This window comes from Canis lupus, chromosome 24 (assembly GCF_048164855.1).
Source record: "Canis lupus baileyi chromosome 24, mCanLup2.hap1, whole genome shotgun sequence".
Lineage (NCBI taxonomy): Eukaryota > Metazoa > Chordata > Mammalia > Carnivora > Canidae > Canis > Canis lupus.
In genome coordinates, this window is record NC_132861.1 from 3,727,160 (window position 1) to 3,981,873 (window position 254,714).

At 39.9% G+C, this 254,714-nt stretch overlaps 2 protein-coding genes and 1 long non-coding RNA gene across 3 annotated transcripts; 2 read left to right on the forward strand and 1 right to left on the reverse strand.

The window, feature by feature from the left end:
- Window positions 1–5,810: 5,810 nt before the first annotated feature.
- On the forward strand, window positions 5,811–29,868 carry STOML3 (stomatin like 3). Its single transcript, XM_072797286.1, has 7 exons — window positions 5,811–6,025; window positions 17,887–17,990; window positions 18,072–18,144; window positions 21,153–21,235; window positions 22,731–22,934; window positions 24,627–24,761; window positions 26,685–29,868. Exons 1-7 carry the CDS (start codon window positions 5,974–5,976, stop codon window positions 26,907–26,909), a joined length of 876 nt encoding a protein of 291 aa, XP_072653387.1. The 5' UTR covers window positions 5,811–5,973; the 3' UTR covers window positions 26,910–29,868.
- A 1,926-nt stretch (window positions 29,869–31,794) lies between these two features.
- Window positions 31,795–197,929, reverse strand: FREM2 (FRAS1 related extracellular matrix 2). The gene is made up of 24 exons (XM_072797284.1): window positions 192,709–197,929; window positions 187,796–187,885; window positions 123,790–123,936; window positions 117,792–118,022; window positions 111,091–111,216; window positions 103,312–103,563; window positions 74,549–74,698; window positions 72,416–72,625; window positions 70,790–70,987; window positions 69,836–70,000; window positions 69,114–69,296; window positions 65,606–65,736; window positions 63,733–63,891; window positions 61,543–61,846; window positions 58,985–59,116; window positions 57,063–57,394; window positions 46,419–46,611; window positions 44,587–44,691; window positions 42,422–42,549; window positions 42,187–42,321; window positions 41,314–41,440; window positions 40,295–40,482; window positions 39,941–40,087; window positions 31,795–38,393 (listed from the first exon to the last, which is right to left on the reverse strand). The coding sequence occupies exons 1-24, from the start codon at window positions 197,870–197,872 to the stop codon at window positions 37,881–37,883; spliced, it is 9,510 nt and encodes a 3,169-aa protein (XP_072653385.1). The 5' UTR covers window positions 197,873–197,929; the 3' UTR covers window positions 31,795–37,880.
- LOC140616394 (uncharacterized) lies at window positions 150,525–151,891 on the forward strand. Its single transcript, XR_012016889.1, has 2 exons — window positions 150,525–150,614; window positions 150,857–151,891. It is a non-coding gene; the product is annotated as an uncharacterized lncRNA (long non-coding RNA).
- Window positions 197,930–254,714: the final 56,785 nt, after the last annotated feature.

Genomic DNA, 254,714 nt, shown 5'->3' on the forward strand with positions numbered 1-254,714 from the left:
AAAGGTAAAACCAACGGACACAGTGCAATCAGTGGTTGCCTGGGGCTGCGGGGAGGGGCAAGGATGAGCAGGCAGGCACAGAGGATTTGCAGGGCAGGGAAACTAGGATGCTAGTGATGGATGACATCATCATGGCATTATACACTGGTGCAAACCCATAGAATGTGTGACACTAAGAGTGAATCTAATGCAAGCTATGGACACTGGGTGATAATGACGTGTCCTTGTAGAGTCATCAGTTGCAACAAATGTAAGACTGGTGGAGGATTTTGATAATGGGGGAGCCTATGTATGTGTGGGGCAAGACGTCTATGGGAAGTCTGTACCTTCCTCTCAATTTTGCTGTGAACATACCACTGCTATAAAAAATTAAGTCTTTAAAAAGACAAGAGTGACCTATGACTTAGGAATAAACCATCAAAAGATGAGTAACGACATTATGAAGAATTATCAACTTTATGCCAATCATTAAAGAAACCCTATTTAAGTGGAGAATACACAGCTATCATGGTTACAAATAATAGATATTGTTCTAAAAACGAAGAACCTGCTCTACCAATTACCAAGACTAATAAAGCTGTAGAAACTGAGGCAATGATGTATTAATTGGAGATAACCAAATCAGTAGTAGAGTATAATAAGGAAACCATGAATGCTCACTCTTCCTGGACCAATTTATAAGAGAGCTGGCATGGCAGATCAGTTAAGATATTGAACGATTTGTTTATAAGGTGCTGTGAGAATTGGTTATTTATATAAAAAAATTAAAATGGATCCCTACATTACTGCATGCACCAAAATCAACTCTAGGTAAAGACATGGAGTCAAAAGAGCAAATAACTCTAAAAGCTTTCAAAGAAAACAGGAGAAATCCTGTCTTGTTTCATAGAAAAGGAAGGATTTTAAGTCACACCAGAAACTAAGTATATTGAAGCTTCCTATATTTGACATAAAAGGTATCATTAAAAAGGTGAAAAGATAAGCCACAATGGGGAGAATTATACCTGCCCCTCAAGTAAGTGTCAAGCATCAAAATATATAAGTATATAGAAAATACATATGCATATTAAAAATATATGCAAATACATATAAAGATTACATATAAATCAGTAAGAAAATGGAAAAAAAATAAAAGAGCAAAAGACGTAAGTGCAATACAGGGAGAAGAAAACATGAATTGTAAATAGCCCAGTGAGAATAGTTCAGCTTTATTAAAATTCAGGAAAAACTAAATTCAGATTATAATGAAATATTATTTTACACCCACTAAATTGTCAAAAGCTCCAACAATATCCAGTCTCCTCGATGATGAGCAAAGGTAATACTTGATGGCAGTACACCGCTAGTAGATGATTCAGCTGATAACAGACCACTTGAAAACAATCAAAATCTTGTTTACAACAATCTTGTAAAGTTGAGCATAAATTCTAGCAATTCCATTTCTGGAATTGCACACTTTGATTTTAGGTACTGGAAGAACTCATATATGCACCAGGAGACATGTACAAAAATATTCATGGTAGTGTTATTGGTAATAACAAAAACTTTAAAATATTCTGAGTGAACGAGGGCTTGTTTGTCATGTGTTAGGAACACCGAAAATGAGCAAATAGCATTAAGCAACAATGCAGATAAACCTTTAAAACATTGTAGAATCATACAAGCAATCATAGGAGGCTACATGTGTATTTTTACATAGGTCAAAAGCAAATAAAGCTAAGTAATACATTGTTTCAAGACATATGCATACACGATAGGGGTGCCTCGGTGGCTCCTCCAGTTGAGAACTGGCTCTTGATTTTAGCTCAGGTCATGGGTCCTCGGGTCCTCAGGTCTCAGGGTCCTGGGATCCAGCCCCAAATCAGGCTCTGTGCTCAGTGAGGAGTCCGCTTGAGGACTCTCTCGCTCTGTCCTTCCCCACCCCCCTAGTGCGGTCTCTCTCATTCTTTCTGTGTCTCTCTCTCTCAAATACATCTTAAAAAAGAAAAAAGATATAGGGGCACCTGGGTGGTTCAGTCGGTTAAGTGCCTGCCTTCAGCTCAAGTCATGATCCCAGGGTCCTGGGATCGAGCCCCACATGGGGCTCCCTGCTCAGCATGGAGTCTGCTTCTCCCTCTCCCTCTGCCTCCTCCCACCACCACCCCCTTCGTGCAGTGTCTCTGTATCTCTCTTCTTCTCAAAAAATAGATAAAATCTTTAAAAACAAAATAATTTGTTAAAGATATATACATACATGATAAAAAAAAAACATGTTTTAAATGCAAGAGAACAATCAGCATAATTATGGATTGGTGATGGGGAGGTGAGGATAATGCTTATGAAGACTACCCAAATAGCTTTAATGGTGTTGGTTATATTCTAGTTCTGAGGTTGGGTAGTATATTCATTGTTCATTTTATTCAATAAACACACAACATTATATACATATATGTGCATTGTATGTATTATTTTACATGCATCATCAAAATTTCTGTAATAAAAATGTCTATCTAATTGAATGTTTTTAATCGATAGATTATTTCATTGGTGGAGGGTACATTTAGGTAGAGATATTTTATCAGTCGAAAATTGAAAATATTTATTATTCTGGAGAGAAAGAAGGCTGGGCCAGATTGACAGTTTGGGGAGTTATCACCATAAATATCCATGCAGACTTATGGACTTAATTTGTTATTTAAGGATGTGGAAATTCAAAAATTGGATAAATGAGAATGAATAAAATAGAATGGATGATATATCTTGGTGAAAACTAATGAAATCAGAGAACTTCACCAGAAAAGGGAACATTTTCCTAAGGGAGTAGCAAATGTCCTGGAACATATGAGTGCATCTTAGCAAGAAATGATGGTGGATGACAGGTGATGGGAGAGTGTTCCTGAAACCAGAAGCTTAGGGAAGGAGAAAAGTCTGAAGCTAGAATGAACTGTTTCAAGATGGCATTTGCGCTCTAAGATGAACATTCAGGGAAAGTCAAATATGCATATTTAGCGACATCTTGTATGTTAAGGGTGGAAAAGGAATTAGGGCTTCTAAAAGCATAGCTATCCTAAAACAAACAGAAACAAAACAGCTGTCTTCATTTCAGAACTTTGCCCAAGTCCAGTAATTGATATAATGACAGAAAGTAGAAAGACAGAAAAATATTCATTGGGAGCACATTCCAGCAATCGGTGATCTGCTTTATTTCCCCATCCTCACTTCCCTGTGATGGAGGCGAGAAAATTCATTAATGTGGCCCAAGACCAATTCATTTAGACAAAGGAGGAGGAAACATTGAGAATGATCTCGTGTTTCTTTCATCTTCTGAAGCCTCCAGCTGTCCCAGGTGTCCCTTGTTGAAATCATTCTTGCTTTCTAGGCTGAGATACTTGAGAGGTTTTGCAGGAAGAAGAAAAACAGTTGCTTAGTCATCTTCCACAGGGATGTATTTGCGGCAAGTGCCCTAGAGGCTCTTGCCAGCCACCACCGGGGAACAATTACTGTTCCTGTTGTTTTGAACCTTGCACCTCCATGACTGGCAGTGCTAGCCTAAGTGATATTTGGCTAATGTTAAGGGGGATTGTATTTAGAAACTAGCTAAACTAGTACTTCCAAAATATTTTGCTACATAACTGTGGAGGGTCGTTGGATTCGGCAGGAAAGCTTCCTGCTCCAGGCAAGGATTGTCTATGACCTAGACACAAGAAATGATGGAAATAGGAGGTTTTCCTGTTGCTCTTTTCCATGTGAGGCTAATCCCAAAATTGTGATGACACGGTGATGAAGTAGAGGCCAGGAGGAAACAATGGAATCTATGGACTAAGTGCAGTAGAACCAGGAACGGATCTCAAGTTTTCAAATTTGCAGCAAACTGGAGAAGTGTTAGGGGAGGTGACGAATGTTTCAACTTACCTAACCAATCACGAATCCATCTCACATTTGCTTGAAACAGGGAAGAAAAGAGAAATACTGTGAAAATTAACCCAACATTCTCATTTTTGAAAGAAGATCACTGAGCCCTGAGAAACACAGCTCAGCTCTCATTCACAGTAATAATAACCATTTATTAATGCTAGTCATGACCCTGAGTATTTTACATATACTATTTCATATACTTCTCACACAGACAACTGTGGTAGAGACCGTTATTGTTCCCATTGTACAGATGGAATAAACAGAACATGAAGAGGGGTTAAACAAGTTACACCATGTCACATAGTCCGTTGGCAGTAGACCCAGGACTTGTTAACACCCAGGGGCCTGCTTTCTTACCCGCTCTGCCTCTGGCATCGTTTCTACAACAAGCCATAACCTAGAATGGATGAGGACAATGCCGAGAAATGTATTTGAAAGCAGACAGTCTCTGACTCTGCATGCACATGCATCTGTTCTAATCTGTTTCTGGTCCCCAGTCTCCTTTCCCAAAGTTCTAATATTCCATATTAATTCTTACCATTACAAACTGTGGATGACAGCCTTGGTTATTACTGTAATTTGAGTTTGGAGAGAAAGCAATTAAGAGTATCAGGTAGTTGGCAAGAGTAACGCACAATCTGGGAGTTTTTTTCGAGATGATGTTGCTGACAAGAAAGTAACCAGATGGTTGGGGGAAGAAAGACCGGGAAAGACAGGACGATCTGGGAAAAATCCTGAGTTTACTTTGTATTGCATTGCTTTCACACAGAGGAAAACAAAATATGATTTGGAATAGTGATAGGAGAATGATGAGCATCATTCAAGGAGAATATTGGTTCTTTCCGTAGTGGAGTAAGAGCTAAGTTATCCTTGACTCTAAGTGGTATGATGAATGAAGGACTCCTGGGACAGGAGCCTGGGGATCTGGATTCGAGAGAGTTTTGCCATTTATGAGCTGTTATCTTTGACAAGTTACTTATTCACTCATTCAACAAGTATCTGTGGGGCATCAGCTATGTGCCAGCGTCGTTCTAATGCTGTAGGTGCCGTGGCAAAAAATAACAGAATGGTCACATCCCTTATGGAAGTTGTCATGTAGGTCAGGGGTCAGCAGATGTTTTCTGTAAGGGGATAGACAGAAAATATTTTAGGCTTGACAGGCCTTCTTTCATCTCTATAGCATGGTCTCTATAGCAAATGTTCAACTCTGCAAATGTGGTACAAAAGGGTCCACAGAGAACACAGAAATAAATGGATGTGGCTGTGTTCCAGTGACACTTTATTTACAAAGATAGGTGGCAGACCAAATTTGGCTAGCAGGCTGTAGTTAGCCAAGCCCTGATCCAGAGGAAGAAACAAACATTAACCAAATAATTAAGCATATGGTAACATGTGCAAAGGCCTTGCGACACAGAGGACATAGACAGCATATTTATACTCATAGAAACCAATAGCCCTATTGTTACGTGAGTGAAGGGATTACCATGTGAGTGAGACTGGAAAGGGAGAGAGGGACAGACTAGCAGGGTCTTATGGGACACTTAGGTTTTAGTCTTTGCCATACTAATGATTGGCAGCCGTTGGATTATTTTAAGCTGGATGGCGATGTGATCAGATTCGAGTTCGAGTTTTAGAAGATCACGCACCGCAGTGTGAAGATTGAATTGAACAAAATCTTGTCATCTGAAAAGTAAGGATAGATATACTTGCCCTGTACATCAAGAGTTCATTGTGGAGAACAAATCACACCAGACGCATAAAAGTGTGTTATAAAATATAAATGATGTAGAGAGTTACCTAGAGATATTTTATAGGAAGCAATGTCAGCAGAAGGTCATGTTCTTTTGAATTTACTCTGGGAACAAGGCAGTCTGAACTCATGAAAGAAATCGTTTTGTTTATGTTAACAGGCTTCCTTCACCAGGGCAACTGCTCCTTAGGGTGCTCACGAAAGGTGAGGGACTTCCCTCACTTGCTAGTTCCAGCTCTCTCCTCTACCCCTCTTCTAAGCACCTGGAGCCCAGGCCTGGCTCCAAACCCATGAACATTGGCCAAGTGTAAAAGGTTCTCAAGAATGAGATGGATCCTGGGGCATCTTCCCCTGAGAAGCAGGATAAAGAGAATTTAGTGGGTAAGTTCCTCATTTCTGCCCTAAGTTTGTTTTATGTACATGAAGGGAAGTGAGCATTGTGGCATTTGTGAGAGTTACAAAGTAGCCACAGGGCGGTGGGGACCTAATACATACTGGGATTGGCTTCAATTCAGTTAGAGCCCAGGATTTAGATTCATTGCTTTTTGTGGCTTTATTTGCTTCTTGACCAGCAGTCTATAGCTTGCTCTTTTCTTCAGTGTTAGATAGAATTTGTATTTATTTTTACATTCTTTTTTTTTTTTTTTTTGCATTACATAGCAAAGACATGTGGAATAGGCTGAAATGTATCCATTTTCAAATATCATCTGATGATGCTATGATTAAAAAGGAAAATTGATTTGAGCTGCATCATGTTTGATTCATGGAGAAAAGTTGAGGAAAATAAGTACTAACTTCAACCTTTAATGGCATGTCTGTATTATTGAAGCATTTTTGCTTGTATTGTATTTTTAAGTCCTATAATAATTCTGAGGTCGATTCTCATACAAACTCATATTATGAAGGAGAAAACTGACTCTTGGAGAGTTTAAAAACTTGCTGAAGTTCCAGAAAGTGATAATGATGTTGATGATGATGATGATGATGAAAGATATATGTATATGTGTATGGGTGGGGAAGGATGTTTTAACCCATACTCTCTTTACTTTATAGACATAGGTGGGTGGTTCAGCAGTTGAGTGTCTGTCTTTGCCTCAGGGTGTGATCCCGGGGTCCTGAGATTGAGTCCTACGTTAGCCTTCCTGTGGGGAGCCTGCTTCTCCCTCTTCCTATGTCTCTGCCTCTGTCTCTCTATCTCATGAATAAACAACAACAAGAAAAAAAAAAACCTTAAAAAAAAGTCATAGACATAGAGAACACACTTGGCTATCAGTATGTAAAAGAAAAAGTATACATTTGTAGATATTTACCTAAATTGATATGTGGGAAGCAGCAAATTATCCCTTAGAAGTCTAAGTGTGAGGTCTCTCAAAGTATCTCCCATTATCTTTTTAAACAAGAAGTTTCATGAGACATTTTAGCTTCCATTTAACAAGTGAAGATATCAGCTGGGTAAATGACCTGACTGGAGCCTTATCAGTGAGATAACCATCCATGGGGTTATTCGGTTTTGAGTTTTTAATATAATGAAAAAACCTGCACTACCACAGTACAATCAGAAATGGAACTTCTATGTTACAACTTCTGATTTCTCTTTCTTTTTTTTTTTTTTTAATTTTTATTTATTTATTTATTTATTTATTTATTTATTTTTTAATTTTTATTTATTTATGATAGTCACAGAGAGAGAAAGAGAGAGGCAGAGACACAGGCAGAGGGAGAAGCAGGCTCCATGCACCGGGAGCCCGACGTGGGATTCGATCCCGGGTCTCCAGGATCGCGCCCTGGGCCAAAGGCAGGCGCCAAACCGCTGCGCCACCCAGGGATCCCACAACTTCTGATTTCATGTGGTTTTGGCAATTTATGAGAGATAAGGATCAGTCATCCTCTACAGATCTGTGGGATGAGTTTGCCCTTGCCCTCCTCCATCTTGGATACATTAACAGGACAACATTATTTAGTGCTTCAAGCTGTGCAGAAATTTCCACTTACAAATGCTGAGAGAATTAGATGAATACCTGAGTCTTTGGACACCTAGGTGGCTCCGTGGGTTAAGCGTCTGCCTTCAGTTTGGGTCATGATCCTGGGGTCCTGTGAGCAAGTCCCACATCTCATCTCAGGTTCCTGGCTCAGTACGGAGCCTGCTTCTCCCTCTCTCTTTGCCCCTCCCCCGGCTTGTGCTCTGCTCTCTCTCTCACTCATTCTCTCTCCAACTAAATAAATAAAATCTTTGAATAACTGAGTCCTTGTTATCAACTCCAGCAGGAGCCTTCTACGATACTGTGCCACTAGCCTTTTGTATAAGCTTTCAGAAACCACTCGTGTGCCTCTCTTCTCAACCCCAAATTCAGCGACATCACAAGGTCAGATCGATAGAGTGCTATAAATTAGGGCTACCCCCCTCCCCACCCCACAGTTGTTAAACACATGAATTATTTACTCATGTAAGTGAGTAGGACACCACCACTCATTAGCCTTTGACTTCTCTTGCACTCCTTTTTTCCTCTCTTTTTTCTTTAAGAGTTAAAGTGAAGTTAATTGGAATCTTAATCATCCAAATCTAAGGATTTCCTCTCAATGTTAATATGCAAAAAAAAAAAAAAAAAATCTTCCCAGGGAGTTTTTAAAACACAGATTTTTGTTCTCATCCCTGGGAGGCCTGGTACTCTAGTTCTGGGATGAACTCAAGATTTTGCATCCAAGTAACTTGCAAGCTGATGCCATGGCCAGGCTGAGAACACACTTTAGGCAGCACAATGGGTTTTTTTGGTGATCCTGTGTTTTCCTTGAAAAATGTCCCTTGATGCAAGCTGTGTGCACATTTCAGAGAAACAGGCAGGAGGGAAGATGAATTTCAGGTGAGGAAAAGACAGGATTTACCAGGAGGGTTTCACTTAGATTTTATGTTTGACACTAAAATCCTTGATCCTCTGGAGAAAGAACCAGGAAGTTGCTGAGACTGTACTTTACCCCACAGGATTGGAAGTCAATAGAAAGAGGAAAGAACTTTTAACACTACATCCCCAGGCCCAAGGAAGCTGATTGTTCTCATTCCACACACCTTTTATGTTTCCCCTGGGAAGTCTGCAGTCTTCCCTGCTCTGGAAACACAAAGGACTTTTTTCTTTTTTTACTAGGCGTGATTAATTTTTTTCTGTTAAAATTCCTGCTTGGGATCCCTGGGTGGCGCAGCGGTTTAGAGCCAGCCTTTGGCCCAGGGCACGATCCTGGAGACCCGGGATCGAATCCCACGTCGGGCTCCCGGTGCATGGAGCCTGCTTCTCCCTCTGCCTGTGTCTCTGCCCCTCTCTCTCTCTGTGTGTGACTATCAGAAATAAATTAAAAAAAAAAAAATTCCTGCTTAATATTATAAAGGTACCAAAGTTAAGAAAACCTAGAACAGAATTGTCAGGGAGGAAAAATTTCCTGTTACCCTTCAAAGAGTCTTCTGGCTGGCCTCAGAATAAATTGACATGAAATTGATCAACAGGCGATAAATTTAGTTTTGCTCAAAGGGGAACTCCACATACATAAGAGACTCAAAGACAGAAAGGTAAAATGAGGTATATATGTCATCCTGAGCTGAGGAATGAGCTAGGGGCCTAAGGTTCAAAGGGCAAAAGGGCAATTCACAGATCAATAAGATCAGGTGTTTGGTACTTAGAAGTTTGCTCTGCCATACAGATGGGTCACTGAGATAAAATTCATCTTGGTAAGAACTCTTATTCTGAGAACAACCTCCGATTTAAGTTCTTCTAAGTAGATAAGGGAGGAGCAAAAATTTCACTTGAGCTTACTGGTTCTTGATCTCAGCTGCAAAGAGTCACTTGCCAATGTGACTACACTTTGAGGACACTTGTTCTGACCCTTTCAGGATAAATCAATCATACTTCTACCACTCAGAATTAACCATTGTTAATATTTTGGTCAATTTCTTCCAGTATTTTTTTTTCTATGCATGTATTTTGTGCTAATTGGGACTGTATTGTCCATAGAATTTTTCATCCTCCTTTTTTCTTTTAATATCATACCATGGTAATTTCTGGGTTTTCATATAGTAAAATATGTATTTGTGATGTGATATTGTGTAGACATGTCATGATTTGCTTAATTATCTCTCTATTGTACTTTCAGAGTGTTTTTATTTACCACTGTCACAAGTAATACTATCATGAGACTGGACGTAAATCTTAATTAAGGACAAGTGTTTGTTGTTGCCATTGGTAATGCTGCTATTTCATACAGAAAAGGGAGTTGAAGAAGGACAAGAATGATTCAGGCATAGGGGAAGAAAAATCTTTACCCTTTTAGATTCTTTGGCTGGTCTATTAATTAAATGGCCATGAGGAGAATTAACAAGAGAAAAATAAATTTAATTTTGTATGTACATGAACCTCGACAGACACGAGAGGCTCTAAGACAGTCAAGCAATTGAGGATCATATGCTATCCTGAGCTAAGAAGAAGGGGATAGTGGTCTGGGACTTCAAGAGGGAGGAAGATGAAAAGAGCAAATGTTTGGTAAACAAATGTTTGTTATACCAGGCAGAAACAGAGGGACGCACAGAAATTTAAACAAACAGTTCCTGCCAATCTTCCTCTAGCTTGCCATACTCTTTGTAGTTATCTCTGGTGATAGCTCTCTTCCTCGACCAGGCCCTGTATCTAAATTCTCTTTTTTTTTTTTAAATTTATTTATGATAGTCACACACAGAGAGAGAGAGAGAGGCAGAGACACAGGCAGAGGGAGAAGCAGGAGCCCGACGTGGGATTCGATCCCGGGTCTCCAGGATCGCGCCCTGGGCCAAAGGCAGGTGCCAAACCGCTGCGCCACCCAGGGATCCCCTGTATCTAAATTCTTAGAGGCAGTTAAGAGGGAAGTAAAAAGCTCTTCTCAAGTCTTTTGGGCCTTGTATATCTTCAGTTCAGAATAATTCTCATGCCAAAGTGGGACATTTTGGGGAGGCTGGTTCTGGACTCCTTCACAAGGAAAACATTCTCTCTTATTTTCTTCTCCTAATGGTACAGGGGTACAGCAAAGCAGTAGCATGAAGGAGAAAATGTGAGGACATATGGTTCTCAGTTTAATTGACTCTCTTGAGAGCAAACAGAATCTCTCCTGCTAGATCATTATTTCCAGACAAGAAACTTCCAACAGATAAATAACTGTGTGACATTGCTGAGGATCATTCTTGACAGTTCAGTGCATTTTACGTGCCACTCATGTCATTAATTCAATGAACGAGTTTAGAATCTACTGTGTAACAGGAGATGGAGACATAAAAATAAAATGCCTGCTCTCCAAGCACTGCAGACGTACAGGGAAGACATTTAAGTTAGCTGAAACTTCCAACGTACTACGGAAAGCCATGATAGAGAGTGTATTAGAAACTCAGAAGAGGAGCACCCAAAGGTAGGGATGAGAGAGAAGAATCTCCCTGGAAAAAAAAGTGACGTGTGAACTGAGCAGTGCGGCTAGGTGAGGGAGAGGAGAGGAGAATGTAGGATATGAGCACGGGACCGGGGGATACAAAGGCTCATGCAAAGGCACAAAGATGTGTGAGAACAGGGTGCCTTTTTACTGTAGGGGGTGTTTATGTGCTGTGAGCACATGTGGCTGAGGCAGCTAGACCCAGAAGTGAGAGACCAAAGCTCAGCCTCCTGAAAAACTGAATTACACACCTGCTAAGAGCCTGTGTGTTGAGCCTTGTCTCCTAAGGCACACTAGGGAGTTGCTGCTGCATTTGACTGATGGGATGAAGACTTATTGCAATTCCTCTTGAGGAAGCTGCAGGGCAAGGTGCATCTGCAGGGAGGTTGTGAAGTGGAACTTTAGTTGGGTGGGTGGGTTTAAATTCTTAAGCTGAAGGGGCCATAAGGTATTAATAAATAGCATTTCCTTTTTTGGACATTTTAACATTCTATTTCAAAATATATCTTCAATATTTATTTAAAAGATCAAATGGTAAAAAGGAACTCTGTATACATGTGTCATAAAGTTCGTGTAACTCTCAAGCACAGATCATCCTTCTGTAGTTGAGATGTAATTATGATATTTGAGAGAACTCATGATTATGAAATTCTGTAGTCATAGGAATAGCAATGGTAAGATCATCATCTAGTTTTGATTTAGTAGTTTTACACTAAAGATTTGGTTTGTCTCTCTCTTTTTCTATCTGTCTTTAAGGTTCTAGAAGTTACCTGAAAGCACTTACAGTGAGGGGCTACATTGCTTTAAGGAACTAGGCACATTGAAGGGTAGGGCTTTATTCCCCTTGAAAATGTAGTTCTTGCCCATACAGAGGAGTCATCATTTGGAAGGACCAGAATATCCACAATGGATATTTAGTATATCTGGTAAATAAATAAATAAATATAAATAAATAAATAAATAAATAAATAAATAAATAAATAAAAATACTATGTAAGTGGTCAAAATAAAAAATTGCACTGAAGTTGAAGACTTTAGTCAAGACTATTGCAATAGAGGAGGGAGGCCAGAACTCAATATGAACCAACGGTCCTGAAACAAAGGGGTAGAGTGTGTTTAAAGCCAGGAGTGATCTCCTCTTAGGACTGTCTTGACCAAAATACACCTCTAGGACAATCCTAAGCAACGCGTTGATTGGTTAGAGGGCCTCCTGATACGGCTCATATCCTTTACGTGTGATTCACTTAATCCTCACAACTAGTTATTATTAACAGAAGAGGAAACTAAGATGTAAGCAGGGTATGTGGCCAGTGGGATGTTCATCTAGCTTTCAAGTGAAGGCATCTCATGTAGAATGTACAGTGAACGACTCCGGGCCACCACCTCTTACCTTGCTGGGTGCTTTCTCCGTCTGCCCACAGGTTTGCTTTGCTGAAGGTTTTCCATTCTCTCTGAGAATGCAGAGCAAGCAGTGAGTTTTCCATCCTCAGTACTAGCTTGATCTTATATCCTCTCATCTTTATTTGAATTATTTATTGAAGTATGAGATACATACAAATACGTGCCCAAGTCTTATGTGTTTATCTTGAAAGACTGACAGATAGTGGCTGGACCACATATAAAATTAGAACTCTGCTGGGGAGTTTGGGCAGCCTGCCCTTCAAAATAATCCCTTTATCTACAGTAACCAACCCAGGAAGCCAGCCTGCTATAAGTCAGTCTTGCAAGAGGCCAGATTGCTTTCTGTAGTGACAATTCCAGAAGGCTACACAATAACATAACTATCGGTACCCAAAGGCCAGGACTTGATAAATAACTGACAGCTTCTCTATTTTCTGTCCTGCTTCCAACTTGATACCAACTGAATAAAGCCAAATAAGCACCCCTAACCAATCACACAGGATGGCCTGCGTCCAATTAGCTCCCCTACCGTCTCCCCAGTCAGGCACACCTGAAACCTTCCCCTTTCTCCACCATAAAGCTGTCCCACTGCTCTGCCTGCTTTTGCGTCTCTGCCAAAACATAAGTGACCGAGGCCGACTCTTCTGCCGTAGGACAAGCTCTGAATAAAGAGCCTTTGTTTTTCTCATTGGGTCGGTCAGTACATGTAAGTCTATGTAATCACCACCCTGATCAAGATAAGGAAGATATACAGCACCCACAAGGCTTCCTCATCCCGTCCCAGAGAGTACCCAACCACCAACAACCCCACAAACTATACAGACAGCTACTAGTCTGATTCCAAACACAATAGATTATTTTTTCTTGTTCTTGAATGAAATGGTACAAAATAAGGGAGATCACACAGTATGTATTCTTATACATGGAGTCAAAAAGTATGCACTCTTGAGTCTGGCTTATTTTGTTCAGTATTTTGTTTGAGATTCATCCACGTTTTGCCTATGGCAGTAGGTAGCCTTTTTTCTTCCGGGGTAGTACTCCTTTGGCTGAATGTACCGTAGCTTTATTTATTCATTTTACTATTGATGGATGTGGGGGGCTCTTCATTTCTTGAATTTTATGAATAAGGTTGCAATGACCATTCTTGAATGCATTTTCATTGTAATCACCACTCATTTCTCTCAGGTATTACTTAGAAGTGGAATACTGAGTCACAGAGCAAGTCTGTGCTTAGCTTTAGCAGGTACTTTGAACTAGTTTCTCAAGATGATTGCATCTTGAGCTCCCATATATGGAGGGCTCAGATAGCTCCACAACCTTGCTAAAATGTGATGCTGCGTTTCTTCAATGCCTGCCATTTTGGAAGCTGTGAGTTATGCTCTCACTGTAGTAATGCACGTTCTGCTTTGGTGCTTTGAAATGATGTCATGATACCTCAATAGCTATTTCTGCTTAGAGAAGAAATAGCTATTTCATTGTAACACAGATCTGTGGGCAAGGATTATAAGCGGTGTTGATCTAATATTTCAATACTGTTGACCAAGCCAAAACAAGAAATAAGCAGCACGTCACCTCGCCTGTTTTATTTACTGAGATTCATTTCCACCACTAGTGTCATAGAAGTAGGGCTAGTGATCTGGAATAACCTGCCCTACTTCCTGGCCCCAGGCACATTACCAGTCTTGCTTTAAGTGTTCACCCCTAGTCCTACAGGTTTTTAAGTTTTTTCCAGTGCTGGGAACGAAGTCCCAGAGGCACGCCCTTACACGTGAAGCTCGGTTTTGTTTGCCTCGCTGGCTGCGCCTTTCAAGGCAGACATGAACGTCTGTCGGCTTGTGAAGCTCATGGGTCCCCCCTCACTTAGAGATCAAGATGCTGGTGGCAGCACTAACTGGGACGTTTTCTGGCTGCGGAGTGAAGGGTTGCTCTTGGTCACCCCAGGGTCCTCTTCTCCGGGGTCGCCTCGCCGTGCGGGGCCCAGGTTCTGTGCATTGCAGCTCCGCCCTTCTCCTTCCAGGTTGGAGGGGGGCTGTTGGCTAAGCATTCTGCTGCTCTTGTCCAGCCACGGCCGGGGGGGGGGACCCCTCTCTCACTCTGCCAGTGCTCCATTTCCTAGAAGGCCACGCAGCAGGGCTCTGACCCTATTGTTACCCCTGCCGCTACTGTCGCTGTCCTGCTAGACGTGAACCCTCGTCGGGAGGTTCCCCCTCCCCCTCGTGCGCTCCTGGCACAGCGCCCGGGACGGCGGGGGGGGGGGGGGTCAGCCCGTCCGAGGATGGAGGCGGCCTCGGGGGCGCGGGGAGGCCGTTCTGCGCGGGGCCGAGCCTCGGCTGGTGGCCGTGTGCGGTGGCGACGGGCCTGCGGGAGCGGGACGGGGCTGGTGCCGATGCCCGCGGTGCGCGGGGCCCTGTCCCTCGGTCGCCCCGTCCGCCTCCTCCTCCGCCTCCGGGGGCCGGAGCGCAGCCGCGCGGGGGGCTCGGAGGAGGCTTCGGGGCGCGGACCCGCGTCCCTCCCCAGGCCGGGGCGGGGGGGGGGGGCAGGTGCTCGGGGCGGCCGGCGGCGCCCGAGGCTCCGTCCCTGGACCGGGAGGGGCAGCCCGGGAAGACCCAGCGCGCTCACGGGCGGGCGCCGGGCCGGGCCGGGCCGGGCTCCGGGGAGCGTCCGGGGCTACGCGGGCTACGCGGGCTACGCGGGCTGGCGTCGGGGCTGCGGCGCCCTTCCGGGGCCCCGAGCGGGAGGCGGACCGTGCAGCCCCCGCCCCCCGCCCCCCGCCCCCCGCCGCCCCCCGCGCCCGAGCCCCGCGGCTCCCCCAGGCCGAGGAGCGGGGCCAGCGGTGGGGAAGACGCCCCGGGCGGCCGGACGGCGAGGCCCCCGCACTCCCCACCGCGGAGGACGGCTACGGACACTCCGGCTAGGACGCAGCTGCGCCACCGGCAGGGGGCCTGGGCCTGGGGTGCCGCCGGAAGTGTCCCGAAGATAAGATTCGGGGGGTTATTTTTTATCTATGATAGTCACAGAGAGAGAGAGAGAGAGAGAGGCAGAGACCCAGGCAGAGGGACAAGCAGGCTCCGTGCACGGAGCCCGACGTGGGACTCGACCCGGGTCTCCAGGACCGGCCCTGGGCTGTAGGCGGCGCCAAACCGCTGCGCCACCCGGGGATCCCAGGTTGTTTTTTTTTTTTTTTTTAAAGTAGAAGTGTTCGGGAGCCCGGGTGGCCCGGTGGGCTCAGCGTCCGCCTTGGGCTCAGGTCTCGCTCCCCCGGCCCGGCCCGGGGCAGCCCCACACCCGGCTCCCTGCTGCGCAGGAAGGCAAGAAGCCTGCTTCCCCCTCCCCCTGCCCCCCCCCCCCCCCGCTGTGCTCTCTGGCACTCTTTCTCTCTCTCTCAAATAAATAAATAAAATATTAAAAAAAAAAAAACAAACAAAGCAGAAGTGTTATTGTGGTTCCATAACTCACCAAATCTACAAATCTAAGCCATGTTTTCTAATGATGAACATAGGAATGTAAATACTTAGGAATGGGTCTATCATGAAATATACCAAATTGATAACTATGGGACCTGTCTAGATAAAAGTGGACTAAGCAGGGGATGGTCAAAGGGATTTCAGCTTTATCTGTATTGCTTTGGACTATTACATTTTTTAACAATGAGAATGTTTATATACAGCCTAGGTCATTACTAGTAAGCACTAATAAACACGAATGCAACAAAGATTCTATTAGAATGCACAAAGTGTCTTTATCCTGGATAAGGATAGTCCCATCCACCTCACTATGGTCCAAGGCTTTGGAAGGTGATCTTTTAAAAATACAAATTTTGGGTATGCAGGCAACTCCTTATTCCTATTGAGTGTATCTTTATGTGTATTTAGAGCCTATTAAAGGACATTTGCACAACAAGTTTTTAATACTTAATATATATCTAAAACTTAGATCCTTTTCATCTATCAGAATGTAATAATTGAGAAAGTACCTGATGAGTTCTGGTGCCAGGCATGGGGAAGTAGGCCCAGTGTCACACTATGCAATTGATGAGAGTGTGGACTGGTACAAAATCATTGAAGGGCACTTACCATCTAACAAAATTGTAAAAACTAATCTCTTGGACCAAACACTTTCACTGCCAGCCATTTATCCTACATGATTGTATAAAAACACATATTAGGGGATCCCTGGGTGGCTCAGCAGTTTGGCGCCTGCCTTTGGCCCAGGGCGCAATCCTGGAGTCCTGGGATCAAGTCTCGCATCAGGCTCCCTATGAGGAGCCTGCTTCTCCCACTGCCTATGTCTCTGCCTCTCTCTCTGTGTCTCTCATGAATAAAAAAATAAAATCTTAAAAAATAATAAGAGGAGAATATGAAGGAATGAGGATTAAAAAGAAGTTGGGATAGTGAATAGAAGGATCAAATAAGAATAAAAAGGTCAGCCTGATTTGTGTGTTCTATAAACTAGAGTTGTAAGACTTGAAGTGATTAAAGCTATAAAGTTTCGGTTATTGGAATATGATTTGAACTTAGCATTGCAGAGCACTATTCTTGAAGCCAAAATGCCCCTGTTATCATAATGTGTGATTAGCAAAAAGACATCTGATGTAATGAGCCAATGTAACAAAATTCCTCTAGAAGTCAGAAATGTCAAATATCAGTGTCTGACACATCCCTGTGATATCTGTAAAATGGGAATAAAGGTAGTAATAGGCATGTACTAATGTAGATGTTAATGTATGGACCAAGTGCCATGGAAGAATAACTTCATTTAGTCCTCATCAAATCCTTCAAGGTAGTTGACCTCTATCCCCAACCTACAGATGAGAAAGTGGGGGCTCAGTAACATTGAGTGGCTTATCTAAGGCACGGCACTTGTAGATAAGAGAGCTCTCGTGGAAACTCATACCTACGGGCTCTTCAGAATGTTTTTCCTGTCATCCTGCCTCCCTTTGGGGATAATTGTACCTACCTCTGTGCTTCAGAGATTGTCTTGAATTTCAACATGGAGAATTCTGGGCACCCAGGAATATGTCTTTTAAAATGGTACCCTAGTGATTCTGATGGAGGAAGTCTATGAATTATATACTGGGTAACAGTGTTTTATGTGTTTTGAGGATAATAAACCATGTCAGTCCTACTAAATATAATGGTAATTGTTATTATTGATTGCTATGAGATTTTCTTGGAAAGGACAGGTCAATTTCAACCTAAAACTCTGAATGAATAGTGTGTGTGTGTGTGTGTGTGTGTGTGTTTATTGCATTTACAGGTGTGCATGAACTTCAAGCTCCTTGTCAGCGCTCCCAGGCATGGCCAGCCCTCTTGTGTAGTAGCCTACTCATGCGGCTGAATGACTTTTCTAAGAACCATGTAAGTAGAGGATGGTCAAAGGGATCACAGGCTTGCTTTCTCTTCATTTCTTAGGCATCAGCAGTAAACGGCTTGGCGTGTGTGGCTGGATCCTGTTTTCCCTTTCTTTGTTGCTGATGATCATTACTTTCCCCTTCTCCATATGGATGTGCTTAAAGGTAACACCCTGGGAAATAAACTGGGCTCTTTCTATGAGCTGATGAACCATTAGGACTAAATTCTCTGCCTTAATCTCTTAGATCATTAAGGAGTATGAACGTGCTGTTGTATTCCGACTGGGACGCATCCAGGCTGACAAAGCCAGAGGGCCAGGTAGGACACCCCTGACAAGGATCATGGGCACCTAATACCTATAACTGTTACCACCAAAATTTTCCCCAGCAGCCTCTCTTGATAAGCAAAGAAAAAATCACAGGAAGCTGGAGCCCCTTGCCTGTTTGTAAAATGGGAAGATGTTGTTCTGCTATGCGAGTTAACAGGAGTGACCACTAGACCACTAGTTTGAGAGGTCGGAAATCTGACCTTGTTTCCTAACATTCCCTCTGAGAGATTCAGTGAACAAGAGCAAAGACTTGCTCTGTTACATTGGCCGGACTTCACTTGTTATCAAGACCCCTAAAAGAAAGATAGAAGAATGAAGGGAGGGAGTAAATGGTCCAGTAGATGATTAAGTTACTCAAGGAGACTATTCCAGGAGCCGGTTTTTGATTCTCACTCTTTGAAAAGAGCTAATGGAAAAAGTAAAAAGGAATTTCTTCTCCTGGCAAGCAGAGTAATAGAAAGCTGGAAGCCATTGTACAATTCCTTTGATCAAATGTTGTGTTTCTTTCCATCCTTTCTCTACCTTAGAATGAAAACTGTTCCAAATTCTTCATGTTATAAGAAGATGGGATTTGGTGGAAGTGGGGGGGAGGGGTGGACATGGGAAAGTGTTAGGTACTAAAACTCTAGAAGTTAGGTATTGATTTAATTCTCATAACTTCTCTTGGTATGTATGTAGTTGAACTATATCAAATTGCTAATATTTGTTTTTGATTCTCAAGCATGACAATTTCACATGATAAATTCTAATGTTTTGAAAGGAGAGGTCATAAAGTACATTTTAAAAAGTACTGTTATTTGCAGTACTTCTCTAGTAACATTTGTTTTCTGCCTCCTATTATGACTATAAGCTCTTGGGGGTGGGGGGCAAGAACTTTCTATTCACTGCTATACTGTATGTGCTCTGTACTTGGCCATGCACTATGGTAGGCACTCAGATATCTGTTGCATAAAAAAAAGAGAAATTTCAAAAGCAGAAGCTTGTTAAGAGGCTTGGTCATTTCAAGTAGTATAATCCTACTTGTCTGATTTCATGAACAATGTATGGGAGAGAGGGCAAGAATGACTTTTTATGGTTGTTCTTACGAGTTTGTCCAAATATAATTCATTCAACTGAGGTATAACAGACCAAGGTTTACCCCATCCAGGTCGTTGCATCTGGTGGGGCCGAGCTTATAAGTAAAGTAAAACTTCATTTGAAAGAAGTAGACTAGCTATAACTTGGAAGTCTCTAGAGAAAAGTGTATCTCTTTTAAATGAATTTTCCCAGAAGATTTCACCACTAAATGTCCCAGGATAATTACTCTCGTCATACGCGTCTCTGGGGCAAATGAGTCCCCTCAGAAAGCCATAAAAGCTAGAGGGAAACAAGCCAAATTGCCAATTGTTTTCCATTAAACCTCTCCACTTTTGTAAATTGTAAATTATTCCTTAATAATGGAAAGTATTAATAATAAGTGTTACCACTTCTTGAGCACTTAATATATACCCAGCACTGTGTTTAGTACTTTATTTCATTATCGTGTTGAATCATGCTTAATCCTCGCTACCATCTTCTAGAGATTCAGTAACTGAAGCTCAGGAAAGTTGTATGTGTTCCCAGGTCACAAGCTAGTAAGTGCGAGGGCTAAGACTTAACTGTAGTTTTAGGAGTCATGACCCCAACCAGTGACCTGGCACCAAAAACGGAGGTAAATTAGGCCACAAGCCTCACTGCAAGTCTCAGGAGAGTTCAGAGACCAATGGAAAGAAAGCTCCTTAGCAGTGTTTTCTGTTGATGCTACCAGCCATTTGCATGGTACACAACCTACAAACTTGTTTCTCCCTTGAAAACAAAAACAACAGCACGAAATCTTTCTGGTGAACAAAAATGGATTGGTGTCTCCATCTTGCTGACATGCCTTGTGGTTCTAATCTTTGTAACTCTTGCTGTAGAGAACATTCACCAGGCTCATGTGAAGGATTCATGGGATCCTCAGTTGAATTTCTGTATCCCCACCCTTCCCCTACCCAGCCCCAAATCCAAATACTTCACAACTCAAAGAGAAGTGAAAGTGTTTATAATTGGGGGATGCCATTATCTTTGAACTAGAACATAGCTCTGGAGAAATAGCAAATTCTGAAAAACATTGGTTTTAGGGACTTGGAAATATATTTTTTTAAGATTTTATTTATTTATTCATGAGAGACACTGAGAGAGAGAGACAGAGACATAGGCAGAGAGAAAACAAGCTCTCCTCAGGAAGCCCGATGCGGGACTGGATTCCCAAACTCCAGGATCACGCCCTGAGCTGAAGGCAGAGGCTCAACCGCTGAGCCACCCAGGGGTCCCAGGACTTTGAAATTTTAAGGAGATTTTAATTCTATTTCTTCAGTATTATTGAAGATGAATGAGAAAGCTGACAGTCAATGATATTTAAGATAAAATATCTATTACTTAAATCTTTTTTTGTACAGATATTTTTAATAAGGACACCAATTTCCAAAATATCTTTTTAAATTAATGTCAAGGGATGGCTGGGTGGCTCAGCAGTTGAGCATCTGCCTTTGGCTCAGGGCGTGATCCTGGGGTCCTGGGATCGAGTCCCACATCAGGCTCCCTGCATGGAGCCTGCTTCTCTCTCTGCCTGTGTCTCTGCCTCTCTCTCTGTGTCTCTCATGAATAAGTAAATAAAAAATATTTTAAAAAATTAATTAATTAATGTCAAGTTCAACTCGGGTAGAAGAAGGTTGAGTGTTTTAAAAGTAAAATCTAAAAATTAAATGTCAAGGATCTTTAGCTTTTTACCACAAGATTTTAATTTCTAGGGAATCACTTTTTTTTAGTCACTGACTGGAAGGAGGAGCTAATTTTCCCTAAAGTTAGAGGAGTACATATTGAAGATTGTCTGAGAAGCGTTTATAGTCTCATGAAAATAATGTGTCATATAGTTAGGAGATAATTTGTTGTAGTTAGTTTTGATAGGATAAACTTTTAAGCTATCTTTTGTTTTTTATAGGTTTGATCCTGGTCTTGCCCTGCATAGATGTGTTTGTCAAAGTTGATCTCCGAACTGTTACTTGCAACATTCCTCCACAAGAGGTAATGCTGGGTAGAAATAAAACCTGTATCAGGCACCTGGGCCACTCAGTGGCTGAGCATCTGCCTTTAGCTCAGGATGTGATCCCAGGGTCCTGGGATCCAGTCCCACGTGGGGCTCCCCGCAGGGAGCCTCCTTCTCCCTCTGCCTGTGTCTCTGCCTCTCTCTGTGTATCTCTCATGAATAAATAAATAAAATCTAAAACAAATTTAAAACCAAACCAAACTAAACCTGTATCTTCCCCATTACATGGACAGTTGAAGTTTTACAACATGTTTTCAAACTGTAAGGGACCTGCTTGAGGAACCAAAGGTGGGCTTTGCTTTTCCAATTGAGAATAAAGCTGATGGCAAGGGCTGGACTGTTATAAGATTTGCAATGACTTGGAGGGGCAAATCCCAGGAAAGAGAGAGAAAAGATGCAGTTGGCAGAGAAACTGGGATGGAGAGCAGTAGATGAGAGGCTTGGAAGAGTCAGATAAGTCATATAAAGGAACTGGATTTAATTTGGTGGAGGGCAGGATCTGGTTAGGATATTATCCTCACTCTCACCTATCCAGAAGGTTTTTTAGTAAAATCTTTAGCATTCACTTTTTTTGTGAGTGATTGGATGCAGCACAGCTGGTGGGTGTGGGGAAAGAGCACAGAGCCCATCTGCATTTGGATTTCAAATAATTCTTTCCAGTTCATAAAGTGCTGTAAATAAATATCCAAGGCCAGTAGCAAGGCAATAGGGAAGAGAAACAGAATTACTAAGAACCAAAACGATCCAGGAAAACGAAAGAAAATGTGAGTAGGGCCTATAGTGCAGGAGGGCAGAAATGATAGAGGATTATGAGTCAATGTTCATTTTCTTTTCTCTGGTCCAGGAAACCCAGTCAAGACTCAGCAGTTTTAGTGACCGATCATGGTTCTTTTCTGGCTCCATAGTCCATAATTCTATATGGGAGTAGAGAGTTCTAGGTTCTGCTACTTTGGGTCTGCCAGAGGACTCTCAATGGCTGCAAAGCACCTTGTCACATTATTCAGAATATTAACACAGAGCCTCTATAAAAGCAAATAGAGGGGCTCCTGGGTGGCTCAGTCGGTTAAGCATCTGCCTTCAGCTCAGGTCATAATCTCGGGGTCCTGAGATCGAGCCCCACATCAAGTCCTACATTGGGGTCCCTACTCGGTAGGGAGTCTGCTTCTCCCTCTCCTCTCCTCTCTCTCTCTCTCTCTCCCTCTCCGTCCCTCCCTGTCATATAAATAAATAAAATTCAAAATAAAAAATGTTTAAAAAGCAAATAGATTTGTGCTTATTCTCACCATGTGCTTATTCTCACCATGGCAAATCATCACCAACAAAGATGATATCATACTCTAGCCAGGGCAGATTTTTGGTAATGTTGGCATCATGCTCTCCTCCTGCAGAGAGGGCTCTTAGGCTGCCTGACACTTTGTCATTTGCTGTGAAAGTCATAATAAACATGTGATTTTCCCTATCCTTGCCCTCTAGATCCTCACCAGAGACTCTGTGACTACTCAGGTGGATGGAGTCGTCTATTACAGAATCTACAGTGCTGTCTCAGCAGTGGCTAATGTCAACGATGTCCACCAAGCCACATTTCTGCTGGCTCAGACTACTCTGAGAAACGTCTTAGGGACACAGACCTTGTCCCAAATTTTAGCTGGCCGAGAAGAGATTGCTCATAGCATCCAGGTAAAGATGCTGAGAATGAATAGCCTGTATCTTTGGTTCATTTATTTTAATTATCAGACTATCAAATATCAGTAATTCAAAGAACCCCTCTCATGTGCATGCATGTGCATTCACACATGCAACACACACACACACACACACACACACAGCTGCTGTAAACGCTGACCTTCAGTTTGTGGTTTTATTCCTTTACAATCACAAGGTGTAGATTTAAATATCTGAGCAGGAGGAGGAGAGCTGTAGGAATTGTACACCTTATCCATTTTCTTTGGAAACTTGGAAAATACAAGTTAGCATTGTACACATTAGGCTTTCCTGAAGAGGTTAGCATCCTTTTTAGTTGAAGTTGCTCCAGAAGGGCCACCACTTCTCAAACACCCCATGTCTTTCTGCACTTTAGTGGAATATTAGAGCAGGATTCAATTGAGACAGCAGAGGCCTGTGATCCCTGGAAAATCTGACATGGCAATACCTATATCAGTAATTATGTTAATAGTAATCATTATTCTAATATTGATGAGAATGTTGCAGGAATCCATCTCACCCCTTGCACGCCCTAGTTTATAGACAATTACATTTCTGTGTGGTCCGAAATCAATTGTACTTTGATTCTGAACCTCCCTTCTGTAAGTTGGGAGGGAAATTCAGCTTTGGTCCTTGGCATCTCTTTCAGGACCTATGGTGGCACACAGACCCCAAAGTTTTATGAAATATTGTCAGTTCTGTATAACTCTGCAAATCAATTGTAAGAGCCCCATGAGTTTGACAACTCAGATGTTTCCCCAGCTACAGTCCAGTCACTGGGTTCTTGGGAGGTCTCACCATGTCCCACAATTCTGCAGAAATCATGGAAAGGCAAGAGATGGCTTGCCACTTGGTAGCAGAGATCTCTGCCGCTGCCCTCTGAACTACCCATCTGGTCTCACTATTTCTCAAGGCGTGCATTTTCATCCCTCCCTCTGCAGGATAACCAACGTGACATCATCGGTGGTCTTAAGTTTTTACAAAGGACAAGTATGTTTGATTTTAGGCTGCTTGTGCTATATATATATATATATATATATATATATATATATATATATATCTGGCTACCTGGGGAGTAAAACTAGCCCACAGCAGAGGTTAAACAGAGCAAGGCACATAATATCTCAAAAAATACCCAATAACATTTACTGAGCAATTGTGAGTCATTGGTAGATCTCTCACATGTATTATCTCCAAATTCCATAAAAATCCTGAAAGGAAACCTTTTATAGATGAGAACACTAAGCATCAGAGAGGTTAAGTGGCCCAGTGACTCACAGCTACAAATGGCAGGGCCAGGACAATATCCAGGAGTGTCTGAGAAGCCCATGTGTTGCTGCCTACTTGATGTCATTGACAAGAAAACGTGGGGTATTTGCTCAACTCTAGATGGATGGCACATACTTCATTAGGAATAGTTGAGGTGGGGGGTCCTGGTACGTCCTGAAAGATCTGTCAGTTTAAGCTTCTGAATCCTTCTTGGGAGTCACTTCAATTCCTGGGAGTGATCAATAAGAACTCCTTTTCCTTTCCCAAATTGTCTCACTCCAAATGCTGCAAATACTAAAGGAGACAAAGCAGAGGAATTTATCTTGCGAATATAAAGCATGTCAGAAATTTACATCATCTGTGTTCTGATCGATGTCCTTTCTTTTGCTTTGGAAACAGACCTTACTCGATGATGCCACGGAGCTGTGGGGCATCCGGGTGGCCCGAGTGGAAATTAAAGATGTTCGGATTCCCGTGCAGTTACAGAGGTCCATGGCGGCTGAGGCTGAGGCCACCCGGGAAGCCAGGGCCAGGGTAAGGGCCACTCCGTCCACACTGGAAGGCAAAATGCCCAGCTTTGGAGCAGATAAAGATGGACGTTGAATGACAGATCAGGCCTTCTCAATTATTTTGATAAGAATAGGGGTTCTTTTTCATACTTTTTACTGAGAATTTCCTCCTGAATTAAAAGGTAATAGGCAGCTTAATACATCTTGAGGATTTTTTTAAAAAGATTATATTTTTATAAAAAGATTATATTTATTTATTTTAAAGAGGGAGAAAGAGTAAGTGTGAGCTGGAGTGGGAGGCAGAGGGGCTTTGGGAGAGGAACAAGCAGACTCTGTGCTGAGTGCAGAGCCTGATGTGGGGATCAATCTCATGACCCAAGATCATGACCTGAGCTGAAATCGAGTCGAATGCTTAAACTGACTGAGCCACCCAGGCGCCCCTATCTTGAGGAGATTTGGCAACAGGTCTTGGGTCAAGGGGTGCTCAGTAAATGCTTAGTGACTTAGCAAGGTGGGTCCCAGGTCTGGCTGCATTTCAGTCCCCTAGACAGAACTGACGACAGCAAACAGTAATTCTCAGGCCTCACCTCAGACTCAGTAAGGCAGTCTCTTGTGGCTTAAGAATCTACATTTTTATAAAGCTAGTAATTATGACTTTTTTATTATTATTGAGGTACAGGTGACATACAATGCTAGATTGAGTTCAGGTGTACAACATACTGATCTGACAATCCTATATATTTACTCAGTGCTCACCCCAATGGGTGTAGTCACCATCTGCTATAGCCAACCTGGTGCCTGTCTTTTGAACATTGCTGTTAAGTGTGGTAAGTTGTGCTGAACTGAAAGGGAGTGGTGATGGTGATGATGAAACACAATCCAGGTTAGAATTACAAGACGTGAGCATACCCTGGCCTCGAATGTTCTTGTGTCTGTTGGACCTGCAGCCTTCATGTCGGATGGATTTTCTGGAGTATCAGAAACCAGATAAGATGAGAGGCCTTTTGTATACTTCCTCAAGAACTAATGAGTTTTTCTCTACCCTCATCCCTCCCCCATCTCTGGTTTATCTGGGAAGCTCCAGGAGCGTCTCACCAGTGGACTTGGTGGGTGGTTTGGCACAGAGGTAGTGAGTACCCACTCCTGAGGCAACCGAATCAGCCTTGGGCAGGAGAGAACTAGAAGGGAAGCCAGCACTTAAGAGAGCCTTCCAGTGGGTGTTGTCAGACTGGCACTTACTGCTCCTGGTTAATCAAGAGCAGAGAGACTTGAAACAGTGCTTACATTGTAAGAGTGAGGCTCAACTGGCAGCAGAATGCAAGAAAAACATCTCCTAGGGCGAGTAAAAACAAGAGAGAGAAGCCAGGTGGAGGCCTTGGATTTCAGACTTCCCTGAAGGCTAATGCAGGGTTGGGGGCTCCAGAGAGATCTCCGAACAGAATTAGGGTGACCTCCCAGTCTACCGGGCTGGGTTAAAGGCGGTGCTCGTATTTGGTTTGCAAAGGAAATCTAGGGACTCATAATTTGTCAAATATCTCCCTGCTTCCTGCAACCTCCTCAGATTCTCCTACACCATTAGAATGCGAAACTGTCCCCCTTGCCAAAGAAGTAACTGGATGAAACCCGCGTGGCAAAGTGGGGTCTGGCAGAGAGGCATCAGGATGCCGCTGCCAGAAAGGGAAAGCCCTTGTTATAGTCGCCAACTTTTATGTCTGAGCTCTTTTTAAAAATTTTTATATTTTTAAAGATTTTATTTATTTATTCATGAGAGACACAGAGAGAGAGGCAGAGACAGAAGCAGAGAGAGAAGCAGGCTCCCTGCAGGGAGCCTGATGTGAGACTCGATCCTGGGTCTTCAGGATCACACCCTGAGCCCAAGGCAGATGCTCAGCCACTGAGCCACCCAGGGGCCCCTATGTCTGAGCTCTTTTATTTCTGCCCCTTTTAGGTCCTTGCAGCGGAAGGAGAAATGAACGCCTCCAAATCTCTGAAGGCAGCCTCCGTGGTGCTGGCCGAGTCCCCCATAGCCCTGCAGTTGCGTTACCTGCAGACTTTGACCACCGTGGCCACCGAGAAGAATTCCACCATCGTGTTCCCTCTGCCCATGAATATCCTGGAGGGCATTGGTGGCATCAGCTATGATAACCATGAGAAGGTTCCCAAAAGAGCCTGAGGTCCTCCCGCTGTCGCCAGCCATTGCTTTGGGAGTCCCTTCTAATTCTCAGGAGAAGCCAGCAGCTAGAAGTGCTGAGAATCGCAACATCACAGAAGCAGAGGGACTCGCCGCTGGAATAGCATTAGCAGGGAAAAGCCATAGAGGCTATTAAAAAAAAAATGAGGGCTGTGTACTACCTTTATTATTCAAGAGCATTAAACGACTTTGCATTATCCTTATTAGTCATTAGATAGCAGGCATTCCTGATTAGAGCAGGCGCTTTCTTGCAGTAGGGGGAAAAAATCTTTGGGTGACCGTGACTAAGATTTCAGCATTATTTTTGATTGGTTTTAAGAAGCCCTCTAGATAATTTATAAAGTAACAGAGGCCTCCTATTTCTATTAGATACTTGCTTTTTATAATGCCCAAGTGACTACTTGCTAAATCTCCAATAATTACAACACCCCCCCACCATGTTTGAAAGTCTGATTGATTTTGGAGTGAAAGACCCAAGCGGCATTGAGGTTTCCAGCTGCAAACTTACAGCTAGCCCAGGGCAGACTGCACCCAGCTCTCTTGCTGCCTGGCACCCTGCCTGGAGCGGTGGCCTGTGCTCAGCCTCTGGGCACCTTTGTCAGCTGGAGGGAGAGGGCACAGTACTTACAAGTGAGAATGTTTATAATGGGTGCTGTCGGTTGGGATCACTGGAGAACATCATCCCGTGGACTTCATGTTTTCACCCATTACCAGTCCTAAGAGCCACCAGTTGTCAAGAATTGTTTGCAAACTCTATTCTCTCCCTCGCAAAACCCTCCAAACTGTTGAAAATAAAGAAGCCATAGAATAGAATACAGATGTGATGCATTTTAAAAATTGCTTTATCAGAGGTTTTTTTTTTTTTTTTCCTACCATGGTACAATTTTCTTTTGAGTTCCATTTTGAGAGACAGGCTAGGATTTTTTGTTACCATTTATTGCATGTCTGCTATGTGTTAACACTGGGCTCAGCCCTTTATGGATGCCAAGGGGTATCTTTATTTTGCAGATGAGAAAGTGATATCAAGAGGTTGAATAACCTGCCCAAGATCCTGCAGCTAGTTTTGGGTTAGGATTTAAAACTAGGTCTGACTCCAAAGTCCTTGCTCTTAAACATCATCCAGGTTTCCTTGGGGGAGGTGGGAGGAGGGCAGGGATGGGGCTCTTCCCATTCCCTCTTGTATTGCAGGTTCTGGAAGCGTAGGTGTCCACTACGGTTTTGCACTGTCTTCAGGAGCGTGAAGACATGCACGCACATGTGCACACACACACCCCACCTATCTCACGCTCCTTTTCACAGTGCCTACATACTCTCTAGATAACCCCAGCCTTACATTCTCCCCCCCAACGCCCTCATCTCTGCTCCCCTCCCCTCCCCTATGTGTTCCCCTCACACACATCCTGTCAACGTACAGATACTTGCTACATGTAAATGTAAAATAGGGATCGCATTCTACCTTTGGTTTTGTAACTGCTTTTTTCATGGAACCGTATCATACTTGATATAAATTCTAGACAACTCATGGTTAATACATTTTTAGTAGATTCTACTGACTCTATAACTCTAGCACTCAACTTTAACTCACTGAGGTTCATTTTTTTTTTCCTTAGAAGCTAAACACTTGCATTTTAACAAGAACTGGTGATAGAGACCTATCATAGCTCATCCCCAGCAGCCAGAATCCGAGTCGATGAAGCGCATAGACACATAGCCAGTGACTGTACATCTAATGAATGGTGGTGCAGGGACTGACCACAGGCTTGGACACCTGTGGCATTGGGGTCACCTGAGGGGGGCGGCCCTACCTGTACAAGGACAATTTTTGAGTGCCCTTCCTACTCTGCTTCCAGAAACCCATACTTCTTTTGTTTTCCACGATTGCGCTAAAAATGCAAAACTTCATGTCAATGTATAGCAAACTCTAAACTGGTGGTTCTCCCTGAAGGTCAGAGTTCTCTCACTCATTAGATACTCTTTTTTGAAATGCACAGCCCACTGGCATCCTCCTAGCGCCAGAATAGGGCGTGAGAGAGAGCTGTATCAGAATCTCTGGGCAGATGTGGTTTGGAAACTCTCTGGGGGATTCAAATTACTCCACTCCTCCGCATTAAGCCTCATTAATTCTTTGGCATTGTGATAGGTCATTTATTATATTGCTTACTAAGGGGCTGACTGAAGAAGTCTCCTTTGAAAGAAAGTATTTTGGGGGGCAAATGGCAGAAAAGAATCAGGGAAGGTCAGGGCTCTCTTGGAAGGGAGGAGAGCTGGAAGGGAGGGCAGGACCAGGGCCGACTAGGGGGAGGGGTAGTTAGAGGGGGATGACTGGGGGAGTGGGGGTGGAGGAAATAGCAGACAACCTCTCAAAGAGAGGGAAGCATCCAATCTTTTCAGGTGCAGACCTGGATCATAGTAATCCCCAAGAAGATCTTTTTCTTTTAAGATTTTATTTATTTATTCATCAGAGACACTGAGAGAGGCAGAGACACAGGCAGAGGGAGAAGCAGGCTCCCTGCGGGGAACCTGATGCAGGACTCAATCCCAGGACCCGGGAATCACACCCTGAGCCAAAGGCAGACACTCAACTGCTGAGCCACCCAGGCGTCCCCAACTATCTTCTTTATCTGTCTCACACTCTGGGCCACTATCTATCTGCCCAGTCCCCCAAGGACCAGGTACCAGACAACTAGGGACAGCCCTATGCCCCAGACCCCACTGAAATTACTCGAATTGGTTAATCCCCAATCTGTTTATCCTGCTGTGGCTGTTTCTGCCCATGGAAACTAGTGCTTTTGCCCACATTTTCTCTTGTTCCCTCTACCTCAGGACTGACGCTGTGTGCTTCCCTGTGTGTGGCCCCTTGGTGTAATGTGCCAGCTCCCTTTGGGATCTGTGGGTATAACAAACGTTCTTTTCAATGGCGATTGTTTCTTGATCTGTTGGCTTTGTCATATCTGAATAATAATAAAACTTAACTTTAAAAACACCGAATCATGAGCCTGGGGTTCTCATCCCCATAGAGAAAGTACTTTCTCTAATTTATCTACACAGAACAGACACCTGTTGTTGTTTTCTTAAAGATTTATTTGTTTGTTTAAGAAAGATGGAGAGAGAGAGAGGGAGGGAGAAAGAGAATGAGGGGAGGGATAGAGGTAGAGGGAGAGAGAGAGAATCTCCAGCAGATTCCATGCTGAGGGAGAAGCCTAATGCGGATCTTGGTCTCATGATCCTGAGATCACGGCCTGAGTCGAAAACAAGAGTCAGATCCCCAACCGACTGAGCCACCCAGGCACCGCAGAGCGGACACCTGTTTTACCATGCATAAAGTGACTCTGAACATAATATACTCTACGTGGGTCATACCCACAGAAAATCGTATGTCTGTAAACTACAAACAAAACTTCTTTGATTCAGGCCCCTGCTTTGGAGGCCTTCTCTGAAGACACTTGGGAATCGCCAATGCCTCTTAACTTAGTGGTGTCTTTAGAATTCAAGCCAAGTGGTGGTGTTCGTGTGCAGGGGGCAGTGGGGCTTCTGTCCTCATCGGAAGGGGCAGAATGTGTCAGGCCACAGCCACTGTATTTTATTTATTTATGAGAGACACAGAGAGAGGCAGAGACACAGGCATGTGTTGTAATGCAGCGTATGTGTTTCAGGTTCATTATCTTCTGAATGGTTTCACCTCTGAGGAAATCCCGGGGAATATTTTTACCTCTTTTTGCATACACCCTTCTCCAGATGTTCTCCCCCTGGTGGGTACCCTGCCTCAACTTCCTTTGAAGATAATCTGTGCCCAATAACCTTCTCTACCACCTTTAACCACTTTGCAATCAGTCACACTTAAATTTCGAGGATGAGATCTTAGCATCTTGAAATGCCTTTCAGTCTGCTGGGAGTAGGATTTTCAAAACTTGCTACCAATCTTCCTCTGTGGCAGCTTACTGGCATAGCTGTTGGGTAGGGGGGAATCAGTATTGTGTGGGCTCAGATTAGCCTAACTCTGTCTGCTCCTCCTAGTCAGGTCTACCTTCACTCATTCTGGCTTGGAGAATTTTTCCTTAAAGTGGGTGCCTCTGGGGTGATTGTGAATTTATGGCATGGAGATTTTATCTCCCAGTCAATATCCAGGTGTGGCTGGATCATGAATCTACCCTTCCTTGGTCCCCTGCCCTAACTTCCTGAAGGCGAGGCTTTCTCCTTAGTAGCTGGGAAATTTCCCAGCACACACGCTTTTTCCTTTTCTTCTATAGTGAAGATGGACTGATCTTCTCATTTCTGTGGCTGATCACAGCGTTTCTGCTACAACTGGCCACTTCTTCCCCCAGTGCTCCACTCCTTTTCTTGAGATTATCCTTCAGTAGCTCTAAAAGAGGCTGTCCTTGCATTTCCTTCTGGTATTAAATAGTTGTGGCCACCTATTAAAAATCTGACAATATAAGAAGTCAAATGATAACTCCTTTGTGTAAGTCCCCCAGCAATGGATCTAATTAGTTGATTCTTCCTCATTTGTGCAGCCTGGCAGGGTTTCATACCTGTAGTAAGGCCTAGACACTCTGCTCCCCGGGACAAAGTTACTCACCCAAATATGTAGTTTCTTCTAAGTATACTTTGCCCCTGACAGGCCTCCAGCTGTGTCTACACCTGTTACCACTGGTGAGTAAGCACTGAGATGCTGCAGGTAGATCCTGATGAGGGGCGGCAATATTTGGCCACCAGCATCAGAGAGGCACTGGGAGCACAGGTCCCATCCTGGAAGCCTGAAGGAGCTTTAGGCTTCAGACCCAGAGCAGAAATAACTGGCATGCATGGCAGACTACACGAATTCTTGGATTTTAGTGTAAACAAAATTTACAGAACGAACCACAATCCCTTGACCATGTTAACACATTTATATTTACATGGGCTTTATTTATATTAAACATGTGATATATTTCGAGAAAACAGTTGTAGTTAGGAAACACAAGTGGCAGCAAGAATTATTTTAGACACGGAGGGAAGACTGAATGCCTCCAAATTATTTGCATAATTGGCTTCTCAGGGATAAGCTTCAATAGCCAGCAAAAATGAAGTACCCTAGCAAATAAACAACAACAACAAAAAAAAACCTAGACCCTGTTAGTTTTTGCAGAATTCCCATGGGAAAATCACGAAGGCTATTAAGCTCTGAAAATAATTCCATCACACACAGATATGTCACTCAGTGGCTAGATAAATATAAATTTACTGAGTGTTTTGGAGGGCTTTTGGAGGAAGCAGGCACTTAATGCAATTATAAAACACACAACTCCTTGTACAGGCTGAAGTTTTCTTTTAGAGACAAATGGGCTTAAATAATACCTTGCCAAAAACTTGAATTCCTAAAACCACAGAAAGAGACCCAGCTTTGTCCTTGTAATGTGTCTTTTTGTAATGTGCTCCATTTTGGGCCTTACAGAAATGATTTTTTATTCTTACCAGTAATTGCTTTTCTAGATTTTTCAGTGATTTGTATTGTAACGCTCTTTATTACTAATGTTAGCTTTTAAAAACCCACATTTCTCTCTTTTCTTTCTTCTTTTCAAAGTCACAGTACTGATGATTTTTATGTGAAGGGACGATCCAAACATTGGGAAAATAAATATCTGTAGTAGAAATTCACTTAGAATTTTCAAGGAATCGTGTGATCAGTGTAGGCAACATTTGGCTAATAGTGAAAGGAACACTGTGCATTTAATAATTACAATTGAAAACACTTCAATGCTGTTAACATTTTAATAGTTTTTTCGTTTTGCCATTTATTTCATCACAAAGTATTCAATCATACAAAACAACTTCATATACGTGATCTCTGGCCTTTTATTTTTACTCAATTAAACCCTTAAAGGGATTGTGTGTGTGTGTGTGTGTGTGTGTGTCTTAAATGTCAGTGTTGAAACTACTGAGAGAAAATCAAAGCACAGATCATCATTACATTATTCAATATGATGCTTTTGATCTTTTGAAGGGAGCTCTTCTTTCTATCATCCAAAAGCCTTAACATTTTATAAAGAAGGGACACTGCACAAATGCTAGGTTTACTTACTAGCTTTCAGATGAATAAGAATGCTAATTACATAGTGGAAATGGCAATGGTTTCAAAACTAAAAGGGAAGCGTTACTGGAAGAATGTAAATCTCAGAGGAAGAAAAAAAACCTAGTCAATGAAAGAAAGGAACCAAGTAAGGAAGAAAGGAAGGAAGGAAAATAGAGATGTCATAGCTACAGCAGGGTTTGGTTTTGGTTTTGTTTTTTTCTTCTGGATGTTGTTTTTAATAAAACAATACTGAAAAAAGAAGCATACACAAACAGATATAATGGAAAAGGTAAAACATGTACTTGAAAGATAGGAAAGAAAGCAAAATTGTTTAAAAGTCTGTGAATTTAATATTCTGGTCTGTTTTCCCAACAAAATTAAAATTGGAGGGAGGCTCACATTAGTATAGTTTGTTTCATCAACTTTAGTTCAACAGAGAACCAGTTTTCTTTATTTAAAAGGTTTCTGTATGATCTTTCCAGTGAAAACTGTAGAAAAATATCATGCACTTCTATTTTAAAATCTTATTAAAATCAAAATAACTATCAAAGTTTAGTCTTTCATTCTTAACATCAAAGGATATGGCAACAAGAAGAAATAGTGAAGGAAACTTTGAACCTATGGATAATATTTTCTGAAAATTTTTATGTCATTACTAGGCAACACTGGAATCAATTCTAGGAAAACTCTTATTAAAGAAACGTAGTAATCTTTGAACTAATGTCAAAGAAAAATCCCACGATAGTGTGTTTACACAAATGACCACTCTGTTGACCTTCTTCAAAATCTCCATATGAACCCTTTCAGTTAAACCTGTATGTAGGGTCATCTTTTTCTAGAAATGAGATCTTTGGTTGTTTTTATACACACATGTGCCTGTGTGTGTGTGTGTGTGTGTGTGTGTGTGTGTGCGTGTGCGACCGCGCGCCAGATAATAGTAGTATTTATAGTTCTCTGCCAAAGTACTCATTTCTAAGCCATGGGAGTTGGTCTGATTGAACATTTAAGTCCTATTCATCATTTGCCCTACAGTTAGTAAAAACACCTGTTTTCTTCCTTTTGTTATTACTTTCATGCCTAGAAGAAATGAGTCTCAAAGAATCATAGTTCCCTTGTTTTTCAAATGAATACCATTATGTAAATTTCAATTTTGCAAAACACTTGGATCTTTAAAGATTTTTTTTCTTTTTTCCTTTTAAAGGACTAACTTGGTCTCTAAGTCAAAAATAAATATTTTCAAAATCGGAGCAGAAATCCCATTTCCAACTTTAAAAATCTAAATGTCATTAGATTTTTGCTCATCAATTCTGCTATTATTGTTACTTTACTGTTTCTCAATCTAGGACTATTTTAACCCTTAGCACTGATTTGTATGAGGAAAGTCTCTGTGATTTTCATACAAGTCTATTTCCATTTTTAAAGTCGACCCTGGGGTTGGTACCCTGGAAAAGACTTAGAGGTATGATGACTTAATAAAGAAGTTGTTTGAGGCTTACAGAACTAAATCCCTTCATATTGAGCCTAGAGTTGGTCCTTCATATAACAAATGCTATGCAGTAGCGTGGTAGAGGAATTCTAGTTGACAGTGTGGATGCTCGCGGGAGAATGCACTTCAGGAGGCGTTGGGGATGTTAATGGACGGGAACAAGAATTGATGTGCCATATCCTATTCTTGGAATAAAGTGGGCCTGTCCTCCATTAAGAGGAAAAGAATATGCAGGGCTACCCACATCCCTGTAATGGATTCTCTCTGTGTAGATTTGTGAAGGGCAATTCCATTAAGTTATTGATCTGAAATATTTTGCATTACAACTATGATCAGAATGATCCATAGCATGTGGGGTTCTTTTAGATGAAAAACAGCAGACTCCACTGTCGGTGCTCTGGAGAGATTTTTAAGTTGTGGTTCACAAACATGCCTCACTTGTTCTTGGTCCAGGGGAAAACGCAATGCAAATCTTGATTCCTGTAGTCTAAAGGAAGAACTACATTTGATTATAACCTGCCAGAAGACCAGGGAGGATATCTTGGCTTCTGTTTAATCTCTCCAAGTGGCTAATCCTAGGTGAGCATTTAGTAAGTGTTAACAGAGAGAATGAATTGTAATAAATAAAACCATCATTACAACGTAATGATGTATTGTAAAGCTTATAGTTCACGTGCTAGGAGAGCTCCTAAGGCTTCATATATATTTTTGTGCTTGGGGTTTCCTATGCAGTACAATTTCAATTATATAGTTTAAATTAAGGTCAGAAGCTACTGAGTATCTAAGGAGTGATTATAGCTTACATCCTGTTGTCTATAGGAAGTTATTTTATGTAATTGTTTTGATAATACCAGCATAATTCTCTAAAAACAAAATACTGGAAAAAGGGTCTGTTTTATTGAACAATAAAGCATTTTTGCCTGATTCTCTTTTCCACTAGAAACGGTATTTTTATGATTAATGTATATAAAATCACACATTAAGTAAATAGATATAAAGAAAATGATGCCGAAATCTAAGCATTTTATACTCAAGAAAGCTGTATCTGCCTATTTCCCACAGACCACAGACTGTTTTCAAGGGGAGGAAGGAAAGGAAGAAGAGAGAAAGGAGAGAAAGAGAAGGAATAGGCAGAGAGGAAGAAACTTTTCTTTGTTAAGTAAAGATAGACAGGTCCTGTATTTTGTAAGCCCTCCAATTCATATATGGCAGTCTCATTAGAAAAACTAATTGTATTGTGAAATCTGATATCAAACCAGTGTGGCCCAAAGGCTCAAAACAGACTTGTGGTGATGTTGCTTCAGTGATTAGTATATTCAGTGATAGAGCGGCTCACGATTGCACGAGAGTCAGGCTCTGAAGCAGCCTACTGCTTCCCAGCTACTAAAGGAACACAAAGTCGACTGAGAGGACTTGCTCTACCAGTCTTAGTGAATTGAACCCAGTGCTAAGCCGTGAAAAGGCTTTTCGAAGCTTTTGAACGCTATTTGAAGCTGTTTAACTCATGCTCATTCCTATACAAGTTATGAGGTGACTAAAGTAGCTAAGCATGTACCAGAAGGCAAAGCAAAAGAAAAGGGGATAATTATGGAAGCATTCATGTTTATTCGACAAATGAACTCCTGGGCTATACAGTCCCTTTGGGGGACTTTTGAGTTATAGGTGGTATCTATAAATCCCCAATGGAAGGAGACTCTAGTCTACCATATTCTTTGAAAGACTTTGAATGTGAAGTGCAGAGCTGCCCAAAAGAAGAGAGGTATTAGATACTTCTCATCCGTCTCTCAGCACCAGTGTAGATTCCTTTTTTCAGTAAAGAGATGGATGGGGCTCACGGACACCAGATAAGATCCATCCCACGAGGATGTCCAGTGTGGCCAGGCTATGGAAGCAAGTGAAGAGATTCTAGGCAACACTGGAGGATTGGTTAGCCCCTAGGTACAGTTCTTTTTCTCCTGACTTTATTTTTGCTTGAAATACATTTACTAGCTTTTGGAAGATTGGTCATTGGACAGCTGACATTTTCCTTCCCTTTCCAACTGAAATTTTTGCCATTTGGTGAGAGTACATTTTTTTTTTCAGAAAGGCGATGGGAGCCTTGCCAAGCAAGCTCACTAAGTTTCTTGGTTTTTAACACCGTAAGCAGTGTTACACATTATATTTCCAGATACCGAGAGGGACCTTGCAGTACCAGCTCACTGAACTGGAGATGTCAGAGAATGCTGCTCTCCTCCCAGATCAAAGAAGATGGCATCTCCAAGGCCATCTCTGGAATGACAGTTGCAAAGATTCCCATTTTTAGACCAGATGTTGATTAGAAAGTTAATAAAATGTCCTGTGGCCAATGTAAGTTCTGGACATGGTTGTGTGATTATACCACTCTGAGGGTTAGCTTCATGTATCATCTGTCAGAATGTCTTTTATTCAATAAAGTATGTAGAAGAGGCATTTGGTCAAACATATTATATTAATAAATACCACTTTCTCCCTCCACCACCCGTAATGAGATTTCTCATTATCATTTATGGGTTCAATACTGCAAATATCTAGGCTCAGTTCTTAGAGAACATTGTCTTATAAATGTGAATCTAAGTCTATAGCATTTCTTCATCATCAAAACTCCACCAACCCTCTCACTTCCCACAAATGTTGAGCACCAATAAGGTATACTATATCATGCAAGAGCTTGACTACAGGAGAGTCTTTCTTTGACAATCTCTTCCAGCCTTAACATATTCTTTGGTTTAAAGTTAAATAAGCAAATAAAACAAGGAGGCTCTGACGAGGATGAAAAACAATTCAAATCCAAGCTAGTGAGTTACTTCCCCTCTATCTTTCCTTCCATTCCCTTCCACGTAGTATAAAAGCTGAATTATGGGTTGAGCCACCCCTGGTCATAATTCTATGCTGTTTTCGCCCATGAGAAAACTTGTCCTAATAAATGGTGTGTTTATTATTCTTGCAGACTACTCATTAATACCTTTCTAGGAAGAAACTGTTATACAATGAATAAACAATGTGGTAATTGCACCTTTAAGATTCGTACTCATATAGCAACAATAGACTTATCTTAAACTTCTGAGAGAGTCTGCAGCACCTTTGAGTAGATTTGTCTCCACTGTGTAGAGAAAATGTCTAAAATGAGAAGTCCATTCCTGGCAGTCCATCTATGGCTCTGTGTCCCTGTGTCTGCCACCTTCTGGGCCAGAGGAAAGCTGTGGTCTGTGGTCTGCATTTGTTTCTTTGATGCATGAAAGAGTAGACACAATTCAAATCCAAGGTTATTCATCAGTACAGTCAGGTCTTCTGAGTAGCTTTGAAACGGAAGCCCCCAGTTCTCTGCTGTTTCCAGAAGCATTTGGGTTTCTACAGTTTTTCTGAGGCACTTGGGGAGGAGGCTGAGTACCACCTGTGGTCATCAAACCTCTGAGCTGTCACAGTGGTGGCTCTGCGGAGGCATCATGGGCTTGCTGCTGCCTGAGCACTTTAGAGCATCCTTTCTCCTGGCGCCCTTCTTGCTCTTGCACATCATCACTGTGATGGCAGCAAGGCAGAGGGTTAGCAATCCCACCGCGATGCCGCCAACGACTGTGACCAGGCTGACCTCAGAGCTGGGACGGTTGAGCTCCCGGGGGAGGACGCCATCAGGAGGAACTCGGCCTTGGGGGATCAGCTTCCGGCTGCTGCGGTCCAGGGCAATGTGCTGGATGTTTGTTCCCCGGTTGTTCTCAGCACCTATTTGCCAGGCCAGTGGGGGTGAGCTCCTGATCTCCCTCTTCTTCCGGCCCTTGCTAGTTGCCTGGGGCTTCCCTGGTCTCACTAAGGAGTGGTGCTGGTGCTCAGTGCTTCTTTTGCCAATGCCTCGATTGGCGTTGTCTTTTGATCTTACTGTGTAGACCGTGTGTATGTACCATTCTCGGCCCAGAGCGACCTAGAAAACACAACTCTATTTGTTAGAAAATTAAGTATCATGCCAACCTCATTCATGACTACTGCAAGAGAAACGAATGGCAGAGACCATAACATAATTTATTCAGTCTACAGAATTGATATACTTAATGTTTCTGCATGTGTAGTATGTGCAAGGCTTTGTGTAAAGCACTCTGAAATATTTTACGTGGCTCTTGAGGAAGTGTGTGCCAGTAAATACTTGAAATCTGTGACTTGTAGCCATTGAATGTCAGCACTGTAAAGAACTTTAAATATCACCCGGTTTGGGGTGCCTGGGTGGCTCAGTGGTTGTCTGTCTTCAGCTCAGGTTGTGATCCTAGGGTCCTGGGATCAAGTCCCACAACGGGCTCCCCACAGGGAGCCTGCTTCTCCCTCTGTCTATGTCACTACCTCTCTCTCTGTGTCTCTCATAAATAAATGAACAAAATCATAAATAAATAAATAAATAAATAAATAAACAAACAAACAAACAAACAAACAATCACAGGGCTTAACTTATTAATCTAAAAATGGGTAAATAAGAATGTCTAGCAGTTAACTAACTTGCCAATATCACTCAACTAAGTTAGTGGTATCGCTTCTCGGCCTTTTGGTTAAGATCAAGTGAACTAAGTTAGTGGCAGAGGAAGGACTAGAACTCAAAACTCCTGACCCATGGACTCTCTCCCAGTATATCTGGCTGCATATTTACACATAAGAGGAGGTCAGTTTTTCTGCTTTTTCAGGGCCTGTGAAAAGAAGGGATTGTCTGATGGCTCTCTGAAGCCGTCAGGATTTAGAAGGGGTCTAATGCATTCAGAGTTAACAGTGAAAACAATTTTCAAAAGTTATTCAAAATAACAAATATACTTCCTTAAGATTCTTTCTGTAGTTTGAATAAAGATAACATGTTTGGCAGCCATCCGCCTGCCTGGACAATTTTCAGTAAATTTCCTAAAAGGTGTACTTGCTTCCCCATTCACAATGGGAACACATCTCGCAATGTGTTTGTCCGGAACACAAACACATCTCGGAATGTATTTGTCTCATTTGCCCGCTCAGTCTTATGGTCACCTGTGCCTCTTTCTACTGTCTATTGCTGGGTTAGGATATTCTTAGTTTATAAAACTTTTGAGGGTGGGGATTTACGAGTTGTGCACACTGGTTTTTCTGAATCCAGCAGTTGATACAAGATCACTCTAAGATGATCATGACAAGTCAACAGGAAGGAACCTTTGGGAATAAGAAAAGCAGAATTTCCAAACATCGGACTTCGATTTACATTCTGGGCTGAATAAGGGTCTTCACTACACATAGACTTAAAATAATGCACTAATGAAAATAATAGCAGCTAGAGTTCAGAGAATGCTCACCCCACGCCTACTCTGGTATGGGGTGTGGTTTACCTACATTATCTTATTCGATGTTACTGTTACTTATGCAATATTACTATCACTGCCATTTAGTATAAGACACTTGGATCATCTCAACATTAAGTAATTTGCGTGTGTTCACAGAGCTGTTTTAAGTGGCTTACTACTGGCCCACCTGAAAGAGTGGCATGGAGTCGACTTTAAATCCATCAGATCCAGGCTGATTCACTAAGAGAATAGCTTCAGGATCATCCATTGCTAGTTTGGCATTAAACAGGACATTTCCAAAACTGGTGGCTTGTGTCTCTGGTTGAGCTTTGTCCTTAAAGGAATAAGGAAAATGAGGAGTGCTGTAGATCATACCAACTTTTGCAAGTACAGAATGTTTTCTTTAGTTTTGTGCGAGTACAGATTACCTTAAAATGTCACCATTTACTTTCATTTGAAAAGACGCTATTGTTTTTGAGTATCAGACGCACATTTAACTTCGAGCATCTATCTTGTTCATTGTTTGGGTCAAAGCACTTACCACAATTTTAAATCTATATAAGAGTGAAGGAGAGTCGGCTAAGCAGCCATATTCTGCATTTGTGGGATTATATTTGGGAACATAGCCATCAGCTCCAGTGCACAAGAACACCTTCTCAATGCTGCAGTAAAAGGAGTCACCCAGATTCTGGACAGGATCTACCATGACACGACCATAGATTATATCACCTGAAACAGAGATGTGAAAATGTCACTTCTGTCCACGTGGCACTGCAAACAATTTGTGACAATAATGCCACTAGAGAGCACTCCCTTCTTTTCCTCCTCTGGCATCAAGTGTTGAAAGACCTTTAGGATCTCACTCACTCCCAGGCCTCAGATTCTGAGACCACTTTGGGGACCGGCCACAAGTGACTGAAGATTTATTGACCCTTGAATGCTCGGTCAGTAGTGGAAATAATCTCAAGGCTTGGCCTATAATTTAATATTCATGATTGTACTGTGGTTAAAGTCAGCTTCATATAAATAAATAATTTATGCAGAATGTAGACTAATAAAGTCTATAAAAAAGAAAAGAGTGATAAAAAGCTGAGTTGGCTTTATTTGATTTTGAAAGAGAGCTTATGGAAATTCCCTAGTAGTCAATCATGTATTTCACAGCTATTACTATGTGTGTTAGGTGTTTTGCCAGGTGCCAGGAATGAGCCACTGGACCAGACAGATCTAACCCTTGCCCATGAGGCATTTACAATCTCAAATATCTGTAGTATTTGCATCTATGCACCTTGAAAGAAGGGTCAAGAACAAAACCTATATTTGTTCCAAAAGTCACTTAAGTAAGGGAAATAGAGATTAACTTCCCCAGAAGAAAAAACATCCAGTCACATATATCCAATTTCAGTGGCCTTATGCTATCCTGGCCAAAGTGGTAAAGATCCAGTTATCTTCACAAAACCATCCCATCACGTTATAATTTCCCCTCTCAAACATGATCCCAATAAAGCAAAGAACAACAGATGCAGTGGCAAACAGCAGGTGTCGCATTTATGAAATGGATACCTTCTGTGAAGGCAACATCACTCTCTTGCCCAAATCCCATGGATCCGTCAGACAACCAGAGACTCTTCTTGGACAGGAGGTACATTTGGGTGTTCAAGCTAAACTCAGCCGCCACTGGATCACTGACCTAAAACCGAGTGTGAAAGTCCTTTGAGATGTTGTCAATTGTTCTGGGGGTGCACACAGACATTATTCACAGACACACACATTCGATGACATGTAGAACACTGAAGACTGCACTGCAATTGTCACATTCAAAAAGAAAAAACTAATGTAGGGAATTGTAACATGGGCTTTGAAATTCTTGAGAAAGTAAAACTGGCGAGTTGAAATTTTTTTACTCCGACTAAACAGCATTACTCCAGTTCTTTTCCATTGGTTTAACGGGGTTTGTAAGGGACTTGTACATGTCCTGGTCAGGCAAAAGCCAACACCTAAGATAAGTCCTTGGACACAAAGTGCCATCACATTTCTTTTAATCCATAATGGCAATTAGGCACTTTGAGATGGCATGAATGACAGGACATTTATTTCCTTGAAGATCAAGAACAAGACAAAGAAGGTACAGAAGAACTCTGGGGAGAGTCCTCAAATCTCCAAGGTGGCAAACTCCAGAAGGAGACAAGATCTTGGGAGAAAAAAAAATAACCCTTGTGTCCTCTTCAACTACGGATTTTATATCCTGGACCAACAACAAAGGGCAGTTCTTTCCTGCTTCCTTCTTCTCTTGCTTCCTTCCTATCTGCTTTCCTTTTTTCTCAGCATGCAAGAAGTCAAGTCACTATCTGAATTTTATTTATTTTTTTACTGATAAAAGTAAGCCACGACCTCTTAAAGCAAGATTTCACGGGAAGGTAACTCCAAGAGACGCACCTGCTGGAATCGTATGTCGAGGTCAAAGGTGATGGGCTCTCTGGGGCTGCAGGTGACTGGCAGGTGGTACTCCTGATGCGATGGAGCAGTGCAAGGTAGCAGTTTCACGGTGTAGGTCCCCGAATAGTCACGTACCTTCAAGGAGAAGGGAGAACATTCATTTTTCATGTAAGGATCTGAGATATGGTCAAAGGCAACAGAAAAGGAAAATTAAGTAAGAGCCTGAGTTACTTACTGCAAAGTCAGACACAAAGCTCCACTGCTGCACTGGCTGGTTATAGGTTGGTTCACTCCTGATGAGGCGCAAGGAGAAGGTCAGGCCCGGGTGATCAGCTGACATGATCATTGAGCTTGTAAAGGATGCTAGAAAATGCCAACAATAAGGTGTATAAAATAAATAAATACGGGGGATCCCTGGGTGGCGCAGCGGTTTGGCGCCTGCCTTTGGCCCAGGGCGCGATCCTGGAGACCCGGGATCGAGTCCCACATCGGGCTCCCAGTGCATGGAGCCTGCTTCTCCCTCTGCCTGTGTCTCTGCCTCTCTCTCTCTCTCTCTCTCTCTGTGACTATCATAAATAAATAAATAAATAAAATTTAAAAATAAATAAATAAATAAATACGGTAGAATGGTTGTAAGAGCGCATAAGAGTTTAGAGTTTTCCAAGTACCTTATCATATATCGTTTGCATTTATTCTTTTTTTTTTTTAAAGATTTTATTTATTTAATCATGAGAGACACACACACAGAGAGGCAGAGACACAGGCAGAGGGAGAAGCAGGCTCCATGCAGGGAGCCCGACATGGGACTCGATCCCAGGTCTCTAGGATCACTCCCTGGGCCGAAGGCAGGCACTCAACCACTGAGCCACCCAGGCATCCTGTTTGCATTTATTCTTAATACTAAGCCTTCAGAAACAGAGTGTTGGTGTAATTATCCCCATTTTGTTCCCAGAGAATACGGACTGAAGCTGATTATAGTGACTCTCCCAAGATCACACAGCTAGGATAGGATATGTGCCTTCTGATTCCTAATTCAGGGCTTTATCCACTCTATGATTCTGTCAAAAGGGAATTGTGTAGAAATGCTCAAAGAGTTCAGGGCTACTTTCCAGGGAGGCACAGCAGAGCCATAAAAGCTGATGTGAATGTATTTATTGTGTGCCAGAGCTATGAGTTGAGCTTTAATCTCTCAGCCTCCACATAGCTGGGCAAACCCAATTTCTGAGTGGAATCTAACTTTAATTAGATTGCCTGCAACGGTGTCTAAATAAGGATTCAGTTTGCCAGAAAGGTAGGCATGTGGGAGGGACCTGTAAAGACCAAGAAATCCTTTTCCAAGGCTGTCAATTAGAGTAAAGCAAAATGATTCTTGAGTCTGTATTGTCATTCAGTTTCAGAAAAATACAACGAAACCTCTTTCTCTTCTGATTTTTCAGCCCTATTCCCTCCTTTGTTTGGAGCTCAGAATCAGAAAAACGAAGGCCGTAGAAGACAGTGAGTGAACTATTTTTCCCCGTCCATCTGACAATAGTTGGCAAACGGGCAAAATATGCAAAACTAAGTTGGTGATATGGAGAGTCAAATAAAATATTTCTAATAAAATGTCCTTTATAGTCCAAAAAAAGCCTGGACATTGGACTTTAGTGGCTGCCTCCTTACTGGTATTCAAAGCTCAGTGTGCCACAGTTAGTAAAATGACATAGCCAATCTTTATTGAAGATAATTAGTTCACATGTCTGAAATTTAAGTGTTGCAGTGAAGTGCCACTTCCAGCTCTATTATAAAGGTTTCTCACAGTGTCTAGAAAAGAGTTATGAACAGAGAAGTCCTTGCTGAACAAATAACCTAACTTCAACTTTTTATACAATAAAATTGAAATAGAGGAGGAGATTATGGTTGCTAATGCTCTTTATCCAAGGAAAACTCCACTTGAACCAAATGCAGTAGAGTTTTCTTTTAAATTTGCTTTCATCATTTTGTATTTTCTCTCAAAGTCTACATCGATGACAATGGTTTTGTAGCTTCGGAAATGTAGCTGAGCAATCATCAAGCCCTCCTGTAGAGAAGTCACATTGACAGTTCATTTGAAATTAAAGGTTTCTTTTTTTGTCTTAAGATTTTATTTATTTATTCATAAGAGACACAGAGAGAAAGGCAGAGACACAGGCAGAGGGAGAAGCAGGCTCCATGCAGGGAGCCCGATGCGGGACTTGATCCTAGGACCCCGGGATCATGCCCTGAGCCAAAGGCAGATGCTCAACCACTGAGCCACCCAAGTACCCCAAAATGAAGGGTTTCAAAGCTCACTGGGAGGCATGTTGAAACACGCACACATGTGGATATGGAAAAATCTGTGTCCTGTTGTATAGGGAGTGGCTCCTGGTGGATAGCAGGGCTTACCGGGATGAGACAGCACAAACAATCCATGGAACTGAGCCTCTGTCTTGAAGTTCACAACCAAGCGCCCCTCTTCACCAATGCGCATGCTAGTCGGGTAGAGAGAACCTACATGGGGATAGTGCATAAGAATGGAAATACTGGTAACCAGGGACTCCTTATGTGCAGGATTTCTTCCAAGTTTGACTTCAGATATGTCTCATCTTTAAGTGTTCTAGCCAAAGGGTGTTATCCGAAGAATTCTGAGTGAGAAGTGAAGCAGACGTGTTCTGTTTCTTTGTTTTGCTTTGCTTTCTAACAAGAAAAGGTGTCAAGAAGGGAGGCAAAATAGAATCAGGTAACATGAGTGACATCAATATGAAATATACAGATTGATTACAGGAGTCCAAGATTTTTTTTCCCCTTTTAAAAGCTTTAGTCTACATAAATGAAGCCAGAAATTGAGACACAATAAAACTATCAAATTTTGAAGATTTGGGGACATGGAAGTGTGTCTCTGTTCTCCAGAAGTATTCCAAATTCTATAGGCTTAATAAAAACCCTGGAGCTTTCCCAAGACATCAGCCGTTTGACCAAAGTCAGTTCCAGATATAAGAAAGAAACATGAGCTCCTTATGTAGAACAGGAGAACCACAGCATGGATCCATGTTAAAGTTTCCTTAAATATACATTTTCTAAGGCAAGATAGGGAATTAAAACATTGAAATATAAAATAATCTGGAATAATCACCCAGGGTGATCATATTACCTTTCACATAGTTTCAGGGCAATTTTAATCTGTTTAATAGCAATTTTTTTGAGACTTTAGTTATTTAGTTGGAGAGAGAGAGAGAGAGAGCAAGCATGAGAGAGGCTGAGCAAGGGAAAGGCAGAAGGAGAGGGAAAAGGAGAGGCAGACAACCGCTGAGCAGGGAGCCCAATGCAGGGCTCAATCCCAAGACTACGAGTCATGATCTGAGCTGAAGGCAGATGCCTAACCAGCTGAGGCGTTTGGGTGCCCCTAAGACAGCAAATTTTGATGCAGTGTCACTAGTATCGTCTCTCTGGCTCCTAGAAAATAATGCAGACATGATGCTCAGATAGGCATGGAGCCAGAACAGTAGCAGGTGCCTGAAAAGAAACTGCACTCATTCTACAGATAGATAATTAGCTTTATGTTTCTGGACTTTGAATTATAATTCTGACACAGAGATTGAAACAAATTTTGGCAGATGATGATGGGCTCAGCAGTTAGTTGTACTTACACCACTCTTCCAAGATATTCAGCTAAAATATCACAGAATAATAGAATTTTAAAATAAAAAAAATTAGAAGCCTGGCCTACCTTTGAGAAGAATCTGAGTGCCACGAAGGTTAAGCAGTATATGTTTAAGATCACAAAGCTAGTTAGCTGTGCAAGCCAGAACTAGAATCCAGGATGTATCTCATTTTCAGAAACAAAATAGCACAAATTTTTCTCTTGGGTTCATTTCTTATTTTCAGTTGGAACTTCCTCTACACATTTTCTAGAATCTAGGAAACCCATAGACTGTGTTGTGTAATGCATAAATGATCAATCACCTTACAATGGACTATAAGGGCTAAATATCCATGAAATGTATACAGTATACTGCAGTCACATACTATGCGGAATTCGAGGCACTGATATGATTTTGCTTTTCCGTGGCAAAATGAAAAACAATCTTACCTATTGAATATAAAAATAAAATATATTAAAAGTCGCTTCTATTATTCTTAGCTACGGTAAAACAAAAACAAAAACAAAAACAAAAACAAACAGACCCTAAGTAAGTCAGCTAGGATAGGAAAACTAGTCTTCCAAATTACTAACCCACCTTGGAGCTCGGCTTCTGGTGGGCTGCCGATGCCCTCATTCCACAAGATGGCAGTGTCATACACGAAAGTCAGGCGGAGCTCCGACTTCAAGTCAAAATGCTGCCAGCCCCCTACGCCAACGGGGGAATGGAACACATACGAAACATACAGAGGCACCCGAAGGGTCACATAGGACTGCACCAGATTCAGGACCTAAAGCGATAAAACGATACCTGTCAGCAGGATTCGGGGTTAACTAGCTTTGCAGAAGCCTTTTTCTCCTTTCACTCAATGAGACATTTTGAGTGGCCACTGAGGAAAGGAAGCGACAGCATTTATACTCTTGCCCCCTGACAATCTTAGAACAATGAACTAGTTGTTATCACATGGTCTTCCTCTGCAACACAGGATATGCGGTCGAAATCTTGAAAGTAAATTGCATTATTTGGGGTATATTACACCTATGCAGTCCTTTTTGTTTCATAACAGCTTTATTAAGATATAATTCACACACCGTATAATTCACCGATTAAAGTAGACAGGACAACTGTATTTAACGTATTCGGCTTAGGTGGGGGGATGCAAATTCCACCCACAATCAATCTTAGGACACTTTCGTCACCTCCAAAGGGAATCCCAAACCTATTAGGAGTCATTCCCTCCTCCTCCTCCTGGACCCTGGCAGCCACTAGCCTCTTTTCTGTCTCTTTGTATTTGCCGGTTCTGGACATTCCATTTACATGAGTCCTACAATTTGTAGTCTTTTGTGACAGGCTTTTTTTTTTTTTTTTAACTTATGTTTTCAAGGTGCATCCATGCTGCTGCACATTTCAATACTTTTATTTCTGAATAGCATTCCTTTGCATGCATATGCTGCACATATTTATCTGTTCATTCGTTGATGGACAGTTGGATTATTTCCTGTTTTGAGCTGTTATGAAATAACACTGCTATAAGGCACTTTTAAATTATTATATAAAGAAGACAGGAGAGATTTAGAAGCAGACATGTTTAGTAATGACATGTAATACTTCATATGTCCCCAAAATAATTAGTTGAAATGAAGTGTCTCGTTCTGAATTTTATACTTTCCCTTTTCAGGTATTTAGCAGGTGAGTTAGGAGTAGTGGAGGATAAACTAATATTTATTTATTGAGCCTCTAAGTTCACAATAAAAGCTATTTAATATTTTTAATTTTGATATTTTTATTCTCCCCCATAATTATATTTATATGTATGTGTGGATACCTGGAAGGTTGGATGGCTGGGGGATGGATGGATGGATGGGTGGATGGATAGATGGATAAATGATGCACAGAAAAGCAGAGAGAGGAAAATTAGGGTTCAAAGAAGCAAAACAAATTTCCCATAGAATTCTTTAAGTCTCCTGAACGGCCCTGCCAGTATTAGAACCCAGCCTCTGGCCTGTGTTTTTCTATTCTGTCACACCTCATCACATTCCAAACAAAGCTGAGGGCAGTCCTGGGATCACCTAACCAACCTTATCATACTTAATTCTCAAAATAGCTGGGCAAATATAGCTATCTTCTTCTACACAAGAGGTGATGGACCTCAGTCAGATCATACCCTTTAGACGTTCCAGCTGGGCTTTCTGATACCATTCTAATTCTATTTCCACACTGAGCTGGTAAAAGAGATCACATACATTTGTTAGTGAATAATATAAACCATGATAACAATTTATCGCTTTGTCAGAGAGTAAAAAATAAACTTGTTAAATTACAAAAAAATGATGACCTGAATTGCCAACAAAAATACATAGAAAGAAAACCATCATCTGGGACACCTGGGTGGCTCAGTGATTGAGCGTCTGCCTCTGGCTCAGGACATGATCCCAGGGTCCTGAGATTGAGCCCCCCCGTATCGGGCTCCCTGCAGGGAGCCTGCTTCTCCCTCTGCCTGTGTCTCTGCCTCTCTCTATGTGTCTCTCATGAATAAATAAGTAAAATCTTTTTAAAAAAGAGAAAAAAAGAGAAAAACCTTCATCCAAGCAAATTATTTGACTCTTAGCTGTGTAGCATCCAGCACTCCCCATCATCCTCTAATCCAGCCAGTAGAAGAGTGGCTTAGCAACCAAAGTACTTTGAGATATTTATTAGTTAACAGTCAATATTACTGCAGTCAGTGAGAACTTGATCTTGTAGTGCAATTTTAACACTCAGTGTAAAGAAGAGTGATTAAGTCAATGTATATCCCACTGGAAATTAATGTTTCATCCTATGATTTTAATAAACCATCGTCTTTAAAAAATTAGGCTTTAGGAATGAGTTTCCAATTAAACTTTCTAGTATAATTTTTGCCAACATTATACTTTATCAAATGTTACTGAGTGTGCTCTTTTGGAGAAAACTATAAATACTCACTTCCTATGAATAATTTACATGGCGCAAAGCTCCCTGACCAATTTTTATTTTCTTTCATTTGATTCTTGTGATAACCTGGAGTTTGACCATCTCTGGACATGGAATCAGCATCTTGTTGCATTTTCTTCTTCACCATGGCCAGGCCTTCTTTGTCTGCTTGGAATTTCTGTCTAGAGTAATTGGTACCAATGGAACAATGTCAATTATCTAGATCCCCTACCTGTTCATTCTTGTAAAACTGAAGAACGCAATGCCGTCAATCTAACTTCTGGACATCATCTTAATGAGGACTTAATTTTCTTTCAGGCTGCATCACAGGGATTTTTAAAGTATTTGTCTATACTAAAAGAAATAGATGTTAAATCTGGTATACTGCTCTCAAAGCAACTGTGACATGACAAAGGAGTTTACATGTCCTTACAGATGCTTGAAGTTTCTTCAACAAAACCAAATGATACTTCAAATTCCATGTTTAAAGGAAAAGTAGTGATGCCTGGCTGGCTCAGCGGTTGAGTGTCTGCTTTCAGCTCAGGGTGTCACCCAGGTCCGGGGATTGAGTCTCATATCATGCTTCACGCAGGGAGCCTGCTTCACCCTCTGCCTCTGTCTCTGTCTCTGCCTCTCTTTCCATATCTCTCATGAATAAGTAAATAAAATCTTTAAAAAAATAATTAAAGGAAAAGTATAAGATACAACTTTTCTAGAAAAGGTCACTGATATAAATTTCTAGTACTGCTGCTGCTGCTACTAAGTGGCTAATAATGGGCGCCAGTATATATTTGGAGAGTATTGCCAGCTGAAGAGACCAAAGAAATTCTGCTGGGCTGTGTCAGGTGGGGAGGACATGGGAAGAAAAGGAAGGAAAATAAATATGCTAAATTAGAAATTATACATAGAATGTCACCTAAGGTGGGCACTGGTGTTGAGTTAAATCACACTAGATTGAATTCTTCACTCATTCGGGCATCCAGTTTAAGCTACCCAAATTACATACTTCAGCTTTATTGAAGTAGGCAGTATATATACACACTGTTTCTTACAGAAATTGGCAGTATATACATGTACTAGTAAAAACTATCTATATTTACTTTGCTTCTCTGTAACTTTCATTTGAGCAAGGTTGTATTCTACATGTGTTGAACTTCAGCCTGTGAAGAACTCAATTGGCTTGCCCAAGATTATTCAGTACAATCAGTGTTAACACCAATTATCTAGACCAACACTACTCAACAAAAATACAATGTGAACCACACATGTAATTTAAAATTTTCTGGTAGCCAGACTTCAAAAAGTAAAGAGAAACATGTGAAAACTGATTTTAAGAATAGTTTACTTAATCCAATATGTTAAACATATTACATTTTAATATGCAATAAATATAAAATAATTTTTGAGATTTTTTTTGCTACTCTTTGAAATCCAGTATGTATTTTACATGAACAACACAGCTCAATTTTGAATGCTCTGTAGCCACACATGGCTAGTGATTACCATATTGGGCAGCACTGATTAGACTCTTCTAACCAAGGTCTTTTATTAGACCATGCAGGCTGGAAAACAATGATTATTTTAAAATACTTTATAATCCAGTATCTACCCACCTTTATGTGGGATATGTGGTTTGTGCTCACTTCAAAGGTTACAAATTGAACTAGAGCTGTTAGAATATTATCTGAGGGCTACCAGTGGTGTGGATTTCCCACTGGTTGAAATTTCTTTCTGTTGTTCCTTTTGTTTCCAGAAATGTATCTATGTCATCAAGATGGTGGTGTTTGTGACTGTGTAAAGATGCTCATAAATCTCAATAGCTTGCAGTAAAGCATGTCCTTAGCCAAGGGATTAGCAATACTAGAAGTCTACACATCAAGGAACACTTGGAAGAAATAAACATTGGCTTCTGGCCAATTACAAGCCTTTCTGAAGGTCAGTGGGCTCAGGATGCCCAAAGGACACCCTGAAATGAGGTAGGGTCAATATTGATCCACAAATTCTATGGTATTAAGGACAACTCTATGGCATATTTGTGATAATAGAAATTATCTAAATGACCAACAACAGAAGAATGGCTAAATAAGTTATGATGACCCACAAGGTAAAATATTATGTAGCCATCAAAAGTCATGTATCTAAAGAATTTTCCTTGTCATAAGAAAATGCTCACAATGTTAAGTTAAAAAGCAGTATACAAGATGGCACAAATAACATTACACTGCTGCTATTAAAAATGTGTATGTACGTTGGAAAGCATTAGAAAATCTGTCTGTGCACAGTGATAATGGAATAATAAGGTTTGTTTTTACTTGTTTTTAGTTCCCCAGCTTTCCGTGATGCTATCACTACTCTCACTTAAAAAACAAAGAAACTACATTATTAAAAAATAATTTACAAAGTTGACAAACTGAGAAGCAACATGCTCCAGGAAAGTCACACATTCTGGATTCTTCTTGCTATTTCTTGTAAAGTGATTTAGAGTGACGTACATGTGAAAAACACTAAATTCAAGGACTAAGCATAAAATAATGGGATGGAAAAAGATGACTTCTAAAGCATATCCTTGCCCCAAAGTACCATGTTTCTAAGTCAAACACACAGTAACAAGGAAGAAAAATGATTCCTCAAACCAAATAACTAGGAAAAAACACATTTACTTTTCCAAAATCATTCCTTCTCCTAAGTAAATTACAATTTGATGTTTCAAGTGCACTTCCTTGGGGTTGCATTTCTGTAGCTTATTAATGTTCCTTGAACGATGTTATCAGTGTTTATGTAAGATTCTGACCTCACAACACCAATAGCCAGGATCCTGAAAAGTGAAATGAACTGAGGGCTTTCACTTGTAAAAGAAGTTGTTTTCTTTTCTTTTCTTTAAAGATTTTACTTATGAGACACACACACACACACAGAGAGAGAGAGAGAGAGAGAGAGACAGAGAGAGATAGAGAGACACAGGCAGAGGGAGAAGCAGGCTCCATGCAGGGAGCCCGACGTGGGACTCGATCCCGGGACTCCAGGATCACGCCCTGGGCTGAAGGCGGCACTAAACCGCTGAGCCACCCGGGCTGCCCAAGAAGTTGTTTTCAAGAGAAATATCACCACCAAAAATATCCAATGGTTTTAAAAACTTGGTTTAACTTTAATAACTATTTTGCATCACAAGTGCTTTTTTATTGTACACCAAAACAATTTAAGTTTTTATTTACAAAACACTGTTTTGTCACATACAACATACAGTGGAGCAGTACTATTTATTTATTTATTTATTTATCTCTAGTTTTCTTGCTACCTGCTTCTATACGTTAAAATCATTAAAAATGATTTTAGCATTGCAGATCATTAGAAAAGTCTGCGTTTCTTTTTCTTGGCAAGTAAAATTCTTAACTTTTATAAGAATGGGGATTGAATCTTAAAATTCTACGTGGTATGGTCCCTGGCATAGAGTAGATGTTCAGTTCCTTTTTCTTTAATGAACGAATGCGTAATGATTAAGGTGGGAAAAGCAGAAACAGTTTTAATATCAGCTAAAGCTGGCTCTAGTCAAACTGCATAAAACTTAATAAAACTTCATTTGTTATTTAGAGGTCACTATCTTGGATATTTCAAGAGATTCCTTCAGCTTGGCAATTCTTTCTTAGAAGTTAAATAATCTGAATGTGAGAGGTTAGGGAAGGTAGAGAATCTTTTAGAGAGTGTTAGAAACCGCTTTTCAGTCACAAAAAGAAATGCAGGGGCTTGCCAGTGTTTGTAGCGGTAGCTTTCGCCACTAAGAATGCACAAAGAAGAAAAGTCAGATGTCATATTGTTCCTGGGGGAAGCAATTACCAGTTAGTAAAATTTGTTTGTATAGTGACTGTGTTGATCTAAGGTGCCAAGTCTAGAAAAGGGCTAGAAGAGACAAAGCCACATCTATTAAAATACTTGGCTGGGGCTGTCTGCACTTGGCAGAGGACAAACAACCTGGGCAGAGGACCTGGGGCAGCACTGGCTTCCTTCAGGATCTGTTGTCCAGCAGAGTGACCAACACACCCATGAAGCTGCTATGAAGCACATTTAGCTCATATTGACGGTTTATCTTTACTTTTCCCCATTTTCCCATCCTAAATTTGGAAACGTAAAAGTTTGCAAAACTCTTATGAAACCCTAAAGCAGAATCTTTTCACCAAGTGTTTAGTTTGTTTTCCTTCAGATGTAGCCTCATAAAATGTGTTTTCATTTCTATCCGATCTGCTGGTACTCAGGTGATGCTGGAAACCACTGTTGGTAAGGCACCGACTTGTATAATTTTATCAGCAAGGGTGTAGATGTAATCTGGCATGTGTTTTCATGACCTCTGTAGGGCAGCATTATGGTCCCAAGGATAGACAGAGAAGTTCATTTGCCTTTCTTGCAATTGTATCTGTGACCGCATCCATTCCTCACACACACCCAATAAAATGACATTTAATTCACTTCATTAAATGTCCAGACAAGAATCATGATGTAACTTGGTTAAAAGCACAGGCTTACAAGCAAATTGAGTTTGGGCACATTATTTGAATTCTCTTTGCTTCAGCCTCCTCATCTCTAAAAAGGGGGAAAATTCATAGTTATTTCATAATGTTGCGAGGACAGAATTTGTGGAAATATGCGAAGTATTTAGAAGAATGTGGGCGCATGGTACACATTAAATAATTGTTAGCTATTACTATTATAATCATTGTTGTTATTGTTAGTACAATGATTAGGTATTTTCTCTTCTCCTGTAGAACCAAAACTAATGGGGACCATCAGGGAAATATCTGAAAGAACTATATTTTTTCCAATTTTTTTTTATTTTTTTTATTTTTTTATTTTTATTTTTTCCAATTTTAATTATTTTCTTCCTCCTCACCTATATTTAAGCAATGTGTGTGTTGGGGAGAGGTGCAGATTTAGGAGCATATCAACAGCTAGGAAAGAAGTAGAAGTTTAAGCCCAAGGAACAAAGTGGGGGGAAAGGAGATGACCATCTTTGAGCTCTACTCTAGAGCGAGCAACATGTCTTACTAGATTATATTAATGTTTAGTTTACACTGAGGCTTTTAATGTTTTATAACAAGATTCTGAAATTTCGGGATGCCTGGGTGGCTCAACGGTTGAGTGTCTGTCTTTGATTCAGATGATCCTGGGATCCTGGATTGAATCCCGCATCAGACTCCCTTTGGGGAGCCAGCTTGTCCCTCTGTCTGTGTCTCTGCCTCTCTCTCTCTCTCTCTCTCTCTCTCTGTCTCTCATGAATGAATGAATGAATGAATGAATGAATAAATAAATAAATAAATCCTGAAATTTCAATGATTTACATTGAACCTGGTCATCTATTTATGTTGATCATCATGGTGATGCTATTAAATTTATTTTCAACAACGCAAAAGCAAAACAAAAAAAATCCTTTCAGAAGAAACTCCTGTAACCATCAGGCCAGCTTAAGAAGGTAACACAAACTAGTTAAGAAGTGGATGGGATAATTCTTCTATTCCTAGTGTTAGGTAACACAAGCCTTTCAAGTAGGTAAATTTTAACCGAAAAACCTGCAGTTGCTAGTTTTCACCTAAGGGAGCAGAACCACTGGCAGCTCAACTATAGAAGCAGGGCAGTGACTTTCCCAGCTGGCAGTGGTAATGGGAAGGAAAAATACGAGTTAAACAAGTAAAGAGAGGAACAATATTTAGCAAATACACAAGTGGCAAAGTACAGTCAGTTTAGCTGAGCATTTTATGGTAAGATTTAGTCAGAAAGATAAATGCATCAGAGGGAATGGGTTTGTATTTAAAATGCCCTTCAGATCCTGGGGACGTTGGCAGATGTAACAGGACAGGACTTGAGCGGGCAAGTGCAGGGTTCTCATTAGAGAGGGCTATCTGGGTTGCAGATAGGAAAAATCAAAATGTGCTGGCATTTTGCGAGATGATGGAAAACATTCTTGAGAGTGAAAACAGACTATAGAGGAGGTAAGACCCACAGAAGAGCCCCATGGTAGAAAGTGATCGTTAACAAAGAGCTAGAACTAAAATGTAATCCTACCACCATATCCAATTTTGTTTATGTGGTAGATCCTGTGACTTACACAAGATCCTGAGAGAAGAGCAACCAGAAAGAAAACAGGGATGATTTAAAAATGGATTGAAGGGGCACCTGGGTGGCTCAGTCAGTGTTTCAATTCGTGATTTTAGCTCAGGTCATGATCTCAGGGTCATGAGATCGAGCCCCATGTCTGCTCTGTGCTGGCTATGGAGTCTGCTTCAGATTCTCTCTCTCCCTCTCCTCCTGCCTCCCCACCTCACCCTGCTCCCACTGCTCACGCTTTCTCTTTCTCTAAAAAAAATACAAAATACAAACACAAATACAAATGGATTGAAAACAAGCTCTGTGAGTAACAGTTAAAGGAACCAGAGATATTTGACCTACAAAGAAAAAGGCTGAGGTAGATTCATTATTATGAGTCTATTTTTATTCTGGGGGCAGGGCTTTTTTTTTGCATGTCTTTCTGGTGGCAAAGATCCACTGGGGAAGAAGGACCGAAGAGGTAACACAAACAAGAGCTTATGTAATTTGCCTGAGGACGCAAAACTAAAAAAAACATCAGAGCAAAGCCAAATTTTGGTCAGCATTTGCTGGGTTCTAATACCCAAACCCTTTCCACTATTCCACCCTGTGTTCCTATTGGTGTTTGGGGATTTTCACTAATCCATGCAAATCTCTAAATATTTTACTGCTTTCAGAGGAGATGGAGATAATGTCTTGGGGTCCAATAGTCTCCAGACATAATGACTGGCTGCCTATTCCACATCAACACGAGCTGAACGTGTCAGGTTTCATAGCTCTGCCATGGGGCTAAACTGATACTCCGTTATTATCTCCATTTCTCACACTACTACTTGTTTTATGCTTTAACAACACAAGGATATAGCATGGACAAAATTGGCTTTACTGGGGTTAAATCTTGAAAGACTTAGTAGAGGGCAGCTCCAGTGGCGCAGCGGTTTAGCACCGCCTGCAGTCCAGGGTGTGATCCTGGAGACCCAGGATCGAGTCCCATGTCGGGCTCCCTGCATGGAGCCTGCTTCTCCCTCCACCTGTGTCTCTGCCTTTCTCTCTTTCTTGCTGTGTCTCTTGTGAATAAATAAATAAAATCTTTTTTTTTTTTTTTAAAGAAAGACTTAATACATCCTGGGTACCATTCAAAAATTTAATGTGTAAGTCGACTCACATAAGCTCTTTGTTTGTTTTTTAAATAAATTTTATTTATTTATTCATTCATGAGAGACACAGAGAGAGAGAGAGAGAGGGAGGCAGAGACACAGGCAGAGGGAGAAACAGGCTCCATGCAGGGAGCCTGACATGGGACTTGATCCCAGGTCTCCAGGATCATGCTCTAGGCTGAAGGCAGCGCTAAACCGCTCAGCCACTGGGGCTGCCCATAAGCTCTTTTGTTTAGTCCAGAGTCATGTTTAGGACAGAGTCATGGCTTTGGGTCTGAACATTCATCATACTTTTGAGCCACACCCAGCATATTTCAGATTCTCTATCATAACTACTAATGGAGACCTTGCTTCCTTATCATGTTGACAACAACTCTGTTGATGATGGTGGGGGTGGGGATTGTGTGTGCATGTGTGTGTGTGTTGTGTATGTTATGTGGAAATGTTTGTGTAGTACGAAGAGGAGTCAGTAACTGTAGTGGAGAAATAACAATAAGCTTTCAATAAAAATACTTTGACTATGGTAGTGATGGAGAAATGAAGCAGACTGGGAGGGAAAGGGAAGGAAACTAGGGAAGAATAAAGAGGATAAAAGGAGAGAAAGATGGCAGAAGAAGAAGAAAAGGAGGGAGAAAAATTGGATTGGCCCTAAGGATTGTAAATCCTCACTTTAGATGGTTTAGGACACATCATAGACATCTGTGTGTGTGTGTGTGTGTGTGTGTGTGTGTGTATGAAATGATAATGTATACTTTGAAACAAAATCAGTATTTGGATTTTTATATCAGAGTAGACTTGGGAGTTTATGGCAACAATTATACAGTGACCTTTTGATATAAAGATAATGTTATAAGCCCATTTGCTAAAAAAATGTGTCAAAAATTTAGACAGCTTGGTTCAGAAATAGACATGAATTTTCACACCACCCATGTGAGTTCCCGCTCCTACTTAATGATCTATGCCACCAAGATGAAAGACTGGAGTTGGGATTTAGTCCTCATCTGTATATCTGAACAAAACCAACTGGTTTTTCCAGTGACGAAGCTCAGATGTTCAAAATTCCTACCTGTCCGTCTGTCCCGATGGTTCCTCCACAGTTGGTGAGAAGTTCTGACATGTCATAGTAGCTAACAAACTCCCATAAACAGGCTTCCAGGTTCAAGTTTCGATAGAAGCGTAAGGTACTGGAACCTCTGATAGATGAGCTGTACTGGTAAGGATGCGTCTCTCCAATTACTTCTGGATTTTTCGTAGCATCAGTTAAGAAGCCATGGTGAGTCTTCACTTCAGTGTAATCTAGAAGATTGGAGCACTGGTGGTTTCCAACTCTTGAGCCATCAGGACTGAGGGTGAGCTCAAAGTTGGAAAGCTCTTTAGTGGAGATCACAGGGAGCATACCTGCAAGGAATTGTAACCATGTTGCCACTGTCACCAGCAAAGGACTTAGAACACTTATTTCTTTATCCTCGAGAAGACAAGTGTTATAAAATACTGTACAGCGATTACTACCAACATGGTGTCCCAGGGATCTCATGGCATTTTTCAGGAGATCTGTAACATTAAAGCTATTTTCATGATTCTAAAGACATTATTTGACTTTTCCAGCATTATTCCCTCAGTAGCACACAGTGGAGTTTTTTAGAGGCTAAAAGTCCTCATATATTGCCATAGATTGAATGCAGAGGTAGATAAAAGAATTCAGCTGTGTTTTATGAAGCCAGCCATTAAGAGTATTTTCAAAAATGTAAAAAAAAAACAGCAATTTTTTAAATTTCTAAGTTATAGCTATTTTTCTGAAAAGCATGGTTTTCACATTAATATGTAATAGATTTGTTATTTTTAAATGAACAAAAAATAAGTATTTAATAATTCCTTATTTTCATTTTAAATCCAGTCAATATTTATAGATATAACTCATAAAAACAATAGGCCTTTGAGATCCTATTTTTGAGGATGTCCTGAGACCAAAATGTTTGAAAGCTATCACTATACAGTATAAGCTAAAATATTTTAGGATTTGTGGGCCGTAAGGTCTATGTGTCAACTGCTCGAGGTTGCCATGGTCAGCCGAAAGTTGCCACAGATGATTTGTAAAAGAATTAATATAACTGTACAATAAGACTTTGTTATGGACAATGGATTATAATTTCGTATAATTTTCATGTTCCATGAAATACTGTTTTTCCCTCAAACATTTAAAAATGTAAGAAATCCATTTTTTAGCTTGAAAGACCATATGAAAGCAGGCAGCAAGCCAGATTTGGCACAGGGGCCATAGTTTTTTGAGCCCTGGCATGAGCAATGCAGCAAAAAGAACCATGAGAAAGGTGTTTTCCTGGAACCTTTCCCATCTCTTGCTCTCAGAGCAGAACTCTGGCCTAACAAAAGAACTGGTCAGCTTCTATCATGTTCTGGCAGAGCTGTGGTTATTGACCACATCAGACAATGCAAAGGAGTAGCATGAGGGACCAGTCTTTTTTTTTTTTTTTTAAGATTTTATTTATTTATTCATGAGAGACACAGAGAGAGAGGCAGAGACATAGATAGAGGGAGAAGCAGGCTCCCTGCAGGGAGCCCAATGTGGGACTTGATCCCAGGACCCCACAGTCATGGGGTTATGGCCTGAGGTGGAGGCAGATGCTAAACCACTGAGCCACCCAGGTGCCCTGGGACCAGTCTTTCTTTAGGAACCATTATAAGGGGACACCTGGGTCCCCTGGTCACCTGGCTCATTGATCAAAGTCTGTTCCATCGTGCTTGGACAATGTATTAAATTTATTTAATTTTACAGAATGCTTAAATCGTCAGACTTTTAAAAAACAAGATAGAAAGAAAGTAGAATGACTTGAAAGAAACAGAAAGGCTTGAAGATCATATTGCAAAATGAACATTTATCATCTGCTTGGTGATTTCAAGTATTCAGTGGAATCAACCAGGTGATGAGGAGCCCAAACCACTCCCATGGATGTGCTTACGCAAGCCACCTACCATCTATGTGTGGCATCGTGACGGTGAGCTTGATAAAGTTCGTGTACTCTGGGTCCTCGGGGCCTGTGTAGCGCAGCTTAGCTGAGAATGGCTCTGCTCCCACTGTCCCTGGCACCCTGGGCTGACAAAGACCTCAGGGAAAAATGAACATATTTATGCTAAAAGAACGTCATAGACAACACCTAAAGAATATTTTTAAGCTAGACACTATAATTTTTTAAATAATAAAATCAAAAGTTCTCTGTGGACTGAGGCATGGCTAAAAGCAGCTATAAAAAAGTCAAAGGTCCTGGTGTGAGAAGTAAGTATAGCAGACAGTTTAGTAGCTACTTCTTATTTTATAAGGTTTGAGGAAAAAATAGTAACTGTCCAATGTACTTTAATACACACTGGACATTCTAGGTTATATTTACAAAATCATTTTAGTATAAAATGTGAACACAGTGAAAAAGGATTTAAGCCAACAGGAACAATAGCCAAACTGTGGAAGGAGCCTCGGTGTCCATCGAAAGATGAATGGATAAAGAAGATGTGGTCTGTGATTACAATGGAATATTCCTCAGCCATTAGAAACGACAAATACCCACCATTTGCTTCAACGTGGATGGACCTGGAGGGTATTATGCTGAGTGAAGTAAGTCAGTCGGAGAAGGACAAACATTATATGGTCCCATTCATTTGGGGAATATAAATAATAGTGAAAGGGAATATAAGGGAAGGGAGAAGAAATGTGTGGGAAATATCAGAAAGGGAGACAGAACATAAAGACTCCTGACTCTGGGAAACGAACTAGGGGTGGTGGAAGGGGAGGAGGGTGGAGAGTGGGGGTGAATGGGTGGCGGGCACTGAGGGGGGCACTTGACGGGATGAGCACTGGGTGTTATTCTGTATGTTGGTAAATTGAACACCAATAAAAAATAAATTTATTTTAAAAAAAAAAGAAAACCAACAGGAGAAAGTAACTATAGTTTAATTGAGTGAATTGGATGTTTACCCTAGAATAATATACCTATGACTAGTCATAAAGTAGCATTATTTATAATCAAATAAACTAAAGGTGTACTTATTTTTAAAGCAAAAACTAAAGTCTCCTTAGAATCAGAGAACAAAATGTATACAGCAGAGTTTTCCCTCTATATAACTTCTTACGGCATGTGAATTATAAGTTATAATTTATAATATACACACTGATACAAAACATACTGATACTGATATGCACATACACATACTGAAACACATGATAGTGTAAGATTATGTTCTATTAACCATCTAACTATCTCTCAGTGAGTCTCTTTTGACACGAAAATCTTCCTCCAATGTGTCCTTCTAAAGAATTGTGATGTTTTCATTTTAATGTTATGGAAGGGATCAAGATGCTGGATTATAATCAAGAACACAATATATAATCTCTTTTCAATTTATACATAACAAAGGAAATAGACAAGTATTTATTAGAATAGCAGTAAAATCAGAGGCAGGCTCCAGAACCTGGGCTGCCTGTTTTATTAATACGGGGATTCCTTTTAAGGCATTGCTTAATTGTTTTTCCTTTTGGTACCAACTCAATAGTTTGGCTTTAAGAGATATTTAACAACCATGTGTTTTAATTCTAACAAAAGAGCATGTTTACTATATATGTGTTTACTATATATGTTATCAATAAATATTCGTCCTGAGTATATAAAGGCGGGACGTATAACCTTTCTTTATGCAACAATGGTTCTTTATGAATCAGTGTATGTAAATAAAGTTTTAAAAACAGAATCTTATAAACAGACTTATTTTAAAAGTCTAACTTTAAAGTTCTTCTGCAGAGTGAAGGATTAATATATAAAGTGGATTTCTTGTCTTTTCACGGCTGCTCTAGCTACATTCTATTCTCCACCCCCGATGTGTCTGGGCTCCAGCCCCGGACACAACCTCCCTTGTAATCACAAGGTGTCGGCACCTGTACATATCTCTGCTAGCACTGTCATTCATCCCTCTGTCCCGGTCCCCAGCAAATTCCTACTTGTGCAATAAGCAGCTCATCATGTCGGAGCCACGTTGTCCAGATCTGACCTTTGCATACCATCCTGCTTCCTCTCACATGCTCCCCCATTTCTCTGCTTGTAGTTTCCAGAATATTTGGTGTTCTTTCCTGCTTCTATGAGTCATTGCTCATGTTTTTTTCTCTCTGCTATTTTCAAGATTCCAGTCTCCTGACCCACTCAGGGTAGAACTAGTCACTTCTACTGTGTGCCTTTTCCGGACTAATAAGGTTTATCTGTGTCTTCCGCCTGTTCTCCTCGAGAACAAGAGTCTTGCTTCCTTTTTCTTATCGCCAGCAGAAAGCATAAAGTCTGGCATATAACAGGTGATCAAAAAAAATGTGGAATGAATACACATGTATTTTCTAATGAGTATTTCTGTAAACATGGACATCATTTTTTAAGTACTTGATGGCAAATATTAAGGAATGCATGCAGGCATTTGGGAGAACTAATCACCAGAAATCAGATATTCATAATATTCCATGGTATTTCAGTGGTCTTAATATGAGAATGGTAGCGCATTACCTTCTTCTCTGCCGATGGTTACAATAGGGCTCATCAGCTCCAGGCCCTCATTGCCATTGGCATTCACAGCACGGGCCGCACACTGCACTCTGGAGCCGGGCTGGAAGTATATGGAATCCAAGGTGATCATCTTGGACGATGTAAAAAAGGTGTCAAAGTCCACTTCTCTCATGGGGCTGGTCACACCATCAGGGCCAGCGGGTGCACTAATTAGCCATCGGTACCGGGTCAAGGTGTCATTGATATTTTCACTTGCACAAATAGAACCTGTTTTGTCATAGTCTGAGTATTTAGGGTTGCAAGCCTATGGGAAACAAATAACCTGTTAGGGCCATAGTACAGAACAATGTGGAAGTTACACTTCTCAAGCTCTCTAGCCTAGTGTTTTCCTTGATGCCTTTTTCCATCTCTACACGCTATTCATGCAACCTTCACATTTCTATTCTAGCCCTAACAGTGTTCATGGACTCTGATTTCAAACAGAGTACTGGACATTTCCACTCTAACTTGATGCACATAAACTTGTTATGCTCTGCATCATCTCATGAATCTCCAAGTCCCAAATCATTCTTGTTCTCCCTCCCTCCCTCCCTCCTCACTCTCACCCCATCCCCCCTGGCCCCCACTTCCAGTGGGTCAGTGTCCTTGGCTGACTCTCTTTTGCAATGTTCAAGTTGGTGCCTTCCTTCCCATTCCCATTACCACTTCTTATCTAATTCGGGATCTTTCTAGTCAAGTGACACACTGTTGCAAGGTGACACTCCAAAATACCCTCTTCTCATGCCATTCTTCTGTACAAGATCCCCCCACCACCCAACCAATGAAATCCACAGCCCTTAACATTTGTTTATTTTTTTTAAAGATGTATTTATGTATTCATGATAGACAGAGAGAGAGAGAGGCAGAAACACAGGTAGAGAAAGAAGCAGGCTCCATGCCGGGAGCCCGACGCGGGACTCAATCCCGGGGCTCCAGGATCACGCCCTGGGCCAAAGGCAGGCGCCAAACCACTGAGCCACCCAGGGATCCCCTAACATAACATTTAAAGACCTCTATAACTTGGCACCAAATCATTATTTGTGCCTTGGTAATTCAATAAACATTTATTGTGTGACTATTATACGTAGGGTCATTTTACCAGTTCTGTTGTTATACATCCCAGTTTTGCTCACAAGGAGCTTATAATTTAGTCAGGAAAAGGCAAGTAAAAAAAAGTAGTAATAATATGCCATTTTAACAATCGTTAAAAAAATATTTTATTGGGACACCTGGATGGTTCAGTGGCTTGGCGCCTGCCTTTGGCCCAGGACGTGATCCTTGGGTCCTGGGATCGAGTCCCGCATCAGGCTCCCAGCAGGGAGCCTGCTTCTCCCTCTGCCTGTGTCTCTGCCTCTCTTTCTGTGTGTCTCTCATGAATAAATAAATAAAATCTTTAAAAAAGTAATAAAAAATATTTTATTTATTTATTCATGAGAGACACAGAGAAGCAGAGACACAGGCAGAGGGAGAAGCAGGCTCCCTACAGGGAGCCTGATGCGGGACTCGATCCCAGGACCCCAGGATCATGCCCTGGGCCAAAGGCAGGGGCCAAATCACTGAACCATACAGGTGCCCCTAATATGCCATTTTTTAATGATAATCCTCTAGATGTAGTTTGTGTTGTAATCCCTTCTTCCTGGAACAGCCTCCCCTTGTCTCTTATCATAAACTGTTAAAACACCACATAACCACCCCAAGCCTCTCCTCACACATGGAGCTGCAGCTCTAGCTGGTTTGTGACATTCTCATGGTAATGATCACTCTTGCCCTCTGGTAGAGTGACTGACTCCTGAATATTTTTCTCTTCCTTATTTTTAAGTTCCTTGAGTACAGAGTTCAACCCTTATTTATTTTTCTATCAATAGCAGACCCTGAGATAACACAAGATAACACACTGTGTATGCATCAGTTAATAAACCTTTGTTTATTTGTTGGATTGGATAACCTTTGTTATTTGTTTGTTGGATAAGGAAGAAAAATGGGAGCTTTATGTGATTACTGTTATATTTTCCTATCGTTCAAAGCTTATACCTCAAAGTAGTCCCACTTTTTTTTCTTCATGGCAAAGCCAATACTATATTGGTTAACATCTATAATTATTTTAAATAGCTATTTAACAATTTTTCTCAAATTTTTCAATTTCCTACTCACTGTAATACAGACAACAGGATAGCCAGACACAGGTCCTGCACTATCTTTAGCTCTGGAAGTGTCATCATACATCAGTAATGACACAATTTGAGGGACAGATGGGAAAGTGACTTCCGCCATGCTGTTCATTTCTTCTATATACACAATGGCTTTGGTGACCTACAAGGAAAAGATAATTATGCGTGATTATCAAAATACTTGGCTCAAGGAGTATCATTTGTACAGTATGATACCTAGGATGCTTGACAAGTCCCTGGCTTCATTATGATGAAAACTATCACTCGCAGAGCTCCAGCAGGGTAACAGGCCCTTTGTAGTTTGTTCTAGGTGACCCTGACACTTTGGCCATGTCTTATGGCACTGGGGGAGGGCACATGAGCCCAGAGCAGCATGGGTTGACCAGTAGCCCATGAAGTATTTGGGTTCTAATTTTTTCTGCAAATTGGGATGATTGTAGCTAAATCTGTCTTGGGTTATGACATGAAAGATCCATGAAAAAACCAGTTAGTTGGCAGGGGGAAGAAAGCAGGCTGAGGAAAAGCAGATCCTAGGGGTCATGTGATAGCATAGTCATGCTGACATGGATGCTGGCAAATATCGAGGCTTTAAATGAGCTAAGACCATTAAGGAGGGCACTGGATGTGAAGAGCACTGGCTGTTATATGCAACTGATGAATCACTAGCTTCTATTCCTGAGATCAACAATACATTATATGTTAACTACATTGAATTTAGATAAAATTTTTAAAAATAAATGAGCAGAGACCAGAAGTGTAGCCTGAAATCTGGGCAGAGTGAGATACAGTCACAGGCAAGAAAGGAATCTGGAAACATGTACTGGTAAGCTGCCAGGACACCTTGCTGATATATTTGTCTTAGCTCCTGAAAAACCTTCCAATATCTTACATATCATAGGTTGCAAATCTCTATCTACCAGCATTTGTAAAAGAAGCTATCACCTGAAGAGACTTGAATGAATCTCTGTTCCTTTCATCCCAAAGAGCTTAATAGAGTGCTCCATAAAAGTAACACTAAAAGAATAACTTTTAATGGGATCAAGACTTACAAAAAATATATGTGGAAAAAAATTTTCTGCCCATACTTCTTGATTTTTAAATATGACTTAAAAAAAAGTAAGGCACTGTAGCAGAAATACCATCAAGTAGTAAGGATTACAAAATGATAAGAAATACTTAGGAGGAAACAATCTCCCCAATTTGATCTCCTACTAAAAGTAAAACAAATAATAAAAGAAAGAAATTTAAGTATGGGTTTATCAACATCGGTCTGTGTCTACAATTATTTAGTTTTAAAAACTATTTGAGGTTTAAAGTTCAAAATTCTGTGGAAAAATGTTTACCTTGAAGAAAATCTGGTTGATGAAACTATGAATTTATAAGCACAGAACATCAGTATTAGGATCATAACATTTTGGTCACTGAGGCTCTGGGCAGCAAGTTGATAAAACTAGGACTAGCAGTGGGAATTGTGAGGGTTAGCAAACTGTGTTGTGGATGATAATGTTATGTTTTAATGAGCAGCAACCCTGAATTCATAGTCTCATCTTTGTGCTGAGATGATGTCTCTCTCTGGAAGTGAGTCTCAAACTCAGCAGTTGCCGACTGAAATGGGAAGGCTAAGTGGGCTGACATAGGGCTCACTGCCTCTAGTCTCTGAGTTTCTAGACACGTGATTTTTCAGAGAAAAAGTAATAGGAACACTATTTATGAGGTGATAAAGGGGTTATGCACATCTCCTTTATCAAAGGCTTGCACAAAATCCCATTAGTCAATTGTACACAATGTGATGCTCAGACCCATTTTCCTCGATTAAAATGCTGGCTCTGAATTCATATCCATGTTCTGTTACGTACCTGCGTCTCTGCCACCATGTTCTCATCGGGTTTTAGGTGGACAGTGAAGGCCTCTCTCATCTCTCTGATCCCATCGAAGATTACTTCAATGTTAACAATATGCTGGGTTTCTCCCTCCTTAAACTCAATTTCTACAAATGCAAAGTCACAGATTTGAGACTTTTACATGTGAATATGTGAAGTTTGTCTCAAGTTTTCTTGACAGTGACTCACAATGAGGAAAACACTGTATGCTGTGGCTCAGTATATTTGTGCATGTGTGTGTGTGTGTGTGTGTGTGTGAATAAAATGGAATCATGAGTTTGAAAAATATCACTTTTTTTCTGCTGTATGTTTTGCACCCAAATATTTTCCATTCTATTGCATCTCATCCAAAGAAGATTCTAATCAGAAACTACTAAATTGATTTGTTGACTCACAGCCTGAAAAAACACTGAGTTGTGGAACAGAAGATTAATCATGCTAATACTGAGGCATAACCAGATAAACTGGCCTCTTGTTTCCAGAATTTCTGAAATGACAGGACACAAGTCAAGTGACTACAGTGGCAGATATTAAGTGTGAATGTGAATGGCACGTATAAGTGTATATATGGATAATAGAAGGTGGATATAAGACTGCTGAGCTTTTTAATATTAGATCAAATTATGTTTTCAAAAGACTTTTTCTGTTGTTGATGTTCATCTTGGAAATGCAGAAACTTTTTTTGGTAAATGTCAATAGGTATGCTTCCCTTAATCCTGTCCCTCCTCACTAAAATATTTGCTACATTGTCATGAAAATAAACTCAATTATAAGAATCCTTTTTTTAAATGATTCATTTCAGGGACACCTGGGTGGCTCAGTGGTTGAGCATGTGCCTTCAGCTCAGGCTGTGATCCTCAAGTCCTGGGATCGAGTCCCACATCCCCACATCGGGCTCCGAGCTTGCTTCTCCCTCTGCCTATGTCTCTGTCTCTCTCTGTGCCTCTCATGGATAAATAAATAAAATCTTTGAAAAAATATCAAATAAATTATTCATTTAAGAAGTCTTAAAATATTAAAAATTCAATGATTTTATTGAACTCAAGAGTCAGCTTGAGTCACCCAATACTATAAGACTTGGATAAACTATTTTGTTGGTTTTACTATACCTTTTGAGAAACTGGCTCAGAAGAAAAATAAAAAAATATAATGCATAATTGTTCCAATTAGAGAATATAGCAGATGCTGTTTCTGATGCAACTGAAGTTCAATCATTATAATTCTAAATTATAAATTCTTTAAAATGTGGCAGAAGACAATGTGTCTTCAATGTGTTTTTCTTCTGCTACCTCTATTTTTTTTATTGTCAATTATGAAAAAGATTTTTTTTTTGAGTTAGTCATCCAGATTCCTCTTTAAAGTAAGTTCTGTTTCTAGATATAGCCATTTTCTACATTAGCCTTAGCATGCTGTTGGTCTTAGTCTTAGTATTAGTCTTAGATTTCTCACACTCTGAGAAAGAATTTAGGGTTCTTGTGTCAGAGGATGAAGATAGGTGATTATTACTGGCTCACCAATGTGTTCGGTCTGACTTGTATTACATTTCATTAGAAAATTAGTTTCTAGGGGCGCCTGGGTGGCTTGGTCAGTGAAGTATCCAACTTTTGATTTTGGCTCAGGTCATGATCTCAGGGTTTTGAGATCGAGCCCCGTGCTCTGCACGGGGCGTAGAGTCTGCTTAACATTCTCTCTCTGCCTCTCTCTCTCTCTCTCTCTCTGTCTCCTTTCCATTTGAGCACACTCTCTCTTAAAAAAAAATTAAAAACAAATAAAAACAAAGAAGATTAATTTTTAAAATGAAAAATATCTGAGGGTTTCAGAGGAAAATACAGATTTTTTAAAGTTCTTTTGCACATTCCTGCCTGGCTAAAGTCTGCTGGTCATGACAGTACAGGCTTTTCTCAGCAGGGAATGGGCTTTCTGATTCAGTAATATTCCCATCATGTCAGTTCCCCCTCATATTTCACTCATTGAGTCTGATGCTCAATGGACAGAGCCACCCAGGAACCCCTGATATGTTTAAATTATTGCTTTCTTACAGTACACATGCTAGTTGATAGTTAAGTTTCTTCAATTACTTTAGTCCTTTATCTGCCATTTTAGATATTTTTAGCACAAAAAATATTTCAAGTTTCTTTTTTATCTTCATTATTTCTATTTATTTGTAAGGAACTGACCTCAGTTTTGACCATAAGGGAGGAATTAGAATATGGGTCAGAAGAGATTAAATTTTTTTATCATAAGCACTATAAACAGCATGCTTACATTTATGGATTAAGAGACACAAGCTGATTTACTGTCATTTAACCTTGTTCTGACATCATTGGACAATTTGCTACAGAAGTATAACTTTTATTTATGCTTCAGCAAAAAGAATTATTTTGTTTCTAAGAAAAAATCTTCTGTTAAAGGTCATATTGTCCATCTTTAGAGGATGTTTCCTTAATGTAAAATCTGTTCCTGCTCATTATAGGAAGACTAGGTTTTTCTAATTTAGTGGCTAATCGGTTTTTTTTCCACTCCTTTTGGGTTGTAGGTGATTTATTTCGAATGTTATCCTTCTCTGCAGTGAGAATAATCTGAGGATAGCTCTGAAGCTCTACTGTTGTCCAACTGTTACCATATATGCAAAGAAAACAAGCTCCTTTGTAGAAGATGTTCTTTTTTCTATTGTCTCATCAACTTTATTCCTGACTTAGTAAAACCTATTCGTCACTTTCTAAACTTTTTTTTCACAAGTTAGCAGATCAAGATGAATGCCTGAAGTTCTAGGATCAAGAACTACCAACAGGTAGTTAAAGGTGGGAAACTAGAAACAAAGTGGATAAGTAGAACTCTACATAATTTATAAACTTAACTTTGCACATCAATTTACATCTATTCTGTCAACAAATAATTCATAGAGAACTGATTTGTATTTATTATTCATAAAAAATAAATACTGAAATGGTTCAAAACTTTGAAAGAAGAGGAGGATAGATGAAAACACCCAAAACGAAATCCTAAGGCCTGGAAAATTCATGATCTCTTTGGTTGGCATTCCACCAACCTTTTATTGCCCTCCATTAACACAAAATTTTGTAGCTTAAAGTTTTAGATCATTGGTGTTCTATAAACTAAAAAAATATCTCAGCTATCCTGAATATTTTCAGTGTACCAGAATATTCTAGAATAGATTTTAGTATTTAATTACCATAATGAAGGTAAAACCTATTAAAAGTAAGAATACATTCAGAATATAAAGTTATCTAGTCTATTCAAAATTTTCCTAAGTGCTCACACATAAGCCCTGTAAACCAAAAAGGGAAATTCTGGAACTAAAGTCTATTGCCTTTGTTTTTCTGAAGGAACTTGAAATTAATGTAAAGGAGTATGACTATTTTTATTTCACTTGGATATTTCCCTTCTTTTTCTCAAGGCTGCCAGTGCCAATACATAGTGGGAGCACCACCCACCTGGGAGCAGACCCTGGGAACCCCCATACCTTCTGACACAGGGTGATAGTCTTCTCCAGAAGTGGCTGAGCCATCCTTGGTGTGGACTCTCACAATTGAAACCTTTGAAGTATCTCCTTGGCGAATCACTGGAATTTTTACAACCACCGACTGTCCTGGTTCCTTGGGTTCGCTCACGCTAAATCTGGTTTCTCCAAATTTAATAACAGTCTCTAAAATTGTGGGAAATATGGACAAATTAAAATGTAAAGGAAATGTTTTTTCCTCATTTCTAATGTTTTGTTCTATATGAAGAGAGATTAATTAGTACTACACTCCTGGCTTCTCTCTGTCCCCTCACTCATCATTATTGGTGAGTGGGTAGGAGAAACCCAAGTGTTCCTTCCTTGGGATTTAACCAGCCTCAGGGAGCATGCACTCTGGGCAGCCTCTATGTGCCATGAGTCTTATGGGAGCGGGCTCCTGGGAGTGGGAGAGGAGGGAAAAACTGCTGGCCCAGGGCTACCTCTACTCTACAGAAGGTATGAACATTTGGGATTTGCCAGTAGATGTAAAGCATATTCTCCAACATAAACTTTCAATTTTAATCGTTTATTTGGTTTCCTGTTGGTCTTAGTCTATTTTTCCTATTTCTCAATTGCTTGAAAACCCTAGTCTGAAAAAGAGGGTTATTTTCTGAGCCACTTAAAATGTTAACATAGATGGAATTCAATTCCTAATTTACAAGTGAGGACAAGAAATAACTCCTTACTATCAGCATCATCTTGGATCCTTATCAGAGTTTCATTTTGTTCCCCAACTGCAGCCCCAAAGGGGGAGTCGCTACTTGGGGTTCCAAGAACCAGGCGGAGTTCCTCTACCTCTTCATAGAGTTTGTCATCCATCAGCTCAAGTACACAAGGCTTTTCAGTCTCACCTGGAGCAATGATGACAGCATGTCTGTTATATCCATCCCACCATCACATTCCAATCACATCCCAGGCCCAGAAGGATATATGAGCTACCAGAATATAAACACCACAAGGACAAGAATGTTGCCTTTTTCCTGCTCTACTGATAGGGCAAAAGATAGTATCTGGCAAGTAATAAGCCTCAATAAGTATTTACTGAATAATGGCTAAACGGTTGAACATATGCATTGAGAGCCCCTATTTGTATGGGGAATTTCTTTAATGTCTGTTTTTAAGTTTTGCCACTCATCTTAGAAAACAAGTAATAAAGAGTAAATACCAATTTTATGTATGAATTTCTAGCATTATGATCAGGGACCAAAACTTAGCAGCCTTGTACAGGATGATCAGAGTTAATTTCACACAGGGATTAGTTTCTAGTACAATTACTGGATCAAAGTGATCAAACATTTTAAGGCTCTAAATTCACATTAAAATCGTCATGCCTATTTCCTTTCATTTCTCTCATTCGAACACTATTTTCCAGCATTGCAAAATGTACACATTTGCTGTATCACCGAATACCTTTTGAATAAACAATACGGCACATCGCTGGAAACTAATTTGTAAAATGATAAACCAAAAAGACACTGATTCAATCTGTAACAATCCACTTCCCCTTATTATCTTACAGTACAGAGAAAGCCATGTCATAAGCATGTTGAAGTCAAGAACATACATTTTCCTGATACGTATTTCTAATCAAAAACATGGCTTCCTCAAATTCCAAATAAAAATGTCAAGCTCCACCTTACCAGGGAGGAACAGGATGACAGAGCTATCAATGTTTGGACGTTCCTCAAAGTCCGTCATCACCTGTGCAGACCCCTGTCGTGTGTAGCATCTCACTGAAGACCTATAGTGAATGTCTCCACTCCTGTGGATCATTGCAACTATCTGCCCATCGTTTTCATTGCCAGTATATACTCGTTCTTTGAACTGCATCTTAGGCACTGCAAAAACAAATGAACGCGTGGATCAAGATGAACAGAAATTTTTAAGGAAAATGGCTTTCAGAAAGCATTGTTTAGCAGAAAGAATAACGAAACAGAAGTGAGCACTGGATTCCAGTTTCTACCCAGTCTCTTGACAATACTTTGGCCTTAAGCAAATCACTTCAATAAATTGCTTTGATTTTCTTATCTGTGAAATTCTGCTCTATTTCATGGAGTAGGCAGATGCAGTGAAATGCTAAAAAGTAGATAAGACCAGAGACTTTAAGATATCCATATCTATCATATGTTGCTTAATCATGAGCTTTTCAGAATTTCTGAAATTTCTGAATAATTTCTGAATTATTTCCAAGTAACCCTTAATATTGTGCACACACTACAACCATAGACCATGTTAGAAAAGTTGATAATAGATACAGTATTATACATATATTATATAAAGATGACAATGGATATAGTATTATATACATAATATTAATGCATATATAAAATGTTTCTGATAATGAACATTATGTATATATTTTAGGTGATATTGATGATGGATGAATTAAATATAGGTCTCATTAAAAATAGGTCACACTCTTCCAAGCAATGTCAAGATCATCATAGTTAAAATTGTTCAGAATTCCTTTGTGAGGATGTGTCAGAGAGCTCTACCACGTGGCCAGCAGCTGCTTGTCTTTAAACTATGTTTTTGGCACCTTCTCAGGGAAATTTCAAGAGTGTCTGCGTGTAAGAAGATGATAGACTTATGTTGAGAAGTAGAAAAAGACCATTACACATGGCTCTACCCATCTATGGCAAGGGAACACAATCAAGATATTGATGACAATCTCACTTTTTTTTTTTAATGTAAGAGGAAGAATAAAAGTTTTCTTCTGAGACTGCCTGATTTTATCAAAATGGTCAGAAGAAACAGCAAAGACACAGACAGGATATTGCTATGAACTGAACTGCATTACCTCTAAATTCACAGGTTAAAGTCCTAACCCTTACAAGCTGAAAATGTGACCTTGTTTGAGGCTCTGGTCTTTGTAGAGGTAATGAAGTAAAAATGAGGTCATTAGAATGGGCTCTAATTTAATATAACTGCTGTCTTTATAAATAGGGGAAATTTAGACACAGTGGCACACGTAGGAGATGTAAAGACACATTAGGAACAAGATGGGTATGTACAAGCCAAATGAGAGGCATGGAGCGGATCCTTCCCACACAGTCCTCGGAAGGAACCAATCTGCCGACACCCTGATTTTGGACCTCTAGCCTCCAGAACCGTCAGATGAGAAATTTCTGAGTCTATAGTACTTTGTTATGGCAGCCCTGACAAACGTATACAGGTATATAAATCTAAGTTCATCATTTTTCTTAAGGTGTATATAAACTCCAGCCTATCATTTTACTCATCATTGTAAATTAATAAGCACTCACAGTCGGAGACAGAATCATTTATGGAAACCGTGGCTTTGCTGGGCTCGCCGAGGGCAGCGTTCATAGGCATACGAAGCACCAGTTCAAATTTCTCAATTCCCTCCAGCACTGGTTGCCCAAGATCATCCAGGATGATAACACGAACAGTCTGCATGTTGACTCCAGGTGCAAAATCTAAATTCCGACTGATTCCCACATAATCTGTTCCGGCTACACGCATAACAGAAGAATTATTCCATTGGGGACGGACGAAATTAAAATTATGAGACACAAATTATGTAGATCTATTTATGATTCTTTAAAAAATATCTGTAGACCAGCATAACATTACAGAAGAATACATTAATGAAATGCAAAGGACTAGTATCATATCGGTTTTTGAGACGGTAGAACAAACGTCAGGTTCTGAACTTCATTTTATTTAGGCCTAGTGAGTTATTTTAGCTTTCGTTATATAACCCCTCTATTTTTATTTTGGAATTCTTGAGTGGTGCTAATAAAAATCAGGTCTGAAATAATCAGCGTGACAATCATATACATGATTATCACAAATTACCTAGGAAATAAATACATTTAAATTTTGTTAACATCAGTTAAACATCTGTATTTATTTTCCAAGTCTACAAGAGAATATCTTACTTCAATGTATGTTTGCCTGTTGTTGGTTAAAGCAACACATCTCAGATATAAGCTTTTGTCCCACATACTCCACCCACACTCACCTGAGGCAGAGAAATCCTTTATTCTCAAAGACCTATTTGATTTTTGGCTGACTTTGTCAGACCTTGGGGCACAAACCTAGTGTTGACACCTCTATTGATGTCTGAACTAGTTACAAACAAAAGTGTCCATCAATCTTTAGGCACTACATTCATAAAGACTGGGAATGGGCGATGAGGGTTTGATATTATTGCTTCTTTGTTTTCATAACTTATGTTCTTCTAACGCTCACTTTATATGTATTCTCTTAACTTCTGAATACACGACTAAGAGTGTATCTGCCCTTAACTCCTCTTTTTAAATTTCTATCTGAATCTCCTTGTAGTTCTTCTTGTATTTTTCTTGTCCTCTGTTTCTTCGTCTTTATTCTCACATCTCTCTTCTTCTGATTTGAATTTTTTCTTAAAAAATAACATTCAGTGAATCAAATACTTCTTGGACATTTACTACATTCAAAGCATTTTGCTGGTTCAACTACATTAAAAAGGTTAAAACTTAAGCTTGGCTTTTAAAATGGTTTGGCCCCTACTGGCTTTGTGTGGTGAGTGTGTGATGTGCGTATGATGCACATGCATGTGCACGTGTGTGCATGTGAGAAAGAGTGTGTGTTGTTGGCAATTTAGAAGGAATAAAAAAGGAAATTTCTAATCCTATGCTTACCCTATACTTTATGATCAACTCTTTGGAGATGTAAATTCCAGAATAAAAGGTAAGCACATATCACCTATATATCACCTATATAAGCACATATTCATTACTTATATAATGAAGTGTGGAAAAGTCTTTGGATCTAAAGCATTTATGGGGACATTTGGTTAAAATGAGGAGGAAACCAAATTGGAGATGCATGTACATGATACTTACACGTCATTTGGTTTCTGTGGGTGGTGGCCAGCATGATCATTCTTGTGCACACCAATGCCATAATATTCTATGGTAGGTTTACCAAGTGTACAGAACCAATTCATGCAATAAGGGCAATAGAATTTACAGTCATCATGTCTGCAATGCAGCCTCTGATTTGTGGCTTTTATTTATTTATTTACTCATGGGAAACACAGGGAGAGAGAGAAAGAGAGAGGCAGAGACACAGGCAGAGGGAGAAGCAGGCTCCGTGCAGGGAGCCCGACGTGGGACTCGATCCTGGGTCTCCAGGATTGGGCCCTGGGCCGAAGGCAGGTGTTAAACCGCTGAGCCACCCAGGCTGCCCTGATTTGTGGCTTTTAAATGTGTTTTCTCACAGTAATAAATACAGCCTAGACTTACCGACGATATGATAACAATTTCAGAAAAATTTGCATTCATCCAGAATGCTTTAATAGGAGCGAAGTATTTTAGTTTTGAAGTATTTTGTGTCATGCTGAGTTGAACCCTAGAGAACAATCAAAATAGCTGCTGTAGGAAACTGCTCACCATCAGCAGAGGGAGGATCTGTTTTCCGAGACCTCACGGTGACACTGGAAGACCTGGACAGGTCGGTGCCTGTTCTCCACACCCGCAATTCCACATAGCCGGCGCTCTCGTCCACCAGGTACTCGACATCACCAAAGTAGAAGACAGGTTCTGTTAGAAATGAAACAGTGTGCCTGAGGTTAATTTTTTTTTTTCCACATCAAGCCCAATGGACGAAATTCCAGAGAAGAGTTAGTTTCATTTTACTGACTCCCTTATATTGTATTTTCTCCTTTCAGAAGATAACATCTCTTTAATCTGTAGATTTATACAATTTTCAGGTCAAAAGGCCTCTGCTGAAAACCAAAAATACTTATGGCTAAGTGCCTACTGGAACATTCTCATACTGAGGATTCAGTTACTCTGTTCTCCATGTGCAGGATTACAAGGAACTCTAAATGTACTTCCTGTTAAGTTTAGCTGGTTAAATGACCCCCAAATGAAGCAAAACACACAGGCTGAAATGTTTTAAGTTTGGTAAGACTGCTCATTGTATTGTCTTTTACTGAGCCCTCATCCTACATTATGACATCTTCTCATCCGTTTACATTTGGCCTTAATCCAGTGTATCTGGATCTATGATAATCACTGCACAAATAACACCTATTGGCATAACTAGACTAAATATGTATGATTACCAGTCCTGAAGACTCTAAAGAGACCTGGACATGATTGCAGGTTACCTGTAGAGTTCTAGGGTGCCCTATACCAACTGAGGTTCCCCTAGAGAAATACACTCATACCAAGGGATTTGTCTTAAACATGTAAGAAAAAAATGTGACTTAGGTCATTAAGGTAGGACACATGCTTTGGAGACTCTGTATTTTTCTCCTGTATTGGTGATGAATTGACCTAATTATTATCACTCTGATTCTACCCGTGACTGACAGTTTACCTTGTAAAAAAAGTCTGAGGGGTAGCAGTTAGTTGAATAACGGTGGACACTCAGTGATAATTTATGAGCTTACTTATTAAAAAAACTCACTTTGAAATACTTACAGCCCATAAGAAAGTGTAGAAATAATACTAAGAGTATATTTTTACCCACTGTGAGCTTATTTTATGACCAAACTTTGACAAAGATAAGTTAATTTGAGTGTATATTTTTACTCACTGTGAGCTTATTTTATAACCAAACTTTGACAAAGATAAGTTAATTTGAGTGTAGACACAGAATAATAGCTCTTTGAATTGAGAGGTTTTAGTCATCTGTGTCTGGTTTCACAAGACTCAAAAGGACTGAGTCTCAAAGGTCATATAGTTCAGCACTGCTCTTAAGACACAATACCCTTAAAGAGATGACCATCATGTTTCAGAGTATCCAACTGAATTACTTAAACACACAAAACACACAAAAATCAAGCAAAACCCTACAATCATGGCTTATAACCAAAGGCAATTTCATTCTGTGCACTGTTTAAATTGAGCATAAATAAGTTCTTTATTTTTCTGTCCAAACAAATTACCTTTATTAAAACTAGATAGTTACATTTTCTTTGTTTTTTTTTTCATGGGCAGGGGAGCATAATAAAAAGCATGTAGTTCCTCTGAACTCTTGAATCATACAAAGCCAATCTTGAAATTTTTGTCTGCATATTTTGGTTCACGGGGTGATGAATCTGGCAGGGCATATCTCACCCCTTTCTTATCCTTTCAACTTGGACGGTGTGAGGGCAAGTGAGTGTGTGTGTACAGATGGAGGTGTTAGCTTATTAACCTTAGTTAGGTAGACCTCAAATACAAGCCAATAAATTCCTTACATTTCTCACACCTAAATAGGTGGCAGAGGTGAAGACAGAACTTTAGAAATGCTTATTCTGACCAGATGCCCAAACCAGGCACATCTTTATGTTTTTTCAAAGGCTTTTAACATTATTATGCAGGCTTGCTCATTGATATCCAAGGTGATCTCTATCTCTTCACATTGCTCGCAAACCATAGCATCATACATATTAGGTTTCTGAATTACGGGACAGAGCCATGAAATGAGGTGAGGGGGGCACCTCTATAATAACAGCACCTCCCATCTTCCGGTCTCCCTCCTCCTCACAGATATGTAGTAATAATGGGATAGGTTAAGACACATAAGGGAATATGGCTGTTAAGCACCAAATGGGCTACATATCAGAGGCAAACTGATACAAAACATGTGTGTATTCAGATACATTCTGTAAATAATACATCAAATATTTTTATGTTATAGTTTAATGTGTACTTCATATAAGGAAAAATTAAGAGTCCTATGTAGTACCCGGAAAATTATCCAACTTGTCAATCAGTATAAAGAGTAATGATAATAGGTCCCATATTAGAAGATGAGCTATGTATCTGACATATATGCTTTATATGTACGTGTGGTATGTGTGGAGTGTGTGTTGGGGGGGCGGTATGGTGTGTGTGGCAGAGTGGGGTGAGAAAGAGAGGAGGAGAGAGAGAAATGTGAGGGTCTGGCACTTCCATAATTGCTTACTATACGGTATGTTGTTACCTCCAGCAGAAAGAAAGGGGAAATGGAAGAAAGGGTTTAATCCTAAATGTCTCAATTTTACTATAGCAGCCAATAGAAGGTATTAGAAAAGATATTTATTTCCTTAAAATTAATTTTTTGAAAATCAGTGGATTTACTTACGGGATTCCTCTCCCTCTCTGGGCTTCACTGATGACAACTGGAAAATCGATCTATTAATCAACTGTAATCATTTCCGTTAAAATACAGAGTGATTAATGTAAGCTTAAAATACAATAGTTTGTTTTTAAGAGAACAATTCTTTTTTTTTTTTAAAGATTTTATTTATTTATTCATGAGAGACAGAGAGAGAGAGAGAGAGAGGGGGGCAGACTCACAGGCAGAGGGAGAAGCAGGCCCCATGCAGGGAGCCCAATGTGGGACTTGATCTTGGGTCTCCAGGATCACACCCTGGGCGGAAGGCAGGCGCTAAACCGCTGAGCCACCCGGGCTGCCCTAAGAGAACAATTCTTGTCGTTTCTTAGGATATGAATAAAAATGAGTGGCTAGACATTAATATCTCTCTATCTTTTCAGTATGGTTGAATGAGAACTGAAAAGAATAATCATTATTACTTCAGTTTCTCAATACCTTGTCAAAAATCTCCACAACTTAAATATTGTGTCTAATTGTTACCATTTGGACAGAATCTCATGTAATATAAATGAGTTAAAAATCCTGCAAGCAATGAACTGAGTTATAATCACTCAAGATAAATGGCAAGATGCTCCTGGAACATTTTACCGTAGGTAATAAGCAAGTAAAAAGAAGCAAAGGTTAAATAAACCAAGACTGCCAACAGCTGAAGAATACCTACGCAGAACCCAAAAGAACTGCTTGTTGTGGGAAATTGTTATAATTTATGAGAAGATTTTATCTCCCTTCTCTTCTAGAACATGTTTGTTTGTTTTGTCTAGGAGCTTGGTTTCTCTTAAAAGTTAACTGCGGACCATTGTCTATTAGTTTTGTAAAGACTCACAGTACAACTTCAAGTACTTTAGAAAAAGCCTATTTATTCTGTAATCTCATCTCAAATAGGCACTGTGCTGTGTAAGCCCATCGTCTTAGTGGAGAAAACCGACAGTGGCTGATACTACCTGGAATGAGAGAAGACTCTAATAAAGCCACGAATTCCATGGCCTTCTCCACAAAATATAAAACAGTTATTCCTTGCCATTCCAGGGCCCATTACGTTTGCCATTCCAGGGCCCATGTACGTTTATTCCCTCTGCGGAAGAAGGATACGTCATATCCAAATAGTGTGCACGAGAGCAGTGTAGGGGAGGTTTTAATTTAGCCTAGTGAAATAGCACGAGAGCTATAGGGGAAGTTCAAATATTCTCCTATCCTTGGCGGTGTTACACTTTGGGGTAAAGGGCACAGAGGAAGGTATTGACTACAGACAAGTTTATGTTAGCTCATTAAACAATAACATGCTTGTAAAGAATTTACCTTAAAAAAATTAACACACTTTTCAGGGTTGGGGATACCTTCACCACAAACAGCCAGGATGGGATTGTGTCTGTTCGTTATATATGTGATTGATGAGGAGGCTTGGCCTGCCACATAAGACACACACCAGCAACAAAGACAAAGGGAAAATAACTTGAGTTTCCCCACAGGGAGAAAGTAAACTTTTTTTTTCTAAGTCTGTGGTGTCTAGATTGATGTTTACAATTACATTGTGTCTCATGAGATGAAAGAAGTAGGTGCCAGTAGTAATTGCTATCTGGAGCCAAATCTTATTTACTCACATGTCCACAGACCATCAGTCAAGCGAGCTTTGTGGTTCTAACATGTTGGCTAAGAACAGAATGAAATACAAGATTTCATGCTGTCTTTTGGCTTAGTGCTGAAAAGATTACAAAGAAACCTCCCTAAATTATTTCCAACTCAGGTCTCTCTTCTGAGTTCTGGACCTAGATAACTAAGCAGCCTACTCAACCCTGTGAGGCTTCCACACAAACTTCTTCCAAACGGAGTCAGTAGAGTCCCCTCAACTGCCCACTCCTGGTTTCTCTTGGGCTCACAAGTGCCACTTCCCTAGATTCAGCCAGTACACTTGCCATTTTAATTCCCCCAACAGCCACTCAGCCACGCTCTTAACTAAAAAGGTCATTCCTCAAAGCAAACTTCATCATGGTAATCCAGCTACAGAAAACCTGCCAGTGTTCCTCACTGTTCTTAGATTGTTCACAAATTCCTTAACAGGGCAGCCCCAGTGGCGCAGCGGTTTAGCGCCGCCTGCAGCCCAGGGTGTGATCCTGGAGACCCCGGGATCGAGTCCCACATCGGGCTCCCTGCATGGAGCCTGCTTCTCCCTCTGCCTGTGTCTCTGTCTCTCTCTCTAGCTGTGTCTCTATGAATAAATAAATAAAATCTTTAAAAAAAAAAAAAAAAAACACAACAAATTCCTTAACATGATATTCAATACATCAGAGCCTCTGGTCTCACTAAGTCTCATTTTAGGCCCCCTTTTACTCAGTAGTCTAGTGTCTTGAATGTCTTAACTGTGTCACTTCTAATCTTTGCTATACCACCCCTGTAGTTTTCCACACTCCTTTCCTCCTCCTCCTCACAGGGATAACCCTTGCTCCTTCCAGACTTCTGTCTAGAAGCTACTTGTGCTGGGAAGCACCCTGTCTTCCCCAGCAAAGCCCCCACTCTCTCCACAGGTGGGGTCTCCGAGTTTTCTAAGGAGAGGAATTAAGCCTCCTTTATTCACTGGTGTTTCTCCAATGCTTAATGTAATGAATACATGGCAGTAGGTGCTCAATTGATATTGCAGAATGAATGAACATCAATACAATAGGATTATTTGTTTTCAGGACAAATGAATAAATACATCTTTGTGGTGGGTGAGTTAGAGGAGTATACTTTTGGGGCACCTGAGGCTCAGTCCGTTAAGTGTCCGACTCTTAATTTCGGCTCAAGTCATCATCTCAGGGTCATAGAATCAAGCCAACCTCTGGCTCCTCACTCAGTGAGGAATCTGCTTGAGATTCTCTCTCTCTCATCTCTCCCTCTCCCTCTGCCTCTCCCCCCTCTCTGTTGGTCTCTCCCTCTCAAATAAATCAATACATTTTTAAAGAAGACTCCACTCTTAGCATCAGGTAGTGGGAGAAGCTTCTGAAGGAGGAGCAAGTGGTTGTCCTTGGAGTAAAATGACTTCAGAGGGCTGCCTTTTAGATCTGGAGGGAGTCCAAGGGGAAAGGGGACTGAATCACAGTGAACTCAAAGAAAATAGGTTCTTTTTCTTTTTCAATCCTCTGTTCCGAGTTGGATGTGCATCAGAATCACCAAAGATTTAAAAACTGAATTGATGCTAGGCCTCACCTCCCATTTATGGAATCAGAATTTCCAGCAGCTGCCCCAGAGGCAAGAACATTTTTCTATTTTGTTTTTTGTTTTTTTAATGAAAAATGTTTTTTAGAGTAGTTTTCTGTTCACAGCAAAATTGAGCAAAAGGAAAAGAGATTTCCCATAGACCCCCAATCCCCTCCCACACTGCACCAGTGTTTTAAAACACCTGTACAGGTGTCAGCAATCTGCATGCATGTTTTAGCTCATGTGCATGTCTTTACCAAATCATGACTACTTGCTGGATATCACACTGATTGTTTTGATTCAGGATCTCCATTCTCACGATAACCTTATGAGGTATGTACTGTGTTATCTTGTTTTCACAGAGAAGGAAACTAAGGATTAAGGAGGTTAAGAGACTTGTCCAAACTCACACATGAGGGAAATGGTGGACACCCAGACAAAGCCCGAGTGCTTAACTGAGCTAACGTTAAAATGCAAGAGAGGGGGCTACCTGGGTGGCTCAGTGGTTGAGCGTCTGCCTTCAGCTCAGGATATGGTCCCGGGGTCCTGGGATCAAGTCCCACATCAGATTCCCCACAGGGAGCCTGCTTCTCCCTCTGCCTATGTCTCTTCCTCTCTCTGTGTGTCTCTCATGAATAAATAAATAAAATCTTAAAAAAAAATGAAGGCAAGAGAGGAATCATAAGACAAAAGGTTTTCAAATACCAGGTGTTGTATAGAAGTGTTGAATCACTACACTGTACACCTAAAACTAATATAATATTGACATCTGCTTAAAGGCAGCTTTGTGATTTTATATCTTACATTCTCTAATCTAGCAGCAATAATGAAAAATTGAAGGTAATATGCCATTTCTTTTTGGTAGCTTTGATAATTTTCTCCTTTAATGTTAACATACTTGATAAGGAAAGGTAGAGCTATGCTCAAAACAAGATAAACATCTCTGTGAACTAAAAAGGTAAGAACATCATAGTGGTGAGTGGAGCCAAAGTGAATGGTTCTACTCGTCTCTGAAGTCTGGAGACAGGCTGTAAATCAACATTTGAGTCATAGAGACCAAATGAAAACATAATTCCAAAGTGAGGGCAAAAATACAGATATTTTCTGGCAGCAAAGATGAAGAGGTTTTACTCATCTACAGATGCACACTGAGAAACTGCTAGAAGCACAGAAAAAATAAAAAAATTCAAAAGGAAGAACTGTACCTGCAAGAAGAGAACCAATAAATAAAATATTCTGGCAAAACTATAGGCATAGGGATCCCTGGGTGGCGCAGCGGTTTGGCGCCTGCCTTTGGCCCAGGGCGCGATCCTGGAGACCCGGGATTGAATCCCACGTCGGGCTCCCGGTGCATGGAGCCTGCTTCTCCCTCTGCCTGTGTCTCTGCCTCTCTCTCTCTCTCTGTATGACTATCATAAATAAATAATAATAAAAAAATGTTTAAAAAAAAACTATAGGCATAAATAACAATCATAGTTGATATATTTAAATAGCAATATTAACTAAAGTCCAAATATGACTTAAAGCAAAATTGTTAATAATGAATAACTCTCTAAATAAAAAGTTCACAAGGTTTTTAATAATCTTGAACTTGTATTCAAATAGGTAAAGCAAAAATTGACATGATTACAGGAAAGTACTGATTATAATTATAGTGGGTTTTTTATTGCACAACTCTCAGAAAAATGATAGATGAGTTTGAACAATCTGTAGAAATATAAGAAAAGGCAACATAATCCTTGCCTCATGTATGTATGAATCTCTGCTCCTCAAAACAAAAGATTAGTATCCAAAATAAATTAAAACTCCTATAAATCTATATCAAAAATTCCTTTTTCTTTAAGGTTTTTTTTTGTTGTTGTTGCTGAGTTACAGACTGAGAGAGAGAGAGAGAATGCACGCAAGTGAGGAGAAGAAGGAGAGAGAGAATCATAAGCACAGAGCCTGACATGCGCTCAATCGCATGACTCTGAGATCATCACCTGAGTTGAAATAGAGTTGAACACTTAACTGACTGAGCCATCGAGGCACCCCTAGCAAAAATTCTAACAGCAAATGGAAATACTGGAGTTATATAAACATTCAAGTCTCAGAAGAGGAAACTTTCACCATCATATGTAAATAACCTTAAAATGAGACATTATTTAATATTCGTAAGATTGGAAAAACCTAAATGGTGCAACAGGATGAGAAAATAGACATTGTCAGATGCTACTGGTGGGAGTGCAAATAGATTCAATCACTTTAGAGAGATTTGGCAATATCTGATAAAATTAAAATTGTATATTCAGCATGACCCATCAATTCTACTTTTTGGTAGCTTCCTACAGAAATTCTGCACATGTATACTAAGAAACATTTACAAGTATGTTTAATGCAACATTATTTATACTTACTAAACAAGGGGAAAACACAAATGTCCACGAATAAGGGAATGGATAATTAAAACTCATCTAAATGGAATGACTAAGTTGTACACCTGAAACTAATGTAACATTGTGTGTCAATCATAACAAAACAAGACCAAAAAAAAAAAAAACACACCTCATATAAATGCATCAAAATAACAGATCTTGAAAACACCATGCCAATTTTTTAAAGAAAAAGCAAGTTGCAATAGATACATATCCAGTTCACCATCATTGCTGCTTTGGAGGACTATGGTAGTTGAATGATATCACAAGGGACTTCAACTTTATGAAAGCGTTTAATTCTTTTAAAAGATCTGAAGCAAATGAAAAATGGTAACTGCTAGTTTTAGATGGTGTGCACCTGATCCTATTTTTTTTTTACATTTTTGTAATAAAAAATTTTACATGGTCGTTATAGAATGGTATGCATACGATGATTCATTTTATTAAAATGTATGTGTACATTGTTAATGCATAGAAATAAGACAGAATATATGACAAGCTGCTAACTGGTTATTTCCCAGGGGTGGGATTATGAGGAAATTGACCTCCTTTGCTACACATTTCTTACATATATTAATTTGCGTTGTAATTATTTAAACCTAATTTTTTTTTCAAGTAGCATCTTACATTGTAAATAAAAACAAGGGGGAAAAATCTGATGAACTTTCTCCTATAAATAACATCTTCAAAAAATTAGTTTTAAATAATTTTGACTGGGCGTTTGCCTTTTCTTTCAAGATATACTTTAAATACGTAAACATACATTCTTAAGAATGACCTCATAGCTAGTTTTTAAAGAGCATTTTCAAAATTCTTGTTGAAAAATAAAGTTCAAATGTGTATTTAAGGGGAAAGCTTAGGAGTATGTATCAGTTTAAAGGCATGTTTTGACATTTCTTTTTCTTGCCAACTATAATTTTCTCAGAGAGAATAAAGAAAAGTCAGTACATGTCTAGAATGCTGATAATTTAGGGAATGAATCTTCCCAAGATTTCAGCTGAGAATACACGGTGAGACTTTCTCCAAAAGGATAATGTTATCAGAGATTTTACTGCCAATCTAGTTTCACCCCAAAACTCTGATTTTGTCTTACCCAGGGTCTCTATAAGTTTAAAATAACATTTAAATGTTGCGGTCATCAGAGTTTTCCACCATCTAGTAGCATTTGAAAGTTTTTCTGAATGTTCTTTATTCAACAAATGTTGTTGAGCATCGTGTTTTCTAGAACTGGTGTTGTGGGGTTCTTTTGAGAATATTTTATTTTTGTTTCTATCCAAAATGATACACTGCATAAACAGAAGGGGAAGGAAAAACTGGTCATGAGCCACTAAATGATTCATCAACCCAATGGGATGCAACTTAAAATTTCCTAAACATTACTCTTTATGCATGTCAATGTTTCCCAAAGGTGGTCACAAATCTGTACTGTCCCCGAGGGGTTTTTAAAATGTAAATTCCTGGGGTCTCACCTCAAATCAACAAAATAAAAAACCTCAAAAAAATTTAAACTGTTTCAGGTCAACAGCCTATCCAGTAGAAGTCTGAGAATCGCAATGTGTGTGTGTGGGTGGGGGGTGGGGGGGCAGTACAGAGACTGTGCCAGGCAACAGGTGCCATGGTGCAGAGGCTCTTCGCGTGTTCCAGTGTGCTGGAGGCAGCAGGACAGCATCTCAGAAAAGAAAATGTGAGCTTGCAGGCTGAGCAGGTTTTAATAGCAGTGAAAAGGACGGATGTCTCAGAAGGATTAGGAGCAGCCAAGGCCTGAGCATGCGTGCTGGGTTAAAAAGAGGTGAGGTTCCAGTATCTGGAGTTCCCCAGAGTGGAGAAGGTGAGGACCCAAGTTGAGGTGACAGCCAATGGCAACTGTGTGCATTCTTGCATTGGATGCCAAGAACTATCGAAAATGGGCCGTCATTGATCATTTTTAAGCAGAAGTGACACAACAGGAACTTGATTTGCAAAATGGGAACCAGGGTGGATTGAGGGAAGCAGGGCGAGGCTAGAGGCTGGAGAAGGGTTAGGGAACTACAGTGGAAGGAGGAGTTAGGAAGATCTTAAGATAGAATCTCAAAGTGGGAAAATTGAGAATTAGGCTTGGAGTTTCCAAAATAGAGGGGTGGTGCTTTGTGATCAATTAAATGTGGCAGGTGAAATGAAGTGGATGCCAAGGGATGTCCAGCTTGGTCAACGGGGTGGTTTTTTAATTGCGAAGGGTATTCATGTTGTCATTCATGGTGCTTTTGCCCACCGGTTGCTCTGTTCCATAATCATTCTCTCTACTTTCATTTGCTATCTTTCTTAGAACTCTTGGATGATGTCTCTGTGTCTCTCATGAATAAATAAATAAAATCTTGAAAAAAAAAAAAAAGAAGTCAGATGAGATGGGGCACCTGGGTGGCTCAGTGATTGATTGTCTGCTCAGGTCATCATCCTGGGGTCCTGGGATCAAGTCCCACCACAGACTCCCAGCAGGAAGCCTGCTTTTTCCTCTACGTCTCTGTGTCTCATGAATAAATAAATAAAATATTTTTTAAAAAACCCAGACGAGAGTATCCTCTAGACTTTCACAGAGATAATATATTTAATTAAACCTAACGTTACAAGTGGTTGGCTTGTCACAGGCTCTCGATAAACAGTAATCATTATTTTCATTATATAATACAGATACTTTCTATTCATATGTTTATTGTTAGATCTAAAACCTAATATAACGATAAGTGCTAGACAACTAAATGGTATGTACGTGAGAAAGGATATTTACTTACAGCAAGTGTGTGATAGGAGAAGATGTTATAGCCACACTGTGGAATACTATGTAGCCACCAAAGAGAATCCATAAGAGTTTAAAAGTGATGGCATAAAAAGCTTTTCATGAGGGACACGTGGGTGGCTCAGCCGTTGAGCATCTGCCTTCAGCTCGGGTTGTGATCCCAGACCCAGGGATCGAGTCCCACATCAGGCTTCCTACGAGAAGCCTGCTTCTCCCTGTCTGTGTCTCTCATGAACACTTAAAATCTTTTCTAAAAAAAGATTTTCATGATATATTGCCCTGGGAAATAAATACAGCATGAGCTCATATGTATAATATGATCATATAGTAATAACAAATATGTAGTATTTTCCAGGCCTCTGAACTGCTCTAATACATATATCTCATTCAATCCTCCTAACTACCCTTTGAAGTAGGTACTATTACCATCTCTACTTTATTGATGATAACTACTGATGAAGTCCAGACATTTAAGATCAATAGCCAATACATGGAAAGGAAACCAGACCATCTGCCTCTAGAATATGTGCTAGTTGAGACTTCACACAGCAATAATTACCTCTAATCAAAGTGAAAATAAATATGTGCATTTGAGTGTGTATATAAAAAAATCCACTCATCACACTCAAGTGACCTCAAGGAAGAGGTATGGGTTTGGTGTAGAAGATAATCAGACTCTCACCATCTAGTTGATATACCTCTTTTTAGTACTCATGAATAGTTTTGTGATAAAAATATTAATACTAAATGAGGATTAATCCGCATAACATACCTCCTTTAAATACAGCTGCAAAATATGATTAAAGAAAAAATATTAGAGAGCAAAAAGTCTTCCCTTTCCTGTTAAAATTTTTAAGACAGGGGCACCTGGGTGGCTCAGTCAGTTAAGCATCTGCCTTCTGCTCAGGTCATGATCCTGAGGTCGTGGGATCGAGCCCTGAGTTCGGGTTTCTGCTCAGCAGGGAGTCTGCTTCTCCTTCTCCCTCTGCCCCTCCCTCTGCTTATGCTCTCTTTCTCTCTCTCTGGCATATATCTCTAACTATATATCTATATCTGTATCTACGTATCTTTATCTGTATATCTTTAAGACTTTTTTTTTTACCCCTAACAGGTTCTGGCATTTTTACCGACTTGCTGTGATATTTCACAGTGCTGTGGATGTGTACACTCTCTCAGGAACTGAGAGAGTTATTTCGCCTTCAAAGAAACCATTATCTCCGTATCCCAAGGCCCTGAAAAATTTGTCTTTCCTTTCTTCTATGTAACCCACTCCCAGTGGACAGCTGTCAAGACAGTCCTGCCTCTGACACTTCTCCCACTGCACTTGACACGCTATATTCAAATGACTCATCCACTCATTTGTGTTCCTCATTAGATCTTCCCAAAGGCAGAAATCATGTATTGTTCATCTGTAAACTCTAATGAGAAGCATGTAGACTGGCATAGAAGGGGGTCATCAAGAAATGTGTGGAGACACAAGCGAAGATTGATAATTGCTTCCAGAGTTTCTAATCAAAAGTAATTATTGTGGCTCCAGAGCTCATCTTGTGAGTGAGAATACACCAATTAATATTATGGTTAATGTCATAGTAATATTACAATATAATTGCCACATTGACAGAGTGTGTGCCTCTGCAAGCCACATAAGAATGTCTAGAATTATTTTCCCTCTTTCTCTGAAAACAAGTATCTGGAAAGGTGAACATTTTCAGAACATTTTCTTTAAAGATGTGTAACGAGAGTCTCCTTGAGTGACAAGACAGGAACACAACAGTCTATGTAAGAGAAAACTAAAATATTAGAACTCAGCTGTGAGATATTCTTCATCAAAAAAATCATCATAGAAGGGAAAGGAAATGAGGTATCACTCTATGCTTAACCCCCCCCCATACCCTTAAAATTGTTACTGCTCCAAAAACCACTGATCAAAAGGCATACTTGTACATTTTCATTCCTACTGACTAATCTTTCTAAGTAAGATTTCAGAATCAATGGAGACTCTGACATCAGGGTGATTTATGTGGGAATCCCAACAGCTGAACGAAGAAAGATTATGACCACCAGTGTCACACAATCTGTGTGAGTTCTCAGGAATAAAAGCATGTGGTTAACACTTGAATAATAAATAATCTTGACCATAGACTGCTCAACAATTGACACTTGAAACATGCCTGCAGGCGGCAGAGGAGGAGACTCCAGAAAAAATAGCTGAGAGGAAAAAATAGCTCCATTTCAAGCTGAGAGGAATGTGCTCCTTTTTTTATAAGAATCCTTCTTCCTTATTCCTCCTTGTGAGTGCTACACAGTAGCAGCTTTGCCTTTGCCCCATAGCTTCTAGCATAGTAGGTGAAGAGGAGACTCCAGAGTCTTCCATCCTTTTGTGTTTCAGTGGGGAAAAAACACACCCAACTGTTCCACGGGCCATGGGTAGGCACTTCTGAAACATATGACATTGGGGAAGTCAACCTCTTTGGTTCTTGGATTTCTGGTCTCCAATATGAAGATAATCCAGTTGGGTCTGTGTGAAGTCACAGCACCAAGCTTTCAGGTCCATGCACATTCTTCTTGCCCTTGGAGACTGGTGTTTTCCTTGGCAGCAATTTCTCTCATTTAGCATTCACAGAACCTGTTTGTGCTTAATTCCTGCATCCTTTATTGAAAAGAAGGTAGTTGCTTCTTCTCAAGGAAAGGAATGGTTAGAAGACCATTCCTGCCTCAGAAATGATTTGCAAACTAAAAGATAAACCCTAAACCAAGATGGTAAAAATGTAGACATGATTTCTCCTATGACTGATTACATTCAGGTAAAATGTGCTCAGTAACATATAGGACTCCTAAGAAACCACCTTGTTTTATCATTCAGACTTGTGTTTTGGTTTTAATTTATAAAGAATCAAAAAACTAATTTTTTAAAAAAGTAAAATTAAAAAATAAAGCCATAGGGGCAACTGGGTGGCTCAGTCTGTTGAGCGTCCAACTCTTGATTTCAGCTCACGTCATGATCTCAGGGTCATGAGCATAAAGCCTGTGTCGGGCTCCGTGCTCAGTGGGTAGTCTGCTTAGGATTCTCTCTCTCCCTCTCCCTCTGCCCCTCCCCCATTCATGCTTGCTCGCACTCTCTTTCTAAATAAAGAAAGAAAGAAAGCCACATCCCCTCCTAGCGTATCTCTCCACACATCCTGAGTTGGGATGGAGGAACAGTCATGGCTGAGATATGTGACCTTAGTGGTTAAAGGGCAGCTCAGAGAGGAGGTCAGTAATGGAATCGGGCAGCTAAATAAATGGTTTTTATGGAGAAACTTAAAAGCCAATTCAAGGCTATTAGGGTTCAGATAAATATAGTGTCACTTAGAAGCTGTTGAGCATCTATAATCTAACAGCTAAATAGAAACTGGAGCAGATAGAGTTGTCCAGAGCAATGGCAATGCTTCTTTGCAACCTTTAGGTGGGAGACTAACCATTGGTTGTCAGAGATGGACTTCAGAGAATTCAAGTGAGCTGAAAGGTACACATTTTTTCTTAAAATGTACACATTTTGTTCTTATTTTAGCATTTTGTAAACACATGAAATGTATTTTTTTTAATAAATAGAGCTGTATTCTCTTTTGGCTTTTTTTCATATTATAAAAAGTAGTAAATAATGGTAAGACTATTAAAGGTAGCCCTGGTCAGTCTGCTCTCTCTAGGCATTCATCCAGTCATCTATTACATATTTACTGAACACCTATTATGGACTAAACGCCATGCTCCATGCTGGCCATACTGATGGAGACACAGCCCTTGTCTTTGAAGAGTTTCTGGTCCCATAATTGAAACAGAAGGTCAGTTGCACTGTTGTCTTGACAAGAAGAATAAGGCTAGCTAAACATACGGGTGTTCTAAGTACTTTACATATACTCACTTACTGATTCTTCATTACAGCCCTGTGAGATAGGTGTGATCCTGAGAAAATTGAGTACTGACAGGTGATCTATCTCCTAAGACAGAGCCAGGATTAGACACCAGGAAGCATGGCTTCTCAAGCAGATAGTCTCCATGCATGAAGCAATTCTAGTTATGCTACCTGGTTTTGCTAATTACTGATGTTACAAATTATATCCATCTCCTTGCTCATTCTTCCCATCTTAAAATTACCATAAATAATCTTTCCCTCAATACTGCCACACCATAGTTCCATAGTTCATAGCCAGAAGCACCACTATTTGATCTGAGAGTTTTTCCTTTCTTCCTTTCCCTTGAATAATAACTTAAGAGACTATCCATTATCTTTAACTTTTCAGCTCCCATTAACACTGAAATTGTTGGTACATGGCTTCATCCTCCAAAGCATCCAGTAATCTTCTCTCCAAGTTGACCGGTGCCCTAGTCCTTGCTAAATCCAACTGCCTATTGGGCATCTGTGTTCCTTCTTCTCTCTGTAGAATTTAAAGCCATGGACCATACTTGTCTTCTCTTCCTGAATCTCTTTATCCTCTTCCTTCTGTAATACCACTCTCCTCTGGTTATTCTCTCATCTTTCCCCTGTTCCTTAATTGTGGGTGTTTTTCTTTTAAAGGACTAAAATAAGAAAATGGCCATTAGGTGTTCAACACATTACCTACACAGTAAGTACAAGTTAGTGCTAGTCAGTCATTATTCTTATTAGTAGCTGGATTTTGAGGCATTGATGGGAGTTAGCCAGGTAAAGCATGAGGAGGTGGAGGGGGAGGATGTCCCAAGCAGAAGCAGCCCACAGAGCTTCACCTGTTTAGGCAGAGCATTTAGTATGAATGGTACACTGCCCAGGGTGAGGAGGTGGGGGCGGGGTGGTAAGGAGAGAAACAGAAAGTAATGGCCAGGCCATACAGGACCTTGTGTGCTAAGCTAAGACGTTAGAACCTTAGCCTAGAAGTTGTCATGGAGAGGTAGGGTCAGTTTGTTTTCTTTTAATAGAGAAAGAGAGAGAGTGAGTGTGCCAGTGTGTGTGGGGGGGAGGGGCAGAACGAGAGGGAGATAGAGAATTTTAAGCAGGCTCCACACTCAGTGCAGAGTCCTATCAGGCTCCACCTTACCACCCTGAGGATCATGACCTGAGCCGAAACCAAGAGTCAGACATTTCACCCGCTGAGCCATCCAGGTGCCTAAGGTGTGCTCCGTTTTAAGAAGGGAGGGCGTGATAAAATAAGCATTTAGGGGGTCTGGAGGATGGATAGGCTAGGGGTGGGCAGATTGGAAGCAGGGAGACAAGTTCATAGCAACTGCAGGAATCTGGGCAAAGTATGAAGCTGGCTGAACAAAGTGGCTGGCTGTTCAGCTGAGGAAGACAGTAAGGATACGGTGTTCAAAGATAAAGGAGGCAGAGTTAGGGATTTGGGGTGGGGGTGAGAGGAAGGAGTCTAGCACTGGTAGAAATGCTTATCAAGATTAGGAGCACAGGAGAAAAACCAGGAGGTAAGAACTACCTCCCTACTCGTTTGTGTTTTCCTGATTTGCTTTGATTTCTTTCGGAGGTTGAGTCACCAGACCCAGGGTAACTAGTGTGCCTCTAATACTTTTCCCTTACTGTTTCAAAGGAAAAGAAGATGACTCCATGCAGAAGTAAATTATTGGGTTTTCCATAATTACAACACAAGGGTTTGTCAGTTTCTCTCTTCACAGAAATGTCAAGGGATGCAATGTTTTGAACAAAGTAAAGAAGGTCTCCTCAGAGAATTAATCACACATCTTCTCCTGCTAATAGTTTATTTGTCCCCTGAGTACATTGAGCTGGATCCAGTAACAGTGGTATTTAGACATACCGACATTTTAAAGAACTTCAAAATATGCATTCTGGATCAGTGTCCGTTAAAACACGCTCGTTAGATTCAGTGGGAAGACGGTGATCCTCTGGGAAGAGGGTATAAATTCTGTGTCTCTTTCAGCCCCGATGCATAGTGTAGATAGCATTTCATCTGTTCACTGAGCTATATACACACCTTGCACCCTCAACCTGCAAGGTGTAATATCAGCCAACCATTAGCCATATGGTATGGTATTAGCCATACCATTTACCACTGGATCTCATATTTCTAGGATATCCCCTTGCAGCAGGGAGAATGTGAAGTTCTCTCTGGCCTTGGCTTTTCCAAGCTTTCTCTGGCAATGAGTGTGGTCTTGAAAAGTATCCCTCTGAATAAATGTGATTCTTGAAGAGGAGGAGGTGGAGGCGGAGGAGAAGGAGGAGGACGAGGAGGAAGAGGAAGAGGAGAAGGAGGAGGAGGAGGAGGCAAGAATGAGCTTCTTGTTGATATTTTCAGCCCAAAGCTTTAGCTTTGTGATGTACTTCCTGGGAGTGTGACACAGGCTGTTTGTGAAACACCCTCAGGGAAATTGAAACAGATATATTGCAGCCTGAGGGGGTGTAAAAAGAGAGCTCTTTTTCTCTCACAATGCCTATATTCTGACTATTCAGACTTTTTAAAACGAGCTAATAATGCTCTACCTACCATTTAATTTATTTTCATAGGACTGTGTTTAAACTCGGAGACTGCTGATCTTGTCCTGTGACTTGGCTCATTCCCAAATGTGTGGTTGTCTTCACAATGGAGAGATTGTCACAGCCTAAGGGGACATGTGATAATGCACATCAATTTGGCAGCTGCCAACTCGCCTGTCTTCTCAGGTCTTTGTGTGGAGGAGACCTAGCCTTTCCGGAACCGAGGCCACACTGGATGCTCCTTTGAAAGCTCCCATTACACGGGGAGCCCAGTCTTACCATTTGCCATGTTGGATCTGTTTGTCCCCATACATTGGGCCTGTCTTGTTTACCACCGTGTCCTCAGTGCTTTAGGGAGCACCCAGCAGTTAGTAAGGTGTGATAAATATGTAAAAGTGAGGACAGGACATATCTTCTGTTGCTTTTACCCTAGGACAGCATCTGGCATGTTAGAGATGCTCAGCAAATATTTAAAATAAATACGTGTATGAACATATATGATGCAAATGTGTGTTTCACTATGACAGGATGAGGACCATTTTGTCAGAGAAAGGATGAAGAAGGTATTTATTTCCCTTGACGTGTGAAGGGAAATTTTTAGTTGTAATTTTAAGTGCTTCAAATAAATGGCCTAAAGAAAAGAGGTAGTTTTGGTTTTGCTATCTTTTATATTCCCAAGATAGATCATTATTGTGGTTACTTGATATAATAGTGATATAGTTCACTAGCTTTATCAGATAATATTACCATGTTCTTTACCAGGCAATCTTGTCTAGGTCAGCAGTAAGATTCTTTGCATCATTTAAGGGAAGATTTAAGGCTAATTACAAGAAAGGTATGTATAAGATTTATAAACTAGGAATAAAGGGAGAAAAAAGATCCAAATGTCTGCTCCAGTTAGAACGAACACCTGCTTCTTAGGGAGTTCATCAAACCTATCTGTATTGGGGCACCTGGGTGCTAAGTGGTTGAGTGTCTGCCTTTGGCTCAGGGCGTGACCCCAGGGTCCTGGGATCGAGTCCTGCATCGGGCTCCCTGCATGGAGCCTGCTTCTTCCTCTGCCTGTGTCTCTGCCTCTGTGTGTGTGTATATGTGTGTGTGTGTGTGTGTGTGTGTGTGTGTGTGTGTGTGTGTGTGATGAATTAATAAAACCTTAAAAAATAAAAACAAAACCTATCTGTACCCTGTGAAAGATCACACATATCCATAAAGAGAAAGGAGGTACACAGAGAATGTGGTGACCCGGTAAAGAGCCCTAATTCCAGGAGAATTGCTTCTGGTTGGTGGCAGGTTTTATAAGGAAACAAATGAACAAGATTTACATTTCTACAGTGACCAATGAACTAGTAGAACAACGGTGTCAGAAAATAGTACATATATTCTAAAAATTTTTTCTTACTTTTTCCTTCTAATACCATAAAAGGAGATACTGTTGTCCATTTAAAAATGGAATTTATGAAGTGTGTTTTCCACAACAGACCACAGGTACATATGCCTTGTCTGGACTTAGTGAATAAATCATCATGCCTCTGTGAGTTCACTGTAGTATTTCATAGACTCTGGCCTCGCCTTACATCACAGGACGTGAAGGTCAAGTCTTTGAAGTTCTGCCTTTGGCCAAGTTGTAGCTTTGAGCTTATTGGCATTTTCTTTGTGCGTTATGATTTCAGTAAGAGGAGGCACTAGACCTCTGTATCTGGCAAATAATTGGCAATTTCTGATGGTAATAATAGCATTTATTAAGGGATCTTTTGTAATTTCAACCTCTCGTGTTGTTATTGTTTTTATTGTAATATCTTTTAGTAATTTTAACCTCACAAAAATCTGAAGTCTAGTATGTGAAAAGCCACTTTTCAGATTTATGTGATTTTTAGCACATAAAGATGTGACTGAGATCTGAGGTTTCTACAAACGGTTAGTGATCTACTTCCAGGGTTTCAGTGATAATAAATCAGCAATATTTATCCTTTGATGTCTACAAGATGGTATTACATGGCCAGCACCCACTCTCCTGTGTGGAAGAGATGAGAGGCATTTAATGTTACTGTGAAAAATACAAAACAAACAAAAGACAGCATTCATTCATTCATAAGGACTTGACTAAGAGAGCCCAAACCCGATCCTTCAGAAGTGGGCAGATTGCTAAATGATGGAGAAAAAGCAGTGCTGGGGCATCAGGGTGGCTCAGGGATTGAGCGTCTGCCTTTGGCTCAGGTCGTGATCCCAGGGTCCTGGGATCGAGTCCCACATCGGGCTCCCTACAGGGAGCCAGCCTCTGCCTCTGCCTGTGTCTCTGCCTCTCTCTGTGTGTCTCTCACAAATAAATAAATAAATAAATAAATAAATAAATAAATAAATAAATAAATAAATTTTTATTAAAAAAAGAGCAATGCTGTTCCTCATCAAGTTGAAGTACCAGAAGGCACTACTATGGTTTCCTAATGATCCTTGGAATTAAAATTGGTAAAATGTGAACCTGAATAGTTTATATACAAAGTTCACGCCTAAAGCCTGTACTGTCAGCATTTCAATTATTCTAGGATTCTCAGGTGCTGTATACATACATATAAGAGTACATAGCTTGTTTCACCTTGTCATGTTCTCTATTAAGATACCTCTTACTATCTTTGAGTAGTACATGTAGAATCAGAAGGCAGTTGTGTATAGTCCATGAGGTGGGCAGCTGAATGGTCAGTGCCATGGTCCCTCCAGTCTGCCTAGCTAGATGCTTTCCAGCTATGTGACCCTGCGTAAGTCACCTAACCACTCACAAATGATCACATGGACGCATAATAAAACCTCACTTGTAGTTTGTGCATCTGTGTGTAAAACGAAATAATTCAAGCAAAAAGCTTAGCACACCTAAGAAGATGCTCATGTCAGTTATTATTATTTTATGACATCTATGCTATCTATGAAGCCCTAAGAAACAAAGACACGAGTTAATTTAGTATTGTGACCAGTATGGTCCTATTCAAGATCAAAATCTTAATGTCTTAGAACCACCTTAGCCAACCACATGCCTGCAGATTTACACCTCATGCAATTTAAGAGCTTATTTCTGGGCAGACTGGCCCTGTGTCCCGGCCTGATTCCCTGTGCTCACTTTCCTGTGAGCCACGAAGGCATTCTTCAATGTAAGTTATACAAAATGATTAGCTGGTCTCATAAAGAGCTCTGGAGCCTCTGCATCTTCTGGTAACAGTGGTGAATGTTTTCAGGTGCCTAGCAGGAGAGATTCAAGTGGCTGCTTGCCAAGTGTGTGTGTGTGTGTGCAGTCGAACCAAGCTCTCATGCCTTTCCTTCTGCGATCAACAGTTTTTAAAAGACTAAGGGAGTTCACAGCAGTATAGCAGCAAGGTCGTTTAGAACTACTGGCCAAAACCGGTTGAGTCAAATGTACTCCCATTGCTAATGAACTCCCTTTGGACTCTAGCTCATGTGCCTTATTTTAAAACATGCCCCTGCACCTCAGCCTACTGTGCAGCTGTTCCGTGCTTACAGCTGGCCTCTGGGCTCTGAGGCCAGCTGGGTTCAGAATTAGGTAGAGAGGACCAGGAATAGGGACCCGGAGGGTCCCCTCACTGGAAGTCTCACGTCTCGGGACCCTCCTAACTCAGATTTAGTGAATGACTCACTCATTCACATCCACAAATGCTCTTTTTCTTACTTTCTCCCACTCATGCATTTGTTAATAATGAATTAAGCCCGTAATTTCGCACACCTGCCAAAACCATTATAATTTTAAAAAACGATATGAAGTAACTTTTTATATAAAAGGGCTTAGGGATCCCTGGGTGGCGCAGCGGTTTAGCGCCTGCCTTTGGCCCAGGGCGTGATTCTGGAGACCCGGGATCGAATCCCACATCGGGCTCCCTGCATGGAGCCTGCTTCTCCCTCTGCCTGTGTCTCTGCCTCTCTCTGTGTGTGTGACTATCATAAATTTAAAAAAAATAAAAGGGCTTAAATTTAACTGAAAAGTTATATAAAATGAGGGAACTAAACCGCACCATTTTAAAGTTATTCTTTTTAAAGATTTATTGATTTATTTGGGGGGTGGGAAGGGGCAGAGGGAGAGAATCTTCAAGTAGACTCCCTGTGAGCTCAGGCCCAGATACGGGGCTCGATGCTGCAATCATGACCTGAGCCGAAGCCAAGAGGCAGATGCTTAACCAACTGAGCCACCCAGGAACCCCAATGTTAGTTATTTTAAAAAGAGGCAATATCTAAAACCAGTTTAAAAAAGGACCTAAAAGGGAACTTACTGTTTGGCAACTCCAATAATGTGCTTCATTTTGCACATTCCCACAATTTTCTTGTTATATAACAAGTGATACTTAATGACTCATCTGCAACTAACAGCCCTCAAATCTGTATATTAATATTTAGTAGACAGATATTCTAATAACCTTTAATGATTCTACTTGCACACCTAAACTTATTAGAAACACGTGAAATTGTACTGCTTAGTGATTTACACTTTTACCCTCTCCTCTCTTTCTTATGGGTCTCATGTATCCTTCTGCTTCCAATTATCACCATCAGGTGGGCAACTGTGCATGTAACACAAATCCCTAACTCCAGCTTTGTTGGTTCTGTATTTATGGAGTCCTACTGCCCAGGTTCACTGGTGAGAACCCATAATGAACTTGAACTTGGTGTATTTAAATAGAATTGATACATTTTAATAGCATTTCTCATCTTCTTGAAATCACCTTTCCCTTGGCCGGTTCCCTCACCTAACCTCCTATAATACATGGGACCTCCCTTCTTTGAACCTGTCGAGTACATAGTTTTTTTAGAAACTTATTTTTTAAGTTCCCCTCCTCCCTTCTCTCTGCAGGTGTTTTTAGTAGCAATTTGTTTCCTTGCCAGCCTCACTGTCTCACTCTATGCTTTTGGTTTTAATCCTGTTCACTTCCATGCTATCGAATTTATAACCTCCCAACACAGCTCTGATTTTTGCGCTCTCTTTTCAAACACTTCCAGGTGCTTCCTATCCAATAAATTCAGAACTCCTTATCACATTCAATGGCACCATGGGAGGCTTCAAACCTCTTTCTCAGACTCTATGCTCATAATGATGCACACCTCTCTTTTCTTTAGTGAGGTTTTAAAGTGCTCTCATACAGATCATGTTCGGGCTGCACAAAAATTCTGAAAGTAAGAAATTCAGGTGATAATATCCTCATGTTTCATTTGAGGAAAACAGACCTGAGAAGACAAGTGGATTAGTCAAGATTCCTTGACTGAAGAATATAGCAAAGTGTATGTATAGCCTGGGTCTGAGATTTGACCCATGGAGTTGAGCACTCAACCTTCCTCAGAAAGGCACCCTGGTCAAACTGAGTGGTTCACTGGTCCTAGAGCCCTTCCCTCCCTCAAGGTTTCACTTATGTAATTTTGGAATACTTTGTTCTCCATTTACCTGAGTACTTTCTGCCTGTGAAAGCCCCTCTCTGTACCGCCTCTGACTCACAGAGCGATCACGTGATTGCTTCTTAGTCTCCCTTTTACTGTTTCAGATTATTATTATAACAAATGATTCTCATGTAACCTTTTATGCAGCACTTAGTTTTGTTTTGTTTTGTTTTTTTTCTTTTCTACCAAATAGACTGTAAGCATTGTGAGATTCTGGCCTATGTCTTAAATGTCTCTGTAGCTCCCTACCTATTGCACTTTGTGAATGCACAACAAATATTAGCTGTGTGTGTATATGATACGTGGGACTCAAATTTTTTTAGATGGTGGGATATTTCATTTATTGTTTTATGTTGTTGTTTTTGAAGTGTAGAATACCTACAGCATTGTATCTAGAATCCTTGCCATGTGGAAAACCCGGTATAATCTTTATCATTCAGTGCACTGTGGCAATACCTTTCACTCACTGAACCTCCATTGGCATTCATTAAATCCTTAGCATCACCAACTGTTTTAAATAGTCTGCTAATAGCTGCAATGAATTAATGATCTTGAGCAGTTAGAGACTCATTTTCCCATGTCTTGATTTTTAATATTGTTCTAACTCAAGCATACTAAATCAGAACGTAACCTTGTTTTGTCAAGCTGTTACTTCAACAGAATTTGGCCCGATCCTTAAAATGACTGGTCTGGCTTTGCTGAATTGGAGCTTACCTTAATGCAAATAATACCGTTAAAGAAGAAAAAGGTTGGTGACTGGGTCTTGAAGCTTGGCACAAATGAATAAAACATATTTCACCCACACGCTACATACCACAATGTATTTTTCTAGTATTAGAAGTGGTTTTTTTCTCTAAAGTAGTCCTGCTGTTGAGAAAGCTTTTCTGACGCCAGTAAGCTTTTGAATGGCACTAAATTGAGTTACATTTACCATAGTGCTCACCACGCTGCCTCTGCCATGTCCCTGGACTCATATCTAGAATGGTAATTTGTCCCAGGTGGTCAAGGAAGGCAGCCACTTTAGCTAAAACCCCTGCAGGTTGTCACATAAAAGCAGAAAATGGATTTGGCTCAAATGTTCCTTAATTAACTTCCAAAGACTGACAGCAAAGATGACTGCAATACTGTTAGCCTGGACTTAATACCCTTCCCAATGAACAGGTGCCGTAACCACTACTGAAGTACTGAGAACAGAAGACATTCATGGAGGATGCTTAGAGCCGCACAAAATGGCAGCATTATTCTTATGTCTGTGTGTAGCTCATGTGCAAGTCCCTTCTGAACACAACGAAGCCTTTAGCTGTTTCTTAAAGATTCAACACAAATTTGGCCAGGTGAATTTTTGCACTTTGAGCGTCTGTTATACACTCAAACCCTTGGTGGGGATCTTCTGATACTGGGACCTGTATCCACAAGTGGTCCAGGTCTTAATCTTCCCTCTGTACAAAAACATCACTTCATAGCTTTAGTGAGGAATAATCTAGCTTTGGAGAATCAATTCACTTTTTAAAATTCTGATCGTTCTGTGTTACAAAGTTCCAAACACTATTTCTTTTTAGGGAGTGGTTAGATCATTTGTCACCTGGTGTACCCATTATCACAGGAACAGACACAGCAACCAGAGCAAAGAGTGTTGTTAGAAAGTCAGGAGGAATGTTTCATCCAGGTTATGTAACAGGCCTGAACATATTCCCTACTCTAGTTACAACTTATGGTGACTGCAAGATTGCCTACCCTCAGAAACAATACACTTCCCCTCCCTACCAGTGTGGACCTATATTTATTCTTTTCTAGATTCTATGACAATTTGCCTCCCTTCGGTTGTCATTAGGTATTACTTATATTTTAATCCTCTTGATGATTTTCAGGATTCATTATAGCCTAGTGATGAAGCACATTAAATCTGAGCGAAATAGACCTAATTTTAGGACATATATCCAACACTATACATCTCTGTGATCCTAAGCAATTTTCTTAGCCTGAGTCTAGTTTTTCCATCTGCCAACGGGAGGAGATTGGGCTTTGAGATTTAACGGGATAGATCATGTAAAGTTCTCGGTACACAGCAAGTGTTCAGAAGTGATAACTGCTCCTTTGTATCGATATTGCAGATGCATGAAATCAGACTTTCTCCCCATTAAACCAGCATTCTTTCTTTTCTCCATGATGAAAGTACTTTCTGGCTAGCAGTATTGTTTTCATTTATAAACTACGTATGGGACAGGCAAAACACACTTATAAGACGTCAACTTCTAAAATGAAAAAAATATAGGTAAAATTAGTATCCCCATTTTATTGATGGAGTATTAGAAACATGAATAAAACTTGACCAGACAGCTAGTAAGATATGAAGTATTCCAACAAAGATGACTACAAAGCAAACTCCTCTTAAATAAACTTTGGATTTATTTTTCACATTATTTTTAAAAATGAGTGAAATATTTGCATGTTGAAAAAAAATCCCTCAAATAGACCTGTTAAAAATTTTCAATGAGCAAGAGAAGTTAAGATAATGATGTAGCTTGTTGCATGCTAGATATTACTGATTTATAATGCTTTATAGCACTTAGACACTGAAATGTGTTTAATTCTTAGATTCTTTCTGGCATTTTCTTTAGTGGGATTTCATACCCTTATAGAGACTACCTTCCTCTTCATTGTTTCCATTGTCTCCTTAGCATTTATGGAGTGCACTCTTGTTTTTTAAAATAAGAGAAATGAGAAAAATATGCCCATATTATAAATAATACAAGCACTACTTTTGCATGTCCTCTTAAGCAAACTTCTTCCATAATTTTATTATCATCAACAGAGACAACGTGCAACAATGTCTCCAGTGCATGACTATGTCTGTCCTAATCTTCAGACCCGTATCTCCATTCTCCTACTTCATGTCCAGTGTTTTGAAGCTGTGCAGGCTCTTCAAACTAACCCGTTCTAAAAGAATCCATTGTTTCATCTCTAAACCCATTGTTCCCCTGTTTTCCCTAGCTTGGTGAACTGGACCACTTTAATTTGACTTCCCTAGCTCGAAACCCAAACATTCTTCAGACTCTCCAGTCCAGTCAATGGCCAAGTCATGCCCACTCTTTCTCAGCAGCATCTCTCGGATGTATCCTGGGCCCTTCATCCTCATACAACCACCCTGTTCAGGCCACTGTCACCTGTCACCTGCATGTCTCCAATAGTCTCCTGAGCAGTTCAATCTATCCTCTACATTTTAGGCAGGGCAGAGTGATCTTTATAAAATGCAAATCTGATTTTGTCATTCTACTTAAAACCTGTTAGTTGTTCCCTATTTCTGTTTCACTAATAATATACAACTACTCTACACTGGTCCTCTGAGACTGACCCCTTCCCCATTTCTCCAAACTCCTTTGGGCTCTGTCAAAAGATTTTTGCTCCATCCACACTTCCAGTCCCCTGGATGCATCGCATGCCCTTAGTTAGCCCCTGCACTTGAGAGTTGCTCCCCTAGAAAGCTACTTTCCTTCTCTCTTTCCTGGGGCACTCTGATACTATCTTCAAATTTTAGCTAACACATCATGTTTGGGTTTTTTTTTTAAATATTTGTCCTGTTTTGTTTTAATATTTTATTTATTCATGAGAGAGAGAGGCAGAGACATAGGCAGAGGGAGAAGCAGGCTCCCTGCAGGAAGCCCAATGCGGGACTCGATCCTGAACCCAGAGATCACAACCTGAGCCAAAGGCAGACATTTAACCACTGAGCCACCCAGCAGAGCACTTATCACATTTATTTTATGCATGCCTCTTCACCTATTTGTGTATCCCCAAAGTGGGAAAAGCCCACGGGTTTGGAAGCTGTGGTTCTCTTGTTTGCTGTTGTACCTAGTGGATGCTTGAACAGACGTACTCAGTTCACATGTTTTTGAATGAATAGATGTACGCAGGAGTGGATATTGGAGTCTCGCAAGGTATTGTTGAACAAATAAATGCATATTCATTAAACAGCAATATTATATTATCCAGAGATTCCATCTCCTGAGTTACTGCAAAGAGTCTTTAAAACGGAAATTTTCTTCTCCCAAAGCTAAATTTGTGCTGTACATTATTAAGCTAAAAATGTTTACATCCTTAATTTTAAAAAAGTTAGGTTAACAAATTTTGAACCTCTTTAAAATACAGGACACCATTTTATTTGTGAATAGGTAATGATGCATGTTTTGGCGAATATTTCTTTTTTGTGAATGCATTCAATGTGTATTTGCCTAGTTTCTTCATTACAGTGAAAGCTTTCTAAGGGCAAGGAGTCTTTATTTGTTTTTCTTTCTGTTATCTTTAGAAACCTTGTGGTGCTCCCCACAATGCAGGACATGAGTGAAAGTTGAATGATTCAATAAAAAACAAGAGATTCCAAACCAAAAGTATTTTGCCCCGATGCAGGAAGATTAATGGTGTACAGTAGCAAATATGTACTCTAGAAACATTTTGACTCATGGAAGAAGGGTAAACACATTTTCGTTTCCATATTTCTCTTCATATTTGTGTGGAGAGGTTATATGGTAGATGTATTAAGAGGACTTTCTTTTTCTTTTTTTTGAAGATTTTTATTTATTTATCCATGACACACACGCACACACACACACACACACACACAGAGAGAGAGAGAGAGAGAGAGGCAGAGACACAGGCAGAGGGAAAAGCAGGCTCCATGCAGGGAGCCTGATGTGGGACTCGATCCCGGGTCTCCAGGATCATGCCCTGGGCCGAAGGCAGCGCTAAACCACTGAGCCACCCGGGGCTGCCCTAAGATGACTTTCAACAGCGAAACAGAGAGGCATCTTGTTAAGTGATAATTAAGGTCAGCTATAGTATATTGGGGAGTACATAGTGGATGTGGGAGATATTACTTGGCTGAAGGACACTAACTCTCTTACTCGAAAATTCTTTCTGGCTTTGAAAGGTAGGCAAATGGTAAAGATAAAGATTAGCCAGATGAAACAAAGAGAGTGTTTTCTGTTGTCTGTCTTTTGTACTTTTGCATGAATTCTTCTCAAAAGAGAAAACTCAAGGCACAAGCTATTTCTTTTTTTCCCCTTTTTTTCATGTTTTATTTTTTTAAGTAATCTCTACACCCAACATGGGGCTCTGACAACCCCAAGATCAAGAGTCACATGCTGTTCCCACTGAGCCAGCCAGGCACCCCATCAGGCACAAACTATTTCTTGACCTGGGAAGATTAAGTAAGCCCTTCTGCTCCTTTTTCTATTTCAAAAGTGGAATTATTTTATGGTAATTGAGTTTCCCTCAGGAAAAGGGGTCTAGGATAAACCCCTCTCCTTTTTGGAGCAGGGAACTATCTGTTGGCTTTAATTTTCCATACATTTATTACTTTTCTAGTTATTCGTGTAACAGCCTTGTTGGATGGCTTTCTTTGTTAAACAAATTAGAATACTGAGAATAACATTGCAAAATATAAGCTTTTAAAAGTGAGACAAAACAAAAAGGAAATAAATTAATAAACTTAATAAATTAAGTTGAATAAATTAAGTTGATTAAATTAAGTTGATTACAATTGCTTTGATTCTTCCTCATGAAATCGGAAAAGTTTAACCACCTACCAGTAAATGGCATTGTAAAATAAAACTACAACACACGTAAGTGTGACTTTTGCCTTTTTAAAACATTAAATCAAAAAAGACTAATTGATTGATGCAGCCAACTTTGAAATTTAATCACACTGTAAAACCAAGCATAAAATATACATGCATGTTATGATACCTTTACACTCCCATTTGTCTGTCAGAGGTTGTGCCTCATGTTGGTCTGCCTGGTAGGAGGAATAATTTTCAAGTACTTTTTAGTACTTACCATCATCTTTGTCAGGGATGATTGTAACCTGAGTCCCTGGGAACTCTGATCCAATCCTCCCTCCCATGGGCATGCTCAGAAGGACATGGAATGTTTCCTCCTCTTCATACAGGGAGTCATCAATAACAACGATGCGACACATTTTCTCGTGTTCATCTTTGTCAAAGCGGATGACACTGGTGTGGTCCTCCGGCCTGGATATGTAGTCTGAATAGGACAGCACTGATGTTGGTACAGTTCCGCCTGCTGTTCCTGGGGGCAGAGAATGCGAAAGGTGTTTATGCACCACAGGTTACATGGCTGTTTCCAGAAACAATTATTTTCTTTTTTTAATTATTATTTTTTATTGGAGTTCAATTTGCCAACATATAGCATAACACCCAGTGCTCATCCCGTTAAGTGCCCCCCTCAGTGCCCATCACTGTCACCCCAATCTCCCACCCAACTCTCCTTCCACTACCCCTTGTTCAATTCCCAGAGTTAGGTGTCTCTCATGTACTGTCACCCTCTCTGATATTACCCAATCATTTTCTCTCCTTTCCCCTTTATTCCCTTTCACTATATTTTATATTCCCCAAATAAATGAGACCATATAATGTTTGTCCTTCTCGGACTGATTTACTTTACTCAGCATAATACCCTCCAGTTCCATCCACACTGAAGCAGATGGTGGGTATTTGTCATTTCTAATGGCTGAGTAACATCCAATTGTATACACAGACCACAGCTTCTCTATCCATCATCTTTCGATGGACACCGAGGCCCCTTCCACAGTTTGGCTATAGTGGACATTGCTGCTAGAAACATCGGGGTGCAGGTGTCCCGGCATTTCACTGCATCTGTATCTTTGGGGAAAACCCCAGCAGTGCAATTGCTGGGTCGTAGGGCAGGTCTATTTTTAACTCTTCGAGGAACCTCCACACAGTTTTCCAGAGGGGCCTCCCCAGTTCACATTCCCACCAACAGTGCATGAGGGTTCCCCTTTCTCCGCATCCTCTCCAACATTTGTGGTTTCCTGCCTTGTTAATTTTCCCCATTCTCACTGGTGTGAGGTGGTATCTCCTTGTGGTTTTGATTTGTATTTCCCTGATGGCAAGTGATGCAGAGCAGTTTCTCATGTGCATGTTGGCCATGTCTATGTCTTCCTCTGTGAGATTTCTGTTCATGTCTTTTGCCCATTTCATGATTGGATTGTTTGTTTCTTTGGTGTTGAGTTTAATAAGTTCTTGATAGACCTTGGATACTAGCCCTTTATCTGATTGGTCATTTGCAAATATCTTCTCCCATTCTGTAGGTTGTCTTTCAGTTTTGTTGACTGTTTCTTTTGCTGTGCAGAAGCTTTTTATCCTGATTAAGTCCCAATATTTCATTTTTGCTTTTGATTCCTTTGCCTTTATAGATGTATCTTGCAAGAAGTTGCTGTCGTCAAGTTCAAAAAGGGTGTTGCCTGTGTTCTCCTCTAGGATTTTGATTTATTTTTTATTTTTATTTTTTATTTATGATAGTCACACACACACAGAGAGAGAGAGAGAGAAAGAGAGAGAGAGGCAGAGACATAGGCAGAGGGAGAAGCAGGCTCCATGCACTGGGAGCTTGACCGTGAGATTCGATCCCGGATCTCCAGGATCGCGCCCTGGGCCAAAGGCAGGCGCTAAACCCCTGCGCCACCCAAGGATCCCTCCTCTAGGATTTTGATGGAATCTTGTCTCACATTAAGATCTTTCATGCATTTTAACTGTATCTTTGTGTCTGGTGTAAGAGAATGGTCTAGTTTCATTCTTCTGCATGTGGATGTCCAATTTTCCCAGCACCATTTATTGAAGAGACTGTCCTTTTTCCAGTGGATAGTCTTTCCTGCTTTGTCAAATATTAGTTGACCATAGAGTTGAGGGCCCATTTCTGGGTTCTCTATTCTGTTCCATTGATCTATATGTCTGTTTTTGTGCCAGTACCAGACTGTCTTGAGATCACAGCTTTGTAGTACAACCTGAAATCTGGCATTGTGATGCCCCCAGCTATGGTTTCCTTTTTCAATATTCCCCTGGATATTCGGGGTCTTTTCTGATTCCACACAAATCTTAAAATGATTTGTTCCAATTCTCTGAAGAAAGTCCATGGTATTTTGATAGGGTTTGCATTAAATGTGTAAATTGCCCTGGGTAGCATAGACATTTTCACAATATTAATTCTGCCAATCCATGAGCATGGAACATTTTTCCATCTCTTTGTGTCTTCCTCAATTTATTTCAGAAGTGTTCTATAGTTTTTAGGGTATAGATTCTTTACCTCTTTGGTTAGGTTTATTCCTAAGTATCTTATGCTTTTGGGTGCAATTGTAAATGGGATTGACTCCTTAATTTCTCTTTCCTTCAGTCTCATTGTTAGTGTATAGAAATGCCACTGATTTCTGGGTATTGATTTTGTATCCTGCCACACTGCCGAATTCCTGTAGGAGTTCTAGCAATCTTGGCGTGGAGTCTTTGGGGTTTTCTATGTAGAGTATCAGGTCATCGGCGAAGAGGGAGAGGTTGACTTCTTCTTTGCCAATTTGAATGCCTTTAATGTCTTTTTGTTGTCTGATTGCTGAAGCTAGAACTTCCAGTACTATGTTAATAGCAGTGGTGAGAGTGGACATCCCTGTCGTGTTCCTGATCTTAGGGGAAAGACTCCCAGTGCTTCCCCATTGAGAATGATATTTGCTGTGGGCTTTTCCTAGATGGCTTTTAAGATGCTGAGGAATGTTCCCTCTATCCCTACACTCTGAAGAGTTTTGATCAGGAATGGATGCTGTATTTTGTCAAATGCTTTCTCTGCATCTATTGAGAGGATCATATGGTTCTTGTTTTTCTCTTGTTGATATGATCAATCACACTGATTGCTTTACGAGTGTTGAACCAGCCTTGCATCCCAGGGATAAATCCCACTTGGTCATGGTGAATAATCTTCTTAATGTACTGTTGGATCCTGTTGGCTAGGATCTTGTTGAGAATTTTTGCATCCATGTTCATCAGGGATATTGGTCTACAATTCTCCTTTTTGGTGGGGTCTTTGTCTGGATTTGGAATCAAGGTGATGCCGGCCTTATAGAACGAGTTTGGAAGTATTCCATCCCTTTCTATTTTTCAGAACAGCTTTAGTAGAATAGGTATAGTTTCTTCTTTAAACATTTGATAGAATTCCCCTGGGAAGCCATCTGGCCCTGGACTTTTGTGTCTTGGGAGGTTTTTGATGACTGCTTCAATTTCCTCCCTGGTTATCGGTCTGTTCAGGTTTTCTATTTCTTCCTGTTCCAGTTTGGGTAATTTGTGGTTTTCCAGAAATGCATCCATTTCTTCTAGATTGCCTAATTTATTGGTGTATAGCTGCTCATAAGTTTTTAAGATCGTTTGTATTTCCTTGGTATTGGTGGTGATCTCTCCTTTTTCATTTGTGATTTTATTAGAGTGTTTTCTCTTTTGTTTTTAATAAGGCTGGCTAATGGTTTATCTATCTTATTAATTCTTTCAAAGAACCAACTCCTGGTTTTGTTGATCTGTTCCACAGTTCTTCTGGTCTCTATTTCATTGAGTTCTGCTTGAATCTTTATTGTCTCTCTCCTTCTGCTTGGTGTAGACTTTACTTGCTGTTCTTTGTCCAGTTCTTTTAGGTGCAAGGTTAGCTTGTGTATTGAGATTTTTCCAAATTTTTGAGGGATGCTTGTATTACGATGTATTTTCCTCTTAGGTCTGCTTTTGCTGTATCTCAAAGCTTTTGAATGGTTGTATCTTCATTCTCATTAGTTTCCATGAATCTTTTTCATTCTTCTGTAATTTCCTGGTTGACCCTTTCATCTTTTAGCAGGATGGTCTTTAACCTCCACATGTTTGACTTTCTGCCAAATTTCTTCCTGTGATTTAATTCTAGTTTCAAAGCATTATGGTCTGAAAATATGCAGGGGACAATCCCAATCTTTTGGTATCAGTTAAGACCTGATTTGTGGCCCAGTATGTGGTCTATTCTGGAGAAAGTTCCATGTGCACTTGAGAAGAATGTGTATTCAGTTGCATTTGCATGTAAAGTTCTGTAAATATCTGTGAAAGCCATCTGGTCTGGTGTATCATTTAAAGCTCTTGTTTCTTTGGAGATGTTGTGCTTAGAATATCTATCGTTTGTAGAAAGCACTGTGTTGAAGTCTCCCAGTATAAGTGTATTATTATCTAAGTATGTCTTAACTTTAGTTATCAATTGATTGATATACTTGGCAGCTCCCATATTAGGGGCATAAATATTCATGATTGTTAGGTCCTCTTGTTGGATGGATCCTTTAAGTATGATATGGTGTCCCTCTTCATTTCTTACTACAGTCTTTGGGGTAAACTTTAATTTATCTGATATAAGGATGGCTACCCCTGCTTTCTTTTGAGGACCATTTGAATGGTAAATTGTTCTCCAACCTTTTATTTTCAGACTGTAGGTGTCCTTAGGTCTAAAATGAGTCTCTTGTAGACAGCAAATAGATGGGTCTTGCTTTTTTATCCAATCTGAAACCTTGCATCTTTTGATGGGATCATTAAGCCCATTCACGTTTAGAGTTACTATCGAAAGATAGGAATTTAGTGTCATCGTAATACGTATTCAGTCCCTGTTTTTGTGGATTATTTCTTTGGACTTCCTCTTTCTTTTATAGAGTCCTCTTTAATATTTCTTGCAGAGCTGGTTTGGTGGTCACATATTCTTTCAGTTTCTGCCTATCTTGGAAGCTCTTTATGTCTCCTATCCTGAATGAGAGCCTTGCTGGATAGAGTATTCTTGGCTGCATGTTCTCATTTAGGACCCTGAATATATTCTGCCAGCCTGTGGAGAGGTCTACTGTTCATCTACTATTTCTCCCCATATAAGTTAGAGGTCTCTTGTCTCTTGCTGCTTTAAGGATTTTCTCTTTATCTTTGGAATTTGCAAGTTTTACTATTAAATGTCAAGGTGTTGAACAGTTTTTATTGATTTTAGGGGGGGAGCCTCTCTATCTCCTGGATCTGAATGCCTGTTTCCTTCCCCAAATTAGGGAGGTTCTCAGCTATGATTTGTTCAAATACACTTACTGGTCCTCTCTCCCTTTCAGCGCCTTCTAGAACCCCAATTAAATGTAGATTTTTCCTTCTGAGGCTGTCATTTATTTCCCTTAACCTTTCCTCATGGTCTTTTGTTTTTCTCTTTTTCCTCAGCTTCCTTCCTTGCCATCAACTTGCCTTCTATGTCACTCACTCTTTCTTCTACCTCATTAACCCTCATCGTTAGTACCTCCAGTTTGGATTGCATCTCATTTAATTGATTTTTAATTTCCATATGATTAGATCTAAATTCTGCAGTCATGAGGTCTCCTGAATCCTTTATGCTTTTTTCCAGAGCCAACAGTAGCTTTATGATTGTGCATCTGAATTGGCTTTCTGACATCGAATTGTAATCCAAATTCTGTAACTCTGTGGGAGAGAGTATGGTTTCTGATTCTTTCTTTTGTGGTGAGTTCTTCTAGTCATTTTGCTCAGTGCAGAGGGGCTAAAAATGCGTTGTACTGGAAAAAGGAAGAAAAAAAGAGAGAAAAAGAAGAAAAAACAAACCAAAAAAGGAAACCAAGAAAACAAAAACAAACACACACAAAAAAAGAAGGAGGGGTATCCTGTGGTTCTATGTACTGTAAATCCCTTGACTTCCCCTGGAGCTTTCCAGTGCTGCTTGGTCAAGAACTTGGTCTTCCCCTGTCCTTCCAGCTGGTCTTCTAGGGGCAGAGACTGCTGTGCTGAGTCTCAGGTGTGTGCACCTGGGGGAGCTGCCCTGCTCCCCCACCAGGTGCACGGCTCAGTGGGAGCTGTCTATCCTGTGAGGCCTCTGTTCCCTGGCGGCCCCTCTCTGTCCCAGGTACAGGGTGATACCAGGAGGGACAACCACACTGGCGGCGGCCAGCTCTCCAGCCCTGGAGTCAGCTCCTGCAGTAACTACCATAACTCCCAGTCCGCAGGGGCCTGGATGCTCCCGGGGCGGGGGGCACTGATCTGCACAGCTCAGGGCACCCCACGGCAGGAGCGTCCTCGCTGTCCTGTGCCCTCCCACTCTGCCTGTCCTCAGGGAGCGCAGGATGCTGGGCTGTGTCCCCTGGCCCCTGGGCTCCGGCCGCAGACCCTCCCGCAGAGCCCCGCCTGGGCTGCTCCCGGCACACTGGGCACTCCAGCCCTTGACTGTGTTCGGCCGCAGGGTCAGTCGCTCTCCCCCCGGTGCACTTCCTCTGTTAGTGACCCCAGAACCTGGGGGCCCCACTGCCCCTCCTGCGGTTCTGCCCGAGTTCCCTGCTAAGTGCCTTTCCGTCCAGGAAGAATCTGGTGGGGATATTTTAAAGTTCCTGCTTCTCCGGGTCTGGGCTCTCCTGTCCCAGAGGCTCTTCCCGCCTGCCCTCAGCCTGGCTCCTCTCGGCCCCTCTCCCACTGGATTTTTTTAATTTATTTTTTCCATCTTCCTACCTTATTAGAAGCACGAACTTTTCTCACTGTAGCACTCCAGCTATTCTCTCTTTAAATCTCAGGCCGAATTTGTAGGTTTTCAGGATGATTTGAAAGTTATGTAGGTAAGTTGGTGGGGACAGGTGACTTGGGGACCTACTCCTCCACCATCTCGCAGCGCCCCCTAACAGTTATTTTCATATGCAACATCTTCATGTTCAGTTCATATATATGAACCTCCTCAGAAATTGCAATAGTGCCTATGTACTGTTTCAGCATCTTGAGTCATCTACACAGTGGTCTCAAACATACAAAGAATATCACATTTCAAGTGTTTTCCTCTCTACTTCCTGCCACTGGACATTCAGTAGAAGACAATATTACAAAATAATAGCACCTACAATTCCAATGCTTCCCGTGTACAGGCAAAGTGCTAATAAGCACTTTTATATGCATTACCTTCTTAATCCTCTCAACACTCTAGTACAGGCTACACATTGGAGGTTTACAGAGGTTACACCACTTGCTCTGGGACCCAGAGCCCAAGGTGACCCTGAAGTCTGTGTTCCCGACCACACTTTCTTCCTGGCTTTCAACTCATGTAACTACACTAATGGGACTTATCATGATTGTCTCTCAGATATCAACCACATATATGACCTTTTCTTTTACATTCTTCGAAAATCTACCTGTTTCTTAGAAAGATATTATATTAATGAATATTATGTATTAATTTTAATTTTGTATCGCATAAAATCACCTTTCAGAGGAGGCTTACCCAATGAGCAAAAGAAATATTTTCAAATTCAGAGGCGGCTTACCCAGTGAACACAAGAAATATTTGAAATTCAGAGGAGGTTTCCTCAATGTACAAAACAAATATATGGAAATTCAGAGCTTCAAACTAGTTTGAAATTAGTTTCTTTTCCTTGGGTATATATTTCTCTGCTTCTCTCTCTCTCTCTCTTTTTAAAAAAGAATCCTCTGCTACTTGATTGAGTTTGGGTGGAGGAAGAAAACTTCAATTTCTTGCACCCCGAACAGCTTTTATCATCACAATAAGTAACCACACAAATCAGATATGTTTTGATAAGTAACAGCAGTGCTCCCAGGCCTTCTTGAAAGAGGTCCTCAGCAGTGTAATAGTGAAGGAAGACTTCTGGATAAATGCTTTTTTTTTTCACCTTATGAAAACTGTAATAGTAAAGCACACCCCTCAAGGCATAATGTTATGGTTTCCACATGTCAAAGAGGCTTATATATACATCTCAGGGTGGCGGGCGCAGTTCAGTTCTTTGGTAAACCGACGTACCTTGTTGTGTGTAACAGATCACCATCAGCTCCTGGCTCACGTCTCCACTCCTCCTAATGGGAATGAACAGCTCACCGACGTCTTCTTCAACAGAGTATTCAGACTGGGGAATAAATACAGTTGACTCTAAGGAGAAAACACAATCACAGCCACTATTGTTTTTGTCAGAGCTTCGAGCAATCCTATGCAAATTCAAATTGCTCTAACTTTTTCCCCTTGCATATTCTTTTAGAATAAAACCGAGTGAGGAGGAGAAAAGGGGAGCAAAAGTATATATAAAGCATGCAGGCTCTGGGCAAGTGAATTCTTAATCTTGAAATAAAATCCAAAGTGGCTTTTAGCTCTACAAATTGCTTTTTTTTCTCAATGGGCTCTTGACAAACTTCCTTTAAAAGTAACTTTGTTCTTTGACATAGATCACCACCTTCCAATGATATAGTCAAATTTAAGAGGCAGAAGAGATGTCAGGGTCAGCATGTCCCACCTTGTACTTTACACATGAAGAAGCCTGGGTGCAGAGAGTTGAACTTGTTTGCCTACGCTTCTTACTAGATGAGTTGAAATTAAAATTTAGATCTCATAAAGTGGACTCTAGTACTCTTTACATCAAATTTGTTCCTTTTGAATGATTAATGATTAAAAATATAATAATGCATTATTCAACACTTGATTATTTTTTGTTTGGCTTGATTTTTAAATAGCAGTTCCTTGGGCACCTGGGTGGCTCAGTTGATTAGGAGTCTGCCTTTGGCTCAGGCCCTGGGGACTGAGTCCCACATCAGGCTCCCTGCTCAGTGTGAAGCCTGCTTCTCCCTCTCCCTCTGCCCCACCCCCTCCATGCTCTCACTCAATCTCAAATAAATAAAAAAAATCTTAAAAATAAATAGTAGCAATTTCTTTAGAATTCATAAGTCTATTAATCAGCTCTAAGGAACATACCTTTGGTATGTCCTTCCTCCCCTAGAAAAAGAACAATAACACATAGTATACAACATTGTATTTATATAATAAGTCTCAATGATTCATTTTTAAGGTAGTTGAAAGACACACTAGATAATAAAAATGGCATAACTAAATTGGTGAAAAATACAGCTCAATGTAAAAGTATGTTGAGTTTGGTAGAACATTTAGCTTGATAAATTGACATGATAACCCACAAACAGACACTTTGGTGACTGTGAGTCTGTTTCACTGAAAGTCGCACAGACACTTAGAAAATGCTTCACAGTTATTTTTAAAACAGCAAGCCATACTGCTTTTGATGATTACAAAAGACCATTAGACAGAAGTGCTCAAGAGGGTCCATGATCCATCCTCTCCACCCTGCCCTGTGCCCCAGTTGCTGACTAATATGAGCCACATCAAAGATTTCCCTTGTGCTCTGGCTTCCAGTTGGGTCAGCCAAAGGGGAGCATGGGCAGGACTTGGAGGTCAAAAGTAGAATGAGGTCTGTGGCCTTCATTCCCCTGGCTCCTTCAGGGTTTAGGGCTGGCCACACCCTTTCCTCCCCAAGTAAAGGGCCCACTGGACTCCCTCGCTCACTCTTGGGGCTCAGCTACCTTCTTCTCTTGCCCTCAGGCCTAGAGGTGGTAATGGTGCCTTTTCTTACTAGACTTTAGTATGTTTGGTGGTTTCCCAATCTTTGCCTTTGCCTTTGTAAATAGTCATATTATTACATTCTTTTTAAATTACTTGAATTAATTTAAATTTAAATCATTACATTTAAAGAATTGAATGTGTCATTTGTTTTCTTCTGAGATTCTGACTGATAGACCAATTTTAAAAATAGTACTATTAAAAAGCCAAAAAGGGTGGATACAAGATTTTATGACTAATTATTCATTTATCAAATAGATTGGGTGACTTGTACTTGCCACACACTCCTACTAGGCAGAGGAGATATGGAAGTAAGCAAAATCTCTGGTCTTAGGGGGTTTTCATTCTAGTTGGGGGTGGGGAAGAGGAACAAAATAAACAAATATACAAGAATGTATAGTATGTCAAGAAGTAACAAGTCATATGAAGAGAACAGAGTGTGCTGCAGGGCACAAAGGCCAGGGCAGGATATGTGCCATGGTGGGCCTGTGTTATATAGGTAAGTATCTCTGACAGAGTCACATTTGAGCTGAGATTGCAAGGTGGTAACCAGATGCCCTCCATGAATGACTTACAGAAGAGAATTCCAGGCAAAGGAATGAACAAGTGAAAAGGGCCTCAGGCTAAGTTATGCCAGGCGTGTATAAAGAATGGCCAGGAGGCCAATGTGGCTTGAGTAAACTGAATAAGTAAGAAAGGGCAAGACATGAGACCAGTGAAATGGTGGGTGGTAGAAAGATGGCTTGGTGCTTTCAGGATCACTGGGAGGACTTTGGGTTTAAATCAGAGTAAAATATTATGCAAATAATCAAAGATTACCCAATGGGATGAAAACACACAATGGTTATTCAAAGTCTGCCATAGCAAAGGAGTCAGCCATCATCACTTGTCTTTGGCAGACACTCAAAGGCAGGTGGAGGAGTTGTAAAGCTTTATAGTGGAATAAAGGAGAGGCTGCAAGTGTGCCTTGACAAGAGGCTGTCGGTACAGGGAAGCTGTGGGCAGGCTAACTAGAAGTGGGGCATCCTATGTGACTAGTTACAGGTACACATCTGGTTTCTCTGGTTGGTCTTCAGTTGAAAACGAAGACAAAAATGAGGGAAGCTCTCAGTTATTGATCAAATTTTGACCATTTGAGGCTGATTGCTTCAGAGGCTGTGGTTTTGCTCCCCAGTTGCTGTAGACTGTGCGTCAGAGTTGTATTTTAATATGTGGTCTGTCCACTGTCTGTGTGTATATTTATCCATCTTTCAATATAAAAGCATGAGAAGTCTTTGAATATGGGGATACTGTAACTTGACATATTTTAAGAACATTATTTTTGGCTCTTGTGAGATAGACATTGAAGGCCAAGAGCTGGCAAGGAGCTTAGTTGGGAGGCTTTGCAACCATCCAGGACAAAGATCAAAGAAGACTGGATCAGGCGGTAGCAGCAAAGCTGATATAATATGGTTGTGTCCAGGACATACAAAGGAAGAGCCAGAAGAGTTTTCTTTTCTTTTTTTTTTTTCTTTTAAGATTTTATTTTTTTATTTATTCATGAGAGACACAGAGGCAGAGTCACAGTCAGAGGGAGAAAGCATGCTCCCCGTGGGGAACCCGATGTGGGACTCAATCCCACAACCCTAGGATCACAACCTGAGCCAAAGGCAGACAATCAACCACTGAGCTACCCAGATGCCCCCCAGAAGAATTTTCTAATGGATCAGCTGTGGTATGTGAGAAAACAGAAGAGTCAAGAGTAACTCCAAGTTTCTTGACCAACTAGAAAGATGAAAGTGCTGTTTATAGAAGTGGAGGAGACTGCATGAGAATCAGATTTATGGGTGGATCAGGAGTTCCATTTTGGACATATTAAAATAAAGATTTATTATTTATTTATTTATTTATTTGTTTGTTTGTTTATTTGAGGTGTCTTTTAAATATCCAAGGTGAGATATCAAATTCGCCAGTTGGGTATACAATCCTGGATTTCAGTGGATAGGTCTAGATTGGAAGGATAAAAGTGGGAGTTACTGGCATGTTGTATATGAAGTCAGAATAAAATTATTTAGGGAGGGACTGTAGATAAAGAAGACAATGGATCCAGGAACCAGCCTCAGGGCATTTAGAGGTCAGAGAGATAAGGAAGACTGACCAAAGGAGGCTGAGAGGGGTCCCAGTGAAGAGAATAACCAAGGGAGTGTGGATAAGGGAGGCCAAGTGCAAAACATGTTTTTAAGATACAGGGACCGATCAAAGGTTTCAAATGCTGTTGACAAGTCAAGAAAGTTGAGAATCGATCATTAGATTTGGCAAAGTGAAGTCACTGGTTATCTTTACAAGAACTGGCTCAGTGGAGCAGGGGGACAAAAGCCTGAAGGAATGGGAGAGAAACCGGAAGACAGTAGGCTGTTAATGGCAACAGAGTGACATCTGGAAATATCTTGTTTATTTTTAACACGAGGTTTTGTAAGGGTAAAATTACTCCCACTATTATGAAGTAGGATTTTACCAAACATAAAATTTCAACATAGAAATGATCAAAGCACTTCATCAGAAAAAATACACAGAGTGCCATGGAATATTCAAGTCAGGTGTTCAATGAGTTCCAATGAGTTTCTTCATTAACTAACGGAAATGCAGTCTGGTATCACTTAGGTCATTTATTCCAACAGCATTAGTATAAATTTCACAAAAAGTTTTCTTTCTTTATTAAAGTTTGCTGTGGACTGAATGTATCCCTTGAAATTTATACATGGAAGCCCTAACTCTCAAAGTTATGCTACTGGAGGTGGGAATGGTCAGGAAGTAATTAGGCTTAGATGAGGTCTTAAGGGTGAGGCCCTCATTTGGGGATTAGTATCCTTAAAACAAGAGGAAGAGATCTCTCTCTTTCTCAGTCTTTCCACTCACATGCACCAAAGAACCACATGTGATCACACAGCAAGAAGGCAGCAGACCACAAGCCTGAATCTGCTGGCACCTTGATCTAGGACTTCCAGCCTCCAGAATTGTGAGAAATAAATGTCTGTTGCTTATACCACCCAGTGTGTTAGATTTTGCTATAGCAGCCTCAGCTAAGGCAGAGTTGATCATATATAATACTTATCCTATACATCTAGTCTATACTGGCCAACTCTTAGATAAGTTATTCATATAAGTCCCACATAGGGCATTGTAACTTCAGACCTTGAGTCCTTGAGTTTTGGTTCTTCCTACACCTTAAGGACTTGCTGTTAGTACCACCAGGTTTGACTTATGAATAAAAATGGAAGCTAGGTGTCTGGAGTTTGCCCTTAGCTCTGGAGCCCACTCCTGTACTTGGTCTGACAGAGGGTGAACAGGTCCAGCACCATGTTTAGGTCTTCTGCACACCTAACTTTGGACAGAAATGCGTGGTTTATGGGAGAAACTGGAAAAGGAGAGAGGGAGAAAAGCTTCCCCGGCAGATGTTTCAAGTTAGTTCCTCATCCAGAACACGACCTAAACGCTTCACATACTTTTCCCTCCCCACTGGAACTTTCTGTGTGCATCTGTAAAGGATGGAGATTGTGGAATCAAACTGAAACAAAAATACTTAAGACATGCATGATGCAAGAAATGGCATCAGGGATACCTGGCTAGCTTGGTCGGTGGAACATGTGACTGTTGATTTCAGGGTCATGAGTTCAAGCCCCACACTGGGCCTAGAGCTTACTTTAAAAAAAAAAAGAAAAGAAAGAAACAAAAAAAGAAATGGCTTCACACAGGCTCTAACTGATGGGCCAGTTTATACGTATTACAGTTGCCACGGGCTTGTTTATTATGCTAGCACTCATCCAAAACTCAGAACTAGAAGAAAATTTAATTATTTATACCTAGATAGTGCAGATAAAACTAAATGTAATTAAATGCCAACTGTTCTTTAAAGGAAGTATAAACATAATTGAACTTCAAATTAAACTAAAGGAGAGATGTTAAACAAACAGACCAGAGCCCCATTTCTCTTACACTCTCTAATTATGTTCAGTCTTTTAACCCAGAGGTTTCCACACATCTCCATTTCATGTACTCAGTAGATTGTATCTTCATAGAAAATTTAAGAGTTTTCAGCCTGACAAAATAAAGTAGGCTGGCAGTTGAAAAGAAAGTCACGTCTGGCTTCTGACAGGATTTCAGCTTTAGAAGAGTCTCTCCAACCTTTGTATAAATGCCAACTCTCAAAAAGCCATTCAACCTTTTTCTTTTCTTTCCTTTTTTTTTTTCCCCCTGACTGCACTGAGACAAGCCAGCACTGTAGAAGTATGGCAGGGGGAGGGAAGAGGTCAAGTTACACACAAAAGCAGTGAGATTCACTTTTACCAACATCAGCCAAAGGTGTACCCTAACAAAAAAGCATCACCTGATATAAATTAAGAGCAAAAATACAAGACACAAGTCACTGAAGAGTGGGGAGAGGTCGGATATGTTTTATGTAACAAATGTGGAAGCATATGGGCCAAATGAAAATTTCTGGCTCATAAATATATGTAGGAAACTTGAACAATCAAATATTATGGGAAGCAAATTACTCCCTAAATGGTCTAATTCTTAAACTATTTGTTTAAAGGAAATTTTAAAAGACCTTAAGAAGTGAAGAACCAATTCAAAAAAATGAGATGAGCAATATTCATTTCTAAAGGATAAAATTAGGGCAGCCCACGTGGCTCTGGTTTAGCACCACCTTCGGCCCAGGGCCTGATCCTGGAGACCCGGGATCGAGTCCATCGGGCCCCCGGTGCACGGAGCCTGCTTCTCCCTCTGCCTGTGTCTCTGCCTCTCTCTCTCTCTCTCTCTCTCTCTCATGAATAAATAAATAAATATCTTAAAAAATATTTTAAAAAATAAAGGATAAAATTAGAAGAGAAAGAATATGTTCATAATCCTATGTGCATTTGTGGTTCATTTACTTGGAACAATATTTCTTCCCTTATTAATTTATTAGTTTTTGGCTTCCCCTTCACATCAGCATATCTGAGAATATGGTCCCATTAGACTAGAACATTCTCCCCACAGAAACACTGAATTTAAAACTTCCTTTATAAGGTATTTTGTCATTAAAAACCCAACAGCAACAACACAAACAAGTTGATGATAGCTCTTACCATCTCCTGGGTCAATGATCTCCACTGTGGTCACTGTGGGAAACTCCAAAGCAGCCAGCACCGGCTCTGAGAGAACCACCTGGAAGGTCTCCGACTGCTCATGCTCCCCATCGCTCATGATCCGCACTTTCCAGGTTGCCCTGGTCTGGCCTGGGTTGAACTGTACTTGTTTCTGTGCTTTGCCCTTGAAGTCTTTGTCTTTTTCTGCAGTCCCATCTCTTGTGCCAATACCTTCACAAAAACATGGTATCATTTTCTTAGTTTCAATTAGATTATTTAGGTTTTCCCTGTTGTTAACTTTTTGTGTTACTTTATCCTACATTTCACTAGATCCAGCTTTGATCCCATGAAATGGACAATTGGGTGCAGGTTCCACAGTGAAAGTGTTCTCCTGTAGGTGTGTTGGTCAGCTCATGATTGTTTTATTCTTACCTCATGATGGTTTTCCTGTATATTCTCTGAGCTATGTTTGTGTTAGATGGAACCTCTTATAAAGCAAGACCCCGTAAATTGATTATTCATGTTGTGAATATTCTCACTCCTGCAAATTGGTTCAGTCTAAAAACTCTTCATATTTACTTTTCCATGTGTTTATGCTGCACATGTCATTTGATAAATAACAAGAAAAATTCTCTAACTAGAAAATATAAACCAGTAAGAAACTCTGTTAGTCAAGAATTCTTTGATAATCAAAGTCGTAAATGACCAAGCATAATAAAGAATTACAGTATTGTCTACACATTTACTGGAACTAGGACCCTTAGAAGAATCTAATTCAGTGATTCTCAACATGACCACAGCCAGGTTTTTTCTTGTGGAACTCTTCAGAATTCCATGAAACCATGTGAACAGAATGGGAGAGCTAAATATTTATAGTTATTATAAGTAGTACGTTTGGCTTACTCTGATGGTTCACTCAAGGTCAACTGCAGTGAGCTGGGGAGGCTGAAGGATCTCTGAGTTTTTCACTACATTACAAGAGGATCTTTAACATTACTGTACCATGTATTCAAATCGTAGATTATCTATAGTCAGCAGTCAACAAATTCAATGTCATAGAAAAATTATAAAATTGCAGTAGCACTTGTGTTAGTGGACCCTAAGTACTGAATCAGAACCTCTTAGCAAGTCAAGTTAATAATTTTCAAGCATATTTCTTTAAACATTGGCATTTTGAGAGAAGTTGGTAGGAAAAACAGGCTTTAATAGGGAAAAATAAAATCTTGTAACTATTAGATTTAAAAGTCTGAAAATAAAGTCTTTCTAACATTTCTCATTTAATTGTTTCAGACAGTTGTTCTGTCTTTTTAGATAACAGTCCTTATGTAAGATTAGTGTATTTATTGCTTCACCTGACTAACATTACTGCTAGTCTCATCTTAAAATGAAGATGAAAATAAATATTTCATTAAAATATTTTTGTCTTACAGAGCTCAGAAAAACAACTGAGATACAAATGTTGCATTTTCTTTTTTTTAAGATTTTATTTATTTATTCATGAGAGAGACAGAGAGAGAGAGACAGAGAGAGAGGCAGAGACATAGGCAGAGGGAGAAGTAGGCTCCATGCAGGGAGCCTGATGTGGGACTCGATCCTGGGACTCCAGGATCACACCCTGGGCTGAAGGCTGGCACTCAACCCTGAGCCACCCAGGGGTCCCGCATTTTCTTTTTATTAGTAGGTAAAACATGATCTATTTAATGTCAGTAGGAAAAAGTGCACAGAATCAGGAATTTTAGCACTACATATTTTGTTGAATGTTACAGACTTCCTGTTAGCTCTCTAGTTCCTAATGCACACAGGCAGGTTGTCAACACCTCTTGGGTCCACCATAATTCGCTGCCAAGGTGATGATGATAGGAATCATTCTGAGGTTCCAGTGTACATGCTGCTCATTGATCCATCTATCCCCAGTGGCATGAGCCAGGCAAAGAATCTTTTATTTGGTGTCTGATAACCACTGCCCACTTCTCTGTTTTGTTTTGTTTTAGCAATCATGCAATTTTCCTTGGGATTCAAAAGGCAGTTAAAGACAAAAAGGAATGAGTATAATACAAGGAACTTCCACTAGTTCCAACTAGTCATCCTTACTAAGTGATTATCAAGTTATCCACCTAAAAAAATCGTATGTTATAACACCAAATCTCACTGTTGCTGCTAAAAACATGTATAATTTTTTGGGTGGATTTTATAAAATATGCCCAATTATACGTAAGTTATAAATAGGCAAAACTGTTGATTCGCCAAGCAAAGAGGAATGGACTTCAATTTTTTTAAGATTTTATTTATTTATTTGAGGGGGGGAGAGAGGGGAAGAAGGAAAGAGAGATAGAGAGAGAGAGAGAGGGAGGGATAGCAAACAAGCAGGGGGGAGGGGCAGAGGGAGAGGGACAAGCAAACTCCTCATTAAGGAGGGACCCCAATGAGGGGCTTGATCCCAGGACCCTGGGCTCATGACCTGTGCCAAAGACAGATGTTTAACTGAACTGAGCCACCCAGGTGCCCCTTCATCTTGTGAAAAAAAAGAAAAAGGCTGTTGTTTTAAATTGTTGATATGCTTCTCAAACATGAGATAAAACTAAAAAGGACAGGTTATATTTTTAGAGGATTAAAATAAGACAGATGAAATACTAAACTTGTTTTGGATCAAAAATAAAGATTTTCTTTTTATAGTTAACACACATACCTACTCTGAGTATAGTGCTTATCTATCTTGTTACTTATAGTGTGATCCATGGACTAGCAGCATAAGCAACATCTGAGAGCTTATTATTAGAAATGCAGAATTTTAGAAATCCCAGACCCACTGAATCAGAATCAACATTATAACAAGATCCAGGAAAAACTCATGTGCATTAAAATCTGAGAGTAGGTAGACACATACTAAATACTTCATAACTCCACAAGGACCTTTACATAGGTGCCCATTTTAATAAAGGATGAAGAAATGGCATATAGACTGTGGAGGCCACAGATTAGTCCACATTTTCATATAATGTGGTGGATGGGACAGTTCAAGTGCACACAATGCTCAAAAAATGCTCTTACTTGGAGATACAAATATTCAGCTGGTAAACCATATATGTTATAAGTAACATTATTAGATGGGGCAAAAAGAATTCTGGAAATTAAAAAGCTTACAAATTAGGCTTAAACTTACGCTTTTATTTTTTTCAAAAAGAATTAATTATTAAACAAAACATATTACTTTGATTTACTGAGTGAAACCACAATTGCATCTTTTCCTCTGGCATGAAAAAATGGCACAGAGGTCAAGCAAGGTACTTTTGGAAGGAGAGAATAGATTTCATACCCTACCTCTGCCACAGAGCAGCACGGGGATCTCAGGCAGGTTATGAACCTCCTCAGTTGCGGAGAATTTAAGAAGCACCATCGTGGGGTAGTTCAGAAAGTTAGCTCCGGGGCCAAATTTCAGCTCTGCCCCTTGGTAGCTTTGGACATCTGACAACCTCTCTGTTTCTTTACCTGCATAATGGGGTTTATCAAGACACTCCTCTTATGGGGTAGACTATGTAAGGTATTGGGCACTAGGGCTGGCACATAATAAGAACTCAATAAATGTCAGCTATGATGGCCACTTCATAGTCCATTATGTAACACAATGCCTGGCACTGAGTAAGCACTCAAGAAAATATCAGGTTGAGTCAGCAAACAAAGTAAGTCGTTAGGAGTAAGAGACAAAAGTAAAAGTACCTAATGTGCCTAATGAAGTATCTTGTTATTTAGTAAATGCTCAATAACTGGCAGTAATAAAATCTTTGAAATTCAAACACCCTTATGAAATGCAAAGACATATTTAATTTATTAATGGGTTATATTGGTTATAAAATGAAAAGTTACCTCTGATAAAAAAAAAAAAATATATACACTTCATGTAATTCATGGTTTACTAGCTGTGCTCCTAAAGGTAAGTGACAGTCTGCCTTTAGAGATCTTGTAAGCTATCTAATTCTAAAAGTTCGTAAGTCAAAGTGGAGGTTTTAGGAAACAGGAACATGAAACACATTCATTGTAGAGCTTCCTGGAGGCTGCCTTCCTCTTTAATCTGCCTTCTATTCTCTATCCCAGCTTGAATCCTACTGCCATCTTCAGTGATTGATGGGTGTGGGCCACACACAGAAGTCTTTCCAACTTCCTATCTCCCCAGGTTACTAAGTAACGTGAGGTTAACCAAGGAGAGTTAAGAACCTTTGTAGAATAGCTGGAACTCATCTCCACCCATAGGAAATAAGAGTTCACAGAAAAAATAACATTGGGAGAGAAAAAGAGCTCTTGTTTGACATTTTAGGATTCAGCTTTAAAAAGAAAACGAAGAGAAAAATGTGGAAAGATTTCCCATTTCAAAATATCTTTCAACTGTTAACTTTTCCATGAATTGCGTGGATTTTGTGTATGTGAGTAAATTGAGTATACCCACCAGGAATTCAGGCAAAATGCAAATAGGTGAAGGCATCCTTAAGAATTGCTAAGGTTCTCTGTGTTTTAGTTATTTTCCCCCTATTCTCAAGCACAAAGCACAGTTAAGGCTCATCACTCGCAATAAGTAAAACAGGATGAGATTCCTGGTCTGCAGAGCACGTGTGTGTGTGTGTGTGTGTAAAGAAAACATGCTCCTAACCAGAGAGCAACAGGAGTGCTTTCAAAGGTTGGCACAGAGAGTGTAAATGACAGCTGAGAAGAGGTGCGTGCAAGCAGAGCTGCTCTGGCTGCCGAAGGTCTGCAGGTGGACCAGTTCCCCTTGAGCTAAGTAATCCTAAGAGATCCGCAGACCGTAGTGTGAAAATCCCTCTTCTACAGTTAAAAAACAAAAGCACTCTTTAAGAAAAAAGGGAGTAATTAATATCCAGCATCCAAACATCAGAGGGAACAAGGTGGGTGGGTGGGGACTGTGGCTGTGGCTAAGGCATGGTTTGTGCTGTGTGTGTGTGTGTGTGTGTGTGTGTGTGTGTGTGAGTGGGCATGTGCGAGTGCATAGGGATCTACTCATTAAGGCTTTTGCAAATTTTCAAATAATTGTTTTGCAGACAAACACAGGATTGCTCAGTTTTTATTCTTTTTTATTGCCAACATTTTCCTAGATTCCTATCTTAGCTGACAATGAAAGCTCTTTTACCTCATGAAAATTCTATCAGCCTAGATGTCTATAAAACCCACAATACCAAAAATAATATGATTGCTTGGGGTGCTATCACTTTTCATCAATATGCCAAATATTTTGTGCCATGTTAGTCTTTAAAGTTACCAATATACCTACTTTTCTCTATTTTATGCCTCCGTGAAATTGAATGTGAGCTTGGATTGGCTTGAAAAAAGCCCTTCTTTTTTGCTTTTGATTCTCAGTTTGATTTAAAAGGGAAAAGCAGCAAAAAAGTATTTAATATTTTACTGTTGGTTCTGAAGAAAAGTCATAATGTACATCTTTTATGTATTTTTTGTACTTTTATGCAACTTTTTGTGACCTGTGGCAGAGCATTCTAATGCAACAAATAGTAAATTACACTTCAATGCGTAATAGGTTACTGAATGTTTTTTCATTTGCTTATTATTAAAGTGGCCCTCATATATTTTTACATTGACATTCCTGCAGATTTGTATCTTATGGTTAAATTACAGATTTGCCTAAGCCTCTTCTAAGGTCTAGTGACGTTTATAACTTTTTAATTTATGAGTGGTTACCGTCATTTTTGTAAGGTTAAATAACCTTATATCAGAGAAAGATCATATGTAGGTAGAAGGTTTGGAGAGGTATATGCAACTGGTTACACATTTCCTATATTTGCAGCCTTTTGTCTCTGTGATTTAGCCTTGACACAAAACTCTTGACAGATTCTTTAGCAGTTAAAGAACCTTTAAATGTCAACATTCCCCTAAGCTTTAAATCTAGAGCAGTAAACTAAACATATTTTAATCATGGTAAAATTATGAACTTTCACTAGAAAAAGGGGGATTTTGAGACAGAAGCGCAAATTAAACTTACTTATAAATGAAGTCTCTCCCAAAAACCCTCTACGTTTAAGAACGACATCTAGAAATTTGGAGTCCTCATTGATCAGGTAATATTCCTTTTCAAAGGAGATCCATGCCCAATTCAGACGAAAATGTTGCTTGGTTAATTTGTTTCCTCCTAGAAAACAAAAATTTAAAGCCCCAAATCAGTGCTTTCTTGAATGAATGACCTTAAAAATTCCACGGATGACTTTAATGATGCAACGTTAAGAATCACTATAGTTACTTGGTTTGACACGCAGCTCCAGAGCGCACACCTGGAGATACGGCTTCTGTTCGGCGACTGTCCTACAAAAATACAACAGTCGACATAATCCGTCACAAAATTCCTTGATCTTTAGAAGGCAACATGGGTAAGGAGCACACAGGTAAGGAGCAACCGGGAAGGAAGGGGCACACGGCGGCGTCCAGAAGCAATTCCATCAAGTTGCAGGATTACCCACACTCCACAAGGTGTCGCCGGAGAGCAGGTTTTCTTTCTGAAGCGGGTCTCAAGGCTCATTTGTGGGGTTAAACACACACACACAGATTCACAAATACCTTTTTCTGGTTCACCGAGCAATTGGGTGGAAAGCTTTAATTATAACCACTTAAGAAAAAACAAATACCGCTTCTCCGCCTCCCTTCCCCGCTCTACCCCACTCCACTCCTAAGAGCAAACAGCTCTTTTCATTGACTCCATCTCCTCTCCAGATAAGGCTCTGGGCCCCCACCCCCACGCCCACCACCCCGGAGCCAGCCCGCCAGCAGGAGCTGCCCAGCTGTGTAGGGCCTCTCCAGGAGAAAGCTGCGGGCCGGGAACATGAGAGGAGGAAGGGTTATCAGCTCATCACTCTGCAGTATCCCTCCACTTCCTTTGATCTACACCAATTATTTCAGAGTAAAGTGAGGTTTATAAACAAAGGCCTTGGTAACGTCTTTTAAGTCTTTCTGGAAAAGAGTGGGAAGAAGCCCAAATAACAAACACAGCCAGAGGCACCATTTTAACTCTAGTTTCTTCTCTTCTGAGTTCACACAGAGAGAGCTACTCTAGAGAAAAAGAAAGGAGTCAGGAAAACCTCAGGACTTTAATGGACTGAGGGCAAAAAAATCCGCACAAGGGGAAACACCGAGAGAATGAGTACACGAAAGAATGTTCATCTTGGCTAGAAATTTTTAACATAAAAGTCAGAGTGACTTTGAGTTATCAGTTGACGAAGAAGAACACTCAGTGCAGCAGAAATTATTTAGGGAAGACATATTTTTAAAATTACTGTGTTCGTGTCCTACTGTTTGGAACATTGCTTCTAAAAAGTAATAGGTAAGGAAGACGAGAATAACATTTGATCAATTAAATTAACAAAGAAGACATTTCGGATTTCTCACTGATTATTATATGAAAGCACCTTTGTTTTCTCTCTCACTTCGCCATCATTTAGATTGTGACTCCATCGAGCCCCAGATTTTTTCCCAAACTTCTTGTCGTGCTGTGCCAAGTCATTCCTTGTCCATCCTGACACCTCTAGCCTCACTCACGTCACGGTGCTTCTATACAGAAACATCCAGTCACACCCAACTTCTCTGAACATGCTGGTGGTGCTTGCACAGGCTCTGTCTCCTGCTCAGAACACCTTTAGCTTTTCTGCTGCTGTGTTTACTTCTACCTCTCTACCCAGTGATTATAATTCTTTGTCCACATGCCGGTATGTGCTTCCTCTAACTGCCTGAGTTCCTCGGGACAGGACTGGTCAAATTCATCCTAGTTTCTGAGTCCAAAGTAGGGGCTGCGACACAATAAGGATTGAGGAAACCTAGGTAATAAGTATGATTTTTAGGAGTAGAGTGTCTACTTTGTGACTCCTGCTTGTTTTATTCCTTTTTTTCATAATGCTTTTCAGCCAACACAAACCAATAATAAATTAATTCTTGAGTTTTGACTGTGGGCAAAAACACCTGACCTCTTCAGTTAACGCTTGTGCTCAACAAATGAATTTTAGTTGATAGTTCTGAATACTTTATTGCTCTTTCCCTTATATCCAAGAAGAGATCACAAAGCACCCAGTTTCTCTATTTCTCTAAATTCTGACACTCTTTAGCTAATTGTAAGATCTGATTCTAATCCTTTCCTTAAATATTCCAGAAAATATCACACTTCTAAATATTCCATATCTTAGGAATATTTAATCAGTGAGGCCTTCACATTCTATATAAAACAGCCCCAGTGCAAACCGCAGCGTGCTCTAGGCCCATATTCTGATTAATTTTTTCTCCACAGTGCTTCCCATAACCTCGTATCCTATATATGTTTACTCTTTTGTCTATTCACTTTGTCTCGCCCTTTTGCAACACATGAGCCAGGAGGGAAGAGATTTCCTTTTGCCTAACTATTAGAGAAGTGCTTACTAAATGAGTGAGACACACTCTACAGTCTCTGTTGAAAGAAATTCAGCATTTTATTTTTTTTTTAATTTTTATTTATTTATGATAGTCACAGAGAGAGAAAGAGAGGCAGAGACACAGGCAGAGGGAGAAGCAGGCTCCATGCACCGGGAGCCCGACGTGGGATTCGATCCCGGGTCTCCAGGATCGCGCCCTGGGCCAAAGGCAGGCGCCAAACCGCTGCGCCACCCAGGGATCCCTGAAAGAAATTCAGTAGCGCTTCATTTCTCAGGCAACATTAATATCCTACATAAATGTAACAGAACTCTTTTGGTACTGAGTCTTTTGTTTGAAAAAAAGAAGTAATCGTTTTTAATAAAGGCTTTCTAAAACGTCCTGCATACTTCTATTCTTAAACCCTATGTGAAGGTTTTAAATGATTACCTATGAATGTAAATCACTGGGATTTGTGTTTATCTAGACATCCCCAGGGATTACTGATGATTCAGGACCTATTTAACCCTTTCCTTCCGTTATGAAGTAGCTTGCATGGTTTTAGGAATAGCTAACTTCATCTCTACTTACAAACGTATAAAATTTTCTCGGATTGATACTTATGTTCCAGATGAATGAAGGTGCCAGGTTACTGGTTAATCAAGGGTTTCAAGAGACACACAGCTAAACAAGTTTGCCAGGATTTCATATGTCTGCTGCTTTGAGATTTTATTTTATTTTTTTTTTAAGATTTTATTTATTGATTGATGAGAGACACACGGAGAGAGCCAGAGACACAGGCAGAGGGAGAAGTAGGCTCCATGCAGGGAGCCCGATGCAGGATCGATCCTGGGACTCCAGGATCACACCCTGAGCTAAAGACAGATGCTCAACCGCTGAGCCAACCAGGCGTCCCGAGATTTTATTTGAAATAAAATTCAGAAATAGTACCAAGAAACTTCGCTCTTGGTACAGTGACATGTGCTAGGAGAATTGTTTTAAATGCTTAGCATTCACTCTAAACCTGGGCTTTATAAATACATATTTTGCTAGAAAATATGAAGTTAAGTGTATAAAGCTTAATGCTGAATAAGTAAAATGCTACATCACCTCTGATTTATATTCATGTGAATCCTACTGCGTTTTGGAATTTGTAAAATCTTAGGTACTATTTCTCATGCAGGAGTAGTACAGGGATCTAAGGGATAAGCTGCAGTTTATTGCAATTCTTGTTATTAAAACTGACCTTGCACAGTTGAACTTTGTATTTTATCTAAAGAATGAAAAGACACATTATTTATTCATTTATCACATGCCACGCAAACTCCTCTAGAACCTTGATATGTGGGAATAATAAATGTTAATACTTTGACTAGCAATCGCTGCAGCTTACTGAATGTGAAATTGTAGGTGAAATTAACGTAAGCTATTGACAAATTTTTACTGCAATTTTACTTATTACTTACTTTATTATTTAATTTCATTTTGGGGGCTTATTTTATTACTTTGTTTAGTTTCTAGAACAGACTCTGTCATCTGTGATGCACAATGAACGAGTCTCAACGTCTCACTGGAAACAAGCTAAAGTCCCTAGCTGTGTCATAAATCCATAACAACAGGTGCCTGACAGCTGATAACCACACTCCCATAGGCTTTGTCCCCAAACCCTGACACTAAAGCCATTAAGGGTTTGATGAAAAGACCTCTTTTGAACTTTTTCCAGCTGGTCTTTAGGATTCTTCATTTTCTTTTTCAATGGGAACACAATAAGGTTTTTTTTGTTTTGTTTTTTGTTTGTTTTTGTTTTTTGTTTTTTTTTTTAGAATAACAAAGAATCACAACCTTCAATTAACCCCCCCTAAGAACACAGAGCTGCCTGCTTTCTCTAAAGACAAATTACACATCTTCAATACAAAACTAATGCCATACCTCTGACTTGTTTTGGTCAGGGTAATTTCTGGGTATCCATTTAGCTTTGACAATTTTTTAAAAATGTTTTCACAAGTATTTTTCTTGGAGAAAAGTTAGTTACTGATAGAGCATAATTCTATTGGTTAGCTTTTTCTAGCTTGCTAACTTTTTGTTTGCCCAGAATAAAGTTCAAACTGAAAGCTGAAACTGGGAATCAACTGTACAGCCATTTTAAAAAGCTGGACATGTCTTCTAAGTGAGCGATAGAAATAGATATTTATATTAGAAAAGATGAAGGCAATGGTATTACCTCATTTACTGGGAAAATTAGGTGACTAGAGCTTGAAGCAGTTTTGTTCCTTTGCCTTAGAAGGCAAGGACAGTGGTTAACAACCATGCAGGTACCATCAACATCTGTGTTACTATTTATAGTGAAAATCAAAAACTAAAGCTAAAATAAGGGATTTATTTCATTGCCATTTCTGTACTAGAATGGTCTTTTTTTTTTTTAAGATTTATTTATTTATTTGAGAGAGAGAGAGCATGTGAGCAGAGGCAGAGGAAGAGAAAGAGAGAATCCCAAGGAGTGTGGAGTTCAACGCAGGGCTCGATCTCATGACCCTGAGATCACCAACTGAGCTGAAACCAAGAATCAGACACTTAACTGTCTGTGTCACCCAGATGTCCCTAGGATGATCTTTTAAACTTTGCTTTGCCTTAGAATCTTCCACACAAGAAACTTTAAGAGCTCCTAGAGCCCTGTCCTTTAGTCCTTAGGTGGATTTCAAAGTTTACTGAAAATCCCGGATGCAAAGCTGAAGTCAACTTGGCTTTGAAACATCCCTCCCCTTACCCCTGAGAGTTGACATTCAATGATGGGAGATGGCATAAATACACATATGGCTCCCCTCCATATTCTGAGAACATACAGAGAGAATTTACAGGATGACTTTAAGTAGGCTCCATGCCCAATGTGGGGCTGTAACTCACAACCTTAAGATCAAGAGTCACATGCTCTACTGACTTAGCCAGCAAGGCACCTCGATAATTTTTAACCTATAGGACAACAATATACACAGGATGAGTTCTGGTGCAAAATACCTCCTAATCCCTCTAGAGAATCTCACAATAATTTGTTCTGGGATCTCGGTTTAAGCATAGCTCCCATCCAGGATTCATGCCTATCCATGTTTGTTTGCAGAACTGAAGTGACAGACTCTATGGAAGGTGACTTTTTTGGGCTATAAAGGAGCTTCTGGAGAGAGGGCTCATTGTAAGAGACATGGATGGGGATACCTGGGTGGCTCAGCAGTTGAGCATCTGCCTTCAGCTCAGGGCGTGATTCCCAGTCGGGGATTGAGTCCCTCCCTCATCCGGTTCCCTGCGAGGAGTCTGCTTCTCCCTCTATGTCTCTGCCTCTCTTTGTGTGTCTCTCATGAATAAATATATAAAATCTTTTTTAAAAAAAAGTAATAGACATGGATGTGTCAGCCACAATAATGTAGACTCTGTACAAAGTCTTTAACATTGTGGCAAAGTAGAGATTCAGAATTAAGTGTGAGGGTGTTAATCATCTCTAATTCATGCCCAGGCTTCTGAATGAACTTTTGGTTCCCACGAAAAGAGAAAACCGTAAGTGGAAATTTATTATTTTTGAAAGATTTTATTCATTTGAGAGACTTTGTGTAAGCAAGAGACAGAGGAGGAGCAGGGGAAAAGGCAGAGGGGGAAGGTGAGAAGTAGACTCCCCCTGAGCAGGGAGTTCGACGTGGTACTCCATCCCAGCACTCGGGGATCATGACCTGAGCTGAAGGCACAGGCATAACTGACTGAGCCACCCAGGTGCCCCTCATAAGTGGAAATTTAAAGAGATACTTAATCTCTTTCACACCAGGTTCAGTGCAGGGCTCTTTTGAACATCCTCTTCATTTGATACACAACAACAGAAAAGTTCACCACTGGCGCCCAGGCCTGGTGGCTCCTGGGGCTGTATGCAGGTCCCTGCGGCAGGGCAGCGGGACACAGATACTGGGATTCCAGGCAGAGCTGTGGTGACACCATAGGGCTGCACTTTTTATGGGAAACACCCTTGAGTAGAAGTATGGGCTTGACCAACCAGAATTGGCACAACACAAGAACTGACCAATCATAAGAGATCCTGGCCAAAAACAACTGGAACTCAATCTAGTACAGGTGTAAACGGGCTGAATATTAGGTCTGCACTGGGGACCTTGAAAACACTCGGAGGGGAGGGCTGGACACAACGGAGTCATAGCGTCATTTTGGTAATACCCACATCATCTCAATGCATGTCACAATAATAACCCTGCCAATGAGGCATTCCGACATTCTATGAAAAAGGAAAATACTGCGGGCTAAATTATTAGCCTTAACCAAGTATGTGATAGATCAAGGATTCACTTGCAGCCTGCTAGTATTCTTTCTATACTTCCTCTGAGTAACCAGATTAACTTCATTTAGGTCTGTGTTCTATTTACAGATGACTCCAACTTCATTTTAATTTGCTCTAATTCCCTTTACAAATGAGTGCTTCAGAATAGAAGCAAACCTGGTGATCTGAGTGTGTTTCCCTCTACCAGCAGCAAACCTTTTCATGCTAATGAGAAGTGAGGCCGACAAAAGGCAAGAATCTGGTGGGAAAACAAAGGGGTGTTAAGGAGAGTTTCCAAATATTTGAGGCTGAATCATAGAAAAGTTAACAGGAGCTACTAGTAAGACCCGCTTGTTTTATGAATGAATATGGGGCCATAGCGAAAAGCCAGGAAGCTGGAAGGAAAACGCTTCCAGGCTGAATGAAGTGCTCCGTCAGGGCACAGCTAGGTCAGAGGGGCAAGCCTGAGCCTGCAGAAATCTTCCCTGTTTCATTCAGCTTGTCCGCCTCCCCAACCCCATCCTCCCCACCCCCCACAAGGAATGGAAAGTATTTATTTTCAGCCCCTGTAACAAAAAAGAAATGAGAACAATGAATTTACATCTCCTAACCTTGGGCTTAAAAAAATATTTCCTTAATCTAAACTTAATTTAAAGGTGCAAAACTTTGCATTCTTATTTAGAAGTTTAAATCCAGTGGAATGAAGGCCTCCCCTGCTGGTATGCACGGCCCAGACAAGGAATTCAGGTGTACATCCACAGAAGACAAAGGACAAAGCAAACATATAATTGCAAGGTGAGCTCTCATTTACAGCATGCAGGTTACTAGATGCAATCAAAATTAAAAGCTAACTTAGTCCTCTCAATGCTGTGCTCTGAGCGGCCAAGGAAACTTTGTTCTGAAAAACAAAGTGTGATTCTGTGTTTTAAACAAGGACATAAGGACATAAACTAATTCAAGAAATAATTATGCAGGTGAACAATACAAATATAAACTTCAAGCATTTTGGAGCAAGAAGGAAGGCTGGATTTCATATTTGCTTATTTTCTCCCAGCTGCATTTTATCAAGATCCAGAAAGCTGTGATTTAATTAAGATTAGCAAGCAGCCATTGGCAGAAGTAAAACCTAGGGGTTTTCAGGTCTAGTCTTGTGGACTTTTTATTTAAACTGTGATTTCAAATATTGTTCAATATTGAACAGACAAGAGTCTGGCTCCCTGCTCAGCCGAGTGTCTGCTTCTCCCTCTGCCCTTTTCTCCTGCTTGTTCTCAATCTCTCTCTCTCTCTCAAATAAATAAATAATCTTTAAAAAAAGATTTATTTATTTATTTTTATTTATTTATTTATTTATTTATTTTGAGAGAGAAAGAAAGTCCACACACGACTGGGGGTGTAGAGGGTGGAGTGCAGAGATTCCCCAGCAGACTCCTTGCTGAACGCTGAACCCATCATGAGGCTTAGTCTCAACACTGAGACCCTGACCTAAGCTGAAATCAAGATTGGTCTCTTAACCAACTAAGCCACCCAGGGGCCCCAACAAATAGAATTTTAAGAATCCCCCAAACCCTATACTTTCATAGAAACAATAACTGCTTTATCAAAAGCTGAGTTAAGTTTTGTCAAGAAGATCCACACCTTCTCCTGCCTCTGGGGAAAGGAAAAAAAATACAAAACAAAACACCTGGTGCAGCAAGACTTCTTGCATGCACTGCCTGAAGGCAACACATTATATAAATTTACTAGATCTCTGGCAACACATTCTTAAAATAAATTTACTAGCCTGAAGGTCTCTGTTCAAACCAGAGCCTAATTCCTTTTGTGGCGCCAGACATCTCCCCCACCCCAGGGAAACTCTATGGGGAAATGAAAGCAGTGCTTGGAGCACCTCTCCCAGTAACCGGTTTAGCACCATTTAGTTAATTCCCTGTGAAGTGAGGTTGTTTTCTAATTCCTATTTGTATAACAGCACCAAGCACATAACACATAGCCATTGCAATTAACAAGGATTACAGTTTGAGCTACATTTTGGATTATCTTTTGAAAGTGTGCTGTATCCACACTGAGAGAAAAATATAAGAGAATAAAACCCCAGAGGTGCCTTAATCTGTTAAAAAAAAAAAAAAAAGAAGAAGAAGAAGATGAAGAAGAAACCTTCTTTAACCTAAATTGTTTCTATTATTACTGAAATTTAAATTTGATGGCTGGGGGATCCCTGGGTGGCGCAGCGGTTTGGCGCCTGCCTTTGGCCCAGGGCGCGATCCTGGGGACCCGGGATCGAATCCCACGTCGGGCTCCCGGTGCATGGAGCCTGCTTCTCCCTCTGCCTGTGTCTCTGCCTCTCTCTCTCTCTCTCTCTGTGTGACTATCATAAATAAATAAAAATTAAAAAAAAAATTTGATGGCCGGGAAGGAGGGATGAAGATGGAATGACAGCATAAGAGCCATTCTATGAATTAAAATACGGTGAGTGAATTTTCACCCAGAATCCTGGAATATTAGAGCTGAGAACACAATGGAGACACTTTAGAATTAGTCTGTTACTATAGCTGTTTTCAAGTCTTGAGTCAGGACACATGTTCATAGGTCTGTTTGTGCTCAGCAGCAAACATCAAGATTTGAAGTCTTGATTTCTAGACTTAAAATTTATTTATTTATTTAATTTTATTATTATTATTATTATTATTTTTAGACTTAAAATTTAAAAGAAAGATTGTGGGATCACATCTGGTTTTCTGGCTATTGCTCCTGTGCCAAACTACAAAAGCCTTGTCTTTGAGGTCTGTCAAGGAAGGAAGGGGAGAGGGGTGGGGAATGAAGTAGACTATCATCAATGTCATGTTTGTTTTCCACATTCTCTTTTCATTTATTTCAGATTAATTTTACAAAGCTAGCTTTTGTACTTAACTTGTGTATTATTTAATTAGTCAAACCCTTTGGTGATTGCTCTGATCCCTTTAAAATTATTCCAGTGCCACAAACACAGCCCTCTTTTTTTGCTGTCTCTGATTAATATAAAAGCCACTCGTTTGCATAGTTAGCTACTAAAGGAAAAAAAAAAGACATAATAAGTATAAAGACAAGTCAGTATGGTCTTAGAGCACCAGCCCTTGTAGGAAAAAGATTTAGCCAAATACAGCATTACAAGAGTGTTCTGTTTTGTTTTTTAAAGATTTTATTTATTTATTCATGAGAGACACACAAAGAGAGGCAGAGACACAGGCAGAGGGAGAAGCAGGCTCCCTGCGGGAACCCTGATGCAGGACTCCATGCCAGGACCCCGGGGATCACGACCTGAGCCAAAGGCAGCTGCTCAACCCCTGAGCCACCCAGCTGCCCCACAATACTGGTTTTTGAACAGAGCTCACAGCACATGTTGTGAAGTACAAGGATAGTTCACATGCAGTCCTCTCTAAGACTTAGACTCTAGTAAGGAGGGCAAACCAAATATCCTACATAAGTTATAATACAAAATGTAAAGGTAAACCGGTGAGCGTGCAGTACCTCTGAACCACCCAGAGGAGGGAAGGGAAAGGAATCACAAGGAAACAGGTTCCAGAGAAGGAAAGCATGTGCACCAAAGTCCAGCTTTGTGGGGTTTGCAGAAATAAAGTGGGGAAGGAAGAAATAACCTGCAAAGTGAGGAACTACTAAGGGACATGGGGTAGATGAAGACGTAATCTGAATTCTGCCTAAGAAATATTAACTTGGTAGAATTATTTAAGGAGTCATATGAATAGAGACAGACTAGGAATCAAAGATACCATTCACACATACCCCACAAATACCTCCCCTGCACAATGGGATTTTTTTGACAGCGGAAGAGAAAATCTGCATTATGATATAAATGAGTCTATAAATATTGCTGTAAGGAAAATAAAAATTTTGTATGCATTAAAAGAGCAATTCCTAAAATATTAAAATTCACCCATGAACAAACCAAATGGCTAACCAAAGATGCCCACAGTAAGCAGCCAATACCATGAATACTCGAACTACAGACCTGACATAAAGTCTTGCCAAACTACCACATCAAAGAACTCCTTATTAAAAATTTTTTGGCAACTAACTTTGTATGGATGGAAGTCAAGAAAGACTATCTTCCACTGAATTTTACCAAAGTTCTACAGTCTACACTTTCTAATAAGTATGTTTTAGAAAGACATTCATGTCTTTTTAAAACTTTGCAAAACTGTCCATTGCGTTTAGACAATAATTTACAAGTTGGATGCTCTTGCTTTCTAACCAGAAAGTTTAAAAAATTTTTAGTGTTTAATTCACTACCCCTGTCTGTTTAAAGAAAACTACTCATACTGAGGGAAAAATGTTATTATAAATCAGAAGCCATTATTAGTAACAATGATAAGGTATTCTAGTGATCCTTCAATAGCCATCTGGGTTAAAAACTTTTAAGTAAACATTGTCAGCAAGCTTTATGAGTAACTTTTGTAACAAACCAGGATGAGAAACTAAAACCTTTATTTAAAGGTCTCACAATTTAGGCATGCTATGTCCTCAGGGCTTGAAATTTTAGGCCTTATTTAAATATGCATAAGGGATACCTGGGTGGCTCCCCCGTTGAGGTCTGCCTTTGGCTTAGATCCTGATCCCTGGGATGGAGTCCCACATTGGGCTCCCCACAGGGAGCCTGCTTCCCCCTCTGCCTGTGTTTCTGCCTCTCTCTCTGTGTGTCTCTCATGAATAAATAAATAAAATCTTTAAAATAAATAAGCATAAAATCTGAAGTCATAATACATTTTTTTAGTTCTGAAGAAAATGGTATAAAGGAAAGTACTTTAAGAGCTCATTTATTTTGAGCAATAGAAAGAAACAATGACTACATTTCTTGGAAGAGTTTTGGGCCTAAGTGTTTATTTGGTAAAAATCCAAATGCATACCACAGGTGAAAGTTTCTCTCTCTCTGTATCAACCAACTTAAAAAAAACATGATTAGTGTGACAAATTCTTTTAGGCCAAGATAAACCATACAAGTCATAATATAAGCCTAAACAAGTAGTTCTCAGTGTGTGGGGGGAGGGGTGATGGGAGAGAATAAATGATTTTGCCCCGTGGGGACACTGGGCAATGTTGGGAGATGTTTTTGGTTGTCATAACAAGGGAGAGGGCGGGGAAGCTACTGGCACCTAGTGGGTGGAAGCCTGGGGGGTGAAGACCAAACAATGCACTAGATAGATCTCTCTCCTCAAAAATGAATTAGAATTATCTGGCCCAACCATGCTATGGAGAAACTCTGGTCTAAACTTACTTTGTACATTTGTGTGTGTGTGTGTGTGTGTGTGTGTAATTATATACATATATTTACACACAAGATATATATATTTTATTTTTTTTAAGATTTATTTATTTATTTATTTATTCAGAGAGAGAGAGAGAGAGAGAGAGGCAGAGACAGGCAGAGGAAGAAGCAGGCTCCATGCAGGGAGCCCGACGCGGGACTCGATCCCAGGTCTCCAGGATCACACCTCGGGCTGCAGGTGGCGCTAAACCACTGAGCCACCTGGGCTGCCCCATATATAAATTTTATATATGTATATATATATATATATACACAAATATATAAATATGTAATATACACATACACAACCTAACATAAACATATTATCTGACTTTACTCTTTAAATTTCATGTTTCATTCTTGATTGATAATACATGTGGTCAAATGATGGACCTGCCTCCTCTTCTTACATGAATATGCAGAGCTTTTTTAAAACCGTTATGGATGTGGAAAAGTTACTACAACAAATTTTATGCTCTTGTTGCAGCAGTGAACCAGTAGTTTTTCTACACAAATTTATGGCCAGTCCTCTGGGAGGTAAGGACTGAGAATCTTTAGACATGCACCAGACTGGGGACAGCTGGGTGGCTCAGTCGGTTAAGCGTCTGTGTTCGGCTCAGGTCATGATCTCAGAGTCCTGGGATGGAGCCCCATTTTGAGCCCCACATAGGGCTTCCACTCAGCAGAGAGCCTGCTTCTCCTCTCCCTCTGCCCCTCCTGCCACCCATGCTCTGTGTCTCTCTCTCAAACAAATAAATAAATAATGCACAAATAAATAAAATCTTTTAAAAAAAAGAAATGTACCAAACCGTGTCAAAGTGATAGTGTATGCATGATTTAGATTTTAGTAAGAAATAAAATATGTGGGTAATGATTTCCATTCTAGAGCTGTTGAGCAGATGACATTTCACTAGGATGCCTCTGAGCTGAGAGTATCAAGCAGAAGGGCTTTTCTGAGGCAATTACAGTAAGAAAGCAGACCTAGACACTGAACACAGGCCAGTCAACTTTCCATGACTTTCCAGAGCTGAAAGAAGAAACGTTGAATATTCAAATTCCTGTGTGTCCTGGCATCTGCACACATATACATGTGCACGTGTACACAAAGCCTTACTTTGCTTTTACAAAGAATAAAAATACAGTCTAAAACATTCTCCAAAAAATATAGAATGCAGAGCCCTTTATACCGTTTTCCAATGCGCGATTCAGGAAAGCATTTCCCAAAATATGTTTTTTAAAACCTGTTTTTCCTGTTAATAGGTATTATGTTTTAAAAAAAAATCACTCTGAGCCAATGAGGAAGGAAATATCCTGGGATTAAGCGATGCATACGGAATTCTTTACTGCCACATGTCTTAGGGTCTTTAATAGGGAATGTATACTAAGACACATGGAAGGGATAGAGCCTGCAGTATTTCCCAGTCTCATTTCACCAAATGGAACCCATTTTTGAAGGTATCATTTTGAAGGAACCCGTGTTCGTACTTTGTGACAAATTGGCTCTGGGTATAAACCATTTAAAATCCAGATATGAGCAGACTCTTGCACAGTATTGACCACATCCAAGTAAGATAATTTCCAATTGTCCACATTTGACAGCAAAGGTTGGAATCTCACATCACAATTAAGGAGCTCTCCCTGTCTATTTGCTCTATAAACTATGGTTCAAGACAGTTCTGTTTCCTAAACTAGATGGCAAAGTAAACATGGCATGAGTGCCAACAAAAGTAAACTAATTTCACATACACACAACTGATTACTGGTCTCCTTGTTCCCGAGAGACCACAGGTATGGTCAGAGACACAAGTTTTTTTTTTTGTTTTTTTTTTTTTTTTTTTAATAGCTTAACAGTATAGTGTCCCAGCCATGTTTTTTAATTAGTCAAATGCAGGATCAGATGTCACCAGAGACAAAGATTAGGATTTTGGCTAGTTCCAAAAAACACAGCTGAAATCACTAACAATGTACAATGAGCCATGTCAGCCTCCCATTTTGAGTTGGATCTTACTCCCTGTGGATATTTGAACCCTATGATCTGCTCAACTCTGATAAGGGATTTAAAGGCTTACTAAAAACAATGCTTCTGAAGCTATTAAAACAACCGGCACGGGAAGAACAGACTAAGCCGGGTTTTAGAAAGAGGATAAGGCTGCAACAAAAACTTCAAGGCTGATAAACAGATAAAAACAATGTGAAAGCACATTGTTCCCTAGTCTGTACTTCTTCCTCACCCTGATCAGTAACCACTTCCCATGAGAGTGACAATAAATGCAATAGTTCTGCACTCATCAATTTTAGAAGGAAGCGGAAAGACATCTTTGAGTCATCAATTCATATCTCAACGGGCTGCTGTAATGATATTGGCCAGTTCTACCAGGAAATACCTTTTCTTCACTGAAGAACCAAATGAATTCCACTACTGGGTTATATATGTCTGGAACTGTACATCCACCAGGTGCTCTGGAGATTTAGGGCAATGCATGAGTACACACACACACACACACACACACACACTGGGCCATTAGGAAACAAAAACGGAAAACCTCTAGAAGATAAAATTCACACAAAGAGAAAACCAAATCATGAGTGCTTTAAAAAAATAATAGGAAAACTATCTTTGAGGAGTATAGAAGCTTCCCAGAATGCTTTAAGAGAGGAACATCTCATAAATCTGTGAGTACCTTGCTGATGATAAAGGGAATGAGATGTGGGGAACACCGTATTTCTTCCCTTTTTTACTGTCTTCTCTCAGTGGGGAAGGGCCAGGATAGGAGGGGGATGGGACTTAAACAGGAAATCCCTGAGAGACATTAGAGAAGCTGGATACAATGAATTTGCACAAGGGAACCACAATTGCCCTAGCTCGCACTATGGTATCTATGCTAGCTTAGAAGGCTGCACCTGGCCAGTATTTGCAATTCTGCCCTGGTTTCCACCAAAGACCCAGGCACAGACGCCAAGCAGGCAAGCTTTGTGTACCTCCTGTCTTGGCAAGCTTCTCTTCCACACCTTGACTTGTTCTCTGGGGTGGTCAAATCCCCTTCTGGGCATTTAAAGTCCTCGCTCCTTGCAAGCTGTCCCTCCAGCTCTGCATTTTCATTCTTTACTTCTAACCTAATTACAAATTCTTGTCCCTGAACATTGTCAGCTATGGGACAACTTAGGTTAATTACATTTTTCACCCTTAAATATGCATAATTTTATTTTTGCAAGGCTTCTTATTAATGAGGAGCCTCTTGACCTTACCTATCCTTTTCCTAGAGGAGACATTTTTAAGTTCCACTAACATTGTTGCCTACTCTATATTGTTATTCTTGGCTAATCTAGAAAGGAGAAAAATTCATAAAAACCATACAATTGACAGATGAATGGATAAAAAAGATGATATACCCATAATATCATATAAAAATATATTACTCAGCCATCAAAAAGAGTTAAATCTTGCCCTTTGCCACAATGTGGATGGAACTAGACGGTATTATGCTAAGTGAAAGAAGTTAGTCAGAGAAAGACAAACATCATGTGATCTCACTCATGAATTTAAGAAACAAAACAGATGAATAGAGGGGAAGGGAAGGAAAAATAAAATAAGATGAAAAAATGAGAGGGAGGCAAACCATAAGAGACACTGAACTCTAAGAAACAAACAGAGGGTGGTTGGAGAGGAGGTCGGTTGGGAATGGGGTAACTGGGTGGTGGGCATTAAGGAGGGCACTGGATGGAATGAGCAATGGGTGTTAAATGCAGCTGATGAATCACTACATTTTACCTCTGAAACTAATAAAAAAAAAATCCTATCACTGGTTTGCTTCATCTTCCTACCACCACCCACTGCCCCCACCCTTCACCCATGCCATTACTAGAGAGAAAGTTTTGGCTAGAAAAATGATCTTAGTACTGTGAGTATAAATGTGAGCACTATGTTATGGCAAAATCCGGATGAGAGCCTCATTGCTCTTTATGGCCAAGACAGCTAGACAGCATTACAACTCTTTCACTGGGAAGAGTCTAAAGACACATGGAGCTCCAGCAGTACTCAGGTTTCTTTCCTACTTATGCACTTGTTTATAGGCCTCATCAAAAAATCAAATAGTCCTGGGATGTCAGGAAGAAAAGAGTCCCAAGTTATTCAGCCTCAGTCTAGAGTTCCTGGCTTGCACGAATGGTTTAAAGGCCAAGTGAGGACAGATGACTGGACATGAAAGCAACTGTAAGAGTTCTAGAAAACAATGTATCCCTGTACATCTTGTAATGAGTGTTTGTGCTGCCCTTAGTGAGGCAAGATTCCCTTACGTCTATGTACACAGATCACAAGAGTGAGAAATGGGACTGGATTCTTCAGACAGAGGGATCATGAGGACTTGAATGTGTGCATCACCAGAGTGTGAACTTGGCACAGAGGCCAAAAACAGAGGCTAGTCATGAAAAGCCAGAGAAAGGAGGAAACATGAGGTAGGCAAGCACGGGCAGGCAGGAGTTCTCACTTTTGCCCCCAGCTCTGTTCTAAGAATACAGATAACAGCCCCACGCTGACCTTGTTGGCCTCCTGGTTCCAATCTGTGCCCAGGATATATTGGATTAAAAAAAGAAAAACCCAGCTTTTCTACGGGCAGGATTTATATCCAAGGTGATCAGAGAGAACAGTGATTAGATGAATGTGCCAACCTAGACTTCTTAGGTCACTAGAGAAGGGGGCAAATTATGAGAAGTATTTTAAATTTTAATTTTTTTCCCTTCTTAAAAATATTCTGAGAAAACCACAGAGGAAAGGTGAAAGTGACCCTCGTGTTTTCAGGGAGCTGATTAAGCACCAAGCCTGATCTTTAGAAGTAGTTGTACCAGAATGAAAAATAAAGAATGATCTTATGAGATGTTAGGGAATGTACCCAAAGCTTTTAAATATGGCATGGCAGTCCAAGTAATTTATTTAAATGAGGTGTGTTTCGGGATCGGCTTTGCAGCTGAGATTGAACTTTCTATGAATATGTATCACAAAATATGAATAGTGTGTTCAACAATACTTTTTTCTTTTTTTTGTTTCAAGTATTTATTTAAATTCTAGTTAGTATATATCACAATAAAGGTTTCATGAGTAGACTTTAGTGATTTATCACTTAAAAGTAACAACCAGTGTTCATCACAACGCTTTTCTTTTTAAAATAAAAATACGCTTTAAACAGAATTTAAAATAACTGAATGAGATTAAAACCTGGTTAATTTATGAATAGTTACCTCCAATCTTCCAGATTATACCATTTGTGTTCCTTTTAGTTCCACTTTCTTTGCAGGCATCAGCTTAATATATGAGGATTTTTGGGCCACTCTTCCGAATTCATGTTTTAATGGCCATGACTAAATTAATTCTAAAAAAGTAAATTAGCTTTAGAGAAAAACAAGATGTAATCTAAATGTATATTTTTGACTTCTGGTGAGGAACAGGTAATTCAGTGAACTTCTATGTCATCTTGGTTTATATAAAAACTAAATAAATAATGGCTGTGATTTGTTACATTAGATCCTCTGAGTAAAAGTACTGTTGAAAATCTGCCTAACACCTAGATGAGGAAGGTGGCATTCCCTTTTTAAAGAGGTGACTTCTTTTCTATAGAATTATTTGTAATTATTTTAAATTTGGTAACAAGTTGGAGTCATTCAGAGAAAAACTAAGGTTTGCCCATAATCTATAAGCTAGAGCTGTAGTAATTGAATATTTTAGATGCTTTTGTTCTGAAAAACATGGATGTTAATAGTTTATACTCTTACCGGACACTTTTTAAAAAAAATTTTTATTTATTTATTCATGAGAGACACACACAGAGAGAGAGAGGCAGAGACACAGGCAGAGGGAGAAGCAGGCTCCATGCAGGGAGCCCGATGTGGGACTCGATCCCGAGTCTCCAGGATCACGCCCTGGGCTGAAGGCAGCACTAAACCGCTGAACCACCCGGGCTGCCCTAGCGGACACTCTTTAAATTCAAAAACATCTGTGTGTTGACTCTGTTCACTTTATCTTTTTTCCACCTCTCTCCTTCTTTATTTGTAAGATTTAGGGGAATTTGTCTTTATATGTTTTGTTTCCAAAGTATTTCTTTCTTTTTTTTTTTTTTGTTTCCAAAGTATTTCACTGACCTTCAGCGATATATTTACCTGTGATCGTTTCTATCAAAAAAATACATGTACACCCATACATTGCTACCTGTTTTATTAGCCCATTTACTGTATAGGTAGTTATGAGTAGCTACCATGTATGGGGCACTGTGCTAGGTGCTGGGGACATGGATACAAAAGGCAAGCTCATGATGTAGTAGGGGAAAAGACAAAGGCATCTCTACTGCCCTGTTTGGTAAGGATAGAAATATCGGAGAACAAAGGGTACTACGGGTGTTAAGAGGAGGCACACAGACAGGCTTGAAGGTGCCGGAACAATGATGAACAGCTGTTATTATGCTGCTCTGTAATAAAGTGATGCCTCACGGCTTACTGAGAGTTTAAGGCTTTCTGTACTGACACTAAATAGCCCCCATTGTGCCATTTGAGTTTCTGGGTTTGTTTTAAAAAAGATTTCTCTTCCTTCCACTATTCTAAATAGTCTGCTGTCACTTATGCTATCGATGTCTGACTCTTTTATAGACTCTCTACCCCCATACTAGGGTTACCCATGAAGTCTTCTGGGAGCCTGAAATAATGAGACAACTGAATGCAGGCTCTAAATGAACCAAATGAGAGACACTTTGCCACAATCAGTCTTCTGGGGAAAAGGACAGTGGTAAAAAACGTATCATCCAGAGGGATAAAAACTTGTGTGGAAAATGTACTCAAGCATGCCAAATATAAAGTTGGCTGCAGCCAGCTTTACAGCCATATATTGATTGTATGTCAACTGTGGATTTGGACATGAGGAGACCCCCCTCCCCCACATAGGGGCCTATCTATGAGCAAGGTGCATGGACTTAGAGCATAAGTTTTGTTCATGAGAGGTTCATTTTGCTTACTTACTCCTTTTTTTTTTTTTTTTAAGATTTTATTTATTTATTCGTGAGAGACTCAGAGAGAGGCAGAGACATAGGCAGAGGGAGAAGTCTGATGTGGACTCGATCACAGGACCCTGCGATCACTACCTGAGCCTAAGGCAGATGCTCAATCACTAAGCCACCCAGTTGCCCCTTACTTGCTCCTTCTTACCAGTGTTCTATATACATAAATTTGTCAAGTATGCTGAGCTTTATGCATGTGAAATATTACAGTATTTTCAGTCCTAGTCCAATGTCTACATTATCCTAGAAAACCTAGTTCAGACCTTGCTTTTGGGCCATTTCTACCAACAATATGAACGCCTTTGCTCTGATGATTATTTAACAGTTGCAGTAAGTTGTAAGTGTTGGTCCTTGCCAATGTAGAGAGAGGGGACCAAGTTAAATCCTAATTTAAATCCTAAACTCAAAACTCATTGGAAGAACTATTGTAGCTAGTAAAAAAATAAAAGGTTGAGGTTCATGATTAGAAAATTACACACAACTGACATTGTGGAATCTTCTACCTTCTTTGGAAGCCCCTTGAAAATTATAATCCTAAAACAAAAAGAATGGGATGATCCCCCAAGAGCAAGAGAATAGGAAAGAATGCAACACAATCACATTTAAAATCTGGAAAACAAGAGTAACAGATTTGGAAGAGTAGAGAATGTTAAAAATGAAATCGGGACTGGGAAAACCCAAAGACCTAATTTGTATCTAAGGACACTAAAAAGGCATCTACACTGATGGTACCACAGAGCTCCACACAGCTAGTGGGTTTTGTCTCCTGTGCCAAATTCACGTTCTGGTACCCTTACGACTCCACATAATTGCTCTATATGAGGAATCTGATCCTATTTTTCATTTTAATGATCCCTGTCCCATATAAATTGGGGAATTCTGCTTCGCAGAACACAGCAGAAATAGTCATTAGACTTACAGTGCCTATTTTTGCAGATCTCTAATAGTTGTATTCATTTCTATTCATCTGTTTTAAGTGGGTCTGTAAACCACTCAGGCTGAGTAGGGGCTCTAAACATAGGCTCAATCACAGGTAGAGACATTGAAAACCTGAACAGTTGGGTATCCTGTAAGGAAGAAATTTTCAAGACAAGAAAACGACTATCTACTTGTTATTTAATCAAAGTACTACTTTGCCTTATGTCAGTTCGATAACTCAAAGATGAACAGTAGAAAAAAATATTCAGAAAAACCCCAGTGCCTTCTTTCTCTCCAGACAATGGATCAGACTCAGCCCTGGATTTACACACTTTGGCTTTGGAAGAATTTTCACTGGTGTTTTGATTAAATGATTCCCACTTTTACTTCCTCACAAAAAAAGGCATGCCTAGAGCGGTGGCTACATAACCTTCCATGTGGATAATGACTTTCCATGACTGATGGAACACAGCTGCTTCCTATCAGTGAGAAAATGAAAAGAATCCTTTCAAAAGGTTAGGGGTCAGGGAGCTCATTAAGTGAAGTGCTATTAAGGTAACAGCTTTCTCAGATTTGTGATGTTCCCTAGGATAAACGAAGAGCAAGTAGGCCCAGTACTTTAATTCACTTCTGACAATGATTTCCCTTCAAAAACAGAGCCCCACACTTTCAGCTGTTTGCCACATAACTACTTTTGACAGACTCAAGCTGACTTCAACTGTCCCTGTATATTGATTTTTCAGAAAAATTTACTACGCTCCAAGTTTGTGGTAATTCCATGACTTGCTTCAGGGCACAAACCGTCTTCGTTAGGGAGAAATTCTGCTTATTTGTAACTTGGAATCAATATTTCTTTCATGTTTTATAATGTGTTAAAAGAGCACAGGATACTGCTGGCACTTACTCATTTTTCATTTCTGAATATCTAGCACTTCTGCCCCTTCCAGTGCTGAATCAGGCATAAGCCTCACTTGTTTCTTTTGTGGCCATACTGCCCTCTTCTAGGGCAGGGTGGTTTTGTGGAAGAAACGTGAGCTTTGGAGTTAGCTATGTAGGAATGTGAATCCCAGCTCTCCCAATTACTATGCACCACTTGAGATACCTTATTAAACTCTGTGACTCAGTTTCCTACCTTAAGACATGGAGTAAATAACTTACCAGTAAGGAATTGTGAGTAAATGAGTATAAAGCCAAAATGTATATTCTTTAATATTATTACAGAAGTTTTGCGTGTGTGTGTGTGTGTGTGTGTGTGTGTGGTGTGTGACCTGTATGTACACAAGAGAATTGCACTGCTGAGCAGTGAAACTTTCCAGAGGAATTGTCTTCCTTGTCCCTATTAGAGAAGGCAGAGTCAAGCCTTGCAAGTCCAGTCCTCATTCCTATCTTCCTTTAAACTAACCACTATTAATGGGGCAAGCTTCCAAATTAATGTAACACATAAAAGTTTCCTGAAATCTTAATATGCAAGAACTCAATCTTCTTAAATGATCACATACAACTGTGTTTCTATTTGCAATTAAAATTTTAATTATTATATGTATTGGTGCCTACAGGGCCAGTAACACTCTACTAAATTTTTCATCATGACAAGTGCTGTAAAGTAATCAGACCCAGTACAGAATGATCCATTTGTTTCCTAATGAGGAATAATGCTTGCAAATAATCTTCAGTCTCTTTTGCTCTTGCAGCAAAGACTATAGCACAGAGAGTAACACGATCATTAAGTGCACCTACTGACTCCAAGTAATATCAATTCATATATTTTCAAGTTCAGTTGAGAAGCCATGGCTTCTAATAGTGCACACATTGGTAAAACTCCATCTCACACTGTTCACATTTAAAATCTCATTTAGTTCACTTTGTTGTCATTTTTAATGTATATAAAACAAAATTATACATATATACATATTTTAAATATTTTATTTATTTGAGAGAGAGAACGAGAGCACATGCATATGAGCAGGGGGGAGGGGCAGAGGGAGAGGGAGAAGTAAGCTCCCTGATGAGCAGGGAGGCCCGGCTCGGGGTTCAATCCAAGGACCCAAGGATCATGACCTGAGCTGAAGGCAGATGCCCAACCAGCTGGGCCACCCAGGCGTCCCAAAATTATATATTCTATAACGTGAAACTGAGTATGCAATGGAAGTATTTTAAAATCATTTTTTCTCGGGGATCCCTGGGTGACTCAGCATTTTAGTGCCTGCCTCCGGCCCAGGGCATAATCCTGGAGTCCCAGGATGGAGTCCCACGTCAGGTTCCCTGCATGGAGCCTGCTTCTTCCTCTGCCTGTGTCTCTGCCTCTCTGTGTGTGTGTCTCTTATGAATAAATAAATAAGTAAATTTCTTAAATCATTTTTTCTCCATAAATTATTATTTGAGGAACTTCATTACTTACATTTTAACTAATTATTTATTTATATAACAATATATTGAAGATGTACTAAAGTGGATTACTATCACACACAACTTAAAATTTCCTTGAAGTTCATAAAACACAATGAAAATTCTCTGTAAAGATACAGATTTTTTGGGCTTTCAACTGCCACAAAGACACAGTTAAATTTTAAGAGTGGAAAGAACGGTTGAGGAACTATGATCCATCCTGTTATTTAAACAGATATAAATATAAGCCACTCTAAACTGAAGGATAAGATTGTATCGGCCTCAGCAGGCAAGGTCCTCTGAATGCACTCAGACCTTAATTGTGTATATAAATTTGAGGTGTTGACACCAGTATCACATTTAATAAAATAATCACATACTTTAAAAAGCAACTTTAAATTACATCATAGTATATAGTCTATTTTATCATCAATAAAACAAATTCTAGCAATGTACTACATCACCTAGTAAGACCTGGAATCCTGCTCTTAGGGGTACCAGGTAGGACCTCTTTGGGAATCAGACGAATAGCATGAAGGCAAACCATATTAGCTTTGTAAAGGTTGGGGGTGTTGGGGGTTTTGGAGGGATAGGTACTAAAAGAGTGAATACGGGAGAGCCAGTGAAAGAAGGAACATGAGAGGAGACTTCATGGAGAAGTTGAGACTTTGGCTGAGTCTCAGACAAAGGGATGATCAGAGCAGGCGGCCTCAGGCTTCTAGAAAGAGCCCTTCTCATACCAGCAGAAGAAGGTTTAGACCAATTTTGTTTCATGAAGCATCAGGTTGAAGCAGGTCCAGAATGCCAGGCAGAGCAGCTAACTGCTGCCTTATTTTTTTTTCCTTCCCATAAAAATAAAAAAAGAGGACTCTACATAATGAACCCTCTGTTAACATTATCCACATCACAGCAGGTCTTCTGGTCCCACTAAAATTGGGTTGTGCAAGATCATCAATTAAATCTAAGTTGTCAAATCCATTGGGCAGGTTTTAGCACTTGTATTCCTTTGTCTGTTCTCAGTATTTGCCATTAAAAAAAAGTCATATTGAATTATTTTTGAAATTCTCATAGTGATGGTGGCAATTATTATTTTACAATTATCACTACTTCATAATTTCTATTCCTACTCATACTTTCTTCACCAATAGCAATTATTGTGTACTTACTATGGGCTAGATATCAACGAGTTCTCTACATATATGATATTATCTCATTCTCAGGTAAATACTATGAGATCGATACTTTTATCAAGCCCATTTTTTTTAAAGATTTATTTATTCATTCATTTAGAGAGAGCAAAGAGAGAGGCAGAGACACAGGCAGAGGGAGAAGCAGGCTCCACGCAGGAAGCCCGATGTGGGACTCGATCCAGGGTCTCCAGGATCACACCCCAGGCCGCAGGCGGCGCTAAACCGCTGCGCCACCAGGGCTGCCCTCAAGCCCATTTTCAAATCAAGAAACTAGGGCTTGGGGATCCCTGGGTGGCGCAGCGGTTTGGCGCCTGCCTTTGGCCCAGGGCGTGATCCTGGAGACCCGGGATCGAGTCCCACATGGGGCTCCCGGTGCATGGAGCCTGCTTCTCCCTCTGACTATGTCTCTGCCTCTCTCTCTCTCTCTGTGACTATCATAAATAAATAAAAATTAAAAAAAAAAAAAAAGAAACTAGGGCTTGGAGAGGTTGGTTACCTTGCCTAGTATGATATTCTGGTAGCTAGTATTTCTGGGACCAAAGCTCAAAACTGATGTGACTCTAGGGTTTGTTTGTTTCCAAGCTCTCTGGATGTCTCATGGGTCTCAAGCTCTTCATGAGCTTCTCTTTCTCCAGAGATTCCTTAGCTACTCTCCTCTCCATGGTTCTATGCTTAGCAGTCTGCTGGTCTTACATTCTGTGTCTGACTTATCTTGATCCATTCTCATGGCTCCAGCTCCTATTTGACTCCAATTACTTTGAAATCTGTTGATTCATCCAATTCACATTCATCAGTTCCAGAGGGAGATCATGCACCTTCCGCTGCACGTCTGCCTTGATGTCCTATAAGGCACTTGGAACTCACATACGTCCAAAGCTGAACTCATAATTTTTTCCCACAAAGATGTTTCTCCTGTTATGTTCTATATTGTAGGAAAGAGTGCTCTCGTCCTCTCAGCTACCAAAGCAGAATATGAGTTGTGCTAGCTTCTGCCACTCATTTACTTCCATATCTAATCAGCCAAGCCCTAAACATCTTTGGAATCCATCCTTCCTTTTCTTTGCCACAGCAACTTTCTCATTTCAGCCCCACATAATCTTTCTGCAATAGCTTTCTACCCGACGTATCTGTCCCCCATTTCACACTCTTCTATCTGCCATCCACCCTTAATTTCCTGATAATCTTCCTAAAGTGCTACTCTATATTATACCATTTCCATTAGAAAATCCCTCACTAACTCCCTATTACCTTGAGGATAAAGTCTAAAACCTTAGAATGACATGCAAGAACCTTCATAATTTGTCATCTTACAGTCCAGACTCATTTGCCTGGTGCCTCCATGCCAACTGTTCCCTAAAACACAAAGTTCTGGCCCAGAAACATGATGCGTTCCACTCTAATATTTAGTGAATATCAATTATACACCGAACACTGATCTATGCTGTTTCCTTTGCTGCTATATTCTGCTATCTTAGAAATTTCTTGGGAGTTGCTTTAATTTACTATTAATTCCAGTTTTCAAATTATAGGTCAGAACTGGTATGTAGTCCACATACCAAAACAAAGTTTTCCTGTAGTCTCATGAATGCTAGATAATCTCCGGCAACTTGCACTTTGCCATAGACATTTGAGAAAAATATAATATTTTATTTTTTCCTTTAGATTTGTTTGATCCTGTTTTTAACTGCTAAAAATCTAAATAATAAAATCACGTACATTCCATCCATCTAGTATTAAAATAACAGCTGTTTAGAGACCTTTTTGAGTTCCTAATGGTTCAAAAGCTAAATCTGTTCGTTCTTTTATTCATTTATTCAACAAACCTTGAAAATCCTTGATATGCAAGAGCTGCATTAGGGGTAGAAGATGAACAGATGAAGGAGACATAATCCCCAAGGGGAGATGGCCAGGAACACCAACAACTAAAATACCCACCTTTGGTACACACACCCACATACACACCCACACACACACTCATTCAGGACTCTTGTGGCAGAGGGAACAGAAAGAAGTTGTTTCACATGAGTCACTAAAGAAGATATGCTAAAGCCAAATCTTCAAAGACAAAGAGGACTTAGTTTAAATAAAGAAGAGAGTATGGACATTTCAGCCAGAGAGACTACCAAATACAGAGGCTACTAAAAGTAAGCGGTTAGAGAGAAGACAAATAAAAAGGAAATAAGGAAGTAGGAACAAAACTAAACAGCTCATATGTAAGCTACCCATCTGTATATCTTCTGCTGAGAGTTAACACTATCCATTGGTTAATGGGATTTCTATCAAAAGGAAATATGTTGGTTTTTAACATCAACATAACGTTCTCTCTGTGGTGGTTTTTCATTATTTAAACTAAGAATGATCAGTTATTCTAAGCTTTGTCTTCCTAATGGTTGAGGTGTAACCAAGAATCTATGGGTCTCTTTGTTCCCTAAGCCACGTGTTCAGAACAGGCTTCCTGTATAATATCACGTTGCCTACCTAACATTAGAGAACATACTGTCTTAAACATTTGGGCAAAGGATGTAAAAAATGGAAATATTTCATTGTAAAGCATCAGACAGGTTTTATGTGTTGAAATCACAGAAACTATTCTGATAAATTATAAGTGCCTTTTTTTTTCTTTCTAACTCTGGTTACAGACGGCAGTTTCGAAGACGTACCAGTGAATACAATCACGAAGCTTCCAAAAAGCCTCCCTTCACACGGTCTCTCCAGCTGTTTCCAGCCATCTGCTGTGCGGCCCACGGTTTCCTTTTGAAACAATTTCCTAGCACCCCAAGGCCAGGAAGCCTAAGCCAATTAAGGCCACTTGCTAAAAATCATTCTTTACGAATAGGTTACTTTCCAGTTAAAAATTATCTTTTCAAGGTTCGAGGTCTCTTGTATCGTTAAGTGAGCTCTGGGGCGAAGGAAAGCTTGGCGGCACAGAGCGGGGCGCTCTCCGCGGGGCGGGCGGGGCTGCGGCGGGGCTGCGGGCGGCCCCTGGGAGCCACGCTCTGGCGCCCTGTTCTGCCAATTTGCACACGAGGCCACAGCACCTCTGTGAGAGGGGCTGGTGAGCAAAACCCTGCTTCCCCACCCTCATCGCCTAGAAATAGCGGCGGGGACGGCTGTCCAGACTGGGGGGGGGTGCACAGGTGCACGGCTCCCCTGCCCCCCGCCAGCCCCCACCCGAGCTCACCGCAACTGAGCAGTTTCTGACACTGCGAACTCAGCTAGGAGCCCCCCCCACCCCCCCAAATGACAGAAACAGTTCTGGACTCTTCGCAATCGTGTGTTAAGCCGTTTGGCGACAACTGCAGCGTCCTAAGCAGTCCGTGGGTAAGCAGTTTTTCAAAGCTTTTTCTACAATTTGTCGCTGTGATGACGATTACTATTCCGATAAATGCACTTTTTGGTGCACTAAGAATAAAAACTGAAAATGAAATGGCAAAGGAATGGTTATTTTTTTTCCCACAGGTATAATCAGAGAAAACCACCAAAAAGAGCACGTTAACTCCCTCCTTTATTTTTTTTTTAAGATTTATTTATTTATTTATTTATTTATTTATTTATTTATTTAGAGGCAGAGACCCAGGCAGAGGGCGAAGCAGGCCCCATGCAGGAAGCCCGACGTGGGACTCGATCCCGGGTCTCCAGGATCAGGCCCTGGGCTGCAGGCGGCGCTAAACCGCTGCGCCACCGCCACCGGGGCTGCCCCAACACCCTCCTTTAATGAACTTGCAAACACAGCCATTGCTGCGGGTGGATGCTGCTGTCCTAAGTCCCCACTTACCTAAATTGGACCATGTAATTTCTAAACTAAAGGGCACATTTGGATTAAAGGGATTAACATTTTATACATAATGGTGGTCTCAGTTTCTAACAACTATATAGGGTGAAGGGAATTGACTTCTTCATAAAAAGGAAAGTAGTGAGTAGTAGGTTTTCTTAGTATACTTCAACCAAAATGACATATCACCGCAGATCAAATGGAGAATCAGATATAAGAATCCAGCTGTCTTCTATGAAGACATTAAATAGACAGCTAAAAATGTATATAGCAATGCTACTCCTCTCACTAAGAACACAGTTATTTTTGATAAAATTGTAGTATGTTATAGGTTCATTATTGTTATAGTTAAATGAGTATACAGTTAAATGAATTAATACATGAATACATAAAAGTCTTCTCAGCTTAAACTATGGTACATATCAATAGATATATCCCTAACAAAAGCTTTTTGAGGTCCTTAACAAGTTTTTCAGAGTGATAGAGGTTCCAGATCCAAAAAACCTGAGAACTGCTGTTATACAATATGCACAAACAATAATTTAATCACACAAGACTTCAACTGAAGAAAAATCTTTTAACTGGTTATATACATAAAAGGCTTCATAGTTGCAAGACAAATACATTTCTTCCTACAATTTTCATCAAACCTCTCCTTTCTCATATTAGCCTATTCCTCTTGCCAGACTAAAAAATGCATGCTGGATACCAAAAGCTCAGTAACTGTGATTATTGTAAAAAAAAAAAAAATACACACTCTATTTTTATAAATCAAAACCTCTTTAGGACACATTAATTTTACTTGGTTTGTTTACTTGAAAATGGCTTTTTAAAATAAAACCATAAGTGGCTAATCATAAGGTGATCTATTTTATTACGTGATTGCTTTCCTTGCATTAACTTATATCTGTTAATGTATTCATTTGGCTTCCTAAATATTTATTTAAGTGGGTTACTTCTTTGAGACTAGAAGATTCATTTTTATTAGTATTTCAACATTAAAGGTAATTCTATATCATACAATCTGTCAAATGGAAGCTTGTGATTCCAGAAGATATGTATCAGCGGTATTTTGTCCAAAAAATGTTAAAACAATAAAGCAAAAGAAAGGAATTTGAACTGAAGAATGATATTATGCCTCTGTTTCAATCCCTTGCTGCAGGTACTTGTGGATTATAGATTCTTAAAAACTCCTTTGTTTTATTACAAGAAGAATCCTCTGCTGTTTTCCTAATACATTCCATCAGTGTTTAATGAAATCATATCAGTGAGTGGGACTCAACATTTTAACTGAAGGAACAGAATTTTTAAAAAATGTGTGTTTACTGGAGATGCTAAGGAGGAGTAGGATTTCATAAAATGTGTTGTGCTTTTTTTATTCCTGTTCTAGTACAGGCACATGTTTCTGTGAGCTTTTCTGTGGTCTCCCGTTATCTTGTCTGTGTTGAATCTGCCCATCCTCAGAAAAAAACCGCTGTCCTTAGTGTCCTCTCCAACAGAGGCTGTTCTGTACCTAATATCTACTCTCCACAATATGAAAAAGAGGGGCTGATCTATTCCCTACTCCTTAGGGCCCCACAGAAGATGGTAGGTCTACTGCCATCTCTTAAAAACCTTTTTCCTCTTTGACTCCCACATTGTAGTCTAGACCTTGAGACACCTTGCTCTATGCTGGATGACTGTGGCAGCTGGTGAACAGTTTTCCTCTCTGTCATCTGCTGCCAGCCTTTGTGTAAGTAACTCAAGTACTACGATGAAGCCTCCTTCATATTCCCCTGTTAACTACCCTTATCACTCTTGCTTCAATGATTTCTTCCTTTCTGAACTTCCAACTCCATCAGTTCTACTGGCGTGCTTCAGTGATATTTTAGAAGGTCTGCAGAGCTAGAGGCACTGCACATACATTGTGGAATTTGAACCTGGTCTGTCTGGCTCCAGGGTCAGTTTTTCCCCCCATATCTTCTCAGCAGGGGCCTGGTCATGGTGATCTCTGAATCACGACATAGAACCTAGTAGTCTAGCATAAAGCCTTACACACATCAGGAATTCAACAGACACTTTGAATTGACAGTATACTTTGAAAACATGGCTTTGATAGCTAAATTAGTTTATGAGGTGAAAATAAATCACATATTATAATGAATACACAGTACTGATGTTTCCACATTCACAGCAATTTCTGTTCATATAAATGTATTTATATATATATGTATATATAAATATATAATATTTATATTATATATAAATGTATATATATACACATACAGCTTATGGACCTGAACAGTAATAGCTGCTTGACTGACGTCAACTATTTATAGATCACTCTGTTCTGGGAAGATGTTTTATTTTGCAGCTGGTAATATGGGTAAGCTTCAGGAGAGCTGGCCTGTTTTTTCAGAGTTGCTTCCCAGGCCTTGAACAACAACAACAAAATAATGATGACATGTGATTGTTGATGAGTTTTCTTCTCCTCTTGTCAGAATGCATATTCTGTTGACCATTCTTTTTTACTTGTCTAGGACTATTCTGGTTTATATCAGTTGTCTTGGTTTTCAGTGTGGTTGGTGCTCTCTTTCTCCTCAAAACTATCCTGGCTAGATAATGGATTACACAGTCCACATGACCTCTGCAGATAATGATAAGGGATCATAGGAAACGATCTGAAGGTCACTGGAGGGGAGGGGGGTAGGGGCATGGGGTAACTGGGTGATCCACAATAAGGAGGGCATGTGATATAGATGTAATGAGCACTGGGTATTACATTAAGACTGGTGAATCACCAACCTCTACCTCTGAAGCCAATAATACATTGTATGTTAATTAGTCGAATTTAAATAAAATTTTAAAAAGACTTTTTTGGGAAAAAAAAGGTCCCTGTCAAGCTAAGGCATCCAACAGAGAGCTTGCTGCTTGGCTACTTTTCACTGTCATCGTATAATTTCCAGGACACCCCATACCCACTCCAGTAACACCTATATACTGTCTTTAAAGCCAATTTATCTAAGAATAGTTTTTAATTATTTACTTTGTTTTAGTCATTATAATTTTCTTGTTTCATACCTAGTTACTGAGTAAAATAAAATCAGTTAAGCAGAAATTCTTTATTTACTCAGTGGCTACAATTTCTAGAAGTTAATATAGACTTCTCAAAGCCTTCTTGAAACTTTTTTGTTTCTTGTCACCTTTATGGAGAGTACTTTAATATAAGATTTTGAATGGAGCACTGTTAAAAAAATTGAAATTGAATGCTAAGCTTTGAGTCTTGCGTTTGAATTTAAATTCAGGAAGAAAAGTATGGATTCTTTTAATTTAGATGGTATTCATAGAAGCATTAGCATTTCTCCAGCAAAGACAAGATAACTGTGGAGAAGAAAAACTTCAGAAAAATTGAGTTTCATAAGACTTTCATAGACATTTTGATGTACTTGAGGGAGATTTTAGACCCTAATTAATTTTTTTAGAGACTTTAAGTACTCTCTATACCTAACGTGAGGCTTGAACATACAACCCGAAGATCAAGAGTCTTGTGCTCTACTGACTGAACTGGCCAGATACCCCCTAGACTTTAAAACTTGAAAAATCTTGTCTTTGAAATTTATAAAATAAACAAACAATAATATTTCTGGCTATTTCTCTCATCTTACCTGCAGCACCTATAAAATGAAAGTGAGAAGCCTTATCTAGATGACAAAGCACAGTTCCATAAAAGTGTTCTAGCCTTGTAAGGGAAGCTCTGAATACATCGCAAAACACATAGGTCCAAATAATGGGTTTGGGGGAGGGTGGGGAGTGAGGGTGAGCTGCCTGAGGAATAGGCCAAATATAATTCTTTTACTTTCTTCTTGCAACTTTTTCCAAGAAAGTGCCAAGTCTTAATGAGAATCTCCAGCAATCCAGCATTCCTTTCTCCCAGAATAAGATATGATTCACACTGATAGAAAAGCAAAAGTGCACAGAAATCCCTCCATCACACAAGTGCCTTCATTAATCACCTGCCCTTTATTAATCACTATAATCACTATAGTCCATATAGTAAGTTCTTATGTTCCATTTGCATTTTTACCACTGAATAACAATTAGCAGAGAGAATCACTTTATAAGCAAAAAAGAATACCCTTTATAAATACCCTTTATCCATTAAATGTATACAAATCCATCTCCTCCTTTTTTAAGAAGACAAATCCATCATAAGCATACTGAGACAGTACAAGAGAAAACTGAAAAATGCCAGTTCTAGCAAAAACCTTTTTACATTGCACCTGGGCCCAGGTCTGCTCTGAGATGTGCACAGCAATGGAATCCTGGCTTAATGAACAATGGCAGTGTCCTTATACTCTTTCTAAACTCTTGTCCATCATGACTTTACTTGCCTCTATCATTCCTAAATAACTATCCTAATAATTTGAGCAGGGGGTAGAGTTGCTCCTCTTTATTTATCTACTTCATAGACTTGTAACTTTGTTCTGTTTCCTCTGTTTTATCACTTAACAAATCTGTATAAAACCATAGTTAGCCAACATAAGATACTTGATGTTTACTGCCAGACTGCATCTAGACTATCATTCCTCCTGATAGTGCTAATTCATTATATGAAACACAATTTTAAATACTCTGTAACTAGGCACCTTTGAAAAAAATATTAACCACTGTTTGACCATAAATGTTAAACTCCTAGTGATGAACGAGTCCACAGTAACACTTAGGCAGAGATCTAAAGCAAGCCTCGTCCATGTATCACACATACAGTATTTTGTAGTAATATATCACGCACAAGTGAGTGCAGGGCTTTTGAAGAATTCTTTGGTATATAGAATTGACTAAGACTTAATCTAAGTCCTTTTGTAAGACTGAAGATGCTGGAAATAAAAGTAGCCCAAATCCTAGTTTGATCAAGAATTTAGTGATCATTAAAATAATCTAAAAATTATAATCTCATAGAAGCAGCCCGAGTGTCCAGTGGTAGATGAACAGATAAAGAAGATGTGATGATATATATACATATATAGGAATATTATTCAGCTATGGCAAAGAATGGAATCTTGCCATTTGCAATAATATGGGTGGAGCTAGAGAGTATAATGCTAAGCGAGATACTTCAGAGGAAATCAAATACCATGATTTCGCTCCTGTGGAATTTAAGAAACAAAGTAAACAAGCAAAAGGAAAAAGAGAGGAGAGAGACAAAGTAAGAAACACTGTTAACTGCAGAGAACACACTGATGGTTTACCAGAGGGGAGGTAGGTGGAGGATGGGTGAACAGATGATGGCAATTAAGACATGCACTTGTCATGATGAGCACCGGGTGGATGTATGGAACTACTGAATTACTATACTGTGCACCTGAAACTAATATAAACATAAATATAAAAAATAAGAGAGGGCAAGCATAAAAAATTAAAAAAAATCACAATCCTGGTGGTGTTGGTATAATGAAAATTATATGCTATTATACTTCTGAAACTGTGACAAATTCACATTCTTTTTGGACAATGATGTGGCAGTACATTTCAAGGATGACCTACAAATTCTTGGTACCATCTGATAAATAATCAGCAGAAGAAAGGTACCATATGCACAAAAAAATTCATCAGTCGATCCCATAGTGTGCATAGTGTGCATTCATGAGTTCTTTGGAAGAACATATTCTGATCAGTATGCTAATTGGTATTCCCTGAAAAAGAAAATGTCTGTGATCAAATGAGTACAGGAAATTCTGAGTTAAAGCTTTATTTTCTTCAGAACTCTTAAACTTGTGTGACTCTTTGGGATGAAGATAAAGTAAGCATCACTTTCTAAATATATCTGACTATGAGACTATGGAGCATCTCATGAGCTGAGCGTTCTGCAAAATACATTCGTAGACATGAAAGGGTGGGGAGTCTTTGCGGATGTTCTTTCTAAATCACAAAGCTTTTGTTCCCTGTTACATGGCCTTCTGAATAACCCAAATGGAGAACATGAGAGCTCATGCTCATTGTATATTCATGCCTATAGTACTAGCCCTGCTTGGTGAAGATGGTAGTCCTGCCAAAAACGAAACCTGGTCATTATCAGAGACTCAGAATGCCACTAGGTAGAAAAAAAGATAATGTATCATGTGCCCACCAGAGCAAAGCTTATCTGAGGATTCTGGGTCTGAACATACCATGAACTATTTATGTGAATTTAAGTATATCCTAAAACTCACTTTCTTCATCTAAGAAATGGGCCAACATCATGTCCAAAATATGTTTGTAAGGTTAAGTATGACTTACCTGAAGTTTTGGCAATGTTACTGGTGTATAACTACCTTTTCCTAAGCCATGTTCATACAACGAGTTTGAATTAACTTGTTTTGAGTTAATAGCTTTTTTTTTTTTTCTATACAAGCCATTTATTTGAAATGCCAACTATGTGTAGGATAAAGTCAGTGCTACATGCTTATCAGTAACAGTAGAAAAATAGAACCAGTGGAACCTTTGTACAACCGTAATGATACTCAAAAGAGAAATCTATCGTTTCACAATGCTTCACACAGACGAACTCAAGTTTGGAGGTACCTAAATAAAAATACTATATATTTCTTTAAAAAACACTATGTACAATTGAAGCGTAAACAAGTTTTACAAAGTACTGGTTATGCAGGTTGTAGAAAACACTTGCATAGGACATGAAATCAGTTTAAGAAAAATTTCTGAGCCTTCAGCATTGAAGGCACTTGACTTTATACCAGTAACAGCACAACCACAAGAAATGCAGTGTTAGAAGATACCACCTCTCTGAAGTACAGATGTGGTACATAAACAGCTAGTGGGGTTCAGGAATCTTTAGCTTTCAGCCACCCCATCTAAGAGCAGGATTCCATACCACCTGCCCGTGGAACCCAGATACACAGTCACGTGTAGGTACACAATGAAGCTTCCAGAGCTTATCTTGTCTCTTAGAACCCACATAAACACACAAACACGAGAGGTTATTTTCAAGACACACACCTGCAAGTAATCTTTCTATAGAACAGCCACAGCATTATAATATTCAGAATGTGGAAGAATGACACATGGTCTGAGGGTTTTCTAGAGGAAAAAAAAGATCTGAAGACTTGCCAATAAAACAATTATATAACAGCTACTGCAATCTACAGGACAAAAAGACAACTTAACATTTCATAAAACATTGTTCATACAACAGTGTTAATGGAAAAGAGTAAAATATCTTTTAGTGTGTGATGTTAACTCTTTTAGTAACGTTATGTGTAATGAGGTTTGAAAGTAAACCACTTAGTAGACAAAGTAAACCACTGCAGAACCGGGAATAGCACCCATCACTGCTGCTTTAATAGTAACTTTCAACTGAAAGTTGAAGGTCAACAAAATAATAATTAAAAAAAAAAAAAAGAGAGTCGGGATCCCTGGGTGGCGCAGCGGTTTGGCGCCTGCCTTTGGCCTGGGGCGCGATCCTGGAGACCCGGGATCGAATCCCACATCGGGCTCCCGGTGCATGGAGCCTGCTTCTCCCTCTGCCCGTGTCTCTGCCTCTCTCTCTCTCTCTCTCTCTCTCTCTCTCCCTGTGTGACTATCATAAATAAATAAAAATTAAAAAAAAAAAGAGTCAAATAAACATTTCCCTTTGAGTTCGTTCCTAAGGTAAAACCATGAATGCCTCAGAATTGGAAAACAAGTGTCTTACAAGTGTTTCATGAAACACGTTTCCCCATGAATGGCGGATTACACATATGAAAACCCCTATTTTGCTGAGTAGTTACTGAGAAACATTCACCCTTCCCTTGTGGAGATTGGGACATGGCAATGTCAGCCGTGAGCTCCTGTGGCTCCTGCTGCCCCCCAGGCCCTGCAGCACCACCCACGTTCTCATGGACAAGGGCTGCCCGCTGGCGGAAGGTGAACAGCCAGTCAAAAGAAAACCCAATTAATAGGTGGCAATTGCAATAAAAAGTTATTGAGGACACAAAACCAAGAATTAGGTAAAGTTTCACAGCTCTACAAAAAAGACTCAAATATAAAGATCTTGTTAAAAATCCTTAATATCCAACTGGTTCTGGAAATGCCAGGAGAGCTTAGGTTTAGGGGCGTGTGCCTAGAATGAGCTAATGGGGCACAGGCCATGGTGCGTGGGAATCTGAAACAGCTGCTTTTCACTGATAATTTTTGCCTTTCATGCTGCTATTTCTTTTCGAGCCACAGGGGACTTTGAACTTAGCCATCAAAATCACAAAACTAAAACCAAAAATGTAAGTAGAGGACCAACAGCTTCTTGAAGAAACATGGACCTTCTCTTCCCTCTCCTGGAGCTAAATGGTAGTTCTCTAAACCACTGAAGGTGGCGATTGACTGACAGCCTGATTGTCTGCAGCCTTGAGAGGAGATCTGGTATTTTGAGATATAGTTCTCCTGAAATTTCTAAACCAAGGGAAAAGCCAGGTCCTACAGCCTAAATTTTATATTATACATACACTTTTTTCCTAAGAGCAATCTTACCCAGACTTCACATTTATCTTAGTACAGCATTAACAGATTTTAATGCCAAGTAAGCAATACAGAAGATTGGAGAGGTGGGTTCCAAACCCAGAGGCACACAGCTAATCTACCCTAGCCACCACACTTCACAAGATATATTAGAAGTCCACTGATGCCTACCCTAGCACACACACCACACCTGCTTACCTTCTCCAAGTCACACCAGTCCACAATCCCACAGATTAAAGCAAGTTCCTCTCTGTACACAATTTAGTCAGATCAGCTACTACGAGTTTGAATTGTTTTTTCCATCATAAAATTACCCACTAAAATTATGAAATACTATTGGCAGAAGCAAAACAGGTCTGAAGAAAGATGATTGAGATGCTTTGCAGTGCAGAAAGGAGGAGAACATGGCAATATTTATTACATACACAGATAATTGCTGCCATTGCGGTTTGTTTGGTGTCCATTTATACATTTATGCACTAGACTTTATTGATGGCTTACTCTGTGTCAAGAGCTACGCAAGGTGCCAGGTAAAATGGTGAGCAAACACGGTCCCTGTCCTCAGCCTGAAATACTTTAGCTATAAAAGTTTTCAAATGCATTTGAAAAGTGCAGTGTTGCTCTCCATTTTTTAAAGCATTTAAAATAAATAAAAAGAACAATACATTACCAAGAGCGGTTCTTTTACAATTACTTACATTAATGATATAATAAAGATTTCTATATCTTAGACTCAAATCTAAAATCTAAATACCTACGATTTAGAGTTGCTTTGGTGCAATAGATGAAAATTTCCAGGTGAGAACAGTTGAAATTATATCTAAGGCATAAAAACCACCTCTAATAAGCTTTGGGGAACTGAAACAATACCGTCTCTGCACCTTAATTAAAGTCAGTCAAGAATCTTACTTTGTCAGGCCTGACAATTACCACCTTTCTTTTCAACTATTTTAATTAAAATACCCAGCAACTTGGCAGACGTTTTACCGATTAACTCAACTACCACTTAACTCTTTTAGAAACATCTATCAGATTCCAAATTAAGGTGCAGCAACAGCTGTAAGTTCGTTACATGCGTAATGGGTAAATATTTTTATTTCCTCCACCCACAATCATATGCCTATACTGAAACATCACACAAGAACGGTTTGGGCAATAGGATAGGGTATGGGGAAGCAGCTGCGATTTCTTTGAGCTCCCCATGACCATGATCTTGACTAGTGAAGGGAAAAGAAAAAAGAAAAAGAAAAAAAATATTTTCCAACCTCTCTTTTGGTTGCCTTTTCCAGCATTTACTGAGGGCATCTCAACCATTTAACAACCCTCCACCAGTCCCCCTGCCACTGCACACATGATAGATGCCATTTACAAATTTATACCTCCAGAACGGTAGTGACTATATTTTTGATGCTCTGGCATCTGGGGCCTTGCTGCTGGTGGGGGAGAGACTGCTCCCTCCCAGTCAACCAACAAAGGTGAGCTGAGCCAAACTGAGAAGCAGCAAGACTCCTGGTCATCATGACGTCATATCTAATCACCCATGAAGCTGGCCTCTCCAGGTTGACCAAATACATTTATTTTTGGCTTAAGGGAATTTCAATTTTCTTTTATCACTTTCGAAAGAAAGGCCCTGGAGGACACAAGTGAGTGGAGGACACAAGTGAGTAATACTATCATAAGGATAAAGTGTATGTTACATAAAAAACTATATTGGGAGTTACTCACTTTTCCTGGGTCTCTCCCATGCATACAGGAATATCCAAAAGGATGCATAATATTTGCTGCATCTTCAAGAAAAAAATAATGATGACTGGAACCAAAGTCCCAGAGTTCTCCATAAGCAACCTGCCATGCTACAGATTCCTGGGAGAGTTATTTCATAGGAACTCTCTATTGTGGACTGAAGATTTGTTCCCTCTTCTCATTCCTATGTTGAAGCCCTAACCCCTAGTGTGATGATATTTGGAGATGGGGCCTTTAAGAGAAGGTTGGGGTTAGATGAGGTCATGAGAGTGGGGCCCTCTTGACAGAATTAGTGGCTTTATCAGGGCAGGAAGAGAGATCTCCTTCGGTCTTTATGCTCATGCCCTGAGGCCATGTGAGGACATAGTGAGAATCAGGCTATCTGCAGTCCAAGCAGAGAACTCTCACCAGGAACCAAAGTGATTGGCACCCTGACCTCAGAGTTCCCACCAAAATTGTGAGAAAATAATTTCCTTCTGTTTAAATAAAAACTAAACTAAACTAAACTGCTTCATAGCTATTGGTTGGTGGATTCCAGTACTCTATCTCTAGTGTAAATTCTAATTGTCACATGTTTGCCATGGGGTCTTGGTTAAATTACTTTATCTTTCTGAATCTCTACATCTTTTTTTTTTTTTAATTTTAGGTAAGTAAGGTATTTTTTTTTTAATTTTTATTTATTTATGATAGTCACAGAGAGAGAGAGAGAGAGAGAGGCAGAGACACAGGCAGAGGGAGAAGCAGGCTCCATGCACCGGGAGCCCGATGTGGGACTCGATCACAGGTCTCCGGGATCGCGCCCTGGGCCAAAGGCAGGCGCCAAACCGCTGCGCCACCCAGGGATCCCTCTACATCTTTAAACTATAAAATATTTTATCCTAGAATGTTCTCATGAAAACGAAGTGAGATAATGCATAAGGCTCATAGTAAACATTCAGTAGAGTTTGGTTCCCTACTCTAAGCAGGGCTGACTTTCCATCTGATGGCCGTTCCTTCTTACTATACCTCCCACTACCCAACACAAACTAGTTCTAGATACTATATAACACATAGGACAGAAGGACTGGCAAGCAAAAGGACAATCCTTGAGCCTAGCCACACTGCATCATCTGACTCACCAGTAAATAAATCTCAAAGAAATACAAGCCTAACTCCAGAAACATTAGAATTATAACAAACACAGTGTTGGTAGAGCAAATAAGAACATGGGTTCTGCTACCCTTGGCTTGCATATTGCCTCTACTACTTACTATATGACCTTGAACAAGTTACTTAATTGTATCTCAGTCTTCTCACTTGTAAACATGGAGGTAAGTAATAGACTCTACTTATAGGACACTTGTGAGAATTAAGTAAGCTATTCACTACAAAGTGCTTGGAGTGAATGCCTGGGTTCCAGTCCTACAAGAAAAGATGTGAATGATTATTTTTCTCAATTCTCTCAGAGTGGTACATAGCTAGAACTGTTGCACATGCATGCTAAGGAAGTCCATTCATTTCATACAATGGATGCTTTTAGGCATTAGGGATTAATCCCCTCATGGAACCTCAGTTGAGAAGAGCTCAATACATAGATTTAGAAAGAGCCCAGTAAATAGTAGTTGTTACTAAAGTTCTATTTAGAAGACAGTGAAGGTACAATTACATCACAGCTCACACACAACAAGGAGTCGAAGAATCCTTTCCACACATTTCTTTTTTTTTTTTTTTAAGATTTTTTTTATTTATTCATGATAGTCACACAGAGAGAGACAGAGAGGCAGAGACACAGACAGAGGGAGAAGCAGGCTCCATGCAGGGAGCCTGACATGGGATTCGATCCCGGGTCTCCAGTATCGCGCCCCAGGCCAAAGGCAGGTACCAAACCGCTGCACCACCCAGGGATCCCTTTCCACACATTTCTTAATCAAAAGTTTTTCCTTCCCATTCCTTACCCCAATTCACCAAAAGCTAACAATGGAAACTGTCTTCATGTAAGTAGGAGCAGGGAAGGGATTTCAGGTAATCATAATTTAATTTAGTATTCTCAAATATTTCTTCTTTTAAGTTTGAAAAAAATGTATGCATGTGTTCACAAGCTCTCCACAGTGCGCATTTACTATGTGCCAGAGAGAGATGATAACTCATTTAGGATGAATAAACAAATTGACTGTGGTGCCTCCCCCCGCACCCCAGGGTATCTCCAGCTATGTTTTAAATACTTCAAAGCTTAAAATGTCAACATTCAGCTAAAATTTTTTGCAAACCTCTTCAACAGATTGTCAGAAATGACTAATATAAAGCACTTGAAATCTTATGTTTGATATTAACTCTGGGTCATAGACTGAATCTCTGAGGTCAATTCAACAGGAGTTAGGAGGGAAAAATATTACCAGTTATAAACTCTGTTTAATTTTCTTTAGATCATCTTTTTAAAGCAGAGGTTCTCAAAATGACACTGCCTGAGCCCTACCCTAGACCTACTGAATCACAAACTCCGGGGGTTGGGTCCATTAATCTGTGTTTTAACAAGCCCTCCAGGTTATTTTGATGCATGCTAAAATGTGGGAGCCACTGCTCAAACAATATAGACTTAGCTTAGTCAGTTAAGCAAGGAAAAAAAAAAAAAGAGGTCAGAATTTCAGGCAGGATTTTGAATCTACTTTTTCTAAATCAGTGTTTCTTAATCTTGGCTGCTTGAGGGAGATATATGTATATATATATATATATATATATATACATATATCTCCCAGCTCCAGAGATTCAGATTCCTGGACTGGATTTCTAACCTCCCACCCCCCACCCATTTTTAAAATCTGACCAGAGTCAGGGACACCTTGGGTGGCCCAGCAGTTGAGCATCTGCCTTTGGCTCAGGTTGTGATCCCAGGGTCCCACATTGGTCTCCCTGCAGAGAGCCTGCTTCTCCCTCTGCCTAGATCCCTGCCTTTCTCTCTGTGTCTGTCATGAATAAATAAATAAAATCTTTTAAAAAATCTGACCAGAGTTGATAATTTATTCTCTCTAAAGCTATATGTAATCTACAGGAGGGAAACTATCCATCATCTTCAAACTATTTTCAGGACTTCATTTTCTGGCACTAGTAGCTTTTGAAACCGTAAGAGATAATAGACTTGTATTTATTCCACTAAAATGCAAGTGTAAAATATTACTTAATTTATGTTACTTTGAATAAAGTTTGGGAACTTTCATCAAAATAATAGGGTTCACTGGTGCTAAATATAAAGAGCTAGGCTAGCCTTGGAAATAAGAGTCATGCAACAGCTAACACTTTTTCCCCTGAAGCTTCACAATCTGTGGATATTTTATGGCTTGAATATGTGTCGCCTAGCCAACCACTCCTTCTTCATAAGAGTGTTATTTAACTGCCTTTTGGACAAATATCAGCAGATGTCATCTTCGATACACCTGCATTCGGCTTGGTTATGGGTCACGGGACTGTTCTGCCCTACGGATCAGCTTGCCGCTGTCACACGACAAATGCACCCACTCACTATGAAGCTCTTTGGCTGGCGTTCCTTCTTCCCACCCCAGGGGGCTCCCCGGGCCATCCCTGCTCCCCTTCTAGTGTGCCATCTCCATCCACGGCGGTCCTTTGGGGTTGCTCTTTCTCACTCTTCCTGTCCCTGCCTATGTTCTCCATTACTCTCTTTCTTCTGATGTTTTGTCAAGTTTATTTCACTTTCCTCAGGATCTTGGGACATTCTGGACTTCATTCATACATACCGTCGGCCAGTAAGAATTTGTTTTTCTTCTGGACCTATCAAACACGTGATAACTAGCACCTGTTTTCATCGCAAGCCATGATCAAAAATATCTCCAACTACTTCCACTTTTTTTTAAAGACTTTATTTATTTATTCATAGACACACACACACACACACACACACACACACACACACAGAGGCAGAGACACAGGCAGAGGGAGAAGCAGGCTCCATGCAGGGAGCCCGATGTGGGACTCGATCCCGGGACTCCAGGATCACGCCCTGGGCCAAAGGCAGGCACTAAAGCACTGAGCCACCCAGGTATCCCCCTCCAACTACTTCCACTTTTAAAGACACTCTTAATAGTACACCATCCATACTGTGGAGACGAAGAATACATCTTAGAAATAGGACTCCTTTTTCTGGACTCCCAAATTCTGGATACCCTAACATCTATCTCCCTCCTCATGCCAGTGGGGTCAAGAGGTCCCATGTACAGATATAGCCTTTCTTCCTCCCTTTTGAATGGTTGCCCCTTCCTGGTTTCTTTAGCATCTGTCATTTTGCCTAATTATTTGCAAAATACTTCTTAGCATCTTCAACTGGCAATTCAGTTCAAACTGAGGATTTCAAATTTTTGCCCCTCAGGCTCTGGGCTGGAAATCTACTGTTACCTATTCTGAGCTCAGGCTCAGAAATCCTGTCTGGGTCCAGGTACCTAATTTTTTAAAGATATTATTTATTTATTCAGAAGAAACATAGGCAGAGGGAGGAGCAGGCTCTCCGCATTGAGCACGATGTGGGATCCTGGGATCACACCCTGAGCCAAAGGCAGGTGGCTCAACCACTGAGCCACTCAGGCATCCTCAGGTACCTACATGTATCAGGGCATGGCTCAGGCAACTTTTTTCTTTAATTTATCTAGACCACTCTGGTCTGATTTTATAAACTTAGGATTTTGCATGTCAGATTAGAGACACAGCTAGAATCTACTGGAACATACATAAACCCTATAGCTTTAAGCAATGTAGCTTGCCCATGCTAAGAATTTAGCAAAATTTTGTTCAATTGAATTGGCATCATTCAATGTCAATCTCTGCAGATAAACTTCCATCTCAATTATAAGTGATGGTGGGCCAGATGATTTTCTTTAAACCATCAAGTATCAACAAGATTATAGTAAATACAGATTAATGATACAGAAAATACATCAAAGAAAATTACAATGCTGTTTGTACATGCCATGTATCCTTAAGTAACGGGGAAATCCTACCACTAAGACTAGCTGTGGGCCAAATGATGTAATAGGCTAGAAAGAAAATTAGCATCATTACTCTTTCCCTTTTAATGACCTTCTTTATTATCCTTTTCCCTTACTTCCTGTGTACTCAGGAAGCTGCTGATAAATCTTGTTTTGAGCACCTCCTAGAAATTCTTGATGACTTTTGCATATGAACCTCAAAGAAACTAATTCTAATGATGCAATTTCAGACAGTATGGCAGGCAGTAGGGTAGATATTTTTGCATGGGAGGACCTAGCTGTGTCCCTTGAATTCTGCCAACATGTGGACAAACCTGGACCTGACTCATCACTTGGCTTATTTCCTACAAATAGGATGATTCCCTACAAACAGGCAGAATAATGGCTCGCCAAAGAATCTACAACCTAATCCCCACAATCTATGAATATGCTAGTTTATGTGATAAGGGAAGTTAAGATTGCATATTAAATTAAGGGTGACATGAGCTAACGGTGACATGGGGAGATTGTCCTGGAATATCTGACTGAGGCCAATATCACCACAAAGATCCTTTGAGGTGGAAGAGTGAGGCAGAAGGTCAGCATGGCAAGAATACACATTCTCCTCTAGAGCTTCCAGAGTAACATAACCATGTCTACACTTTGATTTTAGCTCAGTCAGACCCATTTTAGAATCCTGACCTCCAAACTCTAAGATAATAAATTTGAGTTGTTTTAAGTCACTAGCAGCAACAGGAAATTAATATAGTAACTTAGAGAAATTTACTTCAATTCTTTGAGTTTCACTTTCTTCCTAAATACATGGAGGTAATAGAAATCACCGATTGTTCTTATAACAATTCAATGAGTTGACTTGGGTAAATTTCTTGTCACATAGAAAGTATTCAGTACATACTATTCCTTACCTCTTCTTTCATTCTGCTGGCCCACTACCAAACTGCCACCATAAATCTTGCAGTGATAGCTACATTGAGGGTATATAATTAACAGATAATTGTCTAATAATTTTTATAAAATTATCTCTTAAATGTATTAGTGTGATTTTTTAATACTAAAAGGAAAGGGAGAGAAACTGGTAGAACAAGAGCCATTAGCAAATATTAAAAGGAAACTCTGTTTATGTACAGCTTATCACTGAAGGATGTAAAATTACTTCTGAGCTAGTAGATGCTCTGTATAAGCATGCCAGGAATTCAAAGTTCAAAAGATCATTACACCCATACTTTCTTTCCATTAACACTAAGAGGGAAAAGGAATGCCAAAGGGGGTATTGGTCTCATCAACTCTTCAAAGCAATAAGAATGCTGCTTGATTCCACCTGTTAGCAGTGGAAGGGAGAATGTAGATGGATCCAAAAATATCTTTTCACTCTAGAACAAGGGTGCCATAATTAGTCATGTTAATTGCATTGAAGTCATTTAATAACTCATCTTTAAAAATATAGACCTTTTAAAATGTCTGCAATTATTCAAATAAATTATGGAATATAATTATACACTGGGATATAAAGGCATCATTAAAAAAACATTGTAGATCTCTATTGTTTTAGAAAGATGTCCAAAACATGGCATGAAATGTGAAAGCCAAGAATCAGACTAGGAATGTTGAATGATGCCTTTTTTTTTTTTTTTTTTTTGGTAAAGCACATGATATGGAAAGATACACAGCTAAATGCTCATCATGATTTTCCCTGGTTAGTGAGATTATGATAATTTCTGTTATTTTTAGTTCTACATTCATGAATTTTCCTTTAATGAATATGCATACCTGTGCAAAAAGAAAATCTTAAGTAAATCCTATTGATGAAAACTCACAGTACTAGTCTTTTAGGTAGTAAAATGAAAATGTTTTTAAGGAAAAGCTCTTAACTTTCTATATATTTATCAAGATAAGGATTTAGCAATCTTTACCTGAAAGATCATTTTCTCAAGTGAAGATTGAATCCCAGAAATTCAGAATTAATATCTAATCCAGCCTCACCCTATCTAATAATTAGTTTTAACACCCTTGACAATGGCCATTTAGTTGACTTGAATACTTCTACCGACAAGAAGATACAGGAAGATTATCATGACATGACAGTTTAGGTTAATTGCAGGCAGCACATCATAGCTAGCCTATCTATTCATATCTTTCTCCTACTTCCACACTTTGGTTGTCGTCCCAAACTTAAGGTATTTAGAGTCATTACAACAAAATTTCTCTTTACCTGGATGCACACATTGGGAACAAATAAATAGAGAATCTAATTAAAACTTGTGCGCATATGTATGTGCATACGTGTGTGTACGTGTGCACACGCACATGCACTCAGGCATTTGTAGGGAAGATAAGAAAGAGCAGATAGGATTCCTGGGCCAATGAGGTGGGAATAGGTGTGATGAAAGGAGAAGGAGAAGTAAGGTACAAAAGAAAGCTTATAATGAAAATATGCTGTGTTGATGATTTGGAACCCTGAAGATGTTTCCTAATGGTTTTGCAGTATAGAAGCAGCTGGAAGCAGGCTGGTAAGAATTTTGCTTATACATATACTTTTCTAATTAAATTTTTTAAAAATGTGAATATGGTTGACACACAATGTTACATTAGTTTCAGGTTTACAACATAGTGATTGGACAAGTCTATTATCTCATGCTTTGCTCACCACAACATGTTTACAACATCATTGGCTACATACTCTCTGCTGTGCCTTTTATTCTCATGGCTTACTCATTCTGCAACTGGAAGCCTCTATCTCCCACTCCCTTTGACCTGTTTTGCTCTCCCCCCTCCCCGTATCCCACTCCCTCTGGCAACCATCAGTTTGTTCTCTGTATTTATATGTTTGATTCTGCTTTTTGTTTATTCGTTTGTTTTGTTTTTTAGATTCCACATATGAGTGAAATCATATGATAGCTATCTTTCTCAGTCTGAGTTATTTCACTTACGTATCATTTTTGTTTGAAAATAGCAAAGCATATTATACAAACTGCTAATAGAATGGATCACAGGAAGATTCATAATGGCTTTCTGACATGAGCAAGAAAAGGAGGCTTACAAATATCCAATCATGTAGAAAGAGCTTGTTTTTGGTTTTCTTAGAAACCTTTTTCACTCCAGTTCATCAGGATAAGAAAAGAAGAAAAAGGTCTCATCTCTTCAATGTCCCCTTAAACTATTTTAAAAGAAATCATTCCCCCCTCTTCTTCATACTCTGACTTAAATCAATTCTTAATTTAGTATGTAACTTTGGAACTCAAAAATTCTAAGCATAAATTATTTTCAGTTAAAATTTATATTCATGTAGCACTTCCTAGTTTACAACAAACTTTGTGATATTACTTAAGTTAAGTTTAGACTAAGGTTATATTAATCTACCTTAATGCAAAAGGTATTTTTATCCATACATGGGAAGCTGCAGAGTTGGAAAAATAAGAGGTTTGACCAAAGTTATGGAAACTACACGGCCAAGATAGGATTTAAACTCGTTCTCTAGACTCTAGATCCTGCATTCTCTCTACAATACCATGGATCTTGAAATGTAAATGTCTCTAAGCCATTAGCAGGGGCATTATGGACATTTAAATAGAACAATTTTGTGGAAAACAAATGCCTTCTATTAAAAAAAAAAACAACTTGGTCCTTTAGAAGTAATTGTTAGTAGATTTTAAAAATTAGATTAGGATCTAGAAACTAATTAGGGCTATTAGACTTTTATAGACTCTTCTGCTAAATCTTGTTGTCTAGAGGATTATATTAAATTCTATGATAGTAGACACCAGAGTTTTTCACCGGTGGGACTACTGACATTTTAGACTAGACAGCTCTTCGCTGTAGGAGGCTGTTCTGTGCATTGTAGGATGTTTAGCAGCAGCTCTAGCTTCTCTGCCCACTAGATGCCAGTAGTATTTCCTCCACTCCAATGTAGTAAGTCAAAAAATGTCTCCAAATGCTGCCAAATATCTTCTCAGGGACAAAATCGCCCATAGTTGAGAATCATTGGTCTAAACAGGGGAAGAAGAGCTTGCTTTGAGGTAGAGTGATCTGACAAGTTGCACAGAAATTAAGACATGAGTGGTCCTTTAAAGATAAGTAGAGCAGGGCACCTGACTGGCTTAGTTGGTTAAATGTCCTATTCTTGGTTTCGGCTCAGGTTATTATCCCAGGCTCGTGAGATGGAGTCCTGCATGGGGCTCCATGCCTAGCAGGAGTTGGCTTGAGATTCTCTTTCTCCCTCTCCCTCGCCCCACTAAAATCAGTCAGTCAATCTTTAAAGATAAATAGAAAAACATGAAATCATACCTTAAAAGAGGGATAACATGAATAAATGTGTTGATTGGGAAGATTGTAAGTAGGTATAATGGTAAGAAATCCATTGGGGGAGTATAGGTAAGTAGGAAGAGATACAAGAGGAGGAGTTGGTTGAGGCCATACAGTAGCTGCTGTAATCGCATTACCTACAGCACAATCTAGTCAGTAGATAAAGGAAGAAAATGGAAGGTTTGAGCAGGTCAGTGATAAAAAAATGATGCCAAGGAAAGATAAATCAATAATAATAGTATATATCACAGATTCATTACCTTCTATGCCCACCTTCCTTGTGTCACGTAGTCTGTAAACACTGCTGAGAGACTGCTACATCAAAATTATGTTCTCATTTTTACAGGTGGGAAAACAGGATTAAGGGACTTGAAGCTTAACAAAGCTTAACTGACTTGCATGCTATCACTCTGGTAACAGGTGGCAAAGCTGAGAACTGAGTTTTCTGAGTCCAAATCCAGGGTGAACTCCAAATCCCATTAAATTACAAATGCAAAGACTTCCTCTGTGAAGTATTTTGTTCAGGAGAAACTCGCAGTTGGGGAGATGAGAGAGGGGTCATCAGTTAGAAACGACTGGAAAAATTCAGCAATTCCCAGTACTCAAAAGATGCCCACCGAAAGGGTCCAGTGAGAATATGCAAATGGAAAACAGCCAATTGTGAGGACTGGTTAGGTGGAGGATGGGGGAGGAAAGCTAGAAGATGTGCAGATGACTGAGAGGACAGACCTACCATTAAGAGAAATGAGGACAACAGAAGAACGGTGTCTGATAAAGTACCCTGACTACAGTAAGAATTACGTGTCAAATTAAGTTGCCATCCAGAAGTAATTCAGAATTTAAAGAAATATTTCCAACCTTTTTTATATTATTGTTTAAAAGGTCAATTTTGGAGTTCACTGCAGGAAAGTGTTACTAACTTATTAAAGTATAAAACTGGTCCCCCCCCAAAAAAAAAAACAAAAAAAATTTTAAAAATTTAAAAAAAATTTTAAAAAATAAAATAAAATAAAAAATAAAACTGGTTCCCAAATAGGAATCTACTAGGATCCCACTCCAGATGATGAACTGATTCCTTAAGTCAGTTTCAGAAATTCACGGGTAAGCCACTGTATTTTTTTATTTTTATTGTTTTTAAGGTTTTATTTATTTATTGATGAGAGACACAGAGAGAGAGGCAGAGACACAAGCAGAGGGAGAAGCAGGCTCCCTGTGCGGAGCCCGATGTGGGACTCGATCCCGGGGCTCCAGGATCACGCTCTGAGCCAAAGGCAGATGCTCAACTGCTGAGCCACCCAGGTGTCCCAAGCCACTGTATTTAAAACTGTTTGTGGTTACTGTCAATTTTTTTGTGAACAGTAATAGTAAAGTGTTAAATGCTCTTTTTAATTTGAAATTACATGGATTCAGTTCACTTCAGTTTTTTTATAGAAAAAACTGCTTTAAAAACTCTAAAATGATGATTTTTAATTTTTTAGTAAGTGGTAAGACTTTTTAAAACAATCTGCACATGAATATCATGAACTGGTGATTTATTTGATCAACACATTGAAACTGCGAATTTCTTTCTTTCTTTCCTTCTTTCTTTCCTTCCTTCCTTCCATTGTTCTTTCTTTCTGTCTTCTTTCTTTTTTTCCTCTTTTGTTTCTTTCTTTCTTTTTCTAAACAGAGAGAATCTTAGGCAGGCTCCATGTGCAGCGCAGAGCCCAAAGCAGGGCTCCATCTCACACCCCTAAGATCACGGCCTGAACCAAAATCTAGAGTTGGATGCATAATGGACTGAGTCACCTAGGCACCCTAGGAATTTTCTTTTAAAGGACAAAGCTTTCTCTGAAATCTCAAAATCAAATGCTATATGGTATCTATCATTCTGAAGACTATAATGGATGGTCTTCACCACATTCACTACATACATTTGTACAGTGAATATTTTAGTCAAGCAGGTGAAAATCGATTTAAAGATGGACATCTTGAAAAAAAAGGACTTATTTCTGACATTTTTACTTTATCACATCATTTAGCAACATCATTTATTTAGGAAAATCTCCAATATAAAATGCTTTAATAATCCATTTTATCCCTTACAGTGTTACTTTTCTCCCAAATTAAATGCAATAGATATCAATGTTTTAATTGACTTGGTGCCTTTTTTATGAATGTTGACTTTTATCATGTACAGACTTGAGGTGGGCTTGGACATGAGGATGTGCAGGGAAATGGCTGGTGGTTGTCTCAGTTTTGTCAAAGTCATGTTGCAGAAGGGGAAAGAATGAGTCTATTAAGATAGGGTATAGGGCAGCCCGGGTGGCTCAGTGGTTTAGTGCCACCTTCAGCCCAGGGTGTGATCCTGGAGACCCAGGATGGAGACCTATGTCAGGCTCCCTCTATGGAGCCTGTGTCTCCCTCTGCCTCTCTCTCTCTCTCATGAATAAATAAATAAAATCTTAAAAAAAATAAGATAGGGCATAAATTCATTTCATTCTCAACAGTGTCTTAACATAAATCAGTAAGATTTAGTGTACATATTAGAATAAGTAAGTCAAAGAAATTTCAGCATCTGCAAATGCTAAAATGCCTAAAAGCTAGATCTCTGAACTAGAAACATATCCATATGCATAGAAAAAGAAACTCCACTTTATAATAAGCAAGATAGAGTTTGATATCACCATAAAAGTCTACACAAAGAATATTGGAAAAGCATATGTTTATATACACCTATGTGTGATTTTTTTAAAAGATTTTATTTATTTATTCATGATAGACAGAAGGACAGAGAGAGGCAGAGACACAGGCAGAGGAAGAAGCAGGCTCCATGCCGGGAGCCTGACGTGGGACTCGATCCCAGGACCCCAGGATCACGCCCTGGGCCAAAGGCAGGCGCCAAACCGCTGAGCCACCCAGGGATCCCTGTGATTTGATATTTAAAAGTGAACACTAAGTTTCATTACTTTATATTTTTTAAACTGGTAAGACTATTCTGTTTTCCTTTAGATTCCTCTCCTCACTTCTGAAATAATTCTACATAACTTTAAGAGAAAGTAGAAACCAGTTACTTACGTTCAGCATTTATTCACAGCTTCACTCTGAAAATATTTATTGGCATTCTACTCAGTACCATGTGGAGACTAAGCATTGGACAAGGACACACAGATATAAATGAGGCAGCTCCTGCAGTGGAGAAGCTTTATAAACACAAATGTATGTAAGGGGTGCAATACAAAGTGGTATGCTCTGAGCTGGTATACCAATTGCTAAGATGGAGAATGCCATCCATACTGATTAACAGAAGATTTAAAACTTTTTAGGATCAAGATTCCAGCCCCCAAAGCCTTGAAGAGCTCATATTGTTAATCAACATATTACACTGCCTCTCCCTGATCCTAAAATATTAAGTTCCACAAACCCTGCACTCTAGCAAACTAATTTTTATAACTTTGTCTATGAATAGAGATATTAAATATATAAGACTCTCCTGTATTTTGTAAGTCTTAAAAATAATTTGGATCTCATTGATTAATTCAAAAAATCTAGGAGTACATTTAATACCATGAACAATATGATTGACGTTAAGAGCGATTTTCTACCAATTGGGAGTTACCAGTCACTAGGCAACAACCAGTTTTAAGGACTAAGTCAGGGCAGCCTGGTGGCTTAGCAGTTTAGCGCTGCCTTCAGCCCAGGGCATGATCCTGGAGACCCGGATCGAGTCCCACGTCAGGCTCCCTTCCATGGAGGCTGCTTGTGTCTCTGCCGCGCTCTCTCTCTCTCTCTCTCTCTCCATGAATAAATAAATTTTAAAAATCCTTAAAAAAAAAAGTTCCACTAAGGGCTAAGTCATTGGAAAAGTTTGATCCCATGTCAAATCATGGCCCTGGAAGGGTATCTTTTAGCTTGTGAAAGCTGCTTTAAATAAAAGATGGTATCAAAATAAAACATACTGGGATCTATATATATATATAGAGAGAGAGAGAGAGAGATGATATATATTAATTGGCATGATTTAAATCACTATATAAATCTATATATGGGTCTCTACATAAACATTTTGAATATCATCCCTGAATACAAATATGAGTAGTCATGGAAACACAGAGCAAGAGATGTCTGACCCTAAAGACATGAGTTGAAGTCAAGGAGAAGCTGCTATCTGAAACTCAGTCTCTTGCAGAGGCAAGAGGAAGGACATTCAGGAAGAATGAGAAAGAAAAGTCAGTGCACATGAACTAGCATGGTGCGTGGGGGAAACCTCAGTAGGCTGTATGGCTGGGTAGACTGGACATGGCCAATGTATACATCAAAAAGGGCCTGAATTTTTTCCGGGGTTTAAGAAGACACCATTAGCGAGTTGGAAAATAAAGGTGGCCTCAGATTTGCATGTTAGAAAATCAAAACTGTGGCAGCAGAGGGGAAGATAAGAGTTTTTTTTTTTTTTAAAGATAGTTTAAAAATCACATTTGTACTTTTAGGTAATTATGGAAATGGTACATCTGGATCAGAGGGGACAGCGGCAAGAGACAAATCCATTAGGAAACTTGCATTATGAAAAATTTATTTCTTTGCTTGATAAGTAGTTATTGAGTATCTGTGTGTGCCAGGCATTGAGGATACATCAATGAAAAGCAAAGATAAGAATGCCGGCTCTCACAGATACAGTATTGTATTACAGTGGTGGAAATGGCTAACATTTCTATGGCACTGACTCAGCACTGATCATTATTTTTAAGCAGTTTACATCTATTAAGTCATTTAAGATAAACCTCAACATGGTTCTAACGAGGTCAACAGGAATGGAGTTAATGAAGGAATCTGATTCAATAGGAATTCAGGATGCCGGTAAAATTAACTGGATTTAGTAACCGGATAGTCACACATGGTAAAACAAAAAGACTCCTGAGCTGTAAGGTTAATTTTTTCTTACTGGTTAATAACAATTTCTGAAATGGTTCTATGTACCCTACTTTCCTTAATTTTACAAAGATTCAGTGCCCTTTACTTGGGGCTATTTCTACATAAAAGTAAGAAAAGAATTATGGGAACCCAGAATGGCTCTTTCCTGTCTCTTGGATTTCTGAACTAGTTTTGCCACTTTATTTTCAATTTCTGAAGTGGCTCTCCTGAGCTAAGCTTGAGAACACTGTTTTCTGTGTTCTCAACTCATGCCTCTAACAGCCATATAAGTGGAGTCAAACGTAGCAGGTGGGGGCATTACCAAGACAAAATAGTCAAACCTTTCTGAATCAGCGAAAAAGTTAAAAAAATAAAAAATAAAAAATAAAAATTGGAGAGCAGGTACTTCTGTGGTCTCAGGCTGGAAGAATGTGGTCAGATCTCTCTTGAAACAAAGAGAATTGTGCCTTGGCCTCCTTCACTAAAAGCTACTACTGAGGGTGCTATTTTCTCAGCTTGGTTCAAAATTAACGTGAAGAATTAAAAATAGTTCTAAATTGAAGACCAAACATCGCTATGTGATTATCTTCCCTTCAGCTTTCTCTTTTTATGTCTTGATATAGTTGATACTGACACCCTTTGCAAAAAAAAGTAAATCTTAGGTTATATGGTTCCTAGCCATGACTGAATAATTCATTCTGGTAATTTTTACTTAACAATGTAGACATCTGAAGCTACATTGTTTCCTTAACATGACATTTATTCCTCTCATGAAAAATGACTTAAACACAACTACTTGGCAATTCTTAGGGGCAGAACCAGATTTATAAATGAGTAATTTCCGTGAGTTTACACTGAATATTAAAGAAAACAGAATATTAAAGAAAATTATTTTTGTCTCATTTACACAAATTTTTCTTGGTCTCAGGAAATGTATGTTACGAAATAGATCTACATTTGTGAAGCAAGAACAAAGACACCTGTATTTATTTGTGTGTGTGGCTCATTCACCACTTTTTCATGAAGTTAAGCCTCACTAAATTTTATTTTTTCCTTATTTGCAATCAGGATTAGGTATTACATTTGTCCCTTTGACTTCACTGGATAACTACAGAAAGACACCTGGCTTTAATACTTATTCCATGAGTGTCTCGAGCTGCTTAGGGCTCGGCTCGGTGTGTTAGATTTGCAATCGAACCTTACATTTGAGTCTCACATTTTCTAAACCCAAATGTTTCAGAATGCTATTGTTTTTTTAATTTTGTGTCTTTTAAAGATTTTATTTATGTATTCATGAGAGACACAGAGAGAGGCAGAGACACAGGCAGAAGTAGGAGCAGCCTGCCCGCAGGGAGCCTGATGCAGAACTGGATCCTAGGACCCCGGGATCGCGACCTGAGCCAAAGGCCGACACTCAACCCCTGAGCCACCCAGCCGTCCCGGAGTGTTACTGTTTTTTATAAAAGCAGGTTCCTATATTTAATCTTCAAGTTTATAAAATCTACACTCTCAGTTATTAAAAAAGAAGTAAAACATATAAACTGAGCTCGAGAGATTGTATTTTGTATTTCCGTTCTTTGACCAGAGGGTCTCAATTGTTAGCTTCATGAAAATTTTTGTTAAGCTACTTACTAATGGCAAAACGACTTTGGAAGTATTCTTAGCCTTTAAACTCAGCATTACAGAAGTGTTCACCATTTCTCCATTTGCATCCCTGTCTTATTCCATCTCCACCAAAAAACAAATAGATAAACTTTCTGAACAGCTGCCGTGAGAAAGACTGGAGAGAGGAAGAAGAAAGAAAAGGTGAGAAGAGGGGATCCCTGGGTGGCGCAGCGGTTTGGCGCCTGCCTTTGGCCCAGGGCGCGATCCTGGAGACCCGGGATCGAATCCCACGTCGGGCTCCCGGTGCATGGAGCCTGCTTCTCCCTCTGCCTGCGTCTCTGCCTCTCTCTCTCTCTCTCTCTCTCTCTCTGTGACTATCATAAATAAATAAATAAATAAATAAATAAATAAAAAAGAAAAGGAGAGAAGGAGGTGGGAAATAAGCAAGAAATGAAAGAAAAATTGGAAAAAAAAAAAAAAAAAGCCCTGGAAACCCTTCAAGAGGTAATCTCAAGCATGGTAGCTCCTGCAGTCATTACTCAGAGGCAGGAAGTGTGCTGCAGGAATGATCCCATTTCCATGAATTACCTTACTTAACCTTCAAAAAGAACCTTATTAGTTAGAATACTACTATCATCCCACTAGGCAAATGAAACCAAGGCTAAGAAAGACTCAGTCACTTAGTTCAGGGTCACATCACCAGTTACTGCAAAGGGCAGAGCCAATAGTCATTCTGGTTCTAACTCCAGAGGCTGTGCTCCTAACTCCTCTGATGGCAGGGAAGATAAGCAGGGTCAATAGGCTGGCCTTCCTGTATACACATTTCAAAGTAAAGCATCTCATAATTAATATGCTCAAAATGACCTCTTAGTTTCCTCTCTGAAAGCTTTTCTATGCAGCTCCCACCCTATCCCCCGCCCCCCACCCAAGTCTTTTCCATCTGAATGAATAGTGCCTCCACTCTCCTCTGGCCAAGAAGCCCAGAATCATGCTTAAGTTCTCCTCGCCCCCACGCCCCGTAATCTAATCTGTCAATAACTCCTATAGGCTGAGATCCAAAATTATATCACATCTATCTTACTGCACCAGCCTCATATTGATCTCCCTGTTTTCCCCTGGTTGCTTCCCCTGAATCCTCTACAGCTGCAGGAGTCATCTTCTCAAAAAAAGTAAACTGGACCCTGCCACTCCTTTGCCTTAGAACAAAATCTAAATCATTGTGCTGGGTTTATGAGGTCCTGCACCATCAGGCTCCAGTCTAACTCTAGCCTCACCGTGCGTGGCACTCTGCTTTGTTAACTGAGCTCCTGGCACGTTGATGCCCTTCCGGTCATTTGAACACACAGAGCTCAGTGCCTTTGCACGTGCTTTCCCCTCAGCTCGGAACACTCTCCCTCCCGTCTTCCTGTGGCAGCTTCATCTCATGCTAAATCTAAGATCAAATATTACCCTTCAGAAGCCATTCCTGACAGCTGCTATCTCAGATTTAATGATAACCTCCCTAATACTTTAAACACTTCATAAATAAACGTTTTGTCTACTATTTTATCATCTGAACCCACTGGAACCTCAGGTCAAAAAAATCACCACTGTTACGTTCATCACTGTTTTCCCAGAATCCAGTAAATGCCTCAAATATATTGGGTGCTCCAAAAATGCTTGTTGCATCATTTCCATAAATAAATGAACAGCGAACCTCTTTGTAGCAAATAAGTTTTGCCACAGAAACTCTGACCCTTCTCTAATATTACATTCTGCCTCTCTTTGGATTGGCCCGGGTTCTAGCAAATATAGAATCATACCAATTACAACTGTGTACTACATCACTAAATACTACCTTCTATTTTGCCCAGCCACCCAGTGCAAACTTAAAGGAAAGAATGGGAATGTTTTTGAATTATGTAATATTTACTACACATAAAATATTTGACTTGAGATTATGGTATTTATTTTATTTTTTTAAAGATTTTATTTATTTATTTGAGAAAGAGAGAGACAGCGAGCACTAGCAAGAGGAGGGGCAAAGAGAGAGGAAGAAGCGGGGGGGCCCAATGTGGGGCTCGATCCAAGGACCCCGGGATCACGACCTGAGCCAAAGGCAGCCACTTAATCCATGGAGCCATCTAGACGCCCCAAGATTATGGTATTTTAATCACCTATGAAAGATCTGCTTAGTCTTAAAAGTTGACTATCATTGGTTTTGAGAGTAAATATAGAATTACACTAAGCCTCTAGAAACGTGACTAGTAAGGTTTCATATTCACCAGAAGATTTAGCCATTTAAGAAAATTTTCCTGTAAGCCAGTAAGACAGTATGTCTATATGCTATATAATTTTGGAATGAACCCAAAGAAAAGTGACTAATTACATTTACTTTATACTTTTCTATTTAAGAGATGTAACTTCTTTCATGGACACAGTACAGGTACCTTACAGTCAATGCTGCTAAAGGCAGGGCTATGCTATAGAAAGACCTGGATGATTTGAGCAATTGTAAACTGTTGAAAAGAGAAAGGCTTACAAATGTTTAGCCATATTAGCCAACAGCCCTTCCCAGGACATGTATTCTAGTAGAATCTTATGCTCTCTCGCAGATTAGAAATACTTGTCTCCGTGCCTGATGTTACTTCACCATCTTATTATAACTCCATAAGGCACTGGTAGCTTTCCTCTGGCTCTCATGTCACTGGCAATTAATTTTATTGCCAAGAACGCTTGCTTTTTTCTCTAAGCTGAGTATGTCTGTATAATCTTTTAATGCTTGTACTCAAATCTCATTTTCCAACTTACTGCACTTATTTCTATTTTTCCTGCCTTTCCTTAAAATTCAGCTAATTAATAAAAAATAAATAAAAATAAATAAATAAAATCCAGCTAGTTGTCAATAATGACTGCCTTAAACCCTGAGTACCTGGTCACTTTTGAGCAAAAATCTGTGCTCCTTCTAACTAGAACGAAGAGCTTCTAGCGTCCTTGTATCTCAGTAGTCTGTCATCAAATATGGAATACAATCTGAATGCCTTGTCCTTAACTGACATGTCATATAAAGAAATGACTCCACAGCTTCTTCTATTATGTCAAGATACTATTTATATCTGTCGATAGCATATAAATTAAGCATCTTGGCAAATGAAAAACTGGGCAGCAAAAGACATAAAGACAGAGGCAACAAATGTCTGGCTATGGACCAGATGCATTGCAATGGCCAACACAGATACCGTATCTGACGCCCCAGTCTTAGTGCCAAAGCAGGAGACGGAACTCTCTCCAGCCGCACCCTAGTCACATGAGAGTTCAAATGAGGAAGCAGCAAACCAATTTTCACAATGGGGAGAAACGTAGGGCTCCTCCTCCTCAGTATATCAAGCCAGATGGATGATCACACCCAATTCTTTCTTCTGCCCATCAAAAAAACATCTTGGATCTGATGCTGAGGGCTTGAGACTTAAACACATGAACAAGAAACTAATAAAAATGCATGTAATGACATTTTAATGGGGACCGAGGATACTTTATGCTAATAAGAGCTTTCTACTTCTCTACCTGGCACCATGTCTCTTATCACAAGAGGCACAAAACTGGGGTAACTAAAAATACTTAAGGTAGTAGCGCTGACTTTAACATTACACAAATTCGGGATGCCTGGGGGGCTCAGTGGGTAAGCATCTGCCTTTGGCTCAGGTTGGATCCGGGATCCTGGGATCTAGTCCCACATGGAGCTCCCTGCATGGAGCCTGCTTCTCCCTCTGCCTGTGTCTCTGCCTCTTTCTGTGTCTCATGAAAAAATAACGTCTTTAGAAAAAAATTTTTAAATAAATAAACCATACTGATTTATAGAAAATACCTATTTTCTTTTGAATTTTAAAGATGTACAATTGTTTATATAATATATGACAACTTTGTTTTTTTCCAGAGAACTCTTTAAGAATAACATGAGCTCCGGACTGTTGGTTACTGGGAATCTGAGAATCTCTTCGGTCTTCCGTGTATTCCACTGAAAGTTTCAAAGGAATTTTCACAGCAGTTGGTTTCATGTGTTTAAAAATGTGAAAGCTCTACTAAAAATCTTTCTTGGTGCCACAGGGATTTAAATTAATGCTAGGATAAGACAGTGTTCTAAAGGAATGCCAAGGTCCACTGGCAATTGTTTAGAGAAGCTTTTCTTAGAATATGATGTAATTGATCTTTATATAAAAAGGGAGTGCCATTTGCCCATTTATTGATTTGTTCATTTTAATATCTGTTAAAATATTTACCCTGTTTTCAACCCCGCGGAGGCACTGTGGTACAAAGATAAATGACACCTTTTTTTTTATTTGAAGGAGTTCCTTCTCTACGGGGGCGGGGGGGGGGGGAGGGAGGGGGAGGTCTTCTCATCAGCAAATAATCAGAATACAACATTCCTGTAGATAAAGGTAGGGATACAAGCACAAAGAAGGGTGTGGCTACTTTGTCATCACAATGTTGGGAGCAACTCTGGAGAGGAAATGTCACTAGAGTCAGGTGTGTGGAAGAGGGATGAACTTCATCAGGGTTGAGGGTGGGACACACCAGGAACAGTGGTGTGAGGTCAGCTTTCACATCACAAGGAAGAGCTAGAAAAGTTCCTCCGAAAAAAAGACTCAAAAGAGACAAATCACTTTCATGTTTGAATACTTTACAGGAAAATCACAGGGCATCTAAAGGCTGAAACGAAATCAGAGAAGATGTTCGATTAAGAGCAGGCTAAAAGACTACAAGCTTTTGTCTTCTGCTAAAATGCTGAGCACTAGATCTGGAATTGGACTTCAAAGAGGCAATTATCAAAGGAGGATGTTTTTTTCCAGATCTGTATTATTATTATTATTTTTTTAAGATTTTATTTACTTATTCCTGAGAGACACAGAGAAAGAGGCAAGAGGCACAGGGCAGAGGGAGAAGCAGGCTCCTTGCAGGGAGCCCCATGTGGGACTCGATCCGGGATCCGGGACTCCGGGGTCACGCCCTGAGGCAAAGGCAGACACTCAACGGCTGAGCCACCCAGGTGCCCCTGTAGTATTTATTATATTGAGTTCATCTCAGGAAGATAAAAAGGGTGAAACAAAAAGAAATGGAAGATGGTTCGCTAAATCCACAGGTGATTGCTATGCTGCTCCTTAGCGGGAGCCATGGATAACAAGAGCATCTTCCCCAACTTCAGAGTTTGATTTGTATATAAATTGTTATAAATTTTAACTGTATGGTAGTTCACTGGCCTCAGAGTACCTAGGTCAATGGCCTTTTCATATAGTATTTTCATGTTCTTTACTAACATTCCAAAAACTGTATTTCATTACTAAATGATCTTAAAATGATCATTTAGTAATTCATTTTAAGAATTACACTATGATAGACTATGTAATTTAAGATTTTAAGGACTGCATAACATTTTCAGGACTGCCATTACTAAAAAGCTTCTATGTTTATTGGGCATATAGAATAATTTCCAGATTGTTGTTTGAGTCCCTGGTGACATGAATAAGACTGCAAGTTTTTGCTTCTTAAGAGTCATGTCTTAAGAGGATTATTACATCTTGCATAACTCCAACTACATATTCACAAGTTTTTCCAAAGCTTTTTCTCGCTCTATAACTTCACATACATTATGGAAGCGTACCTGTTTCATCCTAACTCACATATTCAGTGTGGGTTTTTTTTAAGTTTCTTTAAAATTTAATTGATAAAACAAAAAATGGTACTGTAAGGTTGATCTGATTTGTGTTTATCGGTACTTTAGAAAGACTAACTTTTTTTCCACATTTATTTTTTTAAAAAGACTTACACTAAGATATCAGAAAAGAATACTACAAATTTGAGTACATGGTGACCTCTAAAGAATTCTAAAATAGGGCAGCCCTGGTGGCTCAGCGGTTTGGCGCCACCTTCGGCCCAGGGCGGGATCCTGGAGACCCAGGATCGAGTCCCACGTCGGGCTCCCTGCATGAAGCCTGCTTCTCCCTCTCCCTGTGTCTCTGCCTCTCTCTCTCCCTCTGTCTCCCATGAATAAATAAATAAAATATTAAAAAAAAAAAAGAATTCTAAAATAAAAATTCACACTATACAAGAGATGAAACTTTTTGCCTATCGATAGATCCTACTCCGATTTCATTCTCACCAGTAAACATTCTTAAAATCTTGGTCAGAAGAACACAGAAAACATGGAGTTAACTCCCCTCTTTGCCTATCCTGAATAAATATGGAGGTTACTGCTTATAGAAAGAATCCCGGGATTCAAATTAGCCTTTAGTTGCCTGGTTATGAAATTTGAGGAAAGTCAAGTACCTATTTTTTTGTGTGTTAGAACCATTTTAATATAATTATACATATCTGCCAAATCCAGGAAGAAAAGGTTTGTGCATATGTAACTTTTCCAGTGAACATCTACAAGCATAAATGACAATGATCTCAATTTATAAACTCATCAGGGTCAGATTAACCAATGTCTCTTTACTGCTAGGCTGATCAACAGTAAATTACAGATGAATTAGTGTCCTTTTGTTTCTCCTCTTTCACTCTCCTTGTCCAGAGAGTTTCTGTGCAGCTCACCCCCAGCCAAAGGTAAACTTTTTAGATAAGTACTCAGTTGCTCTGAATTTGCTTATAATTATAAACTATTTAATCACAGAAGAACCCCTGCAGAAGTGGAGTTTAAGGCGGCATATATAATAGGAGATCACAGTTTTGAGGTCTAGCACAGATTAAAAACCACAGATGTACCATTTATATAAGACATACACGGATTATCTCTTAAACTACATATTGACTCCTTGTGAACCTTATTTTTTATATCAAGTAGTGCATCTAGGAAGGTCAATTATCTATTTCTGTGGCTCAGTTTCCTCATATGCCAAAAAGGAGCAGTAATGTTTTTGTTTGTTTTTACTAAGCTTACATGAATGCTATGAAGGCAAAACTGCATAAACAGAAACCATACATAAGATTAAGATCCAATTGAAAGATTCCTAAAATATAAAAATCTGTGTGTGTATGTGTGCATACACGTTACTATATGGTAAAATCCTGACATTATCTATTCTTCAAATGAAGTACTTTTTCTTGCTGCCATTTGGTAACAGCCCCAAACTAAAAAGTGGTGACTCTGTTTAAGCACCATCCCATTAGTGATGGGTGGTCCTAATCCATCACTACATGGTAACAAGATTTCTGTGGCTGGTCAGTTTCTTATGCTGACTTAATTAAATCTGAAACAAAAGCTTTTAGTTCTCTGCTTTCCTAAATCTGTTCTTGACTTCTGAAAGTAAAAGTTTTATTTGATTTTCTAGGTTACTCAAGGATTATGCTTGCTCCAGTAATTTCCTTAGCCACTGTCCTAAAAACACTCTTGAGGACTTGGAGAAGGTGAATTCAATGGTTTGGAAAGAGAATTGGAGTAGACAGTTCTTAATTTTAGGCCATGGTACCCAGATGTGAAAGACCAGAAGCATTTCATGTACTCTGTGGAGATGGTATAAGGATATGTTTACCATCTTTGCATAAAAGAGATGATAATAAATCACAATGGCTGAATTCGGTAGCCAAACCCACTGATCCAAAGAGTCTGTCATCACCTATGTGGGAAGAGAGAGTCACCCTTGATAAGAGGTCTGTAACTTTGTGGACAGATAGACACATTAGGAGAAGTTAGGCGACTTTTCTGAGACCTGGATCCCTCCAACTAAAAAACATGAATAATGCTTATTCATAGGATTCAAGTACCTCCAATAATTCCTAAGATATATAGATCTTTGAGAAGTGTCAAAACATACATGTGTCTTCATAAGCATATATTCTATTACATAAAATTTACATTATTAATCATGAAGATTTTGAAAATAAAGGTTCATATTACATTCTATAAAATCTGATTTCTTTCTAGAGTGTGTTTTTAAAAAAATTATTCACTGTATTACCAAGACATATCTAATTGGATCAAAAACTCAAAATTCTGGGCAGCCTGGGTGGCTCAGCGGTTTAGTGCCGCCTTCAGCCCAGGGTGTGATCCTGGAGTCCCGGGATCCAGTCCCACATCGGGCTCCCTGCATGGAGCCTGCTTCTCCCTCGGCCTGTGTCTCTGTCTCTCTCTCTCTCTGTCGCTCATGAATAAATAAATAAAATATTTTTTAAAAACCTCAAAATTCTTAGTTTAATATTATTTTTATAGAAAGGAAGGATATCTTTATTTTTTGTTACCACAAATATTGCCAGTATTTTTTTTTTTTTATTTCTGTTTGGCAAAATTCCTCATACTCCCTAGAGAAGTGATTTTGTTAAAGATACTTTTTAAATAGTATTGCATTTCTCATTCAAATGTTAGAGTATTTTACAAGACAGTGCAAAAATCCTAAAAAAAATAAGTATCAGATTAAAACAATTTTGAAATACATACATGAATTTTTATTTTTTCATCTTGCAGGTTTGTTTCTGTGTTTATTCTGCCAGAGGGAAATTTTCTCATATCAGGTGAATTAAGATAGATTCTGTTCCATAGATAGTTGCCAGAATCTGCCTGAGCCTGGTAAGTGATGCCGTATCAGCAGCGAGAAGAAAGCTCTAGAACAATATTGCTGGAATGTTTCCCTCTCCTGCTCTAAAAAAGGTCCTGAAATGATTTATTTCCTATTTCTATAAACACAACCCTTAGACACTCAGCTATATTTTCAGCAAATTCAAAAACAAACCCAGTTTCTTCAACTAACCATTCCTCATGTAATATTTTGAAATACTATGCAGTATAATGTTTTCTAAAGTTTAAATACAGGGCAACCCCAGTGGCACAGCAGTTTAGCACCGCCTGCAGCCCGGGGTGTGATCCTGGAGACCCAGGATCGAGTCCCGTGTCGAGCTCCGTGTGTGGAGCCTGCTTCTCCCTCTGCCTGTGTCTCTGCCTCTCTCTCTCTCGTAAATAAAATCTTTTAAAAAAAATAAAATAAAGTTTAAATACAGATCAAAGTTTTAAAGAAAATTCTACCATTCCATCCAGCTAAGGAAAGAAATGTGCAGAATAGCAGAGTAGCGCTGTGTCAAATTGAGAATGTAAAAAGTGAAGAGAAAAAGCAAAATATTAAATATGATATCTTAGAACCATTTGATTTCAAACATTTTTTTGGTAATCTTAAAGAAAATCATGCTTTTGCTATTGAGGTATATTCATTCACCCTAAGTGACAAACCTGGTGCCTCAAACCAGTAATTTAGTCTATACATCTTGATCTACTATGAAGATTTGAATTATTTCAGAGTTCCACTCTAAAGTTCTTTTTAGTAACAGCAGACTTTCCCATTTGAGCATCAAGATTCAATAAACATGCTATTTTTTTTATATATTGGCTTCTTAGAATTGGTTTCATCTTAAGATTCATTATACCAGGGGCAGCCCGGGTGGCACAGCGGTTTAGCGCCGCCTGCAGCCCGGGGTGTGATCCTGGAGACCCGGGATCGAGTCCCAGGTCGGGCTTCCTGCATGGAGCCTGCTTCTCTCTCTGCCTGTGTCTCTGCCTCTCTTTCGCTCTCTCTGAATAAATAAATAAATAAATCTTAAAAAAAAAAAAGATTCATTATACCAATATGCAGAATATTAAACTATGATTTGGTTACCATAAAAATAAAGGCATCAAATTTATTAAACATCCAGCCTCTAGGGAAAATCAAATAGTTGAATCCAAATTAACACTTCTTTTACGTCCCCAGCATACACCCCAACAGATGTCATTTTTCAGAGCTGTGGTCACGTATGTCCAGTGATATTTTAAACACATGCTTTTTAATGCTTCAAAAAATATGGAAGGTAAGCATGTCATCTTTTTGAGAGATGACATAATAGCGTGCTTTTTTTAAAAAAGCATCATAAGAAAAGAGACAACTGGGTCGGAATCATTTCTTTTCTCCCTCTTTCCTCTCTTACCCATATATCCCCCCACTTCCTGTGTCCTGTTCACACAACACATGTGCTTCCTGAGGTTCTTTCACTTCTCCTGAGAGCCTGACAGAACAGAGGCATCTTTGTGATGAATCTAGAAGTGGCCAGTCTTTCTCCTGCCCTACAGGATTAGGAAGAGAGCTGAAAAGAGAGTGACCAACAGCCAGGGCTCACTGGGTGAGCAATGACAATAAAATTGCTCAGGAGATTCAGATCACAAGCCATGGCCTATCCTCTGCAGTACTCGTCAGATTTCACTGAGGAAAATTTTAGCTAGACTCAGTCACAAAATCCCCCAAACTAAGAAAATCGTTAACCATACTGAGATTGGTAAGATAAAACACACTCACTTAGCACTGATTTCCTGGTGAATACAATTATCCACCAGCATTAGTCCACACAGCACCCATGTACAAATGAGCAAAAGGCACCCATATTGGGCGACACACCCTGGTAGGCACATAGCCTAAGTGTGGAGCGGGCTGGATTCCAATATCCTCTTGTCACCTCAAGAGGACACCATCATGCAGAACATATTCTGAACAACTGGACATGGGGATTCTATTTACATAGATCTTTCTTTTTGGTGCTTTACAAATCCTAAGACGAAAATAATATAACTGGAACATTTATCTATCCTCATGGCCAAGTAGTACTGTGTCAGATGGAGAATGTAAGATTATCTATTGGCAAATGACAAATTCATTCAGGATAAATTCAGGTGAGCATAAATAAAAGGATACTTGATACAGATTCTTTGTAGTGAAGTCATCAAAGAACAACCAATAAAAGTCACTCTCCCTGTTTATACTAACAGAAGAGTGAATACTTACCACCATCTTCAACTGTAAAATGGAACACATCACTTGTGGCATTGGCCCCCTCTTTTAAAACGTAGCATATTTTCATGTCATCAATGTCACCTAGAAAATAACCCAAGAACAAAATGATTCATTACTAGGGTGAGATTGGTGACCCATTACTTATGGTAGATCTGACTGGCTCTTCCTCTTCCGTAACTGTGGTTAGCTTCCCCAATTCTAAGTGAAGCAGTGCTATCTTATTTCTCCTATCTCTAAGCCCCGTGATTTCAGCTGTCCCATGGAAATCTGATCCCTTATCCAGATAGAGTGCAAGAGTTAGGTTATAATAATAGCAAGGTGTTGCCCCTCCCGATGGTATCTGCATGTTCATACACCAAAGAAGTGACTGTCTTAAATACGGAATGTCAGATTTCATGACAGGTGGAAAGGGAGATATTTTGAGGCATAGCAGATTTCTTGGCACTACTGAAATCACACTCTTTCCCTCCCTGTAGCGCTGGCCCTCTGAGGAAAGAACTTCCCTGCCCTCCTCTGGCTAACGTTTCTTACCTCTTGCAATATACAGTGGGCTGTTTTTAAGCTTTCCAGAGTTTGAAAGAAAAAAAAACCAAGGACATTTTAAATCCCAAAGATTGAAATAACTGTCATGACTCCAGAAAATAATTAGAACAGAAAACATCTAATAAAAAACTGAAAACTTTATTCATAGTGAACAGTTATTCTGCCTCAGGAATGCGCTTTCTGTTGCTTCCTGTCTTAGCTCTCGAACTTGTCAGCACAGCTTGTTTTCCGTATTGACTAAGATATAATTTAAAAATGTATTTACCCATTTTACCAGTTCCTCTCCTTAATGATGCCGTGATGCTCATGACACAGCATTATTTGATATGGGCCAGGCAGGAAGTAGTTATTTCTAAGGCTACATACAATCAAGATCACAGCTAAAAGTAGCTTCCACAATAACATGTGGTTAGTGTGTGCTCTATAGTTTTCCATTTTCTAAGAGTTAGTTCATGGTATGAATAAGAAAATATTGTTATATATAAGAAAACAACTTTATGAAAGCATAAGTTCAAGTGATGCAAGCTACTGGGATCAACAGATGACCCTATGAATTTCTAGGACTCCACTTGACAGATGTGAAATGTACACTGTCCCTTGGCTCATACAGTTCTGAGAGGTGACTTGCTTACAATCAGACATCTGAGGAGGGAAAATCTGACTTAATAATTAATGGTACCTTTTTGTAAAAGGGGTACTCAGAGATGAAGCCAATTCAAGATGTTTCATTTTCCCTTAGCATTTTATTTCTAACTCTACTCTAATTTCCCCAATTTCTGCCTAGTGTCATTTGTATCTTTCTGCGTGTCTATCTTTTTCAGAAGACTGAAAACTTCTGGGATTGTTTGTTTTCGTCTCAACTTCCCACAGTCCTTTGCTTAGAGTCTAATATTCAGAATGGCTCAAATGAAAGAGCTCAGAGGTCTGGTGGACCACACTTGGACCTCTACCTACACGTGTGTGATGCTTCTACAGAGGTAGCGTCAAGCCCCTGCAGGCTCTTTATCTGTCTACTCTTACAACTCTGACCCCTTACAACCTTTAATTCCTCAAGAAGGAATGAAGGCAACTGCCTTCTGAGGACACATCTTTAGCCTAAGGACAAAGCCCGCTGGTCACGTAGCGGAAGACCTTTTTCCAAACTTCCCTATTCCTTCTTTAACTGTGTAAAAAAAATCTAAAGGTTCTACTATGAGAAAAGGAAAAATTTATTAGCACGCCCAAGCTGTGTACTGATGTTTTCTTGCATAAAACTCTAGTATTTAAGAGACAGTTTCACTGAAATAAATCGCCACTTCAAAACTGATTTCTTAAAAACTTTTTTCTAAAGTGAACATGAATGCAATTGTGACACGCAGGTGTCATATTTTCCCTCCAAGTTGGGGCATGCAATATTGATTAGCTGGAACAAACCAAAACTCTTTTTTTCTGTATAACTCAATTAATAACTCATGGTTCAAAAAGGGGACTTCTAAAAAAATCTCAAGTAAGTAAAGCCTGTGACCATAGTTCTGTTATTCTATAGGAACCTCTAAAACTATCAAAAACATCATAATTTATATATAAACACTCACTTCTGAAGGCACAGTAGTATTAGGAAGATCAAAACCTAGGAGCCAAAAAAAAAAAAAATGCTATTTCTTTCACTAAACATCTAACAATTACCTGGATTTTCTTCTAATCTTTGATCATGCATTGGATTTATTTCAGTTCATGTGTACAAGCATTCCATGATTTTGTGTTTTAGTTTTAATTCTAAGTTCACTGACATGCCTGGTAACCACATCCTGGTTCAAACTCTTTGGAGAAATTTCTGCAAGTGATCTATATCTCCCACAAGCTATCATTGTGTACTTACTATAGAGAAAAAAGTCCAGGTCCTTGAGACAAGTGATTTAAGCCCGGGATGGAGACAACAGGGGCATCTTGGTGAAGAGGCAACATTGAAATAGTTTATTTCTTTAATTTGTCTAATTTTACTTTGTTAGGTCTTCCTAATAATAAATTTGAATGATGTTTAGAAATGAATGGAGTTTCTTCTAGGGACCACTTAGTGAATCGGTTTGGGAATAACCTTCTTTTTTTTTTTTTTTTTTTTTTTTTGTGGAGGAAAAAACTAAACCTTATTTATTTTTTAAAACTGAATCACTAGGAAAATAGATCACAGCCCTGAGACACCAAACGCAGGCTGTATCATCATTTCAAGTAGTAAGTTGGTAAAAAGACAGTAAGGTCTTTATCAAAATGAAAAGGTGCTAACCTTCTTTGACCGCATATACTAACTTGACTTAACCCGGAGCACTGAAAATCCATCAAAATGTAGCTCAGCTTAAGGTTACGGAAAAACAAAAACAATTACAACACAGCACCGTCCTCACTAGAGACGCTACTTTTTCTCTGCAAAGAGAGAAGCCACAGTAGTTCTATGATGGAGCCTCTCCGTTTTTACTCACCCACCTCTTCTCCAGAAGTAACCAGCCTAAACCAAACTGCAGTCTCAACTTGTTCAAATGAGTGTTCTGTGGTGAACTACCAACAGTTTTCCTAGACAGTATTTGGGTTCTTATTGGAATGTGATCATTTCTCTTAAGAATGTATCTTCACTTTTTATAATAAACTGGCTAATCTAGATTTCCAAATGACCATAAAGAATAAGCATGTCCAGTGTCAGTGAGAGAGAGAGCACAACAGTCTGTAATGAAATAGCATAACTTGGGGTTCAATATTTATGAAATAATATTCTAATATTTTAAGCTGTTGGACTTGGTCCATAGAATTTGAATTAAATCGTCTGCCTGTCTTCATCTAAAAATTCCTTTAAAAAAAATCTTTAACATCAGATTATTCTTTCAGGTCAGAGGAGCAATTTGAAGTGATATTTTCTATCCTGGAATATATTCCTTTTATCCTCTTCACTTTCCATGAAAAGAAACCAGTCTAAGATTGCATGGCATCTCTGTCCTCAGAAAGCCTTCACACAGAAGTTTCCTGCTGGTCTGGCATAACACTTGGCACTCAGGTTTTCCTGTCCCTGCAGGCCCTAGAATATAGTCAGGCTTTCAGCCAAGAATCAGGAGGTTGGGAGTGCAGGGCTACTTGCCAGCATCTAAAACAGAGAAGTAGTTCACTTTAACACTATACTTTGCGACATCCGTTTATTAAAGCATTTGTTAGAGCACAACACTGTTGCAGGAAAAGAATACCCCCACTGGGATGCCCTGAGGGTAAACTTTATATCTACTCACAGAGCCCACAGAGGGCCAGATGGAGTTTCCATCCTGAGTGGTGAGGTTTTCGTGAAAGCCACCCAAAGCCCTCTGTTGTGAAGGTGGCACGTCGGCGAGAACGGCCCTAACTCCCAAGCCAGCATACTGAATGGGCTTCTCCCTTCAGTCACTGAGTAAACTCTGCAGAGGTCACCTGCCCTTCCTGTCTCAGACTGTGTCCACACACAAAGAACACCTAGATTAGCAAAACGCTCTAGCCTTAAGAATGCAGATGCTTGAAGCAACGGGTGCCTGTCACTGTGTCTGAAAGAGGACACAGAGGACACGCGAAACGAGGAAATAATTTCCTCTTTCTCTTCTGCTGTTCATCTTAGTAACATATCTTCAGGTTCTTGACAAAGTGAATGTGTATTCCGGTGATGGGCATATTGTCGTACACATCCGTGTGCGTGCTCTGTGTGTGTGTGTCATGACGGCATACCTTGCACATGTAATTGCTAGAACTCTAGACATGTGCTTACCTCTCAGGTCTCTGGTGTTTGCCTAAGTCATAAGATGTTATAGAGGAGTTCTAAATCTACAAAGTCTCTATAAATACATTTTTTTCCAGGTGCAAAGTTTCTAAGAACTGTAGCAGGATTAGAACAGCGCTTCCACAGTTAATCAAAGTGACGTGAATCTGAAGGCTCGGTGTGAATGGTAGGAGAAAATGACAGTTAAACGAATACACAGAATTTAGAAAGCACATCTTTCTCTAAGGTGCCAAAATGCTCCCCAGTCCCCTGCAGCGTCTCCAATAGGCCACTCAGAGGACAGGGGTGGCAAACCGGTCAGAACTGAAGAGCCTGCCTCAGGGTCAACTCACCCAAGTCCGGCTCCTGCCTTGGCAGCATACCTGATATTCCTTCTAAGGCAGATTGCCACATGGGACATAGGACAGGAAGGGAGCTCTTCTCCCAGAAAAGTGAGTCCCTTTATTCCTCACCCCACCCCCCTTATGATCTATTTCTCTTTCCTTTCCTTCCCTTGGACTCAAATTTGATCCCCTACTTGGAGTTTTGGGGGATAGCCATACCCTCAGAAAAGAAGACTCATGTTTTCTGTTGGGCATAAAGAAAGAAAAGTGTGCCATACCTTGTGTAAACTGAGTGACACTGTGGTTGCCTCTGTCCAGATTGAGGAGATACCCATGTTGAGGAGCTCCTGTCACAATAAACCTGAGAGAAAAACGTAAGCTGTCTCTGTCCTCTGCTTTCAATACTTTGCTTGTGATCATGAACCCCAAGTGGCCGGTAGCCAGAGGGCGAAGCGTGGAAGCCCCTTTGTTCACTGCAATCTGGGGGATGCTATCGTCAACAGCTAAGACCTGGATTTTCATCACTTGGGGTCTCCTCGTTTCAAATATTGTATCAGGGAAGACATAGAACTCTGTATGAGAACTGTCAGTCACCGTGAAGGAGAAGCTGTCTTCGCTTGACTCGGTGCCATCATGTCTGTAGCTGATTAAGTTTTCATTCAAGTCTTGCTTGGTAAAAACCATGGCAGGTCTGGTATTGTTGAATAAGAGTTGACCATGAACAGGCACCTGGGTGACGATGAACTTCAGGAGTTTGTCAGGAGTATCTGGGTCTTCGGCAGTGAGTTCAAAGGGAGTGATCAGCTTGTTTTCACCCTCGCTGACAACCAGGTTATGGATGGTGACTACTGGCTTTTTGTTATCCACATCACTAATGGAGATACGGAATGTCCGGAAGACAGGGTTACGTCCATCCGTGACTTGAAACTCAAAACTGTCCATCTTGACCTCATCATCAGCTGTGTGGATGTAGTAGATTTTGTTGCCAGCCAGTTGGAGCTGAGTGAAAGACATGATGGAAGCTCCACGTTGATCTGTGCACTCTAAGTGACCTCTCGTGGGAGCCCTGGTGATGGTGAAAACTAAGTTTTCATCAGGACTGTTCAGGTCACTTGTGCTTAGGAGGTCTGTTGTGAGGGTGACTTTGCCTCCTTCTTTCAAGGATACCCCCTTGCTTATCACATCTGGGAAGACAGTGTCAATACTCCCGACGGAAATGTAAAAGTAGCGATCTATCAGGGCGTTTATTCCGTCAGTCACATCAAATTTAATAAGGTCCCGAATGCCCTCTTGTCCAACATGGACATACTGAATTAAGTTTCTGTCCACTTCATCCTGGGTAAAATTCATGCCGAGTGTGATATTTTCAAAGGCACCTGTAGGTTTTTGCCTCTGCAATAAGCCATGTCCTGGCCCATAACGAATAACATAAACCAAAGATTTGTCTTCCGAATCTAAATCAGTTGCCATTAATATTTTGTTGTTGATAATTTTGGTTTCCCCAATTTCTATTTCTAGTCCATTATTGATGGTCATTCTGGGGGTCTCATCATCAACTGGGATAACAATAATGGGGACCGTCCTTTCCACTGAATGCCTACCATCTGTTAGTCTAATCACAAAACGGTCTTCCTGGGTCTCAGAGTCATCATGCTCATAAATAATGCTAGAACTCTCTATGATCTGGTCCAAGGTAAAGCTTTCAACCAAAACTGTGCCATTTATCAGCTGGTTCACAATGTGACCGCGAGTAGGAAATTGGGTAACAGTAAAAGTTAAGTCATCGGGGGGAATGTCAGCATCAGCAGCATTGAGGATGGGCGTGTCGATCACCAGACTCATGCCTTCCATCACCATAAATTCTCTCATAAATATTTCTGGCTGTTCATCATTGGTGGGAATGATGACAATGGGGAATAAATGTCTCTCTGAAAAGTTAATGCCATCAGAGCAACGAAATATAAATCGATCTTCCACAGGTTCTACCCCTTTATGGACACTCTGGACATAGTTAATATGACTCTGCCTGAGGTCTTTCACGGTAAAGGCACTTATGGCAACTCCTGCTCTTGACTTCTCAGAGCCTGGGGCTGGAGAAATGTTTTCAACATAACCGGACGTAGGCTGAATAACTATAGTGCATAAGATGTCATCATTTAGTGAATCGGTATCTTCAGCACTTATATGTGCTGATGTTACAACACTCTTATCACCTTCCACAACTATAAACTGTTCACCTATAGAAATTTCTGGAGCCTGGCTATCGACAGGGAGGACGGTCACCCACACGGTGACTCCTTGGATAGTACTGCCACCTATTACCCATTCTTGAGACATATCCGACAGGCTCAGGTTAAAAGAGTCCCCTTTGGGCAACAGGCCTATCTCACCACTAGTGTGGGCATAGACGACAGAGCCCTCTAAAATGTCTCTTTGGGTAAACTGCTCTGCTGGAACTCCGTTGACCAGGATTTCACCATATAAGGGTGGATCTTCCAAGAGGAAAGTCAACATCAAGTCATCAGTGTCCTCATCAGTCCCCTTGATAACACTGGCAGTGATTTCGGTAGCTCCATTTTCTAAAACATCTAGATATGACCCCAGAGTGCCAGCAGAAAGGCTCAGCATGGGCACCTCATCATCCACTGGCTGGATGTTCACTCTGAGAGTGATTGGCACCACGTGGTGCGTGTCGCTGACCTCCAAGGAGCAGCTGTCAGTGAGGGACTCATCTCCATTATGTGCATAGGAAATCCGACCCTGTTTTATATCTTCCAAGTGGAAGACCTCCCCTACGTGCAAAATCTGTCCAGACACTCTCACGTGGCCGTGTTTGGGTGCCTGAGTGAGAGTGAAAGAGATGTGTGCCACGTCTGTGTCTACGTCATCCACACGCAACTCGGTCTCGCTCAGGACATGGTGGCCCTTCTCCTGAACAGTGAAACCAGTGTTGAGGATCTCAGGTGGTTGGTTGTCCACTGGCTGCAGGTAAAGGGTGAAGGTGCCTGGGGCCACATTCCCAGCTTGGTCTTCCACCTGGAACTGGAACTGGGCCACTCGGGCAGCCACTCCTAGTTCTTGATCTGGAGGTTTGTAAGCAATTTTATGGTGGTTGATCTGGGCTTGGGTGAAATGGGCCACCACGACCGAGGGCTGGTCTGTTAGGACCAGGGAGCCCAGGGGGGCTGGCGAGTGGTTTTCATCTGTGTCCATGGGGGGCTGGGTCACCGTGTAATGGAGTTCCCGGTCATCTGTGTCCAGGTCGGTGTAGCGCAGCCACTTCTTCCTCAGCGGGGTGAGCTGGGACTCCTGCACCACCATCCGCAGGGGACAGCCACTGCCCAACTCTGGAGGGAGGCGATCCACCGGATGAATGCGCACCACAAACCTGTGCGGTCCTGACTGATTAGGGGGGTCATGGTTATCTTGGACGCGAAACGTGAACTGGTCAATCACTGGCCCAGGACTATGGGGCCCCGAGTGCCTGTAGAACAGCCTCCCCTCTCTTATGTCCTGCTGCCGCCATTCTGTCACTGCTTTCTCATAGAACTCTCCCTGTTTCCTCCAAGGGCTCCCAGTAAACTCCTCCTCCTCGTGCGGAGGATGAGTTTGGCGGAGAAGCAGATGCCCTATCGCTGAGAAGGGCGATTCCAGCACAAAAAGTAGCAGAGAGTCCTCTGAGTCAATGTCAGCTGCACTTAGAGCAAGGGGCAGGATGGGCACCGTTTCACCTTCCGCCAGTGTCAGCCCCGTGTTAGCATTGAGGACTGGTGGCTGGTCATCCACAGGCACTAAGGTGATGGGAAACAGGAACTGCACCTGGTGCCTGCGTCCTCCGTCCACCATTCGAAGTACAAGGTTGTCACTCAGTGAGCCATCTTTGTCATCATGATGGTAGACCACCTGGCCGGCCGCTAGCTCGGCCACCGAAAAGGTCTTAGGGGCCGAGTTGCCGTGGGTGGCACCCAGGAGGACAAGGTGACCATGCCGGAGCCCAGCCACCACCTCCAGCTGCACTGCCTCCAGGTCATCCTCATCGCTGATGACCAAGTTTTGTGGTCCACTGCCTGCGGGGCCTGTGAGGGGCCGGGACTGGCCCTCGTAGAGAAGGAGGCCTGTGTTCCGGGTGACCACTGGAGCCAGCGTGTTCATGGGCTTCACCACAACCATGAAAGCAAAAGGGTCTGAGGCTGCTCCTTCTGGATCCACTACCTCCAACTCCAGTTCAAAGAGCCGCTCTCGGTCAGAGTCCTCAGAGGGCGGCTGGTAGGCGATCTTCAGGAGCCGCAGATCCCTCTGAGTGAAGGAGGAGAGGGGCAGGCTGCGGTCATCGGTACTTACCAGGTAGCCCTGGCCCAGCTGGAAGGGAGCGGTGAGGTTGAAGACCAGCAGGTCAGGGGGCGACTCTGCATCCTCCGCCGCCAGCATGTCGGGGGTCAGGGCGGTCAGGACAAACTGATCCACCTCCACCATCATCATGGCCACAAAACTGGGCTTGGGCGCAGTGTTCTCCGCCCCCCCTCGGATTCTCACCAGCACCTGGAAGTGCTCCCGTTTCAAAGCAGGCCTGCCCACTGGCGAGCCTCGAGCGCGCAGCTCCACCACCATGGGCACCCAGTCCCTGTTGGGCGACCGGCCGGGGGCCGTGTGGCGGTAGCGCACGCCCAGCTCCTGGAAGGCCTTGCAGTCCATCAGGAGAGGCTCCTGGGCGCCCCCGTCGCCGGCTCCACCGGGAACCTGCGGGTAGCGCAGCAGTTCCCCGTAGCGGGGCAGCGCGCTCAAGCCCGACAGGATGCCCACGCGACACTCCTCGGTCTCGGGCTGGTAGGCGAACTCCAGGCTCCGCGCGTCCAGGGCGTTGCTGGTCCCCAGCAGCTCCTCCACGACGAGGGGCAGGTTCCGAGTCACGACCTCCAGCTGGGTGAAGACCACCTCCACCTCCAGCGCCAACGGTAGCACTGCGGCCCCTCCCGGCGCGTCGTAGCGCAGCTGCAGCCGCACGCGGTCCCGCGACGGGCTGCGAGCGCCCAGGTGCGAGTAGCGCACCTCCCCGGGGCCGAAGTCGCACGGGAAGCGCTTGGGGCTCAGGCGGCCCGGCCTCTGCGCCAGCGCGTCACTGTCCAGCACGGTCACCGCGCAGCGGTCCCCCGGCTGCACCTGCAGCACCAGGTCGCGCCGCGGATCCAGCCAGACCTCGCGGCCGAAGGGCACCCGGAGCCCCCGGTTCGCCAGCACCACGGCCTCCTCGGCGAGGACCCCCGCAGCGCCCGCGGGATCCGGGGACAGCAGCTCCCGGCCCGGGGCAGCGGGCTGTGCCCGGGCGCGGCTTACCGGGGACAGGAGAAGCGGCAGTAGCAACAGCAGGGGAGGCGGCAGCCGGGGCACCGGCTGAGCACCGGTGGCGGCGCGGGACGCGATCCCGGGGGCCCCGGCCGCGCGCATGGTCGGGGTGTTGGGGCCGAGGCAGGTCCGCGGAGGGGGCGCACTCAGTCCCCCGGCACCGGGCCACAGACCCCGCGGGAGAGAGCCGGCAGCTCCGCGCTCCGCACTCCGCACTCCGCAGCCGCCGCCGCGCCGGGGTGGAAGTTGCGCTGCGCGGGCCGGGCTGGCGCTGCAGCGAGGGTGAGGAGCGCCCCCGCCCCGCCCCGCCCCGGCCGCCCCGCCCCCGCCCCCCCGGCCGCTCACTGGCTGCGAGGGCCCAGTCCCTCCGCCCCGGCGTCCCAGGTCCCGGGACCCCCGGCTTCGAGGGAAATCCCTCCCCGAGTACCCCGTCACCCCGTCCTCCCCGGAGGCCAATCGTCGGTCCCGGGGGGAGGCCCGGAGTCGAGGGTTGGGTAGTGATGTCCGTCAATCAGCTCCTGGGGGCCGAGGCGGGGAAACCGCGGGGGGGAGGAGACCCGAGGCGCAGCGAGTGGCGCCGGAGGGGAGGGGCTGGCGGCCTCCCGCTGCCCACCTGGGCTCGCGCCCCTCTGCGGCGCCCGCTCTTCAGCTGCCTGGGACCCAGATTACCCGTGTTAGCTCCCACTCCCTCCATTTCGAAACAGCCTCGCGCGGGGGGGTGGGGGGCCGTGTGTGTGCCATTATTGCTCCCTGAAATTTGCAGACCCGAGAGGAAAGCGATTCGCAGCGTCGCTCGTATTTGAATCGAAACCCAGAGCAATTTGGGAAGAAACTCGGGGCACATTTGCAAAAGGACAGCTAGCTTGAAAAGCCGAGGCCAGAGCAGGCTGCTCACCAAGGCCGCTCCGCGCCCACCCCACCCCTGCTCGCCGCCTCTCGTAAATCACTAGGGGCACAGTCCTTGCATTGGTGACTTTTGAACAAGCCCCTCCTCGGCAACCAAAGTTCGTTCCGAGTATGAGGGGGGAAAGAGGGGTGGGGGAGGGACATTTGGAACGCAGGAGAAATGCAGTCCGATCGGAATCGCCAGACAAGCACCAAAAAGTAAGTTCTAGGAAATGCAGCCCCAGGCTGTCCCGAAGCCGCCGCCGCCCGGGTACCTGTCGCTAGAAACGTTCGCGTTCCCGTCGCAGCAATTAGACCAAGTGCAAACTAAACCTACTTGTCAGCATCACATTCCTTTGCGAGCCGGGAGAACTGATAAATATCCGGAGGGCGAACGAAAATAGGTTGTTAGCTCCCTTCTCTGTCGGCCGGTTCCGGAGGCAGAGCTTGAGCTCTTCCTGCCCCCTTGTGTTTGTCCGGTTTCAGAAGCGTGTGGATTCCCCTTCTGCAAGGTCTCGCTGCGCCCACATCTCGGAAGAAACGAAGAGGAAAACAGAAGAGCCCTCGCAGTTAAAACCCAGCCATTTCCAGAGTAGGTTCTTGAGCAGTCCGGTTTCCTTATCCTGCCTGATCAAAGTGTTTTGGGCAATGTTCTGTTTTGTTCAGTATCACAAATCGGGTTATTGGTTGGAATATCGAATTGGAATAATGGTCATCCTGCACTTTCCCTGTTTAAAGATAGATTTGGGAAAGAAAAGAGTGTAAGAAACTGCTATGACAGTTTAAATTTCAATTGAAACTGAAGATATAAAACTCGTGTGTGGATGCATTTCAGGAAAAAGTATTTACCTCATTAACCCTTTCGGGGAGTTAGCCTCCGCTGCTCCAGCCCAGAGTTTTGATCCCTGACTGGCACACTCACAGCTACTTTCCAGGCCACAGGTCAGCCTCTACACAGAGGATTGCTGGGAAGCCTCAGATTCCACTCCAGGAAGGCCACGGGGCGTATCTGTCCCTGGGAGTTAGAAATGGAATATTCTGAAATCTTTCAAAAAGAGCCAGGGAGAGGGGGAGAGAGATTATTTTCAAGGAGCCACTCATACAAGCAAATGACATTTAGTTAGTTGAATATGACTTGAACTAATGCTTCGAGCTTTGCACTTTTGGGGAGCTTTGAACTCCCACTCAGATTGATGAATGTATTTTGCAATTTAGTACAATGAGCATCCAGGAACCTAAAAGGGATGTGACTGAAATTTGAAACATAGGAGACACACCCCCCACCCCACCCCTAGTCCAAGGCCACCAATTTCCAATTCACTTTGGCGTTATTATTTTATAGCTTCTTATACTTACTCATTATTGCAAACAATTCAAATGGAAGTGACGAGGGGAAATTTTACTCTTTCCTCTTCACAAATAAAACAAATGGAAAGATGCCAAATGAAACAGAATCTCAGTTTCAGAATATGGTTCTTTATATATTATATTTCAAATTCTGGTTATATACTTTGAAAAATGTCAGCTGGAAGCAGAGTGATTCTTGTTCAGGCATTTGACCCTGGGCATACTCTGACCAGGACCAGACCAACAGCCTGACCCTTGATGCTTCTCAGTGGCTCCAGGGTTTTCCTTTCTTCCTTTTAAAGTCCAGCTCTGTTTGACTTGCAAGCTATGATAAGATCAGCATTTGAAGTATGGTAGTATGCCTGAAGGGCAGAGTTCAATATTTTGTTTCATGGTAAGAAGAATAGAGGGCCAGTTATTTTTAAGTAGCCTAAGGAAATCAATAAACTGTATCTTTTTTTGACTTTTTGATTTAGCCTGCCTTGAAGTGATGGAATGATTCTTAGGAATTTTTTTTTGGAGGTGGGGCAAATGCCTTTGTTATTTGTTGTTGGAGTTTTTTTTTTTTTTTCTTTAATCACATAGCGTAACACATACTGTTATTTCCTTAAATATATTTCGCATTCATGGTTATTGATAAAATAGTGAAATATTAAATTCTCATCTGAAAGCAAGTTTTAGTGATGATGACAATATAGGATAGATACCTCAGTGTTAAAAGATTTCTATATTTCTTAATTGGTGAGGAAATATTTTGTGGCCAATAGTCTTAATATCATAAGGGATTAAATAAATTGGCAAACTTGTAATTTTTTAAATCTGAGCTTATTCAGTTCTCCTTTCATTAGCCTTATAACACCTACTGTGCATCCTCTGGGCAAAATACCCTTTAAAGTAAATTTTTAAAGTCTCTAAGCATATGAAAAACACACTAAAATTTCTCCTCAAAGTGACTACAACTGAAACTAGTCATTGTTAAAAGTTAAATGATCTCTGACCTAGAGGTAAGCACCAGAGAACTTATTTCCTAAAATAAAGAAGGTTATGTGATGAATGTGAGATGCAGGTGAGATATTCAGGTGTATACTGAAGGCAGGTCTGGGACTCTGGGTGAACATACATCTGGTTAAATTGTGAATGTTACATTGTCTTTCTAAAGTTTCTCTTTTCTTATTTTCCTCTCCCGGCCTGCAGGACAGCCACACCTCCCTCCCCCGCCCCCCCATAGAGATAATGGCCTCAAGGATACCAATAGAGTACTTTCAGATGAATGATTGAAGCTTTATGCCAAGCATTTTAATAGTTCTCAATAGAATTTTAGTCTTTGAGAGCTTCAAAACCATGGCTTGCCTATAAACATCAAACTTGACTGATTTTGCAGAGCAACAGTGAAGGCATAAATAGCCCTGAGCTGACTGACCAAGACCTGGGTCCCAATCTTGGCTCTGACATCCACCAATTAACTATGTGACCTGCAGCAATTCTCTCTTTTTTGCAACTATAGTCTCCATTACTGTAAACCAATGGACTCAGTCTTCTTGGACAAATTCCTTCTGGCTCCCCTTTGGTTTTGGTGTTTGGTGCCATGAGACCAAAATTACGGATGACCTGCCTTTTTGTTTCCTCATGGTACTTTTTAGTTTACTGTGCTCCTTTTATCTGCAGTATTCTCCCTAAATGCCTGTGGGAATCCATCGGAAATTTAAGAACCATGCTAACCTTGCAGACCACTTGCTGCAATCTTCTCATTTTATAGTTGAGGAAACAGGAGCAAGGAGGTTAAGACCCAGGAGTGGAGCTGGAAAGGCAGAGAGATGACTAACATGACTGCAAAGCCCGTGTCCATATCTTACCTTAAGCTCCAATTTAGCCTTTAAGGATGATGTCAAATACCTACTCCCCCATGGAAACTTCGTTCGTCTACTCGATTTAGTACAAGCTGTACGTGTTTTGACTCTCTCATACCACCTTCTCCCCTTTGCACCATATGCCTTTGCTTGTGTCTCTCTTAGGAGATCACTCTTGCTATGTTGGGTTACAGAGGTCTGTGTTCTTGTGCCTTTTGAAGGCATCTTGAGCCTACAGCCTGCATTTGCTTATCCTTTACCTTCATAAGGATTTTACTAAATATTCATTACATGAAATTAGATCACAATTTCTCATTTCCCAAGCAATTTCACTTGAATAACTCAGCCAGATTTGACAACAGTTTTGCAAGGTAACCAGGTCTGTTGTTCAGTTTTCTTAGTAGTGAGCAACAGAAACGGACTGGCTGAAATAAGCAAAAAAGGAAGTGAAAAGATAGGGAGACGCTCCCATAATTTCTGGAAAGGCAGCAACATAAGTCTCAGAAAAGTGAATGTGAACCAAAACCCAGAGCTTCTGCTTGATAATGGTCTGTGGGGATAGCACTGAGCACCGCTGGACACTGGAGCCTCCAGGTGACACTCCCACTGTGGCCAACACCAAGTGTAAGTCGGCAGCCCTGAAGCCACTGCCTCTGCTGCTCTTGGACTCAGGTGTCACTGCAGCCAATGACCAGCGATGTTTCCCTCTCTGTCACTATAAAATCAAAGGTCTAGGCAGGATCAGATTATAACAGGTTAAGTAGCAACATTATCATTTAATGTTTGAGAAAACAGAGACATGGCAGGTTCAGTGATTTCTTTTTTTTCAGGTTCACACAATTATCGACAAAACCAGAAGTAACTAAATTAGATGAAATACATGAGTTTGAATTCAAGTAGTCTACTGGAAGCTGCTTTTCCTTTTACATTCTGATACATGCCATTCTTCACTTTTAAGAACTTTTGGCAAACCTTCCTACTTTTTTTCTTCCTCCAAGAAGGGTTATTGAGCACTATAGAGTAGGGGAAGTGGCTCACAGCAGCCTTATCTTCTGACAGCCTTTGGTTGTGGGGATCGCTGGATGTCTGTACTTGGGAACCTCCTCAAACCCCACAGTCATGAAGATCTCTCTTGTGGCGGCAAGTCATTCATGGAGGAGAGAGGTCAGCTCACCAAGGCTGCGGAGGCCTGTGCTGAGCCAGCAGGAGGAGTTCAGTGTGGCCTGGAGGTCAGCACAAGGCCCTGACCTGGCACCCTTTAAAATAGTTTTCCCAAAGATTTGGCTTGTGGCTTGTTGTGCTCTTTTAAGCCAGTGATCCCGGGCATTCATATCTGAGGATTTTCCACTTGTAAGTTTTCAAACAAAACTCAGAATGAAGTGGAATTTAAACACAGTTTGAACAAGAGACTGCTGCTCAGCTGAACCAACAAGAATTGAAACAAAGAACAAATAAGGAGAAAAGCTCTTCTCTTATTGGGATTTATGGCATGACTTCTGTAGATTTCTTACAGCAATCCTATTGTTTGACTTTCATTAACAGGCCTCTGTGGAAATGCTCACTGTGTCCTTGGCACAGACAAGAGGAGATTGAACCAAAGGCCCCCTTAAACAGTGCTCTCTCCTGTCATCTCTCTGGTGTTTTAAGTTCTAAGTTCTGTGAGAGGGTGTAATGCAAGGGATACATTTAAATTAAAAAAAAAAAAAAAGGTCTATTTGTCTAATCCTTAGACCATCCAAGGTCAAGTGGCAAGTAAGTTGCGGAGCTAGAACTCCAACCCATCTCCGTAGGCTTTCAATGCCCCTCTTCTATAACCAGAATAACATATTTCCCTCATGTATGTCCCGATATCATTCTATAAATTGTTTACATTATTTAGAAATGCAGATAATCATACATTTGAAACTGATACAACACTGTATGTCAACTCTACTGGAATTAAAATAAAATAATTTCTAAAATAAAAAGAAAAAAAGATCTATCTAATTTGAATCTGAGGTGAGTGGTGCCCACACTTCTAGAGGGGAAAAAGCTCCTTTACTTGAGTTGTTCTAATACAGAAGTACAAAGTCATAACCTACAGAAACTATCACAGATTTGTTTTCAGGAATAATTACTTGAGATGAATCAGTTCTTGAAAATGATTTCATTAACAGATCACTTAAAAATTTCCAGAAATATTCTCTTTTATTGTTTGTGTATGCATCAGTCTCCACAATGCCTTTTCCCCCCAGTTTTCTAGCCTTGACTGGAAAGACCGGCCTTGCTCCTGCCAGCACCAACCCCGGGCTCTCCAGCAGGGCTCCCCAGATTCACTTCCTGGAGGGCCGGTCCTGTTATCTTTTTTGGCAGGTCCGCCAAATTCCAGTTCCCCATCCTCTACCTTCCTGTCTAGTATTTACCTTTCACCATCTAGATTAGAGGGTCATTTGGCTGCAGCAAGAAATCCTCCAATGACAGAAGATTTGCTACTCGGGTGGAAGTCCGGTTCATCACTGAAAAGCTGTAATTGTTAGAAAGCTCATCCTTCTATAAAGTTGGAAACTGCCTTCTGGTGACCTCCATCTGTTCTCTTCTGTGGCATGAAATGGATTCTATCTACTCCTGCTTCCACCTGACAGCTCTCAGGTATTTGAGGTCAACAATCTGACCCCCACCATGTTATCTTAATCCAGACTAAATATTGATGCTTTGCTCAACTATTCCTTATGACACGTTCCCCAAGGCCCCTCGCCATTTTGTTCACTGAATCTCAGTGTCTCTTTTAAAAGGTGGCACCAAGGCTCAATAGCTTTCTTGGGATTGCCTAGCTGATAAGTGACGGGGCTGGGATTTGAACCCAGGTAGTATAGATCCAGTGATGGGGTTCTTCTGTCTGTTCTTCTGACAATTCTATCTGTCAACATTGTGCCTCAATCATTTATGGTTTAGGGATATTTTAAAGTAGAACAAGCTACATCATCCCCCTAAACAGCTTTTGACACAGTAGAAGGAAATTAACTGGAAAGATCCCCAGCTCCATTCTTACCTTTTAAATTCTCAAAAAATAATAAAAAATAAATAAATAAATAAACCACAGCATAAATAAAAAAGGAAAAGAGAAGAACAAGAATGCTAAGGTATGAAGGGTGTGTACGCTGTTACCACATTTGTTTATTGTTGATATATTAGTTACTTCCCAGTGATTGGATGATATTTTTATTCCTTTGAAGTCGTCGTTGCAATTTCAAGAATTTATCTTAGGAACTAATCCAAGGTTGAATTAAGCTCTATATAAATAAAGATGTTTATGGTACTCTTACTGATTTTAAAAAGTCACAAAGAGGGATGCCTGGGTGGCTCAGCAGTTGAGCATCTGCCTTCGGCTTGGGGCATGACCCTGGGGTCCGGGATCGAGTCCCACATCGGGCTCCCTACATGGAGCCTGCTTCTCCCTCTGCCTGTGTCTCTGCCTCTCTCTCTGTGTGTGTCTCTCAGGAATAAATAAATCAAATCTTTAAAAATTTTTTAAAAATTCAAAGCCACAAAGAAAACTAAGTGTCTAAAACAAAATTGTCTAAGTGTCTAAAATGGAAAGATTAAGAAAAATCTAGTTTGTTGATTCATTTCATTGGCATGTATATTTTTAAAATGATAATTATGTGAGGGAGCATCATGGAGGATGTATAATATTAAATATGTATGCTATGATCCCAGTATATGAAAGTAATATAATATACGGACAAGAACTGTAGTAATATGCAAAACAGAAATCATTGCTCTGCTATTGGTAGATTTGTGGATGGCACTCTTTTTTTTTTTTTAGTTACCATATTTGTTGAATTTATTTTAAAAATTAAAAATTATTCAGATTTGTTTTTTTAATAATAAATTTATTTTTTATTGGTGCTCAATTTGCCAACATACAGAATAACACCCAGTACTCATCCCGTCAAGTGCCCCCCTCAGTGCCCGTCACCCAGTCACCCCCACCCCCCCGCCCTCCAGATTTGTTTTAAAAGCTACACCAAAATCTTTTGAAAAGTGAACCAAAGTCCCACTCTTGAATTAAATTTGTACAATAATTCAACATATTTAGGCCCGAATGCTTAATATAAATATTGGTCTTGCTACAAATTGTAATCCTTCCTCTCACTTCTCTTAAGACATTGGCTTGCACCTTAATAACAATTGTCATAATAAAAACAGCATATACCATATGCTTTATCAATGGGCCAGATTATAAATATGGTTGCCAGAAATGTATACCTTTTCTTGCTATTATAAAATATCACGTGAGCTACTTCTACTGCATTTATAGGCCTTTGCACTTTAGGATAGTGAATCACTTGTAATTGAGGGCAGAAAGTGAAAAGTGGAAGGTACTTCTTCATGACCGTTAATGAATATATGCTTTACCCAATAAATATATGTAGATGTGAATAAAAGATTTTTAATACAAAGTATATTCAAAGTAATGTTATTTATTTATTTTTAAAATTTTTTAAAAGATTTTATGTATTTATTCATGAGAGAGACAAAGAGAGAGGCAGAGACAGAAGTAGGCTTCCTGTGGGGTGCCTGACACAGGACTTGATCCCAGGACCCCGAGATCATGACCTGAGCCAAAGGCAGACATTCAACCACTGAGACACCCAGGCATCCCGGAATGTTATTTATTGAGCTTAGAAATCTGAGAATATCAGGGCATCTGGGTGACTCAGTCAGTTAAGTGTCCGACTCTTGATTTCAGCTCAAGTCATGATCTCAGGGTCATGAGGTCAAGCTCCTCATTAGGCTCAATGCTGAGCATGGAGCCTGCTTCAGATTCCTGCTTTCCTTCTCCCTTTGCCCTCCCCTAAACTACTGTTGGGGGATGCACACATGCTCTCTCTTAAAAAAAGAATCTGAGAATATAATTTATGTGCCTTACTAACTTTCACACAATGTTAGAAATAATGTGTAAACTGTTGATTCGATTATTTAGTGATTTCTAAAGCTCAGTACAAGAACATCTCTTTTCTTTTCCTAGCTTTACGCTTACTTCTTGTATGTGTGACCTTACAAATGTTGCTTAATTTCTGTTCTCTATATTCTTTGATTATATAAGAAAAAGTTGGGCAGCCCCAGTGGCGCAGCGGTTTAGCACCGCCTGCAACCTGGAATGAGATCATGAAGACCTGGGATCGAGTCCCAGGTCGGGCTCCTGCGTGGAGCCTGCTTCTCCCTCCTCCTGTGTCTCTGCCTCTCTCTCTCTCTCTGTCTATCATAAATAAATAAATCTTTAAAAAAAAAAAAGAAAAAGTTTTTCACTGAACAAGATAAATCATTTTAGCCTTATGGTAAGGATCAACATATTCATGTTACCTTTGAAAATGGGTTTTAAAGAATAATACCAATATCCAAGGTTTTGAGTAAAAATTTCAGTTTTTCCCTGAAGAATCTATATTCAGGTTGAGTTATTCAGTCACTTAACTTACTTAAATGTGTAAATGTAACATGCAGTATTTGATTTTTATATATTTATATATAATTAAAATTGTAGATTTGTTATTTAAAATTTTGAACTCTTATTCAACTTAGCTTTGTCAAGATACATTTACCACAGACATCGATCTGTGTGCACAAGAAGTTACAAAATGGATGTAAGGCAGAATGTAGGACTTAGAATTAACTGAGAAGTCACTTTACACACTATGGTAGGCAAATGATGCCTTTTCATAAATGAGCTAATCATATTGAGTTCTAGGCTATGACTGTCCATTCCTATCACCTTGACCGCATTAACTCCATGTTCCATGCAAACAAGACAACACCAGGAAATCCATTTAGATGAATATGTTTAACAAGTGCTGTTATTATTATTCACAATACTTTGGGTTGCTAGGGCCAGATGATTAGGGTGGCTACAGGAATAAGGAGAAAAAAGAAAGACTAGAACATTTGGAAGTGAGAATGTGTTCACCATAAGTAATTTGAGAAAATAATTTTGTTTGTAAAATGTAATCATATTTCCTACTACTTGTAAGAATATTCAGATTTCTCACTTTCCTTGTTTTACAACTTAAGAAAGCTTACTAGAATAATAGGTGACTAGAAGAACAAGAAAAGTGAACTCTACTGAAGTAATTTCTGGATCTCCTTAAAGTTTTCAAATTCCTACTGCTTTGAACTTAATGCACCTGCTGCATTCCCATAACTTACATACAATTCTTATCATTGGCATTGACTTCTTGGAAGGAAACAGTAGTTTTTTACTTCCCTTTCAATTAGATTCTTTGAGTTTTGTGACTCAATGCATCAAAATCAGTATATAGCATTAATAAGATCAGTAACTATTTCTTATATGCCTATTATTCATGATTTTGAGCTTAGAGATGGTGATTAAAACCTTGTCCTGACCTTTAAGGGTAGGACATCAAATTGAACAGACCAGCCCGGAATTAGAAGGAACTAAGGGACATTGGAAGGGAAGTAAGAATAATATACAATTGAATAATGAATATTGCAAGGTGGATTAAAGAGCAGGGAGTAAAAGGTACTCTAGGTACATGAAGTAAGAGGAAGGTTTTCATGAAGGATGTGGGCTTCATTTGGAAAGGGAAGGATGAGTTTGGATAACTTAAAAAGAGGAGTGCCACAAGAGAAAGCTCGGAGGTTTGGTTAGACCTGCACCTGAGTAGTGATAGTTATGGTGAAAACAGGCTGTTTGTTGGTATAAGGAAAAGTATTGATGAGTAGGCTGCAGTTTCTCAGGTTAGAGGTTCACTAAAACAACAACAACCACATATTAAGATTTAAAAATGAAGATAGAAGGAGCTATTGGAGATTTTGAAAGTGATGGATTGATTATAGCAGTATTTTAGGAAGACGAATCTGACACCAGCTCTCTGCAAGGTGAAAAAGAATGTAGTGCCTAGGACATCATCACAATGGGATAACTGGTGTCACTGCAGAAATAAGGAGAAAAAGAAAAGACTAGTCTGTTTAGAAGTAAAAATATGACCATGCAGGTAATTGGAAGAAATAATCATTGGATGTTTACTGTGTGCAAGGGACTAACTATGCTTCGAACAGACAGAAACATAGGGAGTAAGGAAGAGAAAAGAATTAAAGACGGCTGTCTGGTTTCTGATGGGAAGAGTGAAAAACGGATTTCACCAAGAAGAGGACGTGTTATGGCTCTAGCGTGTGGGAAGACTTTAAGGGAGGGGCCCAAAGAACTAAAACTCAACACAATCTAAATAAGAGATTTTGCCTCAAGTTTTTCCAAAAGAGTGTGCGTTAACATCCGTGTGTACGTACCTGCATCTACCATACTACTATATCTATCATCAAAGGAAGGGAGACTACAATTATATACACAAGGATATTATGTTTCTTTGATCTACTTCTGGTGTAAAACTGTTATGTTTAAAGATATTCATAATGGGCTCTGCTTAGGAGAGTGGTTGTAATGTTTCAAATTCCAGCGGGCATTTTTCTTCTAGCTCTTTGCACTGTTATTTAGATTTTGAAATAATATAATTACAGTATTTCGACTGTGAATCTTGCAACTTAAATTCTAGAAGTTACCTTCTTTTCATTATGTAGCCAAATTAGTATTTTTTATACTTAGCTCTTTGAAACCACACTGTGTATAAAACTTCTCTTTCTCTTTCTATCTTTCTCTTTCCTTCTTTCCTTTTCTTTCTTTTGTCCTTTCTTTCTTTTTTTCAGACAAATATTTTATGGCACACTCATGCTTATTCTTCCTAATGCCTCAAGATTCCTGCATGTTGATATCTGTCTGGCTATGTATTTGACTACAGCTTTCCAGTGTGGGTGGATGGTTTTTGTAAAAATATGCAGTTAAGCTAGATGAGTCTTAACTCAGAAAAAAAAAAATATATATATATGTTTGGGTTCTGTGTTTTATCTAGAAACATGTTGCCTTTATAGGTATGCTGATGTAGGTATATGATATGGCACAAGATTATCCTTTTTTTTTTAACCTTAAGCCATGATGGAATATCTGACTTTAACTGCTCGCTCTATGTTTCCCAGAGCATGTGGCCCATAGTTCTCACATATAATTGTGTTTCCAGTTAAGCTACTGTGAGTGCTTAAAAATACTATCTTGGATGCTGAGTCTGCTCTGCTGGCCCTTGCCTGTAGGAGAACTATTAAAAGAATAATGGAAATACATGTACATGTATACGTAATATAAAATATATTGTGTGTAATCAAAATACTAAAAATTTATCAAACATTCCTCATTTTGAGAGATTATTCTATGATATCATGTGGGAGTCGATGTCACTGAAAGTAGTGGTGTCATATAACTATAAATATCAACATATTTCGCAAGTGTTCCAGATAATATTAGATAGGGGAAAACCAGTCTATTAAAAGAACTAATTGATGCCTCCAAATGCAAGTAGATTCTAAACACGCTGTCTTTCTTGGAATATGTTGCCTGCCCCCATCCTGGTGATGTGAATAAAGGAAGACAACTCTTGGAATATCAGAATCCATCTGATTCCTCCAAAAGAACACAATCAATTCCTTTCCTGATACCATTGCAATGACATATTAGATTTTAATAATATTAGAAAAATCTCAAAGATTGTATGAGAAGCATTGGGTCTGATTTATAGAAGTTCTTAAAAACTAGCAACAGAAGTCAAGCAATTGGAGGGGGGTATATAAAATACAACACCCCACTTTGCTGATGGTGTTCATCATTAACAGAGTCAGTCATACGTTCATTACATGTATAATGCTAAAGCTGGGACAAGGATTCTGAGCTCTGTGCTGGTCTTTCCATAAGCCAATTTAAATTACAAGGAGTGCCCAGGGCATACTGATTTCATGAGACCCTGAACCCATCATGGTGCAGCTCTTCCTGGGATGGGGAATGGCAGCCACGGCCCATCACAGAAGCATAGATATACTAAGATATCCCATTACTTCCCTGGTAAGTAATACTTCCTTTTGGGGGATTTGGGTGAGGCAGCATATTCTCCCCTTATTAAAGGATGGTAGGACAAAATACGAGGGTTGAAGCAGACAATATCTGGTTCATACTCAGGGAAGGTTTGTTGAATGAATATTGTGTAGGGACGCCTGGGTGGCTTAGTGGTTGAGAACCTGCCTTTGGCTCGAGTTGTGATCTGGGGGTCCTGGGATTGAGTCCCGCATGGGGTTCCCCACATGGAGCCTGCTTCTCCCTCTGCCTGTGTCTCTGTCCCTCTCTGTAATCAATAGAATAAAATATTAATAATAAAATCTTTTTAAAAATTGCATAAATGCTCTAGATGCTTAAGTCATGAAGCTAAAACAAAAACAAAATCCTGTCCTAAGAAGCTCACCATTTAATGGGGCTAAAAGACAGACCATCTGATGGTGACAAAACACTTGAGTAAACACTCTAACGGAGCTATGCCCTGGAAGCAATAGATGGGTAGGGGGGAACTGCATCTCCGCCTGTGGGAAAACAGGCAGGAGGTTTTCACAGTGAAGCGGAAACTCAGCGGAGGCCTGAGCAAGGGATTCGTACCCGTCCATCAAGTCGACAAACTAGAGGGCATCTCATCACTGACCTCGATGCCCCCATGGCCGATTCAGTTACTTGTGGCTGAAGCTCAACTTGACACTTGCCCTGCTGAGCCACTAATTGCAGAAATGTCTTTGATCGTGTTCTCAGTTTCCACTTGGATACAACTGGTGCCCTCTGTCCCTCTTTCCTTTTAACTGACGTTTTGCTTTAAGCTTTGTTTGCCCAAATCTAAGTTCTTACTTAGCCTTTCTCACATCCTGTCGTCCGATCACCCACTCTGAGCCCTAACTTTGATACTGGATATCTTTTTAACTTTCCTGGTTTTAAGAACAAGAAAGCATGGTATCTGGTGCTGTCAGAAAACCCCATGGTGACAGGTGCCTTCTGACTTGAGAAAACACAATAATATTTAGGGGCAAGTGTGTCACATTGACCTCGAGGCATTTATCGACAGGCTGAAAACAATTAATGAGTGCATATTTCTGCACTTGCGAAGAACAAATTGTTGAGATAATTATTACTGGAGAGTCACTTGTGAATTCTTTCTTTTAGAGTTCCTTGTCTTTCCCTCACTGTTTGGAATCTCATTTAAAAACATCTGATAGGGATCCCTGGGTGGCGCAGCGGTTTGGTGCCTGCCTTTGGCCCAGGGCGCGATCCTGGAGACCCGGGATCAAATCCCACGTCGGGCTCCCGGTGCATGGAGCCTGCTTCTCTCTCTGCCTGTGTCTCTGCCTCTCTCTCTCTCTCTCTGTGACTATCATAAATAAATAAAAATTTAAAAAAAATCTGATAAACGACTCTTTGTCACATACTGCTCTGTGCAAAAAGAAAGTTAATTGACTCTCACCTCTGGCTTTTTGTGCTTGGTTAGTCATTCTCAACCAAGGGTGATTTCTGTCCTCAGGGACTATATATATATATATATATATATATTTGAAATATATATATATATATATATATATATATTATATATATTTGACCATGACAGAGAGAAACTCCAGAAAATATTGGAAGTAAAGCTCTGAATTAAGTGAAACCAAAGAGCTGGAGATATTAAAGAAAGAGAGACATCAACATGCATTCAGTCATCACTGAGCAGGGAGAGAACAACAGGGCCCGGAGTACAGCATCCTTGGGTGACCCTTTGTGGGGGAGAAGTGATCATTACTGTAATTCTACTTTACCCCATAGGCTGGCATGGCAGTAGCATGATTTACAGTTCTCTGCTTCTCACCAATCTTTTTTTTTTTTTCCCAGCCAACCTTTTCCTTGTACTTCTGAACAAAACAATTTTGGTTTCCAAATGGGACTTGTCGTGTGGACCTTGTTATTTATTTTTTATGGCAGCAATGGACTAATTTTTGTGCAGTATTTACACCTGTGGCAATTTTATCAAGGTGATTGACCGCTTCCCTGTAAAATGCACACCTGCACATTCCCCCAGAAGTTTCCTTGAGGTTTCAGGGAGTTCATGGATATGAACACACCTCCCCACCCCTCCACCCCCCACCCCCTGCCAAGCTCATCCACAGAGTCCAGGAGTTCATGGATCTTAGATTTAGAACACCTGCTTTCTAGAAACTAAAAGCAAAGCACACAGAAGGCTAGACTGATGTTTCGACATAGGAATTGAAGGGGAATGGAGCCTGGAAACGCAGAGCTGTGATAGTGAGGGGCAGTAAGAGAATCTTCAGATTAAATCCCTCTGCTGAATCATAAAAGTCATCCTATATTGTCCTAGTTTCTGAACGTTTTGAATTTTATTTTTTTAAAGATTTTATTTATTTATTCATGAGAAACACAGAGAGAGAGGCAGAGACCCAGGCAGAGGGAGAAGCAGGCTCCATGCAGGGAGCCCGACGTGGGACTCAATCCTGGGACTCCAGGATCACACCCTGAGCCAAAGGCAGACGTTCAACCTCTGAGCCACCCAGGTGCTCCCGAACGTTTTGAATTTTAAAGCTATTAAGCTAAGGTGGACCAATGCCAGGATGAATATCCCTACTAAATAGCCTTGGATTCCTCATAAGTGTGCTCGGGATGAAGCCCTGTTTCTCAGCTTCAGTGTGGCTTCAGCTACGGATGCAGATGCTCAGATGGAAATGAAAAATAGAAAATACTGTGTGGAAACAGTGTAAGCTTCCTCCATGGGGAGTATGTTGCTTTTCTTGCCCAACTTATGTTAACCTTGGTGTTTTCACTGATTTACTTCATGACCATGGGCAAATGACAACCTTAGAGCTGTAGTCTTTCCCGCAAAATGGGAAAACCTTCCATTTACATCACCTGGTGGCTGGCACCATGTGTCTGTCTTTGATTCTCAAGGGTTTGAAGGCTGTAAAAATTCTGGTATGACTGCAGGCAAAATACCTACATATTTGACATAATTTGCTCTTAGGCAGATTTCATTATGCAAACAGAGAAACGACACATCATCAAGTTTGAACCTGTAGAGCACAAACAGTGCTCTTTCTCTCCACCCCTGCGTGTCTCTTTCTGCCCGAGTAAGCGTGAAGAAAAGCAATGGTGCCAGTCTGAGAAGCAGATACAGGTTTCTCGAGGCAGACCACATGCAGAGGTACCATAGGTTGCAAGGGATGTAGTAGAGTGAGTTTGCAGGCAGTGAGCTAGGTCCCAAGGCCAGTCTTTGGTTCCAGGCCCCGTCTTGAGTTTACGTTATTCATTCGCTCAGGCTTTGAGCTCCTGTTGCTGAATTAGAATATCAAACCAAACTAAACAAAGCAAAGCAAATGGTCTCTGCCAAGGAGACCGTCCAATCGTCCCAAGACTAGTGATAGAAAAGAAAATCAGCAAGAGAAAAACCAAGAAACATATGATCCTCTCATTGGATGCAGAGAAAGCATTTGACAAAATACAGCATCCATTCCTGATCAAAACTCTTCAGAGTGTAGGGATAGAGGGAACATTCCTCGACATCTTAAAAGCCATCTATGAAAAGCCCACAGCAAATATCATTCTCAATGGGGAAGCACTGGGAGCCTTTCCCCTGAGATCAGGAACAAGACAGGGATGTCCACTCTCACCACTGCTGTTCAACATAGTACTGGAAGTCCTAGCCTCAGCAATCAGACAACAAAAAGACATTAAAGGCATTCAAATTGGCAAAGAAGAAGTCAAACTCTCCCTCTTCGCCGATGACATGATACTCTACATAGAAAACCCAAAAGTCTCCACCCCAAGATTGCTAGAACTCATACAGCAATTCGGTAGCGTGGCAGGATACAAAATCAATGCCCAGAAGTCAGTGGCATTTCTATACACTAACAATGAGACTGAAGAAAGAGAAATTAAGGAGTCAATCCCATTTACAATTGCACCCAAAAGCATAAGATACCTAGGAATAAACCTAACCAAAGAGGTAAAGGATCTATACCCTGAAAACTATAGAACACTTCTGAAAGAAATTGAGGAAGACACAAAGAGATGGAAAAATATTCCATGCTCATGGATTGGCAGAATTGATATTGTGAAAATGTCAGTGTTACCCAGGGCAATATACACGTTTAATGCAATCCCTATCAAAATACCATAGACTTTCTTCAGAGAGTTAGAACAAATTATTTTAAGATTTGTGTGGAATCAGAAAAGACCCCGAATAGCCAGGGGAATTTTAAAAAAGAAAACCATATCTGGGGGCATCACAATGCCAGATTTCAGGTTGTACTATAAAGCTGTAGTCATCAAGACAGTGTGGTACTGGCACAAAAACAGACACATAGAGCAGTGGAACAGAATAGAGAATCCAGAAGTGGACCCTGAACTTTATGGTCAACTAATATTCGATAAAGGAGGAAAGACTATCCATTGGAAGAAAGACAGTCTCTTCAATAAATGGTGCTGGGAAAATTGGACATCCACATGCAGAAGAATGAAACTAGACCACTCTCTTGCACCATACACAAAGATAAACTCAAAATGGATGAAAGATCTAAATGTAAGACAAGATTCCATCAAAATCCTAGAGAAGAACACAGGCAACACCCTTTTTGAACTCGGCCATAGTAGCTTCTTGCAAGATACATCCACGAAGGCAAAAGAAACAAAAGCAAAAATGAACTATTGGGACTTCATCAAGATAAGAAGCTTTTGCACAGCAAAGGATACAGTCAACAAAACTCAAAGACAAACTACAGAATGGGAGAAGATATTTGCAAATGACGTATCAGATAAAGGGCTAGTTTCCAAGATCTATAAAGAACTTATTAAACTCAACACCAAAGAAACAAACAATCCAATCATGAAATGGGCAAAAGACATGAAGAGAAATCTCACAGAGGAAGACATAGACATGGCCAACATGCACATGAGAAAATGCTCCGCATCACTTGCCATCAGGGAAATACGAATCAAAACCACAATGAGATACCACCTCACACCAGAGAATGGGGAAAATTAACAAGGCAGGAAACCACAAATGTTGGAGAGGATGCGGAGAAAAGGGTTCCCTCTTACACTGTTGGTGGGAATGTGAACTGGTGCAGCCACTCTGGAAAACTGTGTGGAGGTTCCTCAAACAGTTAAAAATAGACCTGCCCTACGACCCAGCAATTGCACTGTTGGGGATTTACCCCAAAGATACAGATGCAATGAAACGCCGGGACACCTGCACCCCGATGTTTATTGCAGCAGTGGCCACGATAGCCAAACTGTGGAAGGAGCCTCGGTGTCCAACGAAAGATGAATGGATAAAGAAGATGTGGTTTATGTATACAATGGAATATTCCTCAGCCATTAGAAATGACAAATACCCACCATTTGCTTCAACGTGGATGGAACTGGAGGGTATTATGCTGAGTGAAGTAAGTCAGTCGGAGAAGGACAAACATTATATGTTCTCATTCCTTTGGGGAATATAAATAATAGTGAAAGGGAATATAAGGGAAGGGAGAAGAAATGTGTGGGAAATATCAGAAAGGGAGACAGAACGTAAAGACTGCTAATTCTGGGAAACGAACTAGGGGTGGTAGAAGGGGAGGAGGGCGGGGGGTGGGAGTGAATGGGTGATGGGCACTGGGGGTTATTCTGTATGTTAGTAAATTGAACACCAATAAAAAATAAATTAAAAAAAAAGAAAATTGCAAATTTTATCAGCAGTGTGGAAGCAGTCCAAGGTGCCCCCTCAACCCCCCCGTAGCATAATGTTCATGGCTTTACTAAAAGTTCTCTCATTTGTGGTATGAAAATGCAATGGCATCCAGAGATTTAATGGCAGATTCCATAATCCAAACGTAGAACAAAAAACTTTTTTTTTTTTTTTTTTGAGTTTTGCTTTCTTTATGTAATGACTAAGGATAGGGAGGTTTTAGCTGCTGCTTTGGGACCTAACACTGCAGGAGGTGTGAGGTTCTGCCAATAGCCACTGCCCGGTACTAGTGGTCACAGAGGAACACGGGAGCCAGACAGCTGGATGTGGTGAGAATATACTATTATTTCAGGAGAGACATTGCAAGTGAGTCAAGTAAATGAAAGGTACAAAGATAGAAAGATTTCAAGAAAAGGTATTTATGTGAAGGGGTCTGAGAGAAATGGGGCAGTTAATTATTGTGCAATTTAAAGAACAAGAAAGTTAGAGATGCCTGCGTTGCTCAGCGGTTGAGCATCTTCCTTCAGCTCAGGGCGTGATCCCAGGGTCCTGGGATCAAGTTCCACATCGTTCCGCATCGGAGTCACCGCAAGGAGCCTGCTTCTCCCTCGCCTGTGTCTCTGCCTCTCTGTGTCTCTCATGAACAAATAAATAAAATCTTAAAAAAAAAATAAAGAACAAGAAAGTTAGCACTACTCTTTCTCACTTTTGGTTTCTGGGACACGACAGCAGTACTTTAATTTGCAGGAAAGCCAGAGCATAAAAGCAAGGGTGGCAAGAATGGGAAGGAGCTCCTCTTCATCCAGCATCCCTTAGTGAATTTTCATGATTCAAAATTTAACATGTCAAAGGCTCGTTTGTTCACTTCAAACTTAGTTTTTTTTTTTTAAACCTTGTTCTTTCTTAGAAGGCATTAGGGAGTTGTGGGTATAAAAGCACTTTGATTTTCTGCCGCATAACTCTGTAATCTCTTAAATTCCCAATTTTCTCATAATATTGATCTCAGGTGATTGTGATAATTAAGGTAAAGAGTATCACCACTGAGATAGCGTGGGTAACCGTGGCTCTCCCAACTTTCTTCCTTGCAAAAAACTTCACCAGTTTATTCAGTAGTTAACATAAGACTCACACTGCCATTGTGTGTAGATGTGTGTGTAGGTGTGTGCACGTGTGCATGCATGTGCTTACATTTCATAGCTTTAAACTCCCTGAAAAAGGATTTCTTTTTGTCTGGTTTTGGTCCGTTTGTGCCAGGAAAGTGCCTGGCACATAATAAATGCTCAGTAAATGACTGTTAATCGAGAGTTATGTTGCTTTATTAACAAATCCTTTAATCGACTTTATAATGTCCTGAATTAATACAAAGAAAAAAGCAAGCAAAACCAAATCTCATTGGAATTGTTAGTGAGAAATACTCATATAATCCCATCACCACCCGGAGCAGCTAACTCTTAATATTTGGGAGAAGCTAAGAGCATCCCTAACAGAATAGTGCTGAATAATAGAGTCAATTCCTATTTATATCTCCCAAGTGTTACACAGATTGTAGGGAATTTCAGCATTTCTCTCAGAGAGGGATTAAGAGATGAGCAGAAGCAAATAAATGCATGTGTTGCACGTCAGGAGGTGAGACTATACATAAGACCGCCACTGCCCAAGGGTGTGGGGTAGTGTGAGAGGAAGAGATCCTCCATCCTATCTTTGGACCAAGACCACACCTGGGAAGAAGGGCAATAGCTTCTCAGAAATTTATTTCATTTGGGAGATTGCAAGTGTCTCTCATCTTTTCGAAAGGTAAACAGAAGCCCTGCCACCTCCTCCTGACTCCTATCTCTACCCTCTACACACACGGGGGGCGAGAACACCCCAAAGGACATTAACATTGTCTCTGTGCTCTGTGAGAAAACCTGTGTTTTGAATTACTTACGAAGAAGGAAGGAAGAAATCTTCAGAGTAGAGACAGTCTCTCCTGGAGCTGGTATCATCAGAACTAAGCTTTTGAATTGAGAAAAATGACACTAATGTCCTTCTTGTCCACCTTTCTGTTCCTAAACCTCAGATGTGTCAGATACACAGTGCTCAGAAATTTTTTGAAAAAGATTTTATTTATTTATTCATGAGAGACACAGAGAGAGAGAGAGAAGCAGAGACACAGGCAGAGGGAGAAGCAGGCTCCATGCAGGGAGCCCGATGTGGGACTTGATCCCAGGACTCCGGGATCACGCCCTGAGCCAAAGGCAGATGCTAACCACTGAGCCACCCAGGTGCCCAGTGCTAAGATTTTTAGAACAAAATACATTTTGCCTTATGGTCCCCTCCTCTTTGAGCGAGGATAGGCATGGGGGTTAGGTGCATCACCTTTCATGTTTCTCATAGAAGCAGATGATGAAAAGCACTATCGTGTGCCTGAAAGCCTTCCAAAAGGCAATATTAGAATGAATGTTAGAATTTAAACCTGGAATTAATGCTTATAGTGGAAAAAAAAGTATTTTCCATATGTTGTCTTTGGGAGAACTTCCCATCCAATTTTTTTTAAGATTTTAATTATTTATTTAAGAGAGAAAGTGAGAGAGAGAGCATGAACATGAGCAGGGCAGAGGGAGAGGGGGAAATAGACTCCAAGCTGAGCAGGGAGCCTGATGTGGGGCTCGATCCCAGGACCCAGGGATGGCTTGAGCCACAGGCAGATGCTTAACCAACTGAACCACCCAGGTGCTCCCCATCCCAGTTTTAACATGAAGACAAAATTGGTTCACTTCTTGCTTCCAGAGAGGAAAAGGTTAAACTTGTTCCCAAATCTAAATTTTTCCTGCCTTAGTTTTTGTTGTAATATCAACTTGTAAGAGTTACTGCCTGTAAACAGCTGGGGTCTTGCTCAGGTCTTCATTTCCATGACTCCTATAAACTCATAGTAAGAAGAGGATTTGGAGCTGATTTTGTAATCAGCCCCCTTTCTTTGCGAAGCATGGTTAGCAGATAAAACATAGAGTTTTTAGAAAAAAGGACAGTGGAAACTTCTGTCCCCGTTCTCTTCTTCTAGAGAGAACAGAAAGAAAACTACTGCAAGCCTGTTTATTTAAAGCCTATTTCAGAAGGTTTACCAAGGAGGCCAAAACACATGAGGCTATTGTGCTTTTTAAATTTTGTTCTCTAATCTATCCATTGATAAAGAGCAGAGCTCAGGATAAGATAGCAAGAGATTCCAAATTTGCAGTCTAGATGAATCAAGATTTAAACAAAAGAGGACAACTAATATACTTGTTAGAGCACATTTTTTCCCCATGCTCTACCCTATCCTCACCTGTTTCTCACAAAGGTAATAAAACGTGATTGATCTCATTATCATCTTTAAAGTTCAAGGTAACTACTGACAGATTTTTGGGAACAAGGGAGTCTGGATCTTTGGATCATCCCTTTCTTCTCTGGGTGTTTACCTCAGAGCCAAAAAAAAAATCAACTTTTTCTCTCAAGTTTCAGTTTAAATTCTAGGTTCTGTGTGATCACCAAATAGTTTGGGGGAGAAAATATATCTTTTTTTCCCTCTGAGTTTCTAGGAACCAAAGAATAAGTATATAAAGAAAATGGTTTAAGTATATAAAGAAAATGGTTTAAGATGTTTTGTATTCTGTTATATTGTCTTGTTTCCAATATTATCTGTTTTTACATATTCATAGCTGTTTCTGTATTCTTCATTTATTGTAGCAGTATCATTTATTTATGTGAAGGTGCAAAATTATGGTGATTTCTTAATGTCTCGCAAATCCCAAAAATTACATAAAAGACTCAATTTTTAAAGAGAAATATTCAGTTCTTCTAAGCTTCTCTTTTGTCTCTAGCTCACCCAGCAATTCCAAAGCCTTTTGATCAAACCAGTCACAGTGTGATGTCATCTCCACGGAGGCTCTGCCCCATACAAGTTTCAGGTTCCACTGGAGCTGCCAGCACAGAGGAAGGAATTCAGTAATGGGTGAGTCTCAGGGCAGAAGTGTGTATGTTGTAGGTCTCCTTCCAGTACTTTAGTCCAAAGTAAAGATCCTAAAGGGGTATGGAGATTTCAGATTCAAATTTAACTAGACCCAGATTGGGTATTAGGGCTTTCAGCCCAAGGCTTCAGTGTCTTCAATTCTAGAGTGGGAAATAGGCAGACAATGAAGCATAAGCCCAACTGTGTGTCTGGGTACACATGGAAGGCATATGTGTATGGTGAGGGTTAGAGGAAGGGGACGGGGGGTGGACTGTGGAAGAGGGGGTCAGGTAAAGGATCAGCGTATGCTTACGGCAGCAAGAATAATTATACTCTGCTGCTGCTGCTGCTGCTGCTGCTGCTGCTGCATGTTGGCTGTCTAAGCCCACTGGAATGCAGATTGCCAAGATGAGGACTGGCTCACTATCTGAGCAAGATCGAAAGTTCAAAAAAGTTAATGCCCACTTATGAGAGAAGCTGGAGAATTTAGTCACTAACTAGTCCATCTTGGAAGCAACCCAGACAAGAACATACGAGCTGGTTTTGTGTGTCTCAGGATACGTGCGAAAATGCCCTTCTTCCATTCATCATGGGCTTTGATATCTTTCAACCCACTCCACGTAGTCGAGCCACACTTGAATGTATAGGTACTGTTACCGTCTCAAGTGTGATAGAATAAAAAACATGATAGTCCATGAAATAGATCAACATTTGGTTCTATTTGTTTTGTGACAGTGGACACAGCACAACGTTTTCAATTAAAGTAGAAACAAAAAAATCATGATACAGCATGAATGCCATCTCCTATGTGTTTATTGTTACTACACCAGCTCATGACCCATGAATCATGAAGACTCCTGCCTTTAATTTAGGTAGGGGATGTTGCTATTTGTACCTTTTGATGCTACCAGATCCAGTATGTTGCAAAGAAAGCAGGTATCTGCTTGATGGCAGAGACTTTTGATTGTCACAGATTCCATTTTCTCTTCTTGGCCAAGTATAAAAAGCACATTGTGTAGCTTCCTTTGAAGTTAATTTGGTGCTGTGTGACTGAGTTTGGCCATGAGAAGTGGGCAGAGATGAGGTACGTAATTTCCACCCCTGGTGATAAGACCCCATGTGAGATCCTCCTGACTTTCTCCTATGTGGGGAGATGAAAAGATAAAAGAAGCCTGCATTGCTGATCCATTGCTTGAGGTACAACTGTTCAGACCACATCTAATTGCTGTGTGATTAAGAAATGGATTTTCCTGTGAGAAGCCCCTGAGATTTGGGGGCTAGTTTAGCCTATCCCAGAATCAAGAGGGATAAACTCGCTTGTTAGGGGACATTTGAAATGTACTGAGATACATCCTAAAGAAAAATCAATCAACAGCAGGGAAGAGGCAGTTAACACATTTTTCTTTTGGATAAACTGGAAAACAAGGGATCTGAAGCTTAAAACCAAGCTCAGATAACCTCATGTTGTTGAGTGAATTATTTATTGGTGTATTACGAATTATACCAAACGTAGCCATAAAAACACTAAACATTTGCTATTTCCAGTTCCTGGGGTTCAGGAATCTGGGAGTGGCTCAGCTGGGTAATTGTAGTTCAGGATCTCAAGTGAGATTACAATCAAATGTCAGTTGGGGCTCTAGTCATCTAAAAGCTGCACTGAGGCTGGAGGATCCAGTTGCAAAAGCAGCTCATTTGTATGGCTGTCGGCTAGAGGTCTGTTTCTCTCCCATGGAACTCTTTTTAGGACTCTTCACAGCATGCAGTAAATTTCCCCCAGAGTGAGGGATCCCAGAGAGAAAGGCAGATGCCCCTGTCTTTTATACTTAGTCTTGGAAGTGACCTGCCATATACCATACAATTCGGACTCTAACTTTGGTTATATTTCACAGATGAAGAGCACAATCTCCTACAAGGCTGCCCTCAAGTTCAAACACTAGCTTCAATCTCAGGGTTCCCAGACCACCTGCACTTTTGAACAACTGGCTACATATTTGTGGGCTCTCACTATCCCCTCAGGCTCAGTAATTTTTTGGAATGACTCAGAACTCAGGAAGGCACTATGTTTACAATTATTACTAAGGATACAGATCACAACCAGCCAAATGAAGAGTCTAAATGGCAAGGTCTAGAAGGGTCTCAAGCGCAAAGCTTCTTTGTCTCCAGGACACATCATCCTGGCAGTATTGTTGTGCATTATTACCACCCAGGGAGCTCACTCGGCTTCGGTGATGTACAGAGTTTTCATTAAGGTTTTGTTCTGTAAGCTTGATTGACTGAATCTTTGACCACGGTACTAAATTCAGCTGGCAGCCTTCTGTTTCCTCCCAGGAGAACTGAGTGGCATCATGTGGCTCTAAGTCCCACCCCAGTAGTCACATGGTTGTTTTTTCTGGTGTGGCTTGCCCTCATTGTGGAACTATCTAGAATCAGCTGATCAACATAAACCATGGTGTGGTCTGAGGGGTGCACTATGAATAACAGACACTAACCCTAACTTTTTGTCCCAGGAACCAGGATGAAGGCCAGGAAAATTCTTTTTTATACAATATCATGCTTCTGCCATATTCTATTTCTCTACAGACCATCTCTAATACAATTTGAGAAGGGGCTACACTATAGTGCAAGCACCGGAAGTCAGGGATCATTGGGAGGCATCTCAGAGGCTGCCCACTACACTTAACAAACAAAATCAAAATATTCACATATTTTTGGAATAACATTGGAATTATTAAATAGCAGGCAATCAACAAATAATTTGAGTGTGAATTGAAATGTGGTGAGTGAAATGTAATTTTTTTCTTTTGGAAAAATGAATCACATTTAATTTAAAATTATATCAATCACATTTAGCTCACATAATAGTATTTAGGAAAGAACTAATGGAAATATGAATTTGTATTGATGGGGTAAATTTTTTTAAAGTAATATTACATTGAATATAAATTAAGAAAAGTAGTTTTTAATAAGAAAGCTTTGTAATCTATCCTAAGATAAAAGAGGGATGAACAAAGATCAAATAAAGAAAACCAGGATCTTTTATTTGGCACTCATTTTTAGATCAATATGTCTGAGTTAAGGGAAATTCTTCTGTTTTCGTGCAATCAATTTTCTTTCCTTTCTAATATGACATAGAAATTAATTATAACCACAATCTTTCTACTAAATTACAAAGTAAAAGGATTTAAGGAAAGTGTAAGAACAACCAGAATTAATCTTTAACTAGAGTTAAAATAGCAACTCGATTATATGGCTCAATAATTAATGAATACAGTATATTTAAATAAGTGTGTTATCTTTATTTCTTTAATCATAAATTTAAACCAAATGACTTTGGATGCTAACATACTTAGAAAATGTAACTAGGTATAATCTATTTGGAGATTAAGTTACAGATTTAATTTATTTTTTTTAAGATTTTATTTATTTATTATGTGAGAGACACAGAGAGGCAGAGACATAGGCAGAAGGAGAAGCAGACTCCTCACGGGGAGCCCGATGCCAAACTTGATCCCAGAACCCTTTGATCATGACCTGAGCCAAAGGCAGACATTCAACCACTGAGCCACCCAGGTGCCCCTACATTACAGATTTATCTTATTCCCAAATCATATGTTTTTTATCCTCTGACCTGAATCTTTTCGTCATTGAGGCTTGCTGGTATAAACTTTTGTTTAATTCTGTTGACTCTTCTTTTGACAAGTGGCCTTTGAAAAGGGCCTCAAGGACCAGAAGGGAGTATGCTCTTTTACAGAAATTATTTCTTATCTTCATCTTTATTGAGGAATAGCAGAATTATTATAAAGTCAAAACAACTCATTCTTTGCCTTTTTTCCTTTGTGCAATATAGCAAAATACACAGTGCAGTAGAAATCTCTCAAGAAATACAGCTTTGGGTTTGAGAGTTGCCTTTTTGAGGAGTTATTTAAAAAAAATAAACTAGCTTATTTTTAAATCATCTTGGATTAAATCTCAGCAATTGTCTGGCAGCATAGATGAAATATGCATAGAGGACATTCAGAGGCCAATAAGGCTTAGAAGAATTATTTTATTTATATCCACAAGAAGACAAATATCAAGGGTATTTGAAAATAAATCAAGCAGGCAGTGGAGGAATCAGACAATTATGACTTGATGACAAAAAAAGGCAATTTCTTGCCTGGATATTCAGATAACAGATTACAAATTCCCACGAAAACAGGATCCATGTATCAAAGCTTCTCAATTTAACTGAAGGCAGTGAGCTGTTAGGATTTAGTAGATTCTGAGATGCACCTCACCAAGACTGGATTGCTAGAAAGATAAATTCTAGTCCTGTCCAAGAATTTAAAAATCTCTAGAAAAGCTCTATCTTTCATCAGTTTTCATTCTGATGAAATCTAGGAGTCTGCCTAGCAGATAGTTCAGTCCACAGTGCATGATAGCATAAACTGGCAGTAGCATTGACAGGAAATAGAGTTGAGACCCAAAGCTACTTTAAAAGACATCCCATCCCTGGGTGAGAGTTATTTTCAGAACAACAAATTAAATGATGGTATCTGGGCCAGGACTTGGACCATTTAAAAAAAAAATCACTGAAAGCAGCAGCAACTATTTTTTGATCATATAACTTATACGAAGGTCTATGCTTGACTTAATGAAGAAATAAACAGACATCAAAGACACCATTTTACTTTCAAGGTGTTTAAACAGAGTATAGAAGGACAACTCATGAATAAAATTAATTAAACATAAAGAAAATGATCCAGCAATTTCCCTGAACTTGTGAAGCTAATGTCTGAGTAAGCCTATAGGCACAGGGATCTCTGAAGTAAAAAGAGCTAGTTCCCTGAGTAAAGAGGGGAGAAAGATGGTATTTACACCAGTTTCATCAGAACCGTGGAAATCTGAAGATGAATAGAGTCAGGAGCCTGAAAAGGTCGATTTGGGAGCAAAAGTGCGAAGTGAAGGATTTTAGTACTTTTTTACTTTAGATAATAGTAAGTTCTCAAAGATGGGTCTTTCAGAAGGATCAATAAGTTGACCACCTTCAGAATGAGCTGTAGATAGAGAAATGCACAGGCAGAGAGCAGGAGGCCACTGGGGTAATGGAGATTAGGAGGACATGAACTTCTACAATGGCAATCGTAAAGTGAATCATAGGAAATTATTGATAGTTGACCATTTGGGACCTACATAAATAGAAATTTCCTATGGTTTGATAAAGTAAAGAGCTGGCGAAATTCAACATTTGAACAAAATATGTGAAAGTGACTTGAAGAAAAATTCTACAACGAATAGAAATAAGAAATCTAAGCTAAGAGGGATGCCCAAGTGGCTCAGTTGTTAAGTGTTTGTCTTCAGCTCAGGTCATGATCCCGGGGTCCGAGATGGAGTCCTGCCTCAGGCTCCCTGATCAGCAGAGTCTGCTTCTCCCTCACGCTCTGCCCTACCCCTCACTCATACTCTCTCTCTCAAATAAATAAATAAAACCTTTTTTAAAAAGACACTTAGGGAAGGAAAACCAAATGGCATGCTTCCCACCCCACCACACTCCCCGGTAGCATGCTTTTTAGATGAAGTGGTGAGGCTAGGTAGAAAAGCCCAATTTTAAATATATTGGATTCGAAGTGGCAAGGGGGAAATGTCTACTGGCAGTTGGAGATGCAGAACTGGAACTAAGGGTAAAGTCAAGGATGAATATATGTGTTTGGAAGTTCACCTTATAGGTAGGAGCTTATTGAGGCCAGGAGAATGAATGGGATCTCTGAGGAAGGAATGTTGGGTGAGAAAAGAATAAGATCAAAGACACATTTTTAAAAGGGAGGGACAAGTGGAGAAGGAGGGATCAGAAGTTGAAGGGGAAATGTAGTGGTTCAGTGGGATTTCCCCTATAACATGAAGTGAGTACCAATTATTGGTCTTAAACTTAGAAGATGATTCATAATTTGGGAGGAAGCCAGCTCAGTAGTGGGATGGGGATGAAGCCAGACTGTTTAGAAAAAGTGAGGCCATGGATGAAGGTGGCTGTAGCTTTCTATGGAAGAGAGGACAGGACCAGCCTGTAAGTCTGCCTAATTAACGGAAGCAAAATTTCAGCTATGCTCTATAACTTTGGCCCCTAAAGAAGGATAAGCAGTATCTCTTAAGAGTCCTGTGCGTGTTTGGGCTTCTCTATGGCCCTCGCAATCATTTCCCTTTGAGCACTCTGGAATAAAAATAGATGAAACTGTCTTTAAAAAGTTCCAGTTTACAGTTAAGAATGAGAGCCATGTTGACCATATTGGTGTTGATCGTGTTCTTGTGAATTCCCACGCCTACCTCAGCTGCCAGGCCTGAAGCATTCACATCCAGGTGCAGGAAGGCTGTGGAGGCAGTTTGTACAGTGCGAGACTGCCAGGGCCCTTGGATCAGGAGTCAGGATAAACCTACAGAAGCTGGCACATGCAGCTGTGGCCTAGAAAGAGCTGCTTCCTGTTCTCAGTTTTTGTTTAGCCCCAACAGTGGAACCTTAGTCAAATGCCTTCCACAGCAACCATCTTGACTCAATACATGAACTTACTGATTCCAATTTATATTATTTCTTTGTGAGACATTCTCATAGTTTGGGTTCCATGGTTATTACATTTATTTCTATCTTATATATGTTTTTATTGTTTGAGTTACTGAAAATTGTTTAAGAATTACATCAGCACCATGTGGGAATTGCAAATAAAGCTTGTCACAATCTGGACAATATGAAGATAATAGGAAAATTAACTAGATCATCACTGCTATATCCAACTGTACATTGAATCTTGATTTCAATCACTGAAATATTTTTATTATGCTAAAGAAAATTTTCCTCTGTAATTTTTTCCCTAACTTGGTATGATTATGTCTGTAACTTTAGTATTAAACTAAACTTTTCATTTAGACTCAAAATGACTTTAGTATTAAACATAGTGTAGTGTTAACAGTCATTTTCTTGTAGTAGACATCACACAGAAATAGGACTCTATATAGGCAAAAGTCTATACTTTTGCCTCTTTATGCATAAATACCCATTGTGAGGCTTATGAATTAGAACACTCTACCCTCTGCCTTCTGAGCCAGACTCTGATCCCTACTGTCAGGGAGATGTCTTAGAACCAGCTTGGACCAGAACTGGCAGGAGTGGATGGGAGATAAAAGGGCAATCTACTAAGTACTTATATTAGTTGCATTTTCTAATGCAGGCTTATTTAATTTTTTTAGCTTTATTGATGGATGTTGAAATGAGGAATGAAGGAGATAGATTTAACATTTTCTTTTTCTTTGAAAGTAGGCTTGATGCCCAATGTGGAGCCCAACAGAGGGCTTGAACTCAAAACCCTGTGGTCAAGACCTGAGCTGAGATCAAGAATCAGACACTTGGGGATCCCTGAGTGGCTCAGTGGTTTAGCGCCTGCCTTTGGCCCAGGGCGTGATCCTGGAGGCCTGGGATCGAGTCCCGCATTGGGCTCCTGGCATGGAGCTTGATTCTCCCTCTGCCTGTGTCTCTGCCTCTCTCTCTCTCTCTCTCTGTCTCTGTCTCTCTGTCTCTTTGTGTCTATCATGAATAAATAAAATCTTAAAAAAAAAAAAAGAATCAGACACTTAATTGGCTGAGCTACCAGGCACCCTAACATTTTCTTGACATAAAATAAAAGAGGTAAGAATAGGATATGGGATTTTACTATAAGTAACATCATTAGAATTTACTATTGTGAAGAGAAATTGTAAGGAGCTCAGATATGGGTAAAACAAATGCCTTTAGTTTTTGAAGAGCTTATAATCCAAGGGCCTACTGAGGTCACACTATGATAAATGATAGCCACTGAAATCTATGTCATGATACAGAAAATACAATTTAAAATTAACAGAAAAGGAATATAGTTCCTTCTACTTTTTGTGTGGGAGGGATATGTGGGTTACTAATAATGGTGCCCTTAAATCAACAAAATCTATTGGGTGCCTACTGCATGCCAGGTGCCGTTCTAGGTTCTGGGAATGCAGCAGTAAAAAGTCCCTGCCCTTGTGGAATACATCATATATACCTCTTGTACTAGGCACTGGGAACATAGAATGTTTCTTAGCCTTAACAACACTCTCCCAGAGGTAGACAAATTTGCAAACATTCAAGTAAATGCAAAAATACCATGTACTAAGTGGAGAAACCATTTCTCAGATAAGTCACAGTGGTGGGGTGACATTTATTTAAGAGTATTACAGGAAAGCTGTTGTCTTAAATAAAGCTGGTGAAAAGTCCTTAGCTAAAATTATAGATGCCTAGAAAATAGATATGATACAGGACATTAAATTTAGCTTCTGTTGTTATTTCCATTTTGAGATTGGCAAAGCCAAGAATAGCAAGTGACAAGTATCCCTATGGCTTAAGGAAGTTGTCCAAACATCTGTGCAGGACTTCTGTTTATGCTTCCCACCTGGATAGTGTTGGTTGAACCACTCTGAATCAACTTATTTTTTTCTTCATTAGTTCTGTGCTTAAAGCTGCCCTCTAGGAATAAGACATAGAGAACTCAGTTTTATGAACCTGGTTAGTGCAAGATTTTCCTGTCTTTGGTGCGTACACCAAAGGAAAAGGTGTCTTTTAACAATAACGCTGTAACAAAGACAAGTTTTGTTGGCTGATTTGTACATAACCAAAGTGCTAATTACTGTCAGAAGAGAGGTTGATAAATTCCCCCATAATCTATTCTTCATTACCAACTCCTATTCCTTGGGCCACATAACCATCACCATTCTCATTAGCTAGACATAAATGTCTGCCTGAATTGTATCCAAGATGTATCAAAGAAAAGACCTAAGCATCATAAAATTCTTGCTCTGACCTTTTCTTCAGTGTACTTCAAAGGACTCCTTTAAATAGTGTTTGATCTCTTCTTTTGGTAAAGAGCCACAAACTAAATAAAAATACAGCTATTCTAATTTTACAAAAGCCATGTGTAGCTATTACTTGGTCTTCACAATTATTTTAGTAAACAAAACGCGGGTCTTGGTTACAAGAAACAGCTGCCACCTGAAAAAGAGAAGCGCGGTGCTTTTTGCTGTTGGCATCAGATCAAGACTTCCATTCTTTTCGCCAAGATTTTCTCATTGGGTTAAAAGACAATGATGAAACCATTGCAGAAGAAATAATGATTTAGTCCATAACTGTTTTCTTGGTGTCAGGGTAGAAACAAAGCTTCATCTGGTCAGGGTTCCGTTAGTTTCTTTTCTCTTTAGAAGAGAAAATGTTTGGGACCTAAATAGGAGCTCTCTTGGCCTCTACATTGAATGGGCAAACATAGTGGTAGGCAAAACTCTTGGGACCTGAGCACATAGCAACAGAGTGCATCAATCTATACTAGTAGTCATTGCTTTCTTTACCCCCAGTACATGCACAGCTGACAATGTTATTGAGGCAGAAGTAGGCATCAGATTCAGCTGTCTTCTCCTATGCTAGACATTAGATTTGCCAGAAATATAAAATAATGCCAATTTCTCACTACTTTTTTTTTGTTTTAGAGAATGCAGTTATTTCTCATAAAAATATATTTGCTTATGGTAACTTTTCATGAGATTATTGCAGTTGGATTAGTAAATTAATGAATAAATAAATACATCCTTTAGAAATTTCTCAAGTTTCTAATATAGCAAATATAGAAAAGATATCATCTACATAGGCATAAAATTTTTAAGATCCTCAACAAATACTAAGAACATTATCAAGAGCATGAAAAGCTAAAAAGCATAGAATTGTTTTTCTACATTATTATGCAGGAATAATCAGGAAAGAGGGTTTTTGTTTGTTTGTTTGTTTGTTTTTTTGTTGTTGTTGTTTTGTTTTAGCAGCAAAAATCAGGAAGGATCATTGTCGAGTGTGTGTAAAGGACTAGAACATTGGTTCGAATGTAATTCGGGTCTTTGTGTTGGGAGTTCCTGCCATCTCGCTCAGACATATTCAGATAATAGAGATCTTAGTGTGTAATTCAGGAAAATAATTTAGGTATGCCAGGGTAGCATTGTGTGATACTATGGAGATTGGAGTCAGAAGGCTTGAGTTTGAATCCTCCCTCACCATAGTCCAGTGGTAGAATCACTGGGCACAGTATTTTCTTTCTTCATGTCTCAGTTCATCTGCAAAATGGGAATAAAAGTACTATGTAACTTACTGCTTTGCTTACAGGAATGGTTATACAGATTGAATGAATATGGATCAAATGAGTTAAGAGCCGTAAAGCCATCAGGGGTATGACAGCATCATAGTAACCATTCGTTAAATACTATCCAATACTCTGCTTCTTCCTATCCTATATCCTTTCGTTTCTCCGACAATATTTCGTTTCTCCGCTAATATTTTATTTAATTTTAATTTTATTTTATTTTAATTTTATTTTATTTTTAAAGATATTTTATTTATTTATTCATGAGAGAGAGAGACAGAAAGAGACAGAGACACAGGCAGAGGGAGAAGCAGGCTCTATGCAGAGAGCCTGGTGTGGGACTCGATCTTAGGACTCCAGGATCACGCCCTGGGCTGAAGGCGGCGCTAACCGCTGAGCCACCTGAGCTGCCTAGTAGCTGATATTAGGTGGTCACTTGACAAAAATACGACTCCCTCCACCCCTTTTCTTTCTGTTGAAGTATTTCTTCTCCCATCTACTCTAACTGGGCTTGTGAATACACTGCAGGAAGTTTTTAGGATGTCGGTAACTAAAACTTCAGATAAACAAATCTGGGAATTTCCAACTTTCCAATAAAACAACACCATGTAAACTATGCCAAGAGAAGCAACATCCACACCAACTTAAAAGTGGAGAGACCATGCTTAATACTTAAATCTTTATTTTTGTTTAACGTTCATAAATCTTTGTAAATAGGCTAGGACCTTGAGACATTGTTCTTGGGTTAGGGAGTTTTGGGAAACAATCCAAAATTTGTAATACCAGAGAAGAATAATTCTTCAACAGTGGCAAGGATGGAAAGATTAATGTAGCAAATAGGGATTTTTGTTGTAATGAAGGTCTAATTCATCTTAGAATTGACATTAAACTGACTGGCTACGTGTTTGCCATTTGGCTGTCTTTTCTCACAGTGTCCTTTTTACCCCTTTTGTGCTGCCTCTCTCAGTGTCCTGGTGTTGGCACAATCTAACGTCTTGATTGTAAGAAAAGAACACTTTGCCTTACTTTACCCCAGACGAGTTGTATCAGGAGAGAAAATAATCAGATGAAGAATCTTTATAAAACTGACCTTTTGATATCCATCATTCAATTTGTCTTGGTTCATAGAACTCACCCACAACTAACCATTCATGTAGAGAAAACTGCTCCTTTACAAGAATGAAGAATGAGATTTTGTGCAGTACGAGAACAGGTCTGACTTCAGAGATTCATGGTAAGATCTGTAGCAGTTCATTCTATAAATATGTTGCATTCATACCTATTCAATTCCATAAAGACAAAAGGAGTCTCTAGTAAAGCAAGTGAGGTGCATAGACATTGTCAGCTAAATGTAGATGTAGACAGACATATATAATTTATGCTATTAATATATTAGCAAAATTAGCTCAGATACATTTTGTTTTATTTTTTTAAAGATTTATTTGTTCATTTTGGAGAGACGGGGGCAGGGGGTGGTGGGGAGGCAGAGGGAGAGAATCTCCAAGTAGACCTCTGCAGAGTCCAATGAGGGGCTCGATCCCACAACCCATGAGATCATGACCTGAGCCAAAACCAAGAGTCAGATGCTTAACCAAGAGTCAGATGGTGAACTGAGTCATCTAGGTGTCCTGATCCCAGATACATTCTAAAAAGAGTTGTGTGCCCCAATTCATCATTCTCTCAAGTGAACATTTTCTAAGGCCTAAGATTCTCCTACATTTCTGAGCAGAAAAATAAGAGTATATTCCAACATCATCTCCAATGATATTATTAAATTTGAACTCTGGAAGGTCTGCTTTCTCACCTTAGATTTAACAATAGTTTTGTTAGCTTTCCCACTGTCTGGTTGTTGAAAGTAGGAGACCAAAATATATGAGATGTATTATATAACCTTTTCTCTAAGTATCCTAAAAATATTTCATTGTTGATTGATTATTCCACCAAAGTATGGCTTTTAGAATCCCTTTTGCTTAAACTTTATTCCTCACTTTTATCTTTCATTTCCCTAAATTTAATTCACATCTTTCATCTGTTTTTTATTCCTTTTTTTGTATATTTATTTTTCTTTGTTCACTTCTCTACCCTGTCTTCATATACATTTTTTTATGCTCCTCCTAATTCTGCCATCTATTTATATCCCCTAAATGCAGGCCAAATTTCTTCTTTCTTTTCTTCTGATCTGTCCATTAAGGAAGTATTTAGTGCTAATTGTCTTATATACAGAATTGCATTACAAAGGCAATTTAAAATGTTTTCCTCTAATTAAGAAAAAGAAGCATAATTTAAGGTTGAGAAAATCATTAGAAATTGCATCATTTGAGTGTTGGTGGAAGAACATTTCATGCACAATTTGAATCAAGGTGACTTTCAAATTTTCTAACATTTCTCAATAGTATAAATATTTTAATGCTGACGTTCATTTTGTCTTTGAGAGTTTAATAAACAAATAATCAAAACTTAGTCATAAAGAATGTATATTCCTAGTAACTAATGAGTATTCAATAAATGTTTGAACTGAACTGGATTGTTTGTCGAAGTAAGAAAAGAAATCCCACATGGACATTCCTAAAATACACTGGAGCTTTAGTTCAAGGTTCAAATGCAGACATTTAAGCTCAAATGGAGTGACTAATGGTCCTCATTGCATAAACAAATAAGCTAGGAATGCTGAACTATTTCTTTAGGTACATGCCTTAAAACCTATGAAGGTCATGACCTCAAAGGCTCTATTACAATCTTCTCATTTGGTTATTTTGTATATGTCACATCAAATGAATTAAAGGACATTTTCTTGGTTATGACTTTCTGGTTACAAAATATTAAAACTTTTTGTTTAAAATATTTGAATACACAGTTTTATTTCTTTGGTAATACAAAGCTTTCTGAAATGATTTTAAGTACATTTATTATTACTTTTTTTTTTTTTTTTAATTTCCCTGATCTCCGGACATTTCTTCTCTGGGATGAAATTGTAGCAAGTTCTTTGTCACTAAAAATGAGGGGCCGAGATGAAAGTTTTCATATAAAGACAGTAACATTATTGTTTGGTATGCATGCCTGTCATCAGAAATGGTTCAGTCAGAGAAGCAGAACCAGTAGGAGGTATACATTAAAATATTTGTTGTAAGAATTTGGCTTCTGTAGTTGTGGGGGCTAGTTAGGCAGGTCCCACATCCATAGGCCAGACAGTAAGGCTGGGCAGGCTAGACCTCTGGAGCTGAAACTGCTGTCCACAGGTGAAATTTCTTCCTTATGGAAGCATCAGCTCTACTCCTAAATCTTTCAACTGATGAATTGGGAACACCCAGATTATTTGGGATTATCTCCTTTACTCAAAGTCAGCTGATTATGTACTTGAATCACATCTACAAAATACCCTAAAAGCAACAACTAGATTCATGTTTGATTGAATAATTGGGGATTGTAGCCTAGCTAAGGGGACACATTCAAAGACTATCATAAACTAGAAACGTATCAGTTTACTTTTAATAACCTTCCCCTTTATTTATTGCCTTTTAGTGCTTTTTTTTCCCTCCTTTTGACTTTCTATAGTTCTATATTGTGTTGATTCAAAATGAGTTTTTTTTTTCTTCAGAAAGGCTTATCTTTTCCAAATAAGAACAGTTGTTGAGAGCCAGCTCATTCTGCTCATAATACTTCATCCCAGCTGGGCAGCATGATTATTAACTTGGGATAGGTCATTAAGTCTACTGAAGCTTTATGTTCCATTAGGCACTTTCCAGTAGAACTAAATATAGAGTAACTTCCTTCTTAAGATTTATAACTTAAGAAAAACAAAGTGGATGTAAAGATATACCTAACCTTAATAAATAAAATTTCTCATGTTTTTATAAAGGTTATGAATATATTTGAAGAGTAACTGTTGTAGGGTTACAGGGTTCCTTGTTTCAGGGAGTGGACACAAAAGGGTAAAGTGAAAGTTTGTTAAGTAAACGTGAGAATAGAAAAGAAAGAAAAAAAGCTCTCTAGTTTGACAGGGGTCCCAAATGCCTTGCCTAGGTTGCCACTGAGGGCTATTATGGTAAAAAGGGGAGGGGGGGAACTTGGTACATTTCTTGTCAATATCATGCGGATTTGTAAATATCATGTCTATATTTAGAACAAACAGGGTGGACTTGTTTTTCTTGTGAGAACAAACAACCTGTTCTTGTAAATACCATGTCTATTTCTCCGTGGCTGGGATTTCTGTGAGCCTGGTTGCATAACTCCCTGCCTCAGCCTAGTCACTCTACCTAGCCTCATCTGTCCCTTACTCATAATTAAGAAAGACTTGTAACCACTGTATATTTCTAGAAAGCATCTTGAGCTTATGTTAGAAATGGCCACTTAAAATCAGTCAGTCCTCAACTTTTATTGAATATTTACAATGTATAGAAGTAGGCTCAAGACATTTAGGGTTTTACAGTCTAACTAGTGAGACAGACCATATTCGTTTGAAAGATAATGAATTTAGGGGCATACAAGCAAATCCAAGTACAGATTTCCTGTGTCAGTATGAGCTTATATTTTCAATATGGTAAGGATTGAATACTGTAATAGTAATTGATACAGACACAGAAGGTTTTTGTTTTCATCTATAAAGCATGCCATGTTAACCTTGGAGGGTATATAAGAAGCATTATTGTATCTATTAGTTGTGAGAATTATCCAAGTGCAGAAAGTCAAAATAGTCATTTAGACTATAGTCTAATAGTCACCTAGTAGACTATATCTTGTTTACTTCTTCTATTACTGCAGGTAATGCACTCAGGACGTAGCAGATGCTTTAAAATACTTCTTGAAGAAATGAATCATTTTTAACTGAAACATACTAGGGATGATTTTTGCACTCTTTCCATGATCAATGTCAGCTAATCAGGACAGAAATCTACACCAACATGGTTTGTACCATAGTTCACTAGATAATGTGTGTTTCAGGGATTTGCTTAGAAATTCAAGACATTTGCATTCAGCAGTTGCTCAATGGATTCTATGATCTATTTCAATTCATGTAGACACCATTTTTATTAAGCAATTACGAATACCACATATTTCATAAATTATACTTAGTTCCATGTTTAATTTCTCTCCATCACTCTTGCTGTCTCTCTCACACACAGAGACATGTACATACCATCTATACATGCTTCTTCCTCTATGTTTTCCACATCTTTCTGATATTTCCTGTATTTTCCTTATTTAATTCTGCTGAAATCTCATTTCTTTTATGAAGTATTTGCTATAAAGCCTGTGCACAGCATTGGTTTATTATTTGGGTTTTATGTTTGGCATTATTTTTAATTTGGTTCTGTGCTTCATTTATATAAATATAGTTATGTGTATTATTTCTCTGACAAATGTTTTTGGTGATGATGATGTTTGGGTATCTATCCCTTGCTAAAATTATTACTGTATTTACAAGGAAACTTACTACAGTTTAAATTATTAGCTTATTAGAATTTAAATGATTCATTGCCTATGTATGTATTTAAAAACCATTCTCTTCTATTAGAACCTAGATTTTCTGTATACTTGGTATTGTAAGTTATAAAGACATCAATAATGATTAATACAAATTTTTATATCTGGGGAAAGAGGGAGCTTTCTGAAGTGTCAGAAATACTTGATTTGTTTAAAGTGTGGTTTATATGGATACTCACATTTGACAAAACTCATCAAACATTACATTTGGATTTTTGCATTTCAAGGCACATAAATTACACCTTAGTTAAAAATTCTTAAATATGAACGAGTGGGATACTGGAAGAATTAAAGTGAAAAGGATGGAATTCTTATCTAAATGGGTATCACTGAGCTGTTCCCAACTTTGCCATGGACCAAATTTAGAGAAACACTGGAAAGGAATTTTTCGTTTAAAGTGATATGGCTTCTCAGTCTTCCAGCTATTTTTTACTGTCAATGTTGCTTTGCTTTGTTAACAGCAATAATGAGAGGAACTCTCTGAGTAGAGGAAATATATCCAGGATATGATGGAGGAATGAAAAGTGGGTCCCCTGGTTTTGATTTTAGATATATGTTTGTTTCATAAACAATAATTTCCAAAAGTATGATTCCTAGTTGGCTGTGTATAAAATCTAGTAAAATAGACATTTATAATGAAAAAGTATGTTTATAAAATATGATTTTCTTAAATTTGAAAATATTTTTGTTAACCTACAAAACTAGGACAGAGAAATGTTTGCCAGGAACATTTATAGCTAGAAGACATCATTTATCTTTATCCCTCTGCCTAAAATACTTTCTTCTCATTTTCCTTCTGTCAAACTCTTAATCATTCCTAAAGACACAGAAAATATTACTTTTTCTGTTAGACATTCTAGATCTTCTCTGAGGTGACCACATTTTGCTCTTCCCAAGTCCCTTCATCTTTCTCACAGAATGCTTATCATATTTTTATGTAATTACATTGGATCACCTTTATGTTTTCAATTAAAAGCAGATGTTCAAAGGTAGACTATATCTTGTTTACTTCTTGTATTACTGCAGGTAATGCACTCAGGGCATAGCAGATGCTTTAAAATACTTCTTGAAGAAATGAATACTTTTTAACTGAAACATACTAGGGATGATTTTTGCACTCTTTCCATCAATCAGTATTGACCAAAATAAGTATTGCCTCAAAATGATAACTTTGTTGTGATAAACGTTGATATTAAAGGGGAAAGTAGATGTTTGGTTCTAAGGTCTCATTATAAAACATCTCTTGATTGATAATTTAGTCAAATGCATTTATTTCTCTTGGTAAAAATATACCCTCTAAAAATGTCATCTTATTTCCTTGCCATTTTCTTCCCTCAACTCTGTGCTCTAAATCACCAGACTGAATTCAGCAGGTTCCCATTTTTTTCTATGTTTGACATACCCTTCTCTGCTTAGGAAACTCCCACCTTCAAGACCAAGCTCAAATGTCTTCCCTTTTTATAAATTAGTACTAGTCCTCCCTGGAATACTTATCTGCATTTTCATCTAATATCCAGCAGTACTTTTGGTATATTTTTTTATTTTTTAAAAATATATTTTTTAAAGATTTTATTTAGTTATTCATGACAGAAATAGAGAGAAAGGCAGAGACATAGGCAGAGGGAGAAGCAGGCTTCCTCAGGGAGCCTGATGCCAGACTCAATTCTAGATCTGGGATCATGACCTGAGCCAAAGGCAGATGCTCAACCACTGAGCCACACAAGTGCCCCATGTTTTTTAAAAAGGTTTTATTTATTTGAGAGAAGGAGAGAGAGTGAAAACATGAGCAGAGGAGGGGCAGACAGAGAGGGAGAAGCAGACTCCCCACTGAGCAGGGAACCCACCCAAGGGCTCCATCCCAGGACCCTGGGATCATGACCTGAGCCAAAGGCAGACACTTAACCAACTGAGCTACCCACGTGCCCCTTGGATGAATTTCTCTATTAAAGCTTTGTCATTTTATCTTTATTTAATTATTGTTTATTATTATCAGATAGTAAGTATCTAAAACCCATTTGTTAAACTCAAAATTTATTTGTTAAGATTTGAAGAAAGGATTCAATCCATCCAACAATCTGCAAATGAAATTATCAGGAGGTGAAATTTGTGGCAAGGTGAATTCTCTCTCAATCCATAAAAGCTTAAGAAAAACAAAAGGTAAAACTTGAATGGAATTATATAAACTAATCCTGATTGCTTTTTGGATTACAAGACCTTGTCCAATATATTATTGTATCTTCAGGGCCCAGCACTGTGCGGACACACAGTGCAAATCAATAAGTCATTATTGAATTCATAAATAGATATATGGGGGGTTATATCTGAGATTCTTAAGGGTCACTTGTTTCATAATCTTGTTTGACATATTACCATGTGACAAATGGGTGTAATGTCTATATGACTATCAGCTATAGTACTGGTCTGAAAATTTTATAAGGACAGAGCTATACTTTGTTAACCCTTTGGTTTTCCACCACTTACAGATGTTAATATGTTTTGAATATTGTTAAATGCTGACATCCTAGGCATTTACAGAATAAGATTTTGCTTTGGTATAAAAGAAAATAATCCTACTTAACAGCTTTCACTCTAGTTATCGAAACTATCTTTCTAATAATGACTGAGTTAATTTGAGCCCATTACATGGTTAATTTGACATATTGAGGCAGGGATAGCAATATTTTCAGTCAAGTATCTTGATATTCACGTAATGAAATAAAACATAATATTTATATATGTAATTTCCTCAGTAGCAAAAATTTACAGTTGCCAAGAAGAGCTTCCCCTCACAAATCAACATCACAAATGTTACCTTTATATTGAATGCTTTGAGTTTTCCTCTAATGCAGTTGTCATGAATGAGAGTTGTCTACATCTATTATAGTTATACATCCTTTAAAATAATTTCTCTTATCAATTCTGCTTTTAATTAACTTCATTGGAAAATGAGTGAGTTTTTATTCTGATTTTGCTCACTTAAGGAAGAAGAGAGAGAATTATATGGTTACATTTTATTAGATCAGAAAGCAGTAATATGTGTTGTATGTCAAAGATAATTCAGTATATTTGCACGACATAGCCTGGAATCTGTTGAAGTAATGAAATCTGTTAGATTTTAATAAATAAACTCATATAAAAAAGTAAATTTTAACTCTTACGAGAAGTTCAAGCCACAGTTAGCTGCTTGATTCTGTGGCTTTTGGATGCTGAGGATAGAATCTAGGGCTTTGGGATGGTTTGGAATCACCTATAGTCAAGAACATACATTCCCTTCAAATTGAATAGGGTCATGTCCTCATGTTCTATAATACACATATTATTCTTTTTTTTAAATTTTTTTTTAAATTTGTTTATGACAGTCAGAGAGAGAGAGAGAGAGAGAGAGGCAGAGACACAGACAGAGGGAGAAGCAGGCTCCATGCACCGGGAGCCCGTCATGGGATTCGATCCCGGGTCTCCAGGATTGCGCCCTGGGCCAAAGGCAGGCGCCAAAACTGCTGCGCCACCCAGGGATCCCAATACGCATATTATTCTAGATCAACATTGTCCAATACAACTTTCTGTGATGAGGGAAATGTTCTATGCCAGAATTGTCTTTTGTCATCACCAATAGCTACACATGACTACTGAGCATTTGATGTGCTGCTAGAGTGACTGAGGAATGGAATATTTCACTTTAATCTTTACTGATTTAAATTTCAATTGCCACCTGTGGTTAGTGGCTACCATCTTGGACAAAGTAGCTCTAGAGAGCCTATTATTAAGGAGTGCCTAGGGCATTCTGTAAAAATTAGTCTGTGCATCCACTAGAGGGTGGTAATAACAAAAAACAGGCAATTTTTTTCTATTTGCACAAACAGATAATTTCCTCAAATAGTACCCTCTTCCCTTCTGCGATCAAGAATGAAGGATTCAGAAAAAGTGAAAATTGCAATAAAAGCATAAAATGGGATCTCTTTTCACTTACCAGAACAAAGGATGATTGGACCAATTGTAGGAGTTATTGAAGTGTTTCCACTTAAAAACTGAGGGCTTTTACATATTCCAAATATGCAGTTTGCTTTTAAAGTCATCAAAGATCTTCAGAAATAAAAAGTTACCATTGGATGAGGCAGTGGCATGCTAGCTTGAAAGAACCCTTTTTTGGGGTACTGTACTTGAAACAAGTCTACCTGTCACTTGCAAGCTGTGATCGTTCGAGGTGATGCACGAAAATGATAGGTCCTCAAAAAAAAAAAAAAAAAACCTGTTTTCTACTTTCATGGCTCTAAGTATTTCATCTCTTTTTTCATTCCATAAAAGCTATAAGATATGAACACACCAAGAACTCAAAAAATAGTTACATAGTTTCTTACTAAAACTCTTAGCAAACAATGAGGTGATCAAGACATTGTTTTGGTGCCTACATTACCCAGTCAGCCCAAAAGAAGAGCAAAACAAAAACCAAGAACCCTGTCCTACAAATGTACTATTGCTTGGGTCATAACAGAAGTGAGTGTGGAAAGGATTCAGGGAACTGATTCTCACTTCTTGGAAAAAGTGGCCCACAAAATTGATAACCTGACTTTCGCACATGGGAAATAGCATTGTTACATGTGACACAGTTGACTTGGAAAAGCGAATCGTGGAAATGTCACCTGATATCAAGACAAAGATGTTCAATTATTCTTTATCATAAACTATACATTTAGTATTTTCAGTCCTTACCAGTGCCTTTTGAATGAAGGTAATTTTGAACAGTTTGGTTGATCATGAGTGTGGTATATACGGATTGGTGGAAAAATGTGAACATAGATTCAGTGAGCATCACAGCACAGGGAATAAAAACTTTAATGGCTAGAAATAATTTTCTGAGCCTTTAAAGCATCGTTCCACTGTCTTCTAATTTGTTCAGAATAACAGCTTTACACAAATAACTTCTCTGATTCATTATCAGTAAAATGAGGATGGGAGTAGTACATACCGCATGGGGTTCTTAGGGCTATAGGTGACATAACACACGGGAAGTGCTCACAACAGTATCCAGTACTTAGTAAGCACTCAACTAGGTACTATTGTTATTAGCTTTCCTTATCCTTTACATTTGGCAACTCTGCAGACTATTCTCTATTATTCAAAAATTGCTAAATAGAAAGGTTTTGGGTTTTTTAAGATTTTATTTATTTATTCATGAGAGTCACAGAGAGAAGGAGAAGCAGGCTCCCTGCAGGGAGCTTGATGCGGGGACTCAATCCCAGGCCCCAGGATCATGACCTGAGCCGAAGGCAGACACTCAACCACTGAGCCACCCAGAGGCCCCAATATAAAGGTTTTTGAATCTTGATTCTCTATATACCAACTTCCCAAGCTGCTCATTAAGGTCTACCCTTCAATCTTCCACAATTTATGTTTTCTTATATTCTGGAGTTCTCTGGACCTTGAGATTTGACTTTTGTTACACATGGTGGTCAACAATGTCAATAGCTCATATACAGCAGGATCCCTTGTTCCTTTTTCTCTTTTGTGGTCAAATCCTTTTATATATTTTCAGATCAATCCTGCCTGGGATTCAGACAAATTCTCATATATCTCAGAGATTGATAGTCATTGCTGGGCTGGAGTGCTATACTGTTAATATCTTAGTATCTTGTGCTGTCTCCAGCCCTTGAAAAAACTTTAAGCATTACAAAATTAAAGTAGAAGTAACATAATTAAAAGTGAAAATGATTCAATAAACATACGATGAAAAGTAAACCTTCCTTCCATTACAGTTCAAATTTTCTTTTTTAAAAGAGATGATTGCTATCAGCTTCTTCCTATCCTCCAGAGATATTCCATGCATACACCGGTATTTACACCTCCATTTTTTGTATTCAATAAGAGCATACTGTATGTATTATTCTGTACTCTAAGTTTTTTAATCCTTGTTTACTTTGTACTTTAATGTATATTATTCAACTTTTATTTTAACCAATATTGTAAAGGTAAATGGTTTTATAAGAAAATTAGCTCTACTAGGTCAAAGCTAAAAAAATTAGTATCCCTTGTCTTCGTTCTGATTTTCACTGCTCAGCAGCAGTAGTTCACAACTCACATGGCTGTTTCTTTGGTATTTCCCTCCCTATTTATAAATACGTTTCAATTGGTATTTCTGACTTTTCAGTGTCAGGTATCAATGAGAGAGTTTGGGAAAACTCACGTATCTGAAAAAAAGATGTTAATTATACTTTCCCACTTGAGTGGTAATTTGGTGTTTAGAAATAATTCTCTGAGTTTCTAAAGCATCGCTTGATTGTCTTCTAGTTTCCAACTTGTTCAGAAGCTGATGGCACTTTGATTCTTGATCGTTTGATTTTGATCATTTTTTCCCTCTCAGTAATTTTTATAATTATCTCTTGACTCAGTGAGTCTTGGGATTTTTCTGATGCTGTTTATTTATGCAGATCTATTGTCTTGGAAACTCAGCAGGCCTTTTCCATCAGGAAACTCAAGCCCAGTGTTGGGAAATCATGTTTCCTCTTTAGCATTTTTTGTTCTCTGTCTGGAAGCCCCTATTTTAATGGTGATTCCTAATTTTCTTATGAAATTTAGATTTTTAAAAAAGTTTTTTCCTTCTACTTTCTGAACAATTTCTTCAACTGTCTTTTTCCAACTCATTTTTAAAAAATTTCCATTTCTGCTATTTTATTTTCAAATTCCTTGAGTTCATTTATCAGATTGCTCCATATTAGAATAACACTCTATTTTTAGCTTAAGAATACTATATATTCTTGTACCTTTGAAGATACTAATTTGAGTTTGAGGAAATTTTTTTCTTCTACTTGCGTTTTCTCTGTTCTCTTCTGAGTTACTTCTTTGACTACTTTGGCTTTTGTATTTCATATAGAAACTAACTAGAACTTGTGTGTGTGTTTGTGTGTGTGTGTGTGTGTGTGTGTGTGTGTGTGTGTGCTATAGGGGAAGGGCTGTCTCTGTAGTATGATTTGGCTGGGTTATTTTATTGGAGAAGCTCTCAAGAGTTGGCTCTCCATGGATTCTCTCTTGGTCTGGATGGTTTCCCCTGGATGGATTCCCTTTCCCTGAAAGGGATTCTCTATTCTGTCTGGAAGGATGAGTATCTAATGTTTTCTCAGAATTGACTGGAAAAACTGGTGGGAGATTTTTCTCTTCTTATGTAGGTTTTTCACTGAATCCTCAGTTTGCAGCTTCAGTGGCTAACTGCCTTGCCAGCAGAGCCTGGTATCTGGCTCATAATCCCCCAACTCAGCCTTTCTGGAAGGCATCTTGGCTTTCTGCCTTGGTGGGCAAGGGGCAGTTGCTTTGCTGGGTGGGATAAGGGAAAGAATCTGAGGAGCAAATTGCTACTAACATGGATATTTAGCCCGACTTAGGTTTATTCTTAACTGCATTCTTCCTTTTAGAGGCATATGGTCCTTTTAGAGGCATATGCTTTGTTGGGTTTCTCCTGCTCAGATGGCTTTGTTGCTGACCTTCTCGGCTGCCACTCGGGTCCTCGCTTCGTCAAGTTTATGAAGTTAGTTGCTAGGTGTTCACTTGTTTTCCAGCTTCTAAAATCTGGCTGTTGCCATATCTTGTCTTCTATTTGTCTGTGAGGGATATATGGTTTAAAAAATCCCTTTATCATCATCTGAGTGCAGTTTCAGGAGAGAGTAGAGGAAAACACATTTGTTCAATCTACCATGTCTTTATCCTACACTTTTTTTTTTTTTTTTTTTTTTTTTTATGATAGTCACACAGAGAAAGAGGCAGAGACACAGGCCGAGGGAGAAGCAGGCTCCATGCAGGGAGCCCGACGTGGGATTCGATCCCGGGTCTCCAGGATCGCGACCTGGGCCAAAGGCAGGTGCCAAACCACTGCGCCACCCAGGGATCCCTCTCCTACACTTTTCATAATCACTCATTTAACCCTGTACATTAGCACATCAAAGACTCCTGTCTGGGCTTTGACCACGTGGAGTCTGGGCCTCTGTCATCATTTTCTTGGCTCCCTATCTACGATTTTCTTCCATCTGGTTCATCTCTGTTTGGAATATGTTTGGAATATGTTATTCCTTTTAGAATGTCTGCATAGAGTCCTAATTGACATAAAGCTAAAATGTATCTAATGAGGTCAAACCTGTATACTCCATCTTCTAGATACTTTAGCTTGCTGTCATTAAAAAACAAAAAAGACAAAAAAGCCTTATTAGTTGCAATAGCTTGGGGGAAAGACTGTGGCCTCAGAGGCCACCTCCCTCCTCTTGTGGTATACTCCATACTGTGTTTATGCTCAGTTGCAGTGAACTGTGATTCTGTTACCCAAATTGTGTTTACCTACCACTAGATGTCTAACCGAAACTTAAATTTATTTAAATAGTCAATTTAAGCATTTTAGAGATCAGAGTTGCTGAATAAATTATTTCCATTAACTCTTTTTAATGACTTAAATAGAAATGAAACAGATTTATTAATGCCTAAGTGTTTTAAATAAATAATTTAAATTTGGTTAACTGTTTACAGTATAAGATGCATTTTTTAGAGATTAAGAAATTAATATCAAATGTAAAATACCCATCTGTAGTTGTGATGACAGTTTAATAAACAGTGCAGGGATTAAAGTTGTCGCCACCCTCTAACATACTCAAACCATTCTTTGAGCACAGTATATTCAGAAGAGTGACATTTGCTAAAAATAAGCATTCTTTTTATTGTGTCTGTGTTTTGCTTTATTTGAAATTGCACTTAAAAGTTTTAAAAATAATCAGTGTTTATATAAAATGTCTTATCATTCAACCTTGCTAGAATAGACACAAACATTATTTACCAATTACCTCGTAGTAACCTTTCTGAGAGTGCATTTCCTATATTATACATACCCTCAATCTTCTCAGCCACAAACATTTCACAATGTGCGGTTAAAGTTTAATCGGCCTTTGTTGATAAGGTGCATTGATGGAGAGTGGACCAACCTGTTCAACTTGTTCTTAATGACATACCATTCGGAACAGACGTTCAGCTAGGCTTTGCCAGTCTCCCAAAGTGCCGGATGCACATTGGCATGTTCTTCTTTCTACTCACTAGCTACTGTGCTTTACGTGGCACTCCTTTGAACAATAAATCCTTCTAGTAAAGTCTGTTTTTGTCTGTGAAGCTTAGATTTATCACAAATTTCAAAGTTTACCAAGAAAGTAGTCGACTTACATATCCCTATACAACCTGTACATTTGGATTTAAATGCTTTCCAGAGCTTTATTTCAGCAATTATCAAAAACAAAACAACAAACAAAAAACCATAAAAAACAAAAACAAAAAACCCCACACTTTTGCTTGACTACTATTTATTTCCCTGATATATCACTATTTAATGGCCTTGGAAATTAGTCGGAAAAATCCTCACAGATGCTAAGAAAACAGCAGTGACAATGATGGTCACATAGAGCACTTTGCCCCAGAACAAACACAAATTAACTTGAAAATCTTGGCTACTGGTTCATCCTCAATTGTATCTTGCTCTGAACAAATTTTAAAGTGGCTTTCACCAAGGTTACCTAAACATTGACTATTTTTTCTAATTATTGATTGTTTTTTTTTTTCTTTTTAGAGACAGAGAGCATGAGCAGGGGGAAGGGCAGATGGAGAGGGAGAGAGAACCTTACTTAGGCAAGCTCCACGCTGAGCAGGGGACCTGACTTGGGGGTTGATCCCATGACCCTAAGATCATGACCTGAACTGAAATCAAGAGCCCACTGCTTAACCAACTGAGCCACCCAGGTGCCCCCTCATTGATTTTCATACAAGAGTGTGTTTAAATTTAAAATGACATTGACATAATTTACATAATTTTAGAAGGTTCTCTACAGAACATGTTCAACCTCCTCCTTATGATTCTCTGAGAATAATGCTGAGATGTCCAAGAGACTTGCTAATGTCAGAATGTGTACACATCAGAGAATCAGTGAAATAAAATACCACATGCATTGAGCACCGCTTCGTACCATGTGGTGGAGGTCTCTAAGGAGAACCAACAGGGCTCTTTCTCCATCAAGGTTCTGCACAAATTAAGATGTAGGCATCAGAGAAGAGTAAGGTTGCCCTCCTCACTGGGGGACAACTTCCCCTAGGCTTGCCCTCAAGAGGAATAGGCAGGGCATGCTTGATTTATTTTTACTAAAGGTATCAATCCGACAAATTACTCCACTTGGAGCTGACTGAGTTGAGTAATGGGGTATAGAAAGCCCAGTAGTCCCCAATAAATTCCCTAAGAATTTTCATGGAAAGTAAGGAGTGGGTAGAAAGTATTTTTCCTTAGTATTGTGGGTGCCCCACCATGATTATTTATAATTACTTCTACTACATGCTTATTGTTTTATATCTTTCTTTCTTTCTAGTGAACCAGTAAAGAGTCATCCACTTAGTATTTCTAAAAGCTTTGCCCCACATTCAGTAGGGGTTTCAAAATATTCTCATGTTTCTATGTTGGAGAGTAAAGGTTTGAAGCTCTCCCACGATCCTATAAGACAGAACCTTTTCCCATCCACTACAGAAAACTTATAAAAATGTTCATAGATTCCAAAACTTTCATCAGATTCTGTAAGGGGTGTAGGATAACAAATGGTTAGGAATCACTGTCCTCCAGGGAAAGCAGGACTTTCTTGATACTTTGCTTGGTAAACCCAGCCATCCTGTGTCTCTGAGGACAGACTGTGCTGGGAGAGGGTAAAACTTCATTTTTTTCCCTGGTTGATTTGCTTCTATCATTTCACTTGAGAGTCTTGGAATTATCCTGTCTTACTGCTATTCACATCACATATCCAAAAGTCCTACACTGAAAATGGATAAATCTTCCTAATCCTGGTTGTAACTTGGCCTGAAGCTGATTTCCTATCTGGGGGGAACTTTTCCAAGTTCTTAGAAAAGTTTCTGTTAAATCCTTATTTTATGATGCTATCTCTTTGACTCCAGGCAGACCTTACATATTTGGATTCTTCAGTCTGAGATTGAAGGTTGGGATGGGATTAACTATAGATGAAACACTTTTGCGTGACTATTTATTCAACAAATACTTGTTGAGCATCTACTATGTGTCAGGCACTGTCCTGGGCCCTATGGGCATGAAGATGGATAAGATATGAAGTTTATTTTCAGTTTGGGAAAGGAAGTGGGTTATAGATATTATTTTTATGTATGTTGGGCCAAAGTAAAGTCCATTATATATTCCCAGTAAGTACAGAGCCTGACAGAAAGGACAAGAAATAGAAAACTGGAACTTTAGGGATGTCTGGGTGGTTCAGCGGTTGAGTGTTTGCTTTTGGCTCAGGGCATGAGCCTAAGGTCTGGGATCAAGTTCCCCTTCAGGCCTTGCAGGGAGCCTGCTTCTCCCTCTTCCTATATCTCTGCCTCTCTCTCTCTTTCTGTGTCTATCATGAATAAATAAATAAAATCTTTAAAAAAAGAAAACTGAACTTAAAAAAATTTTTAGTTTTTAAAAATATTTTTAGAGAGATAGAGAGAGTGGGGGAGGGCAGGGAGAGAGAGAATCTCAAGCAGGCTCCATGTCCAGTGTGGAACCAGATGCAAGGCTCAATGTCACAACCCCTAAGATCATGACCCGAGCCAAAATCAAGAGTGAGATTTAACTTACTGAGCCACCCAGGTGCCCGGAAAACTGGAACTTTTAAAACACTTTAAAAATAATTTTATCTATGAGGTTGCAACGTGGATTAAATATCTTAAGCCAGAGTCTGAAAATCTTACTTCCCCCTGGGGTACTAGTAATTTCATTTCCCACCATACTAGTAAATGATTGACCTAAACTGAAGTCAATGCCCCTTTACAGAAGTTGATGCAAATGCTGCCCATTTTTAGTAACAGCATGAACAAAACTGTGCCTCTTCTGAGTTTGCTTGTGTCCTTTCTTAAGTAAGGGGAACTCAAGAAGTCATAATACTCCCACCCTATTGCTCAGCATCCTTCAAAAGTTGGGACCCAAAGCAGGCCCACCTAATTGACCCTCCTACCCTTCTTTGTACAAAAGTAAAATTGTTTTCTATTTCTTTAAGCCTTTTCCTTGGGTGAGGTCATCTGAGGACTTTAAATAATAGCAACTTTTTAAGTCTTCAGCACCTCATATGTCCCTCCCTTTGCACTTCTAAATCTTTCTATATCATGAGCTTCAGAATGTGTCAATGGTGTCTATAAGTGTGAGGAGTATATTTATCCTCATAACATTATTGAGCAAGTAATGTTTGCAAGAAATAGTGCAAGGTGTCAGGAACATGTAGTGAACTGACCATAGTCTCTGGAGTTGTGGAACTTCACTTAGTAGAATAGACGTTAGACACATAATGGCATAAGTAAATGGTAGTTGTAACAATCCCTATAAAGGAAATGGGCATGTGTGCGCCACACACACATTACTATGAGAATGCAGAACTTTGTGACCAAATTTACATTGGGAAATCAGGCAAGATCCTTCTATAGAAATGATGTTACACTGTTTTTTTTTGTTGTTGTTGCTTGTTTGTTTGTTTTTTAAGATTTTATTTGGGCAGCCCGGGTGGCTCAGCGGTTTAGCTCCTCCTTCAGTCCAGGGCGTGAACCCGGAGTCCCGGGATCGAGTCCCACATCAGGCTCCTTGTCTGCCTCTCTCTCTCTCTGCCTCTCTCTCTGTCTCTATGAATAAATAAATAAAATCTAAAAAATTATTTATTTATATTTTCATGAAACATACAGACAGAAAGGCAGAGACGTAGGCAGAGGGAGAAGCAGGCTCCAGGCAGGGAGCCCGACGTGGGACTCGATCCTGAGACCACCGATCACACCCTGAGCCAGGGGCAGGTGCTCAACTGCTGAGCCACCCAGGCATCCCGATGTTTCAGTTTTGATCAAAAGGATGGAAAGACATCATCTGTCCTGAGAAGGGAGCATAACAGGACACCTGCCTCTGATGTACTCATGGAACATACCTTTCTAGAAATATGAAAATATTGTTTCTGATTCAGACCTTCTTCAAAATTGTGTGAACGGAAAATTCTTAATCCTTAAAGTGATTCAAAATGGTGACTTCAGTTTAAGTAATAATAAAAGGAGGATTAAAAAAAATAAAAAATAAAAGGAGGATTAGTAATCACTTGATTTTTGTTACCAAAATACCTAATGCCACCTGTGGTGTTATTAACCTCACCGCAGAGTTGAGATAGCATGATGAACTAGGAAAACAGCTCTCCATCATGCTGATGATGCTTAGGTTAAGACCAGTGTTACTTGTGGTATTTATAACCATTGCAGGCTATGTGCCTTTGTTTTTGCCAGAACTATCTTTGCATTACACTCCATCAACGTTAAGTCTTTATAGTTTAGGTGTGAAAATAAAACATGGCAGGAAAATAAAGCATTTCCTGTTTTAACATCTGGCTATTTCCCCTGTATGAAATAATTCACAGCAATCTAAAAAGTGAGTAACAATCATTAGATATCTGAGGTTCCAGGGACAAAGGCACACCACCGGGGGTGGCTTGAGCTAAGTGCCAAAGATGTGGCATTTTGGGGTGCACATTAGAAAGCAGTTAAGATGATTCTAGTATGCAAGAAAAATAGATGCAATGTGCCCCACAGATAAATTCTCATCCCAAATCTGATCTTGTTTTTCACTCAAAAGCCACCCAATGTCACCACATTTCCACTCTCTAGCTTACTTCTACCCTAAATTTCTATCTTCTATTTTCTATAGTCTATTTTCAAGCATCTCCATGGCTTTGATGGCATATCCCTTTATCTTGATTCTGTGAATTACTTAAGTAATAAATGTTTTGTTCCTCAGCAATAATGTGCTTGATAATATATGTAGCATAGTATGTAATGATCAATGTCTTGAACAGAATAAATTAATCTAACTTGGGAAATTTTAACCTGTTTCTTTTTTTTTATAGTTTAGTGGCATTTGGAAAATACACAAATTTCTGATTTGAACTCTTGAACTAGATATGGTATTCTAAAAACAACATTAACTTTATTAATTTTTAAGATACTCTAACAGTTAAAAGGCAACAAACTGTAGTTCTTAGTAACAATTGCTGTGGAATCAGGTGGACCTGGGTTCAAACAAACTTGGTAAGAATCTCACCTTATTACTTTATCATGATGACCATAGTGTATGTGTGGACTTGGTATTGTATTTGGGCAAGGCTGTCCCCCAACATTTGTAGGACTTGGGCCAGCAGCACCTGGCTGGCTCAGTCGGTTATGTATCTGATTCTTGGTTTCAACTCAGGTCTATGATCTCAGGGTTGTGAGCTTGAGCCCCAGGTAAGTCTGGCTCTGTGCTCAGTGGGGAGTCTGCTTGAGATTCTCTCTCTCTCCCTCTGCACACCCTTCTCAAAAATAAAATTAATAAATAAAATCTGTAGGGATTGGGCCAGAGGACAAATGGAGATCCACATATGACATGTCTAAATATGTAAAAGTTATAAATGACACTAACAAACTGTTAAATAAAAATTTGGTCTACCCTTCTGCCTTGAAAAATACATCCTCATAATGCCAGTATTCAAAAATATGTGTAAAGATGTATTTTTCATATGGCCAGAATTGGCAAAATATCAGACAAAGCAGTTTATTTGTTATTACATATCTAGAAGTTCTGCTGATGGGCCAATGAGGTTTAGATGAACAATAAAATAAAGACCTATAAAGATTTATAATTATTATTCTATAAAATTTATTTTGATGCCATTTTAGCAAAATCACTAGTCATGTTTTAATTAAGATTTTCATGTAAATTGTGTTCTATTGTCAGTAATGATCTAAGGAGTAAAAATAAATAAAAACTATTTCTAGCCAAAGGATATGTATCTATAGAATTTTTTCATAAAAATGTAAGTTTTGTGTAGGTTTTCAGATATTTTTTTTCTTTTAAAAAAGCCAAACTTGCCTTTTAAAATTCAAAGTTAAGATACAAATTATAATTAATTAGTATTGTGTTTAAATCACAATCATTAAATATAACTAAGCTTTTAAAATTCACTCTTTTGAAGATGCAATTACATCTTATTAAAATTTTACAAAAATAAAATGCTTCACTATTCTAGTGTTCAGTGCATGCAGATGTCAACTCGTAGAACAAGTGTTGTGCTGGAGCATTGGTGTGCATCTCTACTGTGTTCAGCAGTGCTATGTTGGCAGCTTGAAATAAGTTATGGTAGAAGTATCTAAACTATGAAAACCAGCTAACACTGCAAATTGGACTCTTTGTCCCCTCCCCCATCTCCAGAAAGCCAATTGTTAAATATTTGGCAGCATAGTACTGAGTATTATGTTCCCCCCCAAAAAATGTATTTCAGAACTTTTCAGATATTAAGAGAATCAATGCTTCTAAGAGTTAAACATGATGAGGGGGGATCAGTATCTGAAGATGTGTCAACAATGGGATTCTTAGTTCTTTCATGAGCGTTTCAGTGGAAGGGTAGAGAGGAAAGAAAGGCAGACTGACTGGTCTATGTGAAGAGTAAGGGAAAATGAAGTTCAAATCTGAAGTGTAAAAAAAATCGAGAACTGTAGCTACAAGGGAGGCAGATGGGATGGAGGGTCACTAGTTCATTGAAGGTGAACTGTCGCTGACAATATATATTCTTTTACATTGATCAGAATCAAGTACTGGGGATATTTAAAAAGCAAATGCTTATTGAAATCTATATCATAAAATTTTCTCATGAGAATAGCTTCCTAGAACATGAATAAAGTTTGTGTCACTTAGATCCAGGAAGATTTAGGAGGTTGGGACTATATTTAGAATATTCATATAAAATTAAGTATTGTTTCAACATATAAGGAATAGTTTTATCCTAAAGTCTCTTAGTCCTTTGATGGTATATTTGTGATGATATACATTAAAGAAATGGATTTTGGAACAGAACTGTGTCAAACTGATAGCCAGTGGTGTCTATACATCTGTAAAACAAAAGTAAAATCTGAGTTAATATCTTAACAGTAATGACAAATATTATTAGTCAAAATAATAAGATGCCTGAAGTTCCAAAAGAATTAATTAAAAAGATGAAGATAATAGCATTGATGGAGTCTTGCAATTGCCTGGAACTATGACAAGTACATGTTTCATTTGATTTTCTTTTTAGAACATCATCTCCAAAGCACCATGTGGCAGGAACTGTTAATTATTTCCACTCACTCGATGGATGATTCGAGAACTGAAGTAATTTGGTTAGGTTCACAGAGAAGGAATTTGAATTCCAGAAATCTTACTGGTTCCAGATAGTTCAAAAAGCAGATCTGGGCTTTTCTTTTCCAGATCAAAGAATTGGCTATGATATCTCCCCCCCCTCCCCCCGATATAGATCACAGGTCCTTGAGAATAGACATGGATTCTTTTTCATTTTTTTATCCTTATCACTTAGCAGCATAGTGTCTGTACACAGCATTTGCTTGACTAACATATATTATACTGAATAGACAGGAACTACCTCATTTTTTTCCTATTATTCTCATGTGAAAACACAGGAATTATACTGCATTAAATCTTAGCAGCAAAATCAACATTCGGAAAAATCCAAATGAAGTTCTAAGTCTTGGAGAATGTTTCTATTGTAGCCTACCTGGGAACTTTGCCTAAAATCTGAGTACCATCCTTATCATCCCTGTCTAAATATTCCTGCCTCTTGCAAAGCTGTATCACTAGAGGCTTATCATCTCTAGTGTAATCCTTTGGCAAATGAGATTAAAAATCAAAACAAAACAAAACACAAAACTACACATTACCTGAAACCAAAGACAAAAATGTGATCACAATGAGTTTGAAAGAAGACTACTACTGGTATAGTCTGTGAGATCGCTCATGTTTTCATGGCATCTGGGCATCTGTGTGTATTAATTTCCAATGTGATTTCTCCTATTAAGTGAAAAAATATTAAATCTGATCCAAAATATTTTCTATGAGTAAAATAACTCCAAGTTAAAAAATATCTGTGGTGAATGAAGAAGAAATATAAAGAGAGACGTCAGTTGGACAGACTCCATCAGTTCAGTTTAGTTTGGTATATCATTACAGTATTTACTCCTGAAGTCAAAAGGAATTTCAGTTATGATTTAGATTGCCACGTATCCATGTTACAACAGGAAGACTTGGAGCTTCTCACATACTTGCAGAACTCAGATAGTGCCCATGAAACCTACAAGGAGAGTCTGGGAGTAAGAAAAAGTGGGATTTGTGCAACTTCTTTTAGGAGCCAAGTATGTATTAGGCTCGCTAACATAAGACTTTTCATTTCATTTAGTAGTATTCTGTGGAGCCTATAGATTTCACCTCTTGGAAGACATATGGGTGTCATTTGGGTTGCAAGGATCAATGAATCTTTCTGGTTAACACAAGGAAGGGTTTATAGTTCTAAGGAATTCAAGGGGAAAAAAAAAAACCCTTAAAAGACCCTTAGCAACAATTTCTATGTCATCTGTCTACTCTTCCTTTGACAGTGACTCGGCACTTAGGCTCTACATTTCCTGAGTCATCTTGTCACTTCCCTCTCAGTTGTCAGATCAAAGAAATCATTTTCTACTCTATATTTCTATATCTATAGCTTCTATGTATTTTTAAAAATTTTTTATAGCTTCTATTTATTAACATTTCAGCTCATTCATAATTACTCTGTGACTTACAACTTTTTTTCTTCATCATCTTTTAGTTTGTTTGCCAGTTACTAAATTCTTCTGTATGACTCTATTCAAATCTCCAAGAAGGAACAATCCCATTGACCTAGTTCTTTCTTACTTGGGCTGAGTTTTTTGAACTTAAGTTACTTCATTACCATTGGTAAGCCTCTGGATTACTTATCATTAAATCAGATGTCCAACCCTACCCTAGTCAGTTAGGACCATGAAAGGGTGTTTAAACAATTCAATGAGAAAAAATAGTCTCTTCAACAAAAGGTGCTGGATAGCCACAAAATAATAACAATGGACCCTTACCTCACACCGTATACAAAGATTAACTATAAATGGACTAAAGACATAAAAGTAAGGCTCAAACTATAAAATTATTAGAAGAAAACATAGCTATAAGTCTTTGTAACCTTGGAAAAGGCAATGATTTCTTAGGTAATGACACCTAAAGTGGAAGCTGAAACAACTTCATCAATATATTAAAATCTTTTGTGCTTCAAAGGGTACCATCAAGAAAGTGAAAAGACAACCCACAGAATGGGAGAAAAATTTTGCAAATCAATATCTGGTTTGTATCTAGAATGGACTTGTATCTAGACTATATAAAGAACTCACAACTAGGTAATAACTGGAGAAATGGCCCAATTAAACAATGGGCAAAATATATAGACATTTCTCCAAAGAAGTATACAAACGGACAATAAGCATATTAAAAGATGCTCAATAGGGGATCCCTGGGTGGCGCAGCGGTTTAGCGCCTGCCTTTGGCCCAGGGCGCGATCCTGGAGACCCAGGATCAAGTCCCACGTCGGGCTCCCGGTGCATGGAACCATGCTTCTCCCTCTGCCTGTGTCTCTGCCTCTCTCTCTCTCTCTTTCTCTCTCTCTCTCTGTGACTATCATAAATAAATAAAAATAAAAAAAAACAAAAAAAATAACACTATACATTAAAAAAAAGATGCTCAATATTATTAGCCACCAGAAAAAATGCAAATTAAAATCACGG

What these genes read in the sequence shown, in the direction of transcription:
- STOML3 (XM_072797286.1), top strand. Translation starts at nt 5,974, where the DNA reads ATGGATCCTGGGGCATCTTCCCCTGAGAAGCAGGATAAAGAGAATTTA. An exon ending in TGACAAAGCCAGAGGGCCAG is followed by an intron (nt 18,145 to 21,152) that starts GTAGGACACCCC and finishes TGTTTTTTATAG; the next exon opens with GTTTGATCCTGGTCTTGCCC. An exon ending in AGATTGCTCATAGCATCCAG is followed by an intron (nt 22,935 to 24,626) that starts GTAAAGATGCTG and finishes CTTTGGAAACAG; the next exon opens with ACCTTACTCGATGATGCCAC.
- FREM2 (XM_072797284.1), bottom strand. Translation starts at nt 197,872, where the DNA reads ATGCGCGCGGCCGGGGCCCCCGGGATCGCGTCCCGCGCCGCCACCGGT. An exon ending in GATCATTGACCCAGGAGATG is followed by an intron (nt 111,217 to 117,791) that starts GTAAGAGCTATC and finishes TTTTCTCCTTAG; the next exon opens with AGTCAACTGTATTTATTCCC. An exon ending in ATCCTGTTGTCTGTATTACA is followed by an intron (nt 61,847 to 63,732) that starts GTGAGTAGGAAA and finishes TGTTTCCCATAG; the next exon opens with GCTTGCAACCCTAAATACTC.